A 288,358-nucleotide genomic window follows, 5' to 3' on the forward strand; every position below is an offset into this window, starting at 1 on the left:
TATACGTTTTTTTTTCATAATCATTTTTTATAAATATGTAGAATTTTAACACTTTAGTCTTCCCTTTTTTTATTAGTTTTTCACAACACACTTCTTGAATTGTTTTTTTTTTGTTTTTATTTGGGCTTACATCAAATTGTTTGTGTAATCACACACATTTAATGTACAAATAGCTGAACAAAGTTTTATGAATATCCGTACTTGAACTGTGCAGTGTACTTGTGGTCGCAATGTGTACAAAATCAACACACAACAAACATGAATTTATTCAGATTTAAGTGGTGAGCTCACGAGTTACCACAACACGCACCCATAGAACGCTTTACATACATACATATTTGCTTTGATTGTACACAGTTGTGCTCGACTCAAGCCTTTTTGTGTGACCACATTTGCCTTAGTGCTGATTAGTTCATCACCGCTCAAAGGATCCGACTGCTTCGATGATTTCAGTGTAAGAATGCGTAGTTTGTGCTCTTAATTGAAGTATTAATTGTTGTTGTCGTTCGTGTTGCCATTGTCGGTGATATGCATCTGCTTGGCTAGTGTGCATTATGTATTTGGGTGGAATTGTCAGCAGGATGTTGTTTTTTGTTGGTTTAATGATGCTATACAACAATAAATTGGCTAGAAATGTGGCAATACTACAACGAATTTTTAATTGCTGCTGCTCATGCTGCCGCTTCTGTCGATGCAGATATTCTGACCGAAACTGTGGCAGCTGTTGCTGTTGTTGACACGGTGGTTTTACTAGCGGCGGCACTTCAAAGTGGGAGCATTCTGCATATCTGCATTCGCCACTGCCCATTTTAATTTTACACTGTATGCATTTGTGCTCGTCGTTGATTTTGTGTTTTTTTGTAACATTGCTAGTATTGTTGCTGAGAAATGTTAATATTTGCAATAAAATGAACGCTCCAAATATTGCGCTGATTAACTTGGTCGGTTGAGCAGCGGCGCTATGTCGCGATGTGGGTGCTGAGTTCGTTTGCATCGCCTCTGGTCGCTCACCTACAAAATAAACATTTTAAAATAAACTACAGTTAGTTTTATGTTGACTGCAAGCGAAATAATGTTATTTTAAATTAATTCAGTAGTGAACATGAAAAAAGTGTTGGCAATTCATATGCAGCAAATTTAGTAAGCTTTTCGGTAATTAAATGAGTTTTTTTTTTTCAGAAACTAAAAGCATCTTGTTAGATCTTCTCAGCTCGTGAGGCCAAACTTTCATTTCATAAAATGTTTTCCACTGATTAAGGAAAGGGGTCGCATTGCCTACAAATAGAGCCACTTTGCATAGCGTCCGGTGACCTGGATCAAAAGATATAATTTAAGATTGCAACATGAGTTTAACATTTTTCCAAAAAAGATAACGCCATAAGAGAACACTTCTATTGATATTAGGAAAAATTGTAAAATTTGCACATAGCCATGGTTTGGTTACTGGGACATGTTTCCGAATTTTACTTCTTCTGCAGCTAGCTTTTTGGGAGCTGAGATTTTTACTCAAAATCTCTTGCATTTAAACTGGTGTAAAGGTGATGCCTCCAATCACTCAGTCATATGGATATTCGCAGCACCCTTTGTAATTTGTCTCTAAGTCATCAATACAATTTTATTTATTAAATTCTGTTGAACGCGCCTGAAAATATTCCACAAAATATTAAAATATTGGTATACATGCACCTATTTGTGCATAAAAGGAATAGCAACAAAAAGGCAATACTTAGACACAAATTTCAGTGCCTGTAGCGGGGCATTCAGGCTTTTACAACAGTATGAAAGCTCATCTAATATCAATAAATTATAAAGCAATAAAAACCGGTATCGCTAATTAACTACGAAACAAGTTTCGAACGTCTAACTTGCACTATAACTAATCAAGTCTTCGGTGACCTTATTTGTGAAGTACACGTGGTATATGTCGTCAATATTAGACATCAGATTGTTCGGAAACCAAAAACACTGGGTACTAATAAATAATAAATAACCTCCGTAGCGAGAATCCAGGATCTTCGGTGTGGTCGGCGGATCACGTTACCATCACAACACGGCGGCCGCCGTATTATATTCATAGTGACACAGGATATTGCACATTAAAGAGAGGAACGTAATGCCGCACACGCTGTTTCTTTAAAATAATCAGAGGCTTGGTCATCGTACAAGTCAACTGAGGTACTGCGGCTTCCAAAACCTGGCTGGCGCTAGAAAATTACATAGCATGGTCGTCTCTTTAAATGATATGGACACACACAAATAGATTGCGAATTGAAATATAAACTCAACCATAGAAAAATGCGACGGGCTTATCAAAACTGTTGACATAGTCAATCATGGAGATAAATGAAATTCTGTTAAATAGAGGTATCATAACTTACATCTGTCTGATACGTCCCCGTCTCTCATAGATATAAGGGGACATCCCGTAAGCGCTACGAAGAAATTCAGCATAAAAAAATTGAGAAGATTGAACCAGCAGAATATAAACAGGCCTACAGCCTCATCCACAAAGATTCGGAAAGCCTTATGCAGATAAATGTCTGGCTAACTCCGGTTCGATTCTCAAAATTACCAGTATAGGTGACCAGACTTCCAAGCAGACGCTTCTTCCTCTGGCCCAACTTCGATCTGGATACTGCAAAAGTTTAAGCTCTTACGTATCCCGACATACGAAACAACCATCTTTTGAAATTGCATTCCTCTTTGGCCCAACCATATTGAAACTGTAATTTTTTTGGATTTCCCTAGAGGCTAGGTTAGGTTGCACTAACCTAGAAGCTTTCTAAAACCTATGCTACTTCTGCTGTTAGCTGCACCACTCTTTGCAGCTGAATTCTTAGCCTATCAAGCGCAAGGTACGAGCACAAATGTGATCGTTTCCTCCTCCAATCCACACTTTCTATACCAGCTTTCATCGGCTAAGTCTAATTTAAAAGTAAGATACGTCAAAAGGCAGTGTCCAGTTAAAATATCCATCATTAGTCAACAGTCTTCTCTTTTTAATGATAAGATTAACTTTGATAGCCTTAGGTTGTTCACATGGTTCATCTGATCTTCGACACTATACAGCACCGTCCTCTGGTATACGCCTTTCCCGCTTGGTCGATTATGTGTAACTCTCGCTCTCTCTTAATCTCGCATTATCCACCTCTTTTGTGGTTCCATGAGCCCCTTGGAAACGCAGATAAAGAGTGAGGTAGTATGTTCGTCCCGTGTATGACAAATTGCTAATCTTTCGCGTTGATGGCTACTGTTTAATACTTCACTAGAGTTTAGTTGTTCTTGTGTAATTTTTATGCTCAGCTGAGCAGAGCTCAAAAAGTATATATATTTTGTTCGCATAACGGTAATCCATAACGGCATAAACTAATCGAGATAGATATAGACTTCTATATATCAAAATCATCTGGGCGAAAAAGAAAAAAATCATTTAGCCATGTCCGTCCGTCCGTCCGCCCGTAAATACGATAACTTGAGTAAATTTTGAGATATCTTAATAAAATTCGGTATGTAAGTTCCTGGGAACTTATCTCAGATCGCTATTTAAAATGAACGAAATGGGACTATAACCACGCCCACTTTTTCGATATAGAAAATTTCGAAAAACAGAAAAAGTGCGATAATTCATTATCAAAGATGGATAAAGCGATGAAACTTGGCAGGTGGGTTGACCTTATGACGCAGAATAGAAAATCAATAAAATTTTGGACAATGGGTGTGGAACCGCCCACTTTTAAAATAAGGTAATTTAAAGGTTTTTTAAGCTGTAATTTCGCAGTCGTTGACGATATCATTATGAAATTTGACAGAAACGTTACTCGTATTACTAATTGTGTGCTAAATAAAAATTAGCAAAATCGGATGACGAATACGCCCACTTTAAACAAAAATTTTTTTAAGTCAAATTTTAACCAAAAATTGGATATCTTTACAGTATATAAGTAAATTACGTTAACATTCAACTCCAGTAATGATATGGTGCAACGAAATAAAAAAATAAAAGAAAACTTCAAAAAGGGCGTGGCTCCGCGCTTTTTCATTTAATTTGTCTAGAATGCTTTTAGTGCCATAAATCGAAAAGAATTTACTAATCCTTGTGAAATTTGGTGAGGGCATAGCCTGTATGCCGGTAATTGTTTTCTGTGAAAATGGGTGAAATCGGTTGAAGCCACGCCCAGCTTTTATACACAGTTGACCGTCTGTCCTTCCTCTTGGCCTTTAACACGATAACTTCAGCAAAAATCGATATAACTTTACTAAACTTAGTTCACATACTTATCTGAACTCACCTTGTCTTGGTGTTAAAAATGGGCGAAATACGACTATGACTACGACCAATTTTTCGATATCGAAAATTTCGAAAAATGAAAAATATTCCATAATTCTATACCAAATACGAAAAAAGGGGTCAAACGTGGTGATTTAACTGGTTTTTTGATGCAAAATATAACTTTGGAAAAACTTTTGTAAAATGGGTGTGACGCCTACCATATCAAGTAGAAGAAAATCAAAAAGTTCTGCAGGGCAAAACCAAAAGCCCTTGGAATCTTGGCAGGAATAGTGTTCGTGGTATGACATATAGAAATTAGCGGTACCAGACAGATGATGTTCTAGGTCACCCTGGTCCACATTTTGGTTGATATCTCGAAAACGCCTTCACATATACAACTAAGGGCCACTCCCTTTTAAAGCACTCATTATTACCTTTTATTTGACAACCATATCGTACAAATACATTCTAGAGTCACCCCTGGTCCAGCTTTATGGCGATATCTCGAAAAGGCGTCCACCTTCCAAAACACTCTTTCATACCTTCCATTTAATATCCATGTCATACAAACATATTCCAGGGTTACCCTAGGTTCATTTTCCTGCATTGTGATTTTCCCTTATTTTGTCTCCAAAGCTCTCAGCTGAGTATGTAATGTTCGGTTACACACGAACTTAGCCGTGCTTACTTGTTTTTTTTTTAGTTATGTACAACAACAAAAAAAAAAAATACTCACCTTGCAGTACGTGAACGCGTATGCTCGCTATCTCCGTATTCGATGGGTAACACGAGTATTTCCCCGAATCAAGCAAATCAGCATCATTAATAAGTAATATCGATTTAGTTTCCTCTGATTTGATGGTTTTAAATTTCAAACGACCACCAGATGTTTCCTCCGAAAGGACCTGCAAGTAATGGCAAAAAAATTGCATCATATCACTTATTAAGAAAGATTGCAATCAACCAACTGGCGAATATCAAGCTTGTAAAATATTTTATAAAGTAAGTGAATAACTAAAATATTTTGTAACTTTCATTGTCGTTAAATTCTCGTTAACGCATCTTTTTTGAACTTTCTCTAAATCAGTTACCAGTGTAATAATTTTTTTTTTGTGATTACTTTAAGTTTTTCATCAGCTTGGTAAGAGTTTCCGTTTAATGAATGTGTGTGGGTTGAATTTAAATTCGGATTTCTCACATAAAACTAACATTATTTTTCGCTCGAGAGCCATTAACATGTAGCTTATGACGATGTGCACACATATATATGTACGATTTCTTCCATGTTTAATACTGATTGGTTTCTCTTTTGATGTTGAGCATTAATTCAACACACAATGAAATTACAGAAATGTAAGTGAATTGCAAGCTCATTCTTATAAGGATGGTGTCTCATGGCACAAAAGGGAATTGTGACACGATAAAAAGTAGACGTAGTTACAGTGTGGTATTACTATACTCTATGGGGGAATACAGAATGTAAGAGCTAGTGTAGTCACTACACTGTAGCTATTACAAATCGATTAAAGAAAAGTAAAGATTCGTTATCAAAATGTATCGATTTTTTATAGAAAAGTTATCGATTACTTGACGACGGCCGGGATATAGTGGCAACGTGCCTCGCCTACCACAGCGAGCAAAGCAACATCAATAATTTAGCAAAAAATTAGTTTTAATTGAAAAAGAGTTTTCAAAGCGGGGTAGCCCGTCGGTAATTATTTGACAAACACTCCGAGTGTATTTCTACCATGAAAGCTTCTCAATGAAAACTCAACTGCCTTACACATGCCTTTCGGTGTCGACATTAAACATGTAGGTTCCATATTGCCATTTTGTGGGAAAAATTAAAAGGAACACGACGCAAATTGGAGGAATCTCGACCTAAAATTTCTTTCGTTGCTGTTGTTGTTGTAGCGATAAGGACACTCCTGAAGGCCTTGTAATCCTTTTCCGGTTGCAGATCCGGTACATTCCGGTGACAAGCACCATAAAAGTTTTATCCCGACCATCTCGGGAACGGCCACGGGTATGACTACATGAAACCATCTAGGCTATGACGCCCTGCCTCCCTCTAGATCTATTAGTAGTACGGGGTCGCCGGAGCCTCGAATTTTATTGAAACAGGATTCGCCACGGGTAGATAGCTGAGGTTGACAATTGGGTTGGAGAAGCTATATATTGCGCTGGTATCCCCTTGAGAGGGTTCGCTACACAACCCCTTGAATGAATTTGTTATTTTAGTCGCCTCTTACGACAGGCATACCTACCGCTAACCCGTTGGGGGCTTTGACATAGGTATTAATACGTGAATGGGTGGAACTCGAAATAAAACGCTTACTTTATTTATATGGACCACCATTTTTCTAACTATTTTGTCCATTTATCTATATTCCACTCACAAATCCATTCCGTCTCTAACTACCGCCCTCACTTTCAATCTTACTTCCACTTCCACTGTTATGTCGTTTTCTTTTTTGAAAAAAAAGTTACCCTCATCTTGCACCTTTGAATTCTAACTTTTGAACTAGATAGCCTTGTGCTATGCTAAATAGGCCTTATTGCAGGTAATCGTACCCCTTTTCTTATTAGGTTAGATTGAACAGGCCGGTCCATGAGGACCTCACATAGACTGAATGAGTCCGTAGTGTTACCAGAAGTTTGTTTTAATGACCAAACTTAAAAACCTTATCAAAAACCAGGACCTACGTTATAAAACAACTCTGTCTTCTTTGCAAATACTAGGAGCTTCCTAGGACTTAAGCTACTTGCTTCTTCTAGATCTGACAGCTGTATTACTCCTAATAGCTGGAGTCTTAGCCTGGCAAGTGCAGAGCATGAGCACAGAACGTGCTTGATCGTTTCCTCCTCCAGTCCGCACTTCCTTCATCTGCTATCACTGACTAAGCATAATTTAGTGGCATGTGATACCAGAGGGCAGTGTCCGGTCAGGATAACCGTCATGAGTCTACAGTCCTCTCTTTTTAATGATAAAGCAACTTTGTTAGTCTAAGTTTGTAAGACCTACACATAATATTCGACACTTTGCAGCCCCGCGCTGAACCCACGCCTTTCCTGCTTGGTCGATCATGTGCACCTATTTTCTTATTCAGCGGAAAATATTTTGTGAAAGGAACACACAACCTTAAGAGACAGCTAAGAAGAACCAACAGCGCGTCATTATTTTCGGAAAAAAACTGCATTAGTCCTACTCTCACACCCACTCTATCTCCCACTAACACCCCCTTTCCCCCTTACCCAGTAGTCCCACTCCTACTCTCTCTCTCTCTTAGAAGTACTCTCTCACCACAATTTTTATTTGTTTGGAATCGCTATACCAAATTTGGAATACCTACTTCACCTGACCGCCCAGTTTCAATACTTTTGTTTTAATAAACCCCCACGAAACTATATGACAATTAATACAGGTACTACACAAAAACAGAAATCTGCCACACTTATGTACATGTTCACATTAAAGAAAGCAGCCACACCCATGTACATGTACACATCAAAGCAATCAGCCACACATACATAGAAGGCAACGAAGAATATTCCACACAGATAACCAGCAGATCGAAACGAAGAGATTATTTCACATACACTTATGTAGTCAGCAGATAAGAGTGAGGAATACATGGAAAAAACCACACATCACGTTATCATCAGCTAAGAGCAGAAGTTGTTATTCACACGTACATACGCATATAGCTAAATTACCATGTATGAGATGCAACTGTTCCAGAAGGCATGCTAATGAAACGTCTAGACCTTAGGAGAAATATGCGAGAAAGGCAACAGAGAGTATAAAAGCAGCGCAAGCTGAGGAATAATCAGTCGGTTTGATTTTTATACGTTGTAGTAAAATACGCGATAATTGTGCAGTAGTACTCTCAAAGTAGTCCAAATGAACATCGTTTTGTTATACTGAGTATTTGAGTTATTTGTTCAACAGTTCAGAGATTCGATCGTTAACAGAAGCTGAAAAATAATCATAATTTTCCTAAATTCGTTAAGCCGGGTTGTAGAGTTACGAAAACCCTGCACGAACAATCTTTACAGAAGACTTTTTTACTTCTCTGAATCCACTAAAACAACGTATAAAATGGAATCTGGGCCTTTTAAGATGACTTTTTCATCTAATCGTGAATTCCTTCTACAGAGTTCGGATTTTATGACGATGTCACCATGTGCTCCTACGTGCCAAAAAAAAAAAAAAACATGTGATTTTTTTGTTCACAGTTCATTATGAAAAAGAAGTATCTCGTACATAAAACAAGGTAGAGGGCATTCATGCACATTTTTTAATTTTCCTTTATTTGTTATACTCAGTTGAGCAGAGCTCACATAGTATATTAAGTTTGATTGGATAACGGTTGGTTGTACATATATAAAGGAATCGAGATAGATATAGACTTCCATATATCAAAATAATCAAGATCGAAAAAAAATTTGATTGAGTCATGTCCGTCCATCCGTTAACACGATAACTTGAGTAAATTTTGAGGTATCTTGATGAAATTTGGTACGTAGGTTCCTGAGAACTCATCTCAGATCGCTATTTAAAATGAACGATATCGGACTACAACCACGCCCACTTTTTCGATATCGAAAATCCGAAAAAGTGTGATAATTCATTACAAAAGAGAGATAAAGCGACGAAACTTGGTAGATGAGTTGAACTTATGACGTAGAATGGAAAATTAATAAAATTTTGGACAATGGACGTGGCACCGCCCACTTTTAAAAGAAGGTAATTAAAAGTTTTGCAAGCTGTAATTTGGCAGTCATTGAAGATATCATGATGAAATTTGGCAGAAACGTTTCTCCTAGTACTATATGTACGCTTAATAAAAATTAGCAAAATCGGAGAAGGATCACGCCCACTTTAAAACAACTCCAACAGATGATGTTCTGGGTCACCCTGGTCCACATTTTGGTCGATATCTGGAAAACGCCTTCACATATACAACTACCACCACTCCCTTTTAAAACTCTCATTAATACCTTTAATTTGATACCCATATCGTACAAACTCATTCCAGAGTCACCCCAGGTCCACCTTTATGGCGATATCTCGAAAAGGCGTCTACTTATAGAACAAGCCCCACGCCCTTTTAAAATACTCATTAACACCTTTCACTTGATACCCATATCGTACAAACATATTCTAAAGTCACCCCTGGTCCACCTTTATGGCGATAACTCGAAAAGGCGAACACTTATAGAACGAGGGCCCACTCCCTTTTAAAAATACTCATTAACACCTTTCATTTGATACCCATATCGTACAAACAAAGTGTAGAGTCACCCTGGTCCACCTTTATTGCGATACTTCGAAAAGGCGTCCACCTATAGAACTAAGGCCCACTCCCTTTTAAAATACTCATTAACTCCTTTCGTTTGATACCCATATTGCTCAAACAAATTCCAGGGTCACCCCTGCTCCACCTTTATCGCGATATCTCGAAACGGCGTCCACCTATGGAACTAAGGATTACTCCCTTTTAAAATACTCATTAACACCTTTCTTTTGATGCCCATATTGTACAAATTCTAGGGTCCCCCTGCTCCATCTTTATGGCGATATCTCGAAACGGCATCCACCTATGGAACTAAGGATTACTCCCTTTTAAAACCCTCATTAATGCCTTTAATTTGATACCCATATCGTACAAACACATTCTAGAGTCACCCTGGTGCACCTTTATGGCGATATTTCGAAACGGCGTCCACCTATAGAGCTAAGGCCCACTCCCTTTTAAAATACTCATTAACACCTTTCGTTTGATGCCCATATTGTACAAACAAATTCTAGGGTCTTTATGGCGATATCTCGAAACGGCGTCCACCTATGGAACTAATGATTACTTCCTTTTAAAATACTCATTAACACCTTTCATTTGATATCCATATCGTACAAACGCATTCTAGAGTTACCCCTGGTCCACCTTTATGGCGATATTTCGAAACGGCATCCACCTATAGAACTAAGGCCCACTCCATTTTAAAATACTCATTAACCCCATTCGTTTGATGCCCATATTGTACAAACAAATTCTAGGTTCACCCCTGGTCCACCTTTGTGGCGATATCTCGAAACGGGGCCCACCTATGGAACTCCCTTTTAAAATACTCATTAACACCTTTCATTTGATGCCCATATTGTACAAACAAATTCTAGAGTCACCCCTGGCCCACCTTTATGGTGATATCTCGAAACGGCGTCCACCTATGGAACTAAAGATTACTCCCTTTTAAAATACTCATTAACACCTTTCATTTGATACCCATGACGTACAAACGCATTCTAGAGTCAACCCTGATCCACCTTTATGGCTATATCCCTAAATGGCGTCCACCTATAGAACTATGGCCCACTCCCTCATAAAATACTCTTTAATGCCTTTCATTTGATACACATGTCATACAAACACATTCCAGGATTTCCCTCGGTTCATTTTCCTACATGGTTATTTTCCCTTATGTTGTCACCATAGCCCTCAACTGAGTATGTAATGTTCGGTTACACCCGAATTTAGCCTTCCTTACTTGTTTTTTATATAATCTGCTCCTTTTCTCCTTGTTATGCTTTAGTTTCCAATATTTAAGCGCTACAACAGCAATGATAAAATCAGCTTGTAAAGTAGATTTCCTCAACCGTCATCCTTTTTTCTTCAACTTCTTGTTACAGTATGAGGCTTCGAATACTTTCATTGCATGCAGCAGTTACAAGTGGCACGCTCGTTAACAGTGAAGCAAGCTGCAGGCATTCAAAATTCATGTCTCGAATGCGAAGGCGTTGCCGTGTATCAATTGCCACGCTGCTGTTAATATAATTTTAAGCGAAAATCACCGGCAGCGTTACCGGCGACGATTTTCCTTTAACATTTAGCGTATTTACGGAAATGGGCGCTAAGCACCCACACACACACCCACAATTATAATCTAGCTGTGTATGTGCATGAGCTTCGTGACAAATTCAGATTCTGGTGCACTCCTGGTATGTTGCATGTATGCACATACTTTAGATTTCATGCCGATAATAAATGAACTGAATGAATTCTTGTGTGTGAGTTTTGTAAGAAAAAAAAGTGATGCGATAAAAGTTTTTGAAATCGGTTACATGTTTGTTCCCACGCAGAAATGCATGTGCTTTATTGCATGCACCTACATAGTCTTTATAGCGTGAGTTGGTATGCTCGTCAGTTAATGGTGTTTGAGGTACTTGAACTCGATAATTTATTGGTAAAAAGATTTTTTGTTTGCGTGTATGGTTGGTTGTATGCGCGCCTGTCGGTAAGGAGGTGCAAAGTTTCAGCAAGTATTTTATGTCGAAATAAGTTTCTTCTAGACAGCTTGCGGTAGGTAAATGCTCAAGTACATAAGTGGGCGGAATAAATACTTGATAACTATGGTAAAATATGTGTAGATTTACAAAAATTGAAAGAAAAAAAAGCACATAGATTTCTTCTACTTGCTGACTGCTAACGAACTGGGTTTGCAAAACACTTAACCAAAGCCTTTGCTAGGTCGATTTGAAGCCAACAACTAGTGCTCTCTCCTAGTCCTTTAAAAAGGAAGGTCTTAAATTTCACTGATATTTTTCATGGGAAGTAAGCTTAGATTAGGTTGAACTGGCCGGTTCATGAGGACCTCACATAGATTGAATGAGTCCATAGTGTAACCAGAAGTTTGTTCAACAACCAAACTGAAAACCCTATAACTAACCAGTACCTTTGTTTTAAAATAACTCACTTCTTCCATAGCTTTATCACTACTTATAGCTAGAATCTTAGCCTGACAAGAGCAGGGCCTGACAAGAACAAAACGTGATTGATCGTTTGCTCCTCCAACCAGCACGTCTTATATATTGTATCATTGACAAGAAATGTGACGTCAGAGGGCAGTATCCAGTCAGAACACCCGTCATGAGCCTACAGTAGTTTCCTTTTAATGAGAAGTTTAAATTTGTTAGTCTAAGGTTGTAAGACCTACACATAATCTTCGACACTTTACAGCCTGCACTAAGTCAACGAAGTGTAACACTTGACCTCTCTCAATCGCTCCAAATGTTATTGGGACTCTTATTGAGAGAGCTTCGACCTTTTTAGCTTGCTCATACGCTCATATTTGCCCACTCACTGCAGAGGGGCGACCCCACTTAGAAAAATTTTTTTATTTGAAAAAACTTGCTCGGGAATTGAACTCAAGATCTTCGGTGCGGTAGGCGGAACATGCTACCACCACACCACGGCGGCCGCCTACCTACACACCGATTTTAAGGCTTTCAAGGTCTTTTTCAACTTCGACCGCTTGTAGCGTGTTAGGATTGTTATCCCTCGGACTTCATTTCCTGAGACTCACATACATTTTGCTTGTGACCTAGGACATATTCCCAAACTGTGTTCGCAGTATATCCTCCGCCTGCTTGTTTAATTGGCAGATGTAGTGCGGACTCTCTTCCCTAGGCCGAGATATAGGAGTACCTTCCAATCGTGCTCAGCGTATCGTGTTTGAAAATATACATGAAAACGTTGCCAGGTACTTACTTTTACAGCTTGTAGTCTGGAGAGGAGATTGCTAGTTCAGAAAAAGCCATAATAAAATTTTGGCAGAAAGGTTCTGGTTTGGCCATTTGTGATTGCGGGCATAAATCCATGCCACTCGTTACGATAGTAAACTTCAACGAGAAATAATATTTTCAAAAACGTCATCTGTTCTTACCACATCGTCATAATGGTTCAACTATAACTTGGTCTGACTTGCTCTAACAGATTGCGCTCGTGCCACCCAAAAGTGGTTCGAAGATAATAATGTACATTATGTTAGGACAAACTTGAATCCACCCCACGAGTCTGAGTTGTGGCAAATTGAGCGGTATTGGGACCTTATGAAAGGACAATTTTGGAGAATAGGGTAAGCGGCGAACACCCTTACAGAAGTATACAGACTGTGGTAAACAGTACCGCCAAAAGAGCACAGAACCGTTGTACATAACTTGACGTAAGGTTTCTCCAGAAAAGTTCGCTTATACATATAGCAATGAATATTTTTGTAGAACTTCTTTACCTTTTATTGAAATAATTATGTTTTTTCATGCTAATCAAAAGCAAAGTTCAAGCAATGTAACTGTAATTACTATATGAGAATTTTTTAATTTTCAAAACTTTTTGTACCAGTCCTAGTTCTTGGCCACTTGGTCTGCTGACGGAATAAACTGAAAAGAGAGCGATGTAGCCCCTAATTATCCTAATGATAATAATCCTAAAATTGCATTATAAATATAAAATCAAAAGTATTGTCTGTTCCTGGCCTTATATTCGATAGATTGTGGTGTCTGGCCAGACGAAAAGTCTTTATTTCCGTGAATAACTTTACTGCTACCCACCAGATCATGAAAAGCTTTAGTGACTTTTTAAGTTTAGAGGCGGTCTTTAGAATAATTCGGAAATCGATATTTCTTTCTTTTTATTTTATCTTTTTTTTTTTGTGCCAAAATTGTTATGTCACATTTTAGCGTTTTCGTCTGTCTCGGCGAACATATCCTTAAGCCTACAAGACCTCATATTTCGTATTGATTTCAAAATTTATCAATAAAAATTCAAACTTATTTCTGGGTAGTCACAGTGTGCGACCAGATTTCTTCAATTTTTAAATAAAAATTCAAATATTTGTGGATAAAGTTCAATGTGTCAAATTTCGTCTGGCCAGACGACTACGCTAAGATGTGTTGAATTTATTCATCGCTAATCGGAGTTTTAATTATGTAACTTGTGCGAACAACTTAATTTAATCTCTTTCCATTATTTCAAATTGTATGGTATATAAATGTATAGAATTGAATATATAAGTAGTCCTTGTTAACTCTAATTCTTATAATCACAAATAAATGTTGTACTCACCTTATCTTGATGATACCAAAAAATGTGTGTCGGCGGTTCTGGACTGAATTTTATTACACAAGTCAGATTAATTGTGCTACCTCTATCCACATATAAATCAGGACCACCCAATATGCTTGCTGTTGGTACTATTGCGGTAAATAAATATAAGAGAAGAAAATGGGGAGGAATTAACAATGATACATAAATACGTGTTTATATATACATGAATATATTAATATATAGATATCACAGTAGGCTATTTTCAGACGAAATGTTTACTACAAGCAATATCATACTCGTTAACAATTCTGTTACGTTAAGACAAACTTACACGTGTTGTTAAGGTCACGAAATCAGGTTAAGGGTTTATAACTTCAAATACAATTTTTAACATTTAAAAATTTTATGGATCATTCGTAGTTTCATAAACAAAATTTAGGTTTATATACATATGTATATATGATCTCTTACGATACATGCTAAACTGTTATGTTCAGGTGAGTATTATGTAATATTGTGGTTCACATACCTATTTCTTGTTGCTATTTGCAATGATTATCGGTAAAAACTTTGACGTAGTTGGTAAGGTTTATTGATTTAATTGATAATATATCGAAATTTTTACGATAGGGTGGACGTGGTATATACGTAGGATTATCATTATCGGCATTATTATGTATAACGCATAGCGACGCGAGGAGTCACTTTCACCCAAGTGAAACCAAATTCGTATCATATAAGAGCACTAGCAGACCCGGCAGACATTGGTCTGCCCTAAATTTGGTCTATCTGCATACATTTTAATAAGCTTTTTCCGTCTAACTCTTCCCTCCCCCTCTTCACTTTTTCTTAATCCTTTTATTCACTCCTCCCTCCGTCTTTTTCGCTTCATCTATCTCTATCTTCGTCTCACTCTATCTCTTTCTCAGTCTCAGTCTCCTTCTCCTTCCCTCTTTTCTCTTATCTCAAATTCTTCTCATTCTTCTTCATCATTTATTGACAGTCCAAGAGGGTGGTATCTATTTTGTTCCAGTCCCACTCCGAGTCTCCGTCCCAGTCCGTCTCTGGTCTACTTCCCGGAAAAAAGGATCGTAAATACTAATATAGGCAAATTTATATACCAAATTTCAGGCAAATCGAAAAGTACGTATGTAAATAGGTATGTGGGTATTATTAATTCATGTCTTTATTTCGGTTTCGCATGCATATTTATCAGTATTGCCCGGTTGAAAATTACTTGAAAATTACTTTAAATCTCTCAGCAACAGCTTTTATTTGATATCCATATTACACACACATTCTAGGGATATCCGGGTCCACGTTTTGGCCTTTATATCGAAACAATAATCACCAGTAGGTATGAAAACTACCCTGTACTAAAGCACACATCAACAGCTTCAATTTGATACCCATAATGTAAAAACACATCCTAGTGTTACCTTGATCCACGTTTTGGCCTATATCTCGAGACCCTAGTAACAAATAGGTATGAAATTTACCCTGTACTAAAGCACTCATCAACAGTTTTCATTTGTTATCCATATTGTATAAGCACATTCTAGGGGTACCCGGGTTCACGTTTTGGCCTATATCTTGAGACCTTAGTCACCAATATGTAGAAAACTACCCTTTACTAAAGCACTCATCAACAGCTTTCATTTGATATTCATATTGTATAAACTCTCTCTAGGGGTACACGGGCCCACGTTTTAGCCTATATCTGGAGATCCTAGTCACGTGTTGGCCTATATCTGGAGACCCTATGCAAATTACTCTCTATTATAGCACTCATCAACAGCTTTCATTTGTTATCCATATTAAGTAAACACATTCTAGGGGAACCCGCGTCCACGTTTTGGCCTATATCTCGAGACCCTAGTCACCAATAGGTATGAAACTTACCCTGTACTAAAGCACTCACCAACAGCTTTCATTTGATATCCATATTGTATAAACCCTGTCTAGGGGTACACGGGCCCACGTTTTGGCCTATATCTCGAGACCCTAGTAACAAATAGGTATGAAATTTACCCTGTACTAAAGCACTCATCAACAGTTTTCATTTGTTATCCATATTGTATAAGCACATTCTAGGGGTACCCGGGTTCACGTTTTGGCCTATATCTTGAGACCCTAGTCACCAATATGTAGAAAACTACCCTTTACTAAAGCACTCATCAACAGCTTTCATTTGATATTCATATTGTATAAACTCTCTCTAGGGGTACACGGGCCCACGTTTTAGCCTATATCTGGAGATCCTAGTCACGTTTTGGCCTATATATGGAGACCCTATGCAAATTACCCTCTATTAAAGCACTCATCAACAGCTTTCATTTGTTATCGATATTATGTAAACACATTCTAGGGGAACCCGCGTCCACGTTTTGGCCTATATCTCGAGACCCTAGTCACCAATAGGTTTGAAAACTATCCTTTACTAAAGCACTTATCAACAGCCTTCATTTGATATCCATATTCTGTAAACACATTCTAGGGGTACCAGCGTCCACGTTTTCGCTTATATCTTGAGACCCTAGTTACCGGCTGGTACGAAAAATACCCCGTATCAAAGTACTCATAAAGAGCTTTCATTTCATACCCATATTGTGCAAACATATCCCAGGATTACCTAGATCCACGTTTTGATCTCAAGACCCTAGCCAGAACGGGATAAAAATTATCCTATGTCTGTCTCCTGGTTCTAAGCTACCCCTCCACCAATTTTCAGCCAAATATGTTCTTCCGTTCCTTCCTCTTCAATCACTCTTTATTAAAAAAGGCGCATCAAAATCCGTTGCGTATTTTTAAAGGTTTAAGCATGCAAAGGGAAATAGAGACAGAAAAAGCGATTTCGTTTTATACATCCATACATACCTATAAACCTACGCCCGAAGATAAATAACGCAGCGAATGCTATATATGTACGTATATATATGTCGCATCATCCTCACTCAAAAGCAATTAGCGCAAACAATTCACAGCGAACAACCATACAAACACATTTTTTGGTAAAAAATTTTTTTCAACAATTGGCTGATATAAGAAAGGAATCAAGTATATATATTTTTTTTTTTGATGCAGATCGAAGGTAAATAGTTCAAAGTTTTACTGAAAAGTATAATTTTTTAAATCCATCCGTCCGTTTATGAGTTATAGCTGTGCAAACAAAAATTTTATGATTTTTTTGCTACATTTTGGCAATTTGCCACGCCCCTATAATATATATCTTCAAATTATGCTAACTGTACCATCTCACGTAGCTAATGCAAAAAACCGTTTTAAAATCGGAGCATTCTGTGTGAAGTTATGTGCATACATGGCATTTAGCGACTTTATTTTATAAGATTTATAGATTCATTCACTTCGGTGACTCTCGGTGACTATGGGTGACTGCAGGTGATTGTCTTACGTTTTTTCGTATTGTATAGCAACGCAAAGTGTCACGAACACTAATTTTTGCTGTCAAAATATTCACTTGCTTCTGGGTCGCATTTGTTTCATTCACTTCGCTTTTTTATTGTCGTTTTTTATAATTTTTGAGCAAAAATTGAGGATCTTAACATTTTGTGAAACAAAAGATTGAAATTTTCCATATAAAGCCGATAAAGGTTATATTTAGAGCTTCGGTCAATGTGTATGCATATTTCGTCAAATTTTACAGGAATAAAAAAAAGCGAAACCTATAAAAATTATAGCCAGGGACCCAAGCTGTTATTCCTTTTGTAATAAAAGTACTTCAAAAAAAATTTTTGGTGGTATGGCCTAGAAGGTTCACTGTGGTCATATTAAATCGTTCCCGAGATGGTCGAGCTTGTAACTTAATGGTGTTTGTTACCGGATACATTCCCCGAAACCTTCGGGGAGTTTCTTTATCGCTACAACAGCAAAAACAATTGGTTATGGTTTTACGATAACAAGTTTCTAGTATTAGTAGAAAAAATTGTAGTGTCCCTACAGGTTTCAAATCCAGATATTTACGAGAATGGATTGGTAAAAAATTCATTTCATTTCGACGAACCGTATCTTAGTTATGGGGTCGCACTTTTATTCTATTCTTAAAAAATGGACACCCGGATTTAACTTTTGTTTTCGGCCTCATAAAATAAATGTCCGGATTTTACCTTTTTGTGTTTTTTTTTTTGAAATGGGATGCATGATTCGTCATGAAAATGCTCTGGGTATCCCCGGAATCCCATACACTTTCACCAAGGAAAAGTTTTTAAAAGCACTTTTACGAGTAAAAAAAACAAATACCTATAAAATGAGAATGACTGTAACCAATAGTTATACCATAGTTTTGTCACTGTCTTTCGTCACGATCCTTATTTTCTTAGCTTTATGTCAAAAACTAATTCTGAGTAATAGGAAAATAAAAATAATAATTTTATTGTGGATTTTTTAATAACTATAATAATTATTACTCCGTGCTACTTTTTGTTTAATTTTCTTTTAAATCAGTGATTCTCGAACAACGTAGTAAATTAAAAGGTGTATCGCACATTATCTGTCTCGTCGGCAAGCATTGGTACAATTCAGGAACGCAACATCTAAGCCCATTTAACAAGTGATACCACAGGGTGGTGTCCTATCCTCGGTTCTGTATAACTCCTACATGTCGAAGCTACCTTCACCACCAGAAGGAGTCACTACCGTTTCCTACGCCGATTACTGCACATTTATGGCCACAGGACCAGGCACACCCATCGATGAGCAAGGAAATAATTTAATTAACAATCTCCTTATTTACAACATGGACGCGCCAAATGTCGACCATATTGAACATCCTCGTTGATGTAGTCATGCTACCGACTTTCTTACACCCAAAAATCCTAGGTGAGACGTTGATCAGGATCTACATTTTGGAGAGCATGCCACCGCAATTTTCCCTACGATCCAGAGCCGTAATAAAATCCTCAATTCTCTTGCCGGCAGCATTTGGGGTAAAGACAAAAAAACACTCATTGCCACTTACAAAGCAATTGACCGGTCGATTGCATGCTACGCGTCCCCGATATGATCGCCAAGCCTAAAGGATACTCACTGAAGAAAACAGAGGCCCAAAATACTGCCCTCAGAACGGCTGCGGTCTGTTTTCTTATGTCCCCAGAACACCATCTACATAATGAGCCGAGAGTACTCCCCACTAGGAAGAGAAATGAGATGCTAACCAAACAGTTTATGTTGAATACCCTGAAACTTGGGCATCCCAATAGACATCTGATTGATGGGGCTACACCGCCCAGGGGCTTAAGGGGTAATCTCCGTAAGCATTATGAGGAAATACGGCACCTAAGAACACACCCGTATGAAGCAAAAAAGCACAAACAGGTCCTCAGTGATATCTTCAAACAGGCGTCGGACCTCTATGCCAGGACTTGCCCGGCAAATCCGGTACTCAAAGAAAAATCCCCAAAACTTGCAGAGGAGGAATCACTCTCCCTAGGGAAAGACGCGTCACTCTAGCTAAACTTCGATCTGGGTACTTTATCAGGTTAAACTCTACCTATCTAGAATCAACCCCGACATTCAACTTGAAAGAACAATGAGGGAATTTAATAAAATTCTAACACAAAATATTGAAAAAATAAATTAGAAATTTGGTAATACTCTAGAACAGTCGACTGCTAATACGCGTCCAAAAATATTGTGAGAGGTGTCAAACGAAAATAAAAATATTAACTCGTTCCAAATGTATAAACGAAAAGCCGAAAAATGACCACAAGTCCTTCCGCAACCGGCGGTGGCATCCATATTATTTTAGCGCAGAACACCATTCCGCGTTGGCAGTCTTCGGCCGCGCGTGGGATCAAAATTAAATGCGTGCAAAATCCCTTTGTCCACAAAATTTTTACAGTGCACGACATTACAACAACCACGTGAAAATTGTCAACTTCAACTGAAAATATCTATGGGCAGAGAATAGATTTTTATTTTTCGCCTTCGGATTATTGTTGTCGAGGTCAATACGCGTCTTTTGACACCACTCTCTATTTTTTTGGATGCATATTAGAAGTCGACCCCTGTTCTGACTTTTAGAAATTATGTTTGTAGTAAAAAATTTCAAGTTTTATATTATGAGAAAGAACAGGTTAACGTTACAAACGGTGTAGCGTTAACAGATGCAACGAGGCTGCGCCCAAGCGGCCCTAGTTGTATGAGCTTCAAGGCATGGTACCAAAATTGCAGATGTAGTGCAAAGCCGCAACAAAATCCTCAAATCGATTGCCGGCAGTACTTGGAAAAAAGATAAGGAAACATACAAAATTCAACCGCAACTCGTAGCCAGTTTGACTATGTACCACTTCCGAAAAGGCTGCAAGCCTGCTACAACATTGCCGTCGGAATTTCCACAGAATTTTCCATGTTAAACATATTCATATACTATATTGTTACGAATATTAGCAAAAATAAGGGGTGTTGCTATCTCTAAGCCGATGCTAAGCAGTGACGTGAATTCACATCAATAATTCAATCATTATATATCTACATAAACGAATCAATAATTGCGTTTACACATATGTACGTATACGAACAGCGGAGAAGCAATGCACAAACACATGCATATATCTTATCTGAGTTGTCACTAGAGAGGGCAATAATTTGTGCAAGTATTACTCAAATGAGAAATTATACATCTGTAGTTGTACCTGAGAAATTTATAACTAACTAAGTAAAATTCTGTAAGCGCCTAGAAGATGCCACGAGGAAATCACAGAGTATAAAAGCATCAGCGATAGAGGCGCTATGGGCAGTTTCGATTAAGACGCAATCTAGCGAGCAATAGCAGTATTATTTTGAATAGTAGAGTTTCATTTGAGCTATCAATCAGTTTGGCTGTTAAACAAGCTAGTTGCAAAGAATAAGTGTTATTGTGAAGTACTGTAGTAAAGGCCATTTTTCCGTTATTCAACATTGGAGTTATTTATTCAACAGTTTAGTGATTCGAACTTAGCAGAAGGGCAAATAAGAGAATTTGCAAATAAATTCGTTACAATATATTTATATACTATACAGCTCAATATAAAAGAGCATATTTTAAAATAAACAAGCAACTGATTTTGAAAGCATTACATTCAAACAACATTGCAATGTTTTCTTTTTGTTTACCATTGTCAGGTGTTTCGCAGCAATATTGTCAACTCGCTGAAACGATGCTATTCCCAAAAAATTGCACTGCAAAGTTTTTTGAAATAACAAAAGTAATAAGTGGCTATACTGGCTACGTATTTGGTTTGACAGTCTCAGTGAATACGTAGTGACTACGTAAGAGGACAAACGCGAATACGTAAGAAGTTATAAAATACGAACTCTGGGTGAATGTGAGTGAATGCGACGCAAATATTCACGGTGACATACATAATACGGGCCTTAAACACTTTCAAAAAAGTTTCAAGGAAGTGATCTGACACTCCTTCCGAGTGTGTTCTGCAATGAAAAACTTTCCATATTATAATACCATTCTTTAACCCTAAAACGGCCGACGAGTCACCGGTGTGACCTTTTCATATTCTCCCCTCAAAAAAACATATTTTTAATAAATTTTGTTAACTCATTTTCCGAAACATCCTAACTTAATCAATTTTTTGTAGAAAAAAAATACAAAATAAGGTTTTATAATTTTAGTCATACTTAGTCACACTTTTATTATTTTCTGGTAGTCACAGTGGTGACTGCGTCTGCCAAACTGTGTTGTAAAAATCGTCGGCCGTTTTAGGGTTAAGCAGTTATCATTTGAAATCGCCATAGAAAACATAGGTCTCCATAAATCTTTAGTAAAAAAAAATATCCCCGTATCACTAATTAAAAAAAGAAACTTCGCCCAAATATTTTAAATGATCTACGGTATCCAATTTCTATCATTTTTATTATTTTTTATCCGATAATTTCTTTTCATGCTCAGAACATCTGTGGTCACTGAATGACCCACTTAAGTTTGTTTATTATCAGTTATTAAAATAGGCTAACTCTTGCTTTTTAGGCAGCAAAGAGTTTCGCTTAATACCCAAAGTCATGAAAGGAAATTAGGAAATGTTTCTCTTGTCAAGAGATATCAGAATTGACCAATTGACCTTAACGTAACAGAAGAGTTAAATATTATAAATTAGAAGTAAAAATCAGTAATCACATCATACTTGTGACTTACAATGTAATGTAGCGGGTTATGGGTTAACCCATTACTGTCAAACGTTATGCATATGTAACAGTAACGTTAGTATGGATAATCATACACCAAGATATGTTTGTGTGTGTAGTAATACAAATGTGTAGTAAAAGTCTATAGACTTGCGTGATTTTCCGGTGTGTTTATGTTTGTTTAAAATGTTTTTTCACATTTTTTTGCATGATTTTTGTAAATAAGAATTATTTAGTGCTGCGACAAAGAGATTTTGAAAAAAACAAAGAAAAAGTAGAGCTGCACTTGAGCTGCTAGAAGACCAAAGTGATTATGACGGCGACATCGAGGGAGTATTTTAAGAACCACCGTATGAAGAAAATATTTCCGATTAGGATTTATCGAATTAAGATAAAAGAAAAACATCGAGAAATTGACCTTTGAGGTAGAAAATTATTAGTTATGAAGTGGTTTATGCAGATGCAGTTGACGTTGACGCGTTGACGAGGAAGATAACACTGGCCTACACAGATTCTGCTGCATGGGATTTTATACATGATTGTTAAAGTACTTTTTACACTTATTTCAAATGTAGAAGCCGTTTGTTATTAGCAGCTCTAGTTTCCGAAATATATAGTAATAAATAAACTTTATTGTTATCAATTACAGTGGGTTAAGTTTTCTTTTAAGAGTTGTTTCAAGAGCACTACGCAATATGCGCGTTTCAGTGTGCTTCATATCGCTCTTCCGAAGTGCAAAGTTCCTGGTGAAAACGCACGCTCCGCTCTTCACTTAGATCACCTAATTTTTAGAAAACCGGTCCATGTGAAAATAGAGAAAGTGCATTTTGATACCCATGTTTAACCCAGGTATTGAAAGTGTAGCATCAGTTGGTCGATATGTCTAGAAAAGCTGGGTAACTTCCTGTTCCCTAAAACGTTTTCTACAACTCAAAGCTTTCGTTTGTATCCAATATTTCCATTTCTGGGTACACATTTTTGCATTAGAACTCGAGTCAATACTTAAGGGTTAACCGAGCTCACATTTACATCAATGTACTTATATTTCATTTAGGCTGATGACAGAGTGGAAGCGAGTAGCGTTGCTACAATATAAAAACAGAAAGCTATGCAAAATACTCCTTATGAAAAATTTTAAAATCTGACAGAGTGCTAGAAACGTTTCAAGCTTGTAAATTATATGAAAATATTATTGCGACCTCTCTGTCGTCAGCCTTGTAGTGTATTGCGTAGTAAAGTATTAGAGGAAAGTGATGGAAGTGCAACCCTTAAGGTAATATTATTTTCTATCTGTATTGTGCCAATGTAGGCTTACATAGCTGACAGAGACCTCTTTTAATTGTGTTACCAGTTTTTATATTAAGGTTTTGGAAAAAAAGTTGTTATAGTGGCTGCGGCCCACTCTGAATCTGTAGAACTTTGTTTTTAGGAAGTAAGGGTTTGGAAACGGTAATGGTTTCTGAAATAAATTTAGAACTGGCTAGAGCCATGCCAGAATCGAATTATCGCTTATAGTCGGGAAGTTATACATTTCCCATATATGTAATATAATAGAAAATGCTCGCAACATATATGTAATACTCCTATATTGCTACAAAAGGCTAGGTACATTCCCAAACATCAGAGTGCCGATATATTGCTTTTTAAACGTTTTTGTTTTTGTATTCAATAATCGATTGTACCTAAATTTAAATTTTTTCTTGTCACACTTATGCTGCTACAATTACAAAAATTTTATAGGCTGTCTTGTTTTGATTTCGAATTCAAAACACATTGCAAGCGTTTTCTATTAGCAATATAGGAGTATTACATATATGACATTTCCTTCAAAAAGGGCGAGAGTACCAACTTCTCATGAATTACAAATACTATCGCGCTCATGAATCACAAATAGAACATGACTCGTACAACGTACAGCATGAAAATTATTCGAGTGCGCTTATGAATCATATATGAAAAAATAGTTTGTTGTTATTTTTGTATAATTCTTTTTCTATTATCTTTAAAATGATTATACCTTGAGTATTTTTTTTTTTTTTTTAATTACGAATCTTGAAAAAAATCGTTGAGCGTGCAGCACTTCACGGATATTGTTATATGGGACAGGGAACCTGTTATAAAGAGGTCTAGCGGTTTTTTATTGGCTTGTTATTGAAAAATGTATCATCAATTTAATAATGCAATCTTCTCAGTATCTCTTTTACTACAAACCAGTGAGTCGTCACTTGCAATTAGACAGCACGCCGATAATACATTGGTAACCCTTCGATAAGAAATCTTGACATGACTTGACTTGACTCTACTTAATTTGAGTTGACTTGACTTAGCTAACTTGACCTGACTTGACTCTACTTAATTTCACTTGACTTTACTTCCCTTGACTCCAGCTAGCTTGCCTTGATTTGACCCGAATCTACTTGAGTTGACTCTACTTGACTTGACTCATCTCAACTTGCCTTGACATGAGTTACTTGATTTGGTTTGAAAATTTCAAAATACCATCGTACAGATTTTGTAAGAAACTTTTAAAATAGTCCCGTTCGAGCTTTGTTAAAAAAGATTGCGGCTTATGATTCAACTGAATTTCGCTGAGTATACCGAGAGGAAATCAAAAATATTCTTTTTTCTGTATTCTTTTGTAGCTATTTTCTATTGCAAATAAACTGCTGTATAACTATTACGATAACATATTTATTTAAATGTATAACGGCAGCAATTACAATTTTTATTACCGATTTGATTATGTACGATAAGCCAGTGAATACGCTTTTTATCCAATTATATTACAAGCTATTACTTTGGAATGTTTAGAAATATATTCCCTCCTTTGTTTATCCAAACAAGCACTTAGTCATGATTAACTAGGTTGTGTAGTACGTGATTCCTGTTTGCTTTGCGTAATAGAAAAAGGAAAGCCGTTGTAAGAGTATAGTAGCTGTTAATCGAACGTGACCTCGTTATGTAAATTATTAAGGCTTTGTGTGCTTTTGCTGTATCTGAAATCTTACATTTTCTCTTACAAGAACTTCGAAGCCATAAGGAAACCGATACCAATGAAAATACAAATACAGTGTTTCCATCATGCGTGGCAAACATTGGCAGAATCACTAATAGATAACTAAAGCGTTGACTAGTATATTCTTACCAAAATCAAAAAAAGTAAGTTGTGATGTCTTAAGCCTTGTGACTGCGTCTACCAAACAAGTGGATTTTATGTGAGGATATGACAAACAACTCTTTAGTGTAAGTTCTTTGAGTGATATGCACTAGGCTGAATGCCAAATAAATAAATTCATGTGTAAGTATAAAAAACCAATTATTACAACGTAACTTCTTAGATAGCCCTTGTAAAAGCGGGTTTCGGTAACGTTATTTATGATTTCTGCAAAAAGGCGTTTTACAATTTTACAAATAGCTTTCAGAGCCATTCGGATTGCTTTCATTCTCTGATTTGTATTTGATCATAATGTATACAGTAATATTTCAATTTGCACATACACACTGAACATACGTATGCACGTGTTAACAAAGATATATAAAAAACTCATATGTATTACATTCGATAAAATATTCCACATCATGTCCCAGTAAACAAAAGAGATCAATATGAACTTGTACTTGGGAAAGATGAAGTAAACCTGTGTCCAGCTCTACGTCTATGTCAAATATGATATTGAAATAAAATAATTAAATTTGCGTAATTGCGAGACTTGCTCATATTGCTTTACACAATGGTTTTGTTATTGATATTGGAAAAACTTGCAAAATTTAGAAACTGCGATGGTTACTAGGACATGTTTCTGAATTTCACTTTTACATCAACCAGCTTCTCAGGAGCTGAGTATTGAACTCGTTTTCAACCTGGTCCTTCCAGCGGCCGCCCTCTACCCCTGCTTCCATAGGCGAGCTCCGATAGCAATAATTTCTTGGCCGGAGCGTCATCTTTCTTTCGCATAACATAGCCTAGCCAGCGGAACAGCTGCGTATTAATTCGCTGGACTATATTGGTCCATGCTTCTGCACCATATATCAGGACGGGAACGATAAGTGACTTGTAGAGTATGATTTTCGGTTGCCGAGAGAGGACTTTACTTTTCAATTGCCTACCTATTCCAAAGTAGCATTTATTGGCAAGAGTGATTCATCGCTGGATTTCAGAGCTGATGTTGTTGCTAGTGTTGATGCTGGTTCCCATATAAATTAATTCTTTTACTATTTCGAAATTATGGCTGCCAATAGTAACTCAGTCTTTGCTCGATGACAGCAGGTATTTCGTTTTGTCATCACTCACCATGGCGAGTCACTAAATGAACTAAATAGAATGAGAAATAATAGGCAATTAAGACTAAAGACTTGAAAATAAAATAACTAAAAACATTTTAAGTTAAACGGTTTTATTGAAAACAATAGTTACATTAAGTAATAATAATACTAAGACCTAGAAAATAATTAGGAAGTTCCTAGGTACTAGTCATCACACTCCTCATCAATCTAGGGCGTTGATTAGAAAATTAAATAAAAGCGTTATGCACGTGAAATTTCTAAAAACGTGAGGCATAGCACACCCAGATTAAGCTTCAGTTGGTCTTACTTATAGCTATATGAAACTATGATTTGTGAAGATATGAGCGGTTGACTACCAATAGAAATTTAACGCGTCCAACGCTTTTATTTAATTGTCTGATCAACGCCCTAGATTGATGAGGAGTGTGATGACTAGTGTCTAGGATCTATCTAATTATTTTTTTAGCTTTTAGTATTATTATTAGTTAATATAAGTATTAATATATCTATTAAGCTCATTTAGTGACTCATTATTACAAGGACTCTTTCCTGACAATTTGTTACAATCTAAGTCCTCAATACATAATCCTTCAAAAGACTTTACTCGACTCAGCGCCACGTATGCTTGTCCCTCCTCGAACTCCAAAGTATTTTGATTTCACTTCTACCAGACTGTATGTAATATTTGTTCCAAATATGAGCCAAATCGGGGAACAAATACGAGTATTTTTAATATCTCGAGTCTTGCAGCGCCTAGCGGGATTTTTCTTCAAAAATTGATTTCTATTTCTGTATGTAATAAGTGTTCCAAATATGAGCCAAATCGGACCACAACTACGATTTTTTGGAATATGTCGATCCTTGCGCCACCTAGCGGCGATTTTTTCATAGGTCGCTTTCTATTTATGTATTTATTATGTGTTCCAAATATCAGCCAAATCGGACGACAAGTACGACTTTTTTAAATATTTCGATCCATGCGCCACCTATCGGAGTTTTTTCTTATTATTGCATTGTCGTCGGGTTCTGAACTATATTCTAAGTTTCAAACTTGTAGTTTATCGGAAAGTTACCTAAATTTCAATTACAAAATTCTGTTCGTCCGCTCAAGCCAACCTAAATAAAACCGTTTAAAAAAGGCGCGAGTGCCAAGTTCTCGTGAAAATCGATGTGTAAACAGACACACATGCGTCTACGAAACATATGGTTTTAAGATAAATAGAGATCTTGAAGTTGAAGAACAACAGAGGATAGGTACGGTTCAACTGTTGGGTCAATAAAAACCTCACAAAAACTGATCGTGTCCAATGTATTCGCTACAGTGTAGTGACTACAATTATGCTTACATCCTGTATTACTACAGCGTACCACACGCTCTGTAGTACTTTATACTGTCTACCAATGCCACATACGTAGCGTAGTCGTAGTACTCCGTACTATACACCAGTAACACACACTTCACACACGCTTACATCTTATATAGTGCTCCATACCTTATACCACACACTAAGCCTGCATTTACATGCTACATGTATCTCAATATATAACATACCACTTACGAAGACTGCGCTTACACTTACACTTTACACTTTATACCTTACGCTTACACTCAGGATTTCCCCAAACCGTAAGCATAAGTGGTGAACAATTTTGTATGTTTTCTGGGTTGTCTCTATGGTAAGAGTTTGTTTTTACATTACTATTTTGCATAAATTATCAATGTGCAATTCGCATACATACATACTATGTTCATGTAATTTATTACAGCGCGATTGAAACAATTCAAGAGATTATTGGCAGAAAATTAATGATAGCTCCTCAAATAATATCGCCTACGTATGTCAATAGGGAGCTAAGTCAAATATCTGAAATTTTGGGCTTGGCGAAAACTAAACAGTGCATTAACGCTTGGAGTAAGTCAGACAATTGTATGCCTTTTTTATACTCAGTTGAGCAGAGCTCACAGGATATATTAACCTTAATTGGATAACGTTTGGTTGAACAGGTATAAAGGAATCGAGATAGATATAGACATCCGTATATTAAAATCATCAGTATCGAAAAAAATTTGATTGAGACATGTCCGTCCGTCCGTCCGTTAACACGATAACTTGAGTAAGTTTTGAGGTATCTTGATGGAATTTGGTATGTGGGTTTCTGGGCGCTCATCTCAGATCGCTATTTAAAATGAACGATATCGGACTATAACCACGCCCACTTTTTCAATATCGAAAATTTCGAAAAACCGAAAAAGTGCGATAATTCATTACCAAAGACGGATAAAGCTATATGGGCGTGGCACCGTCCACTTTTAAAAGAAGGTAATTTAAAAGTTTTGCATGCTGTAATTTGGCAGTAAGATATATTAATGAGTAACAAAAAATTTAATATCTTTACAGTATACAAGTCGATAAGTGCTTACAGGAGTCCCTGTCTTCGTAGACCTACCTCCGGTGTAAAACACAGATCAATGTCCGTTGATCTTCGGCCCAACAAGTTGGTACCAATCGGTGAGCTGGGGTGTTCAAGTCCACCAGCCTTGGTTTGGCCGAGGAGGACTATCCACTCTCCTCTTCCATTTTCGGGTAATAGCACCTGGTTGCACGGCAACTCCACCGCGAGTTCCGTGCTTGCCTCAGTATCCCTCTTTCATTGATTTTATAATCTCGGGTATCTAATTGTCAGGTCAATCAGATCGAGATTTGTGTTTTGTCCCAATTTAGGAATGTGACCAACCTTTTCTGTCCTGCAGTGTTACAACAATGTATAATACATTGTTAACGACAGAACTGATTTTGCTCAGACATTGCTTGAAGGCGGCACCTCCCTCCAACGCTATGCACCACATGTTATGATCAAAAACGCCCGTTCGCCGTGAACCAACTACCGATGTAATCTATCAGCGCAAGTGTCTTTTCTCATGAATAGCTACTTAAATGTTCCATATAGTGAGAGTGTCATATAATTCCTTGTGAATAAAACTATCTGTTGTACGGACAACAGGCAGTGATGCTCACAAGTACTTACGACACAAACACTCGCAAGATACATCTTCACTAATCATGGTAATAACCCACTTGCGCATCAAGACACATCTCGCTAGTCACAGGTACTTGCGCGTTTATGATCATGTTGCAACTGAACCCAGCTAAACGTTCTATTCAGTTTTATGCAACTTTGTTCTGCATTATTTGCTACTTTATATATGCCCACATATTCATCGTTATTTGCTACTGTGGTATGCAACTTCTAATAACTCGCTTCGTTGGTTAATCTTCCTCATTATTCTTCAATTACGCTCCGTTTTATTCCACAATTTAGGGCTGCGGCCAACCTTTTCAACCATAGACCTGTGTTGGGGGGATTTCGCGCCCCTGCGATATCTTTGCATCAGCAGCTCGCCACACTGCAGTGATCTAACATCGTTAAATCTTTTTGGATGTGGCCATCCATTCTGCGAGCGCCTCCTATTCGCTACGCAGTCTAAAGCAGCCTCAAACATCTCAAAAGACGAGATGAGCACCGGCCCACTCGTACAATTATCGATTGTTGTTCGGCTGACGATAGACATACGTTTCTTCTTTCACCATCCTTCAACCGCGTTTCACCATCTTTCGCCGGCATCTCCGGTTGCCACAATTTTGGGATGTGACCAACCTTTCATCTGCCTCTCAGGGTCAGTTTCTCAATGAAATTTGGGTATCTGTGATAAGCAAGAGACCGAATTCCCTTCGGTCTAGCGTCCCCAAGGGAAAACAAGTCTACTCAGAGCGTGTCATAAAGTGAACTCTTATTTGAAGCCACAACCACCGCGATGCTCCCACAAGGGGGCCATCCCAGGACAGGAGGTGAGACCTGAGTACAAAGCATCGTACGAAGCAGTGCATCAGATAACACTGGTTTTTCCTGCTCCCGCGGTAGCAGTGTTTATAAAGACCTTGCCTAGGGTCCCACAGGGTGATACCCGCGTCCACCCTGCTACTTTTCGAGTAAAACACTTTACTCATGGATTGGGTACCCATGGTATTATGGTCGCCTTTTACGACCGGTATACCTAGCGTGGACATATTCTAACCCCGAACCCACAGGGAGAACCGTATACAAGTAAATTATGTGAACATTCAACTTCAGTAATGATATGGTGCAACAAAATACAAAAAAAAAAGTTTCAAAATGGGCCTGGCTCCGCCCTTTTTCATTTAATTTGTCTACGATACTTTTAAAGTCATAAGTCGAACAACAATTTAGCAATCCTTGTGAAATTTGGTAGGAACTTAGATTCTAGGACGGTAACTGTTTTCTGTGAAAAAGGGCGAAATAGGTTGAAGTCACGCCTAATTTTTATACACAGTCGACCATCTGTCCTTCCGCTAGGCCGTTAACACGATAACTTGTGCAAAAATCTATATATCTTTAATAAACTAAGTTCACGTGCTTATCTGAACTCAATTTGTATTGGTATAAAAAATGGCCGAAATCCGGCTATGACCACGCCCACTTTTTCGATATCAAAAATTCCGAAAAATTAAAAAAATACCAAATTTCTATACCAAATACGAAAAAAGGGATGAAACGTGGTAAATGGATTGGCTTATTGAAGCAAAATATAACTTTAGAACAAAACTTTTATAATGGGTGTGGCACCTACCATATTAAGTAGAAGAAAATTAAAAAGTTCTGCAGGGCGAAATCTGTTCGTGGTATTACATATATAAATAAATTAGCGGTACCCGACAGATGATGTTCTGGGTCACCCTGTTCCACATTTTCATCGATATCTCGAAAACGCCTTCACATATACAACTAAGGGCCACTCCTTTTTAAAACCCTCTTTAATACCTTTAATTTGGTACCCATATCGTACAAACACATTCTAGAGTCACCCCTGGTCCACCCTTATGGCGATATCTCGAAAAGGCGTCTACCCGTAGAACTAAGGCCCACTCCCTTTTAAACTACTCCTTAAAACCTTTCGTTTGATACCCATATCTTACAAAGAAATTCTAGAGTCACCCCTGGGCCATCGTTAGGGCGATATCTCGAAAAGGCGTCCACCTATAGAACTAAGCCCACTTCCTTTTAAAATACTCAGCAACACCTTTCATTTTATACCCATATCTTACAAACAAATTCTAGAGTCACCCCTGAGCCACCGTTATGCCGATATCTCGAAAAGGGGTCCACCTACAGAACTATGGCCAACTCCCTTTTAAAATACTCTTTAATACCGTCCATTTGATACACATGTCATACAAACACATTCCAGGGTTACCCGAGGTTCAATTTCCTAATGGTGATTTTCCCTTATTTTTTCTCCAAAGCTCTCAGCTGAGTATGTAATGTTCGGTTACACCCGAACTTAGCCTTCTTTACTTGTTAAATATAGCGTTGTTTGGAGCTGATCGCTGTTTTTATCTGTGTGTGTTATATGAACTCATTTTGTAGTAACAGCCCATTAAAATATTTTATGACTGGAAATCAAGAGGCTAACCGGCACATGTATGTATATGTAGGGTTTTATATGTTCGGTGACTGAAACCTATTTTTTGGGTCACCATGTATGTATATGTAGGGTTTTATATGTTCGCTGACTGAAACCTATTTTTTGGGTCACCATGTACTATGAAGTTATATAATGAATACCTACATGAGAAGTTCGATTCGTAAACATAAGAGTGTACATCTAGAAAACTAATGTTTTAAACTAAGCTCGCCTAGGGTTTGAAAATAAAGCACAAAAGAGGTTATTTGACTAAAAACAAAATTTGAGCTTTTTAAGAATTGCTTCCTAGGGTTCGGTTTATTATCGGCTTGTTATCGACGAGGCTTGTTTAATATCTGCTTGTTATCAAACGGCTAGAGATGGGTAATCGATTTAGTATCTGTTTCATAACAAACTCAAACAAATTATAGATAAACTTTTCGGTAGCAAATCGATAACTTTAATATATCAATTACAAAACCGTAAATTTTCAATAACGTATGTGGCGAATGTTAGCAATTTCGATGCACCACTCTGCTGCTAGTAAATAAATGCAAAACAACAGCAAAGTAAGCAACCATATGTATGAGCATTTAAACACTAAAGCAAGCAGCCACACATACATGCAAAGAGCAAAGAGATTATTTCAAATACACACAGTTAGTCATAACCTAAGAGCAGAAGTAATTACTCATACATACACACGCATATAACTAGAAGTCAAAAATGAATACCAGATATATAAATGAGAAATAAATAAGCAGCTGTTCGAGAAGATTATTCGTGAAAAGTCTAGGCCCTTGCAGAGATATGCGAAGGGGGCAACAGAGAGCACAATAGCAGCACAAGCTGACGGGAAATCAATCAGTTTGATTTTAACACGCTATTAGTCAAGTACGCGAGTATTGTAGTTGTGCAATACTACCACCACAGTAGTGTTGTAAATAAAGAAAAATTTGCTGTACTATAAACTTGAGTTATTTAATCGATAGTTGAGCGATTCGAACGTTAGCAGAAGGTGCATAATAATTAGAGCGTCCCAAAAATTGTTACATTTTTATGGAAAACCGATCAATTTTCGATAGCCAATCCATATATTTCAGGGATGCACCTTAACGTCAAGCTAATCGTTTATCAAAAAATTTCCACCGTTTCCCTTGAAACACTTCGAAATATTATCGATAAATAAATTATCAAGATAAATTGTATCTCGTTTTTAACCGAAACGAAAAGCTTTCGTTAACGTTAAAAACGTTAACAAAAACGTGGTTCTTTATGTTTAACGTTAATAAACGAAACGAAATGACTTTGTTTCGTTTATTAACGTTAATTATCGTAACGAAATGATATCGGTTCGTTGGTTAAGCATGCCTTATATATTTTTAATAACATATCCACAAATTTTCCATAAATAATCGATATTTTTACGATAGAAAATTGATAATTTTTCGATAACAGCGAAAGCAAATTTCTAACAAATCGATAACAAATCTTTAATAACACATCTATAACAAACATATTACTCGTTGGAAAGAAATGAATAAAAAGCCCATAATCCGTCGATAACGAAACGCTAACTCTTCGATAACAATCCTTTAATACCTCCATAACAAATTCATAACACACCGTTCGGCTTCGGTGTTGAGCTCTAATTTTTGCGCTATTCGCCGATCTTTTTATTCCTAACATTATTTTCATATTAGGCTTCACTGTAGCGACTTTATTTACGCTTGCATTCTGTATTTCCCATATATTCCCCATACAGCATTCCAAACCTACACACTGCAGAGCATATCACTTCTATTGACTCCGTTTACGCTTATGCTTCCTTTGCGCTCAAAATCTGATTTCTCACATAACGTGAGGAAGGAGTTTACATATCTATAGATATAATAGAAACACCCATATCATTACTATCTTCAATTTCTAAAAAATTTTCAGTGCATACCTACTTAATTGTAATACTTCAATTATAAAAAGCATTATTGAAAATCATTTAGAATATCAAAGCGCTGAAGAACTCCCTGGCATGGCTTCCTCAAAAAAAAATTTTATCAGTGATATTAGAGAAAATTTACAAAGTTTATAAACAGCTACGGATACATTTCTTCATCAGACTTTATCCACTCAGCCATATGAATGCCCCGCTGCTCGCTTTGCAATTGGTCTCTAAGTATTACAGTTTTGTTGCCATTACTTTATACACCATTAGGTACATACTAACTCTTTATGTTTTTATTCCTAGTTGGCTAAGTGGATTAAGGCATCTGCCTCTACAATAGTATAAAGTATGAATGTTGGAGATTTCGAGTTCAATATTCAGCTCCCCAGGTGGCTACCTGATGAAGAAGTGAAATTCGGAAATTCCATCCCGAATGTTTTCACGATATCTGAAAATCTAAAATCAGGGATTCCCAAAGCTTTTCATCATTTATTTTTATTATTCTTATTATAAAATATAATTTAGCAAGAAAATGTAGCTAATTTACAGCTTTGGACAAAATTGAGAGCAATAAGCATAAAAAGAAGAAAATGCTGAAACTGACTTTGGCGTTGATGTTCCTCAAGTGAAATAAGTACTTCACAAGTACGTTTGTAGTAGTTAGTCACCTATAAAACTTTAGCAACTTTCAGCCAACGGTATGATGCTGAAAGAAAACAACATGTCTAATAAAGTTGCAAAAGGGAAATTGCCTCTAGTGAAACTTTAATTCACACATCATTCTCCACAAATGAAATAAGTAATTTGGTTTGTTTAAAAAATAAACAAAAATGCCTTGCAGTGGAACAAAGTAGTTGTGAACTGCCTTTCAACTAGTATGCAGCTATATATAGGCATTTTTTTTATGTAAGAAATAAAGTTGTTAAATTATGGTGAGGGAAAATAACTTAATGCGGGAAATCTCCAAATTACACTGCGTTACAAAAACGATCAATATTGCATCATTTAAATTCGTTTAATTTATTGTTTGATACAACACACTCTGTACCGTCTGTGTGTTTGTTCCGATCAGCTAACAGTTGCGCTACTAGGAGACGTTACTTTGACAATTGTTTTAAGTTCTGTTGCGCGAAAACGTATTTCTATATATTTCATATGAGAAAAAATGCAGTGACCGACTCGAAATAACTTTTGTTACGTTTGTGGCTTATTCATAAACTGTTTAGTATTAGAAAGTTACTATTGACAAACTACAAATATATGTAGTAGGATGGGTCGATTTTTAGGGACGCTTTAGTAGTTAAAAAATTTGGAGTCCCTTCAAGTTATGCCGAAAAAGTGAAAAAAAAAAAATTATAAAAAATTTCAGGAAAATCTGAGAATTGATAAAAATCTATTTTTTAAAAAATTTGAGGTGATACAGACATTTCCACGAGTCCGCCTGCAAAAATTTGGATCACGGAAAAAGGGTTAAAAATTGATCCAAAATCTTCCACACAGGCAGACAGAGGGACAGTCCGTGATCGGGCAACTTAAATTTGTAGCTTTCATAGAGCTTCTAGCACAAATCAACACTTCAACCTTACCATCTAACTTCGACTCATCAATAAATTAGTCAACAGCCTGCTGCGCCAATTTATTATCTTTGTCCACTTCTCTATCGTGAAGATGACTCTAACGAAGCGTGTCTAAGGGGCAGTTGTTGGCACACACTATTCTGCCTTGTCTGCGATAAAGTCAAATTTAGTAAGATGCCCGAGGTGGGAGAGCCCATAGGACATGTCACGAAACCCGACCAGCGACCGAATCGCATCTGTCTTACTCACAATATCCACCGCATGTATGTTTACCCCCATGTAATTCAATGGCGATAGCGTGACTGATACCAAACAGCGCCTTACGTGGTTATGATACTAACATTTTCGTAAATCTATCTATATTTATAGTCAGCGCATCCGAAAACACCATTACCCCAAATACCAAGCGCGTTGTAGTAATAAAACACAAACTGGGCATTCCTAGCCCCATCCTCCACACCGGTAATCCAGGACAGTTTTCTACACAAAGTATTCCCAAATATCGAATCCTGAAAGAGGCAATTTTTATATCTTCGTAAAAAGAACCGTACGCCTTTTGCCAGGGTTGATTGCTAATCAACATTACTCAAAGCACCTAGTAATTGAGTCCAGATAGCCCTGAAAATGATTTCCAGGTCATCCGCCAGCAACTACTTCGTGGTCACTACTTTAAATTTCTAACAGAAGCTCGCCTATTACCACAGCCCAAACAAGAAGAGATATACAATCTGCTGTGTCGTGTTTCTAAACACCTTTCTCTCTATTGTACCAAATCTGTTGCACAGAAGTTTGTTAATAGATTAAATACTTTATTACTGAAGGGTAATGGGTTCAGAGAATGGAAAGCATAAATAAAGGCCTGCATTTATTCAAGTACGATATAATGCTAAAAATACGTTTTTTTGCCCTAGGGTGTATTTGCTGATTTTTGGCTTCAGTTTTTTTGGTCATTTAGTTCTTACTTTAGCCTTAACAATAATAAGCAGTACGTATCTACAATTTAACTTTCGGGTATGTACATATGTATATACATAAGTACGGAACACATTGCTCTTATCACAATGTTTGACTGTATGAGGACGCTTTTTCCCGCGGCAACACTTAACACCAATAGAAAATGTATGCAATGTAAACTTTGTATCCTGATTCTTCTACAGTATATGCGGCAACTATCATTGTTGTTACAATGTTTTTTGATTGCACTTGACAGAAAAGTTTGTAGGTATTTTCGTTTATCTGAGTAAGTTTCAGCTAAAGTTTTCATTTACTGGATAAGCAGGAAGTTTAGCTTGTGGCCATTACTTTTGTTAGTACTCTCTGACACTTTCTATTTAATTTGTAAGGTAGTATTTAGTTATTTTTCAAATCAAGTCTTTATTTAATTAAATAAAAATTTGAGAGCGGAGGCTATCTGACTGCACTTCGGAGGAAAACATATAGTTTATTACAGATTTAGTAGGAGATATAAAGCGATATTTTAATACGAAATTGGTACAATTTCGCTAATACAATTTTAAATGAGAGATTGTAGTAAGAAAAAAAAAAAATAGTATTTGTGACTTGCATGTTGGTGTATGTTCAGGAAGCAAATTTTTTAAGTCAACTAGAGCTCGCCCAGAGGTTGAAGTTCAACCAGAGCAGAGGTAACTTTACCAGAAACAAATAGATTTGGGCTTTTCTAGAAGAAATTCGTCGTCTTCTCATCGGTAATTGTTGTTAACGAATTACTATTGTTCTTTTTTCGTTTTATCAACTTGCTATCGATTTTTTAACAGTTTGTTATAGTCTTCTTATTTTTTTTATCTGCTTGTTATCGAGTGGTAACACAGGTGTCATCGATTTATTTTGAAGTTTTAAAAGAAACCGATAAGTCGTTAACAAATCGCTAATATGCCGAGAAAAAGCCTGTAAAACTCCGATAACAAATCTTAATGTTTCTTAAAATACAGCAATTTGATATATATCGATAAATATCCGGTAAGTTGTCGATAACTTTCTGATGAAAAATCGATATATTTCGATAACGCACCAAGGAGAAATTCATTAAATTTCGTGTTATCTCATTTCATTACATGTTATTTAATTTTATTTTTTTAATTTAGCTTTTGTTATTTCATTTAATTAAATTTTATTTTATTTTATTTCATTTAATTTAATATAATTATTTTTATTTAATTTTACATCATTTTATTTTTTATTTTATTTTATTTTATATTTTTATTTTATTTTATTATATTTTATTTTTTATTTTATTTTTTTTTTATTTTATTTTTATTTTATTTTATTTTATTTTTTTTATTTTATTTTATTTTATTTTATTTTATTTTATTTTATTTCATGGTTATAGCAGCGGCGCCTAAATGTTTGCCGGTGAAAGCAAATTTGAAATTTGAAGGAATTTAGCAGTTCCCGAAATGGATCTAAACAATTTTTTAATTAAAAAAATATGTATCATAACTATAATAATAAAAAAAAAGTTATTATTGTTAGGCCTTGAGCTCGATTCGAACCCTCGATCATATTTTATTTTATTAAATTTTATTTTTCCTTATTTTATTTTATTTCATTTTATTTTACTTTATTTCATTTCATTTTAATTTCTTAAATTTAATTCGTTTTTTTTTATTTTATTTTATTTACTGTGTTTTTTTTAATTGTATTTTATTTTTTTTTTAATTATTTTCTATTTTATTATATTTTATTTTATTTTATTTAATTTTTTTTTAATTCTTAAATAAAACTTTAATTTCACATTATTTTTGTTTACTTTACTTAATTCAATTTTATTTTACTTAATTTTTTATTTTATTTCATTTTATTTAATATATTTTTTAATAAATTTTTTTTATTTTACTTTATTTTTGTTAAATTTTTTATTATTTCATATTATTTTATTTATTTTTTATTTTTTCTTTGTTTACAATTTAGTACATCATATAAATCTAACCAAACAATGTACACAGATGTTACAACCAATAAATCACTAAAAAAAATGACCAATAACCTCAAAATCTTAACACGTGCTTTTTTCTTGCAAAAACTTTGTTAATCAGAAGTAAAAATCACACATTTGTTTACATCTCTTCCTGCACTTGCATGCACATAAGCTGTAAATATGGTCAGCGGCTTATGATATATATGAACGTATTTACCTTAATCTAACATTTAGTTTTGCTCATATCAACTCTACCACTTTCCTTGTTCCCTCCGACCATCTCGGGAATAATCCATATGACCCATTAAACCCTCCAAGCCATACTGAACCCCAAAGCCTAGTCCCATGAGAAACTTGGGTTCAACAGAACGTCGCCTGTTAAATATGTGTCTGATACATTCATAGTTGTAACAGGATGAGGTTGACAATTGCGATGCGAAAGCTCTGAAGCTATAAAGCTTTGTACTGCGCTAATCAACACCCTGCTTGAAGTTTGAGCTAATACCTTAGGGGTGCTTCTTACCGGAACGTACCGGATCTATATCCGGAAAAGAACCATCAACAAAGAAAACATTCCCAAAAACCTTAATGGAGTGTCTTTATCTTTAATACAACAACAACAACTCCACATCAGTTTCGTCTAAGGTCGTCAGCAGCTGTAAGAGGTTGCTTCAAGCCGCAGCTAACTTCGCTCTCATATAGGTTTTTGGTCATACGAATATCGAAGACGACGAGAGGGTAGACAAACTGGCAAAGGCAGGAGCACTCATATATGCTGTGGAGGCGGTCGAGATGCTTCGTTCACTTTCATCTATTAAGAGAATCATACACAGCAGATTCAAGGAGTTAGCACTCTCCGACTGGTACTCCTCGGACTCCTGCAGGATAACCAAGGAAATATTTGCAGATTTAATTCAGTAAGAGAACAGAGTACATACTAAATAAGTCAAGGATAAACGTTTTTATGATCACTGAAACACACACGAGCCATTGGCTACTGGGCCTGCATGCTAAGAGCATTTGCAGGGGCTGCGGAAAAAATAGCAGAAAAGACACAGTCGTCCACTACTTGTGTGAAATCACGGCTGTAGTATTCACTGCGTTTCTAACTATGGGCAGTTATATACTTAAGGAAGTGAATAAGTGCTCTATTAAAAGTATCAAGTGGTTCATTGCTCGCTCCAAATGGTTCGAACCGGCTAGACATATGATATCAGAAGCAGTTGTTTCCAGGAGGAATGTTCATCAAAATGGTGCCCCATGCGGTACTTGTAAAATGTGCAAAATAAAAATCTATATATATAAAAGGAAAGGCTAAAATGTGTGTTAGTTCATCGCCCGTGTTTGAAGAAATGCGTCAGTCGATTTTGTACAAAGGTGGACCAGGGTACCCCTAGAATGTGTTTATTGAGTATGGATAAAAAATTAAAGCTGTTGATGAATGCTTTAGCAGAGGGTAATTTTCATACCCCTGCGTGACTAGGGTCACGAGATATATGCCAAAACGTGGGCCCGTGAATGCCTAGTCAGTGTTTATACAATATGGATATCAAATGAAAGCTGCTGATGGGTGCTTTAGTACAGAGTAATATATTATACCGCTGGGTGACTAGGGTCTCTAGATATAGGCCAAAACTGGGACCCCGATATCCCTAGAATGTGCGGGTAATATGGATATCAAATGAGAGCTGTTGCTGAGAGCTCTAAAGTAATTTTCATTGTGATATTCGATTTATTCGCATAAACCCGGCAAAACTGATAAATATGCATGCGAAGCTGAAATAGAGACATGAATTAATAATACCCACATACCTATTTACATAGGACCTATTCGATTTGCCTGAAATTTGGCATATAAATTTGCCTATATTAGTGTTTACTATCCTCCTTTCGACCAGAGACGAACTGGGACTGGGATTAGCACTAGGACTGACACTCGGAGTGGGACTGGGACTGGGACTGGGACTGAAACAAAAGATATAGACTGAGAGAGAGATAGAATGAGACGAAGATAGAGATAGATGAAGCGAAAAAGACGGAGGGAGGAGTGAATAAAAGGATTTCATTGTGATATTCGATTTATTCGCATAAACCTGGCAAAACTGATAAATATGCATGCGAAGCCGAAATAGAGACATGAATTAATAATACCCACATACCTATTTACATAGGACCTATTCGATTTGCCCAAAATTTGGTATATAAATTTGCCTATATTAGTGTTTACTATCCTTCTTCCGACCAGAGATGGACTGGGACTGGGATTAGCACTAGGACTGGGACTGACACTCGGAGTGGGACTGGGACTGGGACTGAAACAAAAGAGATATACTGAGAGAGAGATAGAATGAGAAGAAGATAGAGATAGATGAAGCGAAAAAGACGGAGGAAGGAGTGAATAAAAGGATTAGGAAAAAGGAAGAGGGGGAGGGCAGAGTTAGACGGAAAAAGCTTTTTAAAATGTATGCAAGTAGGCCAAATTTAGGGCAGAACAACGTCTGTCGGGTCCGCTAGTAGTTATAATATTTCTAAACGTATAGTAAAATCTACTACGATCGTACTAGGACTCAAAGGCAGTTCTGTATGATAGACAACCCTATAAGTTATACATACCGAACTTGTCAGAATAAGGGAAAACGTCAACGGGATGAGAACACCTGAATATTCATTTCATCATGACTGCTATCAATAATCAGGTGAACTTTTGCTGTTCGGTACAAACGCATGCCTATTTTGAGTTCTTCAAAAACATATACAAATGTTTTAAAAGCTGTGATAATAATGCATTAAATGGTTAGACTGATAAGTTTAAAGTTAGTCTTTTGTTAAGGTTGAAAACTAAAAAAATGTGGACGATTTATCCTGTACCATCCGCGAAGTGCTTTCATGGAGCCATATGAATAGATAACTGTAATATTTTCTGCATTAAACCAGATATTATATTGCCAGGGGGTTTAAATACATATGCATTTTCAATTTATGCAGCAGCAGATTTGGGCCATGAAAATCATATTTTATAAATTCTTTTCTAGTACGCCAGCAGCCGTATAATATTGTACTCATTGAGCAAAGAGATTATTTTTCTTGTATATGCACATGTCGAATTAAATGAAATAATATGTAAAGATTTTGATTAAGTCGTAGTCACATAAAACCATGTTGGAACAAAATTACTTGCAACTATAAACTGAGATAAAACCTATCCTATATTTCAAGTTAGATCAAACTACACACGGGGTGCAAAACAAATTCAAAATCGGTTCAGAAGTTTAGAAGTTTATCGCGGACAAACAATGTGACACGCGATTTTTATATATAAAGATTACAGTGAAGCATATTCAAGCTATTTCAGAATGTATTTGCAGCGAACTAAGGGGTGTCTGTCTGTCAATTTATTGGAGTTGTTTCGTTAGCCACATCTGCGCAAAAAGGTTTTTTATGTTGAAACACTCACAAGGTATTGATAAGGGCGATGTGAAGGTCAGTTTGTCGAAATAAGTTAAAAATAAATGTAAGGCGCAATACCATCTGAAGAGATTTTGTGCCGAGCTTGTCCTCCAATTTGCATCGTGCTCATTTTTAATATTTCCTATAAATTGGCCCCGGCCTACTTGCTTTATGCCAACTGCGAACGTCATCTGCAAGGCAGATGACTTTTCACTGAGAAGCTTTTCATGGCAGATATACACTTCGAGTGCTTGCCAAACACTGTCGAAGGGTGACCGTGCTTAGAAAAATTTTCTTCTAATTGAAAAAACTTGAAACTCCGAAACATGTCCCAGTAACAGTCTCACTAAATTTATTGGCACTTAACCGTATGAACGGTTATGACCAGGGATAGGATTTTAAGGAATTTGCCTATTTTGTCTGCTTCCTCGTATGTATAAATAAATTAAAGAATCACGCGTTTTATCTCTTTCTACACTAAAAATATGATTTTTAAATTGCCTTTTTCTGCCTTTTTGTAATATTTTGCCTTTTTTTGCCTATTTATATTTACATATGTGAAGTTTTACATTGTTTAAGTATTAAAAGTAAGTCTGCTACGTGTAAACGGCACTATCTATTCATTACCACGAGTTTATGTTGTACAACACTGGAATTCATCTTATCAGCTGATTGTGAATTCCTTGTCGTAGTGAACACCGACATGAAAGGTCGGTTGTTGTTTGCAATTGCAAATTTGTGTGTGTATATCAAAGTGGAGTGTATACTTTACGAACATTTAAAATGCCTAAAGCAATTTGTTATAATTCCGTAAACGGTTATATATAGGAATTCGGGTCAAATATACTTACGACTGATGGAAAAATATTAATTTGTATTTACTGTGGAATTAAAGTAAATCACTACAAGAAACACTACATTCGACAACACCCACAAACGGAAAAGCACAAAACAGCTGTATCATTGAAACTTTCTACGAAGGTGCAACCTGTTATCTCATTTTTAAATACACCGGATTCAAACGAATTTTTCCGAGATATCACCAAAATGATGGTAGCCTGCGATATACCATTATTCAAAGCTAACCATACGGAGTTCAAATCGTTTATGGCAAAATATGCCCAGAAGAAGGTTCCTGATCAATCAACTATGCGAAAACATTATTTAAAGGAAGTTTACGAAAATGTTTTGGAATAAATTTGGCCGAATATTGGAGATAGCAGTATTTTTGTATCAATGGATGAGTCTACTGACAAAGCCGGAAGATATGTCTGCAACCTCCGAAGTAATTCCAAAAGTAAATGCCTCAGAAATTGCTAAGCTTTTTGATAATTCCTTGAAGCTTCTATGGCCAGAAGAAGTCCAACGAGACAAAGTGCTGATATTTGTAACAGATGCCGCAACGTATATGAAAAAAGCGTAGTGGAGATTCAGTTATTTTACCCACGAATAATCCATATTACATGTATTGCTCACGGAGCTCACAGGATATGCGAAAAATTTCGAAGCCAATACGCAAACGTTGACTCCTTAATCGCTAATATAAGAAAAGCATTTTCAAAAAGCCCCTCAATAATTCGTTTTTTAAAGAAAAGCAACCGGATCTCCATCTACCTCCTCAACCTGTAAGTTGTAAATATTTAAAATATATATGCATATATTGTGATTAAAAAAAATTTTGCTTTCAAAGGTTTTTACGCGCTGGGGAACTTGGCTTAAGGCAGCATCTTATTTTGCAAAAAACTTCAACGAGATCAAAGAAATAGTTAAAGGTCTTGATGACGATTTGGCCTGCATTATTTTTGCGATAAAATTGTTTGCAAATAAGGGCATCCGAGAGGAGTTGGCTTATATCCAGGCAAATTTTGGTTTCCTATTAAGCGAAGGAAATGCTTTCAAAATGCTTCAGAAAAGAGGTATTGTGTTATTCTTATACCTATGTTTACTCGTATATATAGAGTTTTTAATTTATTGGTTTGTATTTACATAGGTGAACCTATTAGCAATCCATTGACAATTCTCTACAACATAGAAAACAATTTAAAACAGGCCAAGGGACCAGTAGCTAAAATTATATTGGAAAAATTTTATAAAGTATTCCAATCGAATCAAGGCCTGCAAGTTATAAAAAAAGTTGCCGCAATTGTGAATGGTGAAAAGTTTTTGGAATTACCAGAAAATATAGCTATAAATGAAGTTGAGGTTTTGAATTGGGCACCATTGGTATCTGTAGATGTTGAGAAGACATTTAGTTCCTTCAAAGCTATGGTTCGGGATAATCCCATGAGATTACTTCCCGAAAATTTCAAAATGCATTTAGTAGCATTGTGCCATAATGAAAGCACCAGCGGCTAAAGTAATCAACCAGTTTAAATATCTAAATATTTTTGAATATTTATGCATACATGTATTTACAATGTACATTGTACATATGGAGTATGGTCGGATTGTACGCCCATACTTAAATATGTACCAAACAAGACTAAAAAATAAATGCCTTTTTTTTTGCCTTTTCTTAAAACCAAATTTGCCTATTCCACAGGTTTTAGCGCCTATGAATCCTATCCCTGGTTATGACCATTCAATAAGGCGCGCCAGTCGCTTCTTTGTAAGGCTAACTGGCGCAAATCGTATTCCACCTGTCCTTGCAGAAGACGGAGGCCGCCTCCTTCCTCTGCTTCTACAAGCGGGTGCCGATAAGAACACATTCTGTGCGGTACATCATATTTCATTCATATTACATCATCTAGCCAGCATATACGCTTAATTTTAAATCATTTTACTGTGTTGATGTTTTCATAAAGTTCGTAAAACTCATAATTTTATTCTTTTCTGTACTCACCGCCGACGAGTAAAAGGTTGCAAATCGTTCGAAGAACTTTTATCTCCAACACTCCCATAGTCGCTTTATTTAATGTTGTTATGGTCCATGCTCCTGCACTATATAGCAGGACATGTACCAAAATGACTTACAGAGCATGATCTTCGTTTGCCGGGGGATGATTTTACTTTTCAATAGCCTGCTCAGTCCAAAGTATCACTTGTTTGAAACAGTAATTATTCGCTGGATTTCTAGATTGACATTGTTATATATGTAACATCAATAACAAATATTTATGAAATCTTCGAACTTCTTATTTGGAATTCTCTAAATTTTTTTAGCCAAATCAATTTAAGTCCACCTTGCTTAACTACTTATAGACCTGCCAGAATTCACATTAATTAAAATTTTTTTTTTCGAAGAGTGTTTTAGATTTTCTTCCATACAAAAAAAATGTTCATACTAAAATTGATTTGGCTACAAAATTTAATGTTAAAAAAGTAATTCAGGTAACTCCAAATAGAAAACTTTGCTGTGATTGATTTGTATGATTTATGTCAAGTTGAAACTATACGAGGTGGTGGGCAACCGAATCAAACCTAGTACTTCGTACAGAAGATTGTCAAGTCAAAATAAAACTGGCACTGATGTCGATAAACTTATGGCGTTTCTTTTCTGGAAAAAGTGTTATCCTCATGTTGCACTCTTATATTCCAACTTTTAACAAGTTTACCTATGCAAAATGACTCCTTTTGTAGGTCATTAGACCCTTTTTGTTATTCAGTGAAAAATATTTTGTGAAAGGAATACACAAACTTATGTTCGAGCTGAGAAGAACCAAAAGGGCGACACTATTTTCAGAAAAGAAAACGCCATTCCATGTTGTTGTATCAAGGCGTTGTATCGACAAAACTGGCACTGAATTAGCCTTGCTTTCATAATACGAAATTTATAGAAGTGAGATATCGAAAGTAAAAGAGGAAGAATATAATTGGCAATAATTGAGTTGTGCACTTTGTGCAAATGGTTAAGAATCATTGCATTTCAAATTTGTGTGTCATATCTTTACAATATTTTGGCGAATTTTGACATCACTATGCTGTTAATAAATAATCACAACAACAAAAAAAAAATGGCAAGCAGCCATACTTATGTACAAGGCAACGAAGAATTTTCCACACACATAACCAGCAGCTTAAAGCAAAGAAATTATCTCACATACACATATGTAGTCATCAGCTAAGATGCAAAGTTCTCACTTACACATACACGCGGATATAGCTGAATAAACAAGTATGCGATACAACTGTTCATTCTTCGTGAAAAGTCTAGACTTTAGGAGAAATACGCGAACGAAGCAACAGAGAGTATAAAAGCGACGCAAGCTGAGGAATAACTAATCAGCTTGATTAAGCTACGCTTTTGTGACGTGATATTGAAAAATAGTTGTACTACTCCCAAAGTAGTCTAAATAAAGACCATTTTGCAATACTGAATATTGGAGTTATTATTCGACAGTTCAGCGATTCGAACGTTAGCAGAAGGTGCATATAATAAGGAATTCCCCAAAAATCTTTACAATACACTAACAAACTACGTAGATTATTGGTGAGAAGCTTTTCATTCAAGGAATACGCGCGAGGAGTTTACCAAGCCACTGCCGAGGGATGATCCCACTTAGACAACTTTTTTTCTGATAGAGAAACTTGTTTCAAAATGTTTGATGTTGCTTTGTACAGAACTTGAGCACAGTACTATCGGCGTATTAGGTGCAGCACGCTACCACCACAACACGGCTTCCACCACGTTCGCCCTGATCGGCAGCGTAATAATTGACTCTATGTTCTAACTCCCTTGAATATACGTTACTCACTGTTCACTTTCAGCGCACATTCAAATTTTAAATCAGTAATTAGACATAATGAAATGAAAATTTGCTTATAGAAGTTAACAAACCCAGCAGTGAAATACCTAAGTAGTCAGGCAAATATCAATAAAGAACCTAAATAGTTAGAGAAATGTCAGTCTACAACTACAACTGATATCATGATGAAATTAATATTCAGGTGCTCTCATCCCGTTGCAATTTTCCCTTATTCTGACAAGCTCAGCATGCATATTTAAAAGGGTTGTCTATCATGCGTAAGTGCCTTTGAATTCTATTACGACAGGAGCATAATTTAGTATACGTTAAGAAATATAATAACTATATAAGCCACAACAAGAATTTTTTAGACAAAAATATTTACGTAATATTTTATTCCCAAAAAGATAATAGCAACAATTTTGTAGAAAAATATTTTTTTTTTTTTTACATACTATTAAGAATTCATGAGCTTAACTCCGGCGCATAATTATTGAATATTCAATTATTATGTTTTTCTAAGAGAAACTGAAAAGAAAAAAGAAATATTTACTGGCATATTACGACGGTACCATTTCGAAAACCGCCATGAATTCATCATCAGGCAATTTGGTAATGTTTTCAAAGGTTTCATCGAGATTCGAACCGCGAATCAAACGATGAAACTGCAGTTGCCTTAACCACTAGGCTATTCTGCTTGAATATTCAATTATTATAAGGTGTTAAGCTCATTAATTCTTAATAATAAATACAAATTGAACACGCCATTAAAACAAACAAACATAAATATGTAAAACTATTTTTATACTCAGCTGAGCAGAGCTCACAGAGTATACTAACTTTGTTCGCATAACGGTAATCCGTAACGGCATAAACTAATCGAGATAGATATAGACTTCTATATATCTGGGCGAAAAACGAAATTCATTTAGCCATGTCCGTCCGTCCGTAAACACGATATGTTGAGTAAATTGTGAGGTATCTTGATGAAATTTGGTATGTGGGTTCCTGGGCGCTCATCTCAGATTGCTATTGAGCGAAATCGGCCGGCAACCACGCACACTTTTTCGATATCGAAAATTTCGAAAAACAGAAAAAGTGCGATAATTCATTACCAAAGACGGATAAAGCGATGAAACATGGTAGGTGGGATGACCTTATGACGCAGAATCGAAAATTAGTAAAATTTTGGACAATGGGTGTGGCACCGCCCACTTTTAAAATAAGGTAATTTAAAAGTTTTCCAAGCTGTAATTTGGCAGTCGTTGAAGACATCATGATGAAATTTGGCAGAAACGTTACTCCTATTACTGTTTATGTGCTAAATAAAAATTAGCAAAATTGGGGGACGAACACGCCCACTTAAAAAAAAAATTTTTTTAAGTCGAATTTTAACAAAAAATTGGGCACCTTTACAGTATATTAGTAAATTATGCCAACATTCAACTCCAGTAATGATATGGTGCAACAAAATACAAAAATAAAAGAAAATTTCAAAATGGGCGTGGCTCCGCCCTTTTTCATTTAATTCGTCTAGAGTACTTTTAATGACATATGTCGAACAAAAATTTACCAATCCTTGTGAAATTTGGTAGGAGCATAGATTCTATGACGATAACAATTTTCTGTGAAAATTGGCGAAATCGGTTGAAGCCACGCCTAGCTTCTATACACAGTCGACCATCTGTCCTCCCGCTTGGCCGTTAACATGATAAATTCAGCAAAACTCGATATATCTTTACTAAACTTAGTTCACGTACTTTCTTGAACTCACTTTATCTTGGCATAAGAAATGGCCGATATCGGCCTATGATCACGCCCAATTTTTTCGATATCGAAAATAATGAAAAATGAAAAAAATTACATAATTCTATACCAGATATGAAAAAAGGGACGAAACATGATAATTGGATTGGTTTATTGACGCGAAATATAGCTTTAGAAAAAACTTTGTAAAATGGGTGTGACACCTACCATATTATGTAGAAGGAAGTGAAAAAGTTCTGCAGGGTGAAATCGAAAGCCCTTGTAATCATGGCAGGAATACTGTTCGTGGTATTACATATATAAATAAATTAGCGGTACCGGACAGATGTTGTTCTGTGTCACCCTGGTCCACATTTTGGCCGATATCTCGAAAACGCCTACACATATCCAACTAAGGACCACTCCTTTTTAAAATACTCATTACCGCCTTTCTTTTGATACCGATATCGTACAAACACATTCTAGAGTCACCCCTGGTCCATCTTTATGGCGATATCCCGAAATGGCGTCCACCTATAGAACTATGGCCCACTCCCTTTTAAAATACTCCTTAATACCTTCCATTTTATACTCACGTCATACAAACACATTCCAGGGTTACCCTAGGTTCATTTTCCTAAATGGTGATTTTCCCTTATTTTGTCGGGAGTACCACGAAATCCCAAAAAAAAAAAAAAAATACCCAAACACAAAATCCCCAAAGAAAAAAAAAATACCCAAACACAGAATCCCCAAAATCAAAATCCCCAAACACAAAATCCCAGTGCTATGATAAACATCATGACCGTGTAAAAAATAGCAATATCTCTTTCCTCTTTCATTCATATTTATGGCAAATAGAGCTGCCGAAGAAGTGAGTTTTGTTGTTGACATCACCTTTATGATTGCATTTTGAACTAATATCAAAACTACGAGGTTAAGTGTAAATTTGATTTCTATATTTTAAATGCAAAAATTTGTGGAAAAAGCAAAAATTCCCTTCAACTCAAAGCAACTACATTCGCGTTGACTAAAAATGTCAAAATATGAGTTGAATTTTTTTTCTTTCTCTATTCATCTGCGATGCCAAAATTTTACCAGATGTCTACATAGCATGTTATTATAATAAACTCTTTTTGACTAAATACTTATTATAGTATAGGATTTGAAGTAAGCGTAGCAGCGAACAGAGTTCTCGGCATACACTTACTTTGAGGCAAAATTTTTCTAAAATTTTTCAATCAAGAATACTTGATTTATGTGAACGTGGACTAGAAATCTACGGCCTGAAAAGTTACTCAATTAAATTTTCAAATTTTTTTTATAAAAAAAGCATTCTATTAACAAATATTTTTTTTTTGTTTTAGTGAAGCATTACTAGCAAAATAATGATTAGATCTAACACGAAAATGCACGAAAAGGGTAATAAAAAAATTAAAGCATATTTGCTCGAGCAAAACTGGACAGTCAGTTAAACGAATTATGGATAAGGACTAGAGACTGAATTTTATGTCTTTTAGCGAGAGACTTCTAGTTAATGAGCAAACATCGGGCATTATTGGAGAGCAGAGCGAGTCAAACTGCATTGCACAACGCTCTTATATACTAGAATGGGAAGTATAAGAAGGTATCCAGATAATGGAAGTGTATTCCAGAATCGAACAAACAAGACAATTATAGTTAGATTTCTTTGCATAAGACTATTTTAAGTCATTTGCTTATCAGATTAAAAAACCAAGCTTGGCGTATACTTTGCAGTTAATATGATTAGCGAGGGTGAAGACAGAGTGGATCAGAGAATACTACGACTGTAGACAATTGATTCTTAAGAATCGAGTAACATTCGATTTTGAGTCTTTGACTGGGACATATTAATCGTACTAGTTTGCAACTCATTGGATTCGCTTCCGGGCACAAACAAATATAAAGTCAGCTGAGTCGAAAACATCGACTGCATCAAAATGAAGAGCGAACAATAAAAGCATGTTGAGTAATTATTCCCTATACTTCGAAGCAAATGCACATTCTTGTAATTAACTTTTTCTTTTAAAATTGCAAGAGTATTGGTACCATTTAGTAGCAAATGCTAAAAGCTGTACTCAGCACATCAATTTCAAACTTTGTCCTGCAAGTGACTGCATTTATTGCTGAATTTGTGCGAGAAAAAAGATTTGTTGTTATTAGTCTTTGCTGCCATTATGACTACGTACAAATGTAAAAAAGTTTTAATTTAGTTTTTATTACTTTTTATTTGTTTACTGCGTTGAATGAAAATTGCATCTTTTTTAAACATTCATTTTTTAATAAATTCAATAGTTTCCAGCGTTGATAATTATTGTGTAAAACTTAACAGATATAAAGATAGTCTATAGTTTTTTTTTGTTTTCTAGCATAAATTAGAGTAGTGCTAATTCTATGCGACTACACAAAATCTTTAAACAGAGGAACGCCGCAGGGTAGGGTATTATGACCAATGCTGTGGAAGCAGATCATCAAATAATTGCTTAGGCCATTCGATAGAGTACCAGTCGGACTCACGGCAACGCAGATGACTCTGCAGTCATAATCTAATTGATCAGGCGCCACCAATGCGGAAAAGAACGATGTATTATTAGTTATTAGGAATTATAAAGTCCTTAAACCGCACAAAAAATTATCTAGGAATTATATTAGACAGTAAGTTGTCGTGGAAACTCCATGTGGAAAACGCAGCGAAATAAGCTTCTGTGGCACTGTATATATGCAAGTGGATGATAGGGTGCATCTATCGCCCAAATTCCCTCATGTTGTATTAACGGCAGTTGTCAAGCCCATACGTTACAGCTACATACAAAAGTACATACGTATATCAAAAAGGTTCAAGACCTACCTGCCAAAGATATACCTAGCAACTGCAACAAAACTTAAGGCCTCGGGAAAGCTTGAGCGCAGGCTTTGTGACCATAGCAGAATAGCGCTATCTAATATAGAGCGAACGGACTACATGGTTCACATCTGATCTTTGGGGGACATCTTGGGTCCACAATAAAGTCGAAGGGTTTGCGTAAGGGCTGGAGAAAGGCAAAAAATCTCTGCACATATTTACCGATGGTTACAAATAAATTCAGCATGCCGGGCCTGGTTTTTACTGTGTAAGTAGATCATACAGGCTACCAGAAAACTGCATTGTCTTTCAGGCAGAAATTAAAGCCGTAAAGAAAGCATCAGAAATTCTGAAGAAAATATGTTCAGGCAGCAGTGGTGTTAATATATATATATAGATACTCAGGTGACGATGAAATAATAATTTAACACAGCAAGAAGTTCACTGGTATACAAAGAAGCATTGGGGAGACTTTTCTCAGGCCGAACCATACATATATACCAATGTTGGGCATTAATCCATCAATCAGTTAAATTTGTGATCAATTAATTACTTGATTAAAACATTAATTGTAATTAAATCAATTGCAATTAAATTAGTTGCATTAAATTTTAGATTGTATTTTGCAAATAAATTGCTTACAATAAAATTATTTACAATTGAATAAATTGCGATCAGTTTTTCATTTGTTCTATGAAACAACTAAAAATAACAATTAGAAATTTGTTTCTTCCCAAAATTTTTACAATGTTTATAGTGCAAAGTAAACAAATTTCACATTTGAAATTTCGTTGGTTTAACAAAAAAAAAAACAGGTACTAAAGTTTCTGGCAATAATTTTCAGTACATAATAGACAGCTGCATTTCGTGAAGTTCTACTTAAGAAGCTTAAAAATGTATTCAATAAAATAAAAGAAGTAAGGACGGGACCGTCTTCAGCTGTGCCGAAGACTTCATACCTTTCATAAATAGGGCTGAACAATAACTTTATCCCATCCGTAATATCCAAATAAGCGGGTGTACAAGATATGAAATATATAGTGAACAGATGTTTATACCTAAGCGATTTTTAAGATAAATATAAAAGAAAAATTGGTAGGTACTTTGCGTGAGGATGCTTTTGTGGTCTGCATGAAATAGTTATGACCACGAATCACTTATCTCAACAATATATGACGTAAACGTAAGTATTTGATGGAATTTGAAGCTTCTAGCCGTTAAAGAGATTAAAACGTGGACCTGGGTACCCCTAGAATGTGTTTATACACTATGGATATCAAATGAAAGCTGTTGATGAGTGCTATAGTACAGGATAATTTTCATACCCCTGTGTGACTAGGGTCTCAAGATATAGCCCAAAACGTGGACCCGGGTACCCTAGAATGTGTTTATACAATATGGATGTCAAATGAAAGTTGTTGATGAGTGCTATAGCACAGGATAATTTTCACACAAATGGGAGGCTAGGGTCTCCAGATATAGCCCAAAACGTGGACCCGGGTACCCCTAGAATATGTTTATACAATATGGACATCAAATGAAAACTGTTGATGAGTGCTATAGTACAGGATAATTTTCACACAAATGGGAGGCTAGGGTCTCCAGATATAGCCCAAAACGTGGACCCGGGTACCCCTAGAATATGTTTATACAATATGGACATCAAATGAAAACTGTTGATGAGTGCTATAGTACAGGATAATTTTCATACAACTGGGAAGCTAGGGTCTCGAGATATAGCCCAAAACGTGGACCCGGGTACCCCTAAAATGTGTTTATACAATATGGATATCAAATGAAAACTGTTGACGAGTGCTATAGTACAGGATAATTTTCATACAACTGGGAGGATAGGGTCTCGAGATATAGACCAAAACGTGGACCCGGATACCCCTAGAATGTGTTTATACAATATGGATACCAAATGAAAGCTGTTGATGAGTGCTATAGTACAGGATAATTTTCATACAACTGGGAAGATAGGGTCTCGAGATAAAGCCCAACGCGTGGACCCGGATACACCTAGAATGTGTTTTTTACATTATGAGTATCAAATTGAAGCTGTTGAAGTATGCTTTAGTACAGAGTAAGTTTTACACCGCTGTGTGACTACGGCCTCGATATATAGGCCAAAACATGGACCCGGATACACCTAGAATGTGTTTTTATATTATGGGTATCAAATTGATGCTGTTGGTGTGTGCTGCTATAATATAGAGTAATTTTTGCACCGCTGAGTGACTAGTGTCTCGAAATATAGGCCAAAACATGGACCCGGATACCGCTAGAATGTGTGTGTATTATGGATAACAAATGAAAGCTGTTGCTGAGAGCTCTGAAGTTCATTGTGATATTCGGTTTCGTCGTATCAACCTGGCAAAACTGATAAATATGCATGCGAAGCCGAAATAAAGACATGAATTAGTAATACCCGCATACTTATTTGAATACGTCCTATTCGATTTGCCCGAAATTTCGTATATAAATTTGCCTATATTAGTATTTACGATGCTTTTTTCCGGGAAGTATAATAGAGACGGACTGGGACTGGGATTAGGACTAGGACTGGGACTGAGACTGAGACTCGGAGTGGGACTGGGACTGAGACTCGGAATGGGACTGGAGCAAAATACATGCCGCCCTCTTGGACTGACAATAAGAGATGAAGAAGAAGAAGAAAAACTTGAGAGAAGAAAAAAGAGGGAAGGAGACTGAGAAAGAGATAGAATGAGACGAAGATGGAGATGAAGCGAAAAAGACGGAGGGAGGAGTGAATAAAGAGATTAGGAAAAAGAGTAGAGGGGTAAGGCAGAGTTAGACGGAAAAAGTTTATCAAAATGTATTCCTATAGGCCAAATTTAGGGCAGAACAACGTCTGCCTGGTCTGCTAGTATTTATATAGAAGTCAAATTCTCTGTGTGTGTGTTTGTTGTTCTCTATGGAAACGTATTTCCCACACTTCAATCATCACCAAACTTTGGCTATAGGCTCCTTCGACGAAGGCGAAGGTTTTTCGTATTTCATAACTAAGAATTTTAAATTTAAATTCTTTTTTTTTGCATTTCCACGTGCGCCACTGGGTGGTACGACAAATTTTGTATGTCAAAAAAGTTACTCATACGCCATGTACATACTTAAGAACTTTTGTTTGGTCATGGCATTGAATATGTCTTTTTATTTCAATGAAAAATTAAATCTTAGAGCAAACGAGTCTACAATTTTCCTAATATGATATTTTTATTCTTTCTTCATAGAACTATTGTCACATAACATTTCAAAAGTAGTCATTCAGCGTTCGAACAAAATGCCACCAAAAAATCATCTATTGGAAGATCGACAAGAATCGCAACTTTAACTTCCAGAGCATCATAGACGCCACAACAACGCTCTATTCGAAATGAAACAAACCAAATCATTTACCACCACTAAAAGAGCCACCAGAACCACTTTGAGCTTACCTTTCTGGAACGAACACTTTGCCAAAACATTTTTTGAATAATACTTGCAAATACAATTACTGTTTCCAAGTGACATCATCTGGGGCTACAAATATTGTTCAAAGTGTACCATCAAATCGGCTCACTTCTTCCACTTCCTGACGATGATTCAAAATGTTTGCAAGTCTACTTCATGGTTGATGAGACAACAGAAGCAGATCAACAATATGCAATTTATCCGGCATCGAAACGAGAAATTATTGCAGAACTAAAAACATTTTTGTTTCTTTATTTCTTGCGTATACGCATAACATTATTTCATGAGCACAAATAATTGGTTCGATTATTTTAGGTAGCATTAGAAAGAATGCCAGCGGATGATTAGACTAGGTGGTATAGCCTGTGTGATGCACTTCAGCAAATCTACGACGTAAGGAAAAAAACACCTCATTTTACATAGAATATTAAACCAAAAAAATCCCCTAAAAGAAAAAGCATTTAATTGACTGGTCTATTCGTCCCTTCTGGAATTAAGAAAAAAATACAAAAAATTAAAAAGAAAAACATCTTCTCTTTTTGTCATCCACACCGAACTCATCGGGAAAAGCAACATCAAAATTTTAGAAACAAGTTTTTTACAATTGAAAGAACATCTTTCTAAGCGGCGTCGCTCCTCGGCAGTATCCGGCAAGCAGTCCGAGTGTATTTCTGCTATGAAAGGCTCTTAGTGAAAACTCCTCTGCCTTGCAGATGCCGGTCGGAGTCGGCTTAAAACAAGTAGGTCCTTTGCCGCCAATTTGTAGGAAAAATTAAAATGAGAACGGGCAAATTGGAAGAGAAGCCTTAAATCTCTTCGGTGATTATCGCGCCTTACATTGATTATTTTTTAATTCCATAAAACAATTAAAAATAAATCAATTGTCAACAATTAATTAAATGTTATTTGTTAAGTGTTTTTGCAATTATAATTTTCCCAACACTGATATATACTACGTAGAGGTTAACGCCGATCACTTTATCGGCGGCGGCGTAGGTTTTATTATATATAGGCAGCGGCGGCGTGAGCGGCGCGCCGGCGTACGCCGGTGTTCTTGCTTTAAAAAACTTGATTTTTTATTTAAAAAAATAATATTTAGGAAAGGTTTTATTTGTATGTATTTAAGGAAATCAACGTATTGGCCGTTTCGGAAAAATCCGGGGTTTTTGCCTCAAAAACTCGCAGAATTTTCAGGAGTAGCTCTTTGCGGAGGGATTGCCCTCGTTCACTTACTCCAGGGAGGCTTTGAACTTAACCCCGGGTTTGGAATTGGTACTGCTGCTTCAGCTGAAAATAAATAGAGATACATAAAATGGTCACACTTTTGTCTGTATATCTCGTGCAAAGCGTAGTTTCACCTGAAGTTAACTCCTAATAATCGTCGCGAACACAATTTCTTTAAATCATTTGTGGCTCCTTGGCGGTCACGCACAAAAGCGATTTACGGTTGCTATTAATTGTATATTAATACTCATGACTCTCGTGGCACAGGATGCAACCACTTTTTTCGAACTATAATTCCCGATGATTAAGAGCTACAATTCCCGATGTACGAACATTAGCAATCCCGACCACCAGTCATTACCACGCCTCCTGACTCTCACACCATATGCCAGCAAAGAAGCTATAGGACTGCGACTTCGAACTCATATATAGCTTCATCGACGTCACTTTCCTAGAAGCTCTAGGTGTAGTTCCGAAGACTTTCTAACTGATTTTTTTGTCGCGCTATGTTGGCGAGCTCCACCGGAGAAATACCCTGAAACGTTACGGAGTGGTTATTCGGCCAAAGATGCCGCCCTCGAAATCATAAGCAGTCTAAGTGGATGTCATTGCGTAACTCATGGGTGAAAATCGTATAATCATCGGCGCATCCACATAATTAAGATTTTAAAAGGACCCTGGATACAGTTTTTAAAATGTAGACTAAAGTTTGTAGACGTTTCTGTTCACAACATTGATTTCAATAGTCTTCGTTAACGATATTTTAGAATGGTTAACAGCGTCGCTTCAGTTTTCAGACTAGTTCGACTGTCCACTACGTTAGGGTAGAAGCACACATGGTCATTAGTTCAACTGTCTTGGGAAAGCTTCTGCTTCACCACTTTGAGTGTTCTTGCGAAGGACAAAGCCTCACCTGGTAAATATATGTGCCTACGTATTCACATTTGCGAAAGGAGCCGTACCATGTAGGTTATATTTAAACTGGGTTGGTAGGCTATAAACAATGTGATTCACTCCAAGGGACTAGTGAAGAATGAAGTGTGAAAATCAAAATTAACATTTCAGGCGCTATTGTATAGTTTCGCAAATAAATAACAAGTGTTATAATGTAAGCCAACGTGATTTTCAAACCCTTATCATACGTACATATGTCCTCAACTTAAGTATAAAGTAAGAATCATTTCAAAGGAGTGTTTATGCACATATAACCTACTAAAGGATTTTGCATCACTGATTTCGCTTATTCCTTCAGCCAATCGCAATGTAATTTTTTTTTAACCGGCACCCTTTTTAGGTAATTTGGTTTTTTAACTACTTTATTATAAAACTTTTTTTTAGTGCTTTGTTTTAATAACTTGGTGAATTGGGTGACGCAAAGTCCGTGTTAAGCTGACATCTAACTTTTGAAGAGTTAGAAAAAGTTAAATTTCCTTGGCATTTTCAAGGTCATAACGCTATATTTATTTTTTCCCAAAAAAACAACAAGGTACATAAAATTTATTAATTTTACATGTATATAGTTGTATGACACTGAACATAAAAGTAACAACAATGAACAAAAATTTGTTTGTGAATTTTTATTTTAACTTACAATAAAATGTGGTGGTTGAAAATTATATTAGAACATTTAAAACTCAACTAAACAAACAACCAACAGTATAAAAAAGGAAAGAGATCGATACCATCTTGTGTGGTACACTTGTCACACTAAACTTAAATTATAGACAAACTAAATACGCAGCGGCAATATTGTCACTGTCCTCTCTTAAATTTATGCTCTTTTCTCTTTTTTGCAGAATTCTTAGGCTCTCTAATGTATATCTGGTTTTTGTTCTTATTTCTTTATCTATGATTTTCGCGTTATCAAAGTCGAATATATGATTGTTGTCTATTGCATGCTGTGATAATGCTGTACTGGGCTTTTGTTTACGTATGTCGGCTTCATGCTCAGCTATTCGCGTGCCGAATTTCCTTTTGGTCATGCCCAAATAGACATTGTCGCAAATATTGTTGTTGTTTTGGTTCCCTTTACATGTTATTTCATACACTATGTTGCTTTGTTGGTGTATATCTATTGGGCTTTTTGTTTTTGTAAAACAAGTAGCCAAAGTGCAATTTGAACAACGCAACGAACATTAGCAAATTAAAAGAACAACGCAATATTAATATTAAATTCACAGTGAAATATCTGGATGACATTTTTGCAATAATAAAAAGATCAGACGCGAATATTATTTTAGATACACTAAATAAATATCATACGAGAATAAAATTTACCATCGAAAACGAAGAAAACAATAGCATCCCGTTTTTAGATACACGCGTATATAGAGTCAGCAACAACATAACATTAGATTGGTATTCAAATCGAACTGCTTCTGGGCGCCTCATAAACTTTTTGCCATCGCAGCCTTTAAAATACAAAATAAATACGGCAAAAAACTTTATACATAAAGTATTATCAATTAGCCATCAACAGTATCATGACGCCAACGTAAGGAAAATTAAAAAGACACTTCAAACTAATAACTACCCCGACTACTTAATAAATAGTTTAATTGAACAAAAACAAATGAGCATAAGAAACACAACACAAAAAATACCAAATATAGATAATTATAACCCGACAAAGCAATACTTTAGCGTCACATATATTCCTAGGTTCACAGAAAATTTAGCACACGATATTATAAATACACCTAACACAACACTAGCATACAGATCAAATTGCACTTTGGCTACTTGTTTTACAAAAACAAAAAGCCCAATAGATATACACCAACAAAGCAACATAGTGTATGAAATAACATGTAAAGGGAACCAAAACAACAACAATATTTGCGACAATGTCTATTTGGGCATGACCAAAAGGAAATTCGGCACGCGAATAGCTGAGCATGAAGCCGACATACGTAAACAAAAGCCCAGTACAGCATTATCACAGCATGCAATAGACAACAATCATATATTCGACTTTGATAACGCGAAAATCATAGATAAAGAAATAAGAACAAAAACCAGATATACATTAGAGAGCCTAAGAATTCTGCAAAAAAGAGAAAAGAGCATAAATTTAAGAGAGAACAGTGACAATATTGCCGCTGCATATTTAGTTTGTCTATAATTTAAGTTTAGTGTGACAAGTGTACCACACAATATGGTATCGATCTCTTTCCTTTTTTATACTGTTGGTTGTTTGTTTAGTTGAGTTTTAAATGTTCTAATATAATTTTCAACCACCACATTTTATTGTAAGTTAAAATAAAAATTCACAAACAAATTTTTGTTCATTGTTGTTACTTTTATGTTCAGTGTCATACAACTATATACATGTAAAATTAATAAAATTTATGTACCTTGTTGTTTTTTGGAAAAAAAATAAATATGGCGTTATGCCTTTGAAAATGCCAAGGAAATTTGGCGAAACGTCGGGCTGAAGGTGGAATAATCGTGTTTTATTTGCACCATGGAAATTAATAGATCAGAGTAGCTTATAAAAAACTAAGAATTTACCAACAAACTGATCGGAAAAACTATACATTGTTAAATTTCGCAATTAGTTTCTTATAACTGACAGTGATGCGCATCCATTGATAACACTTTCGACCATATCCGATCAATTTTCGACATGAACAATATAGTAGCGCGCCGGACGCCGCCACCGCCGCACAGTGGGCTCGATTTGGCTTTCAGTGGACTTAGGGAAATGAAAAAAATGTTAGTTAATAACACAAAAACTTTGATGAGGTTCGATTTTAAGTCTCATTACATGACGTTTTTATATATGAGTATTTTATAGCAAATAAAACAATTTTATGTATGGGAAAAATCACATATTTACCGTTAACTCATTTTTCTCACATTTCCAAAACTTTGTTAATTTATTTATTTAGTTAGGGTTACATACTATACAATGTACTGGGTTTTTTTTTTTTTTTTGTTTTTTGTTTTTTTTTTTTTTTGGTATTGCGAATCACTTTTTAATTTTGGGTAGAATTTAAAAACAAAAATATTTTTTTTTTGTTTTTTGTTTTTTTGTTTCTTTTTTGTTTTTTTTTTTTTAATGTTAGTATTGCGAATCACTTTTTAATTCTGGGTAATATTTAAAAAAAAAATTTTATAATTCATATTATGCATTTAATTTTTTTATATTGAATTTGCATTTAACAATCCGAAAAAGGTGCAAATCAAAAATTTAGGTATTCCAGCTTGTTCGTTAATTTTTTTTTTTTATGATGCTTACTATTTTAGCGTGTTCGTTAGAACCAAAAGAGTAATTAAAGAAATCTCCAAATATACATATAGGTATATGACAAAAAAAAAAAACGAAAAAAAAAAACAATTTTTATTATTTTAAGTAAATGTTGCGTTTCATATGTAGTATGTATATTCGTACTAAATGAAAATTGAGAAACTAAAATATCCAGTTTTCTGTATCATAGTCGAGGTTTTGCGGTAGGAGTAGTCGAGATTTCACTTCTTAGGATATTTCCTCATGCTTACTAGGTAATTTTGATCTCCTCGATGAAATAAATGGGTCAGAAGTAACTAACAAATTATTTAAAATGTCCTCATTTGTGGCTTTGCGGCTAATTTTTCTTGCATGGTCTCGACGATATGCTCTAAAATCATTATTTCTGGATTCAGCGGCTTCTTCCGACAACCCTCCGATAGGAATGGAACCAAAATGCTCTATTATTGAAATTTTATGTACAATTGAAGGCATGTAATACCATTCATATAGTTCGATGTAAACTCGATTGGTTTCTCTGGAGTACATGTTGAACTTTTGTACATTTATTGGACACCCACATGAAATTGCCCCTAATATTATAGAGAATCTTTGTATGAGATTTTCACTAACACCAGTTATAGAGGCGGTAGTTTTAATGTCAACGAAAAATCGTCTAGCGGTATTTCCATCATTCGTTGTACAGTGCCCTTGCTTTACCACGTCTACCATAAACCAGTCTGAATAGTAAAAATTATTTTAGTGAAGCCAAATTGCTGGAAATTGGAAAAAATACCTAGATATACACATCACATCCTGCGCTGGACAGGTTAAGGCTCCAGCTACTGGGGACAGCAGAGTTGCCAGATCTTGAGGCAGTAATTAACCAAGTTCCTCGAAAACTTCTTGTATTTGCCAAGAGGACAAAATTATTCTATTAAATAAGTCGTGGTACCATATTGGAATTTTTCCTATTGGTCGTTAAACAGTTCTGTTAATACTATGGGCGCATTCAGTTTATATAACGTCTTATTGACTAGCCTGTTGAACCTAACCTTACCGAAAATAAATTCTCTTAAAAAAATTTTTTGGCAGACGTTTTTTATGTCATTACAATTTAATGATTCTTCCTAAACTATTCCACTTCTACAACTCCTCCAAGCATTTAATATTTTTTTTTTATTAATTTGAATGTTTTTCAATTGGTTTTGGAAACTATGTCACATACGTATGATTGTTAATGAAAATTTAAGTTGAAAACTTCCTCTATCAAATGTGATACCAATATATATACAAAAAGCCATATGGAAATGCCTACCTACCACAAATTCAAACTTTGTCTGCTTAGAAATAAACCAGCTTTAGAATTGAATTGTTACACAAATACTTATCAAATAGCTTACGAGGCCAATGTGTATTATCAAAACTGTCAAAGTGGCATAACACAAACTACATAAATAGATATGTACATAATTACATAAGCATTTGCGACGATAGTCACTTAACAATGCGTTATTAGTAATTATAATTGTAATGAAATTTCTTCGTTTAACTCATACAGTAAATTTAATAATAACTTTGTTGCTTATGTATATGTGTGAGTATGTCTTTTATGATAATAGCTACATTAACGTTGTAAACAATGCATTAGAGAGGAATTGTTTGTTGAATTCATTTGACTTTGTAGTGTGTCATTAAAATAAGTATTTGTGTTTATATGTTTTCGGAAATGTATATATTGAAATTTAAAATAGTAAAATTACACATCATTGAAGAGAAAATGCGTACATTTGTGGAAATGTAAGCAAACTATTTTTATACCCAGCTGTACTTGTGCATAGGGTTTTATAACTTTGATTGGATAAAGGTTGGTTGTACAGTTATAAAGGAATCGAGATATATATAGACTTCCATATATCAAAATCATCAGTATCGAAAAACAAAATTGATTGAGCCATGTCCGTCGTCCGTCTGCCTGTCAACACGATAACCTGAGTAAATATTGAGATATCTTCACCAAATTTTGTACAAGAGCTTATCTGGACCCAGAATAGATTGTTATGGAAAATGAGTCAAATCGGATGAAAACCACGCCCTCTTTTTATATATATATCATATCAAAAAACCTGATTATTTAGTAAATAATGCACGTAGAATGTTAAAATTTGACGTGTGGAGTGATATTTAGACTATTGATTAAAATTAAAAAAAAAATGTTTAATATGGGCGTGGCACCCACCACTTTTGATAAAATCAATTTTACAAATATTTTTAATCAAAAATCGTTAAACCTATCGTAACAAAATTCGGCAGAGAGGTTGCCTTTACTATAAGGAATGCTTTGAATAAAAATTAACGAAATCGGTTAAGGACCACGCCCACTTTTATATAAAAGATTTTTAAAATGGTCGTAGACGAATAAAATAAGATATATCTTTGCAAAAAAGAGCTTTATATCAATGATATTTCATTTCCCAAGTGGATTGATAACAAAAAATAGGAAAAACCTCAAATTTAAAAAAATGGGCGTGCTAACTAAGTGCTGACTAAGAAATTTTCTATGTTTCGGAATCCATAACTCGAAGAAAACTTAGTTCAGAATAGAACCATATGTTTATGTATTATTGCGCGCAGCCTTGTAACATTATGAAGCACAAAAAACAAACAAAAACAGCATTTCAAGTGTTCAGCTGGGTATGTAATATTTGGTTTCAACGAAACTTAGACTTCCTTACTTGTTTTGAATACAGTTGTATAGTTGGTAAATACATATGTACACTAGCTCCACCCTAGCTGTATGGAGAACAAACAAAATTTGTTGGATTTTCGATCTCATCCCTTAGAAATATACGAGTAACGCAAAAACGAATATACATATGCAAAATGTTATGTCAATCTAAAAATATTTAGAGGTTGCGCAAGGAACCTGAGGTCCTGTAAAAGCACAAATTTTAACTAATTCACGTAACTATATGCCTTTATCCTAGAAACGTTCACGTCTTTTCAAAATAAATTTTTATATATGTATTTTTTCTTACTTTTTTAAAATGACTACAACCTAAAACGGTGCTCCATTAATAATAGACCAATAGACCAAAATATAATATAAACAAAAGCAGAATTTTTTCGTTCATTGTATAAAATAAATGGCCAATCACTATCACAAAAAAAAAAATCTCAAAATTAAACGAAAGTCGGTAGCGTTTTGAAACTTGCAACCCGTTAAGTTAAAATGGAATGAAATCTTGGCACCTCTTCTTCTTTGTAATTTTATTATTTTTTGACCAAACTTTTGTAATTATAGATATGTTTAAAAGTAAAATCAAACAGGTAAGGATGTCTAAGTTCGGGTGAAACCGAACATTACATACCCAGCCGTACACTTGAAATGCTGTTGTTGTTTGTTTTGTGTGCTTAATAGTGTTACAAGGCTGCGCAATAATACATATACATGTGGTTCTATTCTGAACTAATTTTCTTCGTGTTATGGCTCCCGAAACATATAAAATTGCTTAGTCATGAAAGGGGCCGTGCCACGCCCATTTTCTAAAATTTGAAGTTTTTTCTATTTACTGTTATAAATCTACTTGGGAAATGAAATACCATTGATATAAAGCTCTTTTTTGCAAAGATATTGCTTATTTTATTCGTCCACGACCCGTGGTCCTTAACCGATTTCGTTAATTTTTCTTCAAAGCATTCCTTATAGTAAAGGCAACCTATCTGCTGAATTTTGTTACGGTAGGTTTAACGATTTTTGATTAATAATATTTGTAAAATTGATTTTATCAAAGGTGGGCGGTGCCTCGCCCATTTAAAATTTTTTTTTTTCAAATTTTTTTCAAGAATCTCAATATGAGTGCACATGTCAAATTTCAGCATTATGTGTATTATATATATATCTTACTTACTTACTTACTTAATTGGCGCTTAACCGTCTAAACGGTTATGGCCGTCCAACAAGGCGCGCCAGTCGCTCCTTCGCTCCGCCAACCGGCGCCAATTGGTCACACCAAGGGAGTTTAAATCGTTTTCCACCTGGTACTTCCAACGGAGTGGGGGCCGCCCTCTACCTCTGCTTCCATAGGCGGGTTCCGATAGAAACACTTTCTTGGCCGGAGCATCATCTTTCATTCGCATAACATGGCCTAGCCAGCGCAGCCGCTGCGTTTTAATTCGCTGGACTATGTTGATGTCTGCGTATAGCTCGTACAGTTCATCATAAAATCTTCTTCGGCACTCGCCATTGCCAACGCGTAGAGGTCCATAAATCTTTCGAAGAACTTTTCTCTCGAACACTCCCAAAGCTGCTTCTTCTGCTGTTGTCATGGTCCATGCTTCTGCCCCATATAGCAGGACGGGTACGATAAGTGACTTGTAGAGTATGATTTTCGTTCGCCGAGAGAGGACTTTATTTTCAATTGCCTACCTAGTCCAAAGTAGCATTTATTGGCAAGATTGATTCTTCGCTTGATTTCAGTGCTGATGTTGTTGCTAGTGTTGATGCTGGTTCCCAAATAAACGAAGTTTTTTCCTATTTCGAAATTATGGCTGCCAACAGTAGCGTGGTTGAAAAGGCGGATATGTGCTGACCCTTTTCTGGATGACAGCAGGTACTTCGTTTTGTCCTCATTCACCATCAAACCCATCTTTACCGCTTCTTTTTCCAGTTTGGAGTAAGCGGAACTAACAGCGCGGGTGTTTAGGCCGATAATATCAATGTCATCAGCATATGCCAGTATATCTTTATATATAAAAAACACGTGCCACAACATTTTTGGGCGCGATGGACTCCTAAACTACTGAACCGATTTTGAATTTGTTTTGCACGCCGTGTGTAGTTTGATCTAACTTGAGAGATAAGATTGGTTATATCTCAGTTTGTTGTCGCAATATTATTTTATTGCAATTTTTTCTATTTGTCCATACGTGATAATAAAATGTTACGTAGACGCAGTGACACTCATATTTTCAGGTGGTGCGGATATAATTCCATGTAATTGCTTGGTGTTTAATTAAACAACCTGCTTATCAATAAAAAATATTATAGCGAATGATATCAAGTATAGCATATCACCAGGCCCACCCAAATTGGGGGGGGAGGGGGTTCTGAGGAGGCCCGTGATTTAAAGTTACTATGCAATTTTTTTATAATACACGATAGTCTTTGGTTGTGTAGAGGGTAATTTTCATACCCCTGTGTGACTAGGGTCTCGAGATATAGGCCAAAACGTGGGCCAGTGAATGCCTATACAGTGTTTATACAATATGGATATCAAATGAAAGCTGTTGATGAGTGCTTTAGTACAGAGTAATATATTATCCAGAGACGGACTGGGACTGGGATTAGGACTAGGACTGGGATTGAGACTGAGGCTCGGAGTGGGACTGGGACTGGGACTCGAATAAAATACATACCACCCTCTGGACAGGCAATAAGGGATGCAGAAGAATGAGAAGAAATTAAGAGAAGAGAAAAGGTAGAAGGAGATTGAGAAAGAGATAGAATGAGACGAAGATGGAGATAGAAGAAGCAAAAAAGACGGAGGGAGGAGTGAATAAAAGGATTGGGAAAAAGTGAAGAGGGGGAGGGCAGATTCAGACGGAAAAAGCTTATTAAAATGTATGCAGAGAGGCCAAATTTAGGGCTGGACAACGTCTGCCGGGCCTTCTAGTATATAGTGTTTTCCAAAATGTTATATATATAAAAATTGGGCGTGGTTATGGTCATCCCATTTCTCTCCTTTTCAATACCAATCTATGCAGGGTTCAGATAAGCTCGTATACTAAATTTGGTGAAGATATCTCAATATTTACTCAAGTTATCCTGTTAACGGATAGACGTACGGACGGACATGACTCAATCAGATGTTTTTTCGATACTGATGATTTCGATAAATGGAAGTGTATATCTATCTCGATTCCTTTATACCTGTACAACCAACCGATATCCAATAAAAGTTATAATACCCTGCTTACAAGTACAGCTGGGTATAAAAATGCAATTATACTTGCAGTAAATGAATGGGTAGACCAAATAAATGTAAAAATTTGCTCTTTTTACGATTTCAGGCTGCTTGTTCAACCTCTACATCTTAAGCTCATGAACGTTGATTCGGTGTATAGTGAATGGTTGGTGTAGCTTGCCGATCGCTGAGTTATGTAATGGGTAGTGGTGAACCACGGCCTGATTGTTGGCTTAACTTAGGCGGTGAATAGTGAAATATAACAACGCCAGATTTATTGGAAGTCACGCTCTGAGGAAGCAAGCTTACCCAAATTCAAAATATGTGATATAAATGGAGTTCTAATCTTCATGTAACCAGGATATATGTACGTAAAACTTATGTAGACTTATTTGTAGCAAGCATACAACTGCATATAAAATTAACATGGTGTTTAAGGAAAAAATGAAGTTTGACGTTAATAATTTTATTTATACTTAAGTAATACTTATGTGTTTGTTTAAAAATTGTAATAGTTAAACAAAAAGATCGCAGTGCATCCAAACCTAATAATAATAATAACAATTCTTAACCTCTTAATTAAAGCGCCCAAAGTCCGGTTTTAACTCGAGTTAACGCACACATTTTACAGTGTAGGTAATGTACAGTATGTACTGGTTTTTCTTTGGAAAACCCCGAAGTCGCATGAGGAGATCGATCTGGTGCCATTTTGATAGTTAAAACTGGGTCGTTTCATTCTGCCGTCTAAAGTTTCTTCCTCCTCATACTGGTTGCTATACTGCGGGGTTTTTGCAGTTAATATCTTGGCATCTATAGATTCACAATAAATTTAATTGATTTTTCTGGGTGCAAAGAAGTCTCTGCAATATAAACAGCCACTGTGATGTGTTAACAGTTTTCATTGGTACTTTTGGGGTAACATCAATAACTTTTCGTTAATACACCAGAGCTAGGCAGACACAGTGGTGTGATTGTAGCGTTATATGCCTACCATAGCAAAAATCCTGGGATCAAGGCTTTAAAAAAGCAATATAAAAATTTTTAGAAAACTTTTGTTTGTTGATATGACGGTTAGTTCAGAACCTTTTATACGAAGTTGGTTCAGCAGCTTTTTAAAATGGATAAAAATTTACAGAAATATCTGTTGCATTGATTTCGAACTAGACTAATTTTTACAGTTTTTTCTTTCATTGTGCTATCATCTGTTTTATTGCAGATCGCTGACTTTCAGCAAAAAATTATCAGATGCTCAAAGCAGCTAACTAATAATTGGCTGTAATACGGGAGCCTGGAAAGTAACTTACTTCTGGCTAACTTAAAAAAGTCCGTTATTAACAGGTTGACAAGTCATGAAAATTTGCCGTGGCAACCAGTGTAATTGTGACATAGTAAAAAGCAAACCCAAAAAATCTTTGTCAGAAAATAGTTTGTTAGAAAAACTTGTAAAATATGAAAAAAATCGTTTCTTGCCGTATTTGACAGTAAATCTCTTATCTGAATAAAAGGTTTTTTGGTATGTATGTTATTTATGCACACGACAAATCTCCACAACTTCTTCAGACAACAATGTATGTCGTATATGTTAGAATTTGATGAAATTTGAAGTTTTAACGCTTAAAATGGGGCAGAAATTACGAAAAGCTTCTCCACTATGCTCAAACAGAAAAATAAATTGAGGCAATTTCGATTGAAATTGAGTGGTGTTCGTGCAACTCAATTAAGCTTACACAATAGTAATTTGATAGCTGGTTGGCTCGTCTCTACAGCAACAACATACTTTTGTTCAGGCTGTCAAAATGTGCGTGTTGGTGTTAGGCGCATGGAATGGAATGAAAACATAAAACATTGAAATTTTTGTGTGTTGTATGAAAATGGGTTCAATGTTTTGGTTTCATTTTGAGTTTGTAATCTTCTTTTCACAATCCCTACCCCAGTGAAATGAAAAAAATTAAATCAGCTGAGGAGATGAACCAACCATATAGTTGAGCCATGCGTAACCGACTTTAAAATCTTCTCAATTAACCCACTTTACAAGGTTGCATTTACAGTTTGAAACAATTTATTAGACTTTTTTTTTTAATTGGCAATTTATTATTACAATATATTATATGATAAATTGCGTAATAAATTGCTCAAATGGTATAAATTGCCAATTTGGTGTGTGTTTTTACATAGTATTATCTGAACAATCAGTTGTATGGGACACATATTCTATATACGACCGATCTATACAATTTTTCCAAGCAGCATTAACGCACCGATTCTAGTGTGGTAACAACATTCTTCACCACGGTAACAAAATCATGTGGAAACTTTTACACCCTTTTGGTATTCTACCAGCGAAAGTAGCCGGATAATTTTTTACCCACAGAAGTAGATGGTTACATCGAAATAACCACACAACAGCTGTGGTTTAGAAAAAGGCAAAACTGAAAAACAAAGAATTGTAAGCGCAAATAAGTATAGATAATAGTAAAAAAGTGTTGCCTTTTGCTATACATTATATATTTGTTTACATTATGTACTTTCACAGAATAAATTACAATATAGCTATGTAAAAATTTATACATGTATGTACATATATATATATCGTCTCTTTTATTCGGTAACCTCGTGTCTACGAGTGACACATTTTCAGTAAAGCCATGGCGGAACCATACAAGGTGGTAGCATGGTGACATACCTATACCTACAAACATAAATAAAAATTCCATGTATTTTGTTTTTATAAACTCGATGGACAAATGTCAAAATCGTACTGCGCCGGAAGTTGATGTATCAAATCAAATAAAAAAAGTTTATATTCAGCTGTGGCATGCTGCCACTTTGTATCGTTCCGCCATAGGTAAAGCGAAGAAAACCAACTTTTAAATTACACCAGAGACATTGGTGAGTTTTTCGGTGTTGACAGCGTTACCACTTTGGCCAGAATCGCGAATAAAAGAACTGGTAACGATTTTCGGTTACATAATGTTCTGGGTACTATATTACCGGTAACGCTCAGAATCGGTCCGTAAATGGCATATATGTAACAATTTTGTTAAATTTGAAGCTTCAAGGTGTTCAAATGAAATTACGAAAAGTTTCTTAACTGAACATTCGGTTGTATGGGATATGTGCTATATACTATACACGACCGATCTCTACGATTTTTTAAGGCAGCACTATGTGCCATACACGAAAACATCTGATAAAATTTTAAGCTTTTTTCTAATAAATTGAGGAAGATATAACAAAGAGACCTCTTTTCTGAAAAATTTGTTTTATGGGGATATATGCTACAGTCGTCTGACCCGCTCGGTTCCGAAAAATATCTGATAGGGAAGAAAAATATACCTGCGTACCATATTTTATCAAGATATTTCAAAAATTGAGGGACTAGTATTCGTTCAAGTAGCGCACGATGGGGTATTTGATCAATTTAGCTGACCAAAAGTTTATTTTTCAAAATATTCCAATTGAATAGTATACATACCCCAAAACCCATCTGCAACGTCAACGGAGCTAACCGCGCACATCCAAATTTGTATAAAAATTGTATGCAGTTCGATGTATTTTTGGATTAAAAAGCAATATACCATTCTAACCTAAATACTTGTTCACTTGTTTAGCCTTAATCAAATCTAGTTACATTTTCTCTTAGGACAGGTAAATGTATTTTTAATTCATATGTTAGATTTTTATACCGCATGTTTTAACTGAGTTATACTACTTGTAATACTACCACTTTTCAATACTACGTTTTTTAAAAACCTTGCAAACAAAAATATATATATTTTTTTCATGGCAATACCTAAGCCTGTGTTTGTTTCACAGTTTAATAACAAAAACGGCTGCGAATACCTGCGATTTTTTGAGTGGTGATCAATTTTGTAAAATACTGATACCCTTATTTGCAACCTTGTGAAAACATCCTCAGTGGCAACATATACATACATGCAAGGCGCGATAACCTCCGAAGAGATCTAAGGCCGAGCTTCTCTTCCAATTTGCGTCGTGCTCCTCTTGATTTTCCCTACAAATTGGCCGGACGGGACCTACATATTTTATGCCGACTCCGAACGGCATCTGCAAGGCAGATGAGTTTTCACTGAGAGCTTTTCATGGCAGAAATACACTCGGAGCGCTTGCCAAACACTGCCAAGGGGCGACCTCGCTTAGAAAAATTGTCTTCTAATTGAAAAACCTTATTTCTAAAATTTTGATGTTGCTTTGCCCGGGGTGTGAACCCAGGGCATACGGTGTGGCAGGCGGAGCACGCCACCATCACACCACGGTGGCCACCTCAGTGGCAACACCTAAGTGAAAAGTCTTAACATGTAGTACTATATCGATGTACCAAATTTGATTCAAATCAGGTAAGCCGTTTCCGAGATGGTATTGGATATACAAAAAAAAGAAGGTGTGGTGGCAACCCTTCATAAATATGTCAATAGAAATGCGGATTAAAATACTTTTCGTTTGATACCCATATTGACATATCTCATGTAATGCCAACAAATGGCCCCGGGGCCATCCGAAAACGGGGGCCCGATCCATAGAATTCTGCGCGGATCACCGTGAGTTTATGGTCAAATATTTCCTTTCATAACAATGAAGTGAGAAACCACTTTTTGAACAGAAATAAATGCTGTTGTAATTTTGGTCAGCTAGATTGATCAAATACTCCACCGCGCAGCGTATACTTATTGGTGGGTCTATCTCATCTTATTTAAGAACTTTCAATTTTGAGATTCGTGAAAAATTAAATATAGATACCATTTAATTTTTATGAAAGGTACATATAACTAGGTTGAAATAATTGTGCGTTAAAGTCACAGCTCTTGAGAGTCTTTAGGGCGGGCTGGGAAAAGATAAAACTTTCTGACAATCAGAAATCAACTTTTCTTTATTGCTAAATCGAGTACATTTTAAACAGATAAAGCAACAAGAAAACATTACTACAGTGCGTTGTCTAAGTGGTGCTTCTGCATCACTGTGGTGGCTTTCTAAATAGTATCCACGAATCTCATGCTTTTTTCAAAAAGGGCCATCATAACCATGCACAAGTGCAGCGTTGAAACGCTTTCAAAAATATCTGTATACAAACAGTTTTTTCTCATTGACGCCGTTATAGAGTTCTACTGCGCAAGAAGTTCTACTTAAAGAGAAGATAAGTCAACAATTGCCAACAGAACTCTATAGAAATACTTAAGATATGAGTAGCAGCTTACGTGAATGCAACTAACTTGCAAAGTGCAAAATGCAAAATGAGATTTATCCAATATATCTAGTATTTATGTGAGTATACGTTTATGAGTAAATATTATTAAACTAATAATTACGGCAAGCAGAAAATGTGGATATTTTAAACGGAAGACTGTTAGGGTGCATAGGTTTAATTAAAGCTTCACGAAGCGCTAGGATATGGTATTTTAGAGCGTAGCATTTATGAAATAAAAGTTCAAAATGTCCCCCGAAACAGAACTCAAAAGTAGTTAAGCGCGAACTTCAAGAAATGCGAAATTATTTTTCCAATACCCACATGGATTTTATGGTTAAATTTCTCAATTTTCTTTTCGATTTTCGTGTCTGAACTGTGCAAATTAGTTTATAAGGCAGTGATTTGATAATTCAAATAATAACCTGGTGAACCAAGTATATCATGGCATGCGGTATAGGGAGACCATAACTTGAAATTAGTGCCGTTTCGTAAAAAGTCACCCCAGCTATCCCTGTATTTTTCGATAACTGTAACCGATTGGGAACACCAAAGGTGGTCAAGTTTTCCTTCACCTATCTCTCTCATCACGGTGAAGGCCACACCTTCCACTGCTACAAAATAGGCGGTATTCATCGGATTACTTTGTTCGCTGAAGCTTCTTCGTCCAATCGCAACACCTTATCTAGTACGCAAAGCCTTTTGGCTTTTATACTTTACACTTTCTTTATATATGCAAAAAGCTTGTACAGCTCGTCATTATCCCTATTTCAATATTGGTTGCACAAGACCACAAGGCCATATGATATCCTCTCGATACCGTGCATGATTACGAACCATACTAAAGACCTGTAGAGCGTGATTCTTGTACGCCAAGAAAGGACTTTACTTTGAAAGCTGACAATGTTTTCGTGGCCAATGCTAGTTCCCAGATAGATGAGTACATACAGCATCGAATTTATATCCGTCAATAGTGAAAATGCTGCCAAGACGCGATTTAATCGATTTTTTCTTGGATGATAGAAATTACATTATTATGCATATAGCTCTGTCCGAACCTTTATGCCGGCACTACAGGCCATATAGCGAGCCACGACCTAGAACAGCTTCAAAGTTGTCAACTTCCTAAAGAGCGGAAATTGCTAAGTATTAAAACTGAATTAAAAAAAAACAAGTAAGGAAGAGGGGGTGATTCTAGAATTTATTTGTACTATATGGGTATCAAATGAAAGGTGTTAATGAGTATTTTAAAAAGGAGTGGGCCTTAGTTCTATATGTGGACGCCTTTTCGAGATATCGCCATAAACGTGGACCACGGGTGACTCTAGAATTTGTTTGTACGATATGGGTATCAAACGAAAGGTGATAATGAGTATTTTAAAAGGGAGTGGGCCTTAGTTCTATAGGTGGGCGCCTTTTCGAGATATCGCCATAAACGTGGACCAGGCTGACTCTAGAATGTGTTTGTATGATATGGGTATCAATTAAAGGTATTAATGGGGGTTTTAAAAGGGAGTGGCCCTTAGTTGTATATGTGAAGGCGTTTTCGAGATATCGACCAAAATGTGGACCAGGGTGATCCAGAACATCATCTGTCGGGTACCGCTAATTTAGTTATATATGTAGTACTATGAACAGTATTCCTTCCAAGATTCCAAGGGCTTTTGATTTCGCCTTGCAAAACTTTTTCATTTTCTTCTACTTAATATGGTAGGTGTCACACCCATTTTACCAAGTTTTTTTCTAAAGTTATATTTGCGTCAATAGACCAACACAATTACCATGTTGCATCCCTTTTATCGTATTTGGTATATAATTATGGCATTTTTTTCATTTTTCGTAATTTTCGATATCGAAAAAGTGGGCGTGGTCATAGTCGGATTTCGGCTATTTTTTACACCAATACAAAGTGAGTTCAGATAAGTACGTGAACTGAGTTTAGTAAAGATATATCGATTTTTGCTTAAGTTATCGTGTTAACGGCCGAGCGGAAGGACAGACGTTCGACTGTATATAAAAACTGGGCGTGGCTTCAACCGATTTCGCCCTTTTTCACAGAAAACAGTTCGCGTCATAGAATCTAAGCCCCTACCAAATTTCACAAGGATTGGTAAATTTTTGTTCGGCTTATGGCATTAAAAGTATCCTAGACAAATTAAATGAAAAAGGGCGGAGCCACGTCCATTTTGAAATTTTCTTTTATTTTGTATTTTGTTGCACCATATCATTACTGGAGTTGAATGTTGACATAATTTACTTATATACTGTAAAGATATTAACTTTTCTTTTAAAATTTGAATTAAAAATTTTTTTTTTTAAAAAGTGGGCGTGTTTGTTTTCCGATTTTGCTAATTTTCATTAGGCAGACATGCAGTAACAAGAGTAACGTTCCTGCCAAATTTCATCATGATACCTTCAACGACTGCCAAATTACAGCTTGCAAAACTTCTAAATTACCTTCTTGTCCAAAATTTTACTAGTTTTCTATTCTGCGTCATAAGTTCAACTCACCTACCAAGTTTCATCGCTTAATCCATATTTGGTAATGAATTATCGGACTTTTTCGATTTTTCGAAATTTTCGATATCGAAAAAGTGGGCGTGGTTATTGTCCGATATCGTTCATTTTAAATAGCGATCTGAGATGAGTGCCCGGGAACCTACATACCAAATTTCATCAGATACCTCAAAATTTACTCAAGTTATCGTGTTAACGGACAGACGGACGGATGGACGGACAGACGGACGGGCGGACATGGCTCAATCGAATTTTTTTTCGATACTGATGATTTTGATATATGAGTGCTCAGGAACCTACATACCAAATTTCATCAATTTACCTCAAAATTTACTCAAGTTATCGTGTTAACGGACGGACGGACGGACATGGCTCAATCAAATTTTTGTTCGATACTGATGATTTTGATATATAGAAGTCTATATCTATCTCGATTCCTTTATACCTGTACAACCAACCGTTATCTAATCAAAGTTAATATACTCTGTGAGCTCTGCTCAACTGAGTATAAAAAGCGTGACTGCCATGCACCCGCGAAGCCATGGGTATACAGTGTACATCTAGAAAATTACAGTTTTTAATTCAACTAGCTCTCTCCCAGGTATTGAAGTTAAACCGCAACAGTGGAAACTTTACCTAACAATTTCTTTTTCATAATAAACCGATGAGTTATCGTTAACAAATCGATAAGTTGTGGATAACATTCCGATAAGAAATTGGTAAAAATTATATATATCGATATTTTTTCGAAGATAAATTCAAAACCTTTCGGTAACATACCGATAGATCGTCGACTTTTATTATTATTTTTTTTTTTAATTTTACTTAAATTGGTCCCATTTTATTTTATTAATTGTATTCCATTAGTTTTTTTTATTTTATGGCATATTATTTTATTCACTTTACTTCATTTTTTCATTTTATTTTATTTTATTATATTTTCATTTATTTTATCTAATTTTAGTCTATCTTGTTTTATTTTATTTTATTTTTTTAAATTTAAATTAAATTTGTAACTTTATTTTACTTCAATTTATTGTATTGTATTTTATTTTATTTGATGCTGTTTTATGTAGTTTAATTTAATTTAATTTGTTTTTTATTTTATTTTGTTTTGTTACATTCTATTTTATTTTATTTTATTTTACTTTACTTTATTTTATTTTATTTTATTTTACTTTTATTTTATTTCATCTTATTTTATATAATTTAAATTAATTTAATTTGATTTAATTCAATTTAATTTTATTTTATTTAATTTTATGTTATTTTATTTTATTTTACTTTATGTTATTTTATTTCATTTTATGTTGTTATTTTATTTTTTTATTTTTTTTTTATTTAGTGTTTATTATTTCATTTTATTTTATTTTTATACTCAGTTGAGCAGAGCTCACAGAGTATATTAAGTTTGATTGGATAACGGTTGGTTGTACATATATAAAGGAATCGAGATAGATATAGACTTCCATATATCAAAATAATCAGGATCGAAAAAAAATTTGATTGAGCCATGTCCGTCCGTCCGCCCGTTAACACGATAACTTGAGTAAATTTTTAGGTATCTTGATGAAATTTGGTATGTAGGTTCCTGACCACTCATCTCAGATCGTTATTTAAAATGAACGATATCGGACTATAACCACGCCCACTTTTTCGATATCGAAAATTTCGAAAAATCGAAAAAGTGCGATAATTCATTACAAAAGACAGATAAAGCGACGAAACTTGGTAGATGAGTTGTACTTATGACGCAAAATATAAAATTAGTAAAATTTTGGACAATGGGCGTGGCACCGCCCACTTTTTAAAGAAGGTATTTTAAAACTTTTGCAAGCGGTAATTTGGCAGTCGTTGAAGATATCATGATGAAATTTGGCAGGAACGTTACTCTTACTACTGTATGTATGCCTAATAAAAATTAGCAAAATCGGAGAAGGACCACGCCCACTTTAAAAAAAAAATTTTTAAAGTAAAATTTTAACAAAAAATTTAATATCTTTACAGTATATAAGTAAATTATGTCAAGATTCAACTCCAGTAATGATATGGTGCAACAAAATATAAAAATAAAAGAAAATTTAAAAATGGGCGTGGCTCCGCCATTTTTCATTTAATTTGTCTAGGATACTTTTAATGCCATAAATCAAACAAAAATTAACCAATCCTTTTGAAATTTGGTAGGGGCATAGATTTTATGGCGTTAACTGTTCTCTGTGAAAATGGGCGAAATCGGTTGATTCCACGCCCAGTTTTTATACACAGTCGTCCGTCTGTCCTTCCGCATGGCCGTTAACACGATAACTTGAGCAAAAATCGATATATCTTTTCTAAACTCAGTTCACGTACTTATCTGAACCCACTTTATCTTGGTATGAAAAATGAACGAAATCCGACTATGACCACGCCCACTTTTTCGATATCGAAAATTGCGAAAAATGAAAAAATGCCATAATTCTATACCAAATACGAAAAAAGGGATGAAACATGGTAAGGTAATTGGATTGTTTTATTGACGCGAAATATAACTTTAGAAAAAATTTTATAAAATGGTTGTGACACCTACCATATTAAGTAGAAAAAAATGAAAAAGTTCTGCAGGGCGAAATAAAACACCCTTAAAATCTTGCCAGGTATTACATATATAAATAAATTAGCGGTATCCAACCGATAATGTTCTGGGTCACCCTAGTCCACATTTTGGTCGATATCTGGAAAACGCCTTCACATATACAACTACCACCACTCCCTTTTAAAACTCTCATTAATACCTTTAATTTGATACCCATATCGTACAAACTCATTCTAGAGTCACCCCTGGTCCACCTTTATGGAGATATCTCGAAAAGGCGTCCACCTATAGAACTTAGCCCCACACTCTTTTAAAATACTCATTAACACCTTTCTTTTGATACCCATATTGTACAAACAAATTCTAGGGTCACCCCTGGTCCACCTTTATGGCGATATCTCGAAACGGTGTCCACCTATGGAACTAAGAATACTCCCTTTTAAAATACTCATTATCACCTTTCTTTTGATGCCCATATTGTACAAACAAATTCTAGGGTCACCCCTGGTCCACCTTTATGGCGATATCTCGGAAATGCGACCACCTATACAACAACCACCACTCCCTTTTAAAACCCTCATTAATACCTTTAATTTTATACCCATATCGTACAAACACATTCTAGAGTCACCCCTGGTCCACCTTTGTGGCGATATTCCGAAAAGGTGTCCACCTATAGAACTAAGCCCCACACCCTTTACAAATACTCATTAACACCTTTCTTTTGATACCCATATTGTACAAACAAATGCTAGGGTCACCCCTGGTCCACCTTTATGGCGATATCTCGAAACGGCGTCCACCTATGGAACTAAGGATTACTCCCTTTTAAAATACTCATTAAAACCTTTGATTTGATATCCATATCGTACAAACGCATTCTAGAGTCACCCCTGGTCCACCTTTATGGCGATATTTCGAAAAGGCGACCGCCTATACAACAACCACCACTCCGTTTTAAAATCCTCATTAATACCTTTAATTTGATATCCATATCGTACAAACACATTCTAGAGTCACCGCTGGTCCACTTTTATGGCGATATTTCGAAACGGCATCCACCTATAGAACTAAGGCCCACTCCCTTTTAAAATACTCATTAACACCATTCGTTTGATGCCCATATTGTACAAACAAATTCTAGGGTCACCCCTGGTCCACCTTTATGGCGATATCTCGAAACGGCGTCCACCTATGGAACTAAGGTTTACTCCCTTTTAAAATACTCATTAACACCTTTCATTTAATACCCATATCGTACAAACGCATTCTAGAGTCACCCCTGGTCCACCTTTATGACGATATCTCGAAACGGCGTCGACCTATAGAACTAAGGCCCACTCCCTTTTAAAATACTCATTAACACCTTTCGTTTGATGCCCATATTGTGCAAACGCATTCTAGAGTCAACCCTGGTCCATCTTTACGGCGATATCTTGAAAAGGCGTCCATCTATAGAACTTAGGTCCACGCCCTTTTAAAATACTCATTAATACCTTTCATTTGATACCCATATCGTACAAACGCATTCTAGAGTCAACCCTGATCCACCTTTATGGCTATATCCCTAAATGGCGTCCACCTATAGAACTACGGCACACTCCCTCATAAAATACTCTTTAATGCCTTTCATTTGATACACATGTCATACAAACACATTCCAGGGTTTCCCTCGGTTCATTTTCCTACATGGTTATTTTCCCTTATGTTGTCACCATAGCTCTCAACTGAGTATGTAATGGTCGGTTACACCCGAACTTAACCTTCCTTACTTGTTTTTATATAATTTTATTAAATTTATTTTATTATTAAATTGTATTCAATTTAATAAATTGAGAAAAATTTAAACGACATGTCGTCAGGACGACAAAGGTACAGCTGTTTCGATTATACCTAGTAAATCTCTTCAAAGCCTTTTCTCTCGGGGGTAGGATTCGAATTCGCACACCTACGATGGTTGAAGTATTACAAAAACATTCTGCAACGTCATGCCTTAGTTGTTGTAAAATTATCCCAATTGCCTTCTTTGCATATTCTATTCTTTGAACAGTTTATTTTAATTTTTTATTTTTCTTTGTTTGCACTTATGGTTTCATATAAATCTAACCAAAAATGTGTAAAGATGAAACAACCAACAAAACCTTAAAAAAATAAACTAAACCTAAACCTCAATATCTAGCCAAGGGTTTTATTTCTGTAAACACTCTCTTACCTTTTTTTCAAAAAAATGACGTTGTCACACTATGCCTGCATTTACATTGGACATACTCATACCACTTAAAAACACTTTTTTGTGCTTACGCTTATCCCTTGCGTTTACAGTTCGAATTACTCCATATCGCGGGCAAAGATGTTTGTACATCCAAAAATCACAAAAGGAATCACCCTTTATAACTAAATATGTATGGATATGCACATATGTGTGTATACTCGCATAGTAGTATAGCCAGTGTAACTTCAAGGAACTTTAACCAAGTCAAAACAAATATGCATCAAACTTCTTGTACAGTTAGGTTTAGTTACATCTGCTACATCGAAGAACTCAGAAACTCCGTCACTTACTCTTGCTTAACGAATTATGAACGTTTCTTAGTAATATTAGCGTAATTTGTATATTAGTTATGGCAACAGCTGCATACAACTAGCAGCTAAACACAGTCATGTAATATGCTATACACATCACCAACAACTATGTATATCACACAGCCGCACACATATAAGCCCATTTCAATATTCAAGGATGTTTGTGAGGCGCACATCTTTAGTTTCAATTGTGCCTGAGTGTATTTGTGTGGTGTTGCATATGAGCATCACGAAACTAAGTAGTCCATATCTATTTCCTTGCATTCAAAATAAACCAAATTCAGTCAGCATAGGAACGAACATAAATTTCATATGCAAGCTGTTAAGCGAAATTGTTTCACGGTCTCATGAGCAGTTAGTTTAGCGTTTTGACGTGGAATTGCTAATATTTTGAAGAGTATTAGTGAATGAGAGTGCGCAACTGTTTGCAATTTGTTAGTTTTCAAACAAGTTGTATGTACGAACCCGCTACTTTTTGTATATGTCCAAACATTCCCGCAAACTCATCATCACTAGACTGGTATATACGATCTGAGCTTATATAAAATGCATCATCACTGTAGTATTGTTGAAGTAAGCTGCTCGTCTCATCGTCAATTGTATCTACAAAAATATATTGTGCACATAAAATATAATGGTGGATAATGAATATAATGATGATAATGATGGGAGAAAACTAGGACATTCTAAAAAAATGGCTAAAATTTGGTTGAGGAGACTTGGAAAAATTACCTAAATAATAACAATAGGGAATTTAGCATACAAAATATATAAAGAAAAAACTTTTAAAATTAATAGGGGGACTCATGTAACCGTATAAATGCCTTATAAAGTGTGTAAACGTATAAATTTATCCAGTGCGTAAACGAGCTGTAAAATTTTGTATGAAAAATCATTTACACAACTTGTATAAATTTACGCGCACATTTCATTGTGTAAACGCGGTAAACTCAAAGGAATGCAACCTTGCAGACACTACAGCAGGTATTTTCATCAGAAATCTCCAACAACAGCAAGTAAATGCGTTTTAGTTTTGATTTTTCACTTAATCTTGGCATTTTTAATTTGTATAACAATCAAAAAATGTTTGTTTGGCAATAATACAGCTGATAAATAGTCAAGTTTATCAAGAGTATTACTAGGTGCGTTCATATAACCGCGTGTGTAAATGGATATAATTTTACACCTTATAAGTTTATATGCTTTCATGAGTCCCCCTAATATAAAGTTTCCCACAGGTAATCTTTTTATACTCAGTTGAGCAGAGCTCACAGAGTATATTAAGTTTGATTGGATAACGGTTGGTTGTACAGGTATAAAGGAATCGAAATAGATATAGACTTCTATATATCAAAATCATCAGTATCGAACAAAAATTTGATTGAGCCATGTCCGTCCGTCCGTCCGTTAACACGATAACTTGAGTAAATTTTGTGGTAAATTGATGAAATTTGGTATGTAGGTTCCTGAGCACTTATCTCAGATCGCTATTTAAAACGTACGAAATAGGACCATGCCCACTTTTTCGATATCGAAAATTTCGAAAAACCGAAAAAGTGTGATAATTCATTAGCAAAGAAAGCTAAAACGATGAAACTTGGTAGATGGGTTGACCTTATGACACAGAATGGAAAACTAGTAAAATTTTGGACAATGGGCGTGGCACCGCCCACTTTTAAAAGAAGGTAATTTAAAATTTTGCAAGCTGTAATTTGGCAGTCGTTGAAGATATCATGATGAAATTTGGCAGGAACGTTACTCCTATTACTATATGTACGCATAATAAAAATTAGCAAAATCGGAGAAGCACCACGCCCACTTTTAAAAAAAATTTTTTTTAAAGTAAAATTTTAACAAAAAATTTAATATCTTTAGAGTATATAAGTAAATTATGTCAACATTCAACTCCAGTAATGATATGGTGCAACAAAATACAAAAATAAAAGAAAATTTCAAAATGGGCGTGGCTCCGCCCTTTTTCATTTAATTTGTCTAGAATGCTTTTAGTGCCATAAATCGAACAAACATTTACTAATCCTTGTGAAATTTGGTAAGGTCATAGTTGTATGCCGGTAATTGTTTTCTGTGAAAATGGGCGAAATCGGTTGAAGCCACGCCCAGTTTTTATACACAGTCGTCCGTGTGTCCTTCCGCATGGCCGGTAACATGATAACTTGAACAAAAATCGACATATCTTTACTGAACTTAGTTCACGTACTTATATGAACTCACTTTATATTGGTATAAAAAATGAACGAAATCCGACTATGACCACGGCCAATTTTTCGATATCGAAAATTACGAAAAATGAAAAAAATGCCATAATTCTATATCAAATACGAAAAGAGGGATGAAACATGGTAATTGGATTGATTTATTGACGCGAAATATAACTTTAGAAAAAACTTTGTAAAATGGTTGTGACACCTACCATATTAAGTAGAAGAAAATGAAAAAGTTCTGCAGGGCGAAATGAAGAACCCTTGAAATCTTGGCAGGTATTACATATATAAATAAATTAGCGGTATCCTACAGATGATGTTCTGGGTTACCCTGGTCCACATTTTGGTCGATATCTGGAAAACGCCTTCACATATACAACTACCACCACTCCCTTTTGAAGCTCTCATTAATACCTTTAATTTGATACCAATATCGTACAAACACATTCTAGAGTCACCCCTGGTCCACCATTATGGCGATATCTCGAAAAGGCGTCCACCTATAGAACTAAGCCCCACGCCCTTTTAAAATACTCATTAACACCTTTCATTTGATACCCATATCGTACAAACATATTCTAGAGTCACCCCTGGTCCACCTTAATGGCGATATCTCGAAAAGGCGACCACCTATACAACTACCACCACTCACTTTTGAACCCCTCATTACACCCAGTTGAGCAGAGCTCACAGAGTATATTAACTTTGATTGGATAACGGTTGGTTGTACAGGTGTAAAGGAATCGAGATAGATATAGACTTCCATATATCAAAATCATCAGTATCGAAAAAAAATTTGATTGAGCCATGTCCGTCCGTCCGTCCGTCTGTCCGTTAACACGATAACTTGAGTAAATTTTGAGGTATCTTGATGAAATTTGGTATGTAGATTCCTGGGCACTCATCTCAGATCGCTATTTAAAATGAACGATATCGGACTATAACCACGCCCACTTTTTCGATATCGAAAATTTCGAAACACAGAAAAAATGCGATTATTCATTGCCAAAGGTGGCTAAAGCGATGAAACTTGGTAGATGGGTTGATGTTATGACGCAGAATAGAAAATTAGTAAGATTTTGGACAACGGGCGTGGCACCGCCCACTTTTACAAGAAGGTAATTTAAAAGTTTTGCAAGCTGTAATTTGGCAGTCGTTGAAGATATCATGATGAAATTTGGCAGGAACGTTACTACTATTACTATATATGCGCTAAACAGAAATTAGCAAAATTGGAGGAAGATCTAGCCCACTTTATAAAAAAAAATTTTTTAATTCAAATTTTAACAAAAAATTAAAATCTTTACTGTATATAAGTAAATTAAGTCAAAATTCAACTCCAGTAATGATATGATGCAACAAAATACAAAAATAAAAGAAAATTTCAAAATGGGCGTGGCTCCGCACATTTTCATTTAGTTTGTTTAGAATACTTTTAATGCCATAAGTCGAACAAAAATTTACCAATCCTTCTCAAATTTGGTAGGGGCATAGATTATATGACCTTAACTATTCTCTGTGAAAATGGGCGAAATCGGTGGAAGCCACGCCCAGTTTTTATACACAGTCCACCGTCTGTCCTTCCGCTCGGCCGCTAACACAATAACTTGAGCAAAAACCGATATATCTTTACTAAACTTAGCCCACGTACTTATCTGAACTCACTTTATCTTGGTATAAAAAATAGCCGAAATCCGACCATAACCACGCCCACTTTATCGATATCGAAAATTACGAAAAATGAAAAAACTGACATAATTTTATACCAAATACGAAAAAAGGTATGAAACATGGTAACTGGATTGGCTTATTGACGCAAAATATAACTTTGGAAAAAACTTTGTAAAATGGGTGTGACACCTACCATATTAGGTAGAAGAAAATGAAAAAGTTCTACAAGGCGAAATCAACAGCCCTTGGAATTTTGGCAGAAATACTGTTAGTGGTATTGCATATATAAATAAATTAGCAGTACCCGACAGATGATTTTCTGGATCACCTGGTCCACATTTTGGAAGATATCGCGAGAACGCCTTCACATATAAATCTCAGGGCCACTCGCTTTTAAAACCCTCATTAATACCTTTAATTTGATATACATATCGTACAAACACATTCTAGGGTCACCCCTGGCCCACCCTAATGGCGATATCTCGAAAAGGCGCCCACCTATAGACCTAATGCCCACTCCCTCTTAAAATGCTCAGTAACACCTTTCGTTTGATACCCATATCGTACAAACATTCTAGAGTCACCCCTGGCCCACCTTAATGGCGATATCTCAAAAGACGTCCACCTATAGACCTTATGTCCACTCCCTCGTAAAATGCTCAGTAACACCTTTCGTTTGATACCCATATCGTACAAACATTCTAGAGTCACCCCTGGCCCACCCTAATGGCGATATCTCGAAAAGTCGTCCACCTATAGACCTAATGCTCACTCCCTCTTAAAATGCTCAGTAACACCTTTCGTTTGATACCCATATCGTACAAACATTTTAGAGTCACCCCTGGCCCACCGTAATGGCGATATCTCGAAAAGGCGTCCACCTATAGACCTAATGCCCACTCCCTCTTAAAATGCCCAGTAACACCTTTCGTTTGATACCCATATCGTACAAACATTCTAGAGTCACCCTTGGTCCACCTTTGTGGCGATATCTCGAAAAGGCATCCACCTATAGAAATAAGGATTACTCCCTTTTAAAATACTCATTACCACCTTTCATTTGATACCCATATCGTACAAACACATTCTAGAGTCACCCTGGCCCACCGTAATGGCGATATCTCGAAAAGGCGTCCACCTATAGACCTAATGCCCACTCCCTCTTAAAATGCTTAGTAACACTTTTCGTTTGATACCCATATCGTACAAACATTCTAAAGTAACATCTGGCCCACCCTAATGTCGATATCTCGAAAAGGCGTTCACCTATAGACCTAATGCCCACTCCCTCTTAAAATGCTCATTAACACCTTTTGTTTGATACCCATATCGTACAAACACATTCTAGAGCCACCCCTGGCCCACCCTAATGACGATATCTCGAAAAGGCGTCCACCCATAGACCTCATGCCCACTCCCTCTTAAAATGGTCAGTAACACCTTTCGTTTGATACCCATATCGTACAAACATTCTAGAGTCACCCTTGGTCCACCTTTATGGCGATATCTCGAAAAGGCGTCCACCTATAGAACTAAGGATTACTCCCTTTTAAAATACTCATTACCATCTTTAATTTGATACCAATATCATACAAACACATTCTAGAGTCACCCCTGGCCCACCCTAATGGCGACATTTCGAAAAGGCGTCCACCTATAGACCTAATGCCCACTCCCTCTTAAAATGCTCAGTAACACCTTTCGTTTGATACCCATATCGTACAAACACATTCTAGAGCCACCCCTGGCCCACCCTAATGACGATATCTTGAAAAGGCGTCCACCCATAGACCTCATGCCCACTCCCTCTTAAAATGCTCAGTAACACCTTTCGTTTGATACCCATATCGTACAAACACATTCTAGAGCCACCCCTGGCCCACCCTAATGGCGATATCTCGAAAAGGCGTCCACTTATAGACCTAATGCCCACTCCCTCTTAAAATGCTTAGTAACACTTTTCGTTTGATACCCATATCGTACAAACACATTCTAGAGCCACCCCTGGCCCAACCTAATGACGATATGTTGAAAAGGCGTCCACCCATAGACCTCATGCCCACTCCCTCTTAAAATGCTCAGTAACACCTTTCGTTTGATACCCATATCGTACAAACACATTCTAGAGTCACCCTGGCCCACCCTAATGGCGATATCTCGAAAAGGCGTCCACCTATAGACCTATAGCCCACTCCCTCTTAAAATGCTTAGTAACACTTTTCGTTTGATACCCATATCGTACAAACACATTCTAGAGCCACCCCTGGCCCACCCTAATGGCGATATCTCGAAAAGGCGTCCACCTATAGACCTAATGCCCACTCCCTCTTAAAATGCTTAGTAACACTTTTCTTTGATACCCATATCGTACAAACACATTCTAGAGCCACCCCTGGCCCACCCTAATGACGATATCTTGAAAAGGCGTCCACCCATAGACCTCATGCCCACTCCCTCTTAAAATGCTCAGTAACACCTTTCGTTTGATACCCATATCGTACAAACACATTCTAGAGTCACCCTGGCCCACCCTAAAGGCGATATCTCGAAAAGGCGTCCACCTATAGACCTATAGCCCACTCCCTCTTAAAATGCTTAGTAACACTTTTCGTTTGATACCCATATCGTACAAACATTCTAGAGTCACCCCTGGCCCACCTTAATGTCGATATCTCGAAAAGGCGTCCACCTATAGACCTAATGCCCACTCCCTCTTGAAATGCTCAGTAACACCTTTCGTTTGATACCCATATCGTACAAACACATTCTAGAGCCACCCCTGGCCCACCCTAATGACGATATCTTGAAAAGGCGTCCACCCATAGACCTCATGCCCACTCCCTCTTAAAATGCTCAGTAACACCTTTCGTTTGATACCCATATCGTACAAACACATTCTAGAGTCACCCTGGCCCACCCTAATGGCGATATTTCGAAAAGGCGTCCACCTATAGACCTATAGCCCACTCCCTCTTAAAATGCTTAGTAACACTTTTCGTTTGATACCCATATCGTACAAACATTCTAGAGTCACCTCTGGCCCACCCTAATGTCGATATCTCGAAAAGGCGTCCACCTATAGACCTAATGCCCACTCCCTCTTAAAATGCTCAGTAACACCTTTCGTTTGATACCCATATCGTACAAACACATTCTAGAGCCACCCCTGGCCCACCCTAATGGCGATATCTCGAAAAGGCGTCCACCTATAGACCTAATGCCCACTCCCTCTTAAAATGCTTAGTAACACTTTTCGTTTGATACCCATATCGTACAAACATTCTAGAGTCACCCCTGGCCCACCCTAATGTCGATATCTCGAAAAGGCGTCCACCTATAGACCTAATGCCCACTCCATCTTAAAATGCTCAGTAACACCTTTCGTTTGATACCCATATCGTACAAACACATTCTAGAGCCACACCTGGCCCACCCTAATGACGATATCTCGAAAAGGCGTCCACCCATAGACCTCATGCCCACTCCCTCTTAAAATGCTCAGTAACACCTTTCGTTTGATACCCATATCGTACAAACATTCTAGAGTCACCCTTGGTCCACCTTTATGGCGATATCTCGAAAAGGCGTCCACCTATAGAACTAAGGATTACTCCCTTTTAAAATACTCATTACCACCTTTCATTTGATACCCATATCGTACAAACACATTCTAGAGTCACCCTGGCCCACCCTTATGGCGGTATTTCGAAAAGGCGTCCACCTATAGACCTAATGCCCACTCCCTCTTAAAATGCTCAGTAACAATTTTCGTTTGATACCCATATCGTACAAACATTCTAGAGTCACCCCTGGCCGACCCTAATGGCGATATCTCGAAAAGGCGTCCACCTATAGACCTAATGCCCACTCCCTCCTAAAATGCTCAGTAACACCTTTCATTTGATTCCCATATCGTACAAACACATTCTAGAGACACCCCTGGTCCACCTTTATGGCGATATCTCGAAACGGCGTCCACCTATGGAACTAAGGATTACTCCCTTTTAAAATACTCATTAACACCTTTCATTTGATACCCATATCGTGCAAACAAATTCTAGAGTCAACCTTGATCCACCTTTATGGCGATATCCCTAAATGACGTCCACCTATAGAACTATGGCCCAATCCCTCATAAAATACTCTTTAATGCCTTTCATTTGATACACATGTCATACAAACACATTCCAGGGTTTCCCTCGGTTCATTTTCCCACATGGTTATTTTCACTTATGTTGCCACCATAGCTCTCAACTGAGTATGTAATGTTCGGGTACACCCGAACTTAACCTTCCTTACTTGTTTATCTTCAAAAAGTTGATTTGACGACGATGGATTTTTCGAAACAAAAGCACTTTTTCCATACAATAGCTGCTGTTATGTCTTTCATTCAATTGGCGTTGTTTATAGTACGCTGTGACCATTCATTGACCACTCACACGGGAACAAAATAGGGGGACTCGCTTTGTCTTGCAAATAGTGACGGATTGTATGGAATGCATGAGTCGCACATATTGTAAAGTCACAACACAAAAAAACCAAGTAAGGACGGGACTTCATACCTTTCATGAATGGGGCTGAACAATAAATTTATCCCGTTCGTAATCTCCAAATAATCGGATGTATAAGATAAGAAATATATAGTGAAAAGATGTTTATACCTGAGCGATTTTTAAGATAAATATAAAATAAAAAAGTAAGGAAGGCTAAGTTCGGGTGTAACCGAACATTACATACTCAGTTGAGAGCTGTGGAGACAAAGTAAGGGAAAATCACCATGTTGTAAAAAGAACCTAGGGTAACCCTGAAATGTGTTTGTATGACATGTGTATCAAATGGAAGGTATTAAAAAGTATTTTAAGAGGAAGTGGGCCACAGTTCTATAGATGGACGCCATTTAGGGATATCGCCATAAAGGTGCACCAGGCCTGACTCTAGAATTTGTTTGTACGATATGGGTATCAAATGAAAGGTGTTAATGATAATTTTAAAAGGGAGTGGGCCTAAGTTCTATAGGTTGACGCCTTTTCGAGATATCGCCATAAAGGTGGACCAGGGGTGACTCTAGAATTTATTTTGTACGATATGGGTATCAAGTGAAAGGTATTAATGAGTATTTTAAAAGGGGTGGGCCTAAGTTTTATAGATGGACGCCGTTTCGAGATATCGCCATAAAGATGGACCAGGGGTGACTCTAGAATTTGTTTGTACGATATGAGTATCAAATGAAAGGTGTTAGTGAGTATTTTAAGAGGGCGTGGGCCTTAGTTCTCTATGTGGACGCCTTTTCGAGATATCGCCATAAAGGTGGGGTGACTCTAGAATTTGTTTGTACTATGCGGGTATCAAATGAAAGGTGTTAATGAGTATTTTGAAAAGGAGTGGGCCTTAGTTCTATAGGTGGACGCCTTTTCGGAATATCGTTATAAAAGTGGACCAGGGTTGACTCTAGAATGCGTTTGTACAATATGTGTATCAAACGAAAGGTGTTAATAAGTGTTTTAAAAGGGAGTGGGTCTTAGTTCTATAGGTGGACGCCTTTTCGGAATATCGTTATAAAGGTGGACCAGGGATGACTCTAGAATGCGTTTGTACAATATGGGTATCAAATGAAAGGTGTTAATGAGTATTTTAAAAGGGCGTGGGCCTTAGTTCTATAGGTGGACGCCTTTTCGAAATATCGCCATAAAGGTGGACCAGGGGTGACTCTTATATTCTGTAAAGATATTAACTTTTCTTTTAAAATTTGAATTTAAAAAAAATTTTTTTAAAAAGTGGGCGTGGTCGTTCTCCGATTTTTCTAGTTTTTATTAAGCAGACATATAGTAATAAGAGTAATGTTCCTGCAAATTTCATCATGATATATTCAACGACTGCCAAATTACAGCTTGCAAAACTTCTAAATTACCTTCTTTTAAAAGTGGGCAGTGCCACGCCCATTGTCCAAAATTTTACTAGTTTTCTATTCTGCGTCATAAGTTCAACTCACCTACCAAGTTTCACCGCTTAATCCATATTTGGTAATGAATTATAGCACTTTTTCGATTTTTCGAAATTTTCGTTATCGAAAAAGTGGGCGTGGTTTTTGTCCGATATCGTTCATTTTAAATAGCGATCTGAGATGAGTGCCCAGGAACCTACATACCAAATTTCATCAAGATATCTCAAAATTTACTCAAGTTATCGTGTTAACGGACAGACGGACGGACGGACGGACGGACGGACATGGCTCAATCGAATTTTTTTCGATACTGATGATTTTGATATATGGAAGTCTATATCTATCTCGATTCCTTTATACCTGTACAACCAACCGTTATCCAATCAAAGTTAATATACTCTGTGAGCTCTGCTCAACTGAGTATAAAAATAGGTAGGTACTTTGTGTGAGGATGCAAAGTTTCAGGGTTTTTGTGGTCTGCATGTAAAGAGTATGACTACGAATCACGTATTTCAACAATATATGACGTAAACGTAACCATTTGATGAAATTTGTTTAAATTTGAGGCTTCTAGCCGTAAAAAAGGGGCAAAAATGACAGTTTATATGGGGTATATAATATATATACCACCGATCTCTATGATTTTTTCCGAAAACAATATATGCTATATACGTAAGCAATTGTTGAAATTTGAAGCTTATAGCTGTTAAAATGGGGCTGAAATTGCGAAAATATATATATATACTATATATACCACCATATATATACTATATATATCACCGATCTTTATGATTTTTTTTAGACAACAATATAAGCTATATACGTAAGCATTCGTTGAAGTTTGAAGCCTCTAGCTCTTAAAATATGGCAGTAATTACGGAAAATTTCTTATCTGAACAATCGGTTGTCGAGATGTATACTATATATACGACCGATCTCATCGATTTTTTCAGACAACAATATGTGCAATATACGAAAGTATATGGTGAAGGTTGAAGCTTCAGTCTGATAAATTGAGGAAGATATGACAAAAATCCTCTTTTTCTGAAAAATCGGTTGTATGGAGGATATACGCTATAGTGGTCCGATCCGCCCGGTTCCGACAAATGTCTGATCGGACACCCAAATACACCCGCTCACCAAATTTTATCAAGATATCTCAAAAATTGAGGGACTAGTTTGCATACAAACAGACAGACGGACAGACGGACATGGCTAAATCAACTCAGCTCTTAATCCTGATTATTTCGGTATACTTAATGGTGGGTCTATCTATTTTCCTTTAAGAATTACTATTTTGGGATTCGTGACGAAATTAATATACCATTTCATTTTCATGAAAGGTATAAAATAGGTACGCAATTATATGCATTCCGTGCAATATATAAAGGGGGTTCGCTTTTTTTGCAAGATGCACGGGTTGTTTATATCCTACAACAAAATACGCAAGACTAAGAGATCATCCCTTTGCAAAGCTATAGCATACATCAGTAAGAAGCGTTAACAAATTTACACATAAAGTAAGTAAATACGACAAAAAAGTATGAAAAATAGTTACTCAATCTTTTCGTGAGTGAAATTAGAGCAATGAGAGGAATACCGTACAGCGGCATGCACGAAAATATACATAGAGCACAACAGAAATTGCACGCATTGCATATAATTTTTTGCGTGACTTCACTATACATACAACTCAAGCATTCCGTTCAATTTGTGCAGCATTTGTAAGACTAAGCGAATACCCTTATTTTATGCTTGAAGCTTTGTATATTTTCGTGCAACGAATGTTAGGACAATTTTATCAACCCTGCTGAAACGGCATCCCGCTCAATCCTCTCATTTTGCTCACGAATAGTAACTTTTCGATAGTACGCTGAAAACGAATAACCACTACTCTGACATCGATAAGTTTCGATATATATTAATTGGTTACTGATAACAAACTGGGAACACTGCAATTATTTTCGCAAATTTCTTATAGAAGGGCATCTGAAATATCTTTTGAAAATTAATGGTCAAAAATCAATAAAAATTTTGAGAGGCTTATTACATTGACATTGAGAAATTTAAGTTGTTAAAAAAAAATAAAAAAAAAATCTGAATTAAAAGTTTCAAATTGTATTGCAGACTTTTAAACACTGCTCGAAATTTTCAGTTTGGTCATAAAAGTTTTGAGATTAGTTTGCACAATTTCAGTTCAACATTTCGTGAAGGTTTTTGCCATAAATAACGAGTATAAATAAAAAAAGAGCATAATTGATAAAAGCCTGACCTTGTTGTAATTTGGTTACGCATATGTTGCAGATTTTATAGTGATTTTGTTTTGTTATCTGTTTCCTATGAGTCGTCGATAAAAATTCGATAAAACACCAGTAAAACTTGGTATAAATCTGATTAAAATCGATAATTTGTCGGTAAACAATCCGTTACTTCTCGATAGTAAACCGATAACTTTCGATGACATATTTATAACTATTTGGTAACAAATTGATAACTTTTCGATAATTTTTGGTAACTTTTCTATGAATGATTGAAAATAAATCGATAACTTTCGCATAACATTTCGACGACGAAATATCATTAACACATTGATAACTCGTATAAATCTACTCGATAAGACACCTATAATAGAACGATAATTCATCGATAATCACTGTTAGTGCTTCGATAATAAATTGATAACACCAGTAAAACTGATAGATTAGCAAATGTTTGTCATTTAAGCGCGATGCGATTTTTCAAAATAATAAAAGGGAGAAAATTTATAATTTCAAATACAACAGTATATCTACACTATCTTGGTCGGAGCTCTGTTCATCCCGACGACATCAACGATTCAGCTCTGAATCTATATGAAACAAGTAGTATACAAAAATTGTATCTATTTGTTCTTTAAACTCTAATTTCTTTTCTTACATGAGCATTTATAAAGGGCATATTTTTGAATATAAGTGAACATTTGGTTTGGAAGATTTCACCAATCTGTTGATAAAATAAATAATAAAAAGAAAATTAAAAAGATTTTAAGCATTTCCTGTATATAAATGGACAAAATCAGCGAAAAAATCTAGCTCACAGAGATGTTACTTAAAAGCCTGTTTCAAATTTCCAAATTCTCTCTAATTATTTCGATCCGTGCGCGACCTAACGAAATTTGTTTTCCTTTTGTTCCTTCGTCACGGATTCTTAACCTTTCTGTGAAGTTTCATGTTTGTAGCAATAAGCAGTTACTTAAACATCCATTTCAAAATTCCAAATTTCCAAATTTCCAAATTCTTATCTAATTATGTCGATCCATGCGCCACCTACCGGACCTTTTTACCTTTTAATGCATTGTATCGGTGTTTTAATCTATATGTGAAGTTTCACGTTTGTAGATCAATGAAAAGTTTCTTAAAAATCTATTGCAAAATTTGTATTGAAAATGCTTACAAACATTTAACCGACCTAATATAGAGGAAACAAAATTGCATTCATTAAACTTTAGATTACTAAACTGAAAGCATTTTTTTTATAAAAAACTCATTTCGATAAATTCAGATATCTTTATAAATGTTAAATACGCACTTCTAAAAATAGTTACTCAATCTTTTCGTGAGTGAAATTAGAGCAACGAGAGGAATACCGTACAGCGGCATGCACGAAAATATACATAGAGCACAACAGAAATTGCACGCATTACATATAATTTTTTGCGTGACTTCACTATACATACAACTCAAGCATTCCGTGCAATTTGTGCAGCATTTGTAAGACTAAGCGAATACCCTTATTTTATGCTTGAAGCTTTGTATATTTTCGTGCAACGAAGGGTAGGACAATTTTATCAACCCTGCTGAAACGGCATCCCGCTCAATCCCCTCATTTTGCTCACGAATAGATGGAGCAATATTTTTATATTTTTGGGTTCTATTTTATTAACAATGGGATGTTCTCGTAGTCTTGCATACATATTTGGTCGTAGGATATACAAAATTCGTGCAATCCGTGCACCTTGCTAGACAAAGCGAATAACCCTAATAAAATTAGAACGTTTTCCTGCAAAAAAAATAAAACAATTTTTACTGAACATACTTATATTTTACTTGCTTTTAACAAAATTTAAGATAACCCTTCACAAAGTTTAACATTTAATACTAATAAGTAAACTTCCCACGATATGTACATTTTTTAGAATTTTTACTATAGCAGTCAAAAAGTAGAATAAACCTTGAGCAACTTTAATGGCGGTCGCCGTGTTGTAACACCACCCGTGCTCCGCATCATACACGGAGGACCCTGGTTTGAAGTCCAGAGAAAGCAACATAAAAAATTTTGAAAATGGTTTTTTTTTTTTTTTAATTGAAAAAAGTTTTTCGAAGCGGTTCGCCTCTCGGCAGTGATTTGGCAAGCACTTCGAGTGTATTTCTGCCATGAAAAACTTCTCAGTGGAAAGTCAACTGAACTGCAGATGCCGTTCGAATTCAGCGTAAAATATGGAGGTTCCGACCCACCAAAAAAAAAAAGGAGCGCTACCAAAATTGTGAGAGAAGCCCTTCCTAAACCTCTTCGGAGATCTACATATGGCCCCTTGTATTTATTTATTAAACTTTTAAAATTAGTATCATCATGTTCTAGGGTTTCAAAGTCCGGCGGCCATTTCTGATGGAAAATAAGTGAAAGAATTCGGACTCAAGCATTTACGAAGATTACTCTAAGTTGGCTTTCCACTGAACATCCCCTATATAGTCAGGCCAAAGAGCTTAACATTAAACAGCATAATGAAATGCTGAACATTTTTGCTTAATTCTCACAAAACTGTATACCATAGCAAACAACTGCTTTGTCTAGCCGGTTCTCCAAGAGGGTTAAGGGAACATCATCATTAGCAATATAATAAGATCCGGCACCTGCCAACACAGCCGTTTGATCCAGACGAGCATGAGGCAAAATCCAAACCGAATCGGTTAACGCCAAAGGATGTACCCAGTGAACGATGTTATCAATATAATCTATCCTATTCTTACAGAAGAAGAAAGCACACTCCCAAGATAGACACGAGTCAACCTGGCTCAACTGTAAGAGGTTAAACTCTTACTTGAACAGAATCAACCCCGACATACGTAATATATCTCCTGCATGCAATGTGTTCCTACATGAAACCAACCACATTTTCAGTTGTAGTGTAGAGCCTACGCCTCTAACACCAACTTCTTTCCTTGGACTTCCGTCAAAGAACTTTGATGACAATTTGTGAGTGGCCGTTCCCAACAACAACATCAGGGTTTCAACAGGCTTAGGTAGTAGGGTTATCTTTAACATCTTCCATTATTCTGGAAGGAAAAAGACGAACAAGATAATGTATCGATTTGTGGGCAACTCCGCTTATTCTAAACGTTCTGCTAATGTTAGAATCGCCAAACTGTTGAATAAATCACTCCAATATTCAGTATTGCAATATGGTACTTATTTAGTCTAATTGGGAGTAGTAAAATTATACTTCAATATCACGTACTTCACAACAGCGTTTTTAAATCAAACTGATTACTGATTACTCAGCTAGTCGTTTCGCCTTCTAGAACTGCTGTATCTCCTGCTTGGTAATTGAGCTACATATATGCGCGTGTATGTGTGAGCAATTACTCCGACTGATGACCACAAGTGTGTGCGTGAAATATCTCTTCGTTGCCTTTTATATATATGTGCGTAAATGATGCTTGATGTGTTCGTGTATATACGAGTGGTTGCTTCATGTTTTTATTGTTGCCTGCCTATATTTACTAACAGCTTAGTGATGCTAAAATTCGCCACAATAAGTAAAAAACATGCGTTAGATAGCTTATGCCCTTATCCCCATTGTGTTTAGCGTCATCCGTCTGGGCGTATTGATTTCGAAAGCTTGGCCTTTTTAATTAATTTTTTTAATCTGCAGAAGTAACGGTGAGGTGTAACTCGTCGTGCTTGTGTTTGTGTGTCCTTTCATTTGTACGACGTCTAGCCATATACTTGTTGAGTCAAGTATGGACGAACTTTTTTCTTCGAACCCTTTACCGGATTAGAAATTTTATAACCATTTAGTGCTTGAATAACTTAAGATCATGTGGCTATGATGGAATATCAAACCAGGTTTTGAAACATGTGGCTTTCATTTTGTATGATATCCTTTCACACCATTTCAATTCTAGCGTTTTTTCTGGAACTTTTCCATCCGACTTGAAATGTGCAATTGTCATTCCATTTTTTAAAAAGGGCAACAAAAAAGAGAAAAAGAGATTCCTTGCAGTCTTCTGTTTCAAAGGTGTTTGAGAAACTGAATAAAAATAGGATTCTTTCGTTTCTGAAAAATAAAAACTTTTTTAGCTCGATGCAGTTCAGTTTTAGATCAAGTCGGTCTACTGAAGATGCTTTACCTAACTTTTGTTCCCCTATAAATGCCGACTTAGATAATAAAAAGAACTGCGCTGGCCTATTTGTGGATACTACCAAGGCTTTTGATATGGGACATCATAAAATCTTACTAGATAAATTGCATTACGCTAGTTTTGGTGGGTTTGTTCATAATTGTTGTATTTCCTAATTAACAGGACGAGTTCAGAGGGTAAGATTCAATGATTGTTTAAGTAATTCAGTCTCAATTAACATGGGAGTTCCACAAGGATTTGTATTGGGCCCAATAATGTTTTTAGTTTGTTTGAACTCAATCTTTTCATTACTTTTCTACGAAAAAGTTAATGCCTTCGCGAATGACCTCGCGATTGCATATGGCTCAACGAATTTTTTAGATTTGTTGGCAGATATCAACCGCTATGTATATCGGCAAAGCGCAAGGTTTGCTAAGCATAAGTTTTTTGTAAGTAAAAAAACACCAATGATGTTTTTAATCTACATACTGGAGATATGCCCGACGGAGATTTTGTTCTTCAATCTACTAATTGCACGTATTTTCCCCTTCATGGCTTATCTTGTTCAATGAGATCTTTCAATTGCAATGCTCATTGTAGCGATTCTTGCTTTACAATTGAAAAAAGTGAACGAGTTTTAATATTTGGGTTGGCTCTTGATCAAAGTCTTAACTGGTCTTCACACATTTCGCTTTTGAAAACATATTCGCGATGTACGGTTCAACACTTTAATAATCTTAGAAACATATGTACAAATGCAACCCTCAACCACTCTAAACTTCAGTATGGCATAAGCTGTTGAGATGGTGCATTGTTTAACAAAATTCAGCTCCTTCTAGTTAGTCAGAACCACGTTGTCAGAAAATTCTGCAATGTCAATCGACTTTATTACTCCATGGAGCTTTTTACAAAACTTAGAGTTCTGCTGATAAGATACGTATTACTATAAGACATTAAAAATAGTTTTTATTCGATGAAGTTATTTACATAGCCTAGTTTCGGATAATTATAATCTGATAACAAACACCCACGGCCTAGTTGTTATTCCTGCATATCGTACAACTAATTTCAGTAACTTTTTCACGATCGTCTCTTGTAACCTTTTCTATGCCCTGCCTGCTAATATACTTCTCATAAGTAATTTGCACAAGTTCTTAAAAAATTTAAAATCGCATCTACTCGAGCTATCACATAACGATATCAAAGTTTTTCTGGACCCTAGTATTTAATTTGACTTTGGATCTGTAATTATTTGCCTAACACATATACATATTTGCATTATAATCGGATACCTAAGTGCCGTTTTCACCCCACAAACTAGTTTTGTATTCTATTTACGTATAGCATTCCACGCAATTATATTTTATTTTACAGAATGCTTCTTTACCTTTTTTCTTACATATTAATCTAAATGATGTTAATTTTAAGTTGAAATGTTACATTGTAAGAAAAGGATGAATAAAATCAAATCAAACCAAATATAAGCTGAATTATTGCAAATTCCCAGCAGAAAGCGCTAGTGCAATTTTTTCCAGTCCGAAAGACAAAGTTATAGTCAATAAACTTTTCAAGAATTAACTAGTAGGAATAAATCTCCGCATGAACTACATATAATGTTTGCTGACTACTTTAGCTTTTGACTGCAAAGCAGTTGCTAATATAAGGACGAAACTCAAACTAGTTGGGATATTTGACAAACTGTTACTCATCTAGTATATGACTCGTTGTTCTTACTGCGGGGACATAACCGTGAGTAAAACAAAGATGCGATAAAACAAGTAAGAACGGGACTGTCTTCGGCTGTGCCGAAGACTTCATACCTTTCATGAATGGGGCTGAACAATAATCTTATCCCGTTCGTAGTATCCGAATAATCGGATGTATAAGATAAGAAATATATAGTGAACAGATCTACATACCTTAACGATTTTTAAGATAAATATAAAATAAAAAACAGGTAGGTACTTTGTGTGAGGATGCAAAGTTTCAGGTTTTTTGTGGTCTGCGTGTAAAAACTATGACTACGAATCACGTATTTCAACAATATATGACGTAAACGTAACTATTTGATGAAATTTGATGAATTTTGCAGCTTCTAGCCGTAAAAAGGGGGCAAAAATTATAGTTTATATGGGGTATATAATATATATACCACCGATCTCTATGATTTTTTCAGACATCAATATATGCTATACACGTAAGCTTTTCGTGAAATTTGAAGTTTCTAGCTGTTAAAACGGGGCAGAAATTGCGCAAAGTTTCTTAACTGAACAATCGGTTGTATGTGATATATACTATATATACCACCGATCTCAATTATTTTTTCAGACAACAATATATGCTATACACGTAAGCATTTGGTGAAATTTGAAGCTTCTAGCTGTTAAAATGGGGCCGAAATCGTAAAAAAAATATATATATATACTATATATATATACCATCATATATATATTATATATATCACCGATCTCTATGAGTTTTTGACACAACAATACATACTATATACGTAAAAAATTGGTGAAATTTGAAGCTTATAACTGTTAAAATGGGGTAGAAATTGCGAAAAGTTTCTTATCTGAACAATCGGTTGTATGAGATATATACTATATATACAACCGATCTCTATGATTTTTGCAGACAACAATATATGCTATATACGTAAGCAATCGGTGAAATTTGAAGCTTATAGCTGGTAAAATGGGGTAGAAATTGCGAAAAGTTTCTTATCTGAACAATCGGTTGTATGAGATATATACTATATATACAACCGATCTCTATGATTTTTTTAGACAACAATATATGCTATATACGCAAATATTCGGTGAAAGTTGAAGCTTCTAGCTGTGAAAATGGGGCTAAAATTTGCGAAAATATATATATATATACTATATATATATACTATATATACCACCATATATATACTATATATACCACCGATCTTTATGTTTTTTTCAGACAACAATATATGCTATATACGTACGCATTCGTCGAAATTTGCAGCCTCTAGCTCTTAAAATAGGGCAGTAATTACGAAAAGTTCCTTATCTGAACAATCGGTTGTGGGGGATATATACTATATATACGACCGATCTCATAAATTTTTTCAGGCAAAAATATGTGCAATATACGAAAGTATATGGTGAAGTTTGAAGCTTCAATCTGTTAAATTGGGTAAGATATTACAAAAATTATCTTTTTCTGAAAAATCGGTTGTATGGAGGATATATGCTATAGTGGTCCGATCCGGTCGGTTCCGACAAATGTCTAATCGGACACCCAAATACACCCGCTCACCAAATTTAATCAAGATATCTCAAAAATTGAGGGACTAGTTTGCATACAAACAGACATACGGACAGACGGACAGACGGACATGGCTAAATCAACTCAGCTCTTCAACCTGATTATTTCGGTATACTTACAATTTTCGGTTTTGTGACGAAATTAATATACCATTTCATTTTCATGAAAGGTATAAAAAATCCTGACAAGCGCTTTCTCTACAACATAATATTATCGAGTTGAAAGAGTAACTTTTATTTCCAGGTTAATGAGGCGACAGTCGTTAGGGAGCCGCACTAGTGCAGGATATTATTTTTCAACAAAAGTTATGTAACATTAAGTTGTAAATATTTTTTCTAGAATAAAAACCAGAAAATGAAGTACGCAAAAATTTATGTAAATAAAACCAAAAGTTGCAAAAAGTTAAACAAGAAATATTTTTCTTTAACAATAGCCTCCTAACCAGTTGGTTTAAAATGCAAAAGCCACACAAAGTAACAAAAAAAAAAAAAAAAACAACAAAAAAATAAAAAATAATTGTTTTACATAAATATGTATGTAGAATGACTACAATAGTAAAAGCAAGAGTTGGAAACGCAGAAAAGTTTTGCTTTTAACATACAAGACTATTCGACGTTATTTTTATGTATGAATTTTTTTTCTTATTATCTACGAGTATGTACATATGTAAATGCTCGTATGTGCATTTTAAATATGTATATATTTACTTGTAGAAATACAATATTTTGCTATTGTATTATTTTGCATAATGTTGCAACTTAAAAAGTACTTGAAATTGTATAATTCAAAATGTAGCGGCAAATAGGTACACACACATGAATGCTTTTATATATGTATAAATGCAAGCCTTTTTAAGGATATAAACATTTTTTTTTTATATAAAAATACTATAACAAATTAAAACAGCAGTCGGGTTCAGAACGTCACTAAAGCCAAATCGTCATCGCCCAAAATCACTAAATGCGTCCAATGAAAGAAAATCTCATAAAATCTTCATTTTTGGTAAATTTTTTTGGCAATTTTTAAGCGACGATCGAATGAATGAGCAAATGAGTTAGATAACGTAATATGCTGTTCTTATACCCAGCTGTACAGGTTTACAGGAATCGAGATAGATACAGACTTCCATATATAAAAATCATCAGTACCACTACGCCATGTCCGTCCGTCTGTTCGTCATTTAACATGATAACTTGAGCAAATATTGAGATGGCTTCACCAAATTTGGTATACGGACTTATCTAGACCCAGAATAGATTCGTATTGTAAATGAACGTAATCGGACTATGACAACGCCCAGGTTTTTGATATCGAAAATTTATAAAAATGGAAAAAATGAGATAATTAAAAAACGAACGTCAAGCTAATGAAATTCGGTAGGTTGGTAGGATTGGTTTTATGACGCAAAACATAAATTCCAAAAAAGTTTGGAACATGGGCGTCGCACAACCCACTTTAACAAGAAGAAAACTTGAGAGTTTTAAATCGACAGCCTTTCTTTGTATGTTTATGCCTCTCCCTCCTCTTCTCCACCTTATATCCTTTTTTCTCCTCCCTTTAACTTTCTCGATTTCTATATTTCACTCGCACTTGATTCTTCTCTCTCAAACTTTTTTTCCATCTGCTTCCTTTCTTTGGGTTCCTCACCTTGCTATCTTCCCTTTGCACTTTCATCAATTTTATCTCCATTTCCAACTCCAACTTTCTTCCCGATTTCTTACCCTCGCTGTATTTCTATTCTTCTTACCCTTCTGTTTCTCCCCATATATTATTCTCACTTCAATCTCTTATTTTTATTGTACTCTTTCAACCCATGGCTTTATGTATAACACTTTCTTTCCCCTTTCACTCTTCTTCACATCCTAATTAATATCCATATTGTGAAAATACGTTATAGAGTCACTCTGTCCAACATTTTAATCTATATGTCAGAACGAAACTAACGCAGCTATAATTTTTAAAATTGGTTCATCCGATCTTGAGTTTTAAATTTACCAACAGATTTTGCAATCGCTTTTATATATAGAATCAACCTATTCAAAAGGCTGCCTCTGTAAAAATTTCCAACATATCGCACTATCCTGGTCCTCTTTCCGTAAAGAAAGGGTCTCAAATATTAAATTTGTCGAAGAGGAGTCCATGTAATAAATTTCAAGCAAATCGAACTTTAAATATAATTTTTTCGAACAGGCCGGGCCCTAATTCTGGTCCCGAAAAGAAAAGTAATTCAAATATGAACCTAGATAAAGAGGAACCCCTGAACCTAACCTCAAGCAAATCGCACCATAAATAAGATTTTTTGAAAAAGGTCGGTTCTTGGTCCTCTTTCCGGAAAGAAAAGTTTGTCAAATATTAACTGTGTCAAAGAGGGCACCCTGTACCGAGTTTCAAGGAAATCTTACCATAAGTTAAATTTTTCGGAGTAGGCCGGTCCTTGATTTACTTACCGAAAAGGAAAGTTTCTCAAGTATTAAGCCAATCAAGGAAAGTACCCTTATGCCAAGTTTCAACTAAATCTCACCATGTACGGAAGAAATACATATTTACTTGCAACTCCGCTTATTTTCAACTTCCTTCTTACGTTCGCATCGCTAAATTGTCGAATAGATAACTCCAATATTGAATAACGGAAAAATGACCTTTATTAAAGTACTTCACAATAACCCTTATACTTTGCAACTAGCTTGCTTAACAACCAAACTGATTGATAGTTCAAATGAAACTGTACTATTGCCCGCCAGATTGCGTGCTTAATCAATAACTGCTTGATAGCTCAACTCAAATTGAATGCCAGCACCTCTACATTTGCTGCCTTTTATACTCTCTGATTTCAACGTTGCATCTTCTAGGCGCTTCCATTTCCAGAATCTTCTAGTCCATCAGCTCTCAAACTTCTCAGCTGTAACTACAATTGCACGATTTTATAACTTCTCTCATTGCATACTTTCAGGAGTACCTCAGATATGTGCATGTGTTTGCGCATTGACCCTCCGATGCTCGTATACGTACATGGTACATATGTGTAGACGCAATTATTGTTTCGTTTACGTAGATACATAATGATTGAATTATTGATGTGAATTCACGTCACTGCTTAGCATCGGCCTAGAGACAGCAGCACCCCTTAGTTTTGCTAATATTCGTAACACTGCCCTCCACCTAAGTCTGATCGTCTCGATCAGACAAATCTCTCGATCTAAACGCTGCTAGCATCGCCAAATGTACCACTCTTCTATTTCGTGATTTCCCAATTGCTTGTATGCGGTAGATGACATCACTGATCGTCTTCATAACTCTGTACGTGCCTTCCCAACTGCACCGATATTTGGATGGAACACCTTTCCGCCGGTGAGGGTTGTATAGCAGTACCAAATCTCCCTCCCGGAAACCTTCCGAATTATTTTCCTTTTCGTACCTGTGTTTCGTCTTACTACTCATTATCCTGGATCGTTCCCTCGTACTCTGTTGCTTGGCCAATGAACTACTTCGTAGAGCTTGCGCTTGACAGATTGGCTTCGCATAATCAATATCGTTCCCACGTTTCACAAGAGTAGTGCGCTCCGGCTTGAAACTACCCTCGCATTCTTTCTCGAAAATTCGTTGCTTCGTTTTCCTGCGTATTTTAGGTTTTGTCAATGCCAATGTTTCTCTCGCAGGTACTTTTGATTTTGCTTTATTTGGCCCATTCGACCTATTAATCTTTGCCTTGACTTCCGTGGTTTTTGTCGAGTCTTCTCCAACAGTACTAGATTACTACTGAATCCTTTCTGCAAACTGAAGTTAAGTGGTATATCCTGGTTCTTGTAACGCATCACCCTTTTCTGCATATCGATCTTGATGTCATGGTCAACCAAGTAGTCCACTCCCAATATGACTTCATCAACGATCTTCGCCACAACGAATTTGTGTAAAACCATGCCCTTCCCAATTAGGACTTCACATATCACTTCTCCCTGGATTTGGTTATACTCACGGTGACCGTACGCAACCTTGCTCCAGGTAATGGTTTTACTCTCCTGCTGACTAAATCAGATCGAATCAAGGAATGAGATGCTCCCGTATCTACAGTCAGTACACGCTCCTTGCCATCCACATTCCCTCTGACGGTAAGACTGCTTGATTTCCTTCCAATTTGCGACACAGATATCACAGGGCATTCAATAGCTGGATCTAGCTCTCGATCTCTACCTCTTACTCGCTCTTGCTCATCTCCTCCAGCTTTGCGTTTACGGCCACCCACATTGTTGGAACTATTAGGACCAAGATCGCAATGACGTGCAATGTGACCGTACTTCCCGCATTTGAAGCATTTGATAACTTTTTCATTCTGCTTTTGCGATCCTTTCAGCGCCTCCAATATTGCGTCTACCCACTCTGGCCTTTCTACTTCCACACGGCGTGCTTTGAAAACTGGCTTACACAGAAGCGACGCTGGTTCCTGAATCAGAGCTTGTGACACCGTTTCTGCGAATGTTGGCTTTGGGTTTGCGTATGTAGCTCGCTTTGCTTCGACGTCCCGTATGCCATTTATAAAGCTCTGAATCTTTACCCTTTCAGTGTATTCCACGGGAGCGTCCGCATTTGCAAGATGAGCCAATCTTTCAATATCTGAAGCAAACTCCTGCAATGTCTCATTTGCGTCTTGGTAGCGGTTTTGCAACTCAATTTGGAATATCTGTTTCCTATGCTCGCTTCCGTAACGTCTCTCTAAGTAAACCGCTCATCAATGTTTCGTAGTTGTTCGGCTCGTACTCTGCGATGGTCTTTAAGATTTTCGCGCCTGTCCTTTTAAAGCTACGAACAATGCAGCAACTTTATCGTCAGCATTCCAGTTGCTCACTGTTGCGGTCTTCTCAAACTGTAGCTTGAAGACCTGGAAAGGAACAGAACCGTCAAAGCATGGTGTCTTTACCTTCGGATTGCTTGCTGAAACAGTTGGGCAACTTATTTGCAACTCCTGTATACGACCTCTCAAAGCTTCTATCTCGGCATCCATTTTGTCCTCGAGCTGTACAATTTTTGTATTCTGTGCTTCTAACTGCGAAGACATTTGTGCCACCTGCAATGATAAGCGCCCCTTTTGTGCTTCCATCTTAGATGTAATCTGTGTCGACATTTCTGAAATACGCGTTTCTTGTGCTTCAATCTTCGATGTTATTTGTGACGACATTTCTGCAATACGTGTCTTCTGTTCTTCCATCTTGGATGTTATAGGTGTCTCTTGCGATTCCAGTTGAGAAGCCACTGTCGATGTTTGAGCAAATATTGCAGCCAAAATCATGTTCAAGTCTGTGCTCGTAACTGTCTGCGTAACTGTCTCTTCCATTTTTTTGTTTCCTCGCCATCAAGAAGAAAGACATAATCTTCGACGTCAATTCCTTCTAATTCCATTGCCTGTCATAGTCTTGCCTGAAGTTCGAGTTTATTGCCGGTTGTATTCAATCCACGGGCTTCCAACTCCTTTTTCAGTTGCTGGATCCTTAATTCACTTAACTTCGCTATGTCCTTGTTGCGCTTTGCAATATATTCAACTATTCCTCTTCTGACACCAATTGTAACGAACTTACTTGCAACTCCGCTTATTTTCAACTTGCTTCTTACGTTCGTATCGCTATATTATCGAATAAATAACTCCAATATTGAATAATGGAAAAATGGCCTTTATTAAAGTATTTCATAATACCACTTACACTTTGCAACTAGCTTGCTTAGAAACCAAACTGATTGATAGTTCAAATGCAGCTCTACTATTGCCCGCCAGATTACGTGCTTAATCAATAACTGCTTGATAGCTCAACTCAAAATGAATGCCAGCACCTCTACATTTGCTGCCTTTTATACTCTCTGATTTCAACGTTGCATCTTCTAGGAGCTTCCATTTCCAGAATCTTCTAGTACATCAGCTCTCAAACTTCTCAGCTGTAACTACAATTGCACGATTTTATAGCTTCTCTCATTGCATACTTTCAGGAGTACCTCAGATATATGCATGTGTTTGTGCATTGACTCTCCGCTGCTCGTATACGTACATGGTACATATGTGTAGACGCAATTATTGTTTCGTTTACGTAGATACATAATGATTGAATTATTGATGTGAATTCACGTCACTGCTTGGCATGGGCCTACGGATAGCAGCACCCCTTAGTTTTGCTAATATTCGTAACAATATATTAAAGAAATTTATAACGTAATATTAATGCATTAAATAGCTCGTCTGAAAAATATATCTATTGTCTTTAGTTGAGGTCTTTAGTTGTGTATGATATGTTCCGCACCAACCGTAGAATGCTCCTATTGCAATTTTGACTACCTATTAGATTTAGGCCGACCTTTTCTTCTTCTGATTTTTCCCTTCAAACTGGCGGTGCTTGTTAAAGGACCCGGAATGCAAAAACCCATTTCAAAGGAACAATTTACGTCAATGGCCCGAATAAGAACCATCAACCTTTCCCGGCAACTACCATTGTTCACAGTTGAGAATCTAGTGCGAACAAGGGCGCTTTTTTCCACATATATACCATACAATGGTAATTTTAACTTATTTATTGACATCATTTATTTATTGTAGATGCAGACACATATATACAAATACTTACATACATGTTTAAATAAATGTGTCTAAATATAAAGTTTCACTTACCCACAATGTTGAGGTTTACCGAAAAACTTCGTACTGGTTGGGTCGATATTTGACACTCATAAACTCCAGCATCACGTTGCTGTGCCCATTTTATTTGTAGTGTCCATTCATCAATATCACGATGGTAGGATGTTTGAAACCGTTGATCTGTTGTGTATGTATATGTGCCAACTGTGAGGATGTGCAAGTCTCGATGGCGTATCCAGGCAACCTGAAAATGGAATGAAAGTAAAACACAGCTATAGACACACAGATTGTTAAGGGTGAGAAATTGAAAAATAGAACGAATTTTATAAAACGCTCAAGAGAGATAACTCAGGTTTTGTTGTCTGAAAAAATTATAGAGGCTGGTCATATATACAGTATATACCCCACGCAAACCGATTGTTCAAATTAGGAGCTTTTGGTCTCTCCATAAGCAACATCTGTCTCTTTTAGATTTCTCCCAAACGGATTGGGACATATATCGTCTACACTTCGAATGATGCGCCCCCCTTTGCCAACTCATCGGTCTTTTTGTAATCTTTTTTCACTTTATGGTCGGGAATCCTGTATAGATGTGCGAAGTCTCTCTAATGTTTCTTTGCATTCCAGGACACTTTTTGATGAAATACTATGTGAGATTATTGCCTTGATCGCCGCCTGACTATCAATATATATATATATATATTGACTGCAGCTTAAGCACGCTTTCTTCAGAATTGCAGTAATCTGGCAGCCTATAGGATCCACTAATTTCTGGATTGAAAAAGTTAATAGCAGGCGCAACCCCTTCCGTTAATTTGGGAAAATCGATATACACGTGCTGGGTGTGCTCAGCCATTTCCGCATCCTTGCACAAACCCTGCCGCTCTATTGTGGTAAATCTACCAATAATAAATAGCTTGGGGTTTTTGAGAAAAGCGTCTTCGGATTTTTATCGGTAACAACAAATATGGACAAGTTATTGCTTTATTATTGATAGAGAATAGCTATCGTCGAGCTTTCGATTTGTTATCTGCTTGTTGTCGCCGTCTTATTAGTATTTTATCGGCCGGTTGTCGAAGATTTTTACACGTATCATCGAATTCATATTGAAGTATTATTGGTATCTATTTCAAACCAAACATAGCTATAAAATATATAATATGTTGAAAAAAAAAATGATAAAAATCGACAACTTTTCAATGGCACACTACATTTTCGATAAAAAAATTTATAACTTTTCCATAACACGCCGCTAGTAAATCTAGAAGCAAGTAAGGAAGGCTAACATACTCAGCTGAGAGCTATGGAGACAAAATAAGGGAAAATCACCTCCTAGTAAAATGAACCTAGGGTAACCCTGGAATATGTATGTGTTTGTATGACATGGAAGGCATTAAAGAGTATTTTAAGAGGGAGTGGGCCATAGCTCTATAGGTGGACGCCATTTAGGGATAGCGCCACAACGGTGGACCAGGGATGACTCTAGGATTTGTTTGTGCGACATGGGTATCAAATGAAAGTGTTAATGAGTATTTTAAAAGGGAGTGTGCTTAATTTCTATGGGTGGATGCCTTTTCGAGATATAGCCATACAAGTGGACCAGTGGTGACTCTAGAATTTGTTTGTACGATATGGGTATCAAATGAAGGGTGTTAATGAGTATTTTAAAAGGGAGTGGGTCTTAGTTCTATAGGTGGAAGCCTTTTCGAGATATCGCCATAAAGGTGGACCAGGGTTGACTCTAGAATTTGTTTGTACGATATGGGTATCAAATGAAAGGTGTTAATGAGTACTTTAAAAGGGCGTGGGCCTTAGTTCTATAGGTGAACGCCTTTTCGAGATATCGCCATAAGCGTGGACCAGGGGTGACTCTAGAATGCGATTGTACAATATGGGTATCAAACGAAAGATGTTAATGAGTATTTTAAAAGGGAGTGGGCCTTAGTTCTATGGGTGGACGCCATTTCGAGATATCACCATAAAGGTGGACCAGGGGTGACTCTGAAATTTGTTTGTACGGTATGGGTATCAAATGAAAGGTGTTAATGAGCATTTTAAAAGGGAGTGGGCCTTAGTTCTATAGGTGGACGCCTTTTCAAGATATCGCCATAAAGGTGGACCAGGGGTGACTCTAGAATGCGTTTGTACAATATGGGTATCAAACGAAAGGTGTTAATGAGTATTTTAAAAGGGAGTGGGCCTTAGTTCTATAGGTGAACGCCTTTTCGAGATATCGCCATAAGCGTGGACCAGGGGTGACTCTAGAATGCGATTGTACAATATGGGTATCAAACGAAAGATGTTAATGAGTATTTTAAAAGGGAGTGGGCCTTAGTTCTATAGGTGGACGCCTTTTCGAGATATCGCCATAAAGGTGGACCAGGGGTGACTCTAGAATTTGTTTGAACGATATGGGTATCAAATGAAAGGTGTTAATGAGCATTTTAAAAGGGAGTGGGCCTTAGTTCTATAGGTGGACGCCTTTTCAAGATATCGCCATAAAGGTGGACCAGGGGTGACTCTAGAATTTGTTTGTACGATATGGGTATCAAATGAAAGGTGTTAATGAGTACTTTAAAAGGGCGTGGGCCTTAGTTCTATAGGTGAACGCCTTTTCGAGATATCGCCATAAGCGTGGACCAGGGGTGACTCTAGAATGCGATTGTACAATATGGGTATCAAACGAAAGATGTTAATGAGTATTTTAAAAGGGAGTGGGCCTTAGTTCTATGGGTGGACGCCATTTCGAGATATCACCATAAAGGTGGACCAGGGTTGACTCTAGAATTTGTTTGAACGATATGGGTATCAAATGAAAGGTGTTAATGAGTATTTTAAAAGGGCGTGGGCCTTAGTTCTATAGGTGGACGCCTTTTCGAGATATCGCCATAAAGGTGGACCAGGGGTGACTCTAGAATTTGTTTGTACGATATGGGTATCAAATTAAAGGTACTAATTAAGGTTTTAAAAGGGAGTGGTGGTAGTTGTATATGTGAAGGCGTTTTCGAGATATCGACCAAAATGTGGACCAGGGTGACCCAGAACATCATCTGTCGGGTACCACTAATTTATTTATATATGTAATACCACGAAAAGTTATCCTTCCAAGATTCCAAGGGCTTTTGATTTCGCCCTGCAAAACTTTTTCTTTTTCTTCTACTTAATATTGTAGGTGTCACACCCATTTTACAAAGTTTTTTTCTAAAGTTATATTTTGCGTCAATAAACCAATCCAATTACCATGTTTCATCCCTTTCTTCGTATTTGGTATAGAATTATGGCATTTTTTTCATTTTTAGTAATTTTCGATATCGAAAAAATGGGCGTGGTCATAGTCCGTTTTCGGCCATTTTTTACACCAATATAAAGTGAGTTCAGATAAGTACGTGAACTGAGTTTAGTAAAGATATATCGCTTTTTGCTCAAGTTATCGTGTTAACGGCCGAGAGGAAGGACAGACTGTCGACTGTGTATAAAAACTGGGCTTGGCTTCACCGCTGTCGCCCTTTTTTAGAGAAAACAGTTATCGTCCTAGAATCTAAGCCTCTGCCAAATTTCACAAGGATTGGTAATGTTTTGTTCGACATATGGCATTAAAAGTATCCTAGAGAAATTAAATGAAAAGGGCGGAGCCACGCCCATTTTGAAATTTTCTTTTATTTTTGTATTTTGTTGCACCATATGATTACTGGAGTTGAATGTTGACATTATTTACTTATACTTACTGTAAAGATATTAACTTTTCTTTTAAAATTTGACTTAAAAAAAATTTTTTTTAAAAAGTCTGCGCGGTCGTTCTGCAAATTTGCTAATTTTATCAAGCATACATATAGTAATAAGAGTAACGTTCTTGCCAAATTTCATCATGATATCTTCACCGACTGTCAAATTACAGCTTGCAAAACTTCTATATTACCTTCTTTTAAAAGTGGGCGGTGCCACGCCCGTTGTGCAAAGTTTTACTAGTTTTCTATTCTGCGTCATAAGTTCAACTCACCTACCAAGTTTCATCGCTTTATCCGTATTTGGTAATGAATTATCGCACTTTTTCGATTTTTCGAAACTTTCGATATCGAAAAAGTGGGCGTGGTTTTAGTCCGATATCGTTCATTTTAAATAGCGGTCAGAAATAAGTGCCCAGGAACCTACGTACCAAATTTCATCAAGATACGGACGGACGGATGGACGGACATGGCTCAATCGAATTTTTTTCGATACTGATGATTTTGATATATGGAAGTCTATATCTATCTCGATTCCTTTATACCTGTACAACCAACCGTTATCCAATCAAAGTTAATATACTCTGTGAGCTCTGCTCAACTGAGTATAAAAATTATGCGCTTGTCTTAACATAGCGATAACTTTTCGTAAAGTTATCGATAACTTTTTGATTGCAAATCTGTTACTTTTCAATAACATTCCGATAAGAAATAAAGATAAATATATTGCCGATTTATCGATAATTTTTCGATGATATTTTACAACAAATTTATAACTCGTTGTTTAAAAATCGATTTATTTTAATTATATTTTACCTTATATTATTTAATTTTATATTATTTTAGTTTACCTTATTTAATTTAGTTTTATTTTGCTTTGTTTTATTTTATTTTTTATATAATTTTATTTTATTTTATTTTAATTTATATTATTTTATTTTATTTTCTTTTCTTTTCTCTTTTTTTTATTTATTTTATTTCATTTTATTTAATTTTATTCTCTTTTATTTTATTTTATTTTTTTTTATTTTTTTATTTTATTTTATTTGTTATTGATATTAAAAAACAAGTTTACAATCGGCGATGGTTACTAAGATATGTTTCTGAATTTCACTTCTTCACCAGCTAGCCTCTTGGGAGCTCAGTATTGAACTCTAAAGCTCCAACGTTCCTATTTTATACTAGTGTAAAGGCAGATGCCTTTATCTACTAAGCCATATGAATGCACCGCTGCTCGCCTTGCAATCGGTCTCTAAGTGTTGCCTTTTTGTTGCTATTCCTTTAAACACCATTAGGTACATTTTAATGGTAATTTCTTTTCTACCCGAAAATGTCGCACTTTCAGGGGCAAACATTTTTAAGATTCTCACTTCGCCCTGTAAAATTGTAGCCACTTAAAATATTCAGTGCCACCCTGCATGACTTGAAGAGAACAAAAATTGTAACAACTTTTACAAAAAAATGCAGTTCGTGTGGTTGTTCGCTGTCAACTGTGATCGCAAATTGCTTTTGAGTGAGGCATGATGCGACACATACGTACATTCGCTTCAGCTTCGTGTGATTCATCAGCTAATTGACAGGGCTGTTTTCTGCACCGTCAATGGCAGCGAGGGCAAGTAATGTTGCATTTTTGGCCATTTTTAGGGGTAGGTTGTTGAGAAAAGATAAAGATGCCCTCTATTGAGGCTAAGCTGATTTTACAACAGAACACATCTTTTTGAAGGGTTGGCGTGAAGGTGACATTTTCGTGTAGAAAAGAAAACACTATAAATCTATATGTTTTTAACTCTAATTGTGTGTAGTACTTATAGGCGCGCTGTTAAGAGCTTAGTAACATTGGATTTATAGTAATCCGTAGTTTGTAAACTTTGTAATATTTCTCTAATATCAAAAACAAAAACAACCGTATTGTTTTATTTTATTTTATATTATTATTTTTTTATTGTAGATAATTTAATTTAATTTAATCAAATTTTGCTTTATTTATCTTTTTACAACTTATTTTATTTATTTTATTTTATTTTTTATATTTTGTTTTGTTTTACTCTGTTTTATTTTATTTTCTACTATTTTGTTTTAATTTATTTTGTTTTGTTTTAGTTAATTTAATTTAATTTTATCTTATTTTATTACACTTTACTATATTTTATTTTTTATATTTTGTTTTGTTTTATTTTATTCTATTTTATTTACATTTTTTTCTATTTAATTCTTGTTTACTTTATTTTATGTTAATTCAATTTAATTAAATGATATATTTATTAAACTTTATTATTATTTTTTAATTATTTTATTTGTTTGCAAATAAGGTGTTACATACAACCAACAAAACCCTAAAAAAAATTAATTAAATCTGCACACCTAATCACGTGCTTTGTTTTTGTAAATACTTTGCACATCGCGGGCTTTTTAGCCCCAACAAAACAGCAGTGTATATATTTCTTCGTACACTTGCATGCATAAACATTTTGTGTACATATGCTCAAAGGTTACATATTTTCCTTGAGTTCCTGTGTGATTTCGCTCATATCAACGTATCTTGCATCCCTATTACGCTACAGTGTTATGATTACAATTAAGTTCACATTCTCTAGTCCTATATACAATATACCAAAAACACACTCTACGCATCTGCACACTTATTCTATAACACTTCATACAGTATGTCAATACTCCAACCAACGCCTACTTTATCCTCCTCATGGCATATCACTACTAAAGATTAAGCTTACATTCCACACTTACCCTAACACCTTGTGCTTACATTCTTGGCTCCTACATACCGTGATCAAAGATTAATGCACATAAAAAATGTTCCAGCCAGACGGAGCACTTTTATATCAAAGTACCAGATGTCTCGCGTATGCTGCGTCGCTTAATTTTTAATTTTTTCACTAACTTCAAGGTTATTTAATTAAAAATCTTTACTAAAATTCTGACAAAGAATGATAAGTGTGCAGAAGTTATGCCTGGTATACATCACATCATTTCACAATATATTCAATGTTGTAGTTCAATAATTTGAGTTACTAAAAGTAATTTTATTCACATCCTTTTGTGTTGTATAGCTACAACCATTGTATTTCCAAATATTTTTCAATTACTTGAATAGTGAATTGTAAACAAAATATTTACTTCATCATCCTACTCCAAAAACGGCAGGGAAAATGTATACTTTCTATTTGACTGAAAATGCAAGTAACTCATAAAGCAGACCAGATGAAACTGCACCCCTGAGCAAATGCATTTTCTCATCACTTATTAGTGAAAGTGAATTTTTCCATACAAATGAATATATTAAAGGGATATATATGGGATGTACTACCACAAAGAGAAGTAAATACATCCCTGTAAAAGTAAAGTAACCTTGTTGAAACAGCAAAAACATATTCTTTTAAGTGCTCGATTGTGTAATGCTTTTCTCATGAGATCAATATAAGTATTATATGTTATTATTGGATACACATAGAGACAAGAATTTCTGCTTAGTAAGTAACTTATTTTTTATGCATTCACCCTTAAAAACCATATTTCTTAACAAATAACTACTGGTACATATATAAGGTAACCACATGCGATACGAATTAAATCTTAGGGCAGAAGAATATTATGGTTTTCATTTCCTGTTTTATTATGAAGGTTTTTTTTATTGTTACATGGCAGGAAACGCTTACTGGGTTGTTAATCCTTGGAGCTAGAATCTGTAGCAGCGAGACTCTTCAAGTATAGGGGTCCTTCGTTTCAGGATGTGCTACCCACTAAAACCTAATATTTCACAGCCCACAAATTGTTCACACCAGGCACCACTTTTACACCACTTCGAGTAACGAGGCACGCCACGTGAGCTCTTTGGTTAACTTAAAGTTATTGGGCTAAGCAGCCATCTTCCCGTTTCGCAAAGACAATACTCCTTACATATCTGCTGATCATATCCGATTTGTCACTTCGGCAGCTCATCTTATGAATAACATTGCCTAGGTATAGATCGCCTGGTGTTACTTCCAACCTTATCCTTTGCTGTGAGAAGTGATCGCATTCGAAAAATTGTGGCATGCATCGTCTATGAACCCACAGTATAGGCAGTTCCTATGTTCTATCTTGCCCATTCGTGCAGTCACTCTCATAACTAGCCAATTGGCCAATTAAGAATTGTGTCAGATAGAAGTCGGCCTTTACATGTGGCCGCTCCAACCATGGCTCCATCTCCCTCGTCCACTTGCGTACAGAAATGCAGCTCCATTGCTATTGCCAGCGTCAGATAGATTATTTTCGCTCGGCTAAAATATCTCTGCCTAATTTTGCTTGGATGTGACAAATAAATTTCCCCTACTCAACGAAAATGTGTGTGGTAAGGTTTCCTCAAGGAAAAGTACCGAATCTGCGGAAACTGTGCTGTTAACTCAGGTGATTCGTAGCGCCCCTCCTTGTTGGACCAAGGTATTAGCTGCTCGGTTTGGTGGTTAACCAAATATTAAAAATACCAATTTTAGGTTTGAAGTATAAAAATAATTATTAGTTAATATGAAATGTAACCTTTTTTTGTTTTTTTGTTAATGTATTTGTATTTGTATCTAAATTAGTGTTAGTAAGTATATTTGCTGGTTTGAATAAAGCAATCGAAAAAGTTTTAAAAGTGTATTTGTATTGAATTGTAAATGTTTTATGTTTCTTAGAAATAACTTTAAAAGGTCCTCCATGATTTTCAAATTTTTCATTTACCAAAAACTAATTCGATAACAAAATATTTAAAATTCAAAGTATAAAATACGAAGTTAATAATTTAACAACAAATAATAAACACTCGGTACTTCCGGAAGATGATACCATCCGTCGAATTTCTGAAACATACAAAATTAAAGCGGATGCAAGCATCTTTTTAAATTTTTTTAGTAGGTCATTGAAAAAACCTTAAAATCTAAGTCGAAAAAAGTCAAAAAAATGAAATTTCGCAGGCTCGAAAATAATTTTTTTTGGTATTCGTAGTGGAACTTTATTTCCTGAGCCCAAATCCTATCGATAAATAGATGGGGCGATATCGGTTGATAAACCGACCTACCCTAATAAACATGCTTATTCTTATAACTTAAAATTTTTGGCGCAAGTTTTAACTTAGGGTCTAAATAATGTATGACGCATTGACACTTTGCGTCGCAGTCACTCATATTCACGGTCACCACTATATAATATCAAAAATTTCATAGAGGCATTCAGGTTTACTGTCACTAGCTCAAGCCAGTTAATGCTCTAATATAATAAGAGTTTTGTTTCACACGAGAAAAAATTACTCGCTGTGTTATGCATATCTCGTTTCAACCTCTTTTGCTTAACCCTTATCCTGTACTCCAAAAAATTATCGTACATGACGTTCATGGGTAAATTTTGCCCAATATAAAACAAGTAAGGAAGTCTAAGTTAGGGTGAAATCGAACATTACATACCCAGCTGTACACTTGAAAAGCTGTTGTTGTTTGTTTTATGTGTTTAATAGTGTAACAAGGCTGCGCAGTAATACATATACATGTGGTTCTATTCTGAACTAATTTTTCTTCGAGTTATGGCTCCCGAAACATAGAAAACATTTTTTTTTCGATACTGATGATTTTGATATATGGAATTCTATATCTATCTCGATTCCTTTATACCTGTACAACCAACCGTTGTCCAATAATACCCTGTGTACAAGTACAGCTGGGTAAAAAAAGGGCAGGGTTATTAACGAAATTTTCCAACATTTACTAGAAATAGCTTATTACCTGCATCTACGCGCTTTTACAAAATCTTTTATATAAAAGAAGGTGATTTAACCGATTTAGTCCATTTTTACTGAAAATATTTTCTGTTAAAAGGCATATATGTGCACCAAATTTTTCGTCGATTTATGATTCCAAAAACGTTGGGAAATGCAATTTAAGAAAGGGGCAGTGCCACGCCCATTTTTCAAGATTTGAATTTTTTCCCATTTCTTGTTATAATGGCACAAAATACGATTGGTACAAAACTAGACATATTTTCTGCTATAAGAAAATATTTTTACCCAATTTTGTTACGACATGTAAATTTTTCTTCGAGTTATGGCTCCCGAAACATTGAAAATTGCTAAGACAAAAAAGGGGCGGCACCACACCCATTTTCAAAAATTTTGTTGTTTTCCAATTTAATGTTATAATTCAATTTAGAAAGTAAAATTCTATTGATACAAAGCTCTTTTTCGCTAAGATGTAACTTATTATTTTCATTTAAAAATCTTTTATCGTGACCACTCTTTCAGTATTTAGGAAAGTATTCTTTTCTCCTTAAAGGCATTTACTCTTTTTTTTTTTGAAATATGCCTGACTGTCCCGGGAAAGGTTTTTCTACGTCGATAGGTATATCCATAAAGGATCACCCTGATGCAAAATAATAGCTCAGCAAATTTTTAGCACTGGGCCCGAATCGCCACATACGATCACGGATCGAAAACTATACGAAAGACAATTACGTGATACGTCAGACGTATGGGTCGATTGGCATTACCACATACGAAAGCTATCGTATCGTAATTCATTCTTAGTTCACAATAGATTTTAAGGTCCACATCACTGTGGATTTTATTTTTATGTCACAATAGATGTGGAAATGTCAAAATATTTAAAAATTTTAATAAACAAACGAAATTTCAAAATGGATGTGCACTTACTTTTCTATATAAGTTCAAGCGATAGTGAGGAAGATGAAACAGTAGCACGGAGGCTACTTAGAGATAAAAGTGATCCTTTAGCTTTACCACAAACTGCGTAAGTATGTGGCAAATAAAGTTTTACAAGTATACAAAAATGTGTGTTCTGCAGATTCTTGAAACGATTTAGATTATCTAAAGAGGCTTTCCAGTTTGTACTTCATGCCTTAAATTTAAAGCAGTCGGATGCAAAAGCGGTGCCTCCAGTTCTACAACTAGCTGCCACACTTTCTCTTCTAGGAAGTGGCGGGTATCAGCATTGTGTCGGCAGTGATTATTTGGTTGGAATGTGCCAGAGCACTGTCTCAAAGATAACATCCCACGTTATTCTCGAAATGGAGAACAAGTTGTTTCCACAAAATATACAATTTCATTTAAACGAAACTTCGGAATGCAAGCAATGGTTAATGGATAAATACAAAATACCTGGAGGTAGGCAAACGTTCAATTACATTTATTAAATAAGTTTTTTAATTGAATATCTACTTTTACAGTCATCGGTTGCATTGATGGCACACACATCGGCTTGCAAAGACCATCTGTGGATGAGCATATGTACTTTAATAGGAAAGGATACCATAGTATCAACGCAATGATAGTGAGTTGTTGCTCATTTTCTTTATTCTTTGCACTAACTATATAAATATTTTGGCAGATGTGCGATCACACCTATAAAATTTTGGCAATCAACTGTCAGTACGGTGGTGCGGCTCATGATTCCTTCGTTTGGAGGCATTCAGATCAACGACGAGTATTGCAAGAGAGGTTTGAAATTAATAGGCGGAGCAATGCGTGGCTTTTAGGTACGACAGTGTTTGCTTTTTGGTTAATATTACTATTGTAATGACAATTTTCATTTCAACAGGTGATTCTGGCTATCCACTAGAGCCGTGGTGCATAACGCCTTACCGAAACCCCGCCGATGGCTCCAGTGAATCCGCATTTAATGATGTACACTCAAAAGCAAGATGTATCATCGAACGTACCATTGGTATTTTTAAAGGACGTTGGAGAATATTAGGGTATGGCAATAGGGGTAGATACCATCCTACAAAAGTGGCACGATTTGCCAATGTGTGTGCAGCTTTACATAATATCTGCATACAGTTCAAAATTGATTACAAAGTACGAAGATATGAATCAGACCAAATCAGCGATGTTGACCCAGGCGAAGCCAACCATCTTACCACAATTGGTCAAACAATAAGAGACCAAATAAAACACTCTCTAATTAATTCCACGTAAAAATTAAGAAAAAACGATTTGTAAAAGCAAATGAATTCATTTAATTGTTTCTACTAAGTGCTAAGTATGTATGTTAAAATTAGAGATAAATGAAATCACTATTCGCTTAATTGCTAAAATCACAAAAATTAAAAAAATTCAGGTACAAGCTTTGTTTTTACTAAGTGCTAAGTATGTATGTTAAAATTAGAAATAAAATAAATGAAATGACTATTCGTTTAATTGCTTAAAATCAAAAAATTAAAAAAATTCAGATACAAACTTGTTAAAGCTAACATAAAATTTTAATTTCTTCTTTTTCTATTTACACTTATTGCTAGAGACTCTAATTCTAAATTTTTGATTTGTAAATCAAGTGCATGTGATTCTTGATGCAGTCTATGCTTCTCCTCCTTAATGTTCAGCATCCTTTCATGCACTTGCAACAACCTCTCCTGCACCTGCACCAATCGGTCAATCTTTTCCCCCAAATCGCGCTGAAAATCAGACACTCTACTCAAATTTTGTTGGAGCAGGGACAATTTTTCGGCACTCTTACTTACTCGCCGTGGAGTATTGCACCGAGAGGTTACGCGCGGTGTAAGGGTAGTAACCGACCTAGATGGACCAGGTAAAGCGCTGGCTTATGCGCTGCTTGTTCCACTATCACTGTTGCTCCCACTATCACTATTTTCGGTGCTGCTTCTATGAGCGGGTGAATTGCCAAAAGTGCGAACGGTACTATTCCCGTCCACTGCGACCTCAAGTCCGGCTGCCTCTATAATCAATTCCTCAGTTGCACTGATGGGAATTTCATTATAAGGACCTCCTCCAGTTTGTCTTTTGGACAATTTGTTGTGGGAAAGCTTCTTCTTCGCCTGATATTTTTGATCTGCGAAAACCTACGAGCAAACGTTTGTAAGTATCTTGGTTGCACTTTATATATATATATATATACCTTCCTCCACATTTTGGCGTCTTTTACTGGTGGCCCGTCAGCATTTAAACGCTTGGAAAGCTCCTCCCACAGTCTGTTGGACGTTGCTCTACCTTGTGCGGAATTGGGAAATTTGTTTTTCGCCAAGTTCGGGTGTTCCGCCATAAATTGCGCCATGCACTCCTTTTGGTTTGGGTTTAGCTTGTTAAAATTCGTCCTTAAATAATAAAATATAGTCCAACAATAATATAAACACATATTTTGAGAAATAACTTACATTTTCTCTTATATTTGTATTAAATTTTTGTATATTTATATATTTGTACTCGCTTTCGGTTGCCGGTTTGTAATCGAATAACAATACGAACGATCGAGTGCAATTGTCTCTCGTTCACGGTTGTCGCGATACCGATTTACGATCCACAAAGTACGTTCACGTATGTAGTAATCCCAAAAAGTGACATTTTACGTGACGGATCGTACGATCACGTATGTCATAATCCAAAAAACAAGTTTTTACGTGACGAGTTATACGATCACGTATGTGGCGATTCGGGCCCTGACTTTGTGTAAAACGTATCGATAAATTAAGATATTTGGAAGATTATTTTTAAAACAAAACACCCTGCGCCATTTTGCTGCATTTCATACATATATACACAAAAACACACAACTGTGGCAGTGAAAATGGAAAATAATATCTTTTGTACTTCAAGTATGTGAGCATCATGTGGATGTGCACGAACTCAAGCATGCTGCATTGTATTATCACCTGACTGGCCTTACATGATGTCGAATGTTCGTTAGAGAAAACATCCCACGATTATTTCATGTTAATGTTCTCTCAAACCACAGATATTGTAACAAAGCAGGTGAGTGCATACATAAATTTTGGTGTATTTTTTGTTAACATGAATTTATAGCATGTTTGTAAAAATTTAACCCTAATGTAATCAAATGAATTTATTATGTGATTGAAATTGCTCGTGCTTTCTAGTTACGCTTTGTATAGCAAATGCATAAACTTCCTGCAGACATTCCTATTATATTGCGGAATAGTTTCTAGTTGAGGGGTAAATGGCAGCAGCAAAGAAAAACCAGTATATTTTTCATAGAATCAGTTTTATTTGTTGAACGACCTAAACAGAGAATGACTTACACCCGCGAGTCATTCGTGTACGCGTTGACTCCCCTGCAAAATCTAACCCATTTTGATATTCCCAAGTCAGCCAGGATCATGCAAGTGTGGTTGAACTGGTCGGTTAAAAAAGACTTCAAATGAACTAAATCAGGCCATAGTGTTACCAGAAGTTTTTTTGACCACAAAACGGGGAAAAACCCCCAATTAGATATCAAAATTAATGTAGGACCTAGCTTTCTTATTACTTCGATATCTGGCAAGTCTGCTGGCCTTAGAAGCTGAAGACTAGACATCGCGAGCGCAGGACAAGAACACAGAACGTGCTCAATCGTTCCTTCTTTCAGCTTGCACTTACTTCATCTACTGTTACTGACGAGGCCTAACTTATAAGAATATGCCGCCAGAAGGCAGTGTTCCTCTAGTATGCCCATTGTAAGCCTTAAGTCTTATCTCTTTACATATATAAGTATTGCTGTAATTCTAAGAGATCATGCTCCGTGCTTCTTTCCGCGCCTTTCTTGCTTGGTGCATCATATGCAGATCGTGCCCCTTTTTGATTTCTCACTAATAGATTGTGACGTCTATCGTCGATTCATCGAATGCTGCACATTCCTTTGCCAAATCAATGGTTTCTTCGTTACCTTGTATACTTTTTTGCCTGGCTACCTACTATATATATGTATGGTTCGGTCTGAGCGAAGTTTCTAATACGTCTTTGCATTCGACGACACTTCTTGATGAAGAACTGTGTGAAATTATTGCTCTGATTGACGCGTGACTTTCAATATACACATTTTTAACGCGTATGTAGCTTAAGTAGGCTTTTTCAGAAAGTGTGCCGCTTTTTTCACGGCTACACCTTCCGCCTGAAAGACATTGCAATGATCTGGTAGCCTGAATCAAACCCGGTCCCTTCCGTTAACTCGGAACCATCGCGATACACGTGCGTAACGTGTTCTTCCATTTCGGCACCCTTTCGTCAACTCTCCGCCTATATTGTGGTCCCAAGATGCCCTTTGAAGCTCAGGTACGGCACCATACAATTCTTTTGCCCTAATAATGGTATCCGATTGCCTGGCAACTTCATCAAAATTTCCGTCACCCAGTTCGCGCAATTGTTACTAACCAAATCTCAATTAGGGGATGTAATTTCAACTTCTTCGGACCATCGAATCAATATCTATTGGTCTCAGCTATTGTTAACTTTATCAATATATATAGATTAAAATTTGGTTTCACGCTTCCCGCGGTACTAGTTTTCATAGACCATGATGGGCTTCACAAGTTGCAGCTTGATACCATTGGATTTGATACCGGTGCAATTTGATACGCCTTTTACGCCCGGAAGGCCTTTCGTAGATATATTTTTAACCAAAATTCGCAAGTTGTTATACTTCTGAACTTCAGATAGGATAAGGGCACATATGATGGATGCCTCGCTCATTAGAGTGAGAGTGGGCATGGAGATCCCAAATAGTGAAATTGCGCGGGTCGTGTTAATGTCATTGTGGGAAGCTCTTCATGGAGAAAGGTAGTGCTTTATTCAGAGAGTCTTGCAGTGAGCCTAAAATAGCCCAGTCAATGCAAAATGCATTTCTTCTTCAAGCGAAGCTAAACAAAAACAAGTACGAACGGGACTGTCTTCGGCTGTGCCGAAGATTTCATACCTTTCATGAATGGGGCTGAACAATAATCTTATCCCGTTTGTAATCTCCAAATAATCGGATGTATAAGATAAGAAATATATAGTGAACAGATATACATACCTAAACGATTTTTAAGATAAATATAAAATAAAAAATGGTAAAACCCCCTCATCTGAACGATCGGTTGTATGGGATATATATTGAATATAGCTCCGATAGAAATGATTTTTACAGGAAATCTTCTAGTGATATATTAGAATAAATATCACCAAATTTAACGTTTTTATATTGGAAATTAAGAGAGAAATTGCTAAAAATCTTTCTATCTGAACGGTCGGTTGTATGGGATATATACTATATATAGCTCCGATCAAAGTGATTTATTCAAAAAATCTTCTATGATATATTAAAATATATATCACCGAGTTTCACATTTTTATATTGGAAACTAAGGGAGAAATGGCCAAAATCTTTCTATCTGAACGACCGGTTGTATGGGATATATATTGAATATAGCTCCGATAGAAATGATTTTTACAGGAAATCTTCTAATATATTAGAATATATATCACCAAGTTTCACGTTTTTATATTGGAATTTAAGGGAGAAATTGCCAAAAATCTTTCTATCTGAACGATCGGTTGTATGGGATATATACTATATATAGCTCCGATCAAAGTGATTTTTTCAAAAAATCTTCTATGATATATTAAAATATATATCACCGAGTTTCACATTTTTATATTGGAAACTAAGGGAGAAATGGCCAAAATCTTTCTATCTGAACGATCGGTTGTATGGGATATATATTGAATATAGCTCCGATAGAAATGATTTTTACAGGAAATCTTCTATGATATATTAGAATAAATATCACCAAATTTAATGTTTTTATATTGGAAATTAAGAGAGAAATTGCTAAAAATCTTTCTATCTGAACGATCGGTTGTATGGGATATATACTATATATAGCTCCGATCAAAGTGATTTTTTCAAAAAATCTTCTATGATATATTAAAATATATATCACCGAGTTTCACATTTTTATATTGGAAACTAAGGGAGAAATGGCCAAAATCTTTCTATCTGAACGATCGGTTGTATGGGATATATATTGAATATAGCTCCGATAGAAATGATTTTTACAGGAAATCTTCTATGATATATTAGAATAAATATCACCAAATTTAATGTTTTTATATTGGAAATTAAGAGAGAAATCGCTAAAAATCTTTCTATCTGAACGGTCGGTTGTATGGGATATATACTATATATAGCTCCGATCAAAGTGATTTTTTCAAAAAATCTTCTATGATATATTAAAATATATATCACCGAGTTTCACATTTTTATATTGGAAACTAAGGGAGAAATGGCCAAAATCTTTCTATCTGAACGATCGGTTGTATGGGATATATATTGAATATAGCTCCGATAGAAATGATTTTTACAGGAAATCTTCTATGATATATTAGAATAAATATCACCAAATTTAATGTTTTTATATTGGAAATTAAGAGAGAAATTGCTAAACATCTTTCTATCTGAACGATCGGTTGTATGGGATATATACTATATATAGCTCCGATCAAAGTGATTTTTTCAAAAAATCTTCTATGATATATTAAAATATATATCACCGAGTTTCACATTTTTATATTGGAAACTAAGGGAGAAATGGCCAAAATCTTTCTATCTGAACGATCGGTTGTATGGGATATATATTGAATATAGCTCCGATAGAAATGATTTTTACAGGTGTTTAAGCGACTTAAACTATGAACATTTTTCGTTCGTTTGTTTCAGTAGCCATTGAGTGTGCTTGTAATTCTCAACTGGTTAGTGAAATATTCTAAAGACATAGTTTGAGGTTTTTAATTAAAAGCGAGGTTCTTCGGATGGTGTGCTAATACATCAGAGCCCAGTGCTCGCCTCCATATCACACTTTGAAGGGGTTCTTCAAATAGAAGATGAGGTGGCTCATTAGAGCGAAACCTCAGAGTGCCCAACGCTCGCCCCAAATTAAATAAATAGAGGTTTTTCTTGTAGAAAAAGGGGTGCCAATACCTCAGAGCCGTCCCGTGCTCGCCTCCATATCACATTTTAAAGGGTTCTTCAAATAGAGGATGAGGTGGCTCAGTAGAGCGAAGCCTCAGAGCCCCCAGTGCTAGCCCCCAAATTAAATAAATAAAAGGTGTACTGATGCTATGCATCCTCCCATGACTTAAACACACCAATAACACTAAAACTACCCAACTTAATAAACTGAATCCCTTAAAATAAACACAACTAAATAAGTAAAGGTGTACTGATGCTATGCATCCTCCCATGACTTAAATACACCAATAACACTAAAACTACCCAACTCAATAAATGGAATACATTAAATCAAAAACCCCATAAACTCAACACAGTCCATTAATAATAATAATTTATAAATTTAAAAAAAAGGAATGCTTGGTGGGAGTTGAACCCGCAACCCCGGGCGTTTGGTCGAGTACGTCAGCCACTGTGCCACGACTCATACGCTTACAAGCACATAAAATTACTCATTTATAACTCTTGTTAAACTGCTCGCCCTCAATTGCCCAAAGCTTAGACATGGTCCTTCGAGCCGGATCACTGGCTCGTATGGAAGTTTCATTAGACGACTAAGCCGTCTAAGGGGGGAGTATGTTTAAGCGACTTAAACTATGAACATTTTTCGTTCGTTTGTTTCAGTAGCCATTGAGTGTGCTTGTAATTCTCAACTGGTTAGTGAAATATTCTAAAGACATAGTTTGAGGTTTTTAATTAAAAGCGAGGTTCTTCGGATGGTGTGCTAATACATCAGAGCCCAGTGCTCGCCTCCATATCACACTTTGAAGGGGTTCTTCAAATAGAAGATGAGGTGGCTCATTAGAGCGAAACCTCAGAGTGCCCAACGCTCGCCCCAAATTAAATAAATAGAGGTTTTTCTTGTAGAAAATGGGGTGCCAATACCTCAGAGCCGTCCCGTGCTCGCCTCCATATCACATTTTAAAGGGTTCTTCAAATAGAGGATGAGGTGGCTCAGTAGAGCGAAGCCTCAGAGCCCCCAGTGCTCGCCCCCAAATTAAATAAATAAAAGGTGTACTGATGCTATGCATCCTCCCATGACTTAAACACACCAATAACACTAAAACTACCCAACTTAATAAACTGAATCCCTTAAAATAAACACAACTAAATAAGTAAAGGTGTACTGATGCTATGCATCCTCCCATGACTTAAATACACCAATAACACTAAAACTACCCAACTCAATAAATGGAATACATTAAATCAAAAACCCCATAAACTCAACACAGTCCATTAATAATAATAATTTATAAATTTAAAAAAAAGGAATGCTTGATGGGAGTTGAACCCGCAACCCCGGGCGTTTGGTCGGGTACGTCAGCCACTGTGCCACGACTCATACGCTTACAAGCTCATAAAATTACTCATTTATAACTCTTGTTAAACTGCTCGCCCTCAATTGCCCAAAGCTTAGACATGTGGTCCTTCGAGCTTCTATGATATATTAGAATAAATATCACCAAATTTAATGTTTTTATATTGGAAATTAAGAGAGAAATCGCTAAAAATCTTTCTATCTGAACGGTCGGTTGTATGGGATATATACTATATATAGCTCCGATCAAAGTGATTTCTTCAAAAAATCTTCTATGATATATTAAAATATATATCACCGAGTTTCACATTTTTATATTGGAAACTAAGGGAGAAATGGCCAAAATCTTTCTATCTGAACGATCGGTTGTATGGGATATATATTGAATATAGCTCCGATAGAAATGATTTTTACAGGAAATCTTCTATGATATATTAGAATAAATATCACCAAATTTAATGTTTTTATATTGGAAATTAAGAGAGAAATTGCTAAAAATCTTTCTATCTGAACGATCGGTTGTATGGGATATATACTATATATAGCTCCGATCAAAGTGATTTTTTCAAAAAATCTTCTATGATATATTAAAATATATATCACCGAGTTTCACATTTTTATATTGGAAACTAAGGGAGAAATGGCCAAAATCTTTCTATCTGAACGATCGGTTGTATGGGATATATATTGAATATAGCTCCGATAGAAATGATTTTTACAGGAAATCTTCTATGATATATTAGAATAAATATCACCAAATTTAATGTTTTTATATTGGAAATTAAGAGAGAAATTGCTAAAAATCTTTCTATCTGAACGATCGGTTGTATGGGATATATACTATATATAGCTCCGATCAAAGTGATTTTTTCAAAAAATCTTCTATGATATATTAAAATATATATCACCGAGTTTCACGTTTTTATATTGGAAACTAAGGGAGAAATGGCCAAAATCTTTCTATCTGATCGATCGGTTGTATGGGATATATATTGAATATAGCTCCGATAGAAATGATTTTTACAGGAAATCTTCTAATATATTAGAATATATATCACCAAGTTTCACGTTTTTATATTGGAATTTAAGGGAGAAATTGCCAAAAATCTTTCTATCTGAACTATCGGTTGTATGGGATATATACTATATATAGCTCCGATCAAAGTGATTTTTTCAAAAAATCTTCTATGATATATTAAAATATATATCACCGAGTTTCACATTTTTATATTGGAAACTAAGGGAGAAATGGCCAAAATCTTTCTATCTGAACGATCGGTTGTATGGGATATATATTGAATATAGCTCCGATAGAAATGATTTTTACAGGAAATCTTCTATGTTATATTAGAATAAATATCACCAAATTTAATGTTTTTATATTGGAAATTAAGAGAGAAATTGCTAAAAATCTTTCTATCTGAACGATCGGTTGCATGGGATATATACTATATATAGCTCCGATCAAAGTGATTTTTTCAAAAAATCTTCTATGATATATTAAAATATATATCACCGAGTTTCACATTTTTATATTGGAAACTAAGGGAGAAATGGCCAAAATCTTTCTATCTGAACGATCGGTTGTATGGGATATATATTGAATATAGCTCCGATAGAAATGATTTTTACAGGAAATCTTCTATGATATATTAGAATAAATATCACCAAATTTAATGTTTTTATATTGGAAATTAAGAGAGAAATTGCTAAAAATCTTTCTGTCTGAACGGTCGGTTGTATGGGATATATACTATATATAGCTCCGATCAAAGTGATTTTTTCAAAAAATCTTCTATGATATATTAAAATATATATCACCGAGTTTCACATTTTTATATTGGAAACTAAGGGAGAAATGGCCAAAATCTTTCTATCTGATCGATCGGTTGTATGGGATATATATTATATATTGCTCCGATCGAAATGAAATTTACAGGAAATCTTCTAATATATTAAAATATATATCACCAAATTTAATGTTTTTATATTGGAAATTAAGAGAGAAATTGCTAAAAATCTTTCTATCTGAACGATCGGTTGTATGGGATATATACTATATATAGTTCCGATCAAAGTGATTTTTTCAAAAAATCTTCTATGATATATTAAAATATATATCACCGAGTTTCACGTTTTTATATTGGAAACTAAGGGAGAAATGGCCAAAATCTTTCTATCTGATCGATCGGTTGTATGGGATATATATTATATATTGCTCCGATCGAAATGAAATTTACAGGAAATCTTCTAATATATTAAAATATATATCACCAAATTTAACGTTTTTATATTGGAAATTAAGGGAGAAATTTTCTATCTGAACGATCGGTTGTATGGGATATATATTGAATATAGCTCCGATAGAAATGATTTTTACAGGAAATCTTCTAATATATTAGAATATATATCACCAAGTTTCACGTTTTTATATTGGAATTTAAGGGAGAAATTGCCAAAAATCTTTCTATCTGAACGATCAGTTGTATGGGATATATACTGTATATAGCTCCGATCAAAGTGATTTTTTCAAAAAATCTTCTATGATATATTAAAATATATATCACCGAGTTTCACATTTTTATATTGGAAACTAAGGGAGAAATGGCCAAAATCTTTCTATCTGAACGATCGGTTGTATGGGATATATATTGAATATAGCTCCGATAGAAATGATTTTTACAGGAAATCTTCTAATATATTAGAATATATATCACCAAGTTTCACGTTTTTATATTGGAATTTAAGGGAGAAATTGCCAAAAATCTTTCTATCTGAACGATCGGTTGTATGGGATATATACTATATATAGCTCCGATCAAAGTGATTTTTTCAAAAAATCTTCTATGATATATTAAAATATATATCACCGAGTTTCACGTTTATACTTTCTAAATTTCGGCAAGAATGGCCAAAATCGTGTTATCTGAACGATCGGTTGTATGGGAGATATATGTTATAGTGCTAATATAATATAAAAATACATTCTTGTGCCAAATTTCAGTGAGATATCTCAAAATTTTTGGGACTAGTTTGCGTTCAAACAGGCAGACGGACGGACAGACGGACATGGCTATATCAACTCAGTTCGTCGCCCTGATCAATTCGGTATACTTAATGGTGAGTCTATATTCTATATTTCTCAACGTTACAAACATCGGACCAAAGTTAATATACCATTTCGTGTTCATGAAAGGTATAAAAGAACCAAAAAAACACTTATGCTTTTAGAAATAGAGGCAGCATTGAAGCAATCACAACGATAGTATTGGGGAAAAAATAATAATAAAGCCTTGAGCTCATTTTGTACAAAAAAAAAAAAAATACTTGGCGCCATTCACCTCGGAGGAGATTTAGAGCGAGATTCTCTTCCGGCTTGCGTCGCTCTCCTTTTTAGTTTTTCATTCCAATTGGTGGGAAGAGACCTACATATTTTATGCCATCTCCGAACGGCAGCTGAGAGACAGTTGAATATTCAATCAGAAACTTTTAATGGAATAAATACACTGGATGTATAGGCCAAACCACCGAGATGCAAACATGCTTAAAAAAAGTATTTTATGTTTTTTTTTTCCAAATTTTTTATTTTTCTTTCCCTGGGACTTGATCCCAAGACCTTCTGTGAGGCAAGAGGAACACGCTACCTCCACACCACGGTTGCCGCAATCGAACCTCCACCAAAGGCTATTCGTAGCAGTAACCCAGCAAAGAAACAACATAGCAGCAGATGATGACGAGTTTCCGGTTTCGCTCTTCAGGTTGAGCGACAAGGAGTTATCGATCGTAACATCAGTTTTTTTAAAAAATATTTTCAGACAGGTGAATGTGTAGTTACCTTTTTAATGTCGCACATAAGCTTCAATTAAGCTCATTGTATAAAAACTTAGATTTCTGGCTAACTGCGGTTTAAGCGCGTCAAAAAAAATCACAGTTTTTATTTCCGCAAAGTTAATAAGGCTTTGCGAACAGAGATTAAGCAATACCACGAGCTCAGTCAGAATTGCGATGAAGCGGTTAGGACCATTTGATTCGATTCGATACTTTGACATATTCGTGGACCTCTACGCCTTGGCGAAGATGGGTATCGTTGGATATGATATACTATATAAACTTGACGATGTTTCGGCTATATGTTTAACAATTTTTCAAAATGGTGATCTTTCTTTAACAATAACGAATTTGCCAACATATTCATTCCTACCTACACTAATAAACGGTTGCTATATACATATGTCACATGCTGTTGTTGCGATAAGGTTGCTCCCGGAAGGCTTTGGGGAGTGTTATCGATGTGACGGTCATTTGCCGGATACAGATCCGGCACGCTCCGGTACCACAGCACCATTAAGGTGCTAGCCTGACTATCTCGGGAGCGATTTATGTGGCCAAATTAAACCTTCAGGCCATTCCCCCCTCCCCACCCCCAAGTTCCATGAGGAGCTTGGGTCGCCAGGGCCTCGTCTCTTAGTGAAAGAGGATTCGCCGTGGATAGGTGAGGTTGACAATTGGGTTTGGAGGAGCTATATATCGCGCTGGCAACCTGAAGGGTTGCGCTACACAGCCCCTTGAATCTGGTATTTTAGTCGCCTCTTACAACAGGCATACCTACCGCTATATTCTGATCCCCTAACCCGCTGGGGTACATATGTCACATCCTTTTCATCCTTGCATTACATGTGTAAGTACCAAGAAAATACACTTACTTAGGCGAATAAGCACATAAATATGTAGAGAACAAGCAGATAATGCTATATATTTGAAGACTGTTTTTGAAATGAACTTTCAAGAAAGAAAGTTTCTGTAAAAGTTTAAGATAACAACAGGAAAAATAACTGTAACATAACAGGTAAAATATTTGTTTACCTAAAACTAAAGAAAAACGAAACTTTCGGATGGACCAAAACTCAAAAACAAATATTAAATTATCTAAGCATTTTGCTTTCGGCCATATTATAAGTTTTTGGAGTTGATGTCATTAAAGAAAGCGCATATTAGATATGTGGTATTGTAGATATTCACAAGAATTTATATGTGTGTTAAAATATGTTTGTATAAAATAGCGGAGGGAGGCAAAAATATTCTAACGATGACTAAAATTTCTAATCTAAGAAGGTAAAATTTCGTAAAAGTTTTTGAGTTTAAATGAATAACATCCGCCTTACAGTAGTTTGTTGAGTATACAGCCTACCGAAATTAGCATATAGCATATAGTACATGAGTGGGCTGAATCATTGAACGTCGAAGAATTCACCTTAGCAGCCTTCCACCGCTATAAAGGGTGAATTATATATATTATTAACTAGGCCGAGATGCCATGCGACCTTTGTGAAGATCTGTTGTGCATGACCTTTTTGCCCAAATTTGTATCTGGAGGCTTTTGATGTATCTAAGTACCTCTTCACGTTTTTACTCCATATCACATAGGAACTAAGAGTCACACCACCTAGATGGAAGAGTTTCTGCTTAGCCAAAGTGACGAATTCGCAGAGAATGTGAACCCGCGTTTCATCTTCCAGCTCCCAGAAACAACGAATTTTTGTATCGGATAGATTTAATTTACTTGGGGGATATCGCAGACCTCAGTGTCCCGTATAGTACTGAGTGAGGGTTCTTAGGTCCTACCTGCTTAGATTAATGAGTTTGGCTGATATTTTCGTTGCCGAAAGTATACACAGTTTGGCCTGTCTTTGCCCTAGGCAGTCAATCCAATGACGTCTCAATTGTTTAGTTTCCCAGTTACTTATAGTTTTCCTGGTGTGTGCTTTTGTAAGTCCACAAAAAGGGCTCTGGAACATAGAATGCTGCTATAGCATCCTGCTTTTCTAGGTAATCTGCATGTTCATTACCTTCATCTCCCTGATGTCTGGGAACCCATCCTAACACAACCTTGTTTTTGGCTCCCAGGTCATTAGGGATTTCAGTGCAGTCATCCACTAGCTTAGATGTAACTGTGTACGATTGAAAGGCACGCAGGGTCGTCTGGCTGCCCGATATAATGTAGATGCTTTTCGATGTTGAGACTATCCGCAGACATTCTCTACCACAGTCTTCTATTGCATGGATTTCTGCCTGAAATACGGTGTTACCGATTTCTTCTCGTTCGGCCCATAGACGAGAGTTCCCGTTCTTTCGTCATCGAATTTCGATCCATCCGTGAATCAGACCTCTGAGTCAGGGTTATTATATGGATTCCCTGTTTTCCAGTGGGTCCTGTCCACAATGGACACTTCAAAGTTCCGTGAGATTCTGAGCTTAGGGGACATGTCATTCAGTTGTAATGCTGGATATACTATGAATTTTGTTATTACCTTAATGTGCCCTATCATATTTCCTGGCTTCAACTGCGAAATATTTGGAAGTCTCAGTGTGCCTAGCTTTGCCTCTTTCTCTATCAGAATAGGGAAGGGAGGTATTCACACTAAAGCACTAAGTGCATCAGCAGGAGCCTTTCTCATCGCGCCCGTTACGCCAATGCAAACTAGTCGACTCAGTTTGTTTAGTTTTGCTGTTGCCGTTCTTCGCATGTCCTTCTGCCACCAAACTAGGGAAGCATAGGCCTTCCAACAGTATTAAATGTCCAGTATACCATTTTCGGACACATCTCCTATGTTTTACCGTAGAGCCGAGATGTGAATAATGTGTAACGCAAAAACAAATTTTTCCCGTTTTGAAACAAAATTCATATCATATAAGAGCACTGATTCACTTCAGTGAGTGACAGTAAACCTGATGGAATTTTTGGTAGTACATAATGGTGACTGTAAATGTGAGTGACTGCAGCACAAAGTGTTACGGCGTCATATATAATCTGACTCTAAGAATGCCTGCAAATTGAGGTCACCGGCAGAGCACTTACACGACATGGAACTCAAGACTCTATAGTTGCATGAATGGATTCTAAGCTCAGGAGTTGGATCGTCAGCGTAACTTTAGGAGCTGCCTCAGGTAGTAAAATGGCTACCAGAGGCACATATAAAGAAAAAGTGTTATCGCCCATTTTTTCGATAATAGTGAAACATACAATTTTAGAAGTCTTTAGGGCAGAAGGAATGCCGATAACTAAGTTATTCTGATTCATGGATACGGTACTTTGCGGCAATTCGCGATTGGCAGGAAAAAATGGGCTATAGGTATATCCCAAAAAAAGCGGAGCTTGTCCTTTTCACCAGAAAAACAAAAATTTCCTTCTTTAACTTATAGAGGCTAAACGGCACAAGGATTAGTCTTTCTTCTGAAGCCAAATATCTCGGCAAGTTGCTCGACTGCAAATATAGCTGAAAAATTAACCATGGCCTGATATCAAATAAAGCTATGGAAGCATACTATACCTGCAAAAGTGAGGAACTGGGGAATGTCATCGCATATTGTTCATGGCATGTACAATACAATCATCCCATCGACACTATCATATGGAGCTTTTGTCTGGTGAAAGGCTCTAGACGAAAAGAGCAATCGCCATAAGGTTGGAAAGGAGCAAAGGCATGCCTGACCTTGTCAAGCAAAGTGAGCAGCAGATATTGGAATTGTTAAACAATTTCTTCACTTGATGCCTTTACAAGTGTTTGCGCAGAGATTGGCCACAAAAGGTATTCTACGACTAAGAGAATCAAACATATGGAAATAACCGAATACGGGAAGGCGACGATGTTAGTTGAAAAGACAAGGTGACTATCGAACGAAATCGTAACTGACTCTACGTCCCACACTGACCAAATTACAGCGGTTTTTGAATTTCATATACAGAATATAAGACAACCTTCAAGGGAGGATGGGAGGAAGGTCCAGACAATAACAACGGGATAACAATCTACACAGACGGCTCAAAAATGAAAAAAAAAACCATGAGCTGGAATGTATTTAGTAAGTCAATAAACTCTAGGAGGTCTCTGTCATAGAGAGAGCAGCCACATCAGAACTGATGCAGCGTATTATTTATGTTTTTAATAGAATTCTAATGGAACTCAATGTAAGGTTACCTCGCAACCGGATGCCATTGTCATTAAAATGGTAAGGAGACCTCGTATCTTAACAAATTAAGACTTTCCGACTGTATACCCGATCACAAGCAATGAAGTGTTTGGGCATAAAATATGGAGTAGTTAGTTGGATCAATAATTATGCAATAAGATCCGTTGTGGTTTGAGACCGTAAGGTTGCGCAGAGAGATACTCACGTTAAAAGATACCACAACTTGCACCTATAAACTGGAGTAGTAATAAAATCCTCAAGTCTCTTTGCGGCACTTGGGGAAAATATGAAGAAATGCTCATAGCCACTTTTAAAGCAATTAATTGGTCGGTTGTATGCTACACGTTCCCAATATAGTAGCCGAGCCTTAAAGACGCACACTGTAAAAAAACTGCAGGCCTGATAAAAACCCGCACTGCCACTCGATGTATTCTTATGTCTTAAGTATATCATCTACACAGCAAGGCGGGAATACTTCCCACAAAAAATAGAAATGACGTGCTGAAAAAACAGTTTATGTTGAATACAAAGAAACTTGGGCATTCCAAAATATATTAGAAAAGGAGCATAAAAAGGCCCTTAGAGGCACCCTCAAAAAGTCGCCTGATTACTATGCCAGCAAAGCAACTTCCTGAATGAGGTGTACGCTACTCAACTTTGATGTGGTACTGTAATGGGTTAAACTCTTGCTCATTCGGAATAAACCGCGGCATACCCAATGTATGTATTGTGTCGCCGCATAACAAAAACCATCTTTTCAAAAGCAATTGGGAACCAACAACTCTTTTGAAACTTTATCTGTTTGGTCCATTTAGGCTTGATTACATTCACGACAGCGGCTACAATGCGACATCTGTCAAATTATTTTTACACATGTTCTAATGAGGTTCGTTATTTTCGGCACTACAGAGCATCACGATAGCTTAGTGGTTAAGGCAACTGCAAGTTTCACCGTGTGATTCGCGGTTCGAATCTCAGTGAAACCTTTGATAATATTACGAAATTGCCTGACGATGAATTCGTTGGCGGTTTTCGAAATTGTACCATCGCAATATGCCATTTAATGTTTCTTTCTTTCTGTTCAGTTTCTCTCAGAAAAACATAATAATTGAACATTCAATTATTATAAGCCGGTGTTAAGCTCATGAATTCTTAATCATAATATATATATTTTTTCAAAATTTTTCGATACTGTTCGCCGCGGCCGCCTCCAAAGTAATCAAGTAATCAATACTTGGCTACGGTTGTCGTCAAGTTTTGCTTTATTGTGGTTGTGGTCTGTAGACACTGTACGCTTTTCTGTTGAAACAGCAAATTCCCTTGGACTGCCGTTAGAGGATATCGATGACAGTATGGGGATATCAGAGATCGCATCTAATGGATTGGACGAAGCACTGCTCTAGCAACATAAACAACGTCAAGAAAAACCACTCTGTTTTGAACTATGAAACTATGCCGCGGGTTTTTATATGATACTAAGGTTACTTTGACATTTTAATATTTTCTTGATACATATATTATTTCAATATTATATTCCACATATACAAGTAAATACACATTATCTCGGAAACACCTCCCTTGGCGATCTCAAAGATATCCCATTTTCCGCGATGAAAGCAACCCATTTACGTATTACATGTATGAATGTAACTAAAAACATACAATCACCGTGCAACTGCAGGCATCCCGCGTAGACAAATATGAAAACTTACGATGAAAATGAGCAATACAGCTGTTGGCATGCCAACGAATTACACACCTACGCCCCCACACATTACCTAAGCTATGTTTGTACATTCCAAAAAGGCTTAAAACACAAGTGCGGCACTTTATGTCACATCATAAATCTTATGCAGTATTCGTGTGCACTTAAGTGCTGGCTGCTAGCCATGATGTTGTTGTTGGTTTGCCAATGGCGCCAATACTGTGTACCTCGAAGTACGAGAGTATGTTCATACATAGATACAGATATACATATCTTTTCGGTGGTGCATCAAAGGTAATGCCCATTGCCAAGTGGTTAAAAGCTCGAACTACTTGCACATAAACAGTTGCTTTATGCAATAAAACCACGCTTGCGCTTGAGGGAGTGTTTGCAGTTTAACAAAAGTGCGTCGCCGGTATGTCGTGATTTACGTAACAGTGTTAGTATGTATGCATAGGTGGAAAGGAAATGAAAAAAATTTAGTAAATTCACAGAAAAAGCTTCGCGAAGGTGTTGAGCTAGTGATGAAATTTGTGCATATGTTTGTGTATGATCCAAACTCTTCTATGACAGGAAACAACATCTGCAGGGCATACTCAAATAGGAAACTACGTCAATAATGATTGAATGGTTTCGTGCTATGAACCTGAAGTGCCATGGTTTCAGCAGCTTTGGTTTTTTTTTATACCCAGGTGTACTTGTACAAAGAGTATTATAACTTTGATTGGATAATGGTTGGTTGTACAGGTATAAAGGAATCGAGATAGATATAGACTTCCATATATCAAAATCATCAATATCGAAAAAGAATTTGATTGAGCCATGTCCGTCCGTCTGTCGTTAACACGATAACTTGAGTAAGTATTGAGATATCTTCACCATTTTTGGTATACGAGCTTATCTGGACCCATAATAGATTCGTATTGAAAATTAGTGAAATCGGATGATAACCGCGCCAAATTTTTATATATATAACATTTTGGAAATCACAAAAACCTGATTATTTAGTAAATAACACACCTAGAATGTTGAAATTTGACGTGTGGGATGATATTAAGACTCTTGATAAAAAATTGAAAAAAAAATTTTTTTAAATGGGCGTGGCACCGCCCAATTGTAATAAAATCAATATTAAAAATATTATTAATCATAAATCAATAATCGTTAAACCTATCATAACAAAATTCGGCAGAGATGTTGCCTTTACTATAAGGAATGCTTTGAAGAAAAATTAACGAAATCGGTTGAGGACCACGCCCACTTTTATCTAAAAGATTTTTTAAAGGGTCGTGGACGAATAAAATAAGCTACATATGTCTTTACAAAAAAGATCTTTATATCAATGGTATTTCATTTCTCAAGTGGATTTATAACAGAACACAGGAAAAACTTCAAATTTAAAAAAATGGGCTGGTACCGCCCCTTTTATGACTAAGCAATTTTCTTTGTTTCGGGAGCCATAACTCGAAGAAAAATTAACGGATCGTAATGAAACCGGGTACCCAAATTTTTCGTATAGCAGGAAATATTTCTAGGAAAAATGGACGAGATCGGTTAAAGACCACGCCCACTTTTATATACAAGATTTTTAAAAGGGTCGTAGACGAAAATAACAAGTTATATCTTAGCGATGAAAAGCTTTGTGTCAATAGAATTTTACTTTCTAAATTGAATTATAACATTAAATTGGAAAACTCTAAAATTTTTGAAAATGGGTGTGACACCGCCTCTTTTATGACCAAGCAATTTTTATGTTTCGGAAGCCATAACTCGAAGAAAAATTAGTTCAGAATAGAACTATATGTATATGTATTATTGCGCAGCCTTGTAACACTATTAACCCTAGAAAAAATTTATCATTTATTTGATATATATTCACTTTATGTAAATGTTTTTTAAAGAAAAATATTGTTTTTTAATATATTAAATTTAAGTTTGACTTGTCTTTGACCTGTCCTTATAAAAATCAGTCTTTTTTGAAGGACGTCAGTTTATAGCAAAAAAATAAAAATAAAATACATTTTTATGTACTTAAATTGAATGAATTAACTGTTTTAAGTTATACTTAAAACAAGTAAGGGCGGGACTTCATACCTTTCATGAATGGAGCTGAACAATTTTTTTATCCCGTTCGTAATCCCCAAATAATAGGATGTATAAGATAAGAAATATATAGTGAACAGATGTACACACCTTAACGATTTTTAACATATATATAAAATAAAAAATGGCAAAAAGCCCCCTTGTCTGAACGATGGGTTGTATGGGATATATACTAAATATAGCTCCAATCAAAGTGATTTTTTCAGGATATCTTCTATGATATATTAGAATATATATCACCGAGTTTCACGTTTATACTTTCTAAATTGCAGCAGGAATGACCAAAATCGTTTTATCTGAACGATCGGTTGTATAGGAGATATATGTTACAGTGGTCCGATCCTACCGGATCTGAAAAATGTCTAATATAATACAAAAATACATCCTTGTTCCAAATTTCATTGAGATATCTCAAAATTTTAGGGTCTAGTTTGCGTTCAAACAGACAGACGGATGGACAGACGGACGGACGGAGAGACGGACATGGCTATATCAACTCAGTTCGTCGCCCTGATCAATTCGGTATACTTAATGGTGAGTCTATCTTCTATATTTCTCAATGTTACAAACATCGGACCAAAGTTAATTTACAATTTCATGTTCATGAAAGATATAAAAATGTTAACTAAAATTACAGTTTTAGGCAAAAATTACATATAAAATTTGTAGTCACGTAAAAGTTAACGATACGTCTCTTAAAGGTTTTTTTTTAAAAACAATCGTTTATATTTCAGCAAACAAAAAAGTTACTACTGAAAAACACCCCCCACTGACAAGCTGATAATGATAGCTGAGAAAACTGAGAATGAGAATGTTCCTTCTTTACGATTGTGAGAGACTGAGAGCAAAATTAAAGCGATGCACGTCTCAGAGACGTTTGTTATCTCACTAGGGTTAAGCACACAAAACAAACGACAACAGCATTTCAAGTGTACGGCTGGGTATGTAATGTTCGGTTTCACCCGAACTTAGACTTCCTTACTTGTTTTCAACTAAATTTGAACAGGAAGCAACTTTTTCTAAGAGCTGTAACGCTATTCTTTAGCTAATAAATTGTTATTTGGCAGTTTAAAGTTATAATGCCCACCCAAATAAATTAAAGAAATTAAAATCACAATCCCACACACCTGTCCAAATTAAATTATGCTTTGAGACAGTCAATCACAGCACGTAACTGCAAAGCTTGAAGGAGTCTACTCTTCCAGCCAATCAAAAAATTGAGCTGCAAACTATCTGTGTTGTAGGAGTCGGTGCAGTTCAGAAGCGTTGAATTAAAACTCAAAAGAATTAAACTGAAGCTCCCCTCTCCGCCAGAAGGAGTTAACTTATTATCCTATGCAAATGTGGCAAGCAGCACATACATTGATGAACAATGTTATACAATTGCAGATCATCCTCCTTGTCTCTCCAGTTTTTACACCTCACAAAATTTGGCACTTTCACCGACCAAACCCTTATTTACAAAGTGGTCAAGGCAAATGTCGGCCGTATTGGACATCAACATCGATGGCATTACGCTACCGTCTGTCCTACACCCAAAAATACTCTGTATAAAGCAATTTTCCAGCCGGTTGTGTACTAACGCGTCCCCAATATGGCCGCCGATCCTAAAAGAAACACACTTGAGGAAACCGCATGCCTGTCAAAACGTTGCGCTTAGAACTGTCTTAGTTTTTGTTTTTAACGGTCCAGGTTTGTGCGTTATGGGTTATGTTGTCAGCGACAAACCAGATGGCTCTCAAAGTCTATAATTTTAGGTATTATTCACGTCTTGGACTTTGTCGTAAAACATTTTTTAGATTAAAAACATTTTTTAGAATAAGGTTAATATTATTAACGAAATAAAAAAGTAGGTTCGCGTAATTATGTAGGCGCGTGAATGGCTATACTTCTTTGTCTTTATTAAAAAATAGTTTTTAATTGTATGCAATTGCAGAAGGGAATTTAGGCCGAGCTGTTCTTCCAACTTGAGTTGTGCTCCTTTTGAAATGAAAGCACATGCATACATACGTACATCAGTACGTACATACAAATGAACTCCCGAAGTTAAATAACGCTAGCGAATGCTGGCTTTTTCACCATTCGATCTAATTGAATATGTACATATATATGTGACGCATAATGTGACGTGGTGAAAGTCGCACTCAAAGCAAGTATGCTCACACAGTTCACAGCGAACAACCACTCGAACTGCAACCTGTTAATTTTCTGTCACATCTTAATGTCAGTCATCACGCACCAACAAAATAAATATAACTTCAAAAAATAAGTATTGAATTGGGACGTTTAAAATTTATGTTAAAAAAGTTTGAAACATTGATTGAACCGATCAAAGGTTTAAAATTTATGCTCAAATTTTTAAGCGTTAACTCGAAAGTTCTTAACAGGACTCGATAATATATTTTCGAACGCGCAAAGAGTTACCAGTATATATGAGAACATGGCGACTATATATTCATGGTACTTTATGTGCACAATAATATCATGTATGTATGCTTAGAGTAAAATATTCTTTTAGAGCGTACTTGGAATAACCTACAATAGCAGAAAATTCAGTTAAGAAGATTTAGGGAACTAAATATTATATCTAAGTTTGTCCCACACTAGATGACCACCACAGACACAACACCCAACTTCAACATAAATATAAAAGACGCAGTAAGTCCACATAACGGCAGCCGAACATGCAGATTGCCTAGCAAAGCAGAGATAGCAGCATTCTATGGCCCAGAGCATTTTTTTGGAATTACAAGGGCATACACCACGGAAACTATAAGTAACTGGGAAACTAAATAATTCAGACGTCACTGGATTGACTGTCTAGGGCAAAGACAGGCCAAACTGTTCATACTTTCGGCAACGAAAGTATCAGTCAAACTCATTAATCTAAGCAGAGAGCACCTAAGAACCCTTAAGTGGATACTATACGGGATATTGTGGTCTACGATATCGCCTAAGTAAGTTAAATTTATACGATACTCAAATTTGTCGTTTCTGTGAGCTGGAGGATGAAACGTCGTCTAGGTGGTGTGACTCTTACTCCCTATGTTATATGGAGTAAAAAGCCTGAAGAGGTACTTAGATACATCAAAAGCCTACAGATATAAAATTGCGCTGAAAGATCATGCACAATAAATCTGCACAAAGATCGCAGTGCTTCACGGCCTAGTAATAATAATAATAATGATAGCAAACAAATATAAGATGAAGAGTGATAGATAGCACAAAGCTTTTAACCAACGCGAGATATCACCATCCAAAGAAGTACTTGAGTGCTGTTAGCTTTCCTCACCCATTATAGACTTAAGGCCACGCACTGCCGTTCCGCCACAGACGACCGTGAGGCCACACATCGTCGACGCCCAACTGCTAGAGTTCACACTAGCCAACAGCGGCAAAGCACCCACAGAGCGATAAACCGCCAACTACGGTAGAACAATAGTGGGAGCGCGCTGCCAGCAGCAGTCCAAACAGCGACAGAGTGCCAGTCACACATAGAAAGAGAAAGATATAGGAGAAGTAAATAAAAGAACTAGAAAATGGGGGAGGGAGACTAAGAGGGTCAAAACTTTTTAAACTTATGCAGATAGACCAAAGCTAGTGCAGAACAACGTCTGCCGGTTTGCTAGTATTTTCATAAAATTAAAATCCCCACTTTGGGCCAACTGACTTATGCGTGGCTTAAACCAAATAACAGAAAATGTTTTCAACAGTGTCGATATCACCTTTTGGCATTCATGAATTCATCCACATCTGCCTTCAATTGAGAACGATATACGTAAGTCATGTTATTATCGTTTACCGAACCAATCTACTCCATAGCGAGCAGCACTCTAAAGAGACGGCATTTATCGATTAATGCAAAAAAAAAAAAAAAAAACAAGTAAAGGTGTCTAAGCTCGGGTGTAACCGAGCATTATATACTCAGCGTGAGATTCAATTGTACATTTCTTTTCAGATAAATTACTTTTCTGCACAACACGTGGCACCGCCAGTTTAAAAAAAATGTCTCCCCCATTTCCTCTTAAAATAAAACTTGATAAGTGAAATATCATTGATTCGAAACAATTTTTTGCTAAGTTATAGCTTATTATTCTAGTCCATGACCCTTCTAAACTTGTTTTATATCTAAGTTGCCGTGGTCTTTAACCGATCCCGTCCATTTTTACTAGAAACATTTTCCGCTATAAGGCAAAAAATATGTGTACACAATTTCATTACGATATGTTAATTTTTCTTCGAGTTATGTCTCCCGAAACATAAAATATTGCTTGGTCATAAAAGGAGCAGTGCCAAACCCATTGTCAAAAATTTTCGTATTTTCCAATTGAATGTTATAATTCAATTTAGAAAGTAAAATTCTATTGACACAAAGCACTTTCTTGCAAAGATATAGCTTATTTTATTCGTCCACGACCCCTTTTAAAAATCTTTTATATAAAAGTGGGTGTGGTCCATAACCGATTTCGTTAATTTTTCTTCGAAGTAAAGGCAACCGCTCTGCCGAATTTTGTTATGATAGGTTTAACGATTTTTAATTTATGATTAATAATATTTGTAAAATTGATTTTATTACAAGTGGGCGGCGCCCCGCCGATTTAAAAAAAAAAATTTGTCATGAGTCTCAATGTCAGTCCACACATCAAATTTCAGCATTCTAGGTGTATTATTTACTAAATAATCAGGTTTTTTGTGTTTTCCAAAATGTTATATGTATAAAAAGTGGGCGTGTTTATCATCCCATTCATCCCCATTCGCTCATTTTCAGCACCAATCTATTCTGGGTCCAGATAAGCTCATGTACCAAATTTGGTGAAGATATCTCTATATTTACTCAAGCTATCGTCTTAACGGATAGACGGACAGACGGACAGACGGACGGGCATAGCTCAATCAAAGTTTTTTTCGATTCTGATGATATTGATATATGGAAGTCTATATCTATCTCGATTCCTTTATACCTGTACAACCAACCGTTAACCAATCAAAGTTAATATACTCTGTATGCAAAGCACTCTGAGTATAAAAAAAAAATTGATAAAATTAATTGTTTAACATGGAACCCCTTTACATGCTTATGGTACGTGCATTCGGTTCGCTAGCATTTCTAATGCCATTGTTGTTTAATTTTCATTCTTCTCCATTGTATTGCAATTTGGAATGTAAACTGTCGATTCTTGAAATATTTATATGTTGTTGTATTGGCAGGTGGGTGTTGAAATATTTGATTCTTGAGTTTTTGGCATGCAACACGTTTATTGCGCAGACGGCCATGTCCCATGTCGCATTGTATGTATTAGTAATAGCTCAGTTTTCACATATTGTAGCCAACGCGCATGGGTGAGAAAAATCTAACAATTGCAACAAATGACATTGAAGACACGTGATTTGGCAGCCTAACCCCAAAGGACTCAAGTTGGATATACATATGTGGAAAAACATATATTAGACCATGTCCTAAAAACAAATTGAAAGTTAGTTTCAAATCATATTCTGGGTTTTCGTGATCAGCAATAAGTTAAGAATTATTTTTCAATGCAGATAATTTTGATATAAGGAAGTATATATCTTTCTCGATTCCTTTATGTCATTACGCCTAAGGGAAGCTTACGATGTAATTTTTTAAAACAGTCTATCATGTCAATATGCGTTTTTATTCATCGATATTTCAGCACACAAGCGAAGGTAATTTTCTTAACGTTTTGGCAAACAGTTGCGTGGATTTTTTATACAATTTTTATGTAGCATTTGTGATTTATTGCCCCGTTAGTTAGCGATAACGGCGCCTTTACGTGCTTTCGGGAATGAAAGTGGAATGATTTTATTCCCTCTAAACCGGGCAATGATGGTTGATTGAAAAACATTTATTTCTTATATCTACAGCTTTGCGCATAATGATAGACAATGTATTACTTTTGATAGATTTTATTGAAAGTTAAAGAAAATGTAGCAATCCTTAAGAAAGTTAAAGTCTTCATGCTAGCGCTAGAATGCTTTTTTTTATGACCAAGTTGGAAAGGGTTTTGCAGCAGGGTAGTAAGGATAAGCAAAGAATCTAATGATATGTAAGAGTGGCCACCGCTGCGAGCACCAGTGCACTTAGGCCCAAAAAGGTCCAGTTATGATACCACTACTCAAACCAACAGGTAGGTTCAGCAAGTGTCCGGAATTCCTTAGGTTCCAACTTAGCCAGACCACAAAGATCGTCAAAGAAGGGAGATCCCAGAGATTTCTTCCTCTTGCGCCAAAGCGCTGGACAATCGCACAGAAAATGCTTGAATATTCGTCTTTGCAGCTCCTGCAGTAATCATTATAGGGAGCACCCGCATGCTTCCCGATTGCTATGTGGCCGGTTATAAGTCCAACCACCAGAGATTTGTCCCGCTTTCCAAGAAGAAGGAGACTTCTTGTGCGTTTCGCATCCCATACAGGCCCAACGATCTTAGTGTGGTAGCAGGATTCGAGATTGCTCCATCTCACACCCGCTTGCTTAAAGAAAATCCCTTTCAAAGTGAGGTTACAGGTAGCGAGCGGTATGCTCAATCCCTTCCAGGACGGCAAAAGCGGAATGTATGTGCCCCTCTTGCAAGTTCATCAGCCATCTCATTGCCCGATATATCAGAGTGTCCAGGCACCCATACCAGACTGAGTGAAGCTTGCTCAGCGATCTGGTTAAAAGATTTGCCGCACTTCTCTTAGATAATACTATGATCGTAAAATTATTAAAAATTTTAAATAGTAGTTATCTAAATAGAGATAAAATAAAGCTAAAACAACTTAACTACTATATCAGGACTGTTCTGAAAAGAAGGTGCACACTTTATTTTGCTTTTAGTTTGACGAGTTTGAACTTATTTGCATTCCTTATTTCCACCGGAACATAAAAAAACCTACAAATAACTTTTTCCGGGTATCTTGGTAAATATTTCGGAGGAATTTCAGATGTACTTGCTCTTTTGTATAAAATTGACGATAGATAAAGCCAAATAATTGAAATTTGTTGATAGTTGTATGAGGCTAACAGCGCGAAAGTACCGTAACCACAGACTAACTAAACAAGTAAGGAAGTCTAAGTTAAGGTGCAACCGATCATTATACACCCAGATGTGTGCTTTCATATATATCATAGGGATCTATTTATATAGAAATCATGAACATTAATGGATATTAAAGCTGAAATATACTTCTCATACACATGCAAAGTCATGTAACCAGATCGAACATATGCATGTCACCGAACTGACTAGTTGTGATAGACGTAACGTAGAATTTGCAGATCTATCATCGTATCTGATTACTATCTTATCGGTGCTAAAATATGCGCGCGTCTCTGCGTGAGTTTAAGCAAGAAACAAAAAAACTGTCAACGATGTCACAACACGATTCTCACACCTGCTCTATAAGAGCTTAAGTCAACCCGACAAAACGCAGAGGCAATGGGAGCATATCTGTATAGCACTTCGTACTGCCACCGAAAAAAAAAATTGTTACCGGCGACCACGGAAAACAATGGGTGCGATGAAGAATGCCTCGTTTTAATCGAATTTAAAACCGACAGTTTAGGTAGCTACCTACAGAGCTACGCTTAAAGCAACCGATATACCTTTTTGGGAAGAAAAAAATAGAGGCAGAAGGGCGTGAGTGCAAGGAGCTTGAACCCTTAGCCACCAGAAACAATAACGCTCGTAAATTTTCCCAACAAATTTGGCACAAAACAGAAGGTCTTAAGCTCGGGGAAAACTCCTGCAAAAACGAAAACCGGACCTGATAACCGATATCCAGATAGTGCTTAGATTATCTATGGAACACTTTATGTTCTCCTAAATGAAGAGAGCGTAAAATACCCAGGGGAGATGACCCGACTATTACGAAGGCAGAATAACAACAGCCAGATTAAAAAAAAAGGCCGAAGGCGCTGATAGATTGCCTGCGGTGGGAGTTGAAAAGACGCATGCATCAGCTTCTTTGCAAAATATGTTCGTACCATCGCATGGCTGACAATTGGAATCTAAGTGTTCTTTGCTCGGTCCACAAGAAACTGCGCTAACTGTCACGGCATCAACCGAGCGAAAGATTGAAGCGCACCTTAAATCGGCTGATTGAACTTTATCAGTGCTGCTCTCGACCTGTTGGCAGCCATAGTTTCGAAATAGTAAAGGACTTCGTTTAGTTAGGAAACACAGTTAACAAAAACAACAAAGACATTCAGTCCAGTGCAAAATCACTTTTACAAATAAATGCTGCTTTAGACCAAGAAGGCAATTTAAAAGTGTAGTCCTCTTACGGCAAACAAAAATTATGCTTACGAGTTACTTATCAAGTCCGTCCTGCTATATGGTGCAGAAGCATGGACACTGAGAACATCTGACGAAGCGGCTCTGAGAGTCCTCCAGAGAAAAGTTCTACGAAAGATTTACGACGGCGAGAATAATTAACGGTGAGTTGAATGAGTTTAATGCAGACATCAACATAAAAAATAAATAAATTTAAGGCGCAATAACCTCCGAAGAGATCTAAGGCCGAGCTTCTCTTCCAATTTGCGTCGTGCTCCTCTTGATTTTCCCCACAAATTGGCCGGACGGGAACTATATGTCTTATGCCGACTCCGAACGGCATCTGCAAGGCAGATAAGTTTTCACTGAGAGCTTTTCATGGCAGAAATACACTCGGAGCGCTTGCCAGACACTGCCGAGGGGCGACCCCTCTTACAAAAATTTTCTTCTAATTGAAAAACCTTATTTATAAAATTTTGATGTTGCTTTGTCCGGGGTGTGAACCCAGGGCATAAGGTGTGGTAGGTGGAGAACGCTACCATCATACGACGGTGGCCGCCAGACATCAACATAGTCCAGCAAATTAAAGCACATGTTATGCGAATGAGAAACGATGCTCCGGCCAATGCGGTATTCTTATCGCAACCCGCCTATAGAATTAAAGGAAAAGGGTGGCCTGGAAGATCCAGTTGTAAACGATATAAATTTCCTTGTTATTACCAACTTGCGCCAGTGTGTCCAGCTAAGAAGCGATTAGTTTGACTCGTTAACCGGCCAAAACCGTTCAAAAGGTCAAGTACCAATTAAGTTAGTAAGTAGTGTATTTAGTGTAGGTTAAGTATATCACTTCCTATTATTGGATGTAACTATCATGGTGACTATCATGTATTCCTAAATTGAAGAAGAGTAATATTTTATAGATAAAAATATATGACACATACAAACCTTTCCAGTCAAAATTTAGAAATTTACAACTCAAGTTCCAAAAATTCCAATTGAAGTTCAGAAAATTACAACTCAAGCTCAGAATTTACAATTCAAGCCCAGAAAAATCCAATTCAAGTTCAGAAACTCCAATTTAAATTTAAAAAATGTGAATTCTACATGGTTCCGAAAATTATAATTCATGTTCAGAAAATTACAATTCAAGTTCAGAAATTTATACGTAGGGAGTCATTTCTCCAAAAGTTATTCTAATTCATACTACGTAATGTAATACTTATATGTTACTTGCGAAAGTGTTAATGCTTCGTTGACAATGGTGGCTTGGATATACTGAACCACAAGCTTTCTCCAAGGCGTGTATATCCCGAGCTTAGAAATCAAACGGAGGATAACCCTTTGCAACAGTGTGCATGAGGAAGCTCCTGTCATGAAAGTACTTCAGTCGATACCGCAGTTTGAAAGTAGTGGAAGGGGGAGACCTCCACAGAGTTCTGAGAGGCAGTTGAAGGAAGACTTGATCTGTGCACATAGTGCCTATACGTTACTTGCGGGAGTGAGGATGCTCCGTTGACTGTGTAAGACAAGTCGTCATCACTGCTGTCATACTCAACGCAGACCAATTCTCGTGCCCCCAAGAATATAACTGTCTCCTTCATGTGAGCGAAATTTATTTAAGTGAGTTAAGAATTTCAATTCTCTGTCAAATTATAGTAAGGCTTCATACCCATGTTTCAAATTATGAACGCTAACATTTACCCCCTTACGTACTTTTAATCAATTGGATAAAAAAAAAAAATACCTGAAAAATTTTCTGAACTTGAATTGTAATTTTCTGAACTGGAATTTTAATTTTCTGAACTTGAATTGTAATTTTCTGAACCTAAATTGTAATTTTCTGAATTTAAATTGGAATTTCTGAACTTGAGTTGTAACTTTCTGAATTTGAGTAGAAAATTTCTGAATTTAAGTTGGAATTTCTGAACTCATTTGTAATTTTCTGAAATTGAATTGGAAACTCTGAACTTGAATTGTAAATTTCTGAACTTGAGTTGTAAATTTCTGAATTTAAATTGGAAATTCTGAACTTGAATTCTGAACTGAATTGAACTTCAAATGGAAAAGTTGTAGAATTCTAATTGTCGGAGCTTAAACTGGAAAATATGAACGTTTCAGGGAATGTTTCTAAGCCAATCATTATGGAGGATTTGAAAGCCGTTTAGCTTTTCCACTCAAGCCAAATATGTTTTTTGTTAACTGAGCCGTTTACGGCCACTTTAATGCAATGGTATATATGTGAATAAGCAAAAAGTTTTAACCAAAATAAATTTCCTCATTGCTTGTTTGTTGATCTTGTAGTGAACTTTTTGAAACTCAACCGATATTGCCTCGTACCATTTTGTCTTGTTTAACATTATAACATTTGACTTTGTTTGTTATGCAAATACAAAAAATGTTACAAATTTCCGGTATAATATTTGTTTTCGGAATTTCCATCTCCGGCGCATGAGGCTGATGTTGAATGAATTCATTTTGGGGAAAGTAAATATATCATCGGTTGAGAGACTGAACCACGTAAGTGGTGGCACAAAAACTTTATAGTGGAGATTGAAAATTGATTTTCATTGCTGGTAGAAGATATTTGGTGATTTGAAAAGGGTCATTCGAGTTTCATAAAAAAAAATATTTATCTAGTCTCAGTTTTGCATTAAGCCCACGGATATTACACCTTCCAGTGTTTGGGAAAAATCTACTTTTATACTAAACTATTTGTACTAAAGGGCAAAGGATAGTCTGTAACGAGGAGAGTTCGAAGTAAATTACGACTCCTTTATTTTGCTTAATGTTATGTCAGCCTTGTTTACCCAATTTGGTCTCTAAATAGACCTACAGATCTCACAACAGATCTATAGAAGGATTGTATAAAAGATCTATTTCCCAGCTAAGAGTAAAATGTACCAAAATACCCGGAATTGTGCCCAATGGAACTGTACAGGGTAAATTACATGTACAACATGTCAATGTAGCAACCTTCAAAATGGATCTATCTACGCAGCTATGGCAGGTTGTCAGAAAAATTGTCTACCTACTATGCCAAAACTATAAAAAAAAAACAATTTTTCAGTTATCAAAAAATGAAGAAAAAAATAATTATCATAAAAGTTATTGTTCTGACCTTGAGTTCGAATCCAATCTTGAATCCTTAAATTTATATTGGGAAGCATGATCCCAATTATAGTGAAAGGGTTAAAGACTAGCTGAAGGGCTTCAACTACAGCTACAAGAAGCCGTTCTGTATCTGATCAAGCGGTTCGCTATACAAATGTGTGTCACAACACCATCATCAGCGTTGATCGGATTGTGCGCCGAGATGAGAACCGCCAGGCTAAACCAAGCTCCAATGAAAATAAAAACAATCAAATCTCGGATTGGATGACGATAATTGCAAAAGATTATGATTCAACGTCATAATAGCAGAAGATAACATCACCGTAAGCCAAGAGATGCGATAGATGATGATCACATTTACAGGAGTTTTTGGATTCATCGTGAAAAATTGTGGACTGAATCAAAAACCCCACCATAGAACAGTAAACTTAGCGCTATCTTATACCCAAAATAATTAAACAAGGGTAGCACAAAATAGTTTCCTATACCCACTTTTGCAAATCGAAGTTCCCTTTCCCACCAGAAGGAGTTTCCAATGTGTTCTACGCTGACGAATGCACCATAATGGCAACAGGTCACGGCCCATCCATTGATGTGCTATGCCATAAAATTGACGGACAATTTTCATCCTCAACTATTTGCGGTACCAACGCTTCCAACACCCTTTTCTTTATGGTCCAACCCTGTTGAAACAGCAAGCCTCCTCCGAAACCCTTTAAAGGAAATCGATGACCGCCTATTGGACGGGGAAAAGTACTGCTGCAACAACAACAACAACAACAATGATGATGAGATTTAAGACCCATTCTAGTAGCGTCTAAAACATATTGACATAAAACCGTGTTTAGCTCCTTCAACGCCAGAGTGGAAAAAAAGGAATTTTTGGGTCCAGAATCGAAAAATAAAGCCTCTATAACGAAATCACTCCTAATGAATTTAGGCTGATCGATTTCGTTGATATCACAAACATGATCATATCCAGCTCTAGGAACAAGTATAAAAATATGCATCAAGCTACATAAATATGTTACGATTCACGCAAACAGATCTATCATCTTCTGAGAGGTGGGCGAAGGACCTCCAGTATTTTAGAAGGGCACCAGTATTTTAGAAGGGCGCCAGTATTTTAGATGAGCGCACGATCCGATTTCCTCACACTGACTCCAACCTTTAGCCCGTCACAGCACCAGACTGACGCTGAAAATATTTTCAAACTTATAATCGGTTATGAATCATATGAGTTTGCCTTTTTACTAGTTCACACAAGTCTCCGATTCACCATTTTCCTTTTATTGTTGACGTAGACTTAAGAACAATAATCTAACGATTTGGAAGCGAAGATCAAACTCGGATACAGCTTAAAATATGCGATTTGAAAGCTTTGCAATTTGATATATATATATGTATGTCGATACAGAGTTTGCTGAGTGGTAATTTGTCCTATTAGGATTCTAGTTGAAGAATGGTCTGCCTCAAAATCAAATATATCAAAATGATTTGGGCGAAAAAAGAAATTCATTTAGTTATGTCCGTCCTTCCGTCCGTCTGTCCGTAAACACGATAACTTGAGTAAATTTTGATGTATCCTAATGAAATTTTGTACGTAAGTTCCTGGGAACTCATCTCAGATCTCTATCTAACCCACTTTTTCGAAATTGAAAACTGAAAATTTCGAAAAACCGGAAAAGTGTTATAATTCATTACCAAAGACGCATAAAGGGATAAGACTTGGTAGTTGGGTTGACCTTATGACGCAGAATAGAAAACTATAGAAATTTTGGACAACGGGCGTGGCACCACCTACTTTTAAAAGAAGGGAATTTAAAAGTTTTGGAAGCTGTAATTTGGCAGCTGAGTATGTATGTACGCGATACATCCCAACCTAGCCTTCCTTACTTGCTGTATTTTAAAACTTACATAACTTCTAATTCACAAAACATACAAAGACAAATCAAAGAGCTTTTGTCGTAGTTTGCCGGAAAATTTGTGCTCAAAGTTATAAATGCGTAACTTCAAACAGCTGGAGACGACCTCATGCAGCTTATCTTAATAATTCTTCTTATATGGAATAACTCATAGCTATTTTTGTATACAGCCATATAAGCCTTGTATACCAATATGAAAAATTTTATAAATATTTATATATTACATATTGACTTACCGTTTTATTGCCCAAATGTTTCACACGACATCCCAAATATGCAGATTTACCCACAAGTGATGTGATATTTTTAGGCATTGTCAAATCAAAATATGGCTCATTCCATCTGTGTCCATGCGGATAGTGTAGGGGTGGCATATGTGTTGGCTTTGCATCTAAATTATTGTGATTGTTGTTGTTAACGGACAGTCTTTGATAGCACATTGTCAGACCTGAGAAGAAAGCATAAAGATTAAAAAATATGATAATAAGCTATAAGAGAAAAATAAGGCAAGTAAGGAAGTCAAATATAGGGTAAAATTGATGGTAACTAGCTCCGCTGTATACTTTTACACATACTTACATCAAGGAAAATACAAAAATAAATTCCGTGAAATTTAGATAATATGCACGCTGTGGTATATATCTTATGCACATGTACATATGTGACCCGGCCTATGAAAAGGTGGCCTATGACTCAAAAAAAATTTTTCCACTTTTTTTCTGGTTTCGATAGTTTTTTTTTTATCTTTAACATCTATTTCTCGCAACATCTTTTTTTAATTCATAAGCCACCTTTTCATAGGCCGGGTCACATATATGATTGAATGCTGTTAGCCAGTGTATGTGAGTATTACATAAGTATGGCTTGTTGATTAAACATTTATTGAAATCATACACATATTAAATTAATTACCAAATTTCATACTCTAAGCGGTATTAGTTACAAAATTAAATTGTTGTTGTAGCTAAGCTTTGCTGCATCGTATAGATGCGGCCACTCAAAAATTGTCTTCAAAGAGGCACGAGAAAGCTTGATTATTCGAAAGTGTGGGACCATAGAGGTAAGGGTGTTAGAGCCGTTGGTTCAACATTGAAGTTAAAAAGACGGATGGGTTCCTGTGAGGAGACGTTAAAAGCAGCACATACATTGCGTATATCGGGATTGATTCTGGATAGGTAAAAGCCCTGGCAAAGTTGATGTATCCGTATCCATATTAAACAGCTGATCCAACTAACCTTATGGAAATCAATGTAATTGGTCAATGGTCCCATACCATAACGCCTTAGCCATATCCATACCATAGCAAACCAATGGGGTTTTCGGCATATCTATAACCTAAAAATATTTGAGTTGGTGAATTTATTAACTTGTTGTAGATTTTATTTATTGTTTTGGATACGTTTTGACTAAGATACTTATTATTTGAGGTAAATGTTTGTAATTTTTTGAGTTTTCTTCATTTTTATAAAAATTTCACAATTTTTAGGTTAAGGCACCAATAACTGATGCTAATTGATATGGATAAGTAAAAATATGGTTATGTCAACTTTGCCAGACCCGTAAGACCTAAACATACTACATTATTCAAATCAAAGCTGTGCAAAACTGATGCACATCTCCCTGGGTAGGTAGCTTTCCCAAGCTGCGATTACCGGGTATTTGTCTTGTGGAACGGGATTCACCGGTCAATCTCTGGCATGTTGGTCCGACGAGTTTTGGGTGGATGTCTCTGAGGGTCTTTTATCGGGTAGACTATACATTAAGGGACGCCAACTAATTACTAGTAAATTGTTAATAACAATAAAAATTACTTACTGATTCTCGTTGGGGGACTCCCTGAGAACATGTGTACAAAACTTCAAAGGTCAAGCCCATTTGGTTTACGAATAAAACCAATTGGTCCCTTTATGTGTAGCCAACCCTTTTTTTTATTCATCCGATTGAATTCTTCAGTGTCGCCTTTCTTCATAGTGCTCACGGAGATCATTTCTAAAGTTCCGTAGGGGCGGGGTCTCTTCGATGAGATATCCGTTGTGATGCTAATTTTCTGCGTATTACGCAGACACTATTTTTTCAGCACTAAACTGAGAGTGCTCTAGCCTCACTGTTAATTTGATGTTCAGGGAACATAGGAAGACATTCCATCGCAGTTCGGAGTGCGGTCGCCAATTGTGTTATGTGTAGCTATGAGCGTTTCTTTATCTTTGCCGCAAGTGCTACCGGCAAGAGACTTGAAGATGTTGTCTCCGGCTTTGTAATTTAGGTATATTTGCGGAGATTTTTCGCCAAAATAAAGGTCTTGATCGAACCTCACACCGAGAATGTTTGGGTGTAGCTTATTGTTATCAACGATGATGTCTAATGTGGGCGACATTTGTCTTGTCTATGCTTTAAATAAGGTCAACGAGAATTTAGTAGGTGACAGCGTCAGATTTCACGAGGTGAAAATTCTAGAAACACTAGGGAGATCTTTGCTTATTTTAAAGCATAGCTCATCAATGGATAGGTCGGGAGTTATTTCTATTATCGTGTAGCCAGCGGTGTAATACAATGGTAACTCCTTCTGGTGGGGAAAGGAGCTTCGATCTGAAAAGGTTGAAGTTGGCATCCCTTGTTGAATCCTTCTGAGCGATTTTCATGTAATGTTTTTTAATTGCACCGATGTCTACTATCCACACAGAAAACTCGCAGTCCAGCTTTTTAGAATGGGAGGAAGGGTGTACACTTCCAAGCCTGCAGTTACATGATGTGATTCACTGCGTCAAAAGCTTTTTATCCCTCATAGCCAAGGTTTTTAAGCATCGGCATAGCGACTCTGTCCAGGCCAACTGCTTTAAATGAATTAGTAAGTTTTACGGTCTTGGATTATCGACCAAGTAATGCATTAAATATTGCCGGCAGAAAGCAATTCTTTGTATCAGAAAGCACTTGCGCGTTTCTTATTGCCGAAGGCGATGGATATTTTATCATTGTGTTTAGTTGGGTTAGACAGGCACTTTACATTTGACAAAAGTGTGCCTACACCGGCAGAGAGTTACATTTGTTTAGGTGTTCGTGCCATTTCTCCCGTTTTTTTGCCTGCATGCTGTCTGATGCCCAGGCTTGTTTCTCTAGTTTATGATTCGGCAGGGTTCTGCTATACTCAATGGACACTTCCTCTTGCAAAAGTTGGAAATGTGGCCGAGTTTCAGAAATTCTTCCAGCGGGAATTAAACGAGCCGTCATGGATTTTTTGAACTTGTGAAAAGCACGCTCCCCTCGACGGACATCACTTGGGATAGAGAGGGAGCGAATTGATTATCTGCGCATGTCTTATATTTTTATACATATATAAAAATATTAACTTTGATTGGATAACGGTTGGTTGTACAGGTATAAAGGAATCGAGATAGATATAGACTTCCATATATCAAAACTACGAGTATCAGTATCGAAACAAATTTGATAGAGCCATGTCCGTCCGTCCGTCTACCCGTTAACACGATAACTTGAGCAAGTATTGAGATATCTTCACCAAGTTTGGTACACGAGCTTACCTGGACCTGGAATAGATTGATATTGAAACTGAGCGAAATCGGACGATAACCACGCCCACTTTTTATATATATAACCTGATTATTTAGTAAATAATACACATAGAATGCTGAATTTTGACGTGTGCACTCATATTGAGACTCTTGGTAAAAATTAGAAAAAAATTTTTAAACGGGCGTGGCACCGCCCACTTGTGATAAGATCAATTCTACAAATATTATTAATCATAAATCAAAAATCGTTAAACCTGTCGTAACAAAAATGCTTTGAAGAAAAATTAACGAAATCGGTTAAGGACTACGCCCACTTTTATAAAAAAGATTTTTAAAAGCGTCGTGGACGAATAAAATAAGCTATATCTTTGCAAAAAAGAGCTTTATATCAATGGTATCTCATTTCCCAAGTGGATTTATAACAGCATATAGGAAAAATTTCAAATTTAAACAAGTAAGAAGGTTAAGTTCGGGTGTAACCGAACATTACTGAGTATGTGAGAGTTATGGTGACAACATAAGGGAAAATAACCATGTAGGAAAATGAACCGATGGTAACCCTGGAATGTGTTTTTATGACAATTCAAATGAAAGGTATTAAAGAGTATTTTAGGAAGGAGTGGGTCATAGTTCTATAGGTGGACGCCATTTAGGGATATCGCCATAAAGGTGGACCAGGGGTGACCCTAGAATTTGTTTGTACGATATGGGTATCAAATTAAAGGTATTAGTGACGGTTTTAAAAGGGAGTGGTGGTAGTTGTATTGGTGGTCGCCTTTTCGAGATATCGGCATAAAGGTGGACCACGGGTGACTCTAGAATGAGTTTGTATAATACGGGTATCAAACGAAAGGTGTTAATGAGTATTTTAAAAGGGCGTGGGGCTTAGTTCTATAGGTGGACGCCTTTTCGAGATATCGCCATAAAACGGACCAGGGGTGACTCTAGAATGCGTTTGTACAATATGGGTTTCAAACGAAAGGTATTAATGCGTATTTCAAAAGGGCGTGGGGTTTAGTTCTATAGGTGGACGCCTTTTCGAGATATCGCCATGAAGGTGGACGAGAGGTGACTCTAGAATGTGTTTGTACGATATGGGTATCAAATTAAAGGTATTAGTGACGGTTTTAAAAGGGAGTGGTGGTAGTTGTATTGGTGGTCGCCTTTTCGAGATATCGGCATAAAGGTGGACCACGGGTGACTCTAGAATGAGTTTGTATAATACGGGTATCAAACGAAAGGTGCTAATGAGTATTTTAAAAGGGTGTGGGGCTTAGTTCTATAGGTGGACGCCTTTTCGAGATATCGCCATAAAGGTGGACCAGGGGTGACCCTAGAATGTGTTTGTACGATATGGGTATCAAATGAAAGGTGTTAATGAGTGTTTTAAAAGTAATCCTTAGTTCCGTAGGTGGACGCCGTTTCGAGATATCGCCATAAAGGTGGACCACAGGTGACCCTAGAATTTGTTTGTACGATATGGGTATCAAATGAAAGGGGTTAATGAGCATTTTAAAAGGGAGTGGACCTTAGTTCTATAGGTGGACGCCTTTTCGAAGGTGGACAAGGGGTGACCCTAGAATGTGTTTGTACGATATTGGTATCAAATTAAAGGTATTAATGAGGGTTTTAAAAGGGAGTGGTGGTAGTTGTATAGGTGGTCGCCTTTCCGAGATATCGCCGTAAAGGTGGACCAGGGGTGACTCTAGACTTTGTTTGTACGATATGGGTATCAAATGAAAGGTGTTAATGAGCCTTTATAAATGGGAGTGGGCCCTAGTTCTATAGGTGGTCGCCTTATCGAGATATCTCCATAAAGGTGGACAAGGGGTGAAGGTATTAATGAGGGTTTTAAAAGGGAGTGGTGGTAGTTGTATAGGTGGTCTCCTTTCCGAGATATCGCCCTAAAGGTGGACCAGGGGTGACTCTGGAATGTGTTTGTACGATATGGATATCAAATTAAAGGCATTAATGAGGCTTTTAAATGGGAGTGGGTGGTAGTTTTATATGTGAAGGATTTTTCCAGATATCGACCAAAATGTGGACCAGGCTGACCCAGAACATCATCTGTTGGATACCGCTAATTTATTAATATATATAATACCACGAACAGTATTCCTGCCAAGATTTCAAGGGTTTTTTATTTCGTCCTGCAGAACTTTTTCATTTCATTCTACTTAATATGGTAGGTGTCACACCCATTTTACAAAGTTTTTCTCTAAAGTTATATTTTGCGTCAATAAACCAAATAGCACGTTTCGTCCCTTTTTTCGTATTTGGTATAGAATTATGGCATTTTTTTCGTTTTAGGTAATTTTCGATATCGAAAAAGTGGGCATGGTCATAGTCGGATTTCGGCCATTTTTTATACCAATACAAAGTGAGTTCAGATAAGTACGTGAACTGAGCTTAGTAAAGATATATCGATTTTTGCTCAAGTTATTGTGTTAACGACCGAGCGGAAGGACAGACGGTCGACTGTGTATAAAAACTGAGCGCGGCTTCAACCGATTTCGCCCTTTTGCACAGAAATAAGTTATCGTCCCAGAATCTAAGCCCCTACCAAATTTCACAAGGATTGGTGAATTTTTTTCGACCTACGGAATTAAAAGTATCCTAGACAAATTAAATGAAAAAGTGCGGAGCCACGTCCATTTTGAAATTTTCTTTTGTTTTTGCATTTTGTTGCACCATATCATTACTGGAGTTGAATGTTGACATAATTTGCTTATATACCATAAAGATATTAAATTTTTTGTTAAAATTTGGCTTTAAAAAAAAATTTTTTTTTTTAAGTGGGCGTGATCTTTCTCCGATTTTGCTAATTTTTATTAAGCATACATATAGTAATAGGAGTAACGTTCCTGCCAAATTTCATCATGATATCTTCAACGACTGCCAAATTACAGCTTGCAAAACTTTTAAATGACCTTCTTTTAAAAGTGGGAGGTGCCACGCCCATTGTCCAAATTTTACTAATTTTCTATTCAGCGTCATCAGTTCAACTCACCAAAGTTTCATCGCTTTATTCGTCTTTGGTAAGGACTTATCGCACTTTTTCGGTTTTTCGAAATTTTCGAGATCGAATAAGTGGGCGTGGTTATAGTCCGATATTGTTCATTTTAAATAGCGGTCTGAGATAAGTGGCCAGGAACCTACGTACCAAATTTCATCAAGATACCTCAAAATTTACTCAAGTTATCGTGATAACGGGCGGACATGGCTCAATCAAATTTTTTTCGATCCTGATGATTTTGATATATGGAAGTCTATATCTATTTCGATGCCTTTATACCTGTACAACCAACCGTTATCCAATCAAAGTTAATATACTCTGTGAGCTCTGCTCAACTGAGTATAAAAAATGGGCGTGGCCCCGCCCTGTAGGACTAAGCAATTTTCTTTATTTCGGGAGCCATAACTCGAAGAAAAATTAACATATCGTAATGAAATTGTGTACACATATTTTCCTTATAGCAGAAAATATTTCTAGTAAAAATGGACGGGATCGGTTAAAGACCACGACAACTTAGATACGAAACAAGTTTAAAAGCATCGTAGACTAGAATATTAAGCTATAACTTATCAAAAAATAGTTTTGAATCAATGATATTTCACTTATCAAGTTTTATTGTAAGAGGAAATGGGGAGACATTTTTTTTAAACGGGCGGTGCCACGTGTTATGTAGAAAAGTAATTTATCTGAAATGAAATGTACAAGTGAAGCTCACGCTGAGTATATAATGTTCGGTTACACCCGAACTTAGACACCTTTACTTGTTTTCAATTTGATGAGAGTGTTTCAGATGTGATATATTGTGTCATTTCCTGTAATTTTGAGATTCGTGGCGATGTTAATATACCATTTCCTTTTCACGAAAGATATAAGAATTCGAAATGCATTATTTGGTATATTAATACAACCACAAAAAGGAAGAAGACAGAGCTCGCTAAAAATGGTATATTATAAAACTAATACAATTTTAAATAAGTGAAAGCTGGCCCAGATAGCTTTGAAAACAAAGATATTCCAAAAATTGTATACATAAATATTTATATATTTTGAAGAAGCCATCTAAATATATCATTTGACCAAAAAGTGGTCATATTTCAGGTAAAAAGTTTATAATAAGGACTATTAATATAACAGTGAAAAATCAGCAATAATAAGATCGAAACTACGTATTTTTTTTTTTTGTAACGTACAAACACATTAGCAAAAATATTAAAATAGATATTTGCCTACAACTATGCATTGAAATTGTTATGATTTGTATACTCACAAATTATTTGCTATGTTTTTATTTTATTTTATTTTAATTTATTTTATTTCATTTTAATTTATTTTATTTTATTTTATTTATTTTATGTTATTTAATATAATTTAATCTGATTTAATTTAATTTAATTTAGGTAAATTTAATTCAATTTAATTTAATTTAATTTAATTTAGTTTAATATAATTTAATTTAATTTAGTTTTATTTTATTTAGTTTAATTTAAAATAGTTTAATTTAGCTTAATTTAATTAAATTTAATTTAATTTAATTTAATATAATTTAATTTAATCTTATTATATTTTATTTTATTTTATTTTATTTATTTAATTTAATTTAATTTCTTGTATTCTATTTTATTTTATTTAATTTTTTTTAAATTTTATTTTATTTCTATTTTATTTTATTTTATTACATTATATTTTATTTTATTTTATTTTATTCTATTTTATTTTATTTTATTTGCATTTTATTTTATTTTATTTTAGTTTATTTTGTATTAATATTTTTTAAATTAATTTTATTTTATTTCAATTAATTTTACTTAATTCATTCTATTTTACTCTATTTTATGTTGTTTAATTTTCTTTAATTTGTATTTTATATAACTCGGGTTTTTCAATTTAATATAATTTCATTTCATTTCTACTAATTTTCTTCGTTTGCTTTTTCTTACACTACAACCAATAAAATACTAAAAACAAACTTATTCTAACTTAAACTTGAATAAATAACCACGTGCTTTATTTTTGTAAACGCCTTTTGCATCAGCAATAAAAATCACGCATTTACTAATGTTTTATCTGGGTCTTTCTTCCAAAAAAACAGCAGTGTATACACCTGTACGAGCACTTGCATGCACTAAAATTGTGTACATGCTCATATACTCTCATTTATCTTTAGGTGTTTGCCTTGACTTTCTGTGCGACTCCGGTCATATTAAGTCTACCACGTACCATGTTCCCACATGACACTTTCGCCTCATTCTTTATTACTCCGTACAGCATACTAATACAACAAATTCTTCTACTGCATACAGTATATATACCAGTATTGCTCACTCCAACAGCATATACATTCTACATATATCCCCAATATAGCATACCACTGTTGGTAACCGCCGCGCTGTTGTGCCAGCGTGCTCCCCCTACCACATCAAAAATCCTGGGGTCAAGTCCCTGGTAAAGCAACATTGAAAATTTAGAAACAAGTTTTTTCAATTAGAAAAAGCTTTTCTAAGCGGCGTGGCCCCTCGGCAGTGATTTGGCAAATATTCCGAGTGAATTTCTCAGTGAAAACTCATACGCCTTGCAGATGTCGTTCGGAGTCGGCACAAATCATTTGTAGGAAAAATTAAAAAAAGAGCACGACCCAAATTGGAAGAGAAGCTCGCGCCCGGCATTTATTTTTTTATAGCATACCAGTTACAAAGACTACGCTTACATTAACGATTCCGCTTACACCATACGTTAACATTCAGGATTCCCCCATACAATGCGCAATGATGTTCATACATCTTAAATTTGCTGATAATCTACTGATAGTGACATGCAACTGATTCTTCTTACAAAGTGAACTTCTAATATAACAGACACTTAGATCAAGCAGAGTAATCCTTACACAAGGTCCCTTTTTATACTCAGAAGAGCAGAGCTCACAGGGTATATTAATTTTGTTCGCATTACGGTACACCGGAACGGCATAAACTAATCGAGATAGATATAGACTTCTATATATCAAAATGATCTGGGCGAAAAAAGAAATTCATTTAGCCATGTGCGTCCGTCAGTCTGTCCTTAAACACGATAACCTGAGTAAATTTTGAGGTATCTTAATGAAAGTTGGTATGTAAGTTCCAGCGCACTCATCTCAGATCGCCATTTAAAATAAAAATTTCAAAAAACCGAAAAAGTGCGATAATTCATTACCAAAGACGGATAAAGCGATGAAACTTGATAGGTGGGTTGATCCTACGAAGCAGAATAGAAAATTTGTAAATTTTTGGAAAACGGGCGTGGCACCGCCCAATTTTAAAAGAAGGTAATTTAAAAGATTGGGAAGGGCGGGACCGTGTGTAGAAGTCCACGGAAGTGGGGAAAGCTTCTGACCGCCATTCACCTGGGAATGGCCAGAGCGATTCGTTTGCATGCGGTTCAAGAAACTCACTACTGCCGGTCGCTTGCAGCCAAGTATCCTCTGGGTAGCCGCTAAACATCCGTTTAGCGGTGAGCTAATGTGAGAAGGCGACAACCTGGCTAGGCTACTCTGACATAATCGGTTTAAGGGCTAGCCGGGGGAGATCTCATCGGCAGCGTCTGTACACCTCTACGTGCGGCTGCAAGCGGGCGTCTGTCTTGGAGCAAGCGGCTCGCTATATAAACGTGCCAAGTAATATTTTCACCCCCGCTGAGCGGGTTGTGCGCTGGGCTTGGGACCCGCCACGCAAAACCATACTCCAATGAAATATAACAACAAGCATCGGATAAATACACTCTCTATTGATGACGACCATGGCAAACGTTTGAAGGACAATGAATTGAGGACATGCACCTGGAACGTCCGCTCCCTGAATGGGATTGGTGCAGATGCCCGGCTGGTTGATGTCCACGTCAAATCAAAATCTGACATCACCGCCATCCAAGAAATGCGTTAGACGAAGCAAGGAAGAAAGAAGATCAAAAATTGTGACATATATTGGAGTGGCCATACGAATAAGCGCAGTTTCGGCGTCGGATTCGTGGTGGGAGAGAGACTTTGTCGCCAAGTGCTGGCGTTCACGCCTGTGGACGAGCGTCTCGCCGCTATCCGAATAAAAGCAAAATGCTTTAATATATCATTCATCAGCGCCCATGCGCCGACAGAGGAAAAAGACGATGAGGTGAAAGACACTATTTATGAGCAATTAGAACGCACATACGAGCGCTGCCCCCGTCATGATATAAAAGTCGTGCTTGGCTATTTTAACGCCAGGGTGGGCAAAGAAGGTGTTTTTGGCCCTACAGTCGGAAAGTTCAGCCTACACAATGAAACTTCTCCTAACGGACTGAGGCTGATTGACTTTGCCGGTGCTCTAAACATGGTCATACCCAGCACGAGGTTCATGCATAAAAAGATACATCATGCTACATGGCTGTCTCCTGATCGAAATAATCGCAATCAGATCGAACACGCTGTGATAGACGGACGGCATGCCTCCAGTGTTTTAGATGTGCGCACGATCCGAGGACCTAACATCGACTCGGACCATTGTCTCGTTGCAGCCAAAATACGCACCCGCCTCAACGCGGCTAAAACCAAGGAACAAAAAACACAAGGAAAGCTAGACGTCGAAAAGCTTCAATCACAAAAGACTGCCAATGATTTCGCAACTCGGCTCTCACACCTGCTCTCTGAGAGCACAACTCATCCTGAAGGAATACAGGAGCAGTGGGAGCATATCTACAAAGCACTTCGTACTGCCGCCGAGGAAAAAATTTGTTACCGGCGGCCACGAAAAAACAACTGGTACGATGAAGAATGCCGCGTTGCAACCGAAAGAAAAGACGCTGCCTATAGGGCGACGTTAAAAGCGAGCGCAACAAGAGGAGTGTGTGAACGCTATCGTGAGTTGAAAAGGGAAGCGAGACGCCTTTTCAGGAAGAAAAAAGCAGAAGCAGAAAGGCGTGAGTGCGAGGAGCTTGAGCTGCTAGCCACCAGGAATAACGCCCGAAAATTCTACCAAAAAATACGGCGACAGACGGAAGGTTTTAAGACCGGGGCAAACTCCTGTTGGAATGAAAACGGCGACCTTGTAACTGATGTCCAGAGAGTGCTTAGATTATGGAGGGAATACGTCTCTGCTCTCCTAAATGGAGGCAGCAATTCACCGCGCAGAGATGAAGAACCCGAACCCGCAATCGATGATGATGGAATATATGTCCCCCCGCCCGATTATGACGAAGTTAGAATAGCAATAACCAGATTGAAAAACAACAAGGCCGTGGGCGCTGATGGATTGCCTGCGGAGGTATTCAAGTTCGGCAGCGAGGAGTTGGTAAGGCGCATGCAGCAGCTTCTTGGCAAAATATGGCGGACGATAGCATGCCCGACGGTTGGAATCTAAGTGTTCTTTGCCCAGTCCACAAGAAGGGGGATACTGCAAAATGCACCAACTATCGTGGAATCAGCATTCTTAATATAAGGTCCTTTCAAGTGTATTGTGCGAAAGATTGAAGCCCACCGTGAACCGGCTGATTGGACCTTATCAGTGCGGCTTCAGACCTGGTAAATCTACCATCGACCAGATTTTCACAATGCGCCAAATCTTGGAAAAAACCCGCGAAAAGAGAATCGACACACACCACCTATTCGCCGACTTTAAGGCCGCCTTCGACAGCACGAAAAGGAGCTGCCTATATGCCGCTATGTCTGAATTTGGTTTCCCCGCAAAATTTATACGGCTGTGCAAAATGACGTTGAGCAACACCATCAGCTCAGTCAGAATTGGGAAGAACCTATCCGAGCCGTTCGAAACTAAACGAGGTTTCAGACAGGGTGACCCCCTATCGTGCGATTTCTTTAATTTTATGCTGGAGAAAATTATACTAGCTGCAGAACTTAACCGGACTGGAACAATATACTATAAAAGCATGCAATTACTGGCATATGCTGATGACATTGATATCATCGGCCTAAACACCCGCGCTGTTAGTTCTGCTTACTCCAAACTGGAAAAAGAAGCGGTAAAGATGGGTTTGATGGTGAATGAGGACAAAACGAAGTACCTGCTGTCATCGAGCAAAGAGTCAGCGCATATTCGCCTTGGCAACCACGCTACTTTTGGCAGCCATAATTTGGAAATAGTAAAAAGACTTCTTTTATTTGGGAACCAGCATCAACACTAGCCACAATATCAGCACTGAAATCCAACGAAGAATCAATCTCGCCAATAAATGCTACTTTGGACTAGGTAGGCAATTGAAAAGTAAAGTTCTCTCTCGGCGAACGAAAATCATACTCTACAAGTCACTTATCGTACCCGTCCTGCTATATGGGGCAGAAGCATGGACCATGACAACAGCAGATGAAGCGGCTTTGGGAGTGTTCGAGAGAAAAGTTCTTCGAAAGATTTATGGACCTCTACGCGTTGGCGATGGCGAGTACCGAAGAAGATTTAATGATGAGCTGTACGCAGAAATCAACATAGTCCAGCGAATTAAAACGCAGCGGCTGCGCTGGCTAGGCCATGTTATGCGAATGAAAAATGATGCTCCGGTCAAGAAAGTGTTTCTATCGCAACCCGCCTATGGAAGCAGAGATAGAGGGTGGCCCCCACTCCGTTGGAAGCACCAGGTGGAAAACGATTTAAACTCCCTTGGTGTGACCAATTAGCGCCGGTTGGCGGAGCGACGGAGCGACTGGCGCGCCTTGTTGGACGGCCATAACCGCTTAGACGGTTAAGCGCCAATTAAGTAAGTAAGTAATTTAAAAGTTTTGCAAGCTGTAATTTGGCAGCTGAGTATGTAATGCTCGGTTACACCAGCACTTAGTCTACCTTAATTTTTGTGAATTCTATCAATATACGATATGTATGTTGGGAACATTAAGTTCAATAGTATTTAGTTAAACTATTTACGCTAGCACTTTTAATGGATGGCACGTACTTACATAATCAATTGACATACAAACGTATCATAGCAACCAATAAAAAATAACGATACAAACAAACTTGTACGTACTTCTATATATCCATATCTGCTAGTGTTTTAGTAAGTCAGATGACATTACAGAATCAAAGTAAATTGATACTTGAGCACGTGCGTACTTTAAATTGCAGAAATTCTATTAAAAACCAAACCAGAGAGTTTGTGGTAAGAATTTATTTTTTGTTTATGTTAGCCTTTTTTTGGTTGTATTTAAATGGAAAAACATAAGGATCGTGGAAAAAATTCAATTTAAATGGACATGATGTTTTTAACTATTACAGTAAATTTTTGAGGGCAAAAAACTGTAAGCCGTAAAAAGAATAACGGCATAGCTTACGAATAAAGAGGTTCATATGGCTAGCAATAAGACAGAAGTAGTCTTAGTGAGCTTAAAATGTATTTTGGATGAGTTAGTCCTAACGATAGGAGGCTATAAAATGAATATTGAGGAGTAAACATTGACCCTATACTAATTTTTAAGGAGCACTTCAGGGCGGTGGTATAAAGTCTCGAATAATAATATTGGAGCCCTTACGCGAATAATCCAGCTTAATAATTTCGATAATATTATGCTCAGCAGCAATGTGGAACGGATCTAATATGACCTGCCAAAAAGAGACATCAACAGCTTTACGAATTACTACTTAACGAGTAGCGAGTGCTTATCGAACGGTGTGCGACAGAGCGATCCCTTGCTTTATATAGGAAAATCACAGTATATCTGCTGTCAAGGCAAATGGCCGAACTATGTGACATTGGCACCGGGCGATCGTGCCAAGGAAAGCGCAAAGTCACAAACAATAGGAAAGGAGGAAAGGCACTGAAACTTCATGTGAGTTTGAAATATACGGGGATAGCACGAATGGAAGTACGGCATACCGAACTACAAACGCACGTAGGTATTAATTTGGCACGGCGGTTTTAAGTGGTATTTACCCAAGTGTGTGTTAGAGGAAGATTCTTTCTGCCCACACTCTCCCACCAAAAAGGAACCCCAGAACAAGTTATATTTAATAAACCTCGTCGAGAAGAACCTCCAATGAGAGATTTATTTCCCCCTATGTACAGAAAAATAGATTGTTGGACTTCTGTGAGCTAAATGGCTTTTCTAGTTATGACGCAATTGAGCGCTGAGAAATGCGCATGCGGAGCAAAAGCAAGGAAACCGCCTTCAGGATATAGTTAGGTAAGGAAGAGAAAAAATTTTAAGAATAATGAAAGGAAGCAAAAAGTCTTGCAGAAGAAGAAAGAGCAGACTAAGAGAATAATAAGCAAACTTTTAGATTTTTTTAAGTATGAATACAAACTTAATTTCCTGCATTAGAACGTTGCCGGCTCTGCTAGTAACTTATAAAAATATCCCACGACGGAGTCAAACTTTGAATTTCGAAAGTCCGTAACCTTGTTACTAGAGGCTAACTTAACTAAACTGAGAAATTACTTTTATGCTTTTGCATCGATCTCTTAAACAAATTGATTAAGCTTTATGCGAAGCCGGATGTTGTCGAGTTTTATGTGGTCCGACCTGTGATTGTTTAAGTATCCTTTTATATTTCGTTCGTCTTATGACTTTTTTAAGTAACTCTCTTTATAACGGAACATACATACAGTCAAGGCAATGGCGACCGCATGTTCCTCATCGAAGTTGGATGACCTATTAGGGTGATCTGGTTGACATATGTGTGAGGTTTAACGTGGTCATGTTAAAATGCTTTAGAAATAGTCGGGTATGTACCTAGTAACGGTAAGGTAGCGGATCTATATCCGTCAAAGGGCCATCAATGCGGAAATGACTTCACAAGACCTTCGAAGGGTATCCATATGGATAAAAAAACAATGAAATTAACAGCGCGGTTATCTCATAGAATAGCCGCTACTTAGGAAGAAATGTAAACTTTGCTTTATGTTTCTATGAATATTAACTTAAATATATCAATATTCTGTGGTTAATAATTTTAAAATAAATATTTTTAGATTGGTTTTATTGTTTTTTTGCTAGAAAATGGGTCAAACCCAATCGCTTATTTATAAGCTGCTCAGCTTATTGGCGGTCGCCGTGGTGTATTGGTGGCGTGCTCTGCCTATCATAACGGGGCTTATGGGTTCAAGCCGCGAGCAAAGCAACATCGAAAAATTTAGAAACAAGTTTTTTCAACTAGAAAACAGTTTTTCTAAGTAGGGTCGCCCCTCGGCAGTCATTTGGCAAGCACTCCGAAAGTATTGTAGCCATGAAAAGCTTCTCAGTGAAAATTCATCTGCCTCACAAATGTCGTTCACAGCCGGCATTAAACATATATGTTGGTCTCATCCCGGAAATTTGTAGGAAAAATTAGAAGGACCACGCCGCAAATTGGAAGAGAAGCTCGGCCTAAAATCTCTTCGGAAGCTATCACGTCTTGTATTCATTTATTTATTTATATTTTTTTTTAGCTTATGGCACAAAATGGCCAAATAAAGATTATCATGCAAATACAATCAATATGTTGAAAAATAGATTATGTAAATAAATAAGCGTTATGCTGAATCACAATTTGCGTGAATTGATTGATGTGCAAAAAAAAATTCACAATAAAGGATAAAATAAATATGTGCGTTTGTATATAAAAATAAAAAATAAGTGTAAGGCGCGATAACCTCCGAAGAGATCTAAGGCCGAGCTTCTCTTCCAATTTGCGTCGTGCTCCTATTGATTTTCCCTACAAATTGGCCGGACGGGACCTACATGTTTTATGCCGACTCCGAGCGGCACCTGCAAGGCAGATGAGTTTTCACTGAGAGCTTTTTCATGGCAGAAATACACCCGGAGCGCTTTCCAAACACTGCCGAGGGGCGACCCCGCTTAGAAAAATTTTCTTCTAATTTAAAAACCTTATTTCTAAAATTTTGATGTTGCTTTGCCCGGGGTGTGAACCCAGGGCATACGGTGTGGTAGGCGGAGCACGCTATCATCACACCACGGTGGCCGCGTTTGTATATTGATACATTAAAAAATATGGATATGGAAAATATTTGCGCTGCACTGCACTAACATAGCGACAAATTTGTTATTGTTTGCAAAGTGTAATTTTATAGTATTAATGTAGTAATATATATATATACTAGCAGACCCGTCAGACGTTTTTCTGCCCTAAATTTGGTCTATCTCCATACATTTTAATAAGATTTTTCCGTCTAATTCTGGCCGCCCCCCCCCCCCCCTTCCTCACTTTTTCTTAATACTTTTATTCACTCCTCCCTCCGTCTTTTCGCTTCATCTATCTCTATTTTCGTCTCAATCTATCTCTTTCTCAGTCTCCTTCTTCCCTCTGTTCTCTTCTCTAAAGTTTTTCCCGTTCTTATTCATCCCTTATTGCCAGGCAAATCGATTAGGACGTATGTAAATAGTTATGTGGGTATTATTAATTCAAATTCAAATTGGTTTAAATAAAAATAGTAAAATTATTAATTCATGTCTTTATTTCGGCTTCGCATGCAAATTTATCAGTTTTGCCAGGTTAATGCAACTAAATCGAGTATCACAGTGAAAATTACTTTAAAGCTCTCAGCAACAACTTTCAGTTGATATTCGTATTACACACACATTCTAGGGGCATCCGGGTTCATGTTTTGCCCATATCTTGAGACCTTAGTCACCCAGCGGTATAAAAATTACTCTGTACCTAAGCACTCATCAAAAACTTCAATTTGATACCCATAATGTAAAAGCACATCCTAGTGTTACCCTGATGCACGTTTTGGCCTATATTTCGAGACCCTTCACAAATAGGTATGAAAACTACCCTGTACTAAAGCACTCATCAACAACTTTCATTCGTTATCCATATTCTATAAACACATTCTAGGGGTACCCGCGTCCACGTTTTCGCTTATATCTCGAGACCCTAGTTACCCGCGGGTACGAAAAATACCCCGTATCAAAGTACTCATAAACAGCTTACATTCGATACCCATATTGTACAAACATATCCCAGGATTACCCAGGTCCACGTTTTGATCTCAAGACCCTATCCAGAACGGTATAAAAGTTAGCCTACGTCTGTCTCCTGGTTTTAAGCTACCCCTCCACCAATTTTCAGCCAAATATGTTCATCCGTTACTTCCTCTTCATTTACTCTTTATCTGTTAAAAAAAGCGCACCAAAATCCGTTGCGTATTTTTAAAGGTTTAAGCATTCAAAAGGACATAGGGGCCGAAAAAGCAAATTTGTTTTATACTATGTAGTGATGTACATCCATATATACCTACAAACCTACGCCCGAAGTTAAATAACGCAGCGAATGCTATATATGTACGTATGTATGTGTCGCATCAAGCCTCACTCAAAAGCAATTAGCGCGGACAGTTCATAGCGAACAAACACACATACGCATTTTTTGATAAAAATGTTAATTTTTTTTTAAACAATTTGGCTGATATAAGAAAGGAATCAAGTATTTGTTTTGATGCATATCGAAGGTAAATATTTCAAAGTTTTACTGAAATGTAGAATTTATTAAATGCATCCATCCGTTTATGAATTATAGCTGTGTAAACAAAAATTGTATGATTTTTTACTACGTTTTGGCAATTTTCCACGCCCCTAAAATATATACCTTCAAATTATATTAACTGTACCATCTCACGTAGCTAAGCTTCCAAATGCAAAAACCGTTTTAAAATCGGAGCATTCTGTGTGAAGTTATGTACATACATGGCATTTAGTGACTTTATTTTATAAGATTTATATATATATATATATATATATTAACATGTAAGTCTAAAAAATTCGGTATTATTTTAGGGATGAACGAAGCTTTCTCTTCCATCTTTCTTCTGAATTAAGTTTAGCTGCCCTAACGAGTTTTTTTCCACTTGCAGCGTTTCATAAAAAGGTAACTCAATGATTGCATCAAACCTTTAGTTGGTACGCGGACCCTGTACCATGAAAATCACATGCGGAACAGAGTAGGGAGAAACTTTCGGTCCTGCTTTTAGAACGTCAGTAACGGAGAAATTTTCAATCCTGATGATTCATTCTTAGTAGGAAACAAATACCGCATTGCTGCAGTCATTACAGAAAAAGAGAGCATAAAGCTCAACCTAGTCACTGTACACACAAATGAGATGCTAGAGCGCGGACTCCAGTTGACAACAGTAAAAGCAGTGCTAATACTCCTAAATTTGGCTTTGAAATCTGCTACGGAACTATAACATCAAAGACGGTGTCTATTATTAAGGAGCAAGGTAAAGCACACTTCTAACATATTGGGCTAAAATACAACATGTGACTGAGATGGCATCTAAACAGGTATCTTCGCTAAACAGATTGACGGCAATCATAGAAAGGCCAACAGAAAGCATAAGGAGGCTGCATTACCGAATCAACGTTATTTATCGGCACCGAGCTGTACACAAATACACACGCAGATAACTCGAAAACAAACGTGAATAATAGATAAATAAAGGAGAAATAAGTAAAAAGCTTTTCGCGAAAAGCCTAGACCTTAGGAGAAATGTGCAAACGAGCCAACGGAGAGCACAAAAGCAGCGCAAGCTGAAGAAGAAGAAGAGTCAGTCAGTTTGATCTAAACGTGCTATTAGTGAAGTAAGCGAGTATTATAATTATGGATTACTACTACCACAGTAGAGTTGTGAATAAAGAGCATTTTGTTAAACTGTATACCTGAGTTATTTATTTGACAGTTGAGCGATTCAAACTATAATAGCAGGTGCAAAATAATCACGGATTTCCCAAAATTCGTTATAATATGAAATATAATATAAAGTTTTTTTCCATAGCTCTACGGTTAAAATTGTTTGGCACTTTTCTAATTTAATGCATTAAATACTAATAGGTGCTACATACTGCTTTTTATAATAAGCTGCAATGTATTTCATCTGGCTTTGAAAACGTTTGGCAACTTTGTATATTTTTGCATATAAAGAGTAACAAAAAATGTTTATTATGAAAAATTAAGTGTTTGTTATATAAGCCGTTTTTTTGAATATGGCATAGGTCCACTTTTATTTCGTACTAAATTTAGCGCTAGTGGATTTTTTCAGAGGAGCTTTGTCGTTAAAAATTTAACTGTTCAGATAATTATATTTGTTCAAAAAATTGTTTAAAATGTATTTTTTACTGCACACTGATTAAGTTCATATTTCCGTAATGCATATCAACAATTGCGACACTCATTTTCATAATTATACTAATTAATCAGTTTTGCGTTTACCGCAAGCTCCCCTGCGTAAAATTAATTACCAATCTCATTAAATTATTACCCTGGTCCTTCAATAGCTCATCGGTGATACAAAACTGTTCATAAAATATGGCAACAATAAAAAATGTGATAAGAATATGAAAAATATGTACAATATGAAAAAATTGATTGTGCCCCGCTCAATTTTTTCACTCGTGTGTTTATATTAAAATTTATGTTCGAACAAGTTGCTTGTAGCTTCACCATTCCCAAATGCACAATAAATTTGGTAAAAACTTGGTTGATGTATGCTGTCATTGCATTTTGTGGCTAATAAATTAAGCAGCTCATAAAATTCACAGACTTATTCAAGTGTAAATATACTTATATATATACATAACAATTTATGAAATACGTATGTTTTTTTTTCCAACGTGACCAGCGGAAATAATGTTGAGCATACATAACATAGTTGGGCACAATGTACTTTTTTTGAGTTTCCACTATTACCTACATTTTAGTAGAATAATTATTACTAGACGCTGACAAGCTCATGAATTTATTTAACTGTGTATAAATTGAAACACGGCTAAACACAAAAAAAAAAAAAAAAAAAAAAAAAACAAGTAAAAGTGTCTAAGTTCGGGTATACCCGAACATTATATACTCAGCGTGAGCTTCAATTGTACATTTAGTTTCAGATAAAATACTTTTCTACATAACACGTGGCACCGCCCGTTTAAAAAAAAAATGTCTCCCCATTTCCTCTTACAATAAAACTTGATAAGTGAATATCATTGATTCAAAACTATTTTTTGCTAAGTTATAGCTTATTATTCTAGTCTATGACCCTTCCAAACTTGTTTTATATCTAAGTTGCCGTGGTCTTTAACCGATCACATCCATTTTTACTAGAAATATTTTCTGCTATAAGGAAAACATGTGTACACAATTTCATATCGTAGTTCATTTTTTCGAATTATGGCTCCCGAAACACAGAAAATTAAATAAATAAATAAATGTAAGACGCGATAACCCCCGAAAAGATTTTAGGCCGAGCTTCTCTTCCAATTTGAGTTGTGCTCTTTTTTAATTTTTCCTAAAAATTGGACGAACGGGACCTACTTCTTTAAAGCCGACTCCGACTGAGAGCTTTTCATGGCAGTAATACACTCGGAGTGCTTGCCAAAAATTTCCTTACTACACACAAAAACTGCTAAGTTTTATGTTTTCATTCCATTCCATTCGTATAACACCAACACGCAGATTTTGACAATCTGAACTAACATATTTTGCTTTTGTACAAATGAGCCAACCATATAGTTGAACCATGCTACATACTTTTAATTAATTATTTCTCGAAGTGTGTGTGACGCATCATTATGAGTAAGGCACTGTTAACGAGTGTGATCTATTCGGGTTTTTTTATAAGCTTTTCGCCGCTAGAGTGTACACAATTTTTCCTATAACGGAAATTGAAGAACAAGTCCTTGGAAAATCTGTTCGACTACTTTAAGGAAATAAATATTTGTATTTAAAAACTATTAAAATGTATAAGATTATGAAAGAAGGGTTAAATAATAATGTACTATATTAATGTACAAATATATTATTTAAAGAGGGGGAAAAAAATTAAAATGAGTTTTGAGGGTAAAAAAACCGTTTAAAAAGTGAAGGATTATAAGAAACTAAATGCATTGAAAGAATAGAGCCGGTGAAACTTTAACAAGGTTAGGTAATCGTTAACATCAATTGAAACACTTCAAAAAGAAGGAAGTACCAAAACAAAGATAAAGGGGAGCATCAAAAGTCTACGAAAGTTTGGTAATAAAAATTATTGGTGAATTAGAGCGGATATTATAAAATGTATCAAAAAAAATTCCAAATTTGTAAGTTTATATCGTCCAGTGTTATCTATACGAATAAAAAATTTTGATAAAAACTACCTCTAAAGTAAACTACTTACACTAGGTGCTTAAGGATTGTCACGTCCGGGCACTATATCCAAGAAATGAAAAACGAGTATGTTTATTAGTAATGTCTGTCGGGCACCTTTTTGTTGGAGCACTTGTGTCAGCTTTATTTAAACCAATTGGGTCGCTGTGAATTTCATAAAACACAAGTGTGATATCTTATCCGTCAATTGCCTGACAGGATGTTCAATATGGTTACTTTTAAGCGTTTTCACAGGGTGTTCAATATAGCGGCGCATATGTTTATGTTTATTGATAAGAAATATTAGTACAGCAAGATTATGGATTTTTTTTAGTACAACAAAGCAGGAAAATATTAAAAGTGGTATACAATTAAACAATTACAAAATACTAATAAGCATGTATGAATATAACGTAGGCCTATTCAAAATAAAGCAATTTAGTTTTTATGTCGGTATTTTAAAATTATACATGTCCAGTCTATGTCCTAAGTATTGTCTGAGAAATAGTTATTGATAACATTCTTATAGTTGCGTACCCTTAAATAATTTCTTATAGAATTGGGATTAGAAGTCCAGGCACGTATATTGTTTACGAAAAAAAGTCTAGTTGACGAAACTTATTTAAATGTGGGTACGATTAGATCATTTGTACGAGCAGATTTTGTGAAAGTAAGTTTATTATAATGGTATAATAGCGTTTTAGTAAGGATTAGTCGGTAAAGGAAAATGCAGCTCCTGGCTTTAAGTTAGTCAGGAATTTGACTTCCCAAAAGGCAAGACTTCCAACGATATATATGATCGAACTTTTGCAGTCCATACACGTAATGTGTAATATGGTTAAAGACCACATCCATTTTATGAGCAGAGTGCGAATCTAGCTTGTTGCAGATCAATTAAGCATATGCCAAATAAGGTAAAATTAGCTGAACAGCCTGTTTATGCCTTATGTTATAGGGAGTGAGCATAGCCGATAGCCGCAAGTTCCGCAGGGCACCATATACCTTAACTAAGGTCAAGTTAACGTGATCAACACATGTCAAACTTGAGTTGATTACAAAGCCAAGGTTTGTAATTTTATTCACTTGGGCGATACCTATGTAGAGAGGTGGAATTCTCGTCTCAATCAGCTTTCTCTTTGAGATAGGCAGAACAAACGTTTTATTAAGGTTGAGGCACAGCCCGTTATTATTACCCAAAGGGAAATAGATGAAATGTCAGCATTGAGTTTCGGATACAAATCATCAACCTCATCAATTCGGCTAGACAGGTAAAGTTGAACATAATACGCATAAGCATGCATAGTGACGCATAGGGCCGGCTATATTCAGTGGTTGATAGAAAGATATACATAATTAGACAGCGATAGTCAATTAAAAATCAGGTGCTCCATTCTATTTGTAATTTTGACGTTTATGCAGAAGTTGTCACCCTTGTCTTATCCATAATAAAGTATAACCTCCTCGAAATACAAGCCATATAAAGTGTGAACTTTCTTTTTCGGAACGGTCCCTGCATCAATTTATAAATAACATTAACATTACATATAATAAAACGAATGTTTTAAAAATCTTAAATTTTACGGTCATATAAACAACGCGTCATTTTATGAGCCAAAGGACTAAGCGGAAAGGACTAAAGCAATTTAAAAAGCGTTCATACAAATGTTTACAAAGTATGTAAAAAAATCTCCCTTGGTGATCATCATCATTGATTGTGTACTTAAACGTAACATTAAACTTCCCATTGAATTTAAATAATTTTACCATCATTTGCAAAAATACGTTAAAATTTCGTCAAAAGATAGCAGCAGCTGTAAACCATAAATGGCACATAAATCAAGGAAATCGCAAAAGGAAATAAAGTAGAAAAGACATTTATAATCCGCTGTATGACCGCCACTGCGTTCTAAGCAACTATTCAATAACTATACAGTGACGGACAAAAGTCTGCATACACACTCTACTTTCCTTGTTTAAAAAAGACAAATATATTGTGGAACAAGTAAAGGTGTCTAAGTTCGGGTGTAACCGAATATTATATACTCAGCGTGAGCTTCAATTGTACATTTCATTTCAGATAAATTACTTTTCTACGTAACACGTGGCTCCGCGATTAAAAAAAAAAATTGCCTCCCCATTACCTTTTAAAATAAAACTTGATAAGTGAAATATCATTGATTCAAAACAATTTTTTGCTAAGATATAGCTTATTATTCTAGTCTACGACCCCTTTAAACTTGTTTTATATCTAAGCTGCCGTGGTCTTTAACCGATACCGTCCATTTTTACTAGAAATATTTTCTGCTATAATGAAAATATGTGTACACAATTCTATTACGATCCGTTAATTTTTCTTCGAGTTATGGCTCCCGAAACATAGAAAATTGCTTAGTCATAAAAGGGGTGGTGCCACGCCCATTTTTTAAATTTGAACTTTTTCCCATTTATTGTTATAAATTCACTTGAAAAATGAAATTCCATTGATAGAAAGCTCTTTTTTGCAAAGATACAGCTTATTTTATGCGTCCACGACCCTTTTAAAAATCTTTTATATAAAAGTGGGCGTGGTCCTTAACCGATTTCGTTAGTTTTTCTTCTTTGTCTAGAATTAAGATATTCTTAATAAATAATATATTAGATTGAAGTGAAAAGAAAAAGGATATAATGGCGTGCTAATTTAATCGGCTGGGGTGGGTGAAGATGACATTAGGGTGAGTATGTAGGGTCATTTGGAGCAGAGGAAAAGGGGACTCGCTGCCAGGCAGAAACTCGAGCGGTCCAAGGTAGGGTGGGCTTTCTGCGACGGGTATGCACGAAAGTCAGATGATGATGATTGTGACATCCGCCCCGCATCAAGGTGGACAAGGGTTAAGGGCCCCGACCTCTCGCCCTGAGCTAGCTGGGGGACATTCCACCTTGATTGCGCAAAGGGGCGGATTCACCCTATAAAGGTGTACGTTACAATGATAATATGGCGCCCAAACAAAACAAATAGATGGGCTGCTATACTTAATATAGCGCCCAAAAAGACGAAATTCTTATAAATACCACATACATATATATATGAAAAAAAAAAAATGGGATTGTTTGGATTTTTCAGCAGCGCCGCTGATTGAAATTGGCGCCCACCAATTAGTAAATCTCGAATTCGAATATAACATCCAATTCGACATAAATAGCCAAATGCTCATTTTACAAATACAAATAAATTTCAATCGTTAAAATATACATATACATTGTGGCGTATACAATCATTAAATTAAACGGGTCTGGCCATATGTGAACAACACCCTGTCTTGGTGACTTATTTATGGTGTTTGATCCGAAAATTTAAATGCACCAAGACAGGAGTTGGAAGCAGATGGTAGACCCTATCAATAGCCCATAGATGGCGTAGCCGCATTAGGGTGACCGGCTATTTGCATCTTTTCGAATCTTTTAGATTTTTATTCTTATTTTTTATTCATTACAATGCATTCTTTTTTTTTTGATACAGATACAAGGGAAGTCCTTATTAGAGTTTTCTGTTATAATAAGTTGCTCCAAAAATTTAAGGGTTTTAGACATTATGGCCACAAGCAGTCCATTTTATATAACTTGTGTAGTATAATGTATAAAATTGCAATGATACATATCCATATATTGATTTTTTTTGACATACTGAAGTGCATACACCCTCGTAGGAAGGCAAGAGTTTGCTCCAATGACTCCTAGCATCAAACATTTTTTTTTTGATAGGCCTGAACGTCATCTGAACCCCCAAACCTATATATGTGAAATTTGAAATTATTAATACTTTGTTTGAAAACAATTTGAAGTCAAATATTTTGACATAGAATTTAAATTATAAATAAATTTCTTTGAGGAAACATCGAAATTAAATATTTGAAAGTGATCTTCGAAAACGAGCGAATTTAAACTATAATTTTTTTTTTTTGATATAAACATTTTTTTTTTGAAAACAATTTTTGCGATCAGATATGAAATCGAATTGCCTTTTTTTTTGCTGAACAAAGTTGTAAATAGACTCTGGGAGAGGGGTAAAACACGAATCGTATGGGTCGTTTCGAACCTTACAATACCCGATAAAAGACTAAACAGATAAATAAGCTAAAATCTGCCAGTATGGCGAACTCCCATGACACTACCTATATAGATCTTTCTGATCGGTTCGGAGGCGGTAGCACAGCACAAGCCGCAGGTTTCAATGTTTCAGCAGATCCAAACAAGAGCACCGGTACTATTCCGAAAGCGCCAAAGGAGCAATCGCAACCATTTCCAGCTCCACCATCTGACCTGAATTTCCCACCACCTGCTGCTACCAATATTGTCGAGCTAAATCATGCTTCTGTAAGCAACCCTCGTGGGCTTAGGAATGAGTTAGCACCAATTTTAAAAGAATTAATGGTTGAGGCGAAGTAAGCGATTATGACGGAAATTCGTTAGAGTTTACCGCATTTAACTAGGGCAACTCCAAATACGGAAGCAGCGTTAGAGCAGTCAGGGGGTAACGATAGGGTTCGTAATCGAAATAATAAACGACGAAGACACAACTCAAATATCGAATCCCGTGATTCCAGGCGATCCATTAATTTGGCTACACACGCTAATACTAATAATCATGACATGGGTGGGAACAACAATCACCACATGGTCAGTGCAGCAGTCTACGCGCGCAACAACCCACCACCAGCTCGTCAACCTCGTATAGTCGAAGAAAGGGAATCAGCAGCTACCTCCGCAGGGCGTCAAGAAGAGTCAGGAATAAGGGATAGGGAATTGTCTAGGCCAGACATTAAGGTAGAAAAATGGGGATTAAATTTTAAATGGCATCGCGATGCCATGCCAGTCGAGGACTTTATATTCCGACTGGAATATTTGAAAGAACAGTACGGTTGTACTTGGGGAGAAATAATAAGCAATTTCCACCGACTACTAAGCGGCGAGGCACGTGAGTGGTACTGGCTTTACATAAAGTCGCACGGCAGAGTCGATTGGCCGAGCTTGCAGCTCGCGCTGCTACGAGAATTTTCAGACCAGCGTACAGATTTTGAGATTCTTAGGGAACTGACAGAAAGGAAGCAAAGACCTGCAGAAAACATCGACGATTACTTCCATGCCGTCGGAGTGTTGCGATCCAGACTTAAGAAACAAATTCCGGAATATGAAATAGTTCGTTTGGTAAAAGGGAATCTGCGAGAATCTCTAGTTAAAATGGTCTACCCTATTTCGGCATATTCCTTAGACCAATTACGGATGGAATGTAAGGAAGTCGAAAGGTGACCTCTCTGCCGAAGTTTGTTACGATAGGTTTAACGATTTTTGATTTATGATTAATAATATTTGTAAAATTAATTTTATCATAAGTGGGCGGTGCCACGCCCGTTTTGAAAAATGTTTCCAAATGTTTATCAAAAGTCTCAATATTAGTCCACATGACAAATGCGTTCTAGGTGAATTATTTACAAAATTATCAGGCTTTTTGTGTTTTCCAAAATTTTATATATATAAAAAGTGGGCGTGGTTATCATCCGATTTCGCTAGTTTTCAGTACAAATCTATTCTGGATCCAGATAAGCTAGTTTACCAAATTTGGTGAAGATATCTAATATTTAATCAAGTTATCGTGCTAACAGGCGGACGTACGGACGGACGTACGGACATGGCTCAATCAAATTTTTTTTTCGATACTGATGATTTTGATATATGGAAGTCTATATCTATCTCGATTCCTTTATAACTGTACAACCAACCGTTATCCAATCCAAGTTAATATACTCTGTGTGCAAAGCACGCTGAGTATAAAAATGCATACATACAATTTCCCTTTTTAGTCGTTTTACCTAAAAAAAACTCATGTTTGAACATAAAACAACTCAGTTATGGCGAAAAAATGCAAGATTAGCGTTGAGAAAAGGGTACTTGCAGCACCAGTTACGTAGCTTAGATTTTAATATGCTGACTTGCACTAACTTGCACTGTTTACCTAGTTAAATCCTTTTTTTATGGTTTTTACTTTCCTAAAATGAAATTTAGTTGTGGTTTGATCACTTAAATATAAGTGGCTGAGCGAGCGTAACCCACCACACCGGCACACTGGCAGGTTCACCCACTCAACACACCACACACTAACACTAACACCTTTACACACATAAATTGTCAAACACATACACACATGTACATATAAACCAAAGACACAATTTGAAAAACTTCAAACCAGGGATGCACCTTAACGTTAAGCTAATCGTTTATCAAAAAATTTCCACCGTTTCCGTTGAAACACTTCGAAATATTATCGATAAAGAAATTATCAAGATAAATTGTATCTCGTTTTTAGCCGAAACGAAAAGCTTTCGTTAACGTTAAAAGCGTTAACAAAAACGTGATACTTTATGTTTGAATTGTGCTGGCAATGCTATAGCCATGGTGAAGCCGTAAGGTGGTAACAGCGAGCGGACATACACACAAACTCCATGTAATTTGTTTGTGTAATTCGTTGGTGGTAATGTCAAAAATACTCTGAGAAATGTTTGTACTGTCAAAATTCATGAGAAAAGTTGCAATCAGCTTGGCTAATACTTTCACCTTTAATGACTCCGCCATCAATAAGCTTTGCCAGCAAAGTTTGAAATTAATAATCAACATAAACGATTTGATTTCGTTTTGATATGGCAGAAAACGAAACGAAATCATTTCCTTAATTTGACGATCTTAACGTTAATAAACGAAACGAAATGACTTTGTTTCGTTTATTAACGTTAATTATCGTAACGAAATGATATCGGTTCGTTGGTTAAGCATGCCTGCTTCAAACGATACGGTCGTACTTACGCGCCAACGTTGTTGCAAATTAAAATAAATTTTTATACCACTTTTAAATAATTTTATTTTTTGTTAGTTCTCGGAAATTGCGAGTGCAAGGTGAGCGAAAGTGCAGTGCAGTGAAAAAAAGGGCTTAACATTATATAATCAACAATGCCTCCTAGAAAAGAAATATTGCCACTCGGCCCGAACACCATGTGATACAGCCAACTTATTTGCGAAGTTTTTTAAGCCTAATTTTGCTGCCGATATTTATCTATCGTTTGATGTCTCTACGAATCTTAACACTGCTCTAAACTTTGGTTCCCTCTGCTCTCTTTTGATGATATTAGTAATGCTATTCTCAAACTAAAATCTTCGTCTCAAACTGACGTGGATGGGTTTCCTTCAGTCCTGTTAAAAACTGCCTGACCCGAGTTTTTCCTTTAAGAATAATTTTCAATAAATCTCTATTGTCTGGTACGTTCATTGACGAGTGGAGGCTCACCTTTATTACACCCGTCTTTAAAAGTGATAACAATGTGCGTAATTGCAGACCTGTATCAAAGCTACCTACCATTTCCAAAATCTTTGAGCATGTTGTTAATGCCAAGTTGAGTTTCGCAGTTAAATTTTTAATATCTCCCTTCCAACATGGCTTTGTCGCTGGCAGATCAAAAGTTTCTAATCTTGCTGTCTTCAGTGAATATTGTGTTGGATCTTTTTCTGCAGGTTTTCAGGTTGATTTAATTATACTGACTTGTCAAAAGCTTTCAAGAGCAGCCCTCATAGAAATTAGGTTGCTTTGGTTTCCACTCTTCGTTTCTTTTATGGATTAAGTCCTATTTAAGTAATAGACAGTGTGTTGTGCCATCGAAGGGCATTCATCTAGTCCGTTTGTTGCCACTTCTCGGTTTCCCCAAGGGATTATATTAGGTCCACTTTTATTTATTTTAATCACACTCTATTTATATCTTCGCTTTGTGAGGAGAATTGCTGCCAAATTTTCAGATCCCTACACTTTTAAGTTGCTTTACACGTCTTTTGTTAGGTCTCACCTGGAATATGGCATATTTATTTGAAGACCAAGTAGTCAAACTGCTATTACCAGGATTGAAAGAATACAAACAACTGTTCTCAAATGGCCATTCGTTCTTTAAGCTTCTCGGATCATATACCCTCCTCCTATGCCCGACTCCTGCTTTTAAGCCTTAAGTCTTTGGAAAATCGCAGAATAATACTCTGCTTTTCATTTACGTATGCTTTATTAATGGGTCTGTTGACTGTCCATATTTATTGGGTGGAATTCGATTTAATATTCATCGGAGTTGTCTTCGTAGTTTCTATCGATTTTATTGTGACAATTTTAAAACGCGTTATTCCAGTAATGCTCCCATCGCTCGTGCTCTCCGCGAGTTTATCTCTAACAGTATTGTTGTAACTATAGACTTTTGTACCCCAAAGGCGAAACTGTTTAATATTTTAAACTCTGCTTTCTAAGTATTCTGTATTATTTTACAAATATATATTTCCTAATTTTAGTTTGTATCATACTCAGTAAGGATTGAAGTCATTGAAATAAATAATTATATAAATAATTTTAACCTATCGGTGGATAAGTTGTAGCTCGGTACAGGTTGGATATTTCGACATGATATCGATACAAAGTACACGGTATACATTGTAGAAGATTGGCTGCTTTACTATGCCCTAAGCCAATGAAGTTCACCACCCCAAAGCCCAGATTCAAATAGCTTTGAGCGTTTCTGGGAAATTTTTATCACGGAAAGTTAGAAAAAACCAGGTTTCTAGCGCTGCTGTCCCCAAAAAATGCATCATATGATCTTTGGACAGTATAACACCTGCACTACAAAGAAACAATATTATTTAGAGTAATAAGAAGTTGTTCATACCAAAATAGAGTCTTTGTGTATTGTATGTAGGCTTTTTACAACGTTGTTTTTATGTTTATTTCCCATAAGTTTGCTTTTTATACCCAGCTGTACTTGTACACAGGGTATTATAACTTTGATTGCATAACGGTTGGTTGTACAGGTATAAAGGAATCCAGATAGGTATAGGCCTTCATATATCAATATCATCAGTATTGAAAAATAAAATCGAATTAGCCATGTCCGTCCGTTCGTTAACACGATAACTTGAGTAAATATTGAGATATCTTAACCAAATTTGGTGCGCGAGCGAGAATATATTGGTATTGAAAATTAGCGAAATCGGATGATAACCACGCCCAATTTTTATACTCAGTTGAGCAGAGCTCACAGAGTATATTAAGTTTAATTGGATAACGGTTGGTTGTACAGGTATAAAGGAATCGAGATATTTATAGACTTCCATATATCAAAATCATCAGGATCGAAAAAAAATTTGATTGAGCCATTTCCGTCCATCCGTCCGTTAACATGATAACTTGAGTAAATTTTGAGGTATCTTGATGAAATTTGGTATGTAGGTTGCAGAGCACTCATCTCAGATCGATATTTAAAATGAACGATATCGGACTATAACCACGCCCACTTTTTCGATATCGAAAATTTCGAAAACCGAAAAAGTACAATAATTCATTACCAAAGACAGATAAAGCGATGAAATTCGGTAGGTGAGTTGAACTTATGACGCAGAATAGAAAATTAGTAAAATTTTGGACAAAGGGCGTGGCACCGCCCACTTTTAAAATAAGGCAATTTAAAATTTTGCAAGCTGTAATTTAGCAGTCGTTGAAGATATCATGATGAAATTTCGCAGGAACATTACTACTGTTACTATATGTACGCTTAATAAAAATTAGCAAAATCGGAGAAGGACCACGCCCACTTAAAAAAAAAATTTTTGAAAGTAAAATTTTAACAAAAAATTTAATATCTTTACAGTATATAAGTAAATTATGTCAACATTCAACTCCAATAATGATATGGTGCAACAAAATACAAAAATAAAAGAAAATTTCAAAATGGGCGTGGCTCCGCCCTTTTTCATTTAATTTTTCTAGGATACTTTTAATGCCATAAGTCGAACAAAAATTTACCAATCCTTTTAAAATTTGGTAGGGGCATAGCTTTTATTACCTTAACTGTTTTTTGTGAAAATGGGCGAAATCGGTTGAAGCCACTCCCAGTTTTTATACACAGTCTTCCGTCTGTCCTTACGCATGGCCGTTAACACGATAACTAGAGCCAAATTCAACAAATCTTTACTGAACTTAGTTCACGTACTTGTCTCAACGCACTTTATCTTGGTGTAAAAAATGAACGAAATCCGACTATGACCACGCCCACTTTTTCGAAAAATGCCATAATTCTATACCAAATACGAAAAAAGGTATGAAACATGGTAATTGGATTGGTTTATTGACGCGAAATATAACTCTAGAAAAAACTTTGTAAAATGGCTGTAAGACCTACCATATTAAGTAGAAGAAAATGAAAAGGTTCTGCAGGGCGAAATAAAAAACCCTTGAAATCTTAGCAGGTATTAAATATATAAATAAATTAGCGGTATCCAACAGATGATGTTCTGGGTCACCCTGGTCCACATATTGGTCGATATCTGGAAAACGCCTTCACATATACAACTACTACCACTCCCTTTTAAAACTCTCATTAATACCCTTAATTTGATACCAATATCGTACAAACAAAGTCTAGAGTCACCCCTGGTCCACTTTTATTGCGATACCTCGAGAAGGCGTCCACCTATAGAACTAAGGCCCACTCCTTTTAAAATACTCATTAACACCTTTCGTTTGATACCCATACTGTACAAACGTATTCTAGAGTCATCCGTAGTGCACCTTTATGGCGATATCTCGAAAAAGCGACCACCTATACAACTACCACCACTCCCTTTTAAAACCCTCATTAATACCTTTAATTTGATATCCATATCGTACAAACAAATTCTAGAGTCAACCCTGATCCACCTTTATGGCTATATCCCTAAATGGCGTCCACCTATAGAACTATGGCCCACTCCCTCATAAAATACTCTTTAATGTCTTTCATTTGATAAACATGTCATAAAAACACATTCCAGGGTTTCCCTCGGTTCATTTTCTTACATGGTTATTTTCCCTTATTTTGTCACCATAGCTCTCAACTGAGTATGTAATGTTCGGATAACATTTTGGAAAACACAAAAAACCTGATTATTTAGTAAATACTACACCTAGAATGTTGAAATTTGACGAGTGGACTCATATTGAGTCTGTTTATAAAAATTTGAAAAAACTATTTAGAATCGGCGTGGCACCGCCCACATGTGATAAAATCAATATTACAAATATTATTAATAATAAATCTAAAATCGTTAAACCTATCGTAACAAAATTCGGCAGAGAGGTTGCCGTTACTATAAGGAATGCTTTGAAGAAAAATTAAGGAAATCGGTTAAGGACCACGCCCACTTTTATATAAAAGATTTTTAAAAGGGTCGTGGACGAAAATAATAAGTTATATCTTAGCGAAAAAGAGCTTTGTATCAATAGAATTTTACTTTCTAAATTGAATTATAACATTAAACTGGAAAACACTAAAATTTGTGTGGCACCGCTCCTTTTTTGTCTTAACAATTTTCAATGTTTCGGGAGCCACAACTCGAAGACAAGTTTACATATCGTAACAAAATTGTCTATATTCAGGTCAGAAAGAGGAAACCGTGTTATTCAAATAGAACATGATATTGCTTTTTCAGGTCAACATTTCTATATTAACTCCATTCGAATTTGGAGTCGATTACCCCCTTATTTACAGTTGGTCAGCAAAGCAATGCAATTTAAAAAGTTAATATATGAGTATTTTAAATAACACTATAATATTTCTAACTTTTAAAATCTTAAACTACTGATTTCATATTGCCTGATTTTATATTGTAAACCAATATTAATTTAAGTTTTTATGCTAGTTTTAGTTTTTGATGTAATCATTTTTAAAATGATTATAATACTATTCATTGCTTTTGTATAAGTTGAAATCTCTGTACTGAATTATAATTAAACTAGCAGACCCCGCAGATGTTGTTCTGCCCTAAATTTGGCCCATCTGCATACATTTTAGTAAGCTTTTTCGGTCTAACTCTGCCCTCGCCCCTCTACACTTTTTCCTAATCTATGTATTCACTCCTCCCTCCGTATTTTTCGCTTCATCTATCTCCATCTTCTTCTCATTCTATCTCTTTCTCAGCCTCCTTCTCTTGCTCTTTTCTCTTCTCTCAAGTTTTTCTCTTTCTTCTTCATATCTTATTTCCAGTCCCGTTGGGTGTTATGTATTTTGTTCCAGTCCCACTCCGAGCCTCAGTCTCATTATCAGTCCCAGTCGTAGTCCTAACCGCAGTCCAAGTCCGTCTTTGGTCTACTTCCCGGAAAAAAGCATCGTAAATACTAATATAGGCAAATTTATATACAAAATTTCAGGCAAATCTAATAGGACGTATGTAAATAGGTATGTGGGTATTATTAATTCATGTCTTTATTTCGGCTTCGCATGCATATTAATTAGTTCTGCCAAGTTGATGGGAATAAGTCGAATATCACAATGAAAATTACTTTAAAGCTCTCAGCAAAAGCTTTCAATTGGTATCCATAATTCACACATATTCTAGGTGTATCCCAATCCACAATTTGACTTATATCTCGAGAGCCTAGTCACCCAGCGGCACAAAACTTACTCTGTACTAAAGCACACATCAACAGCTTCAATTTGATATCCACTGTGTTAAAAAAAAAACATCCTAGTGTTACCCTGATCCAAGTTTTGGCCTATATCTCGAGACCCTAGTCACCCAGGGGTATGAAAATTACCCTCTACTAAAGCACTCATCAACAGTTTTCATTTGTTATCCACATTCTATAAACACATTGTATGGGTACCCTGGTCCACGATTTGGCCTATATGTCGAGACCTTGTGCGTCGATCCTGAATTTTCTTTGCTATGAACCTCGCGAAGCCCGAGGCCTTTCCAACGAATGCAAAGTCGTGGAAATCGGTTGGTGCGTTCTGGAGTTATAGAGTCAGGAAGGAAAGCCCGACTTATTTTTATATAAAAGATAAATGAAATGAATGAACGAAATTAAATTGGGTAGCAGGATAGCAGGATATATTCATAGTAAAAATGGATAAGATTGGTTAAGGACTACGCCCACTTTTATATAAATGACTTTTGAATTTGAAAAATGGGCGTGGCACTGCCCCTTTCTTACAATGCATTTCCCAGCTTTTCTGGAGCCATAACTCGACGAAAAATTTGGTGCTTAACAGGAAATATTTTCAGTAGAAAAATTGACTAAATAGGTTAATTTGCCTTTTTTTATATAAAAGATGTTGTAAGAGTGCGTAGATGCAGGTAATAAGCTATTTCCAGTAAAAGTTGAAAAATTTCGTTAATAAGTGTCTGTCTGTAAGTCAACTAGTTTTTAAAATTTTACAAAATTTTTTTTGAAATATGACATGCGTAAGAGGTTGTATCTAAATGATTTTGGTAAACTCACAAATTGTGTTTGTCATGTTGAACAATTTGGTTTAGTTCAAAAGATATGTTCCACTCATAATAGTGATTACATTTTAATTTGAAATGGTGAAATTGTGATGGGGCATACAAACTGGATATTGCCTTCTAGCGTTACATGCTTATAATTGGGGCCTCGTCAGTAACGCCAGGTCGAGGCTTCAGATATTAGGGGCGGCAGAGTTGCCAGTTCTTGATGCAAGAATTAAGCTTACTCCTAGAAAACTTCTAGTATTTGCCAAGAGGACGAAGTTATTCTACAACATAAGTCCTGACACCTGATTGAGGTTCTTCCATTTGGTTGTCAAACAAATTCTGGTAACACTATGGATACATTTAGTCTATATGAGTTCTTCATTGGACGTCTAGTTCAACCTAACCAACGCTAGATATTTCTTTTATCCACTATGATGATTTGATTAAAAAACTAATGAAAAAGACTTTAACAGTTTTATATCTAATTTGATTTACAAGTGGCAAAATTGTGATTTTATCAAAGTTTGTATAGAAAACTTTTGATTTGATTCTTCACACGTTGCCTAAATTAAAGCAGCTGTCTACTGCTCAGATGTAAAAACTTTCAACAAATCTAAATATGTAAATCTTTATCTACCTTGTCCTTCACTCTGCACTGCCAAATTAATGTCTATTTACATTTTGTGGCTTCGATATTTTAACAATGTCACTTTTGGTTTTTTAATCTTCACACAATTTTTCATGCCTTATTGCCCGTATAACATAAAAGCTTATATACGTATATATGTGTGTGGGCATATTTCAAAAAATGTGTGTATTTGGGATTTAGAAGTGAAAGTTTGCCAAAACTTATTTCGCAAAGTTGAAATTTAAAATAAAATAAAAACTTTGATTTGTTGACTTTCCTCAAGTTTTGTGCAACTTAACGGCGGCAAATTTTGATAGAATTTGCGTTAGATAATTTTTGTGTTACGGAAGAAAAGAATTTTACTCAATTGTAGGCTTAGGAAATGCAACCAATTTGATTAATTACATAAATAAGAATATATGTATATGCGCATATATGAAGTCTGGAATATAAATTTTAAATTTAGTTTGTTAAAAAGTTTTTCTCTCTTCTTAATTAGATTACGCATTGCGAAATATTTCTGCGTGACTTTTTAGGCCAGTAATGCCATTGTCATCAGCAGACAAAGCCTCAACATCAATCATCATTAATTGGCACTTAACTGCCTGGGCGATTTAAGTCGCATCATAATAAGTAACATCAGCTGTGTTTGTTTCGCGATAATTAATGTCAATGTGGAGCATCAACTTTAAGAAGCTGTCACTTTTCTTTTTCTTCCAAATACGAATGCTGATTGAAATATGCTTTGCTCATTTAAATATCATGACTTAGCTGGCGAAATTCTATCAGTTTTAAGGAACTATATCTAAAACTGCGTAATGCGCAAACAGCTAATCTTTAAATTACCTTCGAAACATACCGTCGGCAGTACAAACCGGATCTTTAATCTTCGGAAAACTTTTCTCTCTATGAATCCAAGGATCAATTGATCTTGTCTTGACACCGTCTACCAATTCGACCTATACATCAGGAAAGGAGTAACTAAAAGCGAGTTTGTTCGCCGAGAGCGGACTTCACTTTTCAATTCCCACTTCAGTTCAATATTTATTCAACGTTTCTGCGGGTTCCAAGTTTTCAAAGTCCTGTCTTCATTTACTGCAAGACCCACATTTCCTGCCTCTTAATCTTATCCTCGCAAGAAATTGTACTATCTTTAATTGGACTTTTTTATTGCGTATCAGATCGTCTGCTAGAATTATCTTCTCTATCATTAGATACAAAAAGTCATACGAAAGGTAGTTGTCAGAGTCTATGCTTGGTTTCGGGTGGCGCGTAGAGGTCCTTCCGAAGCCTTATAGAGCTCTTGGTGTTGCGTTGAGTCCTTTGGTAAAGCCGTATAAGCTTAACAGGAACTTAAATTCAGAAATAGCAGAATACAATCAAGTGCTCTTTGTGCTGTCAAAGGCTGCATTAAAGTGCACATAGTGAGTCTTCTCCAAGATCTGTCATAACGTAAAAATCTAGTCAATAGTAGGCTTACCAGGTCTTAAGCCGCACTGATAAGGTCCAAGCAGTTGGTAAAATTAGACCTTCAGTTTTTCGCATAGTACTGAAGATAGAATTTTATACGCAATATTTAGATAGCTATTTTCGCAATATTAAGCGAGGTTTTCTAGACAGCCTTTTTTGGATTAGACAGAGCATCTAGAGCAATGCGCTCGTCTGACCATATTTTGCATAGGTGTTGATCCGTGCTATTTACCAACTGTTTGCTTTCGTGTTAGACCAGCGCGGCGTTAAGTCTATCATTACCCGGTGCCATGTTGTTTTTTAGATCGGATATAGCCGTTCTCACTTCGTCGGGTGCCAGAACGTCAGCAGTTTTGGCGAGTGTTATAGATTTTGATGGTCGTTTGCCGGTCATTAAGGTAATAGCCCCATCATATCGCGGCTGTGAATAAAATGTGACCACGATAAACTTTCTAGGTCATCCCGGGGTCACCAGAGCCGCGCCTTCTAAATATGTGTATGATAAATCTACATTTATAACAGGATTTGAGGTTAACAATTGAGATGGAGAAGCTTTGAGACTATACAGCCTTGAATTGCGCTTAACAACCTCTAGATTACCGGTATCGGGTTCGTCTTCTGCCACGCTAGCTAACAATCAGCATTAGTGACCCCTGCACAATTTAAGGACAGAATCTGTGTCAGTTGCCACTTCACCATTATCATAATTGAAGAAATCTGCCTCAGTATTGAAACTTTTTGTGGTATAACTTACGGACATTTTTCTTAACAGCCATTGTCTCAAGTTTTTCCAAACAACGTCGTTCGGCATAAAGCTTTTTTCTTCCAAGTGGACGTCTCTTTTCCTTTATTGCATCACTAATATACCTCGCATTACTGCACCCGAACTAAGCCTAGCCCTTTGGGCAGCTCAATTTTACCCACCGTACCAGTTGTTTTTTGCGTGCTCGATTGAAACGTAGCAGCATCGTTACGTTATAAAAGAGAAGTAGGCTGCCACTAGTCAGCTACATCTTCAGGTCGAACATTACTATCATTGAGCAGGCTGTTCTTCGAGTTGTGCCACTGTGTGCAATTTCTTCGCTGTCCTGAGGTGGTTGCTGTTTTGGCTGTCACAAGTTAGACCTCGTAAAGTGCGCAAATCCACGATACTGGAAGTACGTCTGTCATTTGTTACAACGTGATTAATTCAGTTTCGGTGGTTGAGCATCCATCAGGCTACAGCCAAGTAGTTGTACGAAATGGAACCATATGAGAAAATTAGTAACAGGTCGAAGGCAAGTCAGTAGACATGGCACTGCAAAGTGTGTTTTTAAACATATAGAAAACCTTGGAGAGTAAGGAATATTCCTAAGGTTGCCTCCTAGCAGGCGAATATGGCGGTTTTTAGAACATTGAAGTATGTACAGCCCCAAGAAGATGGATCGGCTGCATGCTTAATTGCAGGAAGACTACTTCGCAGTGGGGGCAGTAAAAGGCACACAAAATTGGATGCAGGGGCACGCCGCAGGGCGGGATATTGTAACATCTGCTATGTACGCTGATGATCAACTAACTGCTCAGGTAGTTTGATGTGCGATCTGCCAAACTGCAACCGCGTCATCCAAGCAACAGTTATGAATATAACGTCTCACAGCACAACATCTTAAAGTCTGTTAGTATGTAAGTAATTACTGGAAAGATTCGGGATAGAGAGAAATATACATCTTTATGGGGTCCCTGGACATATTGTAATAGATGGAAATAAAAAAGGATGAGCTGGCTTAACGGGGCGTATTTGCTGGAAGCTTATACAGTAGATGTTGCATTCAGATTGGGCGAGATTAAAAGAAGGCGATAGATCATGTGCAGGTCTTACTCTTGAGTTTGAAAAGGGCGAATTGTAGGCTTATGATGGGTATCCTGACCGGACACTGCCTTATGGCGTCACATGCTTTTAAATTAGGCCCTGTCAGTAATAGTAGATGAAGGAATTGGTAATTGGAGGAAGAATGATCGAGCCCGTTTTGTGCTCGTGCCGTGTGCTCGCAAGGCTATAACTCCAGCTATAAGGAATGGCACAGCTATCAGATCTAGAAGCAGAAAACATAATTGTAGATAGAATGTAGAACTCTTTAAAGCTTGCACAATGCAAATGTACAGTTTTAAATTATTTATTTAAAAAAACATAATTTCCACAATGACACATGCTAAAGTGTTAAACGCACTTATTTGTGTTTGGTTGAACTTATAAGTATGCTTAAAAAACGTTATTTATTACACAAAAAATATTTTGCAAATACGATAATAATTCATATTCGATAAGCTTTTGTTTGCATCATTACCGAAGACCATCCATGAACAAAAAAAGGCCGCAATGTATAAACATTTACCAATAGTTAGCGGCACTCATATATTACACTCCAAATGGCTAAGTGAAGCTCATTCAATTACGGCTGATAAAAGCGTCAAGCACTTCAAATACAATTATATTTAAAATATCAACCTCTTAAGCAATTCGACCGCAAACGCATAAAGTGAAGCCCAATATAATCCCTTAAGCTGTCAACGCTTTGAATAAACTGTGAAAAAAATGTGTTAAAAAATGTGTAAAAAATGTGTTTATATTGTTCACGCACAAACATACATACAAACACACACATACACATATACTTAAACGAACGCATACATTATTTTATGTCGAGATAGGTACAAGCGCAAGAGCAAAATCCCATCAAGAGCTTTATGCTATAAATGGAAAAGTGTTAAAGTGGTTAAATTAAATTTGACCCTTTTTTGTTGGATGCCAAGCAATGATAGGAGGCATATTGATTGGTGCTAAGGGACATGCCTCATCAGTTGGTGATGTAAGAATTTAAGTGCTTGGTTAAAAATATAGCAATTTTATGTTTTTGATACTTGTACATATGTAAATACATATGTGCATAATGCGGTCGTTTCTGCTGTCACGAAAATTTTTTTTAGTTCGTCCCAAGTCGCTTACAATTTTTAAAATCGAATGTGTTTGTATGATATGGGTATCAAATGAAAGATGGTAATGAGTATTTTAAAAGGGAGTAATCTTTAGTTCTATAGGTGGACGCCTTTTCGAGATATCGCCATAAAGGTGGACCAAGGGTGACTCTAGAATGTTTGTACGATATGGGTATCAAACGAAAGGTGTTACTGAGCATTTTAAGAGGGAGTGGGCATTAGGTCTATAGGTGGACGCCTTTTCGAGATATCGCAATTAGGGTGGGCCAGGGGTGACTCTAAAATGTTTGTACGATATGGGTATCAAACGAAAGGTGTTACTGAGCATTTTACGAGGGAGTGGGCATTAGGTCTATAGGTGGACGCCTTTTCGAGATATCGCCATTAGGGTGGGCCAGGGGTGACTCTAAAATGTTTGTACGATATGGGTATCAAACGAAAGGTGTTACTGAGCATTTTAAGAGGGAGTGGGCATTAGGTCTATAGGTGGACGCCTTTTCGAGATATCGTCATTAGGGTGGGCCAGGGGTGACTCTAGAATGTGTTTTTACGATATGGGTATCAAACGAAAGGTGTTACTGAGCATTTTAAGAGGGAGTGGGCGTTAGGTCTATAGGTGGACGCCTTTTCGAGATATCGCCATTAGGGTGGGCCAGCGGTGACTCTAGAATGTTTGTACGATATGGGTATCAAACGAAAGGTGTTACTGAGCATTTTAAGAGGGAGTGGACATTAGGTCTATAGGTGGACGCCTTTTCGAGATATCGCCATTAGGGTGGGCCAGGGGTGACTCTAGAATGTTTGTACGAGTAAAAATAGTGCAATCTTTTAAAAAAATATATAATAAACACATATTCATGATTTATAAATTTTATCAGGAGAAAGTAAAAATTTTGAATAAAAAATTAATTTTTTCACAAATTATTGCCTCCGGCGCTTTTTACACTTTTTACGAAAATGTATTGCTGTAATAAGTTTGGCCCGAAATTCAAAATACCATGCCCTTAAAGGAAAGAAAAAAGAAATAATACTAATTAAAGTATACGGAAATGATAAGGATGCCGAGCGGTGTTCATTTAACGATGTACGCCAGGCCATCTATCCGTGCATCAATCTTTCTCTTTGAATTCAAATTTGTTCCAAAATTTATGAGATATCTCGATGAAATTTTTTAAGCTGGCTTATTTTGGCATTCCTTTAACATTTTTCCGAAACAACCGGATGGAAGTACTACAGCACATATCTCCCATACAATCCATTTTTCAGATATAGGGATTTTCGCTATTTTAGTTCATTTTAACAGTAAGAAGATTGAAATTTCACCAGATGCTTACGATTATAGCATGCATTTTTTTCTGAAAAAATTACTAAGATCACTTGTGTATAAATTGTTGTCTGAACAAATTATCAAGATTGGTTGTATATATAATATATATTACAATTAACCGATTCTTTAGATTTACGGATTTACGAACTTATCCCTGACTATAACAGCTTGAAGCATAAATTTTCAATAGGCGTCAACATATATGCCATTAGATATTGTCTGAAAAAATCGTCAAATCGGTCAAAGATATAACTAGTGCACACGGTAGACTTTTCCTGCCCGAAAATTGGTTTGCTTATATTTAACAATTTTTAAATATACCTCCTCACCTTCTTTCCATTCTCCTCTACACCTTCTTATTTTTTTATACTCAGCTGAGCGGAGCTCACAGAGTATATTAATTTTGTTCGCATAACGTTACCCCGTAACGGGATAAACTAATCGAGATAGATATAGACTCCTATATATCAAAATGATCTGGGCGAAAAAAGAAATTCATTTAGCCATGTCCGTCCGTCCGTCCGTCTGCCCGTTAACACGATAACTTGAGTAAATTTTGAGGTATCTTAATGAAATTTGGTATGTAAGTTCCTGGGCACTACTTCCGGATCGCTATTTAAAATGAACGAAATCCGACTATAACCACGCCCACTTTTGCGATATCGAAAATTTCGAAAAACCGAAAAAGTGCGATAATTCATTACCATAGACGCATAAAGCGATAAAACTTGGTAGGTTTGTTGACCCTATGACGCAGAATAGAAAATTAGTAAAATTTTGGACAATGGGCTTGGTACCGCCCACTTTTAAAATAAGGCAATTTAAAAGTTTGGCAAGCTGTAATTTGGCAGTCGTTGAAGATATCATGATAATATTTGGTAGGAATGTTACTCCTATTACTATACATGTTCTTCATAAAAATAGAAGAATCGGATTACGAACACGACAACTTTTAAAAAAAATTTTAAAAGTCAAATTTTTATAAAAAATTTAATATCTTTACAGTATGAAAGTAAATTATGTCAACATTCAACTCCAGTAATGATATGGTACAACAAAATACAAAAATAAAAGAAAATTTCAAAATGGGAGTGGCTCCGCCCTTTTTCATTTAATTTTTAATGCCATAAGTCGAAAAAAAAATTTACCAATCCTTGTGAAATTTGGTAGCGGCATAGCTTCTATGACTATAACAGTTTTCTGTGAAAATGGGCGAAATCGTTTGAAGCCACGCCCAGTTTTTTATACACAGTCGACCGTCTGTTCTTCCGCTCGGCCGTTAACACGATAACTTGAGCAAAAATCGATATATCTCTACTAAACTTAGTTCACGTATTTACCTGAACTCACTTTATCTTGGTATTAGAAATGGGAAAAGGCCGACTATACCACGCCCACTTTTTCGATATCGAAAATTTCGAAAAATGGAAAAATGCCATAATTTTTTCTAAATACGAAAAAAGAGATGAAACATTCTGATTGGATTATTTTTTGTACGCAAAATATAACCTTAGAAAAAAATTTGTAAAATGATTGTGACACCTACCATATTAAGTAGAAGAAAATGAGAACGTTCTGCAGAGCGAAATCATGGCAGGAATACTGTTCGTGGTATGACATTTACAAATAAATTAGCGGTACCCGAAAGATGATGTTCTGGGTCACCCTGGTCCACATTTTGGTCGATATCTCGAAAACGCCTTCACATTTAATACTAAGGGCTGCTCCCTTATAACGCCCTCATTAATGCCTTTAATTTGATACCCATATCCATACAAACATATTATAGAGTCACCCCTGGTCCACCTTTATGGCAATATCTCGAAGAAGCGTCCACCTATTGAACTAAGACCCTCTCCCTTTTAAAATACCCTTTACTACCTTTCATTTGATACCCATGTCATACAAACACATTCCAGGGTTACCCTAAGTTAATTTTCCTACATAGTGATTTTCCCTTATATGACAAAGGATGAAAGAATTTCGTTCCAAAAAATGTCACCCTTTGTCTACAATTTTGTCGATATTTCCCAAAGTATGTAATATGGAATTAAAAACCACTTATAAACCATATACGAAACCCTACGAAATAAACGCAGCTAAGCTCTCAGCTGAGTATGTAATGTTTGGTTACACCCGAACTTAGCTTTCCTTACTTGTTCTTATTTTTCTTGTTCATACCTTATTCCATTTGTCTCCCTCCCTCTCCCAAAAGCATTCCCCAATCCCACTCTCACTTGCAATCCCAATGCCACTGCCACTTCCAATCACACTCCCATCCCATTTCCACTCGCAGTCCCACTCCAACTAGCATTTCCAGTCCCGCATCCAGTCCTAGTCTCACTCCCATTACCACTCCCAATAAAACCCCCTATACCAATCCCAATCATTCTCCCTCTCTCCCCTCAATTTACTCATATATGAAATCTCTATATCAAATAACGGATACCTTATTCACCTGACCGACCTAATTCAATATCTCTGTTTGCATAAAATACTACAAAATGATATAGAACAAAAGCACCTTTTAAAATCACACTATTTTTTATTCCTGAGATACATGTAGATAGATAATTGACCCATTTTACTGCCCGATAATATTCCTTCGCTATTTTCCTCTCTTTTACTTGCACTCTCTTTCCTCTCCATCGACTTGCCACAAATTTTCATCATCTCCATTCTTTCACTCCCTTTTTTTCTTCCCCGCACACCTTCCTCAATTTCCTATCCATTTTCTGCTCACATTTTCTCTCTTCCCCTTTACCTTCCCTCTATTTTTCTTACGATTCCCACTACTATCTCTTATTATCCATAAATAAGATTTTCGGAAAAGGTTGGGCCGTAGTTCACTTGCCGTTAAGAAAAGTTCCCAAATATTAACCTTGCCAAGGGGGATATATTAAAATAGGTCGGGCGCGGTTTCTCTTTTTGGAAACAAAAATTGTTCAAAAAACAAAAATTGTTTTGACATTGCTATAAACGACTGTCTTGAGATCCATATTAATATATGGAGCTATAGACAGGTGGCCGGTCATGGAAAAAAAATACAATATTAATAAGATGAATAGAGTCAGCGGGCAGCTCTCGGAGGAGCAATTGACGCACTTAATGTGCTCCTTACCTAGTGGGAGATTCACGGAAGTTGTGGTTTCATCTCGTATGCAGGGGACTTCACTTTTGTTGAGGTTGACACTAAGCAATACTTAAAGAAACTATGCTGTCTCTTTTCCGTTGAATTGGGCAATAAAGCATTCTATTCGGAGTAATGCAGTCATATTAGCCTTCGAAGTGGGCAACAAAGCATTTCTTTTTGAAGTTGGTTGGCCTTCTGCGTTGGAGAGTTGGCAACAAAGAAGGTTGAAAATGTTTTTAAATTGCCCCGTGTATCCTGCATGTAAAAAGTGATATCAGATCCCTATCGTTAATGAATAACAGTTGATATATGTAAAAGAGAAATTGTGCTCACTCGGATCTAGAGATAACTTGATTAGTAGCTGGCAAGCCCCTTGTTTTACAGTGAACGAACATTTTAATTCGATTTCCCGGAAAGGTTTTAGTCACATCCCTAAATTGTGTTGCAAGATATCCTGGTACTCACAAAAGGTTGTTCACATCCCATAATACCTCTATTAAAATTGTGGAATTGTATCGTGTATCTGGCAGTGTCCAAATTGTCAGAATTGATGCAGCGAATTATTTATGCTTAGATCAGAATGGTAATATCAACCAAGGTGAAGATTGTACATCCGATTACAAGCTAATTTGGTATAAATTATTCTATGAAGTATATGGGTTGGAAACATGCAATAAGAGCCGTTGTGTTTTGATACCGCGAGGTTGAGCCCTAAAGCAGATACTTAAGTAAAAAACATGTTACTAGTTTCACCGTATACAAGCTCAAAGCTTGTAAGGTCATGCAAGCATCGGGGTTCCTGGAAATAGGAGGACCTAGGAATAGGGGACCTATTTTTCGATATCGAAAATTTCGAAAAACCGAAAAAGTGCGATAATTCATTACAAAAGACAGATAAAGCGACGAAACTTGTTAGATGAGTTGACCTTATGACGCAGAATAGAAAATTAGTAAAATTTTGGACAATGGGCGTGGCACCGCCCACTTTTTAATAAAGGTAATTTAAAAATTTTGCAAGCTGTAATTTAGCAGCCAATGAAGATATCATGATGAAATTTGGCAGGAACATTACTCCTATTACTATATATACGCTTAAGAAAAATTAGCAAAATCGGAGAAGGACTACGCCCACTATTAAAAAAAAATTTTTTAAAAGTAAAATTTTAACAAAAGATTTAATATCTTTACAGTATATAAGTAAATTATGTCAACATTCAACTCCAGTAATGATATGGTGCAACAAAATACAAAAATATAAGAAAATTTCAAAATGGGCGTAGCTCCGCCCTTTTTCATTTAATTAGTCTTGGACACTTTTAACGCCATAAGTCGAACAAAAATTAACCAATCCTTTTGAAATTTGGTATGGGCATAGATTTTATGACGTTAACTGTTTTGTGTGAAAATGGCCGAAATCGGTTGATGCCACGCCCAGTTTGTATACACAGTCGTGCGTCTGTCCTTCCGCATGGCCATTAACACGATAACTTGAGCAAAAATCGACATATCTTTAATGAACTTAGTTCACGTGCTTACTTGAACTCACTTTATCTTGGTATGAAAAATGAACGAAATCCGACTATGACCACGCCCACTTTTTCGATATCGAAAATTACGAAAAATGAAAAAAATGCCATAATTCTATACCAAATACGAAAAAAGGGATGAAACATGGTAAGGTAATTGGATTGTTTTATTGACGCGAAATATAACTTTAGAAAAAACTTTATAAAATGGTTGTGACACCTACCATATTAAGTAGAAGAAAATGAAAAAGTTCTGCAGGGCGAAATAAAAAACCCCTAAAATCTTGGCAGGTATTACATATATAAATAAATTAGCGGTATCCAACAGATGATGTTCTGGGTCACCCTGGTCCACATTTTGTTCGATATCTGGAAAACGCCTTCACATATACAACTACCACCACTCCCCTTTAAAACTCTCATTAATACCTTTAATTTGATATCCATATCGTACACACTCATTCTAGAGTCACCCCTGGTCCACCTTTATGGCAATATCTCGAAAAGGCGTTCACCTATAGAACTAAGCTAGACGCCCTTTTAAAATACTCATTAACACCTTTCATTTGATACCCATATCGTACAAACATATTCTAAAGTCACCCCTGGTCCACCTTTATGGCGATATCTCGAAACGGCGTCCACCTATGGAACTAAGGATTACTCCCTTTTAAAATACTCATTAACTCTTTTCATTTGATACCCATATCGTACAAACGCATTCTAGAGTCACCCCTGGTCCACCTCTATGGCGATGTCTCGAAAAGGCGACCACCTATGGAACTAAGGCCCACTCCCTTTTAAAATACTCATTAGCACCATTCGTTTGATGCCCATATTGTACAAACAAATTCTAGGGTCACCCCTGGTCCACCTTTGTGGCGATATCTCGAAACGGCGCCCACCTATGGAACTAAGGATTACTCCCTTTTAAAATACTCATTAACACCTTTAATTTGATACCCATATCCTACAAACGCATTCTAGAGTCAACCCTGATCCACCTTTATGGCTATATCCCTAAATGGCGTCCACCTATAGAACTATGGCCCACTCCCTCATAAAATACTCTTTAATGCCTTTCATTTGATACACGTGTCATACAAACAAATTCGAGGGTTTCCCTCGGTTCATTTTCTTACATGGTTATTTTCCCTTATGTTGTCACCATAGCTCTCAACTGAGTATGTAATGTTCGGTTACACCCGAACTTAACCTTCCTTACTTGTTTTTCATAATTTTAGAGATTGTTACGTATAGACCCGCATTGCTCAAGTAACCAAGCTACTGGCATAATCCCTAATTTTATACCCAGCGTGTTCGCGTATACAAAGTTATAACTTTGATGGGATAGCGTTTTTTTTTTTTTGTACTACATAAAGAAATCGGGATCGATGCATATAATCTTATTTTTGTTTTTAACTATCATCACAATATTTTGATTGAAGCATAACTATCAGCAACAAACTCAATATATGAGAACAAAATAGATTTCTATAGAAAATGAACGGATTTGAACAATAACCACGCCTTATTTTTCGATAACGAAAATTTCCAAAAAAAAGGGATATTTTATACCAAAGACCGAAAAAGTGTTGAAACATGTTACGTGGGTTGACTTTATGACATAAAATAGAAATTTGGTAAAATACTGAAAGATGAGAGTGGCACCGGCCACATTTATAAGAAGAAAATTTTGATGCTTCGCAAGCCTTAAATCTAAAGCCGTTAAAAATTGTCAGGGCGGTTGTCCAAGTTTTAAATATAAACTTGATGAAATTTAATAAAATCCATCGAGGATCAGATCCCCTAACAAAATTTGTTTTCCATATATATATATCGATTGCTGAGTGAAATATACCCTTTTGTTGGCCGCCGTTTCGAAAACGGCTCTCAGAATTTGGTTGAAAAGCGCCCTATCTCAGAATTTTTTTCATAAATACCCGAACTTAAATCGAAATATATTGAAATTGAGCTCAGAGAGGGCATATTTGCAACAAAATCTGACATGGGGCGTTCTTCACCCGAATTCTGAGATAGCGCATTTTGGAAAATAACCCAGCAGTCGATATAATGTTAACAAGGACACAAGTGAGGAAGTCTTAGTTCGGGTGAAATCGAATAATATATATGAGACCACACGACACATTAAAAGAGAAATGCAAGAACTTTTAATGATTTGTAAGCTGAAATTGGATAGACGTGTATGAATGTCGTTTAAAACAAATAAAGTTTTCTGATCCAAAGTAACGTCCGTATCGTTGGAAACATCCATACATATAATTCCTTCCTGATTATGTATAATACTAAGCCTTTGACTTTTATTTGGTAGCTGAGCAGGTTTAGAACTCTACGTTTAATTGTATGAAATGCTTTATGCACTAACCGTGTTGTTAAGTCTCAGTACTACTAAAATCTAACCTCTCACGGTCCGGGAATTTACGCATCGCGTTTGGAGTATTTTCGGGTACGGAAGCGCGCCACTTGTGCTCTTTGGCTTTTCTCAAGTTATTGGGCTAAGCCGTTTCGTGAGAAGAATATAAGTCGCGTATACCCGCTGGCCACTTCCGCAAGTCATGTTATAGATGTCATTATTATTATTTTTATTATTATTGAGCCTCTGCATGGAATACTCCAACGTAAAAAAGTATTTTCAAGTCAATTTCTCGGTTCATACAAAAAATTTTTACATTTTTATACCTTTCATGAACATGAAATGGTATATTAACTTTGGTCCGATGTTTGTAACGTTGAGAAATATAGAAGATATACCCACCATTAAGTATACCGAATTGATCAGGGCGGCGAACTGAGTTGATATAGCCATGTCCGTCTGTCCGTCCGTTTGTCCGACCGTCTGTCTGTTTGAACGCAAAATAGTTCCTCAAATTTTGAGATGTCTCAATGAAATTTGGCACAAGGTTGTATTTTTGTATTATATTAGACATTTGTCGGATACGGTAGGATCGGACCACTACAACATATATCGCCCATACAACGATCGTTCGTATAAGACGATTTTGGTCATTCCTGTCGCAATTTAGAAAGTATAAACGTGAAACTCGGAGATATATATTCTAATATATCATAGAAGATACCCTGGAAAATCACTTTGATCGGAGTTATATATAATATATATCCCATATAACCGATCGTTCAGATAGAAAGATTTTTGGCAATTTCTCCCTAAATTTCCAATATAAAAACGTTAAAATTGGTGATATATATTCTAATATATCATAGAAGATTTTCTGTAAAAATCACTTCGATCGGAGCTATATATAATATATATCCCATACAAACGATCGTTCAGATAAAGAGGTTTTTTGCCATTTTTTATTTTTTATTTATCTTAAAAATCGTTAAGGTATGTAAATCTGTTCAATATATATTTCTTATCTTATACATCCGATTATTTGGAGGCTACGAACGGGATAAGATTATTGTTCAGCCCCATTCATGAAAGGTATTAAGTCTTCGGCATAGCCGAAGACAGTCCCTTCCTTACTTGTTTAGGTTAAAATGGTATCATAATTAAAACCTGAGATAGATTGAGCGTGTACACAATGTTTTTGTTTTTGTATAGATTGGCTCATTTTATAACTGAACATATATATCTATGGGTCAATCCAGAAAAAATGATACCTCCAGTAAAAAAATGTTATTCAAATGATTTTATTATATGTGAATAATTTTCAAACGGCTTGTCCCATGTTATTTGTCCCACCCGTCACAAGCTAAGATGGGTTTAAATTTAAAGTTTTTAAATATAAAGGTTTGATCGAAGTATATATTGAATCTTGGTTTTTCGATAAAACACATGAAACAGCCTATTTTTGAAAGGCTTTTATAATCTCTCTGAAATTCGGAACGAAGCCTTCCGCTTATATTTGTCGGTGGTTTTGTATTCCCACCAATGTTTGTGAAAATTACACACCTACTTTTTTTTGTATCAGTTTCGTATCAAACAAATATTCATATTTAGGTGATAAAACTCCTCGAATGTCCCACCCGTCACTTTGGAATACCCCTTAGACATAATATTTCACACATATCTTTTATCTTAATTTATTCATATTTATTTATAATAAATAATTTTGGATATTTGCATTGATAGTTACATTGAAAGCATTTTTATATTTCCCTACACACATAATTGATTTGCCAACAAATGATCTATTTTTTGCATGTCAGCATAAATATTGTTAAATTTCATACAATTTTTTAAACGATTTATGATTTATTTGTGGCCTTAGTGATGGCACATAAATTTGCAAACACCTCACGTAATAACTCATTTGTATTTGTACAATATTTTCATAAAGAGAAAATAAAACACACATTGCATCAAAATTATTGGAAATCATTGCAACCGCAGTAATTTTATGCAATATAATTTTGCGTATTTTTTTATTGAGAAAATAAGTGGATCGGTAAACGCCTTTGCCAGGACGCGCACAGTGAAGCCTGTTTTTAGTATAAAATATCATATTCTTGTAGAAGAAGAAAGCATTCTAGCCAACCGCCCGTGCCCAACTTCGTTTTGGATACTGTAACAGGTTAAGCCCTTATTTGTCCAAAATCAAACCCGACATACCTAATGTATGTCCTGCAAGCGATGTGTACCCACATGACACCAACCAAATTTTTTAATTATAATGTGGAACCTGAACATCTAACACCAATCTCCTTATAGTCCGCCCCTTGTGTAAACTGCTAGATTCCTTTTTAGAGGTTTTTGCTGAAAATTTGTGACAGGTCGTACCCATTGAATGTGGCGAAGCACTGTTAGCAATGCAAACTGAAATTTTTCTATTACTGAACATAACGTTGGGCCAAATGGTTCCATTTTGTACATGCAAATTTAAGCCTTGCCTCAGTGTGCCTTTGTCTTAAAGGCGGTTTTGTAATGCATTTTATGTATTGCAGACTTTCGCTGCCCATTTTTTCAAGGTACTAGGATGGCAGTTAAAGTTCAGTCGACTTACCACTTTCGATGATGATGCTCTAGTGGCCGATATTTCCCGAAGGTCGGCTCGTTTTGTGGTTGAGAAAAATTTTTGATAGCATGGGCGTTTTTTCTTGGCATAGTTTTCACGACCAAGCTTAAAAAATGTTTTGACAAAACCTTGCGACTTACTTATTTCGAAAGCGATTTGTGTATGTGTTTTTTCGTATTTTCGTAAGTCTAAATTTTTTTTAGTTCAATGTCACTAAAGCGTTTTCACACGTGGCATTGCACGTTTCGAAAATGTAATAATAATTAAATTTTAAACAAATAAATTTAAATATTCGATTGGACTTTTACTTACCGTTCAACATCTCTCTCCATTACTTTAGCGTTTTACGTGACCCATAAAACCAATCAACAGAAACTCGCTTAACTATTTGGTCATTGTGCTTGTTTTGTTAATGCTATTGATGAGAAGTTTTGCAAACAAAACCAGTGACAATTTTCCGCTCGTGATTTCCCAGTTACTAATTAATTTTCGTGGTAAAAAAACGACCAACTGACACATATTTGAAGCCAAAGTGCAAACGAAAGCGGGTTCACTCGAAATAGAAAAAGTGGTCAGAATAACAGCAAAAACAAATAGTCAATACGTTGAAACTAATGAGCGAATCTTGAAAGAAGGATATAGCCTGCAACGAAGCATGTGTCATATCATCCGACTGATATGATATCACATCAGGCATCAGCAATTTACTACTTGCCTCAGTGGTATAAAACCGCGCTATCAAGTGCATTGGAATAAAAAAGCATCGGTACAAAAAATCATCTTTGTGAGATGTTCGTGTTTTTTGAAACAATCGAAAATAACGTATCTTGCTAACTATAGTCACTTAGAGCTGAGCAGGCAACTAAAAGGTAACTTCCTCTCTCAAAGAACAAAACGCACGTTCTAAAAATATTCCATCATATCTGCCACGTGTTTGGAAGAAGTAAAAAAAAAGTTGGCCTCCCTTGTTACTCTTAATGGCAGCCAATTTTCGCCGAGCGGTGGTAGCTGACGTGACTTTTTATGCAACGCCATCATCAACGTGAACGAATGTCAATTATTTGAACGGTCGTAAAGAAAATACGGATTTAAATAAGGGTATATTTAAAAAGTTGTGTCATTTATCTCTTTTCCCTTCAAAGTGTTTCCATAATTTGTTGCGCAGATGACTGGTTGATAATGACAATGGATATAAACTTGTGTCCTGCATAATTAATACATCACGGAACTAACAAGTGATAACAATGCGACTCTGTTTCGAACGAACAGCAACGTGACATATGATGGCCGATCACTGTCTACTTGCGTCCGTAATACACACAGAAAATCAAAAGCTTTCAATAATTCATACCAGTTTCACACGGAAGCTTTGTGGAATCAAAATTGTTAACTGTCTTTATTTAATTAGCGAGTCATGCTTGTATTGCTTTATACAACTGTTTTTATACTCAGTTGAGCAGACCTCACAGAGTATATTAACTTTGATTGGATAACGGTTGGTTGTACAGGTATAAAGGAATCGAGATAGATATCGACTTCCATATATCAAAATCATCAGTATCGAAAAAAAAATTCGATTGAGCTATGTCCGCCTGTCCGTCCGTCTGTCCGTTAACACGATAACTTGAGTAAATTTGAGGTATCTTGATGAAATTTGGTATGTAGGTTCCTGGGCACTCATCTCAGATCGCTATTTAAAATGAACGATATCGGACAATAATCACGCCCACTTTTTCGATATCGAAAATTTCGAAAAATCGAAAAAGTGCGATAATTCATTACCAAATGTGGATTAAGCGATGAAACTTGGTAGGTGAGTTGAACTTATGACGCGGAATAGAAAACCAGTAAAATTTTTGACAAGGGGCGTGGCACAGTCACTTTTAAAAGAAGGTAATTTAGAAGTTTTGCAAGCTGTAATTTGGCAGAGGTTGAAGATATCATGATGAAATTTGGCAGGAACGTTACCCTTATTACTATATGTATGCTTAATAAAAATTAGCAAAATCGGAGAACGACCAAGCCCACTTTAAAAAAAAAATTTTTTTAAATTCAATTAAAAAAAAGTTAATATCTTTACAGTATATAAGTAAATTATGTCAACATTCAACGCCAGTAATGATATGGTGCAAGAAAATACAAAAATAAAAGAAAATTTCAAAATGGGCGTGGCTCCGCCCTTTTTCATTTAATTTGTCTAGGATACTTTTAATGCCATAAGTCGAACAAAAATTTACCAATCCTTGTGAAATTTGGTAGAGACTTAGATTCTAGGACGATAACTGTTCTCTGTGAAAAAGGGCGAAATCGGTAGAAGCCACGCCCAGTTTTTAAACACAGTCGTCCGCCTGTCCTTCCGCTCGGCCGTTAACACGATAACTTGAGCAAAAATCGATATATCTTTACTAAACTCAGTTCACGTACTTATCTGAACTCACTTTGTATTGGTGTAAAAAATGGCCGAAATCCGACTATGGCCACGCCCACTTTTTCGATATCGAAAATTACGAAAAATGAAAAAAATGCCATAATTATATACCAAATACGAAAAAGGGATGAAACATGATAATTGTATTGGTCTATTGACGCAAAATATAACTTTAGAAAAAAACTTTGTAAAATGGGTGTAACACCTGCCATATTAAGTAGAAGAAAAGGAAAAAGGTTTGCAGGGCGAAATCAAAAGCCCTTGGAATCTTGGAAGGAATACTGTTCGTGGTATTACATATATAAATAAATTAGCGGTGCCCGACAGATGATGTTCTGGATCACCCTGGTCTACATTTTGGTCGTTATCTCGAAAACGCCTTCACATATACAATCAAGGGCCACTCCCTGTTAAAACCTTCATTAATACCTTTAATTTGATACCCATATCGTACAAACACATTCTAGAGTCACCCCTGGTCCACGTTTATGGCGATATCTCGAAAAGGCGTCCACCTATAGAACTTAGGCCCACTCCCTTTTAAAACTATCATTAACACATTTCATTTGGTACCCATGTCGTTCAAACAAATTCTAGAGTCAGGCCTGGTCTACCGTTATGGCGATATCACTAAATGGCGTCCACCTATAGAACTATGGCCCACACCATCATAAAATACTCTTTAATGCCTTTCATTTGATATACATGTCATACAAACACATTCCAGGGTTACCCTAAGTTCTTTTTACAACATGGTGATTTTCCCTTCTCAACTGAGTATGGAATGTTCGGTTACACCCGAACTTAGCCTTCCTTACTTGTTCTTATTGATGTTAGAGAAAAATTGCAAAGTAGCATGTCTCGCTAATAAAATACAGATAATAATATTGATATAGTAGTGAACAGCAGAAGTACTGCTTATATAAGCACTACTATATATCCAATGTTACTAAGCTCTTGAGCGCATCTATAATTATTCCACATAATTAAGATTAAAACGCATATAGAATTAATATGTACCTAAATGGTGAATAAAGGAATAGCAACAAAAAGGTAATACTTAGAGACCAGATGCAAAGGGAGCAGCGGGGAATTCATACGGCTGAGTAGATAAAGGTATCTGCCATTGCAATATTATAAAGTATGAATGTTGGAGATTTCGAGTTCAATACTTAGCTCCCGAGAAGATAGCTGATGAAGAAGTGAAATTCAGAAACGTGTCCTAGTAACTATCGCCGTTTTAAATTTTTTCATTTCACACAGGGTCACTTGCAACTTTAACGAACATTTTTTAGCAGCCTTTTTCTCTACAACTCTTTAAGATAATCAATATTAAGTGCATGAAAAACTATTCAAAGATACTGCACCTAACCAGGTAAGTGCATTTAAAAAAAAATGTATTGCACCTTTTTCTTATTTAATTAATTTATTTATTTTTGATAGTCCGAGAGCCGAAATATCTCCAAAATGGACTGAATTTCGTTAGGTAATCAATAAAGCAATAATGATATAATTAAGAATTTATAGTTGTTATGGAAAATTGAGTTTAATTACGGCTATAATATAGAAAACTTGAATAATTAGTTTATTAAACCTTTGTGTCAAATCGGTATTTCTTATGCACATTAAATGTTTATGTTTATTAAATAATAGACTCCCGTGCATACAATAACTTACTAACTCAGTAAAATTAATAAAATAAAATAAAATAAAACAAGGCGCGATATACCTCCGAAGAGATTTAGGTTGAGCTTTTCTACCAATTTGCATCGTGCTCCTTCTTATTTTCCTATTAATTGGTGGAATGAGCCCTACGTGTCTTACGCCGACTTCGAACAGCATCTGCGAGATAGATGAGTTTAAACTGAGAAACTTTTCATGGCAGAAATACACTCGGAGTGCTTGCCAAATCTCTTTTGAGGGTCGACCTCGCTTTGAAAAACTTGTTGCTAGTTGAAAAAGCTTGTTTTTAAAATTTTGATGTTGCCTTGCCGGGGAGTTGAGCCTAGGATCTTCGGTGTGCAGGCATAGCATGATACCACCACACAACGGCAGCCGCTAAGCCCATTGTAACTACCCAATATATTATTTGAGTATGGTCAGAGATAACTTTTATTTTTCGATTGAAGTAAAAAACTTGAAAAACAATTTTAATTTTGAAATCAATATAAAAACTCAAAAAGTGCGCAAAAAAAAAAGAAAGAGAAGTCAAATATTGAAATGCGGTTTTTATCGTAAAACCAACAACATTTTCGATTTTTGTCGTTATATATATTTTTTAATAAAGTATTCTACCTGGGTACAGTGATTGTTAACAACTCGTTCATTATGTATCAGTTTCCATTTCGTAATTCATGCCTTAATCAAACCGAACTAGGCTAACTTCTGACCAATTTGAGGTTAAAGTGCATGGTCTTAATTAATCAATGTGACAGCAATAGTTACTCCATCAGCCCTAAATGTGTCACTTATGGCTAGCACGCACGCGCCTGGTGCACGAACTGACGAATAAATCCTCGATCGATGTGCGGCTAACCAAAGTAATGACAGCCAAACATTCAAGAAAGTTACATATGTACCAAACTACCACAAAATTGTGAGACATAACTACAAAAACACATCCATTCATACCAGCAGAGGCAAGTGAGAGAGTTGTATTGTGTGAAAGAAACTATCTTTGACTTTTTAGTTATTTAGTCAAACTTGATTGATGTGTTTTGGGCGTGTGTGTGTGACACAGTTTGATGTTATAAGGTTTTATGTAAACCGTTTTGTTCCTGTGTGTTTTGGGATATTCAAAGTTTGTTCATTTGGAACTTTTATCAAATTTCAAACAGTTTTATTGAGACGCCATTATGGGTAGGTGCGTGTAGTTTTGTCAATTATGGATATGCCCATACGATTGCCTTTGAATATGAAATTTTTAATTGATAAATTACTTGAAGGATGTCTTCGAATTTGCTACTGAAAGGAATAATACCAATTTATATGTGTGTGATTTAAAGAAAACAAAAACATCTTTCCGCAAATGTTGGGAACATAGAAATTTTTTTTCCAAAACGGAGTCGTTGCTTTTCATAATTTGAAATGTGCAATAAGAAGAAATAGTTATAGTTCTGGTGCAACGTTTACCTCAATTAATTCCTGTTCAAAGCAATTCCAAGTAGTATTTTTTGAAAAATACATACATTTTTTTTTGTATTCCATATTAACCTCCCTTCTTCTTCATACAGACACCAACATAATCCAACCATCTAAAACACAGCCGCTACGACCTACGCCAAGTCATGTTATGCAAATTAATGATGATAAATAAAAAAGAAAAATAAATGTAAGGCACGATAACCTCCGAAGAGATCTAGGCCGAGCTTCTCTTCAAATTTGCGTCGTGCTCCTCTTGATTTTCCCTACAAATTGGCCGGACGGGACTTTCATGATTTTATGCCGACTCCGAACGGCATCTGCAAGGCAGATGAGTTTTCACTGAGAGCTTTTCATGGCAGAAATACACCCGGAGCGCTTGCCAAACACTGCCGAGGGGCGACCCCGCTTAGAAAAATTTTCTTCTAATTGAAAAACCTTATTTCGAAAATTTGTGATGTTGCTTTGCCCGGGGTTTGAACCCAGGGCATCCGTTGTGGTAGGCGGAGCACGCTACCATCACACCACGGTGGTAAAGATGATGCTCCAGCCAAAAAGGTATCCTTGTTGGATCCCATTTATGGAAGCAGAGAATGAGGGAACCCTCGTTCTGCTGAAAGGACCAGGTGGAAAATGATTTAAATTCCTTGTTGTGATCAATTGGTGCCAGTTAGTCCAACGGCGAATCGAATGGCTTGCTTTGTTGGACGGCCATAATTGTTTAAACTGCTAAGCACCAATTATAATATAAGTAAGTATTATAATTATAAGTAAGTATTAATCTTCTAAGAATATCCGTTAAGTTTCAAAAGATTTGTAGAATGAGTATCCTATGTAGATCCTGAAAAATACGTAAGATCACTCCATTCGTCCTCTCCAGCGTTGACAGAGCTCTCAGCCGTTATTATAAAAGGCCATCAGCATATGGAACTGATTCTGACATATAATGCTTTCCGTACAATAGCAATGAGAAAAATTGGCCATGAAGTCCAGTACTATTTATTGGATCGAATCGCAATGTAATAGTTGTAAACAGTATTGTAATGATGATCCACTCCACCTATATTTATATACATATTGTAACGAATTTAGGGAAATCCTGGTTATTATACATCTTCTGTTAACGTTTGATTCACTAAACTGTCGAATAAACAACTCAGATATTCAGTATTGCAAACTGGTCTTTATTTAGATTACTTTGGGAGAACTTCACAATTATACTTCACTTCACAGCTAATAGTGTGTTTAAATCAAACTGATTACTGGCTCCTCATCTTGCGCTGATTTTATACTCTCTATTTTCTCGTTCAGCCATTTCTGCTAAGGTCTAGTCATTTCGCGAAAATGCATTCGAGAAAAATTGTATCTCATGCTTGGTTACCAGCTATATACATGTAAATTTGTAGTAAATTTTTTTTTTTTTAGCCATATGCATATGCTTTGCTCTTAGCTGATGACTACGTATGCGTATGTGAGATGTTCTTCGTCGCCTTGTATGTGTACATGTACATAAGAGTGGCTGCTTGAATTAATTGTCGTTGTCATTATTTACTAACAGCATAGTGATGCTAATATTGGCCACAATATGTTATAATTTTGAAGTGCCTTAGACTGGATGTAGTTGGCATCTCCACTATTTTCCTCTCCTTACACTAGTTATTAGCTTCTTTAAGTTTTTAAAAATAACATATGCATCAGTTCGTCGAAGTTTTGGCAACCATAACTTGGCTGAACAGTGCCTGGTGTTCGGATTAATGGAACACCTAACTTTATCGTCAGATCGACTTTACAAGTAAGAAAAGCAGCAAACATTGTTAATTCATACAAAGGGCGAATGTTCGAAAAAAATTCACAATAGTAAACAGCCTCAATCACCTGTTCAGTAGCTGTTCGATTACTTAAATCATTTGCCAAAATTGTTTTTCAAACATTTTTGTAAACGACAAGTACATTACATTATTTACATATTTTAAAATGTTTGCTTAACTGGCTGCTCATATTTTTTTTAGAAATTATAATCAATATGGTGTCTGATTTTCTGTATACACAATTAAAACAAAAGTTGATTTGAAACAAAAATGGGCGACCTATGGCATTTAGTTTTTATAACGGCGAGCAAAAACAAACCTTTCTTCTATTTTCTGGCCATTCGCGACGGCCATTCTCCCTTCAGCTATTATTTGACAGGTCCGTATGGCAATGGAGATTTTTCACTTGTATGAGTTCACAATGGCAGCAAAACAAAAAGTTCAATACATTGTCAACAAAGACCATGTTTTCCAATTTTCGGATTCTTTCTGATTAAGAGGTTTTTTTTTACAGTAGGTGGGGCCTGCAAAGAATCTATACCGTGGATTAATGGATCTCTTATTTTTTCGCATTGTCCCAACCATTTCGCTGCAAAAGTTTTTGACTAAAGAAAGCAAGTAATCCCTTTTCCCGAATAAGGCTGTATTTTCCAAACACAACATATTTGCGAATCAACAGCCAACCAGAATGCCAGGCAGCGGCCATTGAAACCTAATAGTTGCTCGTCTACTGTGATTAAGTCATGAATATTATAGGATGTTGGGAGTAAATTAACTCGCTGTTCCCAAAGATGGCCAAATGGTGAAAATTTATCTTCCTTTCATCTCTCTCATCGACTAAGTACGCCATTAAAGCGTATAGCATGTCATAATTGCTCGAAATATACTTATTCGAATTTCCAACGATAATCTTTGTAACTGATGTCGGGAAAACCAGGAGCTAGATGCATTTCTTGTTACTCCTAAGAAATATTAGTCAGTTTGTATATTACAATACAGTAATATGAAATATAAGCATCTTTAGTAACCTGGTAGTAAATTTGTCACATTCTTCGCCCTTGAACGACCGAAAAAGTACTGTTCTGGATTACAAAAAGTACCATATTTTCCAATACATAATGGATCAAAATTACAGCTGGAAGCAATTTCTTCAGCAATATTTGACGAGGTACTATAAATTGAGTCATTCTTAAACACAAAGTCCTCCCCTTTAATTTCTGGTTCGGAAAAATTCTCGTTTGAACTATCATCCATAACTTCATTCACCAGTTTCTTTAAAGTTAAATATTGCAGACGCGTTACTTCTGAACTAAAATTCAATAATAATCACTATTGCACAAAAATTTTCCGTAAAATATCAAACCAATGACGGTATTGAGACTTCTCCTAGGTCAAATTTTCACAATTTCATATCTACCAAAAATGATAAATTGGATAGAATTGGAAGTTCAAATATTTCTCGTAGTATACTTGATTTAATAATTTAAAATTCATTTAAAAATGCATACAAAAATGGAAAAAAAAAAAAACAAAGCCTTAAGAGTTGGGGTAAGTGTTGCCATCGTGGACGATTTTATTAGCTTTTCAAATATGAAATGTATCATTTTTGATAAAAAGTTTGATCTACGGTTAAATTGTTAAAAATAAATATGTTTTTCTTTTGTTAATTGTAAAATAAGACGTCAAAATTTTGCCTATTACTTCAAATAAATAGCTCAGAAAATATTTCAATAAATTTTTGATCTTTCTGTTACTTAAAAAAAAAAACTTATATACACGTGTTTTACAAAGGTCACGAAATGACCATCCTTATATTTTCTATATATTTTACCAAGTGTTTTAAGCGGGCTCACTTCTTGGAAGTGTTCTGGCATACCCGCGTAGTGTATTCTGCAATGAAAAGCTTCACATAATATATCACCACTCTAAAGAATCTATGGTATCCAATTATTATAATATTTATTATTTTTTATGCGATGATTTCTCGTTATGCTCAGAACAACAGCTCTGGTCACGGCGTGACCTTATGGTGCACTCACGTAAGTTCGTTTATTATCAGTTATTGGATTAGTCTAAATATTGCTTTTTAGGCTTTTTAGAACGAATTTTGCTTAATACAAAAAGTCATGAAAGGAAATTCCAAAATGTTTCTCCCATCAAGAGATTTTAGAAAAACAAGTCAAAAGAACAGAAGAAATAGAAGGGCTGAAATTACTGTACGATTAATCGAATAATGGAACAATATGGATAAAATTAACCCGAAAAACATTGCTGTTTACGTTTTGATGACATATGTTTACAATTAAAATTAAAATTGTTGGAGCTTCTAGACTCCGTTTTGCCTGAAGGCATAAACTATAATCTAATTTATATAGATAATTTAGTTGCAAATAAAGCTTTAATTTATTTCTTGCCATTTTTCATGTAATTATGTACATAAGTGGGCATTTACTTTAATATCGAATGTTTGTCGCCATAAATCAGTCCAATGAAAAACTTCTCAGTAAAACCTCGGCTGCTGTTTTATCCGGCAGGGAAGAGAACAAAATATGTGACTCAATTTAGCCGAAAAATTTACAAAATTTTAATATACATACATGTACATACATCGTATTAAATCCATTCGTTTTTCGGTGTTATTATGCAACTTGACTTCAGAATAATAATGCTCTTTATGTAAATGCTACCGACGATTATTAAATGTAGGCTGGTCATGTTCATATAAGAAAATTAACTGATAAATAATCTGATTGTTTAAGGTGGCAATGAAGTTTGGTAGATACAATGTAACATAAGACACCTAATTTACAGCTAATGTGATGTAAGATTGTTTACGTGATTGAACATACTCTAACGAATTTACTACAAATTCTCTTATTTGCAACTTTCTGTTAAGTTCGAATAACTAAACTGTTGAATAAATAACTCCAATATTTAATAATGCAAAATGGCCTTTATTAAAGTACTTCACAATAACACTTATAACTCGCAACTGATAATACTGCTATTGATCTCTAGATAGCATCTTAAATCCAACTGATTGATGCGCCTCTACTGTTGCTGCTTTTTGTAGTGTTTGGTTTCCTCGTTGACATTTCTAGGCGGTTCTGTTCTAGAATCTACTAGTTGGGTATCTGCTATAAGTTTCTCAGCTTTAACTACAGATGCACAATTTTTATAGCTTCTCTCACACGCGCGTGTATTTGTGAGCGACACTTCCACAATTATAATTACATATCTCAGATAAGATATCTGCATGTGTTTGTGCGTTGCTTCTCCGCTGGGTGTACGTATATATGTGTAGACATAATGACTGAATTATTGATGTGCGTACAGTCACTGCTTATCATCGGCTTAGAGATGACAGTACCCCTTAATGTTGCTAATCTTCATAACAATACATTAAAATGTGTTGATGTGAGAAGCAGTTATGGCTTTGCCTCACCCCAGGTGGCTCGCAATTTCAGGAACAATAGCATTACTAACGCTATATACCAGATGTCCTACCATTAGTTTATAAAGTGAAAACCTTATTCATAAAGTGTGGTTCCCTTGCACCGAATCGCAAAAGTTCTGAATTTGCGCATTCGTTTTGTATTAAGTACTAGTTCTGTGTCAGTCCCCAAGTAGTGCTTCAACTGTGTGGGCATTCTATGAAAAAAGCTATTTGCTAGACTGAAAGTTCGAAGTACACTACAAAGACCTGGCTGATATCGTGCGTTTAAGAGCCAAATTTTGGGTCGTGGCCTTTACCACATGGACTTGAACAAAGAGCCATATATTATTTCTATTCTTAATTACTACCTTAATTAACGCTTAACCGTTTAAATGGTTATGGCCGTCCAACAAGGCGGGATTTTAAATCGTTTTCCTCCTGGGCTTTCTAGCTGAGTGGGGGCCACCGTCTTTCTACGCTTCCATAAGTCGGTTCCTTTGAAAATACCTTCTTAACCGGGCGAACATCTTTCTGTCACACTGCGTGGCCTAGCCAGCGTAGCCACCGTGTTTTATTTCTATGGACTATGTTGATATCTGCTTAACGCCGTACAGCCAATCATTAAATATTCTTCGGTAATCCTCATCGGCAACAAGTAGAGGTTCGTAAATCTCTCGGAGAACTTTTCTGCTCCGAACTCGATGACATTTTATGCTTATGCGAAATAAAAAATCTGAAAAGTCTACGGTGAAAGCCGTTGATTTGCATAGACCATCGATGAATTGCTAGTTACGTATTGCCATTATCGTGCAGTCATCGGCAAAGGGCACAATCATAACTCATTCCGCTGGAGAAAGGTACGTAACAATTAAATAAAAGTGGGAATAGGACGCCAAATCCAGGAACCCTTTTGGGGGAGGGGTGGAATCTTCGCACTTTTGGTATAGCGTGCTGTAGTTAACCGTACAAAGGCTTCTGGTAAGTCTAGCACTACGAGTACTGCTCTTTGGTGACGCTTCAGTCAACAATTTATCTGTTTGTTGATCCCGTTTAGCGCAGTGGTGGTGCTATGGGATTTTCAGAACCCATGCTGATGACGGACAAGCCGCACGTTTGCGGTAAAAAAGGGAAGCAAGTCAAGTGTCTTGGCTACTGGCGATAAATGTTTGGTCGTTTGCTTTGTTGCCGAGTTTAAAAAATGTTTTAAGAGCAGGTGTATAGGTGACCTCTGATACTTTCTCAGTCCAGGAAAGAAGCTCCCAATACCTAAGCCACGGTAAAGTCAGTTATTATTAAGAGATGGTAGCAGAAGAAGATCACATTGCACTGAAATGGCTGGCGGGCTTTCCCTACTATTTTTGAACTTAGATCTACACATTTGTAATAAATTTGGTTCTTCATTAGAATGGGTCGATTTATTATCTAGGCTCGGAAATTATTTTTTTTCCTGAGCCAAATCCTATCGAAAAATCTATGGTGCGATATAGGTTAACTTTCGTTCATACAAATCGACCCAACTCTACCTTCATATATACTAAACTTCAAATCATGCATGTAATAAGTATGTAAGAAAGTATTTAATTATATTTTATTTAATTATAAAAAATGAAAATGAATATGATGAAAGTATATCATTAATTTTAAAGTTCAACTGGATATTCAACGATATTTCGATCTCGACTTCACGATTCAACTTCTTGACGGCTACTGAAAAATGCCAAAAACTGTCGTCTATCTGTCGCCCGTCTCTCTCCTCTCGCATTCAGCAATCATGCATGCACACCAAAGAAACTCCTCCGCCTTATATTCGTCCTTCTTGGCCTTCGTCATCATGACCCAGATGACAACAGCTCTTCATTTTCCTCGAGAAATCGCCATAGCTTCACAACTAGTCATGGTAATTTTTGGTCCTTCGACATTTGCTGCCTTCTTCACATCATAACGCCCGTTGCCTTTGATCTTGGTGACTTCATATGGACCCAAGTATTTACTGGCTAACTTTTGACCAGCCACAAACTGGGTTCTCTTTATTGCGACGAGATCGCCCATTTTGTAGCCATGTTCTTTTTGACGCTTTTTGTCAAAATTACGTTTATACATCTGCTGTGCTTGCATGATATTGCGCCGTGCTTCCTCATGCAACTTCTGACGATCTTCATTGTAACGTGATACGATCTCTTCCTCTAATAATTCAAGTAGACGACCCTCAGATTGACTAAACATTTCTGTGCCAAACAAAATTTCAAAAGGCGATGTCTTCGCTTTCTGGACTTGGGGCATATATTTGAACCATAATGCCGGCTGATCTGCTGATAGCTTAGAAATAATCGATAAAATCGAACGATTTACGCGCTCGATTTGACCATTGCCTCTGGCCACTCCTGTTGTTGTCCAAATCTGTTCAACTTTGTGTTTGTCCAAAAACTCAACCAAATCTTTTGCAGTGAATGCTGTACCGCGATCACTTACTATTCGTCTCGGAAAACCAAACGTATTAGACTACTCGCTCAACCTTTGAATTACTTCTTCGTGGCCCGTAGATTTTGTTGGAAACAGCCACACGAACTTCGAAAAACCATCGACAATCGACAATATATATTTGTACCGTTTAGATGTAGCATCCATCGGCCCAAGTGATCAATATGTAGTGTGTGCAGCGGTGTGTCACCCTTATCGATATAATTGAGATAACCTTCTTGCTTGCCTAACTTTTTGTTGTGGACAATACATTTAATACAGTTCGCGATAAATCTACCCACTTTGTTTTCCAAATGTGGAATCCAGTGTTGCTGCTGTACTGAATGCATAGTTTTTACCACTGAAAAATGACCCATATCATGCGCTTCTCGAATAATGTCACGCTCCATCAGCTTTGGTATCACCAACAAATCATTACCCTCGACCGACTTCAACAGCATACCACCTTTCAACGTATAATCTTCATATGGACGTTCTTTCACTATTTCCACGATTGCCTTTATGTGGTCATCATTCTGTTGTGCCTTCTTAATTCTGGCTGATATTTCTGTAGTAACAACCATAACCGATTGCGGATAGCGACTTAGATAGTCAACGTGCTTCATTTTGCAACCTGCGCGATGTTCTACTTCGAAGTTAAAATCTTGTAGGTAGAGCACCCACTGAGCAACTTCTCTTGGTACATCTTGTTTCGAAGTGGTCTGCTTGAACGCAATACAATCTGTAACCAACTTTAACCTGGTACCCAATAGGTAATGTCGAAATTTCTTAATTCCCAAATACGCTGCTTTCACCTCTAAAATGTAGCTGTGCTTCTTAGATTCCCCTTCAGAAGTTTTCTTGCTCCAAAAATATACGGGATGCAACTCACTGTCAAATATCTGAAGCAGCACAGCCCCGAAACCTTCTTTCGATGCATCCGTGTGCAGCTCAGTGATTGCCCCCCTTTCGTATATGTGAAGCACAGGCTCACTTGTTAGCTGCTGTTTCAATTTTTGTACTGCTTTTACTTCTTCTGGGCCCATGTTAAAATTGACGCCTTTTTTTAAAAGATTTGTCAACGGACGCGCTATTTGTGCATAGCCTGGGATAAATTTTCTAAAAAATCCTGTTAGACCAAGAAATGCCTGTACTGCCCTAATGTTTGATGGCAACGCAAAACGACTAACAGCCGCCGTTTTTTCTTTGCCAGGCCACACCTTATTATCCTCGACGATATGTCCGAGAAAATTTATACGTGACTGAAGAAAACTACATTTATTCCATTTAACCCTTAGGCCATACTGCGCGGCCCTTTCAAGAACTTTCTCCGTCTTCTGCATGCACTCTTCAGGCGTAGCGGCGTAAACAATAATATCGTCCATATATAACTGCATAATATTATTGTTAATAAAATCTTGATATATGTGATTAACAAATCTAATAAACGCAGCAGGCGAATTTTTAAAACCGAATGGTGCTCTATTGAATTCGAACAAACCTTCTCTGGTGATAAATGCCGTAAATGCTTTTCTTGCCTCCTCCACTGGCACGTGAAAAAACCCGTTTTCAAGGTCCATTACTGTAAAAACTTTAGCACCCTGAAGTTTTTCTAACAATTCTTCCATCAGCGGAACCGGAAAACAATCATCAAGCACCATGCTATTAAGTTTCCTATAATCGATACAAACTCTATATGTTTTATCTTTCTTGCTAACGACCACCACTCGACTTGCTACGTTTGAAGTGGATTTGCGTACAACACCTTTGTTAATCCACTCATCTACTTGGTTCCTAACTGCTGCGGCTTCATCTGGCGAAAGGCGATTTGGCGACTGACGAAATGGTTTGATTGCTCCATCAGGTATAATTTTTAAAGTTATGGGATACTGCTCTGTAGGTGCTATAGCCAACTGACAATTTTCTTCTATCATTTTTTCTATTCTTTCGCGAAAATTTGGCGGTGCCGTTACAGTTGGCGCTTCAAACACATTAAAAACGTCAGCAGCATACTCAGCTAAAACAGCTGGTTCTACCTTTAATATTTCGAACTTATAACCCCCTGAGTCAGCAACCATGCGAAATTTTTTAATTTTTAATTTTTTAAATCATGCCCTAAAAGAACATCACACCCCATTTTGCCATCTGGAACAACAAAAAACTGCTGTTCAGTGTGTAGTCCATCAATTATCACTTCTGCTGAAAACCCTCCAACAGGTTTTGTTGTTGTATTACCCAGCCCACGTAATTCTGTCTTACTACAATTTATCTTTATATTATTGATTAGCTTTGCAACGCTTTCTTTGATTATTGTGACATCTGAACCAGTGTCCACTAACCCATTAATTGATACACCATTTACTGAAACTTGTTTTAAAAGGCTTTCACTAACCACTACATTAACTTTTTCTGTTTTATTTGAACAACTTTTCGAAATGTGGCCTTTTTCGTTGCATTTAAAACACTTCGTTTCAGCAGTACAATCTTTTCTCTTATGCTCTGCTGAGCCACAGTTAAAGCAGTATACTTTTCCCCTATTCTGAGCCAATTGTTCTTTATTTACCACACTTTGTTTTTGAATATTACTGTCACTTTTTTCATTAATATGCAACTGCTCGTACACACAAAATTCATCTTTCAACTCTTTAAATGATTTACTACGATACATGGCAAATTTATACTAATTTTTTATGTTCAGACCGTCAACAATATATCGTAACACAGCTGCTTCTTCAATATTGCCTATGCTTGCAATTTTTTTCATTATTAACATATACTCATGTAATATTTCGCTCTGCTTCTTTTTGCGCTCACGTAGCTGCTGATGGATTTCTGCACTATACCAATTATACTGAAATTCTTCGATGAGCGCCCTTTTCAAGCCGGTGTAATCGGATACTGTTTCTGCTTCCAAAAACAACTTCGCAGTACCACACATTTTTCCTCTCGCCTGTACATACTTCTGTTTATCAGTCAAACCATATGCGTCGGCATTTGCTTCGAACACTTCAAACCACTTAGCAATTGGAATAGAACGGCCATCACACTCGCTTATTACCTTCTCAAAATTCTCTGTTGATATTTTTACTTTGCTGTCTCTTTGTTCGTCAACTTGTATTTTAAGAGTAAGAAGTTGTAGCAATTGCTGAATCTTCTCTTCCATTTCCCCACCGCTGTTATCTTCTCTAATATTCGTTAACTCACCCCCTGTTGCCATTGCTTCTTTTGTTTCAATTTCTTCTTGATTATTATGTGTTTTCTTCGGTGTATGTTTTACTTTGACCATTACAACTTATCGACGTTTCAACTCAACTTCACGACAACTTTTCTATCAACTGCGTAGCTACAACTTTTTATGCGTTGATCTCGACAGCGTCACAACAAACAACTGCTCTCACTGTGACCAATTACGTATGTATATTGACTGTACTGATACAACGCTTCACTGTATGTATCGTTCAACACTACACACTTTTTGTACAGCTCAGGCAAATATGCGACACTTTTTCTTTTTTTATAGGCTAAAAAGCGGTTGAGCCCCAAAATGTAAGAAAGTATTTAATTATATTTTATTTAATTATAAAAAATTAAAATGAATATGATGAAAGTATATCATTAATTTTAAAGTTCAACTGGATATTCAACGATATGTCGATCTCGACTTCACGATTCAACTTCTTGACGACTACTGAAAAATGCCAAAAACTGTCGTCTATCTGTCGCCCGTCTCTCTCCTCTCGCATTCAGTAATCATGCATGCACACCAAAGAAACTCCTCCGCCTTACAAGTATATGTAATACAATTAAAGGCTTGTCACCTTACATAACATAATTCATGTCGTTTCTACATATACTCATGATTAAAACAGACAAGGGCTATTATGATTGATTCCCTTTAAGTATAGATAGTCACACTTCTGTGTGCAGCTATATTCATATACATGTACGAATTATATAAACTGAAATGTGAACAAGCATGTCAAAATTTTGCAACATTCCAATGAAATACTATCATACTCGTACACACACAATAATTGTATATTTGCTATGTTCAAGTCCCCATAACGTGTTGAGCTTTTCGCTTAAATGAGAGACACATACATATGTATATATCACCAAACCAAAACCACAATCGCTAAGTGCCTTAATGTCAGCAAATGAAAACAACAACACAAAACATGCCTTAAAACACCAAAATTTCCTAACCAAACATATTGTTTTCCCACAATCATCCGCCCATCACTCTTGGCGTAACCAACGTCCTTCGAACTTGTTGTATTTGTGTAACTAACGTCACCTAAGTAGACAATAGTTCGGATCTAATAATTTATTCGTTTCTACGCTAATATGAATTTGTCGAATGGCCAACGTAACAAAATAGCCGCTCTTAGTGCATTCCATTATCCGGTATCCGCACACATTATGCTAATTGCCTTCTGGAATAGCTTTTGTAATAATTATGTAACATAAATTTGTATTCGTATTGATGATATATGTGACAAGGATTTTCTTTGCAATGTATGCCATCCATATCATTAGATTAGTTGATTTCCCAAACTGGTGTCTTCCTGACTTTCATGGTTCATAATATTGAATAGCCTCCAACTTGTCACATGATTCCGCTAGAAAATACATACGTCCATAATTTACATAGAAATGAATCTTACAAGCCAGATACAGGTGCCAGCAACCGATGGCACTCTACATATGTTAGGTAAAGTTTCAGATACGCACAGATCGAGGAAATGTTTATTTGCGATATTTGACATGTAGTTCAACCTTGGCCTAGCTTTTAACATCGTTTATCTAAATTGCTTTAAGAGATCCCTGTATTCCTCTGCATGCTACTACTTTCCTTTACACAACGAAAGGATTAATTTTGTTAAACAAATTTAGCGATAAATTGTGAGCGTGATGCGAGACGGTTTGGTTTGATGGTGAATGAGGACAAAACGAAGTACCTGCTGTCATCGAGCAAAGAGTCAGCGCATATGCGCCTTGGCAACCACGCTACTGTTGGCAGCCATAATTTCGAAATAGTAAAAGACTTCGTTTATTCGGGAACCAGCATCAACACTAGCAACAACATCAGCACTGAAATCCGGCGAAGAATAAATCTTGCCAATAAATGCTACTTTGGACTAGGTAGGCAATTGAAAAGAAAATTTCTCTCTCGGCGAACGTAAATCATACTCTCCAAGTCACTTATCGTACCCGTCCTGCTATATGGGGCAGAAGCATGGACCATGACAACAGCAGATGAAGCGGCTCTGGGAGTTTTCGAGAGAAAAGTTCTTCGAAAGATTTATGGACCTCTACCCGTTGGCGATACCGAAGAAGATTTAATGACGAGCTGTACGAGCTATACGCAGACATCAACATAGTCCAGTTAATTAAAACGCAGCGGCTGCGCTGGCTAGGCCATGTTATGCGAATGAAAGATGATGCTCCGGCCAAGAAAGAGTTTCTTTCGGAACCCGCCTATGGAAGCAGAGGTAGAGGGCGGCCCCCACTCCGTTGGAAGGACCAGGTGGAAAACGATTTAAACTCCCTTGGTGAGACCAATTGGCACCGGTTTGCGGAGCGAAGGAGCGACTCGCGCGCCTTGTTGAACGGCCATAACCATTTAGATGGTTAAGCGCCAATTAAGTAAGTAAGTAAGTACGATTCGAGACGGTTCCTATAAGTATTTAATAAATTTCTATGAACGGTTGGGAAAGGTTGAACTGGCAAAATTAGTCCACATTGCTACCAGAAGTTTGGGTAAATACCAAGTTGAGCAATCTAGTCAAAACCAATGGCATATGCTATAAAATAAATCCGTCCTCTTGGCAAATACAAGAAGCTGTCTAAGACTTTCTTCACTATCTGCTTAAGGATATGATAGTTTTTTTACTCAAAATAGTTTGAGTCTTAGCCTGACCTACGTAAGTATGAAACCGAACCGTTTATCTGCTATCACTGACAAGGCCTAGTTTAAAAGCATGTGACGTCAGAAGGCAGTGTCCAGTCAATATATACGTCATGAGCTTACAGTCCATTAACACGATAACTTGTGTAAATTTTGAGGTATCTTAATGAAATTTGGTATATAAGTTACTGGGCACTCATCTCAGTTCGCTATTTAAAATGAACGAAGTCGAACTATAACCACGCCCACTTTTTCGATATCGCAAATTTCGAAAAACCGAAAAAGTGCGATAATTCGTTAACAAAGACTGACAAAACGATGAAACTTGATAGGTGGGTTGACCTTATGACGCAGAATAGAAAATTAGTAAAACTTTGGACAATGGGGGTGGCATCGCTCACTTTTAAAAAATGGTAATTTAAAAGTTTTTCAGGCTGTAATTTGGCAGCTGAGTATTTAATGTTCGGTTACATCCGAACTTAGCCTTAATTTACTTACTTAATTGGCGCTTAACCGTTTAAACGGTTATGGCCGCCAGTCACTCCTTCTCTCTGCCAACCGGCGCCAATTGGTCACACCAAGGGAGTTTAAATCGTCTTCCACCTGGTCCTTCCAGCGGTGTGGGAGCCTTCTGTCTCTGCTTCCATAGGGGGATTCCGATAGAAACAATTCCTTCGCCGGAGCGTCATCTTTCATTCGTCCGAACTTAGCCTTCCTTATTTGTATCACCTTACCTTCGATGTGATATTAGTTCCACAAAAATAACGTTAACACTATTTATTTATGCTGATGAATTATAATGGTTTTGTTTAATTGAAATAGTTTGTCAGGATGTAATAAGTTACAAGATAATAATATTTAATTATGAATTTTAAAAAGATATTTTGTTTTACACGAGGCGAATACTCATACGCTTTTTACTATGGTTCTTCGGAAATTCAACTCCATTTCGTTAACCAAGCGGGTTGTTGTAGTTGAATATTTACGATGATGCAGGGTTGCATATTTTTGTACTTGACACTTTAATGATAAGAGTAACTTTGTTAGTCCATTTTGTAAAACCTACACATAATCTTTGACAACAAACAGCTCCGCGCTTGGGTTCTCGCCTTTCTCGCTTGTTCAGTCATGTGTAGCTCTCGCTACTTATTAATCTTGTCCATTCGGATTGAGACGTCTTCAGAGTAAGTTGCGAGGGATGCACCCGTTCTAGCTAGCTCATCCGCTTGCTAATTCATTCTCGTCTACACCAATACGGCCTGGTTTTTTTCCCCCTCGGTCTCGAGGTTCAATACGTGCAGGGATGCCTCGGGCAGTCGTTTAAGCCTCCCTCGCTTTGAAAATGCGACCAGTAATGAGGATACACAATATATGTACCCCTGAGGTGGTCTTGTAAGCTTACCATGAATTCCTTGTCTTTATAATCTTAGGCATGAAAGTGAGACATAGATGACATAATAATATTCCGGTGTTACCTTGTCGGTTAGTGTAAACTCAGTTATTAAAATTTAAAATGCTCTTTTTAAATTTTATGTTTATTTTCAGAATTCTCGACAAATTTTTGAAATATTGTCAAGCAGTTTTGAACAAGAAATTCTGTTGGTACGAGTTATCTTTAAATAATTAGCCGACAACGCATTTTTTTAAATAGTCATGTAGGGGTTTCCATCATATTTTATGCCAAAAGTAACCTAATAGAAATAAAACATTTAAATTGCGAGCAGTTTTTCACTTTAAGGGAATTCTAGGTTACTGCAGTGTTGATTGCATAAATGTGAAGTTCAATTTTTTTTCTCTTTGCACATTATCATAAAAGCAGACTTTAAAAGAAAAATTCACACACGCATATCTGCGTAAATAAAATTTCAAACAAATTTTCAGAAGTTGAAATTTGAGAGATAGGAAGTACTCTTAATGCAGCAAAAGAGCTAATTGCCACCTTCCGCCATCCCAAAGGCCAAGAATCTAGTTTTACGCAACACAGAAGGCAATCAACATACAAAAGTTAAACGCCTAGTAACAGTATTTCCATCAGAATAGAAACACAGTTTATATGTTTGTACGATAAAAGCATCAGGGGTGGAAAATTTCTACTACACTGTTTAAAAGTATGCATATTAACATATCCTGACAGAGATAAAATTAAACAATTAAAATAAACGGAGTATTTATTTTACTGTTTGGAAGAAGTATTTGGCGGAAAATTTCAATACATTTCTCATCTGAATGATCTTTCGAAACTTAGGTATTATTTAAACATATTTACATTACCTTCAATAGTATGTATGAAACATAGTTATACCAAACAATCGGACCCGGCAAACGTTTTTCAGCCCTTTGGTCTGTCTGCATAACTTTCAAAAAGAGTTTACCTCTTACTCTCCGTCTCCCCTTTTTTCTTTATCCCTTTATTCACTCCTGCCTCCATCTTTCTCTTTCTCTGCGTCTCTTTTTTCCTCTCCGTCTTTTTCCTAACTTTTTATGCGCTCCATCTATCGCTATCTCTCTATCTTCGTCTTACTCTATCTTTCACGATGTTTTTCTCCTCCCCTTTTTTCTCTCCTGTTTTTCTTATTTGACTTCAAGCCTTATTCCTAGTTCTTGTCCCAGTGACAGGCCCCAGCCCAAGTTCCAGTCCCATTTCCAAACTCAGTCTCAGTCTCAGCCCCAATTCCAATCCCAGTTCCAGTCCCAGTCCCAGTCATAGTCCCAGTCCCAGTCCCATTCCCAGTCCCAGTCCCAGTCCCAGTCCCAGTCCCAGTCCCAGTCCCAGTCCCAGTCCCAGTCCCAGTCCCAGTCCCAGTCCCAGTCCCAGTCCCAGTCCCAGTACCAGTACCAGCCCCAGTCCTGGCCCCATCCCCAGCCCCATCCCCAGCCACAGTCCCAGCCCCAGCCCCAGCCCCATCCCCAGCCACAGTCCCAGCCCCAGCCCCAGCCCCAGGCGGAGTGGTTTCGGAGTCCATAAGCTGCACATAAACATATATCCTTCTTTACATATATTGAAAAATAATAATAAAAAAGTTAGTTGTACGCACAGGTACGATCCTTTTCGTTGAGCTATGGGTTTATTATCAGCTTTTTATCGACGGGTTACTGATGTGACAACGATTTTACATTAAAGTTTTAGCGGAATTTGCTTCCTCTCTTCCTCTATTCTCCTCTCCTCTCCTCTCCTCTCCTCTCCTCTCCTCTCCTCTCCTCTCCTCTCCTCTCCTCTCCTCTCCTTTCCTCTCCTCTCCTCTCCTCTCCTCTCCTCTCCTCTCCTCTCCACTCTTCTCCTCTCCTCTCCTCTCCTCTCCTCTCCTCTCCTCTCCTCTCCTCTCCTCTAGTAGTGACAATATAACACATACGAACTGTAGACAGAATGTGTTTGCATGTGTTGAATGTGTTAATGTCAGACACAGGGGACCAGCTGATGTTAATACATATGTTTATATGACCAACATGTAAATATATTCATCGCGATTTTTCATACAAGTGACAAAAGCACGCATATGCAAAAAAAAATAATTTCTTGTAGCTTAAACATTTGTGGTGAAAGCTTTAATGAATTTTTGGCATGCTCATGGCTCGCCCTCGAAGTCGCACGCAAGCTTGATTATACGATAAGTCCTTCGGAAATTAATATTTGGTTCATAGAGTAGGTACGACTAAATGCATGTGAGATCATTAACAACGGTACAGCTTTGTGTTCTCTTATTATTCATTGCCAAAATCTTCTTTTGGCAAGTTGCAAAATAAGACAGGCTCAGCGATTTCAATAATTAGATATGTATCGATTTGTTTCATTGTGATCCCGAGTGTGGCAAGAGCAAAGAAATTCGTATATAACAATTTTTCATCGGTGATATCAGTGTTGGTTTGCATTACGTGCACTTCATAGTCGTGTGACCTCTGTTGTTAACCATGTTTCTGTGATGAGGTTGCTGTTTTAACGCTCGTATACAAAAGATTATAGATGTTATAATCATGAACGATTAAATAAAAAGCGTGTTCGTAGAATTTTAATTTCAATAATTTCTAAGAATTTTAATGGTTTGCTTATAAATTATAGATTACTGCTGTTTTGGCCTCTTTTTTTGTATTTTCTATATCTTTTTTAAAACAATGATAAAATGTGTTTCGATAAGCTGGAACCCAATCTTCAGTTCAGCAAAACAGAATCGGTTCAGGAGCAATGTATGGTTATTGCGCTACGGAATTTACCAAAAGATTCAACAAGTAGTATTCGTCCCTACCGCAGCCGAGAGACTGTTGGTGTATTAATTATAGTACGAATCATTAGAGTGAGCGGTGTGGTGTAGTGATAGCGTGTTCCGCCTACCACGGCGAAGATCAAGGTCCCAAGCCCCGGTAAAGGCAAACACAAAAGTTTAAACACAATTGTTTTCCGCTAATGATGAAATTTGACAAAACGTTGGACCGTAAGGTGGAATTAACCATATTTTTATTCGCACTATAACGAAATGGATCAGAGTAGCTTAAAGGAAACTTAATCTCTACATATGACATACTGATTGGAAGAAAATTATACAATTTTTTCAATTGGAAAAGAGTTTTACGAAGCGAAGTCGCCCCACCAGCTGTAATTTAGCAAGCGCTCCGTATGTGTTACTGACATGAAAAGCTTCTCAGTGAATACTCATCTGCGGTTTGGAGTTGGCTGCAAAAATGTACGTCTCTTTCCCCCAATTTAAAAAAAAAAATTTAAAAGAGTACGACGTAAACTGGAGGAGAAGATCGGCCTAAAACCTCTTCGGACGTTATAGTGCCAGTTTTCTTGTTTCTTTTTTTTAGTTTTTATCATAAGAGAGATGGTTAGTTGCACATCTCTGTTTGGTTAAATTATATTTGAAGTTCTCATTAGACTTTCTAAATAAGCACAAGCCTATCATATATCGAAATTCACATACAATTTCATTATCTTTGTCTGTATTTTACTGCTCGTAGTAAAATAATATCAATAATATAAATGCGTATATATAATCGTGGCAGAGAAAACACTGCTCAGTTGGGTCCTTTATGGATCAATTTTTCCTTCTGAGTGCCTTTCGAGAGCTACTTTCTGATAACTTAACAATAGCTTTTACTGCTCACTTTTTGCAAGTCTCAAACACTTGGGTGGATGATTTGGAATGCTATCGCTTCTTTTTCAAATCTTCCATATAATCTAACATTAAATTTTTTGTGAAGTACGTAGATTAGCTATCAAAAATGGCGTCCGTCCCGACAGCACGTAAGCACTAGACTTCCTCTGGCTTTGCCGCAGACCTCATAAATTTCATGAATGGAACTGAGAAATAATCGGATGCAATTTTTTTGCAGCCTACAATGCAAGCAATAAATGTAATCACCCTGTGATATTTGAAGTTTCTATTCAGATAAATTAAGTGCCAGATTATTTATGATGCCTTGAAATTTTGCATCGTAGTCACTCACATTCAAAATCATATATAATGTCGGAAATTTCGCTTATTTTAAAAATTCTGCTAACGTTCGAATCGCTGAACTGTCCAATAAATAACTCCAGTATTCAGTATTGCAAAATGGTCTTTATTTAGACTACTTTGGGAGTAGTACTTCACAATTATACTTCACAAATAATAGGTTTAAACCGAACTGATTAGTCATTTCTCAACTTGCGCTGCTTTTATACTCTCTGTTGCCTCGTCCGCTTATTTCTTTTAAGGTCTAGACGTTTCACCTTCTAGAACTGTTGTATCTCCTGCTTGGTAATTTAGCTATGTGCGTATATATATGTGAGTAACTACGTCTGAACTTAGCAATGACTTCATATATGTATGTGAGATAATTTGTTTTGCTTTAAGCCGCTGTTTATGGATGTGAAATATTCTTCGTCGCCTTGTATGTGTACCAGTACATAAGTGTGGCTGCCTGCTGTTTTTGTTGTTGTGATTTTTTACTAACAGCACAGTGATGCTAATATTCGCCACAATATTAAAAATTTCATAAGGGCATTAAGGTTTACTGTCACTCACTGAAGTGAATGAATGCTCTTATATGATAGGAATTTTGGTTCACATGAGTCAAAAATACTTGTTCCGTTATATACATAGTTCGGCCCTTAGGCTTATTTGAACAAATAGCTTTTTTTCTCGTTAAAGAGAGGATATGTGCTAAGATGGTTCGACTCGGTCGTTTCCGGCACTAATGGGAAACCCAAATATACTCGCTCACCAATTTTCATGAAGATATCTCAAAAATTTTGTGGAATAAAGTGCGTTCAAAACGTCAGGAAGCAGACAAACAGACAGACAGAGGGAAGTATATGACTAAAAAAACTCAGCTCGTCTTGGTGGGTTATCTATTCTCTTTAAGGACTTACAATTTTGAGACTCGTGCTAAATTTAATCTATCATTTGATTTCCGTGAAAAGTATATAAATATATATTTGTATCCGAGTTCAACGTGTACAGCCGTTGATTTTTACAGCAAAGCGGTGCAGCTAATCGAGTGTTTATAGCCACTGTTTATCGAGGAAACCAAGCCTTAAATTTATGTATTTAAAAAATTTTTTTTCGCGAAAAATTTTAATATTTTGTTTTGAAATTTATTTGCGATGGTGTTAATATGTATTATAAGTATTTGAGACACCTAAACCATACGCATTAAACTATCGTTTATCAGCTCAACAGACATGCTCCCATACTTTCACACACATGAAATGCACACAACTGTGTTTATGTTGTATAATTTGCAGATTACAACAGCCGCTTCTAACTAATTAAATGCAAATTAAGACGGATATTTGATTTAAGTTGATTAATTCCAAAAGCTGCATTATACCGATATGACTACATGCAAGCATTAACAAGAAAACAAACATTGTCACATTCAATGGTAAAACGGTAGACAAATGAAGTAATTTAATTAACTCGAAGATAAAGAGGCACTCACACATCAAAAAAATCAAATCCAGATTGAAAGACTGAAGCTAGTATCTTTCAAGCAGAGCTACTAGGAAAAGAGGAAGTAACTGTTGAAGAATTCTGTAAACAGTCGAGAGGTATGCATATCCGCAGAGAGCCAAGCGGCGCTCAAAGCGTTGGATTCGCCACATACGTTAGAAAGTGCTTTGGAATAGATTCACCGGCCCTTACTCCCAGATTGGCTACAGGAATATAAACGGCACTGACAAAGCGTATGAACTGAAAAAGGACAGTGCATCGTTAGACGTCGACCATTCACATCAATAAAAAGTGACATTCGTACCTAAAGATTCATTTAGGACCACCCAAAATATTTGCACATAAGCAAAAAAAAAGGGGTTCACTTCAAGTGTCTCGAAAGGAATATTTAGGAAGGCAGTCACAATAATAGGACACTGAACATTTGGCCGAAACTCAGAGAGAATGGGAGCCCCCTTGAACGACATATGCAGGAGGTGCAAGCAATAAGGTTGTAAGGAAATCGTCATCCATCTCCTCTGCAAATTTACAGCTCTGGAAATATCATAGAGCGCTCTAGGTTAGTACGGTCACAGATAACAATACAATGTTCTTTGCTGAAAGCCAAATCAACTTGAAGGCTCAACAAGATAAAGTTGGTTATTGTACGGATGTGTCAAGCCTCGCTGACACGCATAAGGCAGCTAACTCTCTCCCGTTTTGAAGATAATGAATATGCAGTAGAGATAGTGAAAAACTTTCCAAAACAGACACTAGTGATGTGCAAATCTCCTTACGACCATCGCTGATTTACCTACTGAGGAAAGTCAAAGAATATGAGAACGTACTCTCTGTGAACCAACCGGCATGAGTACGAGTTACCAAGGTTTTTATATTTATATATGTATAGAAAAGTAGCGAGCTTAATTCTCAAGCTAAATAAATCTGCGGTGAGAATACTATTGGGTGTAATAACAGGTCACCGGGCTATTGCATTAATGATCCGTGGTTAGCGCATACTTAAAATTTTCCTCTGCAGAAGTTTTCAGAATAAGAAAGAAGAAAATTTGATACATCGTTTTCTCTTTCGATGTCCAGGCCTGTAAACAAGACAACTCAGATCTCGAAGCACACGGTTTTTCGACAGTCTGGCAGAGGTTGGAAAAGTGCATCTTTCAGGCCTGCTTAGGTTCATCAGAGAAAGCAAATGGTCGTTGAGAACCAGTAGGAAATTTTTTAGTTAGGCGACTCTGCTACCACCGAGCACACACAGAGGGCACTCAGAACGGAAAAAAATGTCTCAGAGTGGAAGTGTGCAAATTCACACACATTTTCTCTTAAAATGATCCTATAAGAGTTTTTGCTGGTTCTTAAATAAAGAAATATCAAAGTCAAACCTATCTCAAACAAGACCGGATTTTATCAGAACGCCCATCAAACCTTTCTTAACTCATACTAAAACCCTTAGTAAACGTTTGATAAGTTTTTTGTTTTAAATAATCAAAAATCCATTGGAAATTTAAATTTTCTCCAGTCTTTAAAGCTACTTTCTGTTGTTTCTTGTGTAATGTAGGGCAGTAAAGGAATAAGAAATGAAATAGAAAAGAACTTGAAAGTGAGAGTAGTATTTGTTGTAAAAATGCATATCTTCATGCATATATTTGCAACTCTATGTTACTTTTCTTTCACTCTTGAATATACATAAGCTCTTCCTCATTGTCGCAGCCACGTGCAGTACTCTCAAGTGCAATTGGGATATGTGGACGCATACTGAAATACTAAAGTATTATGTGTAAACGGTCACGGAATTCATATACATCCATACATATTTGCATGTAGACTTAAAGCTAGTAGATAAAAAGTAGCTCAAGGTTTAACTGTAAAACTTATACTAAGTAGTGTAGAAGATATTTCGTACAAGGTATAACAAATGTTATCAAAGATGTAATATTAGGTACTGAAAGAATAAGAGCAAAACCTGTTGAATTAAATATATTTGTGAAAATTATAAACAAGAAGTTTCTATTGATAAGATTCTCAAAGCCAAAAGTAAATCACACCAGCCAGGTACGGCGCTTGATGATTCCAAGTTCTCCCCGGATGGTATCAAACCGCCCTCGCGATGGATGGGTGAGTGCCTTAATGGTACCATTCTAAGGAAAATATTAGATCATTATCCGAAATACCACCATCAACATCTACATAACCTTAGCGGAGTCGCCTTATTGCTAAAAGAAGATTTCGACCAACAATAAAACAGTCATTTTGAACGGAAGTGCACCACTGAGGCATCAATGACAAAAATATCCACACTTTTGATAACTCTTACCTGGAAAGCATCATAATCAAAGCTAAGGAGTATGCAGGAAAAAATTAACATCATTTACTTTTATTAAAAAAAAAAAAATCTTAAGTAGATAGAAAGCAAATCAAATCAAATAAAGCAGAATTGAAAACTTAAATACATTTTTTTATAGACGTTTTTACTTAAATAAATTGCAAACAAGTGCATTTAACCTTTGTGGGCGTGCAAAATTCATTTCATAAAGCTACAGAAGCTATTGATAGAGATTTTCTGAAATTATTCTGGTTAAGAGCCAAGCGAGAACAGCTTCAACAAGATTTGTAGGGAAAAATCACTTCTGCCAACTGTGAACTTATTAGAAATGATGTGAAATCCTTATTTGGCGGTTAAGATAGATACACTTATGGTTAAAAAAAGGCCGAGGAAAAATTGTTGCATGTTAAGACGTTACTACAGTCACTACAGCTCCGTAACGCAACTTTTTAGTTATTGTCAGGGATGCACCTTAACGTTAAGCTAATCGTTTATCAAAAAATTTCCACCGTTTCCGTTGAAACACTTCGAAATATTATCGATAAAGAAATTATCAAGATAAATTGTATCTTGTTTTTAACCGAAACGAAAAGCTTTCGTTAACGTTAAAAACGTTAACAAAAACGTGATATTTTATGTTTGAATTCTGCTGGCAATGCTATAGCCATGGTGAAGCCGTAAGGTGGTAACAGCGAGCGGACATACACACACAAACTCCATGTAGTTTGTTTGTGTAAATTCGTTGGTGGTAATGTCAAAAATACTCTGAGAAATGTTCGTACTGTCAAAATTCATGAGAGAAGTTGCAATCAGCTTGGCTAATAGTTTCACCTTTAATGACTCCGCCATCAATCAGCTTTGCCAGCATAGTTTGAAATTAATAATCAACATAAACGATTTGATTTCGTTTTGATATGGCAGAAAACGAAACGAAATCATTTCGTTAATTTGACGTTCTTAACGTTAATAAACGAAACGAAATGACTTTGTTTAACGTTAATTATCGCAACGAAATGATATCGGTTCGTTGGTTAAGCGTGAATGGTTATTGTGGTTAATATCGATAATTCCTTAACTAATTATGTGGTATTTTACGGCGGAAAAGTTAGAAAGTCCCTGGCATTTTCGTAAAATCAACTATATTTCATATAAGTAATAATTTAATCCTTGAAGAAAAAGTTAATATAATTGCCTAAAAAGAACAAATCACTCAAAATATGGAAAGCTTCGGCGGAGAACATTATAATGAATTATCCCTAAGGAGAATCACGACTAAACATATTAAATATGTTACTTTCTTCACACGTTACATAGTGGCCGACCACGAAAGGCCACTGAACGCGATAATAGGAATATCATCAGGATAGCTCCTCTGGATATATTTCAAAATGTTGCTGAAACTTCTGCGGAATTCAAGGATAGTATATGTAGGGTTTTCTGCTTGAGTTAAATATACTTTATTTTTGTAAATTATTTTTGAATTATTTTATTTTGTATATTATTTCAAAATGAAAATTTTATTGATAGTTATTTTAAAAATTAAAAGTGTAAAGATATTTAAATTAAGTAATAAACAAAGATTTATTAAAATATATAGTTATTGCTATATATATTGGCGATCCTACCAACGATCCTCTACCAAATCTGAAATATCAAACTCAAATCTTCAACTTCCAACTTTATACCATTAACCACTAAGATCCGAAAAGCAGTTTCCTTCAACCAGATTGAGAATTTTTCTATTGCAAATAATATTTATGTGAAATCATAACAAAATTGTTTTAGAAAAAATGTTGCTACTCACCGAGGCTCGCCATAATATTGGCATTCTGAGAGCGGCGCTGAACAAGGTCTCAGATCCCATCACACAAGCTAATGGATTGCAGCCAACAAAATTTATTTGCTTGCTATTTATAACTTAACAAGCGTTAAACAATTTATTTCTATACAAAAACAAGGGGATCTATTTGATAAAAATTAAAAAGTAATTTAATTGTAAAACAAAAAAAATACTATAAATCCTATAAAATTCCTAAATCTCTCGTGAAATCTTCATACAATTAGAAAAATAAAGATAGTTTACTTATTAAATTGTTCTAAATTATAATAGCATTAAGAATATTTTAATTTTGTACACGCCTTCTCCAGTTTTTAGTATCTGTAGTTTATACATATCAGTAATTTAAAAAAAATAGGACATAGAAATTTAAAATAAAACAATAACCCCAAACCACTTCAGAGCAAAGAAATAACTTTAAACTTTAGAGGCCAAACATATTTCCACAATTTTAAAAAATCTCTAAAGATTTCTTAAGTTAAATTTTAACAACAAAACTCAAGAATATACCCATTAACATGACACGAATCAATGACAATTTCACATCACTCGCAAACTAATAAAGGAATCAACTTTTTATTCCTTATCAATAACTTGGACATACATTATGCAGAGTACAATTATATATTGAACATATATTCTGCATAATACAATTTTTTAATTTTTGAGTAAATGTGCACACAAAGTTGTCATCTACTATTATTCAACCTCATTCTAGGTTCTTCAATCACATCGTGATAAATAATATTATTTCGCAAACAACATAGCAATAACACAACCAAATATTAATACAATAAGTAAACAATAACAACACCTAAAAATAAGCTATCAAGTACATCGAATCATCAAAAGATTGGGTGCTTTTATCAATACCAACATAAACTTTTAACGCAATTAACACAAAATTCAATTTTTTTTTTCAAACTACAACACAAAATTCTTACAGTAACCAATATACACTGTAAATTAACATTAAAAAAATAAATTTTTCGTTTCACTGGAGGGGGAGTAAATGTAGGGTTTTCTACTTGAGTTAAATATACTTTATTTTTGTAAATTATTTTTAAATTATTTTATTTTGTATATAATTTCAAAATAAAAATTTTATTGATAGTTATTTTAAAAATTAAAAATGTAAAGATATCTAAATTAAGTAATAAACAAAGATTTATTAAAATATATAGTTATTACTATAGTATAAACATGAAAACTATAATATTTCTTGTCCGCTGTCACTTGAGGTAAAATAATAAGGTGGTTTCTGGATAGAATAAAACCAGCTTCTTACCACAAAATTCCTTCCCCCCCACTAGGATGGTTACTCGAAAAAAAGAAGCTGGCTTCGGAGCGACTGGGGACGAGTCATATTCTCTGATTAGCACAAAGTAAATATATTCAATTAATCATATTGTCACGGATATTAACATAACTAATTTATACCATCACTAAGGCGATGCCAAGGCCACGATAAGCAGTATTTACGTCAATAATCAAATCATGTATACACATATATAAGGCAGCCGAAAGATGTCACACACAGATGCATTTACTTATACGCCTATGTATGCGCGAGGGACTGTAAACTACAAACATTCACATCAATAATTCAATCATTATGTATCTACATAAACGAATAAATAATTGCGTCTACACATATGTACGTATACGAGCAGCGGAACGGCAATGCACAAACACATGCATATATCTTATCTGAGTTGTCACAAGAGAGAGCAATAATTTGTGCACGTAGTTGTGGCTGGCGATTTTGTAGCCGAAACTAACTAGTAACTTCTGGAAATCGAAGAGCCAAGAAGTATGCAGCGTAAACTATAAAAGCGGGGCAGGCGAGTAAGAAGTAATTCAGTTTAATTTGATTTGTGAAGCAGTTACGACTAAGACGATATCTAGCGAGCAATGGCAGTATTATTTTGAATAGTAGAGTTTCATTTAAGCTATCAGTTTGGTTATTAAGCTATTCGTTGCACAGTTTGAGTACTATTGTGAAGTATTTCAATAAAGGCCATTTTTCCATTATTCAATATTGGAGTTATTTATTCAACAGTTTAGCGATACGAACCTAGCAAAAGGGCAAATAAGAAGAATTGCAGTAAATTCGTTACAATATGTATTTAATTAGGAAGCTTTGTTCATATTGCTTTATTTAATGGTTTTTGTTATACTCAGTTGAGCAGAGCTCACAGAGTATATTAAGTTTGATTGGATAACGGTTAGTTGTACATATATAAAGGAATCGAGATAGATATAGACTTCCATATATCAAAATAATCAGGATCGAAAAAAAATTTGATTGAGCCATGCCCGTCCGTCCGTCCATCCGTCCGCCCGTCCGTCCGTTAACACGATAACTTGAGTAAATTTTGAGGTAAATTGATGAAATTTGGTATGTAGGTTTCTGAGCACTCATCTCAGATCGCTATTTAAAATGAATGAAATCGGACCATAACCACGCCCACTTTTTCGATATCGAAAATTTAAAAAAACCGAAAAAGTGCGATAATTCATTACAAAAGACAGATAAAGCGACGAAACTTGATAGATGAGTTGAACTTATGACACAGAATAGAAAACTAGTAAAATTTTGGACAATGGGCGTGGCACCGCCCACTTTTAAAAGAAGGTAATTTAAAATTTTTGCAAGCTGTAATTTGGCAGTCCTTGAAGATATCATGATGAAATTTGACAGGAACGTTACTCCTATTACTATATGTACGCTTCATAAAAATTAGCAAAATCGGAGAAGGACCACGCCCACTTTAAAAAAAAAAAAATTTTTTAAAGTAAAATTTTAACAAAAAATTTAATATCATTACATTATATAAGTAAATTATGTCAACATTCAACTCCAGTAATGATATGGTGCAACAAAATACAAAAATAAAAGATAATTTCGAAATGGGCGTGGCTCCGCCCTTTTTCATATAATTTGTCTAGGACACTTTTAATGCCATAAGTCGAACAAAAATTTACCAATCCTTTTGAAATTTGGTAGGGGCATAGATTTTATGGCGTTAACTGTTTTCTGTGAAAATGGGCGAAATCGGTTGAAGCTACGCCCAGTTTTTATACACAGTCTTCCGTCTGTCCTTACGCATGGCCGTTAACACGATAACTTGAGCCAAAATCAACATATCTTTACTGAACTGAGTTCACGTACTTATCTGAACTCACTTTATCTTGGCATAAAAAATGAACGAAATCCGACTATGACCACGGCCACTTTTTCGATATCGAAAATTACGAAAAATGAAAAAAATGCCATAATTCTATACCAAATACGAAAAGAGGGATGAAACATGGTAATTGGATTGGTTTATTGACGCGAAATATAACTTTAGAAAAAAATTTGTAAAATGGTTGTGACACCTACCATATTAAGTAGAAGAAAATGAAAAAGTTCTGCAGGGCGAAATAAAGAACCCTTGAAATTTTGGCAGGTACTACATATATAAATAAATCAGCGGTATCCAACAGATGATGTTCTGGGTCACCCTGGTCCACATTTTGGTCGATATCTGGAAAACGCCTTCACATATACAACTACCACCACTCCCTTTTAAAGCTCTCATTAATACCTTTAATTTGATACCAATATCGTACAAACACATTCTAGAGTCACCCCTGGTCCACCTTTATGGCGATATCTCGAAAAGGCGTCTACCCGTAGAACTAAGGTCCACTCCCTTTTAAACTACTCCTTAAAACCTTTCGTTTGATACCCATATCTTACAAACAAATTCTAGAGTCACCCCTGGGCCATCGTTAGGGCGATATCTCGAAAAGGCATCCACCTATAGAACTAAGCCCCACGCCCTTTTAAAATACTCATTAACACCTTTCGTTTGATACCCATATTGTACAAACAAATTCTAGAGTCAACCTTCATCCACCTTTATGGCGGTATCCCTAAATGGCGTCCACCTATAGAACTATGGCCCACTCCCTCATAAAATACTCTATAATGCCTTTCATTTGATACATATGTCATACAAACACATTCCAGGGTTTCCCTCGGTTCATTTTCCTACATGGTTAATTTCCCTTATGTTGTCACCATAGCTCACAACTGAGTATGTAATGTTCGGGTACACCCGAACTTAACCTTCCTTACTTGTTATTTATATTAGAGAAAAATTGTAAAGTTTACAAACGGCGATGGTTACTAGGACATGTTTCTGAATTTCAATTCTTCATCAGCTAGCTTTTCGGGATCTGAGTATTAAAATCGAATATCCAACTTCATACCAGTGTAAAGGTAGATGGCTTTAACCACTCGGCCATATGAATGTCATATCCACACTATTAGGAATAAACTACATACAGAGTGAATGTGCCCAAATGGTGAATAAAAGGAATAGAAACAAAAAGCGAGCAACGGGACATTCATACGGCTGTTTGGTTAAAGGCATCTGCCTTTACACTGGTATGAATGTTGGAGATACGTGTTCAATACTCAGCTCCCGAAAAGCTAGCTGATGAAGAAGTGAAATTCAGAAACATGTCTTAGTAATAATCGCCGTATGTAAACTTAACAATTTTTTCTAATATCAATATTCAATTAAGTTTTGTAATGCGTGGTTAGCCCCAAAATACAAAAATATGGAATCACAGCTGCGTTCAGATTACCGTGCTCGATTATTGGTGGGATGTCATCTTGAATGCTGTCAATGTAGGCGGCGGAGTTAGTTTAACTCCACATTAAGAAAATATAAGCAACTCTCACGGTTTTTAATGCGTACCACACCATTATATACGGAAATTCTTTCACTGTTGCCTTAACGCAGTTTCGACTCAATCTTCCTGATTTTTGCGACTTTCTGCCCATCGTGAACCTTAACTGAATTCAATTTATTTTTCACTAATAAGAAAATATTAATAATAGCCAATCGTTTTCTGTCCAATTTAGTTTTTCGTGCGGGGTCGCTTTTTTGTGGTGGAAAGCGGGGTTTTTTTAGCCATTGGCCAACAAATTATTTTTCCTCAAGAGACGCTGTACCGTTGCCATTCCAATTTTCATTTTTATACTATCCCTAAACTTAATAGCATTTCTGCGGCAGTTTTAAATATGTTCAAAAGAACTATCTTGATGATATCCTTATCATCGCGTTCAGTGGCCTTTCGTCGTAAAATCGCCGATTCTATATATTTCATCCAGTATCTGCTAAAGGATGATTTATTGCAATATAAGTACATGCCTACGCTTTTCATATTTCGGGTTATTTGTGGTTTGTAAACACTTATGTGAATTTCTTTCTTAAGGATAATACTATTACTTTTTTTAAATATTTCAGCTTTTACTAAAACTACTAGGGCTTACCAACTTTTCTGTCCCAAGATATCACCAAATGATCTGAGGTATTATCAATATGGACCACAAGAAATAAAAACGTTCTTTGTGGAGCTGTGGTGGCCGTAGAAATACTGTGAGTAGGAAATAATGTTCGTTAGCTTTTTTTTGACCGGTTATAAAAGGAAACCTTAAGAGCCTACCACCGTTGAGGTGTTGGAAAAGTGCAACAACTTCTTTTGAAAGGTGCTGACAAATGCGTGCAACAGAGCTAATCCTCTCAAAAGATTTAAGTGAAAGGCAAAGTCACCATGGTGTAATACTGAGTTTAGTCTTCATAGAGTTACTTCTAGTTAGGCACGGAAAGCGCGGAGTTCTGGAACGAACACAGAAGTTCGTTGAAGAATTTAAAAAGTGGGATCAAGAGTTCTAAGTGGGTTTCCTGGAAATATTTATGTGCGGACATGAAATGCTCTAACGAAAAGGCGACACTGAAGAATGTCCCATCTAAGGGATATTCAGCCAAGGGACTGACAAAAAAGGGCGACGTAGAATGGTCACACAATACACAAAAGTCCCCAGAGGCGCTATTTAACACACACTTCCAATCACGAGATCATACGGAAGAGTTGTGTAACAACATCTATACTCAAAATACTGATCGAGGCAAGATTGGTAACAAACACCAAAACTGAATGGGCGATAAAAACTTTAGCCTATTTTGTATCGCCGGATCCCCTTTATGTTACACATGGCGAACGAAACGTTTGTGGAATGCCTTAGAATAATTTTGAGGGATGTATAAAGCTAAACCACGACCAAAAAATTCTGAGAACTGCTCGTGTAGTCATCATTCCGAAAGAGGGAAGAATAAATCATCTGCATTCGAAAGACGAGAAGCCTATAAATTTGACATATTTTTTGCTCCAAACTTTAGAAATATTAAGTGAAACATTTATGAAGCATTACGGTCTTCAACACAACACACTTACATCAAAAACAAGCCCATCGATAATGCATTGCATAGGGTGGTTGTGAGTATAGAGAAGGCCTCCTTGGAATGTCAAAAATATGCCCTATGTGTTTTTAAGGACATTGCCGGGGCTTTAAGCAATGTCATGAAACTAGCAATAACGGACATTTTCAGTTACTTACTTACTTACTTAATTGGCGCTTAACCGTCTAAACGGTTATGGCCGTCCAACAAGGCGCGCCAGTCGCTCCTTCGCTCCGCCAACCGGCGCCAATTGGTCACACCAAGGGAGTTTAAATCGTTTTCCACCTGGTCCTTCCAACGGAGTGGGGGCCGCCCTCTACCTCTGCTTCCATAGGCGGGTTCCGATAGAAACACTTTCTTGGCCGGAGCATCATCTTTCATTCGCATAACATGGCCTAGCCAGCGCAGCCGCTGCGTTTTAATTCGCTGGACTATGTTGATGTCTGCGTATAGCTCGTACAGCTCATCATTAAATCTTCTTCGGTACTCGCCATCGCCAACGCGTAGAGGTCCATAAATCTTCCGAAGAACTTTTCTCTCGAACACTCCCAAAGCCGCTTCATCTGCTGTTTTCATGGTCCATGCTTCTGCCCCATATAGCAGGACGGGTACGATAAGTGACTTGTAGAGTATGATTTTCGTTCGCCGAGAGAGGACTTTACTTTTCAATTGCCTACCTAGTCCAAAGAAGCATTTATTGGCAAGATTGATTCTTCGCTGGATTTCAGTGCTGATGGTTTTGCTAGTGTTGATGCTGGTTCCCAAATAAACGAAGTCTTTTACTATTTCGAAATTATGGCTGCCAACAGTAGCGTGGTTGCCAAGGCGCATATGCGCTGACTCTTTGCTCGATGACAGCAGGTACTTCGTTTTGTCCTCATTCACCATCAAACCCATCTTTACCGCTTCTTTTTCCAGCTTGGAGTAAGCAGAACTAACAGCGCGGGTGTTTAGGCCTATGATATCAATGTCATCAGCATATGCCAGTAATTGCACGCTTTTATAGTATATTGTTCCAGTGCGGTTAAGTTCTGCAGCTACTATAATTTTCTCCAGCATCGAATTAAAGAAATCGCACGATAGGGGTCACCCTGTCTGAAACCTCGTTTAGTTTCGAACGGCTCGGAGAGGTCCTTCCCAATTCTGACTGAACTGATGGTGTTGCTCAACGTCATTTTGCACAGCCGTATAAGTTTTGCGGGGAAACCAAATTCAGACATAGCGGCATATAGGCAGCTCCTTTTCGTGCTGTCGAAGTGTGTGTCGATTCTCTTTTCACGGGTTTTTTCCAAGATTTGGCGCATTGTGAAAATCTGGTCGATGGTAGATTTACCAGGTCTGAAGCCGCACTGATAAGGTCCAATCAGCCGGTTCACGGTGGGCTTCAATCTTTCGCACAATACACTTGAAAGGACCTTATATGCGATATTAAGAAGGCTGATTCCACGATAGTTGGTGCATTTTGCAGTATCCCCCTTCTTGTGGACTGGGCAAAGAACACTTAGATTCCAACCGTCGGGCATGCTTTCGTCCGCCCATATTTTGCTAAGAAGCTGCTGCATGCGCCTTACCAACTCCTCGCCGCCGAACTTGAATAGCTCCGCAGGAAATCCATCAGCGCCCACGACCTTGTTGTTTTTCAATCTGGTTATTGCTATTCTAACTTCGTCATAATCGGGCGGGGGGACATATATTCCATCATCATCGATTGCGGGATCGGGTTCTTCATCTCTGCGCGGTGAATTGCTGCCTCCATTTAAGAGAGCAGAGAAGTGTGACATTTTCAGTTAGATTGAAGTAAATCCACCCTAAACCAACTGAACTGACCCCATGATAAGCTGAAGAATAGTCACGTCACACTGGGGTCCTTGCGAGGCCACAAAATTTGTAAACAGATGCTATAAAGCAGCGTATTATCAGTACCGTTGTGGATGCTGGCCATCAACAAATTGCTTAGGCAGTTTGGTAGAGTACCAGTCAAACTCACGGCTCAAACGAGAGCGTAAAAAACCTTTGTGGCACTGTATGCACGTCAGATGAAGATAGGATACCTGTGGGGCCTATCGTACAAACTTTCGCACGGACGGATGTATTTTAAAACGTGAGTCCTGGTATATGGTTCGGTTCAACCTTAAAAACAATAAATGTAAGGCGCGATAACCTCCGAAGAGATCTAAGGCCGAGCTTCTCTTCCAATTTGCGTCGTGCTCCTCTTGATTTTCCCTAAAAATTGGCCGGACGGGACCTACATGTTTTATGCCGACCCCGAACGGCATCTGCAAGGCAGATGAGTTTTCACTGAGAGGTTTTCATGGCAGAAATACACCCGGAGCGCTTGCCAAACACTGCCGGGGGGCGACCCCGCTTAGAAAAATTTTCTTCTAATTGAAAAACCTTATTTCTAAAATTTTGATGTTGCTTTGCCCGGGAGTTGAACCCAGGGCATACGGTATGATAGGCGGAGCACGCTACCATCACACCACGATGGCCGTCGGTTCAACCTTGCCTTCTTTAAATTTCAGTATTTCTATTACTATTACCACCTTTTTGCAATTTTCTTACATACGATTCAGTCTGCGCTTACTGTAGGTAAGGCTAAAGGATGATTAATTGAGATCAAAATAGACTGAGTGTATCCATAGCGTTATCAGGATTCAATTGACCACTTAACGAAAGACTCCCAACTAGGTGCAAGGACTTACGTTATAAAGTAACTACATCCTTTTGACGAAGTTTTCGAGCTGCATTGAGATCTGTCCCCTGAGTTCATATTTTTTCTAGTAATTTTTTATTATTCGTGATAAATAAGTACCTGTAGTGGAATTCACAAACTTATAACTATGCGATTTGTCGAGATTTTAATTAACGATTTTGTCGCTTGCCTTATCGATTGTACTATATACTAACATAGTTTTAACGACTCGAAATAAATGACATTTAAATTTCGTTTTAATAGTAGAAAGGTGACAGCGCAGCTTAACGAAACCTAAAAAATGCGAAAAGCACAAAAGGAGTGCCAAAAATAAATAAATTCCGTATACTAACTGCTTTTAAAAGTCATTATTTGGAAGTTTTTACATATTTTGGCAAAAGGTAAGTAAATGCGGTATTAATTTCTTTTTTTTCCTCTGTTGATATCGCAGTTATTCTTGTACCCCTTAATTGCCCACCAAGTTGAGAAATAATATCATGAGCCAAGTCTATGGTTAGTCGGTACAGCTTTCGAAACTCCGCTGCATTCAAGTGGCATCGGTTATCTACTTCTCTAAGAAGGTGTCTGTCCACTGACGATGGACTTAGTAATTCTTCATCCTGTGGTAAATCGTACGCCAAGTACTCATATGTCATTTGATTTATAAAGCAGCTTTACGTATTTGAAATAATTTAACTAAAGCTCCTATTTTCTTTTTTAACAAAAATTGTCAGACATATTAATTTCCTGATTTTTAACACAGTCAATTTACTTGCCGTTTATTTAACACACAGCTGATCGGCGATAAACAAATATCGATACAAAATAGTAAATGAATAACGAAATCGTTATAGTTATCGACTCGCAACTAAAGCGATGGCAAATGTGGTTAAAAAAGTTTGTCAATTCCACTACTGGTTTAATTGTAAACGAACCAATTATACGCAAACATATCCGTAACACCTAAAAAAACTGACGCCAGAGCGTATACGTATATGAATACATACAACACTACAAATGAATAGGAAAGTAGAAAATCAAAATTTCACAGCTTATCAACATACAAGATACCGAAAATAGAATTTACGCTGACTATACGTAATATATATCTTTTTTCCGCCTAGAACGATTGAAGTCCCACTGTGAGCAGCAAAGTGACTTTATCCAAAGCGACAATTTCGGCGGCTAAATTGTGCATTCATATTCTAAAATTGTTGGTAATGTAGCAAACCATTGCTACTAGCTCACGCTCATGTATTAATGTTTGTATGCATGTGTTTACACCCTGTAGTAAAATTACGAACCAGTCCAAAACTAATATCGTCCTAAGGCTAGATATTTAGTATTTCAAAAAATTTAGTATTACTCGTTCTACTGGTTATCAAACAGATAAATGAAAGACACTATACAGCGTCTCCAATGAGAGGCGCCAAACATAACTAAGAACGTGCTACGACATAGTGTATCTGACATCGTTCTTTTTAGGAAAGCAATCGAAGAGAAAAGAGAACGCTGCCATGGAACGAATCGCACCAGTCGTGAACTAGCGCAGAACTATTGCATTAAGAGACGGTACAAGTCCTAAATCTGCCTCATCTCAATGCTTTCAACAGTAACTTTTAAAATTTCGGCGTCCTACAAAATGGAAATATCCCCCTTTGCAGATCTCTTTAAGTCGTTCTTAACTGGTTTAGATGGGAATGAAAATGCGGATGAGCTAGATAAAAATGGCATATTCTTCGAAGCTTACTCCGCAGATGTCCCAATTTGGTTGGGCGAGATTTGAAGAAGTCTAGAATTGCACATGATCTTCAAAGTTGGAATGGCATGGACCCAAGCGCGGCGCTGTAAAGTGTCGACTCCAGTAATGAGGAGTCATACAGCTGTAAGATATAGAAGCAGCAAGTAGAATCTTATAAAGCTTCTGGTATTTGCCAATCGGACGGAGAAAGTTTATGACAGAGGTCTTGGTTTTTGATAGGGTTTTTCATTTTGGTCGTTAAACAAACTTCTCGTAACACCATGGACTCACTCAGTCTATATAAGATTCTCACTTATCGATTAGCTCAACGTAACCTAAATATACTGGTTTAGTCTAAGGTGATCCTGAGATTGTTACTGCCTTTGATTAGTAGTCATTAAGCCTTTGGCGCAAAGCTGTCGGTTTCCGTGACAATCTCCCATGTGCGCTGAAGGGTGGTTTTGAGTCAAAAACAGCACTTACAAAAAATTCTCTAGCGCTACGCTATTTATGAGCTCGTCGCATTTTTTACAGTACAGTTTTTCATATAACTGCATATTTACTCATTACAATGAATGCTGACAGTTTGCCCATTGTAGTTGTGTCGTAGCATTAGTAATTGTAGGAACTTAACTAAGAGCAAAAGGTGTCAAGCGAAGTTATGCTGTCACGTCTGGAATATATGCACATATACAAGCACACACACATACACACACGCACACATATAGCACGTAAATTCAAATGAGAAAAAGTGTGTTTGTGCTTCACCAAATCTCCGGTAATTTTTCACTAGCTGTTGTGTGTGTGTGTTTTGTATGTGTTGGGTACTTAATTTCATCCGACCTTTTGCATGGCTATATCCGTTTGCCCTATATCTCACATTTGCTTAGCGTTAAATATGTATTAAAGATTGTGTGTGGGATTACTAGGGTGATCTATATACGTTGTTAATGGGAGATTATAATATTAATTATAATGCCGTTTACATAAGGTTGAAATGGCTGGTCCGTAAGGACCTCATAAAGACTGAATTAATTCATGGTATTACCAAAAGTTCGCTCTATGAACAAACTACAAAACCTTATCAGAAAGCAGGACCTATGTAGTAAAATAACTCCGTTCTCTTGGCAAGCATTGCAGATTTTTTACAACTTATAAGGCCTAATTTAAAAAAAATGTGATGCCATGTGGCAATGTGCAGTCAGAATATCCAACATGAGCCTACAGGGGAGCTTTCCAATGATGAGAGGAACTTTGTTAATCTAAGGTTGTAAGAGCTACACATTATCTTCGAAACTTTGCGTTTTACAAATATAAAATATGACTTCTTCAAGCATCGTGAGGTCATTATAATAATACTCTCAGATTAAGAAACAGCCTTTTGAATGAATAAGTTGTGGTTGGCATCTGAGTACCCAAGACAAGTTTATAAAGAATTGGTAATCTTAAACCATGTTCCAGCAACCACCACTAAGTATAGCTTTTTTTCTTCAATATCAAAATAGAAAAAATTCGTATTATTATTATATATTTAAACCGCCTTTAACAGACTATGATTAAAGAACGTAATCTTAGCACATATAAATGGAATGTTGCTATTCTTTGAGGAGAAGCTACAGGCGTGCAGCTGTTTCGGTCATACAAGAAAGTAGACTTTTGGTGGAGAAAATCTTCGTCGTCGAATAATGAGCTTATTCACCAATATACGATACAAACGACAAACACGAGAACTCCTTCTTTGTTTTGAAGGATGACTCTTGGGCCACAAAGGCGTACAGGTGCGGAAGTGAGCTGTATGTGGGAGCTATTTCGAAACGAATAAAGAGGGATGTCCATTTGGGGAAAAACTTTATTCGGAATCCACTTCATGCAATTTCTTTAACCTAATGCTGGAAAAGACAGCTCTAGTAGATGATCCAAGCAGCGATGGTACAATCAAATAAAATTTACGAATAATTGTTGATACATGCTGATAATATTGATATTATTGGCTTAAGCAAAAGCGCCTAGGTCTTACGGTAAAAAAGAGCAAACGAGGTACTTTCTGCCAGCCAAGAACGAATCGGTGTATTCGCGAATTGCCAATGGAGGAACTGTCTATGCATATGAATTCGAGAATGCGAAGAACTTAACCTATCTGGAGAACAGCATATACAGCGAAAAAAATGTCAGCTTAAAAATCTAATGGGTAAAATCTTTTGAAAATAAGTGAAGAAGGTGAGATGAACCCTGGAGTGTTCGGGAGAAAAATTTTACGAAAATTGTATTTTCCTGTTCGTGGTCCCAACAGTGATTATGGAAGGAGAAATAGTGATGTGCTGTAAGAGCTATATGCAAGTATGAAAATATCGCAACGAATAAAAGCCAAAAACCATCGCTGGCTTGGCCATGTTATGCAAACGAAAGAAAAGGCCAAGCAAATATTTCAATCGACACACTTATTTGGAAGCATAGGAAAGACGACGAGAGTGAGAGGTATCTAGCGAAATAAGGCCCATTGTCATAGGTTAGGTTAGAGTGGCCACCGGTGCAAGCACCAGTGTACTTACGCCCAAAAAGGTCCCATTGTGATACCACGTAGATCTCTCCCTTACTCAAACCAACAGCTCGATACAGCAAACGCCAGGAGTGTCATAGGTTCCAACTTAGCCAGATCACAAAGATCGAGAAAGAAGGGAGATACCAGAGATTTCTTCCTCTTGTGCTAAAGCGCGGGACAATCGCACAGAAAATGTTTGACTGTTTCTATCTCCTTTTCGTTTTTGCAGCTCCTGCAGTAATCATTATAGGGAGCTCCCAGCCGTTGTGGGTGCCTCCCGATTGCTATTCGACCGGTTATAGGCCCAACCACAAGATATATGCCACCCCCCCTTCCAAGAAGGAGACTTTTTATGCGTCTCGCGTCCCATTAAGGCCACACGAGCTTGGAGTGGTAGCAGGATACAAGTTTGATCCATCTCACACCCGCTTCCCTAAGGAAAATCCCTTTCAAAATGAGCTTACATGTAGAGAGCGGCAAACTCAATCCCTTCCATGACGACGAAAGCGGAAAAGATGTGCCCCCTCTTGCAAGTTCGTCAGCCATTTCATTGCGCGTTATATTCGAGTGTCCAGGCACCCATACCAGACTGAGGGAAGTTTGGTCAGCGATCTCGTTAAGAGATTTGCGGCACTTCTCTACTGTCCTGGACTTACATGTGACCGATCCAAGTGATTTTAGTGCAGCCTGGCTGTCAGAGTAAATAAAAATTTGTTTATAGCCGTGAGCAGCCTTTCCCAGGTGATCAGCGGCTTCATTTATAGCAGCCGCTTCCGCCTGAAAGACTTTGCAATGATCGGGCAGGCTAAATGATAGATCCCACCCTAGTTGAGGTGCAAAGACACCGCTACCTACCTTATAATCCAGTTTGGCGCCGTCAGTATATATCAGCAGCCTATCGCTCAGGTCCGCCGGCTCCTTCAACCAATAATCCCGATCCGGGATAATAACCGCATACTTCATATTGAAAAATACAGTCGGAGCGCAATAGTCCGACGAAGCCGAATCCAGATACTTAAGGATAGCTGCATGCCCATCCACATTATCTCTCCTTCCGGATAACTCTCGCAGCCGCAGAGCAGAAAAGGCCGCACATTGCTTGGGCTTTAAATTTATTGGCAACACATTAAAAATAGTGTCCAGCGCCTCCGCAGGGGTGGTGCGCAGGGCACCCCCCACGCAGATTAGAACACTTCTTTGTACCTACTGGAATACCCTTAGGTTTGATTTAGTATCTAAGCTCGTCCACCAGACCACTGCCCCGTATAAAAGAATTGGTCTAACCACAGTGGCGTAGAGCCACAGAGTAATTAATATCCGGTGATAATCTCCATCTTCGCGCAACAGCTCCCCTACAGCTGTACAGTGCTAGCGTTGCTTTTTTCACAGCGTTTTCCCTCCTGGATAGTTTCCTATCCAAAATTACTCCTTGGTATTTGGCAGGGTCGCTTAGCATCAGGATCATACACGCTAACATCGGCAACTGTAACGCAGGTATCTTATATTTCCTGGTGAACAGAACCAGTTAAGTTTAGGCTGAATGGACCGGTAGACCTTTATTCCTAGTCCAGTTCTCCACCAATCTCAGCTTTGTTTGCATTATATCGAATATTGTATGCGGAAACTTCACGGTAACTCACAGCGCAAGGTCATCTGCAAATGCGATCTCCTTGCTGCATCCGTCCTTCTCAAGAAAGAAGCAAAAGCTCATGTAGTGTGGCAACCCATAGAAGTGGAGAAAGTACCCCCCCCCCCTCCTTGCGGGGTGCCTCTCCGAATATATTTCACCTACTGTCATACAACGAAGGAACACCAATTTTTTAGGCAACACCAAGATTTTAGGCAACAATTGTAGCTTTGATGCCTTTCTCAATGCTGGCCACTATACGACTATCCCATTCAGCAGTATTGGTCAGATAATCGCGGTATAGATCCATTTTTTGCTTTCTTTTAGCGCTGGATGGCGTTTACCTTCTAATTCATATTCAATTCATATTGTCCCGAGCTTGGTATAAGTATCGTTTGATATTTATATAAGACAAGCTGAAATGGAATTGACGCGGAGCCCATATCAGGAGGCCCATACGAAAACCTCCCGTAATGCTGACTAAATTAGGTGACATAAATTTCGAGGAAACTGTCTATAAAAGCGTTATCGTTTATTTTACACACTTTCTTTCTTACTTTTAATTTTCCTTACACCCTAATCTCTATGGGTGTGTGCACACAACCGTTTCTTCCTATTTTCTGAAACAGACGCAAACTAAACGTATATTTCACCTCACTTGAGCTTTAACTAAATATTCCCCTACGTTGGCCATTTATATTGACTCACTCATACATACCAACTTGCAACAGTTAAATTGAATGTTCTACATACGTGTGGAAATAAACACGCTAACACAAGATCAGTGGCGTGTAAGTATATGTGTATGTAGAGTTTAGCAAGAAAGAAGTAAAAAAGAAAAAGTAATTTACTCAAGACATTAAAAAGAAAATAGAAAATCCCCATTTTGTTCATATTGTAATGTTGACACGAAACGAGATTCACATTTTTATAAAAATAACTTTTTAGAAAGTTTTGGTTGCTCCCGTGCACAATCTGTGGAATATAAACGAACAAATACTTCCAGATAAGAACACCCACCAAAAAATTTACATCTTTTATAAGACTATTTTTGTTGGGTCATAGAGATTGCAATCAAGAAGATAGTGCTGTTTTAAAATTTTAATTTCGTGACCTAATCCTATTTGAAAACCTAATATTGTATTTTTACTGTATGAAATATGGATCAATGCTCTGTATTAAAGTGACTAAGTTTCTCTTAAGAATGGAAGTTTTGAATAAAAAGGTAAAATAGGTTAGCTAGTTTACTACCGGAAATACCCTTCTGGGCACTGCAGCAATGCATCTTGCGTTAAATTTAACGTCAATTAATTAGATTACAGTTCTTTACACTAAAGTAATTAGAAATAAATAGGACAAGGATGTGGTAATTGAAAGGAAAAGTTCTGGAAGAAAGAAGGTATAAAAAATAATGAGATTAGTGGGACCGAAGTTAAAAGCTTAAGGGAAATGTAAAGATTGGAAAGAGAAAGTAGCATATAATTAGTATAAAAATTATTTAAAATATTTGGAAAATTCCATTAATAGATTGTTCGATTTTATATCTTTACTAGCTTATGCCCGTGGGTTTCACCCCACATTTCTATAAAAATATGCAAAATAAATAACACAAATTTTTAACTTATTTTAAGGTTGTGTATTTGCGAATTTAGGTATTGCTGAAAACCATAGGATATACAAAAATATACAAAGATTTTTCGATGAGCCAACTCTGGAGCAGGCTGCGTATAATTGGCCACAGGCGAAACATGAGCTGGTGAGATTGACTCCTACTACAGCTGTCCTTGAGCTTTATTGATAAACATTGCGAAAGCCAACCCAATAGGAAATTGGTGGCGATTAAAATTGAAAGGTATATCTGTCGGTCTTAATGGAATCCTTAGTATGAAAACTTTGTTCTTTACGAAACTTAGAATTTTATGTAGATATAAAATATGTATATAGACTGAAGTTGACAACAAATTTTAACGGCGGCAGATTACTAAACGTCCAAAAGGAATAATAGCCAAACACATTTCTGTAGTCACATTTTAGCTGCTAAAATAACCTAGGTTTGTACGTCAGCCACAGTTCTGAAAAATCCCATTTGTAGGGAAGGTGCCACGCCCCCTTTTCCCCAATTCCATATTTTATTGCAGGTTTTAGGACTTAACGTCATATAGCTCCTTACCAATTTTCCCTATCCTACCACTACTACATCCAGATATTTGCAGTATGATATATTCCATTTGTATTGGAGGTGCCACGCCTCCTTCTCCCTCACCCCACATTTTCTTTGTGGTGTTAGGGATTGACCTCATATAACTCCTTACTGAATTTCAATCTTCTAGCATGAACACCTTCAGAGTTATGCAGTATCAAAGATTCCATTTGGATGGCAGGTGCCACGCTCCTTTTATATATCGAAATTATTTTTAGCCTATGACCATCCTTGGAATTCTTCTAGTGGGTTGTGCCATTTTCGTTGTGATCGGTCTATCCGTTTAGGACACAACTCGATCTATACCTACATACATACATACATACATACATAATTTGAATTTTATATATATAGATATAGATGTATATTAGGGCGGGTCGATTTGTGGGGAGGCAAAAAAATAGCCCATTGCTCTGTGAAAATCATATTCTAGGGATCAAAATAAGAAACTTTGCCAAAGGAACCATACCTCTAAAACGAATTATGATGTCCCCCCCTCCAGGTAGGGTTAAATTTTGAAAAATTTCACTTTGACCTATTTAGAGTGCTCCAATCGAGTCCAAATGTATGACCGACCCCCATTCACTTTGGAGGCCCGATCCACCGATGCTAGTGGCACACCCCCTGGAATCCCCATGGGGGTTCACTATACAAACATTTCAAAAAATCGCCGGTTTTGCACTTTACCCCCAGGGGGATTCCAGGGGGTGTGCCACTGGCATCGGTGGGTCGGGCCTCCAAAGTTAGTGGTGGTCGGTCACACATTTGGACTCGATTGGAGCACTCTAAATGGGTCAAAGTGGGATTTTTCAAAACTTACCCCTACCTGGGGGGGAGACATCAAAATTCGTTTTAGAGGTATGGTTCCTTCGACAAAGTTTCTTATTTTGAATACGATTTTCACAGAGCAATGAGCGATTTTTAAATCGACCCGCCCTAATGTATATAGATAAAGGATGTGGATAGCCTGAAGTTAACAAAAAATTTTAACGGCGGAAGATTACTAAACATCCAAAAGGAATAACAGCCAAACAACTCTGTCGTCAAACTTTAGCTGTTATAATGACCTAAGTTTGTACGGCAGCCATAGTTCTGAAAAATCGCATTTGTAGGGAAGGTGCCACGCCCCCTTTTTTCCAATTCCAAATTTTACTGGAGGTGTTAGGACTAAAACTTATATAGCTCCTTAACAATTTTCATTAATACACCATTACTACATCCAGGGGTATGCAGTATGATAAATTCCATTAATGTTCGCCCACCCCACATTTTCTTGGAGGTGTTAGGGATTGACTTCATATAACTCTTTACTGAATTTTATTATTCTAGCATGAATATGTCATAGTTATGTAGTACCAAATATGCATTTTGCATGGGAGGTATCGATATTATATATAGCCTATGACCATCCTTGGAAGGTTTCTAGTGGGTTGTGCAAATTTAGTTGTGATTGGTCGATCCGTTTAGGACGCACGTCGATCTATACCTACATACATATGTATATACATACATACATACATAATTTGAATTTTATATATATAGATAGATAGAAGATGAAAATTATATTAAACGTGCCATTAATGGCATTAACATCATGAAAATGGCAATTGAAACAAGCATTAACACAAACAACATCAGTCTAAAATTTTAGCCAAGGTCACTCTCGCCAACAAATGCTACTTTGGTTTGTGTAGGCATTTGAAAACGAATATCCTCTCTCGTTAAGCGAAGTTTAAAGGGCTTACTGCCAATTAAGTAAGTAAATTAGTAATAAATTCGTAATTTTTAATATATTTGTGAATTGATTAAGATTTTGAATAATATATCACATAAATTTTAATTGTTTTATAATAATATTTATATTTATGGCGAATAAAAAATACTCTTGCTTTGTTCTAAAATTCTTATGATAGCTTACACCATTTATTGCTGGGCATATAACTTTACACATACATATACAGAGAATGAATGGAGTTGCACGTAGAATAAATGTCAAATTTTGTTTGCATCTAAGCCAGTAAAATTCTGCGGCCTGGATACAACTTTTCTTTTCGAAGTGTGATCTTTAAATTTTTTTGGATAAAACTTTTCTTTTCGAAGTGTGATCTTTAAATTTTTTTGTTTTACTATACATGGGGTATTCCATCCCATTTCGACCAATTTGAACTCGACCCCTTTAGAATTGGCTGAAACTTTTTCTTCTTTTTCTAGCATACGAAAGACGTTTTTCAGAAGTTTTTCATATTTTTTCATCCAACTCAAAAAAAGTTATGAATTTTTAAAAAACATCGTCTTTTTTTCAAAATGCTATAACTTTTTCAAAAATTGACCGTTTGGGTTCTTTTTTTTTTAAGTTTTTTTTTTTTTGTAATTTTTCAGTTTTTCGAGATTTTTCGAATTTCGCCCTTTTTTTCTCATAAAAAACTTCAATCAATTCTGCAATCATCCCCACTAATCCCGGAGTGAGCCGAGAATTTTTGTTTTTTTTTATTTAATTGAAAAAAAAAAAAACTTTAAAATTTGTTTGTACATTTAAAAACATATTAAAAAAAAATGATCCCAAACGGTAAATTTTTGAAAAAATTATAGCATTTTGAAAAAAAAAACACCGTTTTCCAACTCAAAATAAGTGTTTTTTTCAAAATGCTATAACTTTTTCAAAAATTTACCGTTTGGGATCATTTTTTTTTTAAATATGTTTTTAAATGTACTTTTCGGAAAAAATACAAAAAAATTTTAAAGTTTTTTTTTAATTAAATAAAAAAAAAATTCTCCGCCCACTCCAGGATTAGTGGGGATGATTGCATAATTGATTGAAGTTTTTTTATGAGAAAAAAAAAAAAAAAAACAGAAGGGCGAAATTCGAAAAGTCTTAAAAAACTGAAAAATTACAAAAAAAAAAAAAACTAAAAATTTTTTGGAATTTTTTCCGAAAAGTACATTTAAAAACAAATTAAAAAAAAAAGGTCCCAAACGGTAAATTTTTGAAAAAGTTATAGCATTTTGAAAACAAAAACGGTGTTTTTTTTAAATTCATACCTTTTTTTGAGTAGGATGAAAAAATTTTAAAAACTTCTGAAAAATGTCTTTCGTAAGCTAGAAAAAGAAGAAAAACTTTCAGCCAATTCTAAAGGGGTCGGTTTCAAAATTGGTCGAAATGGAATGGAATACCCCATATACACATACATAGTATAAGAATATACACGATATAATTAGTCTGTTTTTTCCAGTGTAAAAAGAGAAATTTTTTCGTCTCAGCATAAGTGCTTTTTCTTCGCCTTTTTTCAGATTTTATGCATTATTAATTAAGCCGTTTAAGTAGTTGAATGTATAATTTTTTTGTATTTCTTTCATTTAAGATGCGTAACTAACACTGCGATTTTTAAGGCTTTTGTGAAAGTACTAATAGCCCACAATTAATTTTTATGAAACGGATATGCAGGTAGGGGAAATTATAAATATCTTCTTTACAAGCTTAGTCCAAATAAATTCATTCACCATAAGCTAGGTTAGGAAGGTAAATCTTCAGCAAGATGCTGTGCATACATCATTATTAACCAAGGCCATGACAGACGCCCGTTTTATATTGGCATCTTATATTGAATAGGTGGTTGAAACTTTGTCTTACCGATATAGTTAGATTGAAAACGTTCCCCACGATGTTCCCACCATTTATGCCGGGTCTAAATATATCACGCAGGGTGACGTTCAAATTTGCACAGACGTTGGTCATGTTACCAAGAGTGTAATTATGGACAAAATTTGTAGCAAACTATCTACAGATGTTTTACGGCGCCAGTCTTATTAGAACGAACTCTTAAGTACTTAGATCGTTGTGAAGAATACTTTTTCAGTATGGCTTGTCAGCAAGGACCTCATATAGACTGAATTAAATCAGAAGCTAGGAACTTAGAAACTCTACCAGAGCTCTATGTTATAAAATACCTCGACACCCTTCACAAATACTGGAAGCTTTATAGGACTTATGCTACTTATTGCTTCTAGATCTGGTGGCTGTGCCGTCCCTAATAGCTGAAATCTTGGCCTTGCGAACGCAGAGCACTAGCACAAAACCCCTATATCTGCTATCACCGACAATGCCGAATTAAAACGCATGTGACACCAGAAAACCGTATCCAGTCAGAACACTCGTCATAAGACTACAGCCTTTTCTTAGTAATTATAACAGACAGCAAGTTAGTCTTACGTTGTAAGACCTGCACAAGATATTCGACACTTTGCAGCCCTCCCGCTTAGTTTTACACTTTTCCTGCTTGGCCAATCTTGCTCACCTGCTTTCTTATTTCCATCTATACTCATATGGGACCCACCTTAGATGTATTTTTCTCCCTATTCTGGTTTTTTCCAGATAATGGTTATATTTTAGTATATCTTCAGGTATTTTCTATGAGAACTGATAACCCTAACTGCTGATTGGCAGTCAATGTGAGATATGATGCAGCTGAAACTTAAGATTTTGTTCTCCAGTGTTTCTTACTGATTTAGTCACGGCTACTACTTCCGCCTGAAAAAAAAACCCAATGACCTTCCAGCTTGTAGGATTTCTTTATTTCTGCTGATGCGCAGTACACCACAGATCCGATTACTACAATTACTTTGTAACCATCGGTATACACGTGTATCACCTCATATTTTTTATGACGCTATACTGATATGACCGTATGGTCTGCGTTCAAGCTGTGCCGAGGCATTGAGTCTCTTTGCAGTTGTTAACGCTATGTTCTTCGCCACCAAGTCCACCAGGTGGAATTTTCGTAATGGCATAAAATGCAGGTGGGGTTATTTTGATGGCGCGCGTTATGCTAAGCATTCACAGCCTACATACCATCTCAAATTTTTTGAATTTTTACAATTGTTGTTAATGTCCAATGAGAGAGAGGGCGATAGCCGTACAGTACAGTATTTGTTTACGTGCATTAAGTGTCGGCGAGATTTTCTTCAGTATCTCTTCTACGTTAAGCTGCAACGACAACTTACTGTCTAGAGTGATTTTTACATATTTCGTACAGTCTCTCTCCTGCAGGGTCACACCTACGAGCTAAGGCCTAGTGCTTATTTTGGAAGACAATTTACGCTTATGACAACTGCAAACTGCGTGTAATTAGGGTCGGAGACATAGGTGAAAGCTCCGACAATATCTAAAAAAACTTCAAAGGTGTGATCCTTGTGTTTTCCATGACAATGACCACCCTATGCATTTCTGTATCTACCGATTAGATCTTGGAGTTAGTTTGTCGTATTTTTTGGAGAACAGCCTCTAAAAGGTTTTGAGCAGAAATGTTGCAAGGCTTATGGGTTTGTAGTCTTAGGGATTCATCTTACTTATCTTCCGCAATGGTGGTAGGTAAACGACAAAAGAAGTTCTCCTACAGGAGGCTACATGATTCGGTATTATGCACTCGATAGATATTGCTTAAAGCCATTGCACGAGCGCCGTATTCAAGATTCGAAGCAAAGCAGGGAGTATATTATATGAGCCCGGCGGAAAAAGGTATTCGAAGTATAAGTGATATCTGCTGGCTCTTCTGCTTCACATCGCGAGAGTTAATGTGCCTCAAGAAGCGCTTGAATATATTAATCGCAATAAGATGCTGCTGTATACAGTGCTAGCAATATGTTTATAATGGATGATGTTATTATTGTAATTTATTATGGAAATAATACAAAAATCTTTCATTTTAACTACATAAGTCTCTTTCCAATCATCTACAAAAACCCTAAAAATGAAGCGGCTATGCTTTCCTTACAAAACACCCTTGATCTCAAATTTATGCAAAGTATTTATTTCTTTGGTGGAGCAGCCGCCGTGGTGTGTAGGTAGCGTGCTCCGCTATCCATACCGAAGATCCTGGGTTCACGCCCCGGGCAAAGCAACATCAAAACTTTAGACATACTTTTTTTTTTAAATTAGAAGAAAACTTTTCTAAGCGACGTCGCCACTCGCCAGTGTTTGACAAGCACTGCGAATGTAGTTCTGCCATACAAAGCATCTCAGTGAAAACTCATCTGCCTTACAGATGCCGTTCGGAGTCAGCATAAAACAATGGGACGGGACCCACCAATATGTGGGAAAAATTAAAAGGTGCGCGACACAAATTGGAAGTGTAGCTCGGCCTGAAATCTCTTCGGAGGTTATCGTACCTTACAATTTTTTTATTTTTTGGCTGCGCTTGTAAACCTTTGAATACTTGTTATGATATCCACGAGTATGCAAAGAAAGATTTGATCTCATTTGAGTTTTCAGTAAATACTGGTTAACGTGCCTGCACATAGCTTGTACAACTTACACTCTGCTGATAGACTTATTTTGTCTTATTCTGAAAGGGAAAATTGATGGAGCTGTGTTAAGTACACTGAACTGTAGATTTTTTCCATTAATTTAATCGGTTGCTCTTACTGATTACCGATAAGATTTTTTAGGCGAATAATTTAAAAAAATTTAGAGAAAATCATGAAACTCTTTGAAGCATATAAACATAAATTTATGGCACTTATTATGATAAATTGAAGGAAAATGGTGTTTGGTGGTGGCAGCTTTCCACGCTTTGTATGGCTTTAAGCAAAACTAACTTCCTATTTCTGCTAATACCATTATGACAGAAGTCATCAACAAGGCTAATCGCCTAATGAGTTTGCTACGCAATGTAATAAATTTTGTTATTTATAAAAGCACTTTGGCGACTTTTAAAGATTTAATTGAGCATTTTCAATGTTAAAGCTACAAATTTGTTAAGCAATAGCTAGCAAGGAAATCATGAAACCTAAGAAGCAAGAAGTTTGTTTTAAAGAAAAGAACACACTTGCAAGAAAGGGTTTGGTGAAAAAATTCAACACAAAAAAATTCAACAAAAAAAAAAAAAAACAAGTACGGAAAGATAAGTTCGGGTGTAACCGAACATTACATGCTCAGCTGAGAGTGTTTGAGACAAAATAAGGGAAAATAACCATTTAGCAAAATGAACATAGGGTAACCCTGGAATGTGTTTGTATGACATTGGTTTCAAGTGGGAGGTATTAAAGAGTATTTTAAAATGAGTGCGCCCTAGTTCTATAGGTGGACGCAATTTCAGGATTTCACCATAAAGGTGGACCAGGGGTGACTCTAGATGGTTTGCTGTACGATATGGGTATCAAATGAAAGGTGCTAATGATTATTTAAAAGGCAGTGGGCCTTAGTTCTATAGGTGGACGTATTTTCGAGATAACGCCATAAAGGTGGACCAGGGTGACTTTAAAATGTGTTTTTACGATATGGGTACCAAATTAAAGGTATTAATTAGGGTTTTAAAAAGGAGTGGCCCTTAGTTTTACATGTGAAAGCGTTTTCGAGATATCGACCGAAATGTGGATCAGGGTGACCCCGAACATCATCTGTCGGGTATCGCTAATTTATTTATATATGTAATAGCACGAACAGTATTCCTGCCAAGATTCCAAGGGCTTTTGGTTTCGCCCTGCAGCACTTTTTATTTTCTTCTACTTGATATAGAATGTGTCACACCCATTTTACAAAATTTTATCTAAAGTTACATTTTGCGTCAATAAACCAATCCAATAACCATGTTTCATCTCTTTTTTCATATTTGGTATAGAATTATGGCATTTGTTTCAATTTTCGTAATTTTCCATATCGCAAAAGTGGGCGTGGTTACAGTCGGATTTCTGCCATATTTTATACCAAGATAAATTGAGTTCAGATAAGTACGCGAACTAAGTTTAGTTAAGATATATCGATTTTTGCTCAAGTCATCGTGTTAACGGCCGAGCGGAAGGACAGACGGTCGACTGTGTATAAAACCTGGGCGTGGCTTCAACCGATTTCGCCCTTTTTCACAGAAAACAGTTATCGTCGTAGAATCTATGCACCTACCAAATTTAACAAGGATTGGTAATTTTTTTTTCGACTTATGGCATTAAAAGTTTCCTAGACAAATTAAATGAAAAAGGGCCCATTTTGAAATTTTCTTTTATTTTTGTATTTTGTTGCACCATATCATTACTGGAGTTAAATGTTGGCATAATTTACTTATATACTGTAAAGGTTTTAAATTTTTTGTTAAAATTTGACTTAAACATTTTTTTTTTTTTAAATAAGCGTGTTCGTCATCTGATTTTGCTAATTTTTATTTAGCACACATACAGTAATAGGAGCAACGTGACTGCCAAATTTCATCATGATATCTTCAACGACTGCGAAATTAGAGCTAGCAAAAATTTTAAATTACCTTCTTTTAAAAGTGGACGGTGCCACGCTTATTGTCCAAACATTTACTAGTTTTCTGTTTTGCGTCATAAGGTCAACGCACCTACCGAGTTTCATCGCTTTACCCGTCTTTGGTAATGAATTATCGCACTTTTTCAGTTCTTCGAAATTTTCGATATCGAAAAAGTGGGTGTGGTTGTAGTCCGATTTCGTTCGTTTTAAATAGCGATCTGAGATGAGCGCCCGGGAACCTACATACCAAATTTCGTGAAGATACCTCAAAACCTACTCAAGTTATCGTGTTTAAAGATGGACGGACATGGCTAAATGAATTCATTTGTCTATATCTATCTCGATTGGTTTATGCCGTTACGGATTACCGTTATACGAACAAAGTTAATATACTCTGTGAGCTCTGCTCAGCTGAGTATAAAAAAAAAAAAAACGACAATAATACCCTGCATTACGGTAATGTGAGCAGAACGAAAGTCGAGTAATGATTCCGGCAGCTGGATTGTCGACACAATGCAATTGTGGTAGCCGAAAATATAAAAAAAATAATTAGGACTATGAAGTTGGGGGTATAGTCGAACATTATATACCCAGTTCCGAACAGCATCAATTACCTGGGCTGGGTTGAACTGGCGGGTCAACAAAAACCTCACCTTGATTTGATGACCAACAGGAAAGGCTAAATTAGGTACCAGGCCTAACGTTATAAAAAATCTTCGTAGTTTTGGCAAATACTAGAAGTTCTGTTGAGCCTAGCTTAATAACTGCCTGAAAATTTGAAAAATGTGCTATTCATAGTAGATGGAGCCTTGATTTGGTGCGCGCAAAATACGACTACAGAACATGTTCAATTGTTTCTTTCTCCTACACACTCTTCTTATATCTGTTGTTACTAGCGAGGCCAAACTTGTCAGAAAAAGAGATCAGAAATAAGTATTCAGATAATATGTCAATCGGGAGCATTAAATCTTCTCTTTTTCAAAACAGTCTTACGTCTTAGGATTTCAATATGATCTTAGAAAATTTTGCCGTCGATTCATTCGCCAGACTATATATATATATATATACTAGCAGACCCGGCAGATGTTGTTCTGCCCTAATTTTGGTCTATCTGCGTACATTTTAATAAGCTTTTTCGGTCTAACTCTGCCCAATCATTCACTATTCAAGTACAACATAAGTCGACTGGAATTGGGGAAAAACTTGGTATGGAAATAATGCTGAGAAAAAGTGTATTTAATAAATTGAATAAATTGCTTGACGTATCAAGAGCAAATCAAGAGAAGAAACAACACCCAACAATTTACAGAGTATGTAATATCTCTGGAAACAATTTTTTACATTGGAACATGTAAATGCGATTTGAATGCAGCTCCATGTGCATGCGGCTGGGTTCCCGAACGCCTCAAAGAGTTCATGCACGATGAACATAATCAGAGAAGACTAACAATGGATGCAATTATGATGGAAACTGAAGAGCAAGGAGCAACGTCCATGTCATCAATGCAAACATACCAAGATCCCGATGATTCAACGAACGCACCGCCACCGGTTCAAGAAGATATGGATAGAAGCACAAGTTCACAATACACAGAGAGATACGACTGTTTTAACTTTGCCTTGGTATGTGACAGATTTGGTGTGCCTGGCAGAGTAGTATCAGCATTGGGAACCGCTCTTTTGCAAGATTTTAAAATTATAGATAAGCATGGGAAACCTTTCATCATGGATAAATCGAAAGTTCGCAGAGAAAAAGAGAAATGCAGACAAGAAGTGCCTCGCAAACGGTTAGATGATACCAATTTGTTAGCATTTTCATTCGATGGCATTAAAGATGATACTTCAACGATAGATAAAATTGATGAGAAGTATCATACTAGGATGGTAAAAGAACCTCATCTTGTTATTTTGAGAGAACCCAATTCTGAATTGATTGGTTACGTAAGACTGGAACATGAAACCGCTGAATACAAAACAACCAAATTACATTGTTTTTTTAACGATAAAAATATATCACTGGATGCATTAGTTGGAATATGCGCTGGCGGTGAGGTTCATTTGCCTTCTACACTTCAACGAAATTCCGTTTCGGCATTTGTTTGAAGCTTTGAATAAATCAACCAGCACTGGACCAAGATTGGCAACCGGAAAACTGAGCCGTCAAATCGAAACTTGTGAAACTCTTCCAGTAAGTTATTGCTATCTCTTATTTATTATATTTGTCAACCAAATTTATTTATTTATTATTGTATATTTTCAGGTGGTGGACGGCTTCCAGAAAATTGAGTTGCAAAATATGCCCCATGCTCCAGAAAAAATTGAATTTTCCACCGATTTCAAGTACTTATACGACATGGCCCATGCAGTTTCTAGCGGCGTGGTCCCGGTGGATCTGGCTAATATCAAACCAGGGAAAATTGTACATTCTCGGTGGCTAACCAAGGCCGCTAGATAATTGCGATTATATGTGACAACGGAAAATCCAGATGCAAATTTAAGAATTCTGGTTGAATTTATAATTAAATGTTATGTGCCAATGTACTTCAATATCAAGTATTACAGCTCTTTCGTGTACGGCAGTGCATTATTTTTTAAGTTCATTGGTTGGTCACGATTTCTAGAACCTCGTTTACGAAAAATTGTCAATCAAGTAATTAAAGATAATTCATATTATGCGCATTCGGAAAATAATTTGTTATCAATGTTGTTTGATGATAGCAAAGAAAAGCGCGACGGTACCATCAAGAAAATTCTACGCTATCGAACCGATGTTGACGAGCCAATGGAACTTAGAATTTATAAAAAACCAGATATTTACTTTAGTTGCAGAAGTTATACGGAAATGATCAATTTGAATGATATAAATATCGTATTTGAACCACCATTCACGCGAAGCATTCCTACGATAAATTGAAAGAATATTTAAATCAAAATGATCCACCGTTTAATGATCCAAAAATTCCATCACACATACAAGGAACGGAACGACATGTTCAATTGCTAGCTAGCGTTTCCAAACGGGTTATACCGGGAAATGTAGGGGCTATTATGGCAACGACATTAGAGAGCCGTGCGAAATTGCGCAGACTTGAAAGTAAAAAAGACTTCAAACAATAATTTTGTTTATATTCTTTTCTATAACTCACTTAAATTAATTTTTCATTTACATATGTTCTGCCAAATAAATTTCCTAAGAGAAAAAATAGATATTATTATAAATAAATAAATAAAAATAAAGAAAAAATATAGCCATTTAGCTGATTTTTTCATGTAAAGTGCAAAACCGGTGATTTTTTGAGGGGTTCCAGGGGGTGTGCCACTGGCATCGGTGGGTCGGGCCTCCAAAGTTAGTGGGGGTCGGTCATACATTTGACTCGATTGGAGCACTCTAAATGGGTCAAAGTGGGATTTTTCAAAATTTGTCCCTACCCAAAAGTTCGACCCAAATTGGGGGACATCAGAATTCGTTTTAGAGGTATGGTTCCTTCGGCAAAGTTTCTTATTTTGATCCCTGGAATATGATTTTCACAGAGCAATGGGCGATTTTTTTGCCTCCCCACAAAGCGACCTGGCCTAATATATATATATATATATATATATATATATATATATATTAATTTATATATATATATATCGGGTGTTTTCAATGTTGATGGTCCTTTGCGGGATATAGATCAGGTACGTTCTTACTACATTAAACCTTCTAGGCCATAGCGCCCCCCACCACCTTGTTCCATGAGGAATTTGGTGTAGCCAGAGTCCCCGCCTGCTAAAGATATGTATGATACATTTATATCTGTAACAGGATTCCTCTCGGTTAGGTGATGTTGAAAAATGGGTTGCGGAAGCTTTGTAGCTTTAACCTTTTCGACCCGGACGGTACGTATGTGTACCACCTGAAGTTCAGACGTCTCTAAAACATTTCAATGAAATTCTGTTAAGTAGTGCTATTGCCCTGAGCATATCTTTTTATTTTCTTATTTCATACTAGTAAGTTCCATTACAATTGGTTTGTTTTTTGTTTTCGCGAGATCGTTTTTTGTGCATAGAAAAGCAGTGAAATTGATTTGCGAAGGCCGTTTTTTTCAAAGTTTGCCAATGATTTTAAGTGGCAAGGCATCAAAAATGTTTAAAATAAATAAGAATACAAGTGTTACAAGTGCTTAGAATTTCAGACGTAATTATTTATAAAAAAAAACATATAGTTCCATGCGTATTTTAAAATATGGTACCTACGAATATATATGTACCAATCCTTCGGTATGGTGGTACATATTTGTACTAATAGTTCTATAAGTACTGTATAACGTACTTCCTCGATATGAATAAAATTCATTATTTCCCCTGAAAATGGAACCCGAAGATATCCGAAAAATTGTGCAAGACAATGCTTATGCTTGTGATGCTAGTGACTATGAATGCTTCTCAAGGGGAAGCTCCGACAATTTTTTATCAAGGTTTTACACAAGTAATCACATATACAGTCGTAACGAAGAGTCAACAACTAGGCAAATGAGGCTGTGAAATGATGTATCGAGCTCCAGCAACGGTTACAAAGACTGAGAAGACGAAATCTCCTCCAAAGCCGACGCATAAAACACCAATACTTTTTGGAATACTCTTGATCAGAATTGCGTATCGGAAAAAATGTGTATGAACCTCGCAACTTCACAATAGGAGATATTAAACCTAGGCACCCAACTAACAACTGAAGACAGGTGAAAGGAATTTCAAATGAACATGAACTGGGATTTTGTGCGCTAAATGTCAGGACACGAAAGAAGTATTGGTAATAAGCCATTGTAGCGTAGCTTCTGTTACGACTGTTGCTGACTGAAACCTTGAAAAAACGCGAAAAAATTTAAGTATCATGTCCAAATCAAACAAAATTATTTCGGGAGATCATAGGAGGTATCGACTTGCCAGATCAAATGTCTGAGCCTTATGAATATGATAGGAAATAAATCGAATGAATAGTGGAAGAGATAATGATGATAGCCGTAAATGCTTTGGGTTTTTGAAAACAACCTCAAACGGAACAAGATGCCATTCGAATAATTTTTAGTTACTTTAGCTGCGGCATTGATCTACATCAGTTCGCCGGGCAACTACCACAAACTTCATTACGTAGGGCAATGTATCTTGCTGTTGAAGGTACTACATGACGTTGTTGTACCAACTGCAGTTATCAAAAATTCATACTCTCACTAAGACAAAATATGACGTGTGTCAAGTGTCGCTTTGTGGAATATGCTTTGCTCCATTTCATACGTTAAATTTATGTATCGTAATATTTTTACCAAAATTGTTTTCCAAATTTAACAAAATAATATTCATCTTATGTCATGTTTACATTTTTGTACGTTTTTATTAATTTCTAAACTGTGTTCTACCAGACGGTTGGTACATATATATACCACACTACATCCCGAATGGTTTACCACCACCCCCTGAGCAACCCTGTCATTGTATTTCAGATTTTCTTCGATTGATATATTAAATATCACCAAGATAACTATCTCCAATGAAAACTTGTATTCCATCTTTGCTGTACGAATGTCGGTTCGAAAGGGATAAAGCTTTGTATTGCGCTTATCAACCCCTCGAATCCCGTCTTTAACATCATCGGTCTAAGAAATCTAGCAGTTACAGCTTTATCTTAAGAAATGTTTAGACATAAAATATATGCATGGATTAACTCACTCTAGGCAAAGCCTGCTGTGTTACTAGACACCGTTGTTCAAGTATGTGGAAAACCCTACCCCAGTTACATATCGAAATCGCGCCCATTTTGTGTGTTTAAGACAAGCTATCGAAAACCAATTTTTAAATCGCAAATTCTCTCCCTCCTCTGCACATGAAAATAATGATGAATAAGATGAACAGGCAAGCTGTTGCTGATGTATTGCTTCCGATGTTCCAACAGTAACTCAAAAAACAGTTAATTACATATTCCCTGTATTTCGCAAGATCAAGCAAGTAATGTTTGTCTTGAACGCAACTGGTTATATCAGACGGCCGTATTTCACTGCAAAATCCAGCGAAGGGAAGTGAAACCAAAGCGGATAAACATAACCTTACTAAACCTGCGCTTGGTACGTCCAATCATATTTTTTTTTCTCTACATTTCTTGGCCTGCTTGTAAGCTTGTTTACCTGTGCGTTACGCTGCTAGACCATTCGTTTCGTTTGCGCCTTTGCTTTGCCGGTGCGTTGTATGCTTGTTAAGTAAGCAAATTTAAATTCCGGAAAAGGCTTTCAAGCAGAAAATCGAAAAACTTTTTGGGTGTAAGTATGCAGTTATACGGCGCATTCATGTATGTTTATTTGCATGTGTTTATGCTTGATAAATACATATGTATGTGTAAAATAATCAAACAACATACCAGATAGCGTAGCCGTTACAAGTTGCGATAGCACCTGCCAGAAGCTAGCTAGTTTATAGCGTATAGTCAGATATATACACACACTCTTATTCACTACGGCATATGTACATTAAAGCAACTGCTTTTTCATGTAGCTCTAGCTACTCCAACAGACCACTTAGTTGACTGGCTTTGCTTGTTATTTGCCTCTGGCCTAAATATTGGGCACTCATTTTGGTTGAAGGTTGGCAAATCGTTTGTAGTACTACCAAGTAGCATTTTGGCAATTTTGGTTTGAGTTTGAGCTTGTTATGTTGCTAAATGGCAGGCGGTGCCGCTGTTTGCCACTTTTGTTCCAGCTGGTGCTATTATTTTTGTTCTCAACTGCAACTCGCCTGGTAATTTACAAGGCAATAAATTTACAAAATGAATTAGCATGAAGTCAAATGTCGGCCTTAAACCAATCGGTGGCAATCGTTTTCGTATTCAATTGTCGGTGTTGTTATTACATTTTCCATGCTATGCAATTTTTCCCACTTTTCGAACAAAGCTAAGCACACCTGCCTCCCGGGTAATTGTTAGTTATTGGCACTCGTAGTGGTACACGGCGTATACGCAACATTTGTTAACTTTGATTTTGGCAATTAGTTTTATGATACTTTTTATACTCAGCTGAGCAGAGCTCACAGAGTATATTAACTTTGTTCGCATAACGGTAATCCGTAACGGCATAAACTAATCGAAATAGATATAGACTTTTTTATATCAAAATGATCTGGGTGAAAAAAGAAATTCATTTAGCCATGTCCGTCCGTCCGTCCGTCCGTCTATCCGTCCGCCTGTAAACATGAAAACTTGAGTAAATTTTGAGGTATCTTGATGAAATATGGAATGTAGGTTCCTGGGCGCTAAAATGAACGATATCGTACTACAACCACGCCCACATTTTCGATATCGAAAATTGCGAAAAACCGACAAAGTGCGATAATTCATTACCAAATACGGGTAAAGCGATGAAACTTAGTAGGTGCGTTAACCTTATGACACAAAAGAGAAAATTGGTCAATTTTTGGACAACGGGCGTGGCACCGCCCACTTTTAAAAGAAGGTAATTTATAAGTTTTGCTAGCTGTAATTTCGCAGTCGTTGATAATATCATAATGAAATTTGGCAGGCAAGTTGCACCTATTACTATATGTGCGCTAAATAAAAATTAGCAAAATCGGATGACGAACACGCCCACTTAAAAAAAAAATTTTTTAAGTCAAATTTTAACAAAAAATTTAAAATCTTTACAGTATATAAGTAAATTATGCCAATATTTAACTCCAGTAATGATATGGTGCAACAAAATACAAAAATAAAAGAAAATTTCAAAATGGGCCCTTTTTCATTTAATTTGTCTAGGAAACTTTTAATGCCATAAGTCGAAAAAAAAATTACCAATCCTTGTTAAATTTGGTAGGGGCATAGATTTTACGACGGTAACTGTTTTCTGTGAAAAAGGGCGAAATCGGTTGAAGCCACGCCCAGGTTTTATACACAGTCGACCGTCTGTCCTTCCGCTCGGCCGTTAACACGATGACTTGAGCAAAAATCGATATATCTTAACTAAACTTAGTTCGCGTACTTATCTGAACTCACTTTATCTTGGTATAAAATATGGCCGAAATCCGACTATGACCACGCCCACTTTTACGATATCGAAAATTACGAAAAATGTAAAGAATGTCATAATTCTGTACCAGATATGAAAAAAGAGATGAAACATGGTAATTAGATTGGTTTATGACGCAAAATGTAACTTTAGAAAAAAATTTGTAAAATGGGTGTGACACCTACCATATCAAGTAGAAGAAAATTAAAAAGTTCTACAGGGCAAAATCAAAAGACCTTGGAATATTTGCAGGAATAATGTTCATGGTATTACATATATAAGTAAATTAGCGATAACCGACAGATAATGTTCGGGGTAACCCTGATACACATATCGGTCGATATCTCGAAAACGCCTTCACATATACAACTAAGGGCCACTCCCTTTTAAAACCCTCATTAATACCTTTAATTTTGGTACCCATATCGTACAACACACATTCTAGAGTCACCCCTGGTCCACCTTTATGGCGTTATCCGGAAATGGCGTCCACCTATACAACTATGGCACACTCCCTTTTAAAATACTCTTTAATACCTTCCATTTGATACCCATGTCATACAAACACATTCCAGGGTTACCCTAGGTTCATTTTGCAAAATGGTTATTTTCCCTTATTTTGTCTCCAAAGCTCTCAGCTGAGTATGTAATGTTCGGTTACACCCGAACTTAGCCTTCCTTACTTGTTTTTTTTTTTTTTTTTTGTAATTTTTTGCAATTTTCGCACTGATTGTTAGCTACGGTTGAAGGCGTACATTGTGAGCAACGGTGATTTAAGTTTAGGTAGGTGATAAATTTTATAAAAGTGGCCTCTCACACGCACGCAAAAATTGCAACAAGAATGTGTATTTATGTATGCTTGTATATTAAGCTCAGCGTGAAAAAGTTCTAAGTTTTTCAATTCTTCAAATTCCTGCTAGTGACGCCCAAGCGTGCACCATGGAATTTAATATATGGGCACATGTATTGCATAGTGAGATATGTACAAGGTGAGACAAGAAACCATCACTATGAACTTGTGTGTGTTTGTAGTTACAAAAGATTCATATTTATAAAAGCATAAGAGAGATTTGGGTGGTGTTGATTGAGGACTTCCTACACGGTACATTCCCATAACATTTCCCAATATGGTTGTATACGCAAAAGGTCCATACAGCTGATAATAAAGTTTCCCTATTCGGTGGCCATATAGTAAGCACCAAAAGATCCCAAGACCTCTTTTTTCTCAATTATCTTAAGCACCATCTCATTTTCCCTAGTCACCTTCCGCGATTCTAGGCTATATATTAGGACAGGTTTGATGAGAGACTTAGCAAGATATAATTTTATTTTGTCAAAATGACCTAGCTCTTCAAAGTTGCATGCTTTGAAATCACTTATCTAAAATAGAACGTATTTTTTCTTTGTAACTTTTTTATCAAATCAAAGATGTGATTCGGCATTCAAATAAAAAATATTTCTTCAGCTGAATCAAAGATACTCTTCTTTTTAATTTTATCCGCCATTCAAATCAAAGATAATTTTTATTATTTTGGTTCCTTTGATGGGAATGTGTCGCCTTGCGCACACCTGCGTAATCCCAGAGCTACGAATGCAGTTGTTGTTATAGGTTCTTAAACTTTCCCTTCATGCTGGGTTACAACTGACAACGTTACGGATGCGTATTCGAGCGGTGACCTTTTCTCTTCACTATAACCAGACACCTTCTGGTTGTAACAAGTCTTACTTGGAGTTTGGGGGTACATTTATGGCTTTAAATTCAAAATCATATAGCAACCCTGGACCTGAGGGCCGATGCTGATATTTCGATGCATGCGAAATCAGGTGTCTCCAGATGAATTCCAGTGTCGATGGCTGATGTAAATATTTCAAAGAATGAGTGTTGCCCCTAGAATGAACAGAAGCTTCTTGCTTCTCCAATTAGACCTAGCCAACCTGTGGAGAATTATGGACTAAGTAGTGCCCCATTTAAATGACTAATGCGCTAAGAGGATAACGAGGCCAGAAACCTCGCCCGAGAATTTATGCTATTGAGGTCGGATCCATGCGGATCTGACCAATGCCTTTTTGGACACCAATATATACCCGCCCAACAAATTTTAACAAGATATTTCAAAAATTTTGGGATTGGTTTGCGTTCAACCCGCAGATGGACATTGTTTAACTCAGATCGTCATAATGGTTACTCATTGATGGGACTATCTCTTCTCATGCAAAGGCTTCCTAGTTTGGAATTCGTACCAAACTTAATATACCATTTCATTTTCATTAATCATGTTAAGAGTATCTTCAATCGGGTAGAAGACTCAAATCACATATGAATTTGAAAAGACCCCAGACGTTAAAATAACGAGTATATATTTAACGTCATGTCGCAACAACACGTAGTAACTTCCTTACGTTTTCAGGATATAAACTAAAAAGTGATTGAAAGAGAAATTTTTGAAAATCCAAGTGTTATAATGAAATTTTACTTATTTTATAATAATCAACACTAATTTTTACTTTGTTGAAATAATATTGTTTTACAGTGTTATCATTCGTTCAGGGACACCCTACAATTTTCCGCCATACGCCGAGTTTCCTGGACGAATTTTCAGACACACATACAATGCCCTACTCCCACCAGGTTTTGTGGAGTATTATAGATGCTGATGGTCCTTCGGTGTATATAGAACCGGTACGCTTCGCTATCAATGACCACCAAGGCACCAGCCTGAGCACCTCGCTCAGCATCCCCTTGCTCCATAAAGAACTGCTGGTCGCCTGAGCCTAGCCTTTTATATACATGTTTGATACATTAATATATATAACGCAAAACTCCTCGGGTAGTTGGGGTTGACAACTGGTTTGTGGAAGCTATACAGCTTTATCTTGCGCTTGGTAATCGCCTTACCTATACCTTGAGAGTTAACGTAACAATAATTACTCAAAATTTTGCGTAAATTCTGAGAATTCGATTTGATAATAATTCTTCCTTCCCCCAGCTCACTCAATATAACAAGTAAGCTCGTACAATATTATTTCACTTTGGTCAAATTCTGCCTTAATTTCGATGATGTGGTGAATATACCATAAATAAATGCGTAGATCTGTCATAAAACCAAAAACAAACAATTCGCCAAAAATATCTCAAAACTAATTCGGACCCCCTAGTTTATGGTGGATCATAATAACTAAGGTCTAAATGTGCATTTTTTAATGGTGTTAAATGGGATTAAGTTGTCCGAATAAAGATTGTGCTCACGCGTACAATGCACGGTCTTTGGATAGTTAAAAACTTTAACTTTTTCTCTTAAAGCTGGCGTAAAAGTGCAAATGAAAATAAAATAAAAAAATAAAAAGTTAATTTGCCTTTTCGCTTTCTATGAATTTCTTCATTCATTAGCGGCAAAAGGAAAATAGTAGTAAAATAATTTCAGAACGAACAAATGGACTTTATTGCTATTTCCTTTTGTTTGCTTCAAGAGCTGACCCTTATCTTGTTGAACATCGAGATATTTTACATAAATAATATTCTGTGATATAAATTTTTTTTTTCATACTTCTCAAAAGCATTTTACATTTTTCTATTTTTATTTATTTTTCTTACAGCTTTTGTGGTATACAGCCGTGTATCTTGTAGTAATTGTTTGCCATTTACGACCATCAAATCTAGCCAGAGGATGCTGCGCTGTTTTGAAACGTTCGGAAGAAATTTTACTCAATGATAAAGTGAATAAAATGCACTAAAAAAAAAAAAACAATTGTTTAATTTAAAAAACAAAAGAAAAAATAATAAAATACCCTACAGGAAAAACGCATACTACAAGATAAATACGAATTGGTATGAAATAAGTCGAACAAACTCGTGCGCAATAATATTTTTGAATTTTCTTCAAAGAAAGGTGATTTTTTTACGACTTTGGCTGAACCGTAACCAAAGCGGTAGAAACCCTGGAAGATAATAGCTTAAGCTGCAACCGTGTTAACTCTTATATTGACTGTCAAGCAGCACTTAAGGCAATAATCTCGCATAACACAGCATCTAAATGCGTGTTAGAGTGTAAACTGTCCCTGGAGAGAATCGGGACAGGGAGAATCATACATCTATATTGAGTCCCAGGGAATGTGGGAATAGATGGAAATGAAAAAGCGGATGAACTAGCTAAAAAAGGCGCATCCTTTGAAGCTTGCTCCGTAGACGTCCCACTTAGTGTGGGCGAGATTCAGCGAAGGCGAGGGGTGCAAATGATCGACCAAGCAGGAAAGGCGTGGGTTGAAGCGCGGGGTTGTAAATTGTCGAAGATTATCTGTAGGTCTTACAACCTTAGACTAACAAAGTTGCTTCTATCATTAAAAAGAGAGGACTGTAGACCTATGATGAGTATTCTGACTGGACACTTCCTTCTGATGTCACATGCCTTTAAATTAGGCTTGGTCAGTGATAGCAAATATAGGAAGTGCGGACTGGACGAGGGAACGATCGAGCACGTTCCGTGCTTGTGCCCTGCGCTTGCCAGGCTAAGACTTCAGCTATTAGGAATGATACAGTTATTAGATCTAGAAGTAGCAAGTGGCTTAAATCTTAGGAAGCTTCTAGTATTTGCCAAGAGGACGGAGTTATTTTATAAAATAGGTCCTGGTTTTTGATAGGGTTTTTCAGTTTGATCGTCAAAATAAACTTCTGAGAATATTACGGACTCATTCAGTCTATGTGAAGTCCTCATGGACCGGCCAGTTCAACCTAACCTAACCTTGGCTGAGAAAGTCATGATTGATTGTAATGTCACCGCATGACATAAAAACCAGAAGAATGCGGTGCTTATTTCTATGGCAACATTACATGAATTCAAAGCTAGTTTAATAGCTAATTTTTTGTAGTCTCCTCAAAGTGGTTTATATCGGGTATATCCGTGAATTCCCACTTCCTACTCCTTTTCTTTAAGATACGTTATTGCTTATCGTGTTTTCGTTCTACAGCTCAGAGATATTTTGAAGAGGCAACACCCCTCTGTTACGTTAAGAAAAACTTAAATATGTGTTTGTTAAGGTCAAGCGATAACCAGTCCTATGTTTTCAATGTATATCGGCTTTGGGTTTTTAATTTCAAATGAGTTTTTAACATTTATAAATTTTATAGATTATTCTTAGGGTTATAGAAAAATTTTAGGTATATAAACATATATATGAACTCTTACGTAGGGATAGAACTTTTAGAAAAAGTATCGATACCGGTACTCAGGAACAAAGTATCGATGCTAGTACTCATACTCAGTAAAAGGTATCGAGTATACTCCATCCAAGAGAGTACTTCGGAGCTTTTACCAAAAGTGAAGAATTTTTTAAAAATCCCACTCCCGCAAGAAGAGGATTTGAATAGATTTATAAAGTGTAGTCGAAACAGCTATGTACGTCCTAATATCGAGTTACATAAATTTTTTCCCAAACAATAAAACTAAAGAAAAATTTGTTGTTAGAAAAAAGTTTTTCTAAAATTGGTCGCCACTCAGCAGTGATTTTGCAAGCACTACGAGTATATTTCTCCCATGAAAAGCATTCCAGTGAAAACTCGTTCGGAAAAGGCCTAAAATATGTAGGTCTCCTCTTCCTCGTCACAGGAAAATTAAAAATAGAACAACGGAATTTGGATGAGAACGTCGGTCTAACTCTGCGAAGGTAAATAAAGTCAAGTATTTGTTATGGCATTAAACGTTTTGTGGATAGATTGACTAAATAGAAGGGGATCGGGACAATTTTCTATTTTTGAACTCTTGTGCTTTGCTTTACTATATCTCTACAGAAAAAGCTCTATTGAATGACAAATTAAAATGTATTGAAATTTTATGGAGTGAGCAGCTTTTCCTAATTTCCCTAAGTTAGTGAATCTAGACAATAAAAACATACATTTCTTTTTCCACCACATGCAGAAATCGTCTCCAATTCCATTATTATCATAAAGTCTTTTTAACCCTAGAAAGATAACGTTATTTTTTTACCCTAGAAAGATAACGTACATCTGCGAGACCTGTTCAAATTTAAGGACCCTAAAGATATAAAATTGATCAGGATCTACATTTTGGTGCGCACGCAACCGCAATTGTTCCAAGAATTCAGAGCCGTAATAAAATCCTCAAATCCCTTGCTGGCAGTACCTGGGGAAAAGATAAAGAAACGCTCTTGACCACATACAAAGCAATTAGCCAGCCGATTACGTGCTACGCGTCACCCATATGGTCGCCAAGCCTAAAAACCACCCATTGGAAGAAACTACAGGCCTGCCAAAATACTGCTCTCAGAATCGCCACGGGCTATCTTCTTATGTCCCCAGAACACCATCTGCATAATGAGGCGAGAATACTCCCCATCAGGGAGAGAAATGAGATGCTGACCAAACAGTTTCTGTTGAATACCCAGAAACCTGGGCATCCCAACAGACATCTGATTGACGAACCAGCACCGCCTAGGGGCCTAAGGAGTCATCTCCGTAAGCATTTTGAGGAAATACGGCACCTGAGAACCCAGCCGTATGAAGCGGAAAAACACAAGCAGGTCCTTGGTGAACTCCATAGACAGGCGTCGGACCTTTATGTCGGGAATTGCCCGGTGAATCCAGTACTTGAAGAAAAATATCCAGAACTCGCAGAGGAGGAACGCATACTCCCCAGGGAAACGCGTGTCACTCTTGCTCAACTTCGTTCTGGATACTATAACAGGTTAAACTCTTACCTATCCAGAATCAACCCCGACATACAAAATGTATGCCCTGCTTGCAACGTGTCCCCACATGACACCAACCATCTCTTTAATTGTAATGTGGAACCAACGCCTCTAACACCCCTTTCCTTATGGTCCACCCCTGTTGAAACGGCAAGTTTCCTTGGACTCCCGTTAGAGGATATTGATGACAATTTGTGATCGGTCGCGGCTATTAGGTGGGGCGAGCATTGCTACAACAACAACAACAACAACATATAAAAAAAACTTACATTTTTTTAAATCATTTATTTGATATATATTCACTCGTTTTTAATGTTTTTTGAAGGAAAATATTGTTTTCTTAATATATTAAAAATTAAGTTTGACTTGTCTTGGACTTGTCCTTACAAAAATCAGTATTTTTCGAAGGACCTCAGTTTATAGCAAAAAAATGTAAATTAAATACATTTTTTTGTACGTCAATTGAATGAATTCACTGTTTTAAACTATACTTAAAAAATATTAGCTAAAATTACCATTTTAGGCAAAAACTACATATAAAACAAGTAAGGAAGGCTAAGTTCGGGTGTAACCGAACATTACATACTCAGCTGAGAGCTTTGGAGACAAAATAAGGGAAAATCACCATGTAGGAAAATGAACCTAGGGTAACCATGGAATGTGATTGTATGACATGGATATAAAATGGAAGGTATTAAAGAGCATTTTAAAAGGGAGTGAGCCAAAGTTCTATAGGTGAACACATCAGGACACATTTCAGGACATCGCCATAAAGGTGGACCAGGGATGACTCTAAAATGTGTTTGTACGATATGGGTATCAAATTAAAGGTATTAATGAGAGTTCTAAAAGGGGGTCGCCTTAGTTGTATATGTGAAGGCGTTTTCGAGATATCGACCAAAATGTGGACCAGGGTGACCCAGAACATCTGTTGGGCAGGGCCGTGGAGAGGGGGGGGGGGGGGGGAGCAGCCAGGGCAATAGCCCTGGGGCCCGGAAGGTTTCTGGGGGCCCGGCAAGGCAAATCAGTATTGACAGTACTCTAACTAGGATTTCATAAATACATACATATTTTTTTGCTACAAAAAATTGTTTTAAAATTGAAAATCACTAAACCAAAATCATAAGCATCCAATCAAATATTCTGGGGCATATTCATATTTGAAATAAAATGTGATTTTAAATTAAATAAACGTTTTTGACACAATTTTATAAGCGCTATCTGTCAACAATGCTTCAACTAACTTAAAATCACATTTTATTTCGACCATAACTATGCACCTATCGGTTTAGTCGTATTGCTTTTTCATTTTTGTAAAATCCAGCGACATCTGTAAATACAGGCTGATAATAAAATAGGGCGTTAATTTGAAACTTGTTTTGCGAAGCGCAAATTTGTGCAAACATATGAGTATGCCGCGGATAAGCTTACATAGGTCATTGATGAGTTGAAGAAGTTCAGGGATTAATGGTCGATCATACTTCAAGAATGTAAGGTTCTGGCAGGGAGTATAGGAGTTGTGAATACCTTCGCAGAGAAAAGAAGGATGATTAGAGAGTGTCAGATCGATGAATTACCTGGCGAATCACCTGAGTATGATTCCGAAAGTCAATTTAAACAACAAGTTTATTACATTCTTTTGGACTGCTTGATTGTTAACATGACAAGACGTTTCGTAAATGACATTGCGATTAAATTTAGTTTTTTGTGGAAGTATCAGGATCTGACGGAAGAAGAGCTCAGAGAAAAAGCAACGGCATTCTGCACGATTTATGGCATTGATATTTCTACAGATCTGATAGATGAAATCATGCATCTCAAAGCCATCCACTTAGCAAATTTGGGATGTGATTCGCTGCCACCATATCAACTTCTCAACAAATTTCATGACTTGAAGGCGGAAGTATTATTACCTAACATCTGCATAGCATTAAGAATATTTTGCACATTTCCAGTCAATGTGGCTGAAGGGGAGCGTCCTTTTCAATTGTCTCGCATGAACAATTTTTTACGTTCTACTATGAGCCAAAATCGCTTGACAAGCCTTGGAACATTGGCATTGGAGTCCTGCCTTGCTCGCAGCATTAGCCTTGAATCAGTAATTTCCATATTCGCAGATCAAAAAGCACGGAAGGTTTTCCTTGGCTGATTAAAGTTCTTAAAATGTACATATTTAGAAAAAGTTAATGTAAGCACTCAAACAATGAAGTCTAACATTTCATTTATGTAAGTGCTCTAGTAAATCTTATTTTATATGAAATAAAACTGAAAATGTGAATTGAAAAATTTATGTATGTTATGTTATTTTTTACTGGACTGAGTTTATTTTATAGGGGGGCCCGTGAACGCGAAATGTCCCAGCGGCACGGCTCGGCTCTCTGCGGCCCTGCTGTTGGGTACCGCTAATTTATTTATATATGTAATACCACGAACAGTATTCGTGCCAAGATTCCAAGGGCTTTTGATTTCGCCCTGCATAACTTTTTCATTATCTTCTACTTGATATGGTAGGTGTCACACCCATTTTACAAAGTTTTTTCTAAAGTTATATTTTGCGTCAATAAACCAATCCAATTACCATGTTTCATCTCTTTTTTCATATTTGGTACAGAATTATGGCATTTGTTTCTTTGTCGTTGTTGTTGTTGTTGTAGCGATAAGGTTGCTTTCCGAAGGCTTTGAGGAGTATTATCGATGTGATGGTCCTTTGCCGGATACAGATCCTGTACGCTCCGGTACCACAGCACCATTAAGGTGCTAGCCCGACCATCTCGGGAACGATTTATGTGACCACATTAAACCTTCAGGCCATTCCTTCCCTCCCACTCCGAAGTTCCATGAGGAGCTTGGGGTCGCCAGAGCCTCGTCTGTTAGTCGTTTCTTTGTCGTAATTTTCGATATCGCAAAGGTGGGCGTTGGATTTCGGCCATATTTTATACCAAGATAAAGTGAGTTCAGATAAGTACGCGAAATAAGTTTAGTTAAGATATATCGTTTTTTGCGCAAGTTATCGTGTTAAAGGCCGAGCGGAAGAACAGACGATCGACTGTGTAGAAAAACTGGGCGTGGCTTCAACCGATTTCGCCCATTTTAACAGGAAACAGTTTCCGTCATAGAATCTATGTCCCTCCCAAATTTCACAAGAATTGGTAAATTTTCGACTTATGGAATTAAAAGTATTCTAGGCGAGTTAAATGAAAAAGGGCGGAGTTACGCCCATTTTGAAATTTTCTTTTATTTTCGAATTTTGTTGCACCATATCATTACTGGAGTTGAATGTTGCCACAATTTACTTATATACTATAAAGATATCAACTTTTTTTTTTTTTAATTTGTCTTAAAAAATTTTTTTTTTTTAGAGTGGGCGTGTTCGCTGTCCGGTTTTGCTAATTTTTATTTAACACACAACTAGTAATATGAGTAATATGCCAAATTTTATCATGATATCTTCAACGACTGTCAAATTACAGCTTGCAAAACCTTTAAATTATCTTATTTTAAAAGTGGGCAGTGCCACGCCCGTTGTCCAAAACTTTACTAATTTTCTATTTTTCGTCATAAGGTCAACCCACCTACCAAGTTTCATCGCTTTATCCATCTTTGGTAATGAATTATCACATTTTTTCTGTTTTTCGAAATTTTCGATATCGAAAAAGTGGGCGTGGTTGCAGTCCGATTTCGTTCATTTTAAATATCGATCTGAGATGAGTGTCCAGGAAGCCGTGTACCAAATTTCATCAAGATACCCGAAAATTTACTCAAGTTATCGCGTTTACGGACGGACGGACGGACGGACATGGCTAAATGAGTTTCTTTTTTCGCCCAGATTATTTTGATATATAGAAGTCTATATCTATCTCGATTAGTTTATGCCGTTACGGATTGCCGTTATGCAAACAAAGTTAATATACTCTGTGAGCTCAGCTCAGCTGAGTATAAAAAAACTGCTGTCATCTTTTAGGATATTCGACTAAGAGTATGCTTGCTTTACTGACACTTTTCCACTGGTTTGGAACTGTCGAAAAAAGGATAAAATCGTACTACATATAAGAAACTTGTAGAACTTGTAGAACTTGTTCCCGTTCGGAACCAACTGAATAGTACCAAGACAAGAACTAGAACTGTACATTTTTACACTAGTTCGAAACTATAGAAGTAATGCAGCGGTGACAGTTTGCAAAGCCTAGGACAACACCATGTCCAACTCGTCAGATGAAAGCATATAAAAGAGATAGGAAGCGAACTAGTTGTTGTTCTGAATGCACTAAATATGCAACAGTTTTATACTGAAGATTTTCTCTGCAGGGTATATCTGTATCAAGTTTCAATTCATTATCCGCCATTGTTGTCGAATATCCAGTAAAAAGAATAAAATAAATATTAAATAAATATAATAACAGTAATATTTTTATCAATATTGCGTACGTACATATGTAAGTTTGTATTGTTAGGTTATGTAAAGCATGCTGTATCTCATAAAGAACAATGGATTTGTATTTCTTTTATTGCTATTATTGATATTTTCAAACTCACAAAAGATTATCTTAAATGGACAAGAACTCATGTATATCTTGATTAATCTACTTCACTGCACTTGATTTTATATTTAGGGCGTATTTTAATGAAATAAATATTTTTTGTGTTAAATCAATTCAAATTTAATCGATAAGATATTTTGCACAATACATGAAAGTAACTTTATTATTATTTTATAAAAGAACATATTTGCACAAAAGCCTCAATAACAAGCACGAAATGATGGAAATATCTTCGGGTGTGCACGTGTATAGCACCGTCTGTCAATTAAGCGCTAACCAATCACCTCTATTTTGGCTGTAAGAGCCCCTTTGAAGCAAAGGTACAAAACTAGGCAGTCTGTTTGTGCAGCAATCGATGACGCTTTTCTACTATGGCCGAATTGTCTGCGTTCAAGCTGCTACGAGGCACTGAAGCTCGTTCTAACACTTCTACATGCTTCTGGTTTGCTAAGCATTGTAAGCCTTCATACGCCCCCAAAATTGTTCAAGTAAGTTATTTTTTATGTAGCCGTCTACAAAACTAGGACTCCATAGCAAGGAAAGGCTTTTACAATCGCTGTAATTATGCAAAATTGTCTACCGTGGTGTGATGGTACCGGGATTCGCCTACCACATCGAAGATCGTGGGTTAACGCCCAAGACAAAGCAACAACAAGAATTTTCTAAGCCGGGTCACTCATCGGCAGTGTTTGGAAAGCACTCTGAGTGTATTTCTGCCATGAAAAGCTTCTCAGTGAAAATTCATCTGCTTGCAGATGCCGTTCGAAGTCGTAGGGAAAGTTAAAAAAGGAGAACGACGAAAGTTGGAAAAGAGGCTCGGCATAAAATCTCTACGGAGGTTATCGCGCTTTACATTTTATATTTAAATATGCGATAAGAGAGAGAGAGAAATGCATAAAAAGCATCAAAACTCTCTTCCATATTTCGGCTACGTTGAGCTTCTAGCCTCTGATATCCGACGCGAAGTCAAATTCGAGACATTATACCTCCTAGTATACAACAACATATCCGCCTTTTCCGCATTGGCGCTTAATACGTTATAAGATTCCGAGGTATGTACATACCAAAACGGTCGATCTACTGAAGCGCCAATTTTTGAACTCTTATGACAACTTCAACGTTATTTGAGTACGCCGTGAGTTTGACGAGTTAATTATCATACCGCCTGAGCAATTCGTTGATAACTAGCGTCCACAGCATGGGTAACTGAATGTTAACATAAGATCATGTATCCAATTATATTTACTAGTAGTTGAAGCTTTCTAGCAAACTGTTGCGCTTTACTTATTAGAAAAAAGGACTAACTTCTGTCTGTTTAGTTTTAAAATTCTTTTCATTTCTAACAACAACTCGCTATGAAAGGGGTAAAAACACAAAAAATAAAATTGTATTAAGACATGGAGAAGTTGGACATATTTATATTTACTCATAATATATATTTATATTTACATATTACAGAAATAGTTAACTTTAAAATATTTCATAATGGGACGAGAAAGAAAACGGGGTCACTAAAAAGCAGGGATGCACCTTAACGTTAAGCTAATTGTTTATCAAAAATGTCCACAGTTTCCGTTGAAACACTTCGAAATATTATCGATAAAGAAATTATCAAGATAAATTGTATCTCGTTTTTAACCGAAACGAAAAGCTTTCGTTAACGTTAAAAACGTTAACAAAAACGTGATACTTTATGTTTGAATTCTGCTGGCAATGCTATAGCCATGGTGAAGCCGTAAGGTGGTAACAGCGAGCGGACATACACACACAAACTCCATGTAGTTTGTTTGTGTAAATTCGTTGGTGGTAATGTCAAAAATACTCTGAGAAATGTTCGTACTGTCAAAATTCATGAGAGAAGTTGCAATCAGCTTGGCTAATAGTTTCACCTTTAATGACTCCGCCATCAATCAGCTTTGCCAGCATAGTTTGAAATTAATAATCAACATAAACGATTTGATTTCGTTTTGATATGGCAGAAAACGAAACGAAATCATTTCGTTAATTTGACGTTCTTAACGTTAATAAACGAAACGAAATGACTTTGTTTCGTTTGTTAACGTTAATTATCGTAACGAAATGATATCGGTTCGTTGGTTAAGCATGCCTGCTAAAAGGCTTGACAAAAATGAGCAAAGTCAGCCAACGCAACCACGTGTTATGCAGAAAATCAAAAGTTCCAAACCTTCAAAAAAAAAAAAAAAAAAGAATTCGAAGAAATGTGAACAGCTCATTTTTTATTTACATATGTCACTAACAAAAAGGTTAAACAAAAAGTTCCACTATCATCATCACAAAAGTTTCTGCATTTTTGCTCCTATCAAAATCTATATATGTGGCCCGGTCTATGAAAAGGTGGCTTATGACTCAAAAAAGAAATTGCGAGAAACAGTTGATAAAGATAAACAATGCATTACTTTGGGAAGTTTGTGCTCTTATTATTATTTTTTTTTTTTTTTGAGTCACAAGCCACCTTTTCATAGACCCAGTCACATATATAAAAATGAATGTCCGTTTGTGTGAGGCTTATATAATCAAAAACTATACATCAATATAGCTAAACCATTATACAAACTTTTTCATTTAAGTCTTGAGAATGGCTTAGGAACAGGTCCGAGACTCCTCTGGTAGGTGGGTCTCGAGATATAGGCCAAAACGTGGACCCGGGTACCCCTAGAATGTGTTTATAGAACATGGATAACAAATGAAAGCTGTTGATGAGTGCTTTAGTAGAGGGTAAGTTTCATACCCCTGGGTGACTAGTGTCTCGAGATATAGGCCAAAACGTAGGCCCGTGAACGCCTAGAAAGTGTTTTTAATTATGGGTATCAAATTGAAGCTGTTGATGAGTGTTTTAGTACAGGGTAATTTTCATACCTATTGGTGACTAGGCTCTCGAGATATAGGCCAAAACGTGGATCAGGGTAACACTAGGATGTGTTTTTACATTATGGGTATCAAATTGAAACTGTTGGTATGTACTTCAGTACAGAATAAATTTTATGCCGCTGGGTGACTAGGGTCCCCAGATATAGGCCAAAACGTGGACCCGGATACCACAAGAATGTGTGTGTAACATGGATTTAAAATGAAAGGTGTTGCTAAGAGCTTTAAAGTAATTTTCACTGATATTCGATTAAGTCGCATCATCCCAGCAAACTGATAAATATGCATGCGAAGCCGAAACTAAGACATGAATTAATAATACCCATGTACCTATTTACCTACGTCCTTTTCGATTTTTCTGAAATTTGGTATATATATTTGCCTATATTAGTATTTACGATCTTTTTTCCACGACGTAGACCAGGGACTGGGACTGAGACTCGAAGTGGGAGTGGGACTCGGAATGGGACTGGAACAAAATACATACCACCCTCTGGAACTGGCAATAAGGGATGAAGAAGTATGAGAAGAACTTGAGAGAAGAGAAAAGACAAGGAGAAGGAGATTGAGAAATAGATAGAATGAGACGAAGGTAGAGATAGATGAAGGGAAAAAGAGGTGGAGTGAATAAAAGGATTAGGGGCAGAGTTAGGCGGAAAAAGATTATAAAAATATATGCAGATAGACCAAATTTAGGGCAGAACAACGTCTGCCGGGTCTGCTAGTACATGATAAAAGTAAACCAAAAAGGTCATCAAATGACCTTGGTACAACGGAAGAGTATAATCATTGCACCTCATCAGAGTGAAATTAAAATGTGTCACATTATAACGATTGTGAACATACATTTCTATGTATACAGTATTTATATGTATTTCAAGTTGCACATTTCAATGCATCTCGTTTACACGTACATATATAGCACATTAAATATTATACGTACGAAAATACTGCTGTGTTTGCTGAAAATATGTTTGCACATTTTTCATAAAAAACAGTCTTTAAAAACTAAAAAATAAAATCTTTAACGGCTACACTAAACAGCCTTGAAAAAGATGAATACATTTTTGCCTTCAATGTGAGCACGAATGTGTAATTTTCAAATAAAAATAATTATTCTGATTTTTATGTTTTTTATTATGCTAACAGAGATCAAAGATGTTTCATTCAGTTAGAGAAAATCCTATAAAAAAAATTGCAGAGACATAATCTATATATATATATTGTATATATATAAATGCAGGCTATTAAAGGATTGGGTGCGGGGGGATCTTGATATAGTTTACACACGTATTATGTATAAATAGTACCTAAATTTTTGAGATGTCTTGAATTTGGTGAACGGATATATTTAGGTGTCCGATTAGACAATTGTCGAAACCGGCGGTATCTGACCACTATAGCATATATAACCCATACAACCGATTTTTCAGAAAAAAGGATTTTTGTAATATCTGGCGCAATGTATCAATTTAAGCCTCAAATTTCACCATATGCTTTCGTATATTGCACATAATTTTGTCTGCAAAAACGGATGAGATCTTGAACCGATTGTTCAGATGAGAATCTTTTCGTAATTACTGCCCCATTTTAATAGCTAGAAACTGTCAAGTTTTAACCAAATGCTAACTATCTCTTTAAATATGCAACGAATCAAGCTAATCTAGTCCATGGCTTTCCTTCTCAATGTTGCAGACCACCAAAAGTCAGATTCTAACCTGTTATATAAATCAAAAAAATAAAAACGGCTTAAGGTCTAGAAAATAACAAAAGTTTTTCGGGGACCTAGCTTAATTGTTCCCTAGATTACTGGCAGTTTCGCCGCCCGTAATAGCTGGAACCTTAACCTTGCGAGCGCAAGAAATGGACACAGGATCTGCTCAACCGTTTCTTCCTGCAGCTCACACTTGCAAATCTGGTATTACTGACGAGCTCTAACTTAGAACCATGTGACGCAAGAGGGTAGAGTCTAGTGTGGTGATCCTTAAGCCTTTTATATCTAGAGATTATAAGCCACTTTGTGAATCTAAGTCATAGGCTTTGCACATGACCTAAGGTTCTTTTCAGCCCCCGCGTTTCTTTCCACGCCTTTCCTATTTGATGGATCATATGCAAATTCTGTCTCATTTTAAATTTTCCCAAACAGATTGGGACGTATATTTTCGATTCAGCGAGTTTTTGTTACCTTCTAACCCTTTATGAACTAGAACCTAGTAAAGATGCATAGTCCGGCCGGAGCGAAGTTTTTTAATGCTTGTATGCATTCCAGGTAGCCTCCAAAACGTTTTAAGGCCGATCTTCTCTTCCGAACGACATCTGCAAGACAGATGTGTTTTCATTTAGAAGCTTTTCATGGCAGAAATAATACTCGAAAGTGCTTGTCAAATCACTGCCGGTCAGGTAACCCCGTATAGAAAAACTTTATTTCAAATTTAAAAACTGGTTTCTAAAATTTTGATGTAGCTTTTGCATAGGGCGTGAACTCAGGATCTTCGGTGTGGTAGGCGGGGCACGTTTCCACCGCACCACGGCGCCCGCGGCATTTACATTCTACATATTTCCCCCGTTCAGAAAGGATTATACTAACGATTTCGTTTACCCTTTTGCTTTTTAGATGATGTCTTATATTTATTTATTTTCAGTACAAACTCTTAAATCTTTAGTTTTTTAACAGAAGCAAAAGCAGAAATCACAACTTGCGAAATTTTTCAGTTGACTTAGTTATCTGTGGTCTCTGTAAGCTAGGAATGTAGCACTTATATCTAATATATAAAATTCTTCTGTCACGGTTTTAGAGGCTTAACTCCTCCGAAACGGCTGAACCGATTCTCATGAAATTTTGTGAGCATATTGGGTAGGTCTGAGAATCTGCCAACGTCTACCTTTTTTTTTTTGCTACGTGCCTAGGGTCTTGAGATCAAAACGTGGACCCGGGTACCCCTAGAATGTGTTTATACAATATGGATATCAAATGAAAACTGTTGATGAGTGCTATAGTATAGGACAATTTTCATACCACTGGGTAACAAGGGTCTCGAGATATAGGCCTAAACGTGGACCCAGGTATTCCTAGAATGTGTTTATAAAATATGGATAACAAATGAAAGCTATTGATGAGTGATTTAGTAGAGGATAATTTTTATACCGATAGAAACAAGTGTTTCTATCGGAACCCGCCTATGGAAGCAGAGGTAGAGGGCGGCCCCCACTCCGTTGGAAGGACCAGGTGGAAAACGATTTAAACTCCCTTGGTGTGACCAATTGGCGCCGGTTGGCGGAGCGAAGGAGCGACTGGCGCGCCTTGTTGGACGGCCATAACCGTTTAGACGGTTAAGCGCCAATTAAGTAAGTAAGTAAGTAATTTTCATACCCCTGGGTCTGGAGATGTAGGCCAAACGTGGGCCCGTGAACGCCTAGACAGTGTTTTTACATTTGGGGTATCAAATTGAAGATGTTGATGAGTGCTTTAGTACAGGGTAGTTTTCATACCTACTGGTGACTAGGGTCTCGAGATATAGGCCAAAACGTGGATCAGGGTAACACTAGGATGTATTTTTACATTATGGGTATCAAATTTAAATTGTTGATGTATGCTTTAGTACAGAGTAAGTTTTAGACCGCTGGGTGACTACGGTCTTGAGATATAGGCCAAAACATGGACCCAGATACACATAGAATGTGGTTTTATATTATGGGTATCAAATTAAAGCTGTCGCTGAGAGCTCTAAAGTTCATTGTGATATTCGATTTAGTCGCATCAACCTAGCAAAACTGATAAATATAGATGCGAAGCCGAAATAAAGACAAGAATTAATAATACCCACATACCTATTTACATACGTCCTATTCGATTTGCCTAAAATTTCGTATATAAATTTGCCTATATTAGTATTTACGATGCTTTTTTCCGGGAAGCATACCAGAGAAGGACTGGGACTGGGATTAGGACTAGGACTGGGACTGAGACTGAGACTCGGAGTGGGACTGGGACTGATATTCGGAATGGGACTAGAACAAAATACATAGCACCCTCCGGGACTGGCAATTAGAGATGAGGAAGAATGAGAAAAAATTGAGAGAAGAGAAAATAGAGAAGGAAACTGAGAAAGAGAATGATACGAAGATGGAAATAGATGAAGCGAAAAAGACGGAGGGAGGAGTGGATAAAAAGATTAGGAAAAAGTGTAGAGGGGTAGGGCAGAGTTAGACTGAAAAAGCGTATTAAAATGTATGCAGATAAACGAAATTTAGGGCAGAGCAACGTCTGCCGGGTCTGCTAGTATATACATAGATATTCGTACATAGATATGCACATTTGAATGTTTCTTTATATTTACAACCATCTGGTTGTTAGCCTTGTGGCCGTCACGTCAAATAGCGGTTTTGAGGTTTTTCAATGGAAAGCGTAAATACAAAAGAACTTTACATTATATATCTATATATATTAGGGCGGGTCTATTTAAAAATCGCTCATTGCTCTGTGAAAATCGTATTCTAGGGATCAAAATAAGAAACTTTGCCGAAGGAACCATACCTCTAAAACGAATTCTGATGCCCCCCCCCCCCCCCCCCAATTTGGGTCGAACTTTTGGGTAGGGGCAAATTTTGAAAAATCCCACATTGATCCATTTAGAGTGCTCCAACCGAATCCAAATGTATGACCGACCCCCAATAACTTTGGAGGCCCGATCCACCGAAGCCAGTGGCACACCCCCTGGAACCCCCCTGGGGGTTCACCATAAATGTTTGTATGGGGTTCCAGGGGGTGTGCCACTGGCATCGGTGGGTCGGGCCTCCAAAGTTAGTGGGGGTCGGTCATACATTTGGACTCGATTGGAGCACTCTAAATGGGTCAAAGTGGGATTTTTCAAAATTTGCCCTCTCCAAAAGTTCGACCCAAATTGGGGGGGGGGGGGGGCATCAGAACTCGTTTCAGGGGTATGGTTCCTTCGGCAAAGTTTCTTATTTTGATCCCTAGAATATGATTTTCGCAGAGCAATGGGCGATTTTTTGCCTCCCCACAAGTCGACCCGCCCTAATATATATGTATGTATATACTCTGCAAAAAATTTTGCAGTTAATACCTTAGTACAGGCATGATTTATCCTCTCTAGTTCCTTTTGGGTGCAGTTGGTCGGTTTGAAATTCATGTAGAGAATTTTGGAAGCCTCGAACCAAAAATTCGACAGTGTCCATCGAAAAAAGTGTACGTTATCATTGCTCATCCATTTTTTTCACCTATCCGTTAGCCAAACCGTCCAACTTTCAATATCTCAAAAATTTTTATAAATAAATTTCTTCTATATTTCAAAACCTAACTGAGCTTTTATTTTCAAAATCTCCTAACAAATAAAAACCACTAAGAGCGAGACATCCCCATACTTTTCATGAATAGAGCTTTCCAATTTTCGCCAAGTTATCTCACAAACTGAGGGAAAGGACTTCAATAAAACATGGCTTAATGAACCGAGATCATCATCCTGATCATTTCGGTACACTTATTAGTGGTTCTTTCTCATTTGGTTTAAGGATTTACAATTTTAAGATACGTGACAGACTTAATATATTATTCAATTTTCATAAAAGATATTAAAATTTGGAGTGGCTACATCGTAGAGACGCAAATGGGTCTTTTCTGATATCCATAAAGGTATATATAAAGAAAATTAGATAGAGAATCAGTCCGAAACTACATGTAGTCGTTTGCATTCTTTGAAGTTATTTCACATAGGGAAGTATCGAGGCATAAATTATATGATTAAAACCCGAAACGAGGAGTAATACATTATATGATTTTATCAAAGGTTTAACTTTCCATAAAAAACGTGGCACTTTGCGTAAAAAATTATAAATGGCGGAATTCTATGAGTGCGATATTAGATTAATGGAGGAATATTTGCAATTGCTGCAACCTATCCTTACTTGGCCGGCGTTAGTTAGGACGAAATACCGTTAAATGCAAGGAACTCATGCCATGAATTATCGCAATGAAGCAATACGTCTTTTGAAAGAAGATTTGATAAGTATTTTTCTTAAGAATAAGTATATGATGACATTGTTGCCTCAGCGCTATGCTCTCAAGTTAAACTTTAATGGGTGATCCATCATTTACAAGCGAACACGCAGCCAAGATCAACGAGTGAATCAAAGCATGAGAAAAACGGTACGCGATTTTTTACTTATTTTTTTAAAGGTGCTATCGGGTTGTTGTATGTAATTAAAACTAAGTAATAATAATTATTATTTATTATTAAAATATAATTAAAATTAAAAATTAACCTAATTTATCTGCACTAGCTACCAGGGCTATCGGCTTAAACAAGTTTAATTGATGGTATCACGGATTGTAAAACGTATTCGATATTAAAGGAGATGAAAAATGTTTACTTACTTACTTACTTAATTGGCGCTTAACCGTCTAAACGGTTATGGCCGTCCAAAAAGGCGCGCCAGTCGCTCTTTCGCTCCGCCAACCGGCGCCAATTGGTCACACCAAGGGAGTCTAAATCGTTTTCCACCTGGTCCTTCCAACGGAGTGGGGGCCGCCCTCTACCTCTGCTTCCATAGGCAGGTTCCGATAGAAACACTTTCATGGCCGGAGCATCATCTTTCATTCGCATAACATGGCCCAGCCAGCGCAGCCGCTGCGTTGTAATTCGCTGGACTATGTGAATGTCTGCGTAGAGCTCGTACAGCTCATCATTAAATTTTCTTCGGTACTCGCCATCGCCAACTCGTAGAGGTCCATAAATCTTTCGAAGAACTTTTCTCTCGAACACTCCCAAAGCCGCTTCATCTGCTATTGTCATGGTCCATGCTTCTGCCCCATATAGCAGGACGGGTACGATAAGTGACTTGTAGAGTATGATTTTCGTTCGCCGAGAGAGGACTTTACTTTTCAATTGCCTACCTAGTCCAAAGAAGCATTTATTGGCAAGATTGATTCTTCGCTGGATTTCAGTGCTGATGGTTTTGCTAGTGTTGATGCTGGTTCCCAAATAAACGAAGTCATTTACTATTTCGAAATTATGGCTGCCAACAGTAGCGTGGTTGCCAAGGCGCATATGCGCTGACTCTTTGCTCGATGACAGCAGGTACTTCGGTTTGTCCTCATTCACCATCAACCCCATCTTTACCGCTTCTTTTTCCAGTTTGGAGTAAGCAGAACTAGCAGCGCGGGTGTTTAGGCCGATGATATCAATGTCATCAGCATATGCCAGTAATTGCACGCTTTTATAGTATATTGTTCCAGTGCGCTTAAGTTTTGCAGCTAGTATAATTTTCTCCAGCATCAAATTAAAGAAATCGCACTATAGGGGTTCACCCTGTCTGAAACCTCATTTAGTTTCGAACGGCTCGGAGAGGTCCTTCCCAATTCTGACTGAGCTGATGGTGTTGCTCAACGTCATTTTGCACAGCCGTATAAGTTTTGCCGGGAAACCAAATTCTGACATAGCGGCATATAGGCAGCTCCTTTTCGTGCTGTCGAAGGCGGCTTTAAAGTCGACGAAGAGGTGATGTGTGTCGTTTCTCTTTTCACGGGTTTTTTCCAAGATTTGGCGTATTGTGAAAATCTGGTCGGTGGTAGATTCAGCAGGTCTGATGCCGCACTGATAAGGTCCAATCAGCCGGTTCACGGTGGGCTTCAATATTTCGCACAATACACTTGAAAGGACCTTATATGCGATATTAAGAAGACTGATTCCACGATAGTTGGTGCATTTTGAAAAATGTTTAGTCTTTAAAAAAATTTGTTATTGTTATAATATCCTGTTCGGAAGGAACAGATAGAATAGGTATAGGATCTGAGTTTTCGAATGTTGACGTATGGCGGATAGGCCGGGATAATGTAGAAGTAAATAGCGCATGGTTAAGCTCTTGTTATTGCAGAAGTTGTGGGTGGCTGCGGCGTCTTTTTGAGGTAGTGTTTATGAGTCAGAAGTATATGACCCAGCCTTAGACGCACAAACCATCGATTCATCCAGGTAGTAGTCGTTGTTAGAAGTTTTATGGCGGCGCAGTGAGGGTTCACTACTTTATATTCATGTTGGAAGTAGTTCCAATTTATGCGCCCATGGGAATTTAAAGCTCTCGAATATATGTTTTTTATTGGCATTGTACTAAGCAACGATTTGAAAGCAATTTTGCGGCTTTGTCAGCATTTTGATTTCCGATTATGACAGAATGTCCAAGGATACACATTAGCTTCGTGTATGATGTAGTTTTAGTTAACAGTTATTGCAGGTGGAATATTGGACCAATCTTCCGTTGTATGTTTTTTACAGCGTTAAGCACTGATTGACTGTCGGTGCATATTATGGCCTTTTACTTGCTTTTTACGAGATTTAGTACTGAAACTATGCCCTGTAATTCGGTGTAATCTGTAAGCATTCTGTGGGAGAGGCGTTCCATCTTCGTTCTTAACAGTGAATGCAGTCTTTCGAAAATAATTTTTTCTTCGTTCTTAACAGTGAATGCAGTCTTTCGAAAATAATTTTTAATATCTTTTGTAGAAGAGACATCCCAGCTAGTTTAAGTATCACAATCATCTAATGAAAACGTATTTGAAGCTTATATGGTCGAAAACTATCCAAACATTGCACCGCTATCTTTTTCTATTGCCGCTGTCGTGCAAACACTCTTTTCGTTTGCCTCAATAATAAGTATGCTACGTCGAGGACGTTGACAGTTTCGGAGAGCTGTTGCATCTAAAAATAAATAGTTCCCTAGAGGTTTCTTTTTATTTAAAATTTGCTAATAGCTCAAGAGATTTGAAATAATATGGTTTATTTAGATTATTATGTCCAATTTGTATAAACTATGTTGCAAATAAATGATTCATGGGACACGACTTTAAAAAAGGCTCCTGACTTCGTTTTTTTAGTCTTTAGTCAAAAAGCTTGTCATTGACTGTATTCGAAGTTTGAGGTCACTGAGCTCGAGTTCAACTGAATTCCATTTGCATGGAGCGCATTTTTTACAACACCCACTCCAACCCATATAAAGAGATGAAAACTGGCTATGCACAGCGGTCGGTCCCATAGGCTAAAAATAATAAAATCAAAGTGAATAGTTTGCAACCAAATGTGTAGTTAGTATCTCCTATTAGAATAGCCTTTTACAAGGTATATTTGTTTTTGTTATATTCGAACTGTACTCTTTAAAAATAGCATCAAAACTGAGGTTATGGTATTAGTTGGTTTCTGCAGTGTGAGAAAGTTAAAAATAAAGTGCAAGTTTAAGCCATTTAGAAATAAATAAAGTATTATTGTATTCAAATAGAGAGAAATGAATATTGAAGTCAAAGATATTTACTTCATTTTGAAATAATTTTCATACTGTTTTCACACAGACGGCTTATTGAATAATAAAGGCAGTTTTCTAAATTAGAACGCTTATTGAGCTCAATCTTCCCTACAAAATTCGAATATATAATTATTTCATTAGTAGATAATCGAATGCCTAATGAAGTCAGAAGCACAATCCAACTCTGTTGGCAACGTTGCGCTTCTTAGTTTTTGTGTGTTCATTGCTTAAAAATGTAATTTGTCAAAGTAAATGTCATTGTCTGCATGGCAGAACGATACAAGGTGGCCGCATCGAACAGCTGATTATAACATTTTTTTATTTCATTTGATACATCAACTTCCGGCGCAGTACGATTTTGACATTTGTCTATCGAATTTACAAAAACAAAGTACATGGAATCTTATTTATGTATGTAGGTATGTCACCATGCAGCCACCTTGTATTATTCCGCCATGATTGTCTGTCATATAGCATTGTCATTTTATTCGCTTGACATTTCATCCTTCATACTAATCGAGCAGTTACTGCTGTGTGAAAGCAAAAAATTTACGATTTCATTAGAAGGTGAAATGAGATCATTAGGTTTCTGTGTGAAAACAGTATTAGTGTCTTAAGCTTGTTGTGTGTTTTTTTTTTTTTGTTATTTAAAATTTCACCAGCGCCTTTATTACTGTTAATTGGCACAAATATTTCAATTTCAAGTACAGTTTTAATTGGGTTCCTCACCGACCCTCACGTCATTAGTGAAAGTTTTAGGATTCTAAAGTGTTAATATCAACTGCCAATTTCTGCTGCTAACTAACTTTGCGACAGTTTTCTGATAGCGTCACCCTTATTGTCGTATGTTATATGTGCTCACATGTAACATACGATATTATTTTATCCAGTCGAGGATATGCAAATGTAAACTTTTGTGTGTGTTTGTTGTTTTGTTATTGTTATGTTAGCAAGATCTTTTAATAACTTTAATTTCTTTATTTAATCCTATTAAACATTGTATTTGCGCTAGACACATACTACCACTTTTCCCCCACATCTACTTACTTTTTGTATGCATGCGGTGAAAGTGGGTGGTTGTGGGTCGGTATGAAGGTATCACCCGCACCAATTTTATGAAAAAATAATTCTCACATATTTGTTAAGCCGTGACCAAAGCTTCATGGTCATATCTCTACTGGAAGTATTTTTGGCCACCACCTCCATAAAAGGACCGACCAGTGTGCCATGGTCGCATACTCCGTTGCTACTCAACCCTGATTCATCTTAGACTAATCGTATTTTTTGCAGGGCACATCCTTACGGAGCAATACAAATACAAA

The 288,358-nt window shown here is 36.5% G+C and overlaps 2 protein-coding genes and 1 long non-coding RNA gene across 3 annotated transcripts; 1 reads left to right on the forward strand and 2 right to left on the reverse strand.

Annotated features, from left to right (window-relative positions):
- Positions 1–415: 415 nt before the first annotated feature.
- dpr10 (defective proboscis extension response 10) lies at positions 416–149,475 on the reverse strand. The gene is made up of 6 exons (XM_067792015.1): positions 149,267–149,475; positions 105,179–105,389; positions 79,484–79,621; positions 14,173–14,300; positions 5,007–5,175; positions 416–1,011 (listed from the first exon to the last, which is right to left on the reverse strand). The coding sequence occupies exons 1-6, from the start codon at positions 149,468–149,470 to the stop codon at positions 416–418; spliced, it is 1,446 nt and encodes a 481-aa protein (XP_067648116.1). The 5' UTR covers positions 149,471–149,475.
- Positions 115,918–116,963, forward strand: LOC137252987 (putative nuclease HARBI1). The gene is made up of 4 exons (XM_067789181.1): positions 115,918–116,014; positions 116,077–116,180; positions 116,238–116,385; positions 116,448–116,963. Exons 1-4 carry the CDS (start codon positions 115,918–115,920, stop codon positions 116,825–116,827), a joined length of 729 nt encoding a protein of 242 aa, XP_067645282.1. The 3' UTR covers positions 116,828–116,963.
- LOC137233671 (uncharacterized) lies at positions 117,492–118,296 on the reverse strand. The gene is made up of 3 exons (XR_010947530.1): positions 118,021–118,296; positions 117,765–117,960; positions 117,492–117,708 (listed from the first exon to the last, which is right to left on the reverse strand). It is a non-coding gene; the product is annotated as an uncharacterized lncRNA (long non-coding RNA).
- Positions 149,476–288,358: the final 138,883 nt, after the last annotated feature.

This window comes from Eurosta solidaginis, chromosome 5 (assembly GCF_040869045.1).
Source record: "Eurosta solidaginis isolate ZX-2024a chromosome 5, ASM4086904v1, whole genome shotgun sequence".
Lineage (NCBI taxonomy): Eukaryota > Metazoa > Arthropoda > Insecta > Diptera > Tephritidae > Eurosta > Eurosta solidaginis.

Excerpts from the sequence above, each read along its gene's own strand:
- LOC137252987 (XM_067789181.1), top strand. The coding sequence starts at position 115,918 with ATGGAGAACAAGTTGTTTCCACAAAATATACAATTTCATTTAAACGAA. Across the intron at positions 116,181-116,237 it reads ATAGTATCAACGCAATGATA|ATGTGCGATCACACCTATAA; the intron begins GTGAGTTGTTGC and ends ATATTTTGGCAG. Across the intron at positions 116,386-116,447 it reads GAGCAATGCGTGGCTTTTAG|GTGATTCTGGCTATCCACTA; the intron begins GTACGACAGTGT and ends TCATTTCAACAG.
- dpr10 (XM_067792015.1), bottom strand. The coding sequence starts at position 149,470 with ATGTGCTATCAAAGACTGTCCGTTAACAACAACAATCACAATAATTTA. Across the intron at positions 79,622-105,178 it reads GGTAAACCTCAACATTGTGG|ATACAATTGACGATGAGACG; the intron begins GTAAGTGAAACT and ends ATATTTTTGTAG. Across the intron at positions 5,176-14,172 it reads TTTGGTATCATCAAGATAAG|GTCCTTTCGGAGGAAACATC; the intron begins GTGAGTACAACA and ends CATTACTTGCAG.